The 283,185-nt window shown below is 56.7% G+C and overlaps 1 protein-coding gene and 1 long non-coding RNA gene across 4 annotated transcripts; one reads left to right on the top strand and one right to left on the bottom strand.

Moving 5' to 3' along the window:
* Window positions 1-80,252: 80,252 nt before the first annotated feature.
* RBM19 (RNA binding motif protein 19) lies at window positions 80,253-233,293 on the bottom strand. Of its 3 annotated transcripts, none has more exons than XM_030336074.1 (25): window positions 233,145-233,293; window positions 229,121-229,303; window positions 227,336-227,461; window positions 227,099-227,137; window positions 226,605-226,797; window positions 225,294-225,535; window positions 223,615-223,695; window positions 215,747-215,825; window positions 213,551-213,622; window positions 212,410-212,613; window positions 210,954-211,084; window positions 209,799-209,920; window positions 209,326-209,422; window positions 207,405-207,515; window positions 205,193-205,393; window positions 203,804-203,933; window positions 194,714-194,889; window positions 192,816-192,876; window positions 189,371-189,450; window positions 186,784-186,839; window positions 183,546-183,662; window positions 137,709-137,814; window positions 125,059-125,179; window positions 105,927-106,039; window positions 80,253-80,439 (listed from the first exon to the last, which is right to left on the bottom strand). In XM_030336074.1, the coding sequence occupies exons 1-25, from the start codon at window positions 233,178-233,180 to the stop codon at window positions 80,371-80,373; spliced, it is 2,946 nt and encodes a 981-aa protein (XP_030191934.1). In that variant the 5' UTR covers window positions 233,181-233,293; the 3' UTR covers window positions 80,253-80,370. The 3 variants fall into 3 exon arrangements, with proteins under 3 accessions (XP_030191934.1, XP_030191935.1, XP_030191936.1); XM_030336075.1 differs by lacking the exon at window positions 80,253-80,439 and adding an exon at window positions 88,345-90,513; XM_030336076.1 differs by lacking the exon at window positions 80,253-80,439 and adding an exon at window positions 104,696-105,315.
* A 174-nt stretch (window positions 233,294-233,467) lies between these two features.
* LOC115528178 lies at window positions 233,468-238,943 on the top strand. Its single transcript, XR_003973164.1, has 3 exons — window positions 233,468-233,695; window positions 234,893-234,993; window positions 238,285-238,943. It is a non-coding gene; the product is annotated as an uncharacterized LOC115528178 (long non-coding RNA).
* Window positions 238,944-283,185: the final 44,242 nt, after the last annotated feature.

The following is a 283,185-nucleotide window of genomic DNA, read 5'->3' as shown; positions in this document are numbered from 1 at the left end:
GCTCTTGCATCCGTTTGAGCACCACTTACTCGTCTGAGAAATGGGCCGAGGCCAGGACCTCCCCTGGGGATTGACGTGAGGCTCGAGAGAGCAACCAAGCAGGGCAAGTGGCCGGTGCCGTGGGCACACTCGGCGAACTGGGGAGGTAGAGGTCGCAGTCTGGAATATAGTAAGTGCTCAATAAACCGCGGCGATTGGAATCATTGTCACCGCAACGCCCGGCATCCAGCAGGGGCTTAAAAATCGAGGGTGCTTGCTTTTGTGGCTGCCAGTGTTACAGTTACTACTCTGCTCCACTACGTGACCGCTTCTGGTATATTCCGACGCCTGGAATACACTAGGTGCTTAACACACGGTCCCAGCTCCAGCGCGCTCCACACAGTGAGAAGCGACTCAGAGAGGGGGGCAGCTCTGACCCGGCAAAAGCTTCCCGGGGATGGGCACATCCCTGCTGGAGCCTGCGGGATGAGCAGGGGCTGGTTGGCAAAAAGAGGCAGGGGGTCCCGCTGCTGTGTGTGACTGAGGCAGGACAGGGTGAGGCCCCTGGGCAAGTGGGAGGAGCTTCCCCCGTGGCTGGGGAGGAAGAACCTCCACCCGCTCCCTAGGGAAGCCCCCTAGGCAAGAAGGGCCTCTGCTTTTCACAGCTGCTGAGAATTTGGGCTCTAACGTCAGCCAGCCAGCCGGCAGGTGATTTTACCACTCTGAGCCTCAGTTTCCTCATCTGTAAAATGGGGGTGACGGTGCGATCTCTCTTAGGGGGTCCATGGAAAGAGACGGATGGAAATTGTACCCGGAAAGCATGAAGCGCAGCGTCTGAAGCCAGGAAGCGGGCCGAGAAGGGTGGGCGCCGTAACTTTGAAACCGACCGGCAACCCCCCGCCCCCCCCCCCAGCTTATTGCGTTGACGTCATCACGAGGAGCTGGCCCCTCCCTCTCCTGGCTCTGGGTCCCCGTCTCCTTCCGCTCTCCGCCTGGGGAGCTCCGTCCTCTCCCCACCCCCAGCCGGTGCACACGCTGTTGCCCCCGCCAGGAACGCCGACCCCCCTCCTCTCTCTCTGGTCCGGGCTCTGCAAGCCAAGAGAGTCTGAGCCCCTCCCGGGAGCCCCTGCGGTTCCCTGTGCTCTTCACCAAGCCCCGGTACTCAGTGTGGTCACCATGCCCTGCTTGCCTGTGAGCGTGCGCGACCAGGGAGCCCATAGCAGGGGTCTGGCACGCAGTAGGTGCTCAAAAAGAAACCCTCCAGCCGCACAGCTGACCCCTGGGGGACATTTCTGGGCCACCTCCTGCAGAGCCCTCAGGGTGACTTCAGAGTAAGGGGCCAAAACGGCTGGGTTCTCTCTTCCTCTGAGTCCCGTCCAGCTAAATAACATCCGCCAGGGCGCCCTCCCCGACTTAGGCATCGTCTCCAGGGGCCCCCAGTCAGGGCTCCCCCACCTCCAGGAAGCCTTCCTTGATAACTCTCGGTGGCGTGTGCTTGAGTTCTCTGATCTGCCAGAGCCCGTTGAGATGGCCTTTGCCTTTGGGTGGTTCACACCCTAATCAGGGGCCTCCGCGGCTCACCTCCCCCTGCCGTGAGTGAGTTCGGGCAAGAGCGCTCTCAGGCAGGAGTGATTTTGTGCCTCTCAGTGGTTTCTGGAGGCAGGCTGCCAGGGCACAGCCTTGGATGCCCTATTTATGGACTCTGGAACCTTCCACCGGGTACTTAACGTCTCAGTGTCTCAGTGTTCTCATCTGTAAGATGACGATAATGGCAACCACCTCTGAGGATCGCCGGGGGATTAACCGGGTTCACGCCTTTAACGGGTGAGCAGAGAAACAGCTCCTCAGGAAGCCAGTTGCTGCCTAAAGCCACTCCCTAGAGCACTTGGGACAAAGCCGAGCGTATCGTAGGCGCTCATCTAGTGCCCAAGGAATGCGTTACTTTGACAGCTGCCCATGAACCTGGGCAAGGTTCTGAGCCTCAGCGTCTGCCTCAGCAAAATGGGAATAGGATTAGACCTGCCTTGGTTGGGCTTGTGGTTGGGGTGTATGGGGTAGGGTCAATAAAACATCCGCCCCCAAGCAGGACCAGGATGGACAGAAAGGTCTAATACGTGTACGATATTTCCTCAGTGCCAGGCCCTTGGATTATGCACCGAATCCTGCCAGCGATCCCAGGAGAGAGGAGCAATCATTGTGGCGGATGAGAAAACCGTGGCACAGAGAGGTGGAGCTCCCCAACCAAAGTCACACAGCTTGAGTGGCAGAGCTGGGGGGTAAACCAAGTCCGCCATACCCTCTCGTCCTTTCTCCTGCCCCATATCTTCACATCAGCCCATCAACTGCAGGGAGGAGTGTGGGGGGGGGGGGATATACACCTGGTGTATACCTCTTAGGATAACTCTGCGTGCCCAGGGTCTAGAACACGGCCCTCCCTGCACATCGGACCGCCGTCCCGTGTCCCAAACGGGTCTGGCGCCTTGCCGTCCTGCCCAAGCAGGTTCCGGGAGACAGCATCACCCCGTGTTTGAGACCCCAGGCTCTGCAGCAGACAGACCGGGGGTCGCGTCCCAGGTACGCCTCTACTGTGCTGTGTGACCTCGGGCCAATGACTTCCCCTCTCTGAGCCTGTATCACACTGGCAAAGTGGGGGGGGGCAGGGGGAGACTCAGCCGCCCTCCTAGACAGAGCTGGAGTGTAGATTCCGTGAGCCACAGCCACAATCGGGCGGCCAGCAGCAGCCCTGCCCTCCCGGCTGGAGGCCACGGGTCGCCTCTTCCCGGGCGTGGAGGGACAGGGCGGAGATTCCGAGAGGGGCCCGGCGGGCTTTCCGGCTGCCGCCCGCGCGGTGTCAGGCGGCCGGTGATGGATCGGCTCGGACACACTCCACAATAGCTCGCAGACACTCTATTACCCGGTGATTGTCTGCCCGGCGGGCCCGCTCGGGCCGCGCTGCCACCGATAATGGCCCAGAACAAAGATGGCAGCTGCTTTGTAGGGGAACAGATTTGTGGCAAGTTGAGATAAAATAAAGAGGAAGGAGAGAGGGGAGAGGAGACGGCGGCGGGGGGCAGAAACATAAAAGGAAGACGGAGGGAGCGAGGGGGAGAGAACCGAGGGACAGAAGCCAAGATGTCTCGGGGAGAGAAGGGTAGGGGGGCTCAGGCTGGGGAAGGCAACCTGGAGGGCTGCCTTTGTCCAACAATAATGACGATAATGATGGCGATAATAGTAATGAGGATAATGTGCCGCGAGCTCGTGGTGTCCGTGGAAAGCGCCCCGTAGCCCGGGCCGAGATCCTTGTCCTCCCTGTCCTTGCATGTGAGGAGCCGGGGCCCAGCTGCGCTCCTGGGGTCTCCAGAGGTGGTGGCGGGGGTGGGGGTGGGGTGACCACAAGGGTCCACCCCACTGAGGGGTCCGGTTTCCAGCATGCCATCCTGAGTCTAGGCCCGGAGCAGGTAGAGGGATGGAGGCGGAAAAGGGGCATGCGTTCAGCCAGGGCAGCTCCTGTTGAGGCCTTCCTAAGAAACAACCCCCCCAACTCTGTGACTTGGGGGGACGTCTCCTGGGCCGCAAACAAAGCCCCCAAATGCGAACCTTTGGCTGGGCCAGCGCCGCCCCAGATAAAACCCAGGCTCTTTAGCAAGGAGGGTGGGGGACACGGGTGCTGGGTAGGCAGCCAGCTCTTTCTGTCACACGTGCTTCATGACGAGCATTTACTGAGTACCTATTATACACCTTGACCCGCAGCCTGGGCAATGCCTCACCTGGAAAAGAGGCCGCGCGATCATCCATTCTGCAGATGGGACAACTGAGGTTTGGAGAGCGGGAGTGACTGCTGGAGGCCACGCACAGAAGCAGCACTCAAACCCAGGGCCGCCCCACGGCCGAGTTCACTCCCATGAACGCCGCCTGGTCCAGATTTCTGCTGGATTTCTCTTCCTTCTCCCGGAGAGGCTCCAAACGAGGCCACCACCTTAATATTCGGGGCTGGGGCAGAGCGGGGCAAGAAAATGGGTTTTATGATCGAAGGAGGGAGAAGGGGAAGGGCATGGAGTGAGGGCAGAGGCGCCGGTGACCGTGCTTGTGAGGATGAGGTCAGGGAACCAGCACCGAGTGCAGCCCAGAGCTGGCACCTAGTAGGTGCTCAGTAAACGCCACCTCTGCGGCAACAGGGGGACAAGGTCGCCAGACCCCTCAGGGAGCCGTGTGGCTAAACGAAGGAGGCCTCCCGAATAATGTGCTCAGAGCACAGCCTGGAAACGGAAAGTATTCCTGGCAGTCTTGGCCTCTTAATACATCATATCTCTAATCCGCCGCGCCCTCTGACCTTACCCGTAAGCCCTCGTCTTTTGAACCGCTGCTGCCTAAAACCTTCCTACCCCGGACCAAGTGTCACATCCCTGGGGAGGCCCGAGCAGTAGAAAGACGCTGGCAAGGGGGCGGGCGGGGGCCGCGGAGGTGGAAGAATACATTCCTCCGAGTGTTTGGCGGCAAAAATCTCGCTAAATCTGCAGCCAGAGCGGGAACCCGTGCTTCTGAGAGGCCCGGCGGCCACACCCTCCCTCTGCGGAGCTCTGAGGCCTGTTCCAGATTTGGGTCTGCGTGGAAAAGCCACAGTCCGCGGAATGTCACCTCCGCGTGCAGGCTGCACCGCGTTGGCCTTTCGCTCACCTTTGCGCCAGGCGGGCGGGCACTCAAAGAAATCCCACTAATTTGCTGCACTTCTAACCAAACAAGTGCGGGCAGCGGCTGTCCAAGCGCCTAGCGCGCAGGACGCGGGGTCTAAGGCAGTAATAGGATGGGAGATAAGCTGTGCTTGCAAATGTTCCAGCACCCAGGTTTTACAAAGGAAAAGGGAACAGGTGCCATTGCTTTAATAATATGCTTGACTCAGGGGCCCCTGGGTGGCTCAGTCGGCTAAGCGCATGACTTCGGCTCAGGGCACGATCTCACAGTTCGTGGGTTCGAGCCCCGCGTCGGGCTCTGGGTCGACAGCTCAGAGCCTGGAGCCTGCTTCGGATTCTGTGTCTCTCTTGCTCTCTGCTCCACAAATATAAATAAACATAAAACATTTTTCTTAAATGCTTGACTTAATATATCCAAAATACAGTGATTTTTAACCTGCGATCAATATAGAGATATTTTTGGGGCGCCTGGGTGGCTCGGTCGGTGAAGCGGCCGACTTCGGCTCAGGTCGTGATCTCGCGGTCCATGAGGTCGAGCCCCGTGTCGGGCTCTGGGCTGATGGCTCAGAGCCTGGAGCCTGTTTCCGATTCTGTGTCTCCCTCTCTCTCTGCCCCTCCCCAATTCATGCTCTGTCTCTCTCTGTCCCAAAAATAAAAATAAAAAACGTTGAAAAAAAAATTTTTTAAATATAGAGATATTTTGAACGTAATATTTGATATTCCTTCCCCCCTTCCTCCCCCGGCTAAGTCTTCAAAATCCAGGCTGCATTTTGCATTTACGACACATCTCAACTCAGGGTCACCTCGTGTCAAGGGCTGGGCAGCCACATCGGGCACGGGAGCCACCACATTGGGCGACGCAGTTGGAGAACACGGATATGCTTTTCCCACTGGACCATCAACCAAGTGGGTTTTTTTTTTCATATTTCTTTTTTTCATATTTCAAATATCTATAGATATTTCATATCTATACACATATTTCATATGTGTATAGATACACATATATTGCTTTCTTAAAAAAATCTGTATATAGATCTCTCTCTTACATACATATGTGGAGAGTATATATACATCTATAGAAATCCTATATCTACAGAAATTATATACAGAGAAATTATGTGTGTGTGTGTGTGTGTGTGTATACATATATATTATAAAGCTGTTACACCAGCACATTCTTTGATCTGACCCTGAATTTGTTGGCTGATTTCCTTGTCCAGAGGATCGGGCCACTGGGCCACAGTCCAGAGAAACTGGGGTTTTCCTTGTCACCCCTGAGCCGGAGCACAGAGCCTGTCTCCTCTCTGGAGAAAAAGATATATAACGCCAAACGCTGTGAAATTTGCCGCTGTGAGAACAGCTAATTTTTCACACCCAGACGAACTGGCTGGGTTTGTTAAAGCCCAAGATAATCAAATAATCATTATAACTCATCTTCGCCCCTCCTGTCTTTCGCTCTTTGTACCATTAATGCCCCAGTGGGGAGCGCCTCTGGTGAGTTCAGGCCTAGCCTATTTAGATAACCTTCCGGTGGGTCTTCTGAGAGCAAAATATCCCTCCTGGAGTATCTTACAACAAATGAACCAATCCTCCCTAATCTTCTTATCGTTGTAGCCCCTGCTCCAGGCCTGGTTATCTCGCGGGCTTGCAAAAGAGAGAAAGAGAGAGATTTATACATATATATTTATGTTTCATAGAAATTTATATAAATATATATATATATATATATATATATATGCATGAAATAGTAAAAGGGAGACAGACGCCAGGCAAGAAGCAGACCTCTTTCTTCCTCTCCCCTGCGAGGGAGCCCTGCCGCAGCTGGCCGCCACGACCCGCCACAAGAGAAGTTTCTAGCGGCTGCAGCTGGGGGCGCGCAGGGGCTGGGGCAGGGGGTGGCGAGCGCCCCCTGCAGCCGGGCCGGTGGGTGGGGCGGGGCGAGACAGCACCCAATGGGCTCTCCCTGGGGACTCGGCCCCTCCCCCTGCCTCCGTGGGGCCACCTGCCCCCAGTCCCTCCCGCTCACCTCCCTCCGCGCCCCTCACCCCCACCCCCGCTCTGCCTTAATTTCTGATGGGTATGTTCTTAGCCAAGGAACGAGGCGAGAGGGAGAGAGAGGGAGAGAGAGGGGCATCTTCTAAATAAATCATTTCGTCATGTGAAGAGCTAATCTGCACATAACGGTCGCTATTTATCGGGTTTTTAGCAGTGCATGTTAAATAGTGATATGGAGGCCACATTTACAAAACCCCACTGGAGCGCTGGGAAGGGATTTTTAACTTCATTGCCCAGAAAGAAAAATGGTGAAGACAAAGATAAGACCGCTGTGAAGCTTTGGCCCTGAACCGTTAGCGGGAGCAATTAAGCAGGCAGGGGCGAGGGGGCGAGAGGGCGAGGGGCTCCCTCCCCATCTTCCCCTTCCCCAGCCAGATGCGGTCCCACCACCACCCCGCCCGACTCACGCCCTTCCCACCAGCCATTTCTTTTGCTTTTTAAATTTTTTTAATGTTTATTTTATTGTTGAGAGGCGGTGGGGGGGGGGGGCAGGGGCAGAGAGAGAGGGAGACACAGAATCCAAAGCATGTTCCAGGCTCTGAGCTGTCAGCCCCGAGCCGGAGGCGGGGCTCGAACCCATGAACTGGGAGATCATGACCTGAGCCGGAGTCAGGCCGCCCAACTGACTGAACCACCCAGGCGCCCCCCCCCCACCCCCCACCGCCAGCCACTTCTATCTCAGAGCCTGGAGTTGGACAGGTGGGGTTTGAACACAGCCGCTACCCCTAAATTTGTCTCCTGGTGCCTCAGTTTCTCCGACCAATTCCTCAAACAGGAGTCCTTGACACCTGAAAGGAAAAAAAAAATTATTAGCTCTGATATACAAAGAGGAACTTGCAGCCCCCAAATTGGTAGTAATATCCAAAGCAAGATTGCAGATTTCTTTCCAAATTATTTTCCACAGAAAATTGTCTTTAATGGGGGACGTGGGTGCCTTTTAATGTGTTGGATATGCTGTGGGGTGGGCTTCCCATTGTGAGCGTGCTTAGGGCCCCCGGAGTTCTTACATGGCTCCAATGTTCCTGCCGCTCTCGCTGATAGTAATGATACCAATAATAATATAATAATATCTGCTTCCCTTTTTTGGGGGGTGCGTGCCTTGTGCTGGCGACTCTGTTCTGTACTTTCCATGTGCCCTTTTAGGTGATTTCAGCTTATTTCCTTCCTTGCCTCTCCACCCCGTCCCCCGGAAGATTAGCTTGGGGTTTTTTTGTGCCTCGCCGGGCAGATGAGGACTTAAGGTGTGCGATTTTCAAAGATCGAGACCAGGGCTCAGAAGGATCCCATCCGTGGAGGCCGGCCGTGGGTCGGGCCCTGACAGTTCTGGGTGGGACCCAGGCGTGAGGCTTGGAACCCTCAGGTGGGGGCAGGGGGGACATCGTTAGGGCCGCCCTGCCGCGGACCGGCGTGCTTTGCAAGGTGCGGAGCCCCCCGTCGACCGGAGGCAATCAAGTTCAGATGTCCTAGAAAGAAGGCCTACCTGGGGCACGAAGGTGGGTTAGATTCTGGATTCGAATCCTGGGCCCTGTGGTCATGCACCCGCCGGGCCTCAATCTCCTCGCCTGTAAAACGGGACGGTTAGGGTAGATGTAGAGACTGTGTGATGGGAGGGTCACTGGCAGGCAATAACACAGACAGCTGCCACTCAGGGTGCACAGGCCAGGAATCCGTAGATGAGCGTTAAGGGGGGCGGCCCCGGGGCTCAAGTCCCAGCCCCGCCACTTACTAAGCTGTGTGACCTTGGGGACATCGCTTCACCTCTCTGTGCCTCTGCACCTCATCTGTGAAACGTACCTGCCCCACTGGGCTGCTCGGGGTGTTCGAGTGTGAGCTCCTCAGCTGGGCTTTCTGTTCCAGGAGAGCAGGGCTGAGGCCTTGGGCTTCTCTGCCTCCCTCGGGGCTCAGGGCTGGCCTCATGATCAGGGTGAGTGAATAGAGTGTTTGTCGAATGACTTGTAAATATGCAAATAGTAATTACCGCCAGAAACTGTGGCGGAGGAGGCCGTCAGTGGCACGCAAGTCGCGTGGTCTCCTCTAGACGTTTCGGGGGATGGCTCTCGGATGTGACGTTGGGATCTTTCCTTTCTCTGCCTGAGCCCTTCCAGTGGCCGCGGGGGTGAACTCAGTCCCCTCACAGGGTGGGTCAGGAGTGCCAGGAAGGTGGTGACTCCAGGAGCAATCCTCCATCAGTGAGTGATGGGAGTGAGTGGACAAACGTCCCTGCTTCCCGGCCGCTCAGAGGCACGTTCTGCACGGCCTTCCGGGCGTCCCCTGGGGGCCTGAGCCCCCGTTGCCCACAGCGGTCCCCTGCTCATTGCTGCACCCCGCGCTGTACTCTTCTTCCTCCTCCCTGCCTGGCTGTCTCCCTCCCTCCCATATGCTTCTTGGGACCACCTCCCACAGAAACTCCCATTCTTGTCGCAGGGTCTGCTCTGCGGGCGACCCGGCCTGGGCAGGCGGCCGACCTCTGCAATCCACTGATGCTCCTGAGTTCACCTGTTAGCAAAAAAATATCTTCTCACATTTTTACATTCACGACTCTGATCAGCACGGTGAAGAAATACAGGGGTGTGGAGGACTTCTAGAAAGTAGATCTGCCTGGTCTTGGGGTCGGGGTGGTTCCCCTATGGAGATGTTGAATCGAAATCCGGAGGAAAGGTAGGGCTTTGCAGGGGGTGGGGGAAAGGACATCCCAGGCGGGAGGAACAGCCCGTGCAAAGGGCTGGAGGCAGGAGCCTGGTACATTTTTGTCGGAGAGTGAAGGGGACCCGTGCCCTTCAGTTTACTGTGTGACGTCCGGAAAGTCACGTCGCATCCCTGAGCCTCAATTTCCCCACCTGTCAAATGGTCCAAAGCCACCTACCTGCTCCCTTGCATTACTTCTGCAGAACTTAGAGGTTCAAAGTGGGAAAGGCGACCTGGGAATGTCACCCAATAATCACGGTACGCGGATGCTTTCAATGGCCGCTGGTCGTGTTCCTTCCCTCGCGGCACCATGAAGGCCCTGTTTTGCTCCCTGCTTTTTCTCCAAAGCCTTTGTCCTCATTGAGTGACATTCTAATGGAGGCGAGTGTTAAAGAAACAAACATACACGTATTTGCAAAATAATACAAACGCAGTAATGCATTTTTATGAAGGAAAATAAAGAAGAATGTGCAGTGTGGGAGAGAGAACACATTTTAGTTAAGGCCTCAGGAGCAGAGACTCGAAGCGGGTGGAAGAGCTCACCATGCAAACGTTGGGGAAGAGCGAGCGGGGCGGCAACAACGGCAGGTGCAAAGGTCCTGAGGCACAGTGACTTGTTCAAGGTAGAGCGAGGAGGCCAGATAGCTAGGACAAGTGGGCAAGGAGGGGTGGGAGGTGATAGGAGCAGAAATCGGAGAGGTCATGGGGGTTTATATCCTACCGAGCACTGAGGACCCGTATGGGGAGTTTGGCTTTTAACCTGGGTGAACTGGCAGCCAGGAGTCAAAGCTGGGGTGGGCGGCATCATCTGATTTTTACTGGAAGATCACTCTGGCCTCTGTATGGAGGATGGTCCATCGGGGGCGGAGTCAGGGAGGCGACTGATGCGCCCACTTCTTGGCCTACACCCCACCCCATCCCGCCGGACCCCTGCTTCCCACACACGCGTCCCTCCAGTGCCCAAACCCCAGGCCGCCCGCCGGCCGGGGGGTGACGGGCTGCAAATGAGTGGGCAGGCAGGCGCCTGTAATTTCCACAAGTGCCGTGGGTAAAGGCTGTGGCGGTGTGCAATTAAGCTCTGAGCTTTAAAAACATGGTAATAAGGGGATACGGGCCGAGGAGGCAGTCTGGTAATTTAAATGATATCCAGCTCGAATATGGAGTGTCTAAATGTTCTCTTCCAGAGATTTATATCGGCATAGACCTGCCTCGTTCATTTATTTAGTTAACTAGCTCCTTATTGGCGCGTCCTCCCAGCCGCTCTCCGATGGAAGAGACAGAGAGAGGCCTGGGTGGCCGCTGGGGGCGTCTGCATACAGGGCTGGTGGGGGCAGGGGCGGGATAAGGAGCGCAGGGACCACTTTCCTGGGCTGAAGGCCTCCCCTGTGTCTTGCGTTCGAAGGATCTCTCTTGAGAACTAGCAGTCAGGCTGTGTGAGGCACTTCCTGGTGCCCATGAGGAAACTGAGGCACAGAGAGGAGAAGTGACTTGTTCAGGGCCACACGGCCGGCGGTGAATCCATATCCCGGGCTTCGCCCGTGGCCTAACGTTGATAAGCCGCTCTGGACTTTTGGTCCTCGTTGTTTCCCAGCGAATGCTTACGGAGCCATCCGAACTTGTCTGGGGGTCCCGCGCACAAACTCATCACCCCATTCAGGCTCTCCAACCCGGGTGGGACCTGATAAATCATAGAAGTCAGGGCTCTCAAACTCAGATGCCTCTCGGGGGGTCAGCCGATGACAGAAGTCTGAGAGGGCCGCGTGCAGGGAAAATCGGCTGGCCCCTTGCCCTGGCTTTCTTTTGCTTTTCACTTTGGTTAGAGACACGGGCATGGGAAATAGGTAACTTTCATCCAGGAGTGGCAAGGCGGTGGTGGGGGGTCACTAACACCCGCCTCCGGCCGTGGGGAGCCAGTAGGGCGTGGTGGGGACCGTGGCATCCTGCTGGCCCCCGCAACGTGGACCTGCTGTTGCCACAACGTCAAGTTGTTCAAGGATGCTGGTTTCATAAGGAATTCCCCTTCTCACTGGTGAGGTCAACTTGTTAGAAGACACTGCAAAGGAAAATACATCTTGGCTCCGGCTTCTGTGCAACCCTGTTCGCGGCATCGAAGTCCAGCCCGGTGTCCGCATGTTACAGGTGGGATGGCTGAGGGCCGGGGGCGGGTGGGATGTCGCCAGGACCACACGGGATTCACGGGATTGGAGAGGCGGACCCTGAATCTAGAACCCAGTGACCTTCGGCCGGCATCGAGACCACCCATTGGCCTTGAACCAGGCCTGCCAGGGAGCCTTTCTTTGCTGTCCTCCCACGTCCCTTGTGGCCCCCATCCTCCCGGGTCCAGCCTCCACCCCTCCCCTGCTAGGAGGCCTGTCTGACTCCCGCCGTGCCCCCCGGCAAACTCCGAGTGCTCCCCAAACCATTCATTTAGTATCTTCTTCATGATTTTGCTCTGTCCGAACACGACATGTGCCGTTATTTCTGAAACCTCGGCTTTAAACCAATTCCTTAAAAAAACAAAACAAAACAAAACTCCAACACATTATTTTAAAAGGAAACTGAGGAACAGCGCTATACATGGAATATCACTTTGCCATAGAGAAAAGATAACAAATGAAATACGGTGAAACCAAAGCCATACTATCATCTTCTAAATTTTTAAATTTTTTTTTTTTTTTTTTTAGAGAGAAAGAGAGAGAGAGAGAGGGGCCGAGCGGGGTAGGGGCAGAGAGAGAGGGGCAGAGAGAGAGGGACAGAGGATCTGAAGCGGGCTCCATACTGACAGCAGAGAGCCCGATGTGGGGCTTGAACTCACGGACCACGAGATCATGACCTGAGCTGAAGTCAGACACTTACCCAGCTGAGCCACCCACGTGCCCTTTATTTCCTTCTAATTGGACACAGTTTGGCAGCCAAACATGAGACCTGTTCTCTCTTTGTTGAAAAAGACGCTAAGCAAACCTACCCAATGGCCAGCAACTGCACACTTACGTATCCCAGCTGAGATAAGATCACCAGAAGGCACGTGCGAGAATATTCACGGGGGCTCTACTCGTAACAGTGCCAGACTGGAACCTGCCCACGTGTCCGGCAACGGGACGCTGGGTAATAACCACCGTCGTGGTCACGCGATGGAGTATTACACAGCAATGAAAAGGGAGAACCGCGAGCACGCTACGGAGTGGATGGATTTCTGGGACATGATGTTGACTGAAAGACGGGGACTCAAGAGGGTACGAAATCGTTCCTCCGCTGATGAATGGGTACATAACACGTGGCCCATCCATGCAATGGAATACGATCCGGCCATGAAAAGAAACAGAGTGCCAACACCTGCGACGACACGGGTCAACTTTGGAAATAGGACGCTAAGTGGGCAAAGCTTGACACAAAAGGTCACATGCCGTGTGACTCCATTTATGCAAAATGTCCAGACGAGGCAGATCCATCGAGACGGAAGGCGGATTGGGGGGTGACGGCTGAAGGATATGGGGTTTCTTTTTAAGGTGATAAAATATTCTAAAGTCGATTGTGGTGACGGTTTTACAACACTGTGGATATAGTAAAAAACATCGAATTTTACACCCGAAATGGGTGAACTGTATGGTGTGTGAATTATACCTCAATAAGTTTTTTTGGAAGGCACACCCTCCACGATTCCCTTTGGCCGGAGTTCAAGAAGAGGCAAGATGAATCTTTACATGGTCACGAGCCCTTTGGTTGGAAGACATCACTTCCCCTTTCTGAGCCCCAGGGTACCTATCTGGAAAGCGGGGGGTTATGGGGGCAGCTTTCTCACTGATCGACGTGAGGCGAGGCACGTCAACTGAGAAGTCGTGTCCCGGTGAGTCGACGCTGTTTTCGTTGCATCAGCAAAAAGCCAGCGTGGCGTTAAGACCCCGAGAATCGAAGAAAGACCTGACTCCATGCCCAGGATAGTATCTGGTGTGCTGCTGGTGCCCGGAGAGGGTTTGATGGACCTAGCTGTGCGACCTTGGGGCAGTCCCTCTCCACACTGAGCCTTAGTCCCGCTTCCGGCAGATGGAGACAATAACGGTGCCTCCCCCGTCACCCCCCGGGAGGCTTAAATGGGATAATGCCTTAGAGCTACACTTCTCAAGCTACAACCCCTGCATGAATCCCCCGGGGATTTTTTTTTTTTTTTTTTAAACACAGCTTCTGATTCAATAGATCATGCATTTCTAAACAGCTCACGGGTGATGATGCTGAGGCTGCACGTCTGCGGACCACACTGAGTAGCGAGCGCGAAAGCGCTTCGCCCATCGAAAGTGCTCGATAAATACGAGCGGTTTTCAGTAACGGCGGGGCGTCCCTGCAGCCTTAGATTTTTGTCTCTCCAGTCTGTTCCACTCACCCGGCCCCCCTCCCCTGCTCCCCGAAGGGCAGCAGAACCCCCCCCCCCACTTCTTTCCTACGTTTCCCTCACCCTCGTCCTGCCCCACATGCGCGCAGGGGATGTGTCACCCTTCCAGCCACCGGGGCAGGTTCCTGCTGCCCGGAGATGCCGTGGGTAGGTTTTTAGGAACAGCTGCCAGCAGCTGAGATGTAATGACTGCCTGGGGAGTCGTTAGGAGATAATTAATATTTGCAGCACCGAGCTGTGACTGCCGAGCTCCTCCCACCCACAGAGCTGGGGCCTCTGGCCCTTCTTGAGCCAAGGACCCCGGACCTCGGGGCAGAAGCAGCCTTGGGGCAGGGGAAGGACCCTGGACGCAGGGGCCGGGGAGGGGTCATTGGGGGCATTTGTGGGGGCTCCCCCCGCACCCAGCCGTTAGGGCTGGTGACTTCCAGAGGCCTCCAGGCCAGACACATCATCAAGTGGCCAAAGGGCACCAGGGCCGGGGCTCAAGGTGGCCACGGTGCCTCCTTGCACCTGAGGCCAGCTGGCTTCTGGCGGTTGCCATGGTGATGGCCGTCCCCAGCAGTTGGGCAAGGACGTTGCAGCAGCAACGGCAGCTGCGTGTGAGTGTGTGAGAGAAAGATGGTCGGTACCGGCTCCCTCCGGCTTTCCATCTGTGAGGGGCAGACATCTCAGCCACCCAGAGCTACCCCCCTTGACGTTCAGAGACAGCCCAGCTGGAGGCCTGGGCTCTGGTCTGCCACAGGGCATCCGGTGTGCACCACTGAGTCCAATGGAGCCTGACTGCTCTCCCAGCCCAAACGCTTAGCGGCTTCGAGCCCCACCGCAGACAATCGAACTTTCCCGAGCCTCGGTTTTCAGGTCTATAAAATGGGGTCAATCATGCTCAGAGGGTTGTGGTTCGGACTGGGATAATATAAGCAAAACACTTACTTCTCCCTGAGAACGGGACCTTGTTGCTCCCGGGAGGGGCATCCCAGAGGTTTAAGAGGCAAGGAGATTCATTCACCTTCCGTGGTGTGGACTCACATCATTTATGAAGGGCTTACTGTGTACCCGCACTGTGCTCCATTGGTGACACATAGACCTTCACCGATTGCTTTCTGAACATCAGGTGGCCCAGCGCATTTAATTCCTGCACTGTTCATGCTGAGTTAGCTTTATACCGCCACTGTACATATGGGGAAACAGAGGCTCAGAAGGTCAAGCCACTTGCCTCCCCAAGGTCATACAATGAGGACGCCGAAGAACTAGGGTTGCAACTTCCAGACCCACACCTGCCCGTCTACATCGCGGTTGTCCAGGCGGACCTGCCTTCACACCCCGACTCTGCCATGCCCTTGCTGCGTGACCTTGGCCAAATTACTTTCTGGGACGCGGTCCTTTCTCTGTAGAATGGGGACAATAGAAGAACGTACCCCATTGAGTTCCTGTGTGGATTAAAGTAGACGTGTGTTAAGTATGCGGTGTCCCCCAGTGGCGTCTATTATTTTCATCGTGGTGACCATCATGTTATTCCTCCACCTGTGGGGACTGGACCCCGTCATCTCTGAGTTCCCAGCTCGGGCCATCACCCCCCGTGTGGGAATGGCATGCTCCTGCCTTTTGACATTGCGCATCTTGGGCTGGTTCGGGTGGCCCAGAGATGAGCCCCTTTGGGAGAAGGCCAGGGCAGCAGAGGCTGCTTTTCCCCCTCAGCCTGCTTTCTAATCATCTGGCTGTCACCACCATGAAGCATCAGGCCAGTGTGTGAGCACGCAGGGGGAGGAAGGGGGGGGCGCCTTTCCCTGGGAGGCCACCTTCTGTCACTACACAAACACACACACAGCACCCACGTTTGCTTGGAAATGGAGCAAGGCTTTAAATACAAGCAGACGGCAGAGACCGAGGCAGAGGACTGGCTTCCGTGGGCTTCCTTGGACCTAGCTGGCTGCGGCCGCCAGCGACAGCCACTCAAGAAGCGGCTCACGTTCCCTGGTGCCTGCTGCCCGCAGCCTGGGCTGACCTAGCACCGCTCCAGACAGCAACTGGAAGGCTGTGCGGGCTGCGGCGTTTGCCTGGCACCCGCCGCTGCCCCACTGGAGGGCGGTGAGGGGCCTCCAGAGGCCATCGTGGCGGTCCCCCGCTTCTGAGCAGCATTTCTGGGCTGAAGGGTAGCCACTGTGTGCCTCAGGCTGCATAGACCTGGGGCATGGGGATGGCTTCGCCACTCCTGGCAGTAATCACGGGTACAGCCTTGGGAGACACCTGGGATGGGAGACGGACAGGCCTGGGGCCACACCCAACTCAGCCCCCCAGATGCTGTGTGTCCCTGGATAGGTCCCCTCACCTCTCTGGGCCTCCCAAACCTCCCTATTTGTAAAATGGCAAACGTAACAGTATCTACACATTGGGTAGTTATGACAGATAACCACCAAGTATATAGAATTTCCGACATACAGATGGGCTTGCCCACGGATGTACGTTAGCACGGCCATTATTATTCACTACGTGATTGTGAACAAAAATACCTGACCTCACTTTCCAAATCTGCCCGATGAGCATAACTGCATACCGACCCCAAAGGAAGTGAGGAATCCATGTGGCTAAATATACTCTCATCTTGGGGCCGCTGGGTGGCTCGGTCGGTGAAGCGTCCGACTCCGGCTCAGGTCATGATCTCACGGTTCGCGGGTCCGAGCCCCACATCGGGCTCTGTGCTGATGGCTCGGAGCCTGGAGCCTGCTTGGGGTTCTGGGCCTCCCTCTCTCTCTGCCCCTCCCCGGCTCACCTTCTGTCTCTCTCTCTCTCTCTCTCAAAGATAAAAATAAACATTAAAAATGGTTTTTAATACGTTTTCATTTTAACCCCCCACCCTCATTCTGGCACAAGTAACAGGGTAACAATAATAACAATAGCTAAGATTTGGGAGCACTTACATTGACTTAAGCCTGTGCCATCCAAGAGGTAGCCGCTGGCTAATTCAATTCAGAGGGAAAAATGAAAAATTCAGCTCCCTGTGGCACAGCCACATTTCAAATGCTCAATAACCACCTGAGGGTCGTCGCTACGTTGGACAACCACGTTGGACAGAGCTGATATAGAATATTTCCATCACCGCAAAGTTCTTTTGGACCCCGTGGCTTTCAACCAGCATGTCTCAGACCCAGTGCACAGGACTTAGCTGGGATAAAGAGGGTTAAAATGCAGACTCAGGCTCAGGCGGTCGGCAGTGGAGCCCGAGAGGCTGCCTTTCTGTTTCCCAAAGTCTGGGGGCCACGCTTTGAGTAGTGAGGCTCTAGAGCCAGCCTGCCCAGTACAGTGGTGGTTAACCACATATGGTCGTGGCGCCTTCAACCTGCCATATGTTCAAATCGAGATGTGTGGCAAATGTGAACCGGGCGCTGGATTTCAAAGACTTAATGTCCCCCCCCCATCTCAAATACTTTTTTTTTTATTGATAATATGTTGAATCATAGCCTAGATCTATGGGGTTGAATAAAATATATTTAAAAATTAATTTCACCTGTTTCTTCTTACTTTTGCTCTTGAATAAGGCCAGTGGAAAATTTAGAATCACATACGTGGGTCACATCTTTCCACTGGACGGCATTGATCTTGGACTGTCTGAGGGCTATTTATGAAGTACCTCATTTCAGATGTATGGTTTTAACCAATACATCATCACCTTTTCCTGTCCTGTTAGTCTCCTGCCCCTGAACTGTCTCCTGAGCACTTCTCGCTCCAACCAAAGGGTAAAATCCTTGATCGGAGGGGCTGTGTCTGTCTGCCCCTTTCTACCCATCACAGCACAGAACATCACCCCCTCCTGTTTTCATCTGCCCAGCAACACTGGCTCCTCCCGAGGAAACAACAGCTTGACCTTTTTTGGAGCTCTCCCTTCCCACCACACTCAGGTCACATGATTTCAATGGAGCTCGCTTCTGGGCGCCATGATGGGTCATGTGGCCCAGGTTTTGACCAATCACAGTTGGTCGGTTTCGACCAATCACAGCACTCCATACCTAGAACATTGATTGGTTCGGTGGCAACCACGTGACCACATGAGCCAAGCCAATGAGATGCAGCGGCTGAACTCGTTTGAAATCACCAGGAGCTTTTGGGTGGACTTGAAGGAGGTGGGGGGTTATGAACCAGCAAGCGCCTGGGCACCCTGTTGAGTGAGCCCGTCTGAGAATGGAGTCTGTTGAGGTGGGAAGAGATGAGTTTTCAGCCATATCTGAGCGCTGGAGGTAGTCCTCTCGATCACCTGGCTTCATCCTCTTTTTCAGTTATACAAGTCACTAAATGCTCCCACGAATTATTTTTTTTTAATTTTTTTGTTTATTTATTTTGAGAGAGAGCACGAGTAGGGGAGGGGCAGAGAGGGAGAGAGAGAATCCCAAGCGGGTTCTGTGCTTTCAGCGCAGAGCCTGACGCGGGGCTTGAACTCATGAAACCACGAGATCGTGACCTGAGCTGAAACCAAGAGTCATAAACTTAATTGACTGAGCCACCCAGGCGCCCCTATTTCAGTATTTATGAGCTTTCGGGCTGTTTTTGCCAATTGTAATCAAAAGAGTCTAGGTACCTAATATATGTCCATGAGGAACTTAGGTATTGGTGTCTTGGCAAGAAGGGCATGGAAGACAGATCAAGTCTACAGTCTTAGTTGGAGCTGCTAAGAGGATGATTTCCTGACAATCTTTTATTTCAGTGTGGAACCATCTGGCAATGGCTGGGAAGTATCTCACCTGGAAAGGGGTGGAATCTTTTCCCCTACCCTGCAAAGAGAAAATGCCCACCCTTCTTTCTCCCTGAGAACAGAAATCGACCAAAGAGGAGAACGGAATGGAACTGAACTCAGACTGTTATTTTGAGGCAGAGAATTCTGCTCTCTCCTTAAGTTAGGCAAGGAGGGTCTGAGGCTGCTAAGCGTCCGAGGAAGAAACGGGGGAGGGAGCTTTGGTGGCGGGAAAGATTCAGGAGGGGAAGTTAGTGAAAAGGGCCCCCTGCTACCAACCAGTCCTGTCCCCTAGACTGCAAAACACTATGCCTTAACCACCTGCTAGAACCTTCTCTGATGGGTACTGTGGTACCCTGTAGTTTCCAAAAATGGCCATGGCCATACTTCTGACCCTACATATTCTTCCAGACCTCACCAGTGGCCCAGTCAAGAGGCAGAGTCTGTTTTCCTTCCCTAAGGACGTTGTGTGACTTTGCGATAGCCTCAACGAATAGGATGAGGCAGAAATGACATTGCATGACGTCTAAGACTAGGTCCACTTGACTCCCTCTTTCTCTCAGGACACTCACCCTGGGAGCCCAGAAGCCATGTTGTAAGGAAGCCCAGGCCACAGGGAGAGGCCGCGTAAGGCGTTCTGGCTGACAGTCCCAGCTGAAGTCCCAGCCAACGGCCGGCATCGTCACAGTTGAAATCTCCAAGTCCCCTCCAAGTTCATGCATCCAAACGCAACTCCCAAGGCGATGGTGTTCGGAGGCGGGGCCTTTGAGAGACGATTAGGTCACGAGGGTGGCACCCTCACAATGAGATTAGTGCCCTTAGAAAAGAAACCCCACGGAACTCTCTTCCTCCTTCTGCCCCGTGAGGACACGGTGAGAAGGCAGCCGTCTACCCACCAGAAAGTGGGTTCTCGCCAGATTTTGGGCTTCCTCGCCTCAAGAACCGCGAGGGATACATTTCTCTGGCTTGTGAGCTACCCGCTCTGTGCTCTTCCGTGAGAGTGGCCGGAACGGAGCCCTGGAGCCTTCTCTCTGATGCCAAGGGCCACAGAGAAGAGCGGCCCGCACCGAACCCTGCTCAAACTGCAAGCTCACGCGGAAACTCGGTGTTGTCATTGCTTCAACCCATAGATGTTTGGTGTGTGACAAGGGATGACCGAAGCAGGCACCCTCCATGTGGAGTGCGGTGAGACGATTGCTATTTTACTGTGTCCTTTCTGAGGAAAGAAGGGTGGCCGCTCTTCGGCACGGCTTTTGTGTTCACCGCCTGGCGTGCCTGGTACTTTTTGTGTTTTAGCTTTATTCCATCAGGTCCCTCCACGTTGGAGCCATCGGAGGACCCTGTGAGGTGGTGAAGGCTGGGGTTGGTCGTCCCCATTGGGCCTCCAATGGGCCTGGAGAGGATACGTGGACGGCAAGGAATTCTTTCGGTTGTTTTTCATGGAGGTGAGAGTCACGTGATACAGAGGTGACCACATGAAAGCGAGCAGTTCGCTGTCACGTGGTGCATTCACGGGGCTGGCACCTGCCACCTTTATCCAGCTCCAAATACCTTCATCCCTCCAAGAGGGACACCTGTACCTGTCGACTCCCCACGGCTCCTGGCAGCCATTGGTCTGCTTTCCGTCTCCATAGATTTACCTCTTCCGGACAGTCCTTGTAAACGGACTCTTACGATACGTGACCTTTCGGGTCTTGCTTCTTTCACGCAGCGTCGTGTTTTTGAGGTTCACCCAGGTCACGACATACATTGGTACTAGATTCTTTTTTAAGGCTGAAAATAATCCGTTGTATGGATAGGCCACATTTTGCTTATCCTTGTATCCACTGATGGACATGTGGGTGATTTCTGCCTTTCAGCTGTTATGAATAGTGCCGCTGTGAACATCGTATTTTTTTTATTTTTAATGTTTATTTATTTTTGAGAGAGACAGAGCATGAACAGGGGAAGGGCATGAACAGAGAGAGAGGGAGACACAGAATCCGAAGCAGGTTCTGAGCTATCAGCACAGAGCCCGATGCGGGGCTCGAACTCACGAACCGTGAGATTGCGACCTGAGCCGAAGCCGGATGCCCAGCCAACTGAGCCACCCAGGCGCTCCTCAAATGGTGTTTCCATGTTTAACTCTTTGGGGAACCTCGAAACTACTTTCTACAAGGCAGGGGACCCCTCCTACCTGCCGTGCCACCAGCCCCGTGACCACAGCCAGCCCCCCGAACGAGCTGGTCAAAAGGGGAAACGGAGAACATGTCAAGTGCATGTTTCTTGATCTCCTTCATTCATCCGACAAACATTCATTGAACTCCATCCAACAGTAGATGCCCGAGAATGACGAAGACAGAAGTTTGCTGCCCTCACGGAAATGATACTCTAGTTGCCGGGAGAGACGGACAGGGTCAGAACCCTAGGTGCTACGGGGGCAACTCGGCAGAACTCCACGAGAGCTGCTGTGTCCGGGGTTCTCGGGGGGGGGGGGACTCTTGGAGGAGATGATAGTAAAACCAAGACCTGAAGGGTGGGACGGAACAGGGCATGAAGACCTGGAGGTGAATAGACCCTTCTCTATAGAGACTGACGAGCAAGAACAAAGGCCGTGGGGCAGAGAGTCCCTAACTTTCCCTGGGAGGTTCAAGTTCCAGCTCCGTTACTAACTCCCTCTGGGAGAACCTCAGTTTCTTCATCTAGAAGATGGGCATACGTCCACACTCCACCCTGCCTCTCGGAGCCATTGGAAGGATGGTGACAACCCACACGTGGGAATGCTGTGGTTAACGCCAGGCTTTGGGGGGGCAGGTTGGCTGTGAGACTGGGGGGGGGGGGATGGGGCTTTGGAGTTGCTATGGAAACAGCCTCTGGGATGCTCTGTGGTGTGAAGGCAGGCAGGAGGACAGGAGGAGGGGACATTCCTCTTTTGTTCTACAGGTAGAGGAAACGGAGGCCGGGAGGCTTGGCCGGGTGGAGCTGAGTTCTGCCCTCCCAGCCCCAGTCTCCCTGAGCACCTTGAACTCGCCCGCTTCGTTGCCAGGGGAGAGCAGGGACCCTCGCCGTTTCCCGACCTGCCGCCTGACTGCCCCTAATTCTTCGTGGCACCGGCTGAGCCCTGATGCAGGTCGGCAGCTATTGTTGATAACATGCACCCGTTGGTGTGCCTGTGGGGCGTTTGTCCGTCTGCCCCGCAAGCGCTCCACGTGGGCAGGGATCTTTGTGCGGTCCTCCCTGTATGCCCAGCGCCAGCCGGTGCCCCTGGCATCGTGCTGAATCAGTAGCCGCCGAATGAGAGAGTCTGCGTCCTTGGCTGAATGCTGACCGATCGCGGCGGGGGAGGGGAGATCCTTCGGCCTGTCCCTCTAAGAACCAGGTCTTTCTTTCGCGGCTCTCGTCCCAAAAGTTAGCTAAGTGCCCTGCCCCTCCAGGGTTCATCCTGTTAGAGGCCGCCGGACACACATCGGCTGTGTATGGACCCTTAGGGTCTGTCTCCCTCCGCTCCCGGTCGCACTTGGGGACCTGTCTGCCTTAGAGCCTGTCTGCCTGATAGCCCGCAGAGCCTGGCACCTCGTAGGTGCTCAGTTGACTTAGCCCGCGAGCAAGAAGAACCCACCCACCGGATGTCTCCAGACTGGGAAGCGATGTGATCAAAGAAAATGATCTCCCAGCCCCCAGGACGAGCCAGGGTTGGATGCTTTGTCTAGGGGGTGGGGGGTGGGCGAGCGTGAGAAATACCTATTCCCTCCTGTGGGTCTGGGGGCCCAGACCTTTTGAGAGGCAGGCATGAGCAGAATGGCCTTGGGCGTTTTTCCCTTCAATCCGGAGCATCTGTGTTTGGGAGATGAGGCCGTGCGGAAGGGCCTTTCTATCTGGATGTGACCTTTAAAGCCAGCGGCCCCTGATAGCGTCTGGGGCGTTCTCTGGTGTTTGCAGACGTCCTTGGCTCAGCCCGGCCACCTCAGCGGCGGCCGCCCCCAGCCAGGAGGGCGGGTCTCCATGTCGTCTGCCTTGGAGGAAGGTCAAGTGCCCCTGAAGCGGAAGCTGCTGGACCCCGCTGGCTCGGGGCTGGCTAACTCGGCCACCTAAGACCCCGCCTGGCCCCTCGGGAGCGTGGGTGGTGCTGCTGGGGGACAAAGGAGGCTTCCCCAGTTCACTCCTCTCCTTGCCGCCCCTACCGGCCATCTCTTGCTTCCTGCGCACCCCCCTCCCCCGGCCCCCCGCCCCCCTTGCCTCGTTGCCTCTCCCCAAAGGACAGGTCCTACGTTCTTGCCGGAGGGCTTGGCGACCCGGGCCTCATCCAGCTCTGACCTTCCACACGTCAGCCAGGCCACCGTGGGTCTCTGAGACAGACCTGCCTGGCCACCTGTGCTGTGCCTTGCCTCTGGGCAAGTGACCTCACCTCTCATCTGGCAAAGGAGGTGTCACAGTATGACAGGGAAGGGGGACGCAGGAGCAGACAGGGGAGGTTGGCCGAGGCGGCGGCCCGATCCCGTAGGGCTTCTGGGGCATCAACTGGACTGTAGAGTTGTCCGTCCTTGAGGAGGGTGCCCAGGCTTCCATACGCCTGCGTCAGATGGCCGGCGGCTGCCCCCAGGGAGGCCGGGGACATGGCCGCGCAGGAGTCAGCCCCGGTCAGCTGGGTGCGGGTCTCTGAGGCGGGGCTGTGCTGGTGGCCGCTGGGGACCGAGTGCACCAACAGCACGCCCACCGCCGATAGGGTGTGGGATGGCTCTGCAGCGCCGAGAAGCGGCCGGGCCTCCCAAGGGCACCGTGGTGGGGTCATCACTCGCGGCAATGGTGTGTGCTCGCAAAGAGGCCTTTGCCTTCTGCCCGGAAAGACACCAGGCCCCCGGGCGATACCGTCCTTCCGTCTCCGGCCACATCCCTCACCCTTCTCCCCATCCCACTGGGGCCCCGAGACGAGCCCATGATCTGCGGGTCTAGGCCCTGTGTCCTCAGGGGCACACGCTGGGGTGTTCTGGCCTTCTAGCCGATAGGATGGGGTAGGGACAGCCCCGTGGCCCTGCACCCCCTCCGGGCCTCTCTGTATTCACCCCTTTGCCTTGGCCCGTGACGCTTGTTCCTCACAGCTGTGCGGAGGGAGCCTCACTCCCACGGCCACCCTGGACCCCTTAGTTCCCTGCTGACACCAGTGTCTGAGATGGGCTACCACATCCGTGGGGAGTTTCCAGTGATCACGAGGTAAGGACTTGGCTGTGAGTTAAGGGGTTAAGGTAACGTGCTCGTGTGGGAAATAGAATTCTTGGATCCGCCCGTCTCTTTTCCTGGGCTTCCTCGCCCCTTCGGGTGGCACTGCAGGTGTATGGGCACAGGGGGTCCTTTTCTCCTACAGGCAAGTCCCTGCAGGCCTCCGTTTCGTCGCCCGTGGAAGGGACGCCCTGGCTCGCTACCCCCCACACTCTGCTGCTGGCTTGCGGCGGAAGGCGGTGTCTAATGCGTGTTGGGTTTTCAGAGCACCCAGTGTACCCGGAGGGAGACGAGACATGTCCCAAATCAGAGGGAACCTGGGGGAGTATCTGGTCTGCCGCTTTGATTTCTAGATGGGGAAGCGGAGGCCAGAAGAGTCAGACCGCGCTTTGCTCAGGGTCACCCGGGGAGGCGGGGGGGGGGGGGGGCGCACCTGCTCTAAGGAAGAACCTGGAACCGGGAGGTAGGAAGCCCGGGTTCCCCTCCTAGCTCCGACGCAGGCTGGGGGACAGCAGGGAAGTGGTTTAACTTCTCGGGGCTTCCGTTTACTCACCGGCAAAACGGCTCGAAACAGCAGAGGTAGAATGAGGTCGGTGCTTTTCCAGCTTCGAAGATCTGAGTATTTCACAGCTGCATTTACACCTTCTCGGAGTCCCAGAGAAACAGGCAGGAGAGCCATCCGCCCCGTGTTGTGGATGAGAAAACTGAGGTTCAGAGATGCTGTGAAGTTTCCCCCAAAGTTTTATGGTTATTCCTAAGCACCGGGCTAGGATCCAAGGAATCATGGGTTCGAATCCACACTCTGCCCTTGGCACGTCATTACTGAGTGTTTGATGGGAGCCGGGCACTGGCCAAATCGTGAATCCCCACGTCACTTCTCTGAGATGGGTATCATCTCCATTTTTCGTGGAGAGATCGAAGCTCAGAGAGGCAGAGTGACTTTCCCAAGGTCGCACAGCAAGACAGCGGAGGAGGCAAGCGTTAGAAACTAGGTTGGTCTGAGGCCCAGGCTGCACTTTCAGCCGCCTCCCTACTGCTCGGGGACAGCCATCAACGATAATGTGACCGCCCGGGATCGGACCAAGAGGAGATGCTGGGAGCAGAGAGGGTGTCTGCCCATTTCCCCGGGATTTCGTCCACGCTTGCAGCTTCCCCACGGGATTGCCCTCGGGTGACCGGAGCCGTCCTCCCAGAGGTGCCCCCGAGTTACCTCGGCCTCCCCGAGCACCCCAGGGTGGCGTCGGGATACAAAACTCCCCTTCCCCTTGCCTTGAGGTGGGACAGACCCACTCTGCAGTGTTGTCTACACTCCAGAGCTGCCCTGGGGAGGTGGGGGGGGGCGCGGGGGGGCGGGGAGGGAAGCCCCAAGTTGCCTTCGAGGCCCTGGCATGGGGGCGTGAGACAAACTCTTGAGACCTGGTTGATTGTTTTCACCATCGGCTGGGTCTACCCACCCTGGGTTTTGGCCAAGGATTTGAGCTTTCTTCTCCAGAAGCCCTGTGACAACATCTTGAAGATTCTGGAGCAGCAGTGTGACGGTGGCGTCAGGTCTAGGGCGGGGCCCGCTGTGCCGCGGGGGGCGTCCGATCGATGCTTGCTGAGTGGAAGGGCTGAACGATGAAGCGTGTCTCGTGCCGGGGAGGTGGGGGTTTCTGGAAGGCTGGAGAGCGTGCCTCAGCCTTCCCGGGGCAGATCTCCAGGAAGCGCACAAGCCCAGGGACGGGCTGGGTACATTGAAATGCGGGGTCAGGTGCTCAGATATTCAGAGCTCTGGGGCAGAGGCTTAGCCTAAGAGGCCGCAAGCCCCCAGAGGGGACCCGGACGGGAAGGGAGTCGTGATCACAGCAAAGATTGCAAGAGCTTGTTAAACAGAAATCCCTCCTGGCAGATGGTCAGCTGGCTCCCAGGGCCCAGCCTTGGGAAGGAAAGCCCTCGCCTACCGGGAATCCAAGAAGCCTTGAAACCAGTGGAGCAAACTGAGCCTTTGTGAGTTCATAAGAACGATAAAGTAATGACAAGCCGTTTATTTCGCAGCTCCCGTCTCCGGGGACTCCGCACGCATGATGCTGTGTAAGCCTCCTCCTACCCCCTGCAAAGGACACACTATTATTCCCACTTCACAGATGAGAAAAGAAAGGCTCAGGGAGTGGAAATGATGTGCCCCAGGTCACGCTGGCAGAGCAGGAATGAGAACTGAAGCTATGTTGAGTGTTGAGACCACAACGTTGGCCCCCCCCCACCGCGCATCCCTTTCCCCGCGCACACCTTCTGCCGTGTGAGTTTGTGGTCCTCGCCCCCTCTGATTCTGGGTGCGTTCATGTAACCTACTTCGGCTGGTGGGAGGAGAGAAAATAGGACACAAGCAGAGGCCTGCAAGTCATTTGCACAATTGGGCTCGCTCTGAGCATTGCCCTCTTGCACGGCCACGAACGCAGGCCCAGGCTCCCTCACCGGAGGATGCGGGCCACGCGGGGCAGGGCTCAGCCACCCTGGTCGTCTAAATCGAGGTGTGACGGCCAGCCACACCTCAGTGAGCCCAGTCAAGGTCAGCAGAGCTGCCTGGCCACTGACCACACTGCTAAGGTTTGGTGATTGTTACGCAGCATGACGGTGGCCATTGATAGCTGATACGCATGGGGGAGGCATTGCCTTTTCCAAGACGAAAACAAACAAACAAACACACCCCACGACTTAACGTTCAAATGTGTTAGGTAGCTTCTGCTCTCCAGGAGACCCTGAACAATGTCTTCTGCTCCCCTGAAATGATTTTTTCCATTCTGACTTCAATGCTTCTATTGAAGCTATTTCGTCAAAATTCAGTTCACTCAACTGTTCCTCCAAGGAGCCCTTCCTTACCCCCACAGTCCCTGACGTGGCTGACTTTTATTTATTTATTTAATCTTTATTTATTTTTGAGAGACAGAGGGCGAGCAGGGGAGGGGCAGAGAGAAAGAGAGGGAGACGCAGAATCCGAAGCAGTCGCCAGGCTCCGAGCCGTCAGCACAGAGCCCGACGCGGGGCTTGAACTCACGAACCGCGAGGTCAGGACCTGAGCCGAAGTCGGACGCTCAAGCGACTGACCAGGCGCCCCAGGCTGACTTTTCTAAAGTGTGATAGTATGACCAGCTACTGTATATTCAGGGCTGACCACGGCCAGGGACCACACGAAGCACACGACAGGCCCCATCTCGTGGAATCATCATTGGACACTGTAAGGTAGGTGCTCGTTCCATTAGCCCCAAATTACAGACCGCAGACTGAGACCCAGAGAGCAAGTGGATTCCCCAGCTAAGATTCGTCCACCCGCCCTGTTGGCTGTCTCCTCTCCAAGCTGGAGGAAACCGTGCTTTTGTTCCGTCTGCTTTGACGGAGGAACCTAACGCTCCCATTGGATCTGCCTGGGTGTGAACGGCACCGGTCCTCAGCTCCCTGAGGCAGGGAAACGGGGGAAACTGAGGACCACCTTCAACAAATAAACTGACGTGTCTCCGGTCATGTGGCGAGTCAGGCTAGCACGAGTGAGGGCTAGCGCGGGGGTCTCTGCTCTCGGGGCCCAGGGCTCGGCAGTCACAACCCTACAGCGTGAGCTCCGTCCGTGCACCCACGTTTCAAGCCCCCTGTCCTCGCCCAGCATCAACCCTTCTTCTCGCTTACTCCTTCCTTCCAAAATTGATTCGGCCAACACGCACCACGCGCTCGCTCCATGCCAGGCGCTCCGCTCGACTCTGGAGACCTACCGAGAGCGGAACGGATGAACGGATGCGGACGGTGGCCTCGATCTCGCGAAGCAGCACCCCACTGATGGTACGAATGCTTAACGCACGGCGGTTGGGGGACAGGCAGGTGAAGAGCGGGAGGTGCGTCGGACTGAGTGGGAATCTGAGCTGAGCCCACTCACTAGCTGGGCTGCCCTGGGTGGGTTGGCCAACATCTCTGCCTCTCGGTTTCCTCGTCGGGAGACGGTGCGCGTTAAAACGAGACGTCGACCCGAAGCGCTCAGCACGGAACCCGGCGCCTGGTAGGCGCTCAGGACAGCAGGAGTCTCCACTGCCGTTATTCTTGTCCTCCTTGTTGTCGCCGGACCCCGGCTGCCCCTTGGCCACCGAGTTCCCACCTGCGCGGCCATCTTATCTGGGAAGAGGGCTGGCTCCACTCACCCTTCTCTAACCCCCTGAATGATAATCCATTTTTAATGCGGCTGGAGGAAGGAGCTTTGAACAGGAAACAGCTCCAGCCGCTCCCGCTGTCCACCGGCCAATCCTTGCCTTTCAAAGGCGTGACGAGGCTGCCAAATCCGCCCCGGGGACCCTAATGCGATTGTCTCGCTTCTGCAGCTCTGCTGGGAAGCCTGAGCTGAGGCCCCCAGAGCCAGGGGGAGGCACAAGGGGGCACGCAGCGGACCAAGGATCCAAGGCTGGAAGGAGCAGAGCCAGGCTGGGGTGGGGGGTGGGGCGTGAAGTGAGCACCTGCTACGCGCTTGGCCAGACTCTGTCCACCAAGAGACCCTTTCTCAGTGTCGGCGGGCCGCGTAGACAGAGCCGCCTGTGATGATAAGAGTCCGGAGCAGGGAGTCCTGATACCTGAGTTCAGTCCCGCTTGGGGCTGTTGCCCTGAGGACTGACACACGTCAGGTCTCAGTGTCTCCCGTCTCCAAACCACGCGTCTCTCGTGCAAGGCAGTGCGTCCGGGTGTGGGAAGAGCTGGGACTCTGGGTCCAGACTGCCTGGCTTCCGGCCATTTAACGTCTGTGTGACCTTGGGCCGGCCACCTAACCTCTCTCTCCCTCAGGCTCTGAGACTGTAAAATATCTGTAGCACTGATGCCTCGCTCTGTTACCTACCATCCGGATGACCCCCAGCGGGATGCCTTGCTCCCCGGAGCCCTCACGTCAGCGTTGGGGAACACCTGCTTGTGTCTCTTCCTTCTCTCCTTCCTGGTTTCCTCCTCTCCCGCCTCCTCCTCTCCCACCTCCGTGGCCCTATATTGGGCACCTGCCGTGAGCCGGGCACTTTTCTAGGCACTGCCCACCTCCAGAACCCTTTTAAGAAGCACAGGTACCCAACGGGAGATGAGGCTGACAGTCTCAGGTCTGCTCCACTGCGGAGGAGGAGAGGTGATCACTTCACACTGAGGCTTGGGGTGATTCCTTTTTCAGCCTCGTCTCATCTAGGGGCATTAATTTAGAGCCTTGACTGAGATTTCTATCATCTGGGGCTGTGGTGACGTTAATCTGCTATTCACTCACCTCAGTGACTTGCCTATGACCAGCGTAATTATTATTATTTGCCGTAGCCTCGTACCACATACGCATAGGCTTTATTTGATATTGTGCTTTGCATCGCCCATTTTTTAACGTTTACATTTAACCTTAACCTGAGCACCACTGTCCAGGAAACCAAAAGTTGGACAGGCACACGTCAAACATTTAGCTATTAAGTGAAAGAAAAAAATGTCAGGGCACCTGGGTGGCTCAGTCGGTTGGACGTCCGACTTCGGCTCAGGTCATGATCTCACGGTCCGTGAGTTCGAGCCCCGCGTCGGGCTCTGTGCTGACAGCTCGGAGCCTGGAGCCTGCTTTGGATTCTGTGTCTCCCTCTCTCTCTGCCCCTGCCCCACTCATGCTCTGTCTCAGAAATAAATAAAGTTGAAAAAAAAGAAAAAATAAACATTAAAAAAAATGCCACCCCCCGCCACCCCGCTAACCCCAGCCCAAGTCACCCTCTTTGGTGCCATATCCTGACAGTGGGCTGCCCAACCAGGCATCACCCTCCCGCCATCCAGCTAACTAGGTTCGCTTTGATTCATTGGTTCATATTTATCACCTCCTATCTTCCTTTCCCAAGCCCAGGGCTTGCTGTCACATGTGGCTGTAATGGCATTAATTTGATAGCACTAACTTCGGTTACTTGTGTATCACATCGTAATCATCATTATTATTCTTTCTTTCCGTAGCCGCATGCCAAATACAACTATTACTCGACATTTTGTTTGGGGTTGCTCTCTCTCCCTCTTTTTTTTTTTTTTAAACTTAAATTTAGCTTCAACATAAACAAGGCTGTCTTTGAAATCATAAGCTCAGCGGGCTGGTTATGCATTTCTTTCTAGCGTATGTCAAAGTGGACACGTAGCTATTAAATAAAATAAAGTGTTTGGTCATCGGCCATCCAGAAGCATCTTCGTGGGTGCCATATTGTAACAATGGGCTGCTGTTCCCAAGCGTTACCCTCTGACCATTCTGCTAGTTAGGAGACGCCTCTGATTTATGGCTCCATATGTATTGAGTGTTATCCTGGCCTTTTTCCCAAGTCTTGAGGTCCATAAAGGCACGGGGAGGTCAAAGCTCTTGTCTGGGGCGACATGGCAAACCCCAGAACCCAGAAGCCCTGGTCCTTGGAGCCCTAGCCTTATTCCGACCTGTCTTTCGGCTCGTAAGAAGCACTTATTCTGTCCCTTTGCTTTTCTATCCTTGTTTCTCTCCTCCCTGGCACTCAAAGACACAAAAAGGGTTAACATCCAATCTCCCACTTTTCTTGACACACCCCACCCTGGGTTCCTGTGGATAATCACCAGCTTCCCTTGAGCAATGACCTTGCCCCCCACCATGGGGGCTATCAAGAGACAGATATAAACACCTCAAAGTTCCCAGTGAGTCCCCTTAATTGGCACCTTTCTGTTCTGCTTTAAATTAATCAAAGCCAGTCCGATATTAATACTGTAGGGGGAATTAAAATCATGCAACGCATTAAAGATGTAATTTAAAATTAATAACTCATAATTATTTATCATGGCGTATCAGTGGAGCTATGAATTTTCCCTTCCAACCCAGCACACATTCTCCTGCCTCTGCTTTTAATAGCATCTGGACCATTACTGCGCCCAACCTCGGTTCTTGCAGACACCCAACCTAAGAGACGTAATTCATTTAATTTAATTTTGGGGGGCTTAATTGTGGTAAATCACTACTTAAGAAAAGACATCTATTTGCAAGGACAAATTGGGATAATTTAATAAAAGCCGGGGTGAAGAAGCCCAAAGACTTAATGATGCGCTGTGGGTTTTGATCAGAGAAGCCCCCTATTCTTTGACTCATTTATCAAGAGGTGCGAGGTTCAGTTTCAAAGGCTTTAAAACAGTAGCACCCTTCAAAGGGTTTAGCGAACCGTGGAAACACCCCCTGTGTCCGTCAATACGGGATTGAGCAAATCAACGCTGGTCCCTCCCTCTGATGGAATACTACGCAGTTATATACAAGAGTAAGGACGGAGTTTATGAATCCATGTGGAAGAACCCCCAAGACGGTTTCTTCAAATGTTAGGACATGGGGCGCCTGGGTGGCTCAAGTCTGTTGGTCGTCCGACTTCGGCTCAGGTCATGATCTTGCGGTCCGTGAGTTCGAGCCCCGCGTCGGGCTCTGTGCTGACAGCTCGGAGCCTGGAGCCTGTTTCAGATTCTGTGTCTCCTCTCTCTCTCTGCCCCTCCCCCACTCTTGCTGTGTCTTTCTCTGTCAAAAATAAATAAACGTTAAAAAAAATTTTTTTAATAAAAAATAAATAAACTGTTAGAACATGCTGTTCTGGCAAAAGGAAAACTATACGAGTAATTATGTATATAGTGTAAAATATCCCTGAAAAGGATTCTAAGAAACTGGTGCCTCTGGCTGCTTCTGGGAACAAGGTTGGGTAGCTGGGGGACGGAAGAAAGAAGGAAAGTTTTTTCATTTTTTTATACACTGTGGTGGCTCTTGAGTTTTGTACCACATGCGGATATCACCAATTCAAACAGATGCAAAATTAAAATAGTAACAGTGGGCAAGATTTGCCAACTTGGGTCCTGAATACCTTGTCCGCTCTCCCTGTCCTTTCCAGAACCTCCCCCTGTTCCGTGTGCCATCTTTGATCATTGCGGTAATTGTGTGGGGCGTCCTCCCTGGACTGGTCACCATGGAGACTTCGTCCCCCTTGGTCCTTACATCAACCTTGTAACCCCTGTGCCTCCGATATTTCATTACAAAAAGCTTAAGCATAAAGCTGAAATAATTTTTCAGTGAGCGTCCGTATATCCACCACCTAAATTGTACCTTTAATGTTTCACTAGACTTGCTCTATCCCAGTCGGCTTCGTTTATCTGTCTCCCCATCCCTTAGCGCATCTCAATCTTTTTATGCAATTTGAGTAACATTGCAGACATCTATATATTTCCCCTTAACTAGTTCAGCATGTCCACGATGAACTGGGATGCAATATTTGGTTAGGTACCTTTAAAAAAAAATAAAAATTGACAGTGGAGAACACTAACCTTAAGTATACCGTTTTCTGAGTTTTGACACGTACCTACACTTGAGTATTACAAGCCCTTATAACATTATAGAACATTTTCATCTACCCAGAAAAAAATGCCTTCATTTCCTTTCCCAATGAATTCTCAGCTTCCAGAGGCAACAATCGTTCCAATTTTTTCCTACCGTAGATCAGCTTGGTTATCGGTTTGGTTCATGGAAACGGAATCTGTGCTGTGTATTGTGGTATAAGGCTTCTTTCATTAAGTATACATGTTGGAGATCCTTCCGTGTTGTCATGTATATTAGCAGGCTGTTCTTTTTTATTGCTGTGTAGTATTCCACTGCATAGACATACCGCAATATATGTGTCTGTTCACCTGTTGGTGGATATTTGAGCTGTTTCCAGCTTGGGGCTATTATGGAAAAAAGCTGCAGTAAATATTTCGTACAAATATGTTTGCAGACGCGTGGCTTCATTTATCTTGGATAAATACCAAACAGTGGAATTGCCAGATCATGTAATCATTGTAGGCTTAGTTTCATAAGAAAATGTACTTCCAAACACCACTATACATTCCCACCAGCCTTGATGTGGTAACTGAAGAAGAATTACATGTCACTGAGCGGTCCGATCACTGAAGAACCCGTGCTCCGCGTTCTTCCCAACATTTGATGATGTCGGTCTAGTGCGCACGAAACGGTATCTCGTTGTTATTTGAATTTGCATTTTCCCTGATGCCTGGTGGTGGTGTCTAACTCCACTGTAAAGATTAAAAAGAAAATAGAGGCTCAGAGAGGTTAAGCAGTTTGCTCAAGGCTGCACCGAGTGAAGAATCAGGGTTCGCACCCACTTCTCTCGACTTTAAAACTGCAGCTCCCAACTACAAAACTGTTGGATGCATCTTCCAGGGAATTCCCCACTGAATCTCTAACCACGGGGCACCTCTCCAGTGTTCTTCTCTCTCCTTTGTGCTCATAGACTTAATGCACATTCCCACTCTTCCCAAAAAGAGTTTAAGGGCATTCACAACATGATAGTTAGAATTAAAAAAAAATTAAACGGAATTAGAACCAAAAAAAAAAAAAAAAAAGAAAGAGCACACAGGCATCTAGACTCACAGTATAACTTGAATGTAAATGTTAGGCTCTGAGCTCCCTGGCAGCCAGGATATCAACCACCGGAAGGCATTGGGTGGGGTGGGGGGAGGAAGGAAAGAATTCTGCAGGCAGAAGAAGCCTTGCATATTTGATGGAACCAATTATTCTCCATGGCGTGTTTACAGCAGATACAGAAGTGGGTTTTGTTGTCGGAAACCCAGTTCTGCGAGGACAATTGCACCTGATGTTTCCGAGTCACATCTGTCCATGATTGGTTCATACGATTGGAGGATTGTCTTCAGCCCCACTTGGAGGCAGGAAGACGGGTCCAAGGACCTCTTGAGCCCCTCTTGGCAGGGCAAAGGTGGTATTTTGCCAGACACCGTTGGCTTTGCGGAATTCAGATCACCCTTCCCTGCTAAGCTTCCCCTCGCCATTGTTTTTGTGTCATTTCCCTGAGTTCAGACTTGGCAGGGGCCCAGGTGGCCTTGGGGCTGATGGCTGAGCACACACACTGGAAAGCTTTATGTTTATGGTCCGGACTTCGTTTGCAAACAACTATAACTGCGCTCCCAAGTGTTTTTTGCCCTTGACCGTGTTTTGTGAGCGCTCGGGTTCTGACTTGGGAAAAGTAGTGATTGCAGAAACTAAGTGGGGTATGTCGAGCTGGCCCCGAGGCCCCGCCATTGGTCAGAGGTGGCCTGGAGCCCACCGCTCCCACTTCTCTGATGGTCCCCTGTCCATCTTCCTTGAAGAGAACGCTCAAGACTCAGGCATGTACCCTCAACCGGACCCCCAGGTCCCCAGGCAAGCTTGGGAGCAGTCCCAGCCAATCAGAGCACGTCATACCTCTTGCCTGCAATGATTGGCTAAAGGATGCACACAGAACCCAAGCGGGCCAATGACATTCCATGCTGGTACTTTGGCCCGTAAAGAGGTGGTGTTTCTCTCTTGGGTTGCTAAGCTGGAGGGATGTCTGCCTGAGGTTTTTAGTGGCCGTTCTAACACCGGGTGAAGACAGCCTGCCCGAGAATAAGGCCAGCACCGAGGAAGGCACAGCCCAGAGGTAGAGAGAGACAGATTTCAAGTGAGAGCCATCGGGCTCCTGGATCCCGTTGTGTCTGAAGCAGGCCATTTTCACTTTTGTCGCCCAATCAATTCCCTTATGTGCTTAAACCAATCTGGGGTGGGTTCCTGTCACTTGCAACCAAAGAGGGTTCTGACTTAAGCAGTCTGGGTGGCGGCGGAGGGGTGTGGGGTGGGGAGGAAGGATAAGAAAGCCAGAAAACCTAAGCTGTATCTTTACAAATTTCAGGGTAGGGAGGAGGGAGCTGAGAGGGAACTTTAGGGTCACCTGGTTCCTCGACTTGCTCCTTCCCAGGACATTGCTGACTTCATCCCTGAGGAGCTCACTCTCTCGGCAGGCAGCCCATTTCATGGCAGGACAATTCTGACGGCTAGAAAGCAAGGCAGAATAATCAACCAATAAGGGAGCGGAATGAACGAAAGGTAGCCTTGCCCCCTCCCTCTCCTTCCTTCAGTCTTTTCTCCCTACAGCAGCCCGGATACACCGGCTACTACGGGTCAGGGCAGATGCTGTTACTTCCTGCTCACAATCTTCCAGCTCATTGCAGAGAAAAAGCCAAAGTCCTCGCCGGGGCATGGAAGGCCCTCCAGGATTTCCCCCCGGAGCTCAGAACTCAGAACCTCTCCGATTGCCAGTGGCTGCCTCCCTCACCTCCTCCAGGCAGCCCACTTAGTTCCCACACCTCCTCCAGGGCTGTGCTCAAAGATTACCTGTGCTTCAAATGTTACCCCGACGCCCCACTTGAAATTGTAGCCCCTCCTACCCGCACTTTCGCTACCTCCCTTAGCCTACATTATTTTTTTTTCTTTAGCACGCGTCACCATCTGACGTACGTGGTTTTCCTGTTTTGTTTTGTTTTGGTTCTTTTCTCCTTGTTTCCCGCTCTGCTGCGAGAGGGAATTTTCACCCCTGTTTGCTCCAAGCTGTACCCCAGCACCCGGAGGAGTGCCTGGCACATAGTAGGCGCTCATTAATTATTAGCTGAATGACTCACTCGGTGATTCCGCCTTAGCGTGGGCCCAGCCACCCACCCGATTAGGGCACCAGTGACTAAGCCCGAGTGGGTGCTGGGGTGTTCCTCTCCAGAGCCCCCGGGGGGGCCCGCGCCAGGCAATCAGGGTCCCTGCAGCCCAATGCGGCAGCGAGAGGCTGTGCGGGCCCCTGGGGACTGAAGATCTCCAGCAAACCCGACATACTCAGCCTCTCCCAGCGCCCACTGACTGCGGCCGGAGGTGGGGAAATCAATATAAAGATTGGCTTTGGAGGAAAGGAAAAGAAGAAAGGGCCTTCTCCACCTCATCGAGGAGGCAGCCACAGAGCACACAGGTGGCGGGGCTGACCGGTGTCGCGTGAAACGCTCACCGACCTCTGCATTCTCGCTCCCGGAGCCATCGGCGTAGATTCCCCTCCCCAGGCCTCGCTCACAGGCACGCTCGGCCGTCCACGCCCTGAAAGCGCCTCCCAGACCTCATTTTCTCTGCTCGGAGCGTAGGCATTGATCACAGGCAGGAAGGTGCCGCGGGTCTGATGCCAGCGTGTGGGGTGCTGGGGATGTGGCGACACATCAGACAGACAGAAATCCCTGCCGTCGTGGCACTGATGCTCTAGAGACAAAGGCAGAGCACGAACAAGACGCGGTGGTAAAATGCGCAGGGAGTTTGGTGGCCGTAACTGCCGGAGAGGAAAACGCGTCAGGAGCAGGGTAGGAGACGTCGGGCGGGGGGTTGCAGTGTGGCACGTTGACGTGCGGCAAAGGAGCAAGGCGTGTGGTTACCTGGAGAGGGAGAGTGCCGGGAAGAGGGAGCCAGTGCAAAGGCCCTGAGGTAGGAACATACTTGGAGAACGTGAGCATAGCGAGGGGCCTGGCATTGTTGGTGTAAGTGGGGGGGGGGCGGAGATTGGCGAGAAATGGGGTCAGAGAGGTGACTGGGAGTTTCCCTTGTAACTGTTGACACGTTCTGATTGAGGTGGGAATTCAGCTGCTGGCTGAAGGGAACAGCAAGGGCAGGACTGGGGAGGCCCGTTAGGAGGTGGCTGTGTTGGTGGCTTGGACCAGGGTCATAGCGATAGGTGGGGTTGACGCTCATTCATTAATTCATCCCAGACTCTTTGGTTTAGAAACCGTTCAGTTGGCCGAAAACATCTTAGAAAAATAATAAGCTGGGGGCCGAAAAACTCCAAGTAGGACCTCCTGTCCCACCATCTTTTGCGAACCTTAACCTCATCTTCCTTAGAGCTGGCGACCGTCCGCACGGGCTCCCCGTCCAGGCCACCCGGGCCTCTCCAGCCGAGCCACGGTTTTTCATGCTCGATCGCTGCTTCTCAGATTTGCGCCCCACCCCACCGAGCGCCGGGAGCCCCCAGCCCTGCCGCTGCGGACGGAGCTGGAGATTTGGAAGCTGGATGGGTTGGGAGCTTTTCTTTTCCACAGAAAGGCTGCTGCACGACGTGGTGACCAAGGGGTCTGGCTTCAAGTCCCCACCCTGGCTCTTCGAACCCATGTGTCTTTGGGCAACTAAGGGAACTTCTCTGGGCCCCAAAGCCCTCCTCTGTAGAATGGGCATAATAAGACCGGCTTCTCCCAAGGTGGACCCAGCTTTGGAGGGCCCGACGCTTATATAATTTTGGAGGATCCCGTTAAGAAGACAAAATCTGTCTGGGGCGCCTGGGCGGCTCAGTCGGTTGAGCGTCCGACTTCGGCTCAGGTCACGATCTCGCGGTTCGTGAGTTCGAGCCCCGCGTCGGGCTCTATGCTGACAGCTCGGAGCCTGGAGCCCGCTTCGCATTCTGTGTCTCCCTCTCTCTGGCCCTCCCTCACTCACGCTCTCTCTCTCTCTCTCTCTCTCTGTCTCTCAAAGATAAATAAACGTTAAAAAAAATTAAAGATAAAAAAATCTGTCTAGTTATGAATAAAGCATTAGATACAGAAGTGCGTATTTGTTGAAAAGGGGCCCGTGCAAGTGAGGAACCCCGAAGCCTATGCTTCAGAAGCCGAACAGTGAGCCCCCCGCTCGCCTCTGCCCCCTGGCCGTGTGTCCCGAGGACCCAATGAGGGGACACTCGTAAGTTCTCTGGTGCTGTACCGGGTGCACAGTTCTCAACAAGCCGTGGGGGGCGCTGAGGGCAGGAACATTCTAACGCTGCTAGCCGTCGTGAGCATTAGCGTGGACATTGCGTCGTTGCCTGAGTGGAGGGCCTTTGGATGCAGACTCCAGGCTCGCTCGCCCCCTCCGGGTTCGTCTCTGGTCCCGTCTGCACGGGGACAGAGCCGAGACAGGAGGGACTCCGGGCCCGTCCCCTCCAGCCTTCCAGCCCCCATCCGGCACCCGGAGGAGGGGAGGGGAAGGGAGGGGAGCAGAGCCTGAGGTTCTGACCCCAGGCTGCTGGTTGTGTCCCCTCCAGCTTATTAGGAGCAAAGGGATTAAGGGCTTTGCTGGGAACCATTTTTCCAGGGTGATGAGTGCGGCTCAGAAGGCCAAGGTGCGACTGAGGCCACGAGCAGGAATGGAGTCTGGCCAGGGGGAGCGGGAAGAGGGGAGGAAAGAGGGGTCGGGGTGGAGAGGAGACCTTGCCCCTCAGTGGCAAGTGTTGGATCTCCAGGGTGGAACTGTGTCCAGGAGGGACGGACGCTGGGCACGGGGTACACGCAGACAGAACCATATTCCCGTCCAACAGAAACTTCTCGAAGACCCCGCGCCACCCGCGGCCCCGCGACACCAAGTTCGACACCACGGATGCGGCCCCCCCGCTTCGCTTTACAGAGGTGCAGGCTGAGGACAGAGATGGGGAAGAAGTAAGTCCCTAGTCTTAGGATGGAATTCTAGCTCCGGTTAATTGAGCACCTACTACAAGCCAGGCCTTGACGCTTTATCTTCCAAAGGTGACACCTCTTGATGGACCGTCTTCTGTTTATTGAGGTATGGCCCTGTTCATCTACACCGATTTCTTTCTTTTGGCTTTTGTTTTTTTAAAGTTTATTTTTATTTCTTTTGAGAGAGATAGAGAGCGAGTGGGGGAGGGGGAGGGAGAGAGAGAGAGAGAGGGAAAGAGAGAGGGAGGGAGAGAAGCCCAAGCAGGCTCTGCGCTGTCAGCACAGAGCCCGATGCGGGGCTCGAACTCACCACCTGTGACATCATGCCCTGAGCCGAAATCAAGACCTGGATTCCCAGGCGACGGAGCCACCCAGTGCCCCATCTACGTCAATTTCTTTATAGGCCCTTGTGTGTCTCGTTTGTCTCAGGCACGTGGATCTGTCCTTTACCTGCTGGGGAAGCTCCTGTCAGCGCATGTGTCCCCCACCCCCACCGAGTAACCCCCAGCAGATAACCCGTGTTATCGCATTAAACCCCAACAGCAAGCCCGTAGCAATAATAATGACCGCCACGTCGGCACTCTCGCTGCCCGCCTGGCACCGTGCGAGGTGCGTTCACACCACTGACGTCATCTAAGTCTTCCAGTAAATGCCGCGAGGTCCCGGGGGCTCTGCCCTTCCTCATCCCTGCAGATGAGAAAACCCAAGTTCGGGAGCGGACCGGCCTGCCCAAGGCCACTCACCCGGCAAGTGGCAGAGCCCGGGCTGGAACCCAGGCGTGTCCGGCTCCCTTGCGTGAGGGAAGATCTCGAACGTCATGTGTCGTGTCTGGATTTGGGAGGACCGTGTAGGTTCCCACTGGGAACAGCACCTGCAGCATGCAGGACTTGGGTCACCTCTAGGAAGGACTTCCCAGCGATCTCACGGGCCCTGAGTTGCGGCAGTGTCCCCGAAAGAGTCGGGCTGTCCCCTCCGCTCCGGCTTGGAGGCGGGGGGATGGCCCCCGAGGTCTCTTGAGGTTCATTTCCAGCCTGGACTGCACTTGGCAGGGTCCTGCCTCCGCCTTTGTCTCTCAGAGCTTGTGTGAGTTTGCAGGGCTCTGTGCCTGAGTGCCACGTATGGAGGGCGGGGCTGGGGTGTGCTGAAAACGACAGAGGGGTAGAGTCTGGCAGTCTGGAGGCTGCAAGTCCAAGGTCAAGGTTCCAACAGGGCTGCTCCCTTCTTCCGTTGGGTCCTTTCCCAAGGGAATTTTTTTCCTTGTTTCTCCCCTGCCTTCTGGGGGTTTGCAGGCGGTCTTTGGCCTTCCTGGCCCCTAGGCCCACCACCTGGCTCCCTGTGTTCTCGCGGCGTGTTCCTTGCGTGCACGGCTATGCCCCAGTTTCCCCTTTTTATAAGGATACCAGCCACGCTGGACTAGGGCCCCCCCTAATGACCTCACCTTGACCAGTTACATCTACGACAACCCGATTTCCAGATAAGATCACATTCTGAGGTTCTAGGAGTTCGGACTCCAACATATGAATGCTGGGGGGTGGGGGGGGGGACACAGTTCAGCGCGAAACAGAGCTCCGTTCACCGTCCTGCTTCCCTCCCAGCCCCCCCGCTCCAGGCCAGCCTCCACCCTCCCTGCTGCCCTTTCCCGAGGCCACGCTTCTTTCTGTGCCCATCCGAGCCAGGACAGGTCCTTTCCTTCCGCGTCCTCCTCTCTCCTCCCTCTCCCAGCGCACTGCCCGCCCCGCCCTTCAGAACATTCCTGATGCCCAAGCCAAGGCCTGGCTCAGAGAAGGCGCGCGATAAGAGGCATTTTTAAGGCAATGAATGAAATCAGCTTTGGGTGGCCCCTTAGATATTCACTCGTTCAGCCAGCCAGTATTCACCGAGCACCTCCTGTGTACCAGACGGCGTTCTGGGTGCTGGGATTGGGCAGTGAACACAGCAGACAAGAGTCTGCCCCCACGAAGCTCACAGTCCCACGGGGTGGTGGGAGGGGGGCAGTAGAGAACAAACAAATAAACAGTGAGTACATCATGCAGTATGTCTAGACAATAAGAGCTTTGTAGGGGATAGTGCAGGATGAGGGGCCAGGGGGTCCCAGGAGAAGGTTAGGAAGCATTTTTACGTCAGGTGGTCAGAGCGGCCTCAGAGAGGGACTAGGGTGTCGGCAAGGACTTGAAAAAGGGGGGAGCGTTTGCTATGGGGATGTCCAGGGTGAGACTATTCCGGGGAGAGGGAAACAGCCCGTGCAAAGGCCCTGAGGCAGGATTCAGGAGCGGGGGCAGCCAGTGGCTGGGGTGAAGTGAGGGAGGGAAGTTGGTGGTGGGTAGTAGGGGGGTGGGCAGAGGGGCCAATGGTAGGTCACACATCCCCTTGTGGCCACGAGCAGGACTCCGGCTGCTTCTCTGAGTGAGATGAGAGACATGGGAAGATTTTGAGCAGAGACATGGTCTGACTTGTTAAGTTCAGCAGGGTACCTCTGGTGGCCGTGGGGAGAACAGACTGTAGGGAGGCAGGGTGGACACAGGGAGGCCAGAGAAGAGGCTACTGCACCAGTCCAAGCATGAGACGGTAGAGGCTCAGACTTGAAGCGGAGAGCGGCCGGCAGGATTGGATCTGTTCTGGATGTTTCGCTCGCACACCCATTCGTTCATTCCCTCCCTACCTCGTCCATTCCGTTACCCATCCTACCAGTGAATATATGCTGAGAACCTCCTCCCTGCCCGATGCTGGGGGGACTAACCACTGAGTAAAACAGGCCTAGGTGCCTGCCCAAACAGGGGAGGGTCAGCAGAGAGAGAGACGTTAATCCAATAAGCGGAAAGTAAACACAGCATTACCCCCTGCAGTCAGTCACAGGAAGGAGCGGAGCAGGACCCTAGAAGCCGGGCTGTCACGGCGGCCTGCCCCCACCCGCCACCGGGGGCCTTCCCGTTCCAGCTCCTCATCGTGCACACGGAGAAACTGAGGCACGCAGAGGGGCCGTGACTGGTTCAAGGTCACACAGCGAGTCCCCGGCAGAGCTGGAGAAAGAACTCCGCCCACGCCTCCTGCTGCCCCCCCCCCCGTGACATATGACCCCCGGGAGCCGCTCCGAAGCGTCTCGTCAGCCAGGCCGGGGCCGCAGGAGGTGGGCTGGGCCCCCGCTCGCCCGGCAGCCGCAGATCGATTGCGCGTGTGCCGCCCGGATACTTCATCTCATTAGGTCTTCGTTTTCATCTCCTGGCTTCCTGGCAGCCTTGAAATTATCCCATAAAATTTATTTACTATTTCATGAATACATAAGCAGCAGGCAGGCACAAGCTTTTTATATATTTACACTGTATATATTTCACGGGAGACTTATAGCTATCTCTAAGGCAGAGAGGGGGAGAGGGAGAGCGAGCGAGCAGACGGAGCCGGCAGCTGGTGGCAGAGGGAGGGAGGCAGGGGGAGGCGCGCCGAGGGCGGGCTCAGAAGAGGCTCCCACGGAGCCCACGGCCGCGGCCACGCCGGGCTGAACGGGGGAGGGGGGCTGCCGGGCACGGGAGGGAGGGGGGCTCCGCTTTGGGACACTCGTCCTGGGGAAGTGCAGGCAGGGCAGGGGTCCCGGGGTCTGAGGAGTGGGGCTGAGATCGATGCTCGCGTCAGTGGTGCTGAGCGTGAGGCTCCAGGCTTAGAACAGTCTGGCAAGTGGCTACTGATGGGCCACAGGGGAGTTCTAACGACCCTGCTCAGCGGCTGGCCCCTCATCCTGGCCCCGGAGTGAGCCCTTGCTCCAGACTGAGTCCTGACTCTAGTTGTACACTGAGCCTCGATCCCAGCTTCGGACCGAGTCCTGACTCCAGTTGCACGCTGAGCCTCGATCCCAGCTTCGGACCGAGTCCTGACTCCAGTTGCACGCTGAGCCTCGATCCCAGCTTCGGACCGAGTCCTGACTCCAGTTGCACGCTGAGCCTCGATCCCAGCTTCGGACCGAGACCTGACTCCAGTTGCACGCTGAGCCTCGATCCCAGCTTCGGACCGAGTCCTGACTCCAGTTGCACGCTGAGCCTCGATCCCAGCTTCGGACCGAGTCCTGACTCCAGTTGCACGCTGAGCCTCAATCCCAGCTTCGGACCGAGTCCTGACTCCAGTTGCACGCTGAGCCTCGATCCCAGCTTCGGACCGAGTCCTGACTCCAGTTGCACGCTGAGCCTCGATCCCAGCTTCGGACCGAGTCCTGACTCCAGTTGCACGCTGAGCCTCGATCCCAGCTTCGGACCGAGTCCTGACTCCAGTTGCACACTGAGCCTTGATCCCAGTTTCAGACGGAGTCCTGATGCTAGCCACAGACTCAACCTTGATCCTAGGCTCAGACGGAGCCCCGACCCAGTCACAACCCGAATCCTGATCCTGGTCGCAGACAACCCTGACTCGAGTCACAGACTGAGCCCTGACCTTAATCCCAGACTAATCCCCACCTCTGAGTCCCAACACTGATTTCATCCTGAATCCCAATCCCAAGCAAAGGCTGAGCCCCAGCCCCAGCCTCGGACCACTCCTCACCCGGGCCTGCCACCTCCAGAGACGTCTCTCATGGACACAAGCCCCAGGTGGACCGCTCACAGCCGCGGCCTGTGGGTCTGTGCCGCGGTCCTTGTGGGTCTGACCCTGTGGGTCTGTGCCGCGGTCCCTGGGGGGTTCGCTGAAATTCTGCTTCACTTCCTCCTGGCCCTTGGCAGGCCTGCCTTCCCCACCCCCTTCACGTTAGGCACGGGCATGTGCCCTGCTCTGGCCGTGGAGCCAGAAGCTTCTCTCTTTTCCCCTGCAGTGCAGGTGTCCCTCTGCATTCTGTCCGTTCCTAATCACCACGACCTTACCCTACAGAAGGGCCCAGGATCCAGAAGCCAGAGGGAAGGTGAACAGACCATTGATCGGCAGGAACCCCCCACGGGGCCAGGCACACAGAGGTGCTCAATAAATGCTTGTAGAACCGAAAACGGGAATCGTCATCCTCATACAGTCAGATGCCAGGTCGGGGCCCCAAAGCACGGAGCCTGTGCCCAGGGGTTTGTTCTGGCATCGAATCCTGCCTCCCGCATCAGCAGTGTGACACTGAAGGGTCTCTCGACTCTTGGTGCCTCACCTTACCCCATCTGTGGAATGGGCGGAGGGAGAAATCCGAGCCCCCGGTATGTGGGTCTCAATTCCTGGCTTCTCGAGAGATCTGGCGGGTCAGATCCTCCACGTGTGAGCCCCCTGGTCCCACCCGCAGGCGTTCGTGTATTCCATCTAACCACTCTGTCTTCCCCGTCATCATCGCCACGGTGTCATCATCATCACTGATGTTTCATGAGCACTTACTACGTACCCAGCCTGGTGCCTTTTCTCACGTCCGTCTTCACAGTCTGGGGCCAGTTCTCAATCCGCCTTCTATCCATGAGCGAGTTTACTGACGCTCCATCTAAGGACGCCCCTCCCGGCCCCCTCCCTCCTTTCCTTCCTTCCCTCTCCTCTCCCCCCTTCCCTCCTCCCCCTCCCTCCCTTCCTCCCTTCCTTCCTTCTGGCCTCATTCATTCAAGAGGCAGTCCAGTGCAGTGGTTGGGAGCGTGGGCTCTGGCCCCAGGCTGGCTGGGTTCAAATTCCAGCTCGATCCCTCACCGACTGAATGACCCCGGGCCAGTTAATTAACCTCTCTGGCCTGGCTTCTGCTTCGGTTAAATGGAAGCAATCACAGTCCTTCCCTCCCAGAATCGGTGCAAGGATGAACTAGTTAATAGATGCAGATGGATGCTTAGAGTATTACTGGGCAAGAGTGAGCGGTCACTAGATGCCGGCTGCGATTATGCGTAAAGCCACTGGCTCCGCCCACGTGTCCAGCGCCCTGCCCTGGGTCGGACACCGGGCTTTCAGTGGTGACCCAGACACGGGGGCGTAAATCGCAACCAAGAACGTGGGCGCAAGGCACTTTGCACGCGTTTTAATCTCAGAAGCCCCACCTGATGAGTGCTACCGTTTTCACCTTCCCATAAACGAGTGGACAGAGAGGTTGAGAGGCTCGTCTGAGGACACACAGCTCACTGGCGGTGAAGCTAGGCCGTCGGGCCGCTGAGCTGCGTACCTAACCGCTGGACCGCACGGCCGCTTCGCCATCACATGCGTTCAAGGCAACCCGTGCCCTCTAGAGGGCGTGCGGAGGGTGCGGACGGGGCAACCAGCTCTGCCCAGGGCAAGGTGGGAGTGGGGTCCGCTGAGCTGGACCATCTGACAGAATCTTCTAGAGTCACCTCGTAACCGACCAACCCCCGGGGATCTCTCCGGGCCTCCCTTCAACCCCAGAAACACCTGCTTTCCTTATGGGTCCCCAGCTGCCCCTCAGCCACCCAGGGAGGCCGTGAACGGGCACACAGGGGCGGAGGCCACCGGGAGAGCCCCAGCCTGGCCTCCTCCGTGCAGGCAGGTGCTCTGCAGTCGCACGGGGCTGAAGCGAGGCCACCGTGGGCCGGCTCGCCAGCCCCGGGCTCCGGGGCAGCCGCCCGCTCCGTCACGGCCTCCCTGTCTGAACCGTGTAGCATTTATTATTAATGGAAATAATAATTATAATTGCTTATTGATCTCCGCGATGCGCTCGGCACTCCACCCAGCTCTGAGTGCGGGTCACTGCCCGGCGGACTCACACATCTATGCCCCGTGCAAAGCGTTGCACAGCACTGATGCTCACTAGACAGCCGATGGTGCGACCAAGTCCACGGGCACCGTCCCCTCCAGCTGCGTCCGGGCACACCCACTTCTCTGGTTGCCGGCCAACCAGAGAGCTCCCACGACAGGCTAAGAAAATGCTCTCCTGGAACATAAGGGAAACAAAAGGACCCTCCTGGTCCTCAAGGATTATTTAGGACCTTGCTTGGAACCTTTAACAGGCACACGAGTGCCCGGAGAGAGGGCCTGAAAATGCAGATTCTGATTCTGCACACCTGGGGCCCTAAGACTCTGCATTTTGGTAAACGTTTTATTTATTTTGAGAAAGATAGAGACGGGGGGGGGGGATGGCGGAGAGGGTCGGAGAGGGAGAGACTCCCAAGCAGGCTCTGTGCTGACAGCACAGAGCCCGATGCGGGGCTCGATCTCACAGACCCTGTGATCACGACCCGAGCTGAAACCCAGAGTCGGATGCTGAACCGACTGAGCCTCCCAGGCGCCCCAAGACTGCATTTCTAACGAGCTGGAGACGCGACGCTGCTGGTCTAGTTGACGACCGGGGATATTTACCTGCGGACCAAGAGAAGGTCAAAGAAAGCATCATGGGCACAGGAGGTACTTAATAATGTTTGTCCCTCCCTCCCCTCCTTCCTCCATCCCTCCGTCCCTCTCTCCCTACGGTTTTGTTCAGCCCAGGTCGTCTAAAGCCATCAGGATTCAAATCATTGCCTCTCTTTAAAGGCAAGAAGGGGAAGGAAGGCCAGGGGGGATGGAGGTTTGTGGGCTGGGTGGTCTTGAAGGACAGCTGGCCTCAGCTCACCTGTGGTGGCAGCAGTGGTCAGGCCGGGAGCTGCCAGGTACCCAGGACCCACGCCCTGCTGCCCGCGGGCTCTCCCCAGGGCGCACAGGGCAGCTGGGAGGTGCTGGGATCTAGCTCCGGGGGCAGGTGTCCAGCAGAGAAAGACCCCGGCTTCGGTGCCCCCCCCCCCACCCCGGTGGCTCGGTTCTGGGGCGGGTGCTACCTGGCTCCTCCGAGGTCCCCCCGGGACCCCTCAGCAGCTCACGGCAGGAACCTACTCTTGAGCACAGACGTCGCTGTTTTCCTCACTTTCTGGCCTGTCCCCCCATCTCCTCCTACTTCCAGATAAACCACCTGCCCCCAAGTCTTGGCCTCCGGTCTGCTTTGGGGGAGACTCCACACTGAGGCAGGCGGCTTCCTTCCTGAGGGTAGACAGTCATCTTTCGGCGGTCGGGGATGCGCCTTCCGCCTCTGGTGTCGTTCTGGGCTTAGACTTTGTACCCCTTTGCCTCACTTCGTCCTCAGGACGGCTGTTGGCTGAATTGCCTCAAAGGATGACGGGCGAGGCAGGGAGAATCAGCCCTCCCATTTCACAGGCGAGCACACTGAGGCTCTAAAGGTTTTACTACCTTCAACAAGCATCTGCTGGGCCCCTGCTCGGCTCCGGACCCTGGGTTAGGGGCTCAGGGGCTCAGCCGGTGGTTCTTTGTTTGGCTTTTGAACGGATGTATTTAAAGCCAAGTTAGTTAACGCACAGTGTGGTATCGATTTCAGGGGTGGAACCCAGCGATGCATCACTTACAGACAACACCCAGCGCTCATCCCAGCAAGTGCCCTCCTTACTGCCCGGCACCCGCTCAGCCCCTCCCCGCCCCCACCTCCCCTCCAGCAACCCTCGGTTCGTTTTCTCGGCATTTATGACTCCTCCAAAGGGAAGGGTCTTTTTTTTTTTTTTTTTTTGCTTTCCTTCCCCTTCACCCACTATTTCTTACTCATCACAGGGCAGATTCAGAGAGCTTGTGGAAATGCAGATTCCTGGGCCCCATCCCCAGAGGTGGTGATGCGGTGGGTGCGGTTCGGGAGAGGGCGGGGAACCTGCCTGTAGAAAAACCCTGCAGGCCGTTCGGGGACAGGGGTTCCTCCCCGCAAAGATTTTGAGAAACACTGATTCAGAGGCCGAGGCAGACTCGGGCCGGGGCAGAGGGCGCACGGGGCCCCGGGGACGAGGCTGGGCCACACCGCAGTGTGAGGGCCGGAGCTCGGGAGCCCTTGGCTCCTGGGCCTCGGGGGCCTTTCCCTGCCCTTCCGGGCCTCCGGTCTCCCCCTGGCCCTGGTCTCTATGTTCCAGCCTCAGCGTTATCCCCGCCACCCGGAAGGGAGGGCCTTCAGGTGACTGGGGCCAGGCAGGGGCCGGAACTAACAGCTTTAAACGTGACAATGGACCTTCCCGTTTGTAAAGCACCCTACAGTTTATAAAGCATTTGCCCACGTTTTGACTTCACCCCACCGCTGCTCCCGAAGGGGCTTCTCAGGGGCATTTGGCCCAGGGGCCCCAGTGCCTTTGCCGAGACAGGAGCACGTGTGCCCTTCATCCCAATTCCGAATTCGCGGCTCCTTCCCGTCAGGGGACCGTGGAGGTGACACATTGCCTAAAGGCGCCTCCAGCCTCCAATGACCAGCCCAACCCCGCTGCCCGCAGACAGGAAAAATGCCCCAGCCCGTGGGCTCATCTTGCCACGCCTGCCCCCCTCCTGGAATTCTCTGGTTCCTGGTTCTTGCCGCCACGTGTGTCCCGGTCACTGGATGAGGCCAGCTGCCCGTCCTGGCCCCCACCTGACCTCTCTCCTTCCGCTTTTCAAAGCACTCCCACCCTTTCCATCTTATCCCCACAGGCCTGCAACATTACACCTGTTACACCTGCCTCACAGAAGAAGACACAGACATCCCAGGGGGTCTCGTCGCTTGTCTGAACTCACAGCTGCTAAGCGGATGTGGCAGATACGAACCCAGTTCCTTCTAGTTGCTACGCTGGTGCTCCTCACCGCCGGGTGGAGGTCTCTGCCCTGTCCCAGAAGGCCTGGGTCCTGGTCACCGTCCCTAGAAGGACGTGCAGGTGATCAGGGATGCTCGCAGGCCCCTCCGGCCTCACCTGTCTCCAGAGCAGAGGGAAGGGGGCTGCGTCTTATCATTCAGACCGCCACCTGGTGGAGCCCACATCACGGGGACTTTGGGGTGTTGTCATCGCGGAGGACTATAGCAAGTGATTGCGGAGAGAGGGGTGGGGAGAAGGGAGGAGGGGGAGAGACCTGGGCTGGGGGAGCCCTTTGCCAGGTTCCTCTGTTGGCGATGGGGGAGACTAAGCCAACGCCCCCCAGCCTGCTGGGCTTGTGTTCGGGGAATGGCCCAAGCATAACCTAAGGAGATCGGGTTGGGGCTCCGTGACATGTGATAAAGCCACAGGCAGCTCAGAGCCTCTGCGACTGAAACAAACAAGTCATGGGGTGTCAGACGAGGCCACCACACGGAGCCGGGCAGATTGGTTCCTGTGCAAAGGTCCCAGCCAAGGAGATGCCTGGGGGTCCCATGGCCCAAGGCCATGCCCGCCTGGAAGGAGGTGAGCCTTTCCCCCGATCCCACAAAGGCACCATATGGGCCAGTGAGTTCAGAGGGAGAGAACCTCATGGCCATTCGCCAGGTGCTGTCTCCAGGCCATCAAGAATATAGAAGAAGGCTCCATTTCAGCCCCACTGAATGATAGGGGAGAGAAACAAAAGAACAAGGAAAGGGAAGGGGAGGGTTTGATAATGATTTTGTTTTGGCTTCCTACACATCCGCATCTGCTTGAAGATGAGAGCCATTGTGGCCAGGTAAATGCTACTTCTCTCTCTCTCTTGTAAAAAATTTCTTCTTTCATAATGAATTGGACCTTCTTTCAGTTCTGATGGGAATGCTGCTTTAAAGTGGTTTTCATTGGAGACCATCCTTTGAAGGCTCAAAGCGTAGAAAAGAAAAGCAAGTCCTTGGGGCGCGTGGGGGGCTCAGTCAATTGAGCATCTGACTTCGGCTTGGGTCAGGATCTCGTGGTCAGTGAGTTCGAGGCCCACGTCGGGCTCTGCACTGACGGCTCAGAGCCTGGAGCCTGCTTCGGATTCTGTGTCTCCCTCTCTGTCTCTGCCCCTCCCCTGCTCATGCTCTCTCTCTCTCTCTCTCAAAAATAAATAAACTTAGAAAAGCAAGCCCTTCCCAAACCCTCCCACTAACATCCGCTTATGCAGCCACACCCACCCATCCATCTAAGCAACGTGTGCGTTCATTCCTTCATTCATTCACTGACTTAAAAAACACCTATGAGCACCTCTGTGTGCCAGGCGCTCTCTAGAAGGACCCAGTGTTGAACCATGCAGACAGGGTCCCTTATGGGTCTGACAGGCCAGCGGACACAAGGTCATAAACGAGGCGACAGATAAGCAAGAGCATCTTAACCAACGACAAGTGACTTAGAACGAAGACATGTCAGTGTGCTGGGAAGGGTCCGGGGAGGCCTGAGGGGGCGACACGGATATGAGACCTGGACGGCAAAACAGAAAGCCCTCGCATGCACAGTCACCCAGTACTTGATCATTACAATATGGTCCATCGATATCCTCAACATTAAACCCTCCAGAACTTTTTTTGAGCCTGGAAATATTCGCAGCCAGGCCTATCATGGTCAAGGTCAGTCTCTCAAAGTGACAGGAAAAACACACTTGGTCTTTGGTAACTATCTTGAGCTGACATCAAAAACCAAGTATTGATTACCCCTGGTGACAATGACATCCGTCATTTGAGGGGCGGAGTAGAGTTGCAGGGCAGCGGGAGGGTGACGGAGCTGAGGTCGCCATGTCTTCTGCGGCTGCCGGTTCCGACCGTCTCGTTTCGAGCTGCTGACAGCACGGCCCTTAGAGATCCGAGCTGTAATTCTGCCCCGTCATCTACAAGCTGTGTGACCTTGGGCAAGTAACTTTGCCTCTCTGAGCCCCCGTTGCCTCATCTGGAATGGGAAACTCCCTAGGTCCTTGATCCTGAACATGTATCTGCACCCACATTTGAATGATTCCGAGATCAAGATCGGTTTTGCAATGTGCACACAGCGCCCGGGGATCCTTTTCAACTGCACATTCTGATTCGGTAGGTCTGGGGTGGGGCTGTCATTTCTACCAAGTTCTCCGGGGACAGTGGCTGCCGCTAGCCCTCTGCCCACCTCCTGAGTAGCCGGGAAGCAGTTGACGGATACATTTAACGTGGCTGTGAGGATATCAAGAGGGACAAAGCTACACTTGATGGGATTTTCGATTTCGGGAAATGCATTAACCCCATGTTTCATTTTATCCCCCCTCCCAGTCACCCCACACAAATGTTGGTAAAGCACCCAGCCCACAGCCTGGCACGTTGAAAACAATAATAGATGTTAGCTCGCTCCCTCGCACACCTCGAGTGCGGGCGTGGGATGCAAAGGCGGGCGCTGGACGAGGAGGTCCATCCATAATTGCGTGCGATCCCCATGAGGCCCCAGTGCAGAGGGGGTGGGACACTGGCCGACTCTGTAGAGAGAAAAATGTTAATTCCTTTCGCTGTCCCTGCATCCCCGGCTCGGGGACATGTGTTTGATCAGGCCTGCATCAAACGCCGCGTTTGCAACAAGACAAAACCCGAGCGCGCGGGGGACGTGAGCCTGTTTGAATTGGTCCCCCTCACCTCCCAGCGGTCCCCCACCGCGACCTCCTTCAGATACGTGCAAATGCTTGTCTCGAGTCACGAAAACTGACAAGCACCTGGGTAGTTCTGCCTGCTATTAGAAACGCAAAGAGCGGGTGGGGGAGGGGCGGGGAGAAGCGGAAGGGGAAGCTGGTTATATTTAGGGACCGGAACTCGGGAGCAAAGAAACAGAGAGGAAGAGGGTGAGCTGGGACGTAGGGAAATGGGGTGCTAGTGTATCATCCCCTCACCGCTCATTTCAGAAGGATGCTGCCCTGCAAGCAGCATATCCGGGTTTGTATCTTCCAGTCCATTCTCTGCCCAGTATGGGCAGCGATACTAGAAAGAGGCAATAAAGGGCTTTATTACCTTTTATTTTTCAGCTGAGGAAACTGCACCTTGGAGGCTTGGATGAAATTACCCACTAGGAGGTGGTGAACTGGATTCCGTGGATGCTCCAGGGCGGGGGGGGGGGGGGGAGGGGAGGTGTGGGGGGGGGGGCTGAGACTCCGCATTTCTAACAGGCTCCCGGGTGATGTCAGTGGGGCTGGTCCGTGGACCACCCTTGGAGGAGCAAAGATGTATCGGCTTATACACTTCAGAGACGCAAACCAAGAAATTGACCTGCTGCTACCCCAGAACTGCATCATGTATTTATTCTGCGCGTAAGTATTGGGCATTTCTCATCTCCCAGGCGTTGCATTGAGATACAAGATTGGCCTGCTCCCTGGCCTGGTGGAGTTTAGACCAAAAGCAAATAAATTAAGCATCTACAAATTGCAAAAGCAATGGTCATGCTTGTAGCACGCAGAAGCACGTTACATTTAGCGGAAGGATGTACAGTACGGAGTGGCGGCTGCAGAGACCCTAATCAGTGTGTCAGAGCCCAGACGTCTGCAGATACTAGACCCTCACTCCTCCTGGGTGTCTCTGAGCACGTTGTGCCTTGATTTACCCATAAAAGTGATGAGAAAAATCAACCCAGACCGCAGTGTGGCCATTGACACCCCAGCCCCCAGTTTACTGTGTGTGAAAGTTAGAGCTTCAGATTTTTCCAAATGAAAAGGACATCATCCACCCCAGGGTTGCCCTATCTCACTGGGTAGCAGAATCCTCTGGGTATATATATGGTTATGAGAGTTTAGCAAATAAAAATGCAAGATGGCCAATTAAATTAGAATTTCAGATAGACAACAACAAACTCAGTTATATGCTGAGTTTACACGCCCTTAGTTGGTGACAGATAATTTAATGTGGTGGTGAGAGCATGGACGGGGTCCGGAAGGTGTCTCGATTTCCAATTGCTGCCTTCTGGACCCTCAGCTTTGTTCTCTGAATCATCCTTCCTTTTTTTTTTTTTTTTTTTTTTTTTTTTTTTTAATTTTTATGAAAGGTGGCACACGTTTCCAACTGAGTAATTTTATCCTCCTATTTTTTCCTGGAGAATGCTGAGGGTCTGACAGCCTCCTTTCATTTTGTCCTCTCTGTCCTGTTCACGCCAAGCTGGCAGGGTTTCTATTGATAGAACATTCTCAAAAATCTTGTGGGTTTCCCATGTATGTTACAGAGACTCTCTCCATTAGATGAGAAGCTTCTCCACAGGTCCCTCCCAGGCAATCTCACCTCAGTCACTGGCTTCTGCCTAAATGGCCAAAGGGATCAACAAGCCGCATGTCTAATCCCTTGAAAGAGTCCTTTGTGTGACTGTCCTCTGTGACCCTTTGTTCCTTCTAAAGCACGAGCAAAACAATGATGAGCCACACCCTTGGTTTTCTCTCCAAAGTATGCTTTCCTGACAGGGACTCTTCAGATCTTTGCATTATTTGCAATCTGGATAGGCTGAGAATTTCCCAAACTGTTAAGTCCTGGTTCCTTTTTTGTTTATCGGTGCTGCCCTGAATTTACCTCTTTCCTCTCCAATTTTACTATGACGACAAGAAGGAAACCATGTTGCATTTCCAACACCCTGTGGAGGCAGCTTCATATTCAAGTTCATCACCTGCAGACTCTACTTCCCACGTGACCGTAGGACACACTTCAGCTAAACTTTCTGCCACCATGTCACAAGGATTCCTTCTCTCCCACTTTCCAAAAACATGTTCCTCATTTCCTTCAGAGTCCCCCAGAAGCACATTTCTTTTATTTCTACCAATGGTCTGTCAAAGGCAATCTAGGTTTTTTCTATCACCCACCTCAAAATTCGTCCACCCTCTATACAACACCCAATTTTAAAGTTACCTCCACATTTTTAGGTATGTTTTTAGAGCAGCACCCCACTCCTGGTACCAACATCTGTATGACTTCCCTGTTATTGCTGCAAGAAAATTACCACAAATGATGTCACGGAAAACAACACAAGTTTATTCTCCTATAGTTCTGGAGGCCAGAAGCCTAAAATCAGTCCCACAGGGCTGAAATCAAGGTGTCAGCCAGGCTGGCCCCTCTGGAGGCCACAGAGGGGTCTATTCCTTGTCTCTTCCAGGTTCTAGAGGCTGCCTTGGCATTTGCTGACACATAGCTGCACCACCCGGATCTCTCCTTACATCTTTACTTTGCCTTCTCCCCTACCTCCGACCCTCCTGTTTCCCTTTCATAATGACCCCTGTGATTACGTGTGGCTGACCCTGATAATCCAAAATAATCTCCTCAAATCAAGGCCTCTACCTTCAGTACACCTGCAAGTCCCTTCTGCCATTTAAGGTAATACGGATTTCATGAGGATATCTTTTGGGACCAGTCTGCAGCTTTCCCACAGAAGGATAAAACACAACAGATTAGGAACTGTTCCCCAAGGTTAGATCTGGGTGGGGATAAGGGAGTGGGAAGCAAGCAAAAGGCAGGAAGGAAGTGAGGAAAGAAGGAGGAAGGAAGGAAAAAAATGATTATAAGAAAAAAATTGCCCATGTTAAAACATGCATGCATGATATGAGCCCATACATTTAAAATTAGATTTATATAAAATTAGATATATGTGTGTGAGTGTATACACAAAGTGATGCATAAAGGGATGGACACCAAACCCTGCTAACACTCAGGATAATGGGATTCTAGATCATTTTTATTGTCTTCCTTCTATTTTTATGTACAACCTAACTTTCTCTTTTTCAGTCAGCATGTAATACTTCACATAATTTTAAAAAATAACAAAGCTGTTTTATGTAACAAATTATGTTTTAAAAAACTAAAAATGAAGAAAAATTTAGATTCTGTATTCTAAACTCCTGGGACAGGATCCGATTGGTGCATTTTGGGTCAGGTGGTCACCTCTGGTCCAATCAGCACAGAAGGCAGAGTCACATGACCCCAACATGGCTGCTAGGGGCTTTCCTCTTACAGGATAAGGGAATGAATGAGTGGTTCTCAGAAGAGAAGGGACATCTCAAAAATATAGACTTCCCACATTAGGTATTTTATTAAAGAAGAAATTATGTGTGGGTGATGATCAAAGTATTATAATCTCGCTTTTGCCATTTTTATTTCTGATCGACTCTGAATCAAGAGTCACCGTCTTGATGGAAAACTCAGCTGTAATTCTCGGCCTTTTGCTGGGAACTGATATGATCTCAGACTCTCTTCACTGGTGAACGACCTGGATGAGATGACCGGTGGTTTCTGGTACCTCTCCACTTAAATACTTTCTTGCCCGGATGCCCTCCTGGGAGGTAAGAGGGAAAACGGGGATGGTGCACTTCTCCACGTGTCCATTTTCTTATTGAAACATGTCACCAATCCTGCTTTTATAGGGTTTCCTGCTTCAGAAATGAACTTTTAATTTCTGAACTTTCAAGAATGTCTACAAGCCATTTTGGTTTCCAAGAATGACACCTTTCTGTTTTTTATAGATGTTGGTTTAGGGTGGGAGTGTCTTTGCTGAAAAACATGATTGCCCATAGTGGGGGAAGAGGGCATCACCTTTGGGTCTGAGAGGATCTCTGAAAGGACCAGATAGTGTCCATGGGGGTTGCAGACAGGCCAGAGATGGGGGAGGGGGAGAAGATTGGCGATGAAGAGGAGAACTGAGAGGAGAAGGAAGACGAGAGATTCAGAGGTAAGAGAGAAAACACGCAGAGAGATTTTCAGAACCAGCGAGAGAGCAGGAGAGAGATGTAGAGAAATGACAGAGACTGACATGGCCACGGAGCTGGCCTCTGAGGCCCGGCCCCCAGGGAGGGGTGTTTCGTGGACCAGAGTCAGCCCCGAGTCTCCAGGCTCCGTCCCGTAGAAGCTCAGAGAAGCTACGTTCAGAAAGACCTTGTTTCCAGCCCTGTGCCCTGTCTTACCAACTGTGCGACCTTGACCAAGCCGTGTAACCTCTCTGAGCCTCAGTTTCCTCATCTGCAAAGTGGGGCTAATAACATGTACTTCCCAGGGGTGCTCTGAGGATTTCTGGAGGTAACATACACGAAGCACCTAGCACAATGATTTTTATCACCATCACTGTCATTACTGTTAGCAGACCCGGACGTGCTGGAATTCTAGGAAACCCCCACACAGGCAACCCTGGATCTGGATGTGAGCAAGTCCCTTCAGGATCCACAGGCAATGTCTCTGTGAGGGTGGGGCTGCAAGATGTATGCAAATACAGCGAAAGAGCTTAACCAGTGTCGTGAATACACCCTGTGCCCGGTAAATGCACAGGGCACACTCGTACAGGAGGAGAGAGAGGCTGGGGGGGGGGGGGGGGGGGGAAGAGGAGGAGGAAGAAGGGAAAAGGAAGGGAAGACAGAGGCAGATCAAGCTGAGGCAGAGACTAGAGGATGAGAAAAAGGAGAAAGAGGCAGAGATAAGGGGGGCAGAAAGAGGCAAGGAGAGAGAGAGCGAGTGAGAGAGGAACTGTGTGCACCCAGGGGATCTCTGTCCTCTGCTGCATCATTGCCCAAGCTGTTCCCATTGCTACCTTCTTACCCATATCCCCCACCCATCTCTGCAAAGCCACACCTCCCACCATCCAGACCAGGCTGGCGGTCCCCTATGCACAGACTGGGCTTTCTGTCATGGGGGCTGGCTCTCTCTGCAGGCATCTGTCTCAGACCCATCTAGATCCTATCGGCCATAAGTACCATCAACTGCACGGACCTGTCTCCTACCCCCACCTGCCTCTGCCCCGCAGAACTATAATTTTTTTAATGTTTTATTTATTTTTGAGGGGGGGCAGAGAGACAGAGAGACACAGAATCCAAAGGAGGGGTTCCAGGCTCCGAGCTGTCAGCACAGAGCCCGATGTAGGGTTTGAACCCACAAACCATGAGATCATGACCTGAGCCAAAGCCAGACGCTCAACTGACTGAGCCACCCAGGTGCCCCATGCCCAGCAGAACTATAAATGTCCTGCCGTTATCTTGTGTCTGCCCACCACCCTTCCAGCTTGGGTCCAGCACAGCTGGGGCCCAGGAGCAGGCTTGCACAATCAGGTCCCATCTGTAAGCATCAGTCGCCCCCCCCCCACTCATCTGCCAAGGGGGGTAACTAGGGGCAGGGGGCCCTGTTGGAGCATCTGAGGGACCCCCACCCGGGGCAGAGGGGCCAGCAGCACTGATGGCCGAGTAGGTGCTACCCTCACACCGTCTGCCTCACTCCGCTCGATACTTCTTGGAGTGGATCCATTTATACTGGGTGATGTATGTGTCCATCAACGCTGCAGTGGAGTGGATCCTGTCTCTTCCTCCTCTTCGTCCTCCTCCTGCTCCTCCTCCTCCTCCTCACCTGAGCCACTTGCAAGGCAGGAAGGGAGGGCATAAATTCAGCCAAATAGCTTCACTAGCCTTCTGCCTCCCAGTGCCTGGGACCTGGGAGGGTGAGCTTGGCTGCAGCATTCATTGAGAGGAGGGTATCTTCCAGTGGCTTCTCTGAGCCGCTGGGCCATGCCAGACGCAGGAGAGCACGTGGGCAGTGGGGCAGTTCAGGAAACATGCCCACCGACTGTGTGCCAGGCACCTACTATGTGTCAGGCACATTCCGTGCCCCCCCACCTCACCCCCTGGCCAGGAGTCTAGTGGGAAAGACAGGGGTGTGTACAAAGACAAGAACGGAGGGTGGGGTGGAACAGAGCAGCCACCCCGCTGCCCGCTAGTATCACGTGCACGTTCAAATGCACAGTGAAATATGTATGGGATGGTCATAACTATCTCTGCACTCACCCCTGGGCAGCCGGGAGGAGTAAATAATAGAATGCATGCTCCCATCATGCTGCTGGACAGTAACCAGGAAGCGGCTTAGCTGGAGTGGTTCCGTCCGGGTGCGCGTTCCGGCTCTACCTCCAGCAAGTGCTGAATACCTTTTTACTTCCGTTTTTACTTCCGTTTCCTCGCTTGTAACATGGGTCGATTCCTAGGGAGTCCCTCCCTGGGTTGCTGTCAGGGCAAAACGAGAGGACATGTATGCAAAGCTCTTGGACCGCCATCGGGCACGTCCGAGCATCGCGGAAGCATGGGCCGATTTTGTGACGGGGGAGCTATTGGTTTTATTTTCCCAGATGCAGCAGTTCTTGGAAGGCTTGAGTGTTGACTTGCAAAATGGGGAAAATAACAGGACCCACCTTCAAGGTGGGGCTTGAAAGAGCTAATGTGTATGCAGCTTGGTGCTGAGCGGGCATACAATACACTGTTAGTAATTAACGTAGGTTTCATCTGTTTCTGCTAATCCAAAGCTTGCATTGGAATAATCAGAGACTATGACCTCGCTGTCCTCTGGAGGTTCACGGTCTAGTGTTATGACATATTAGGAAGCAAATACATGTCACAGATGTCGTGCCCACGTACAACACAGGCACACGGGGCTAAGCATCTCTGACAGACATCTCCAGCTTCGTCTAAGACCAGAGAGCTGACTGGTCCCCTGCCTGGCATTGCTTTTCTCCCACTATTAGGCTCCTGGGGCTGCCACCACGAATTACCCCAAACTGGAAGGCAGGGGTGCTTAAAACAACAGAAACTTAGGGGCGCTTGGGTGGCTCAGTCGGTTAAGCGTCCGACTTCGGCTCAGGTCATGATCTCATGGTTCCTGAGTTTAAGCCCCGCATCAGGCTCTGTGCTGACAGCTCAGAGCCCGGAGCCTGCTTTGGATTCTGTGTCTCCCTCCCTCTCTGCCCCTCCCCAGCTTGTGCTCGCTCTCTCTCTCTATGTCAAAAATAAATAAAAAAACTTTAAAACAAAACAACAGATACTTAATCTCACAGGTCAGGAGGCCAGAAGTCCAAAGTCGAGGTGGTTCCCTCGGGGTGCTTCCTTCTAGAGGCTCGGAGTGACAATCTGCTGACAGTCCTCGGTGCTGCTTGGTTGTGGGTGCATCGCTTCTCTCTCTGCGTCCGTTGTCACAACGTTCCCTTCTGGGTGTCTACTTCGATGCCCTTACATGGACACCGGTCATTGACTGTCAGGCCCATCCTGAATCCAGGATGGTCTCATCTTGAGAGCCTCAACTAGTTACATCGGCAAAGACCCTTTTCCCAATAAGGTCACACTCTGGGGTTCCAGGGGGAAAAGAATGCTGGGGGGGCCACAGTCCAACCCACTACACTTCCTTCCTCCTCTTAGCAAACTCCCTGCTTCCCCTTCCCTCCCCTCCTCTCCCAGCACTTACCCCCAGCCCCCTGGCCCTGGATGTTTCTGCCCCTTTACTAAGAGCTCTCGAGCCCCTCCAGGCAGGCACGGGGTCCTGCTTCCGTGGGAGCTCCTCCCCAGTGCAAGTCTGGCCCAGGGGAGGGCGGCCGGCTGCTAACATTAGCAGTCTCGGAGGGGACAAGATAGATGGAGGCCCGCACACCCTATGTCCGAGTATTTAGAAGTTATAAATGGAGCTAACAAACTCTTAAATAAAATACGTTCTTATCCTCCTGCCTGGGCAAATATGTCATCATAACAAACCGGAAGGCAAGCTTGGAAGTTTGTATTCTCAGACTCTGGAGAGTGTTGTGCCCACATGTGGTGGCACAGAGAACACCAGCCCGTGGCCCACAGCCTGACACCAGACAGGCCAGCGTTTGGGCGAGGCCACTGCAGGGCGGATCCCGTCTTCATTTGAAACTTTGAGATTCTGGGGTGCCTGGGTGGCTCAGTTGGTTGTCTGACTCTTGGTTTTGGCTCACGTCTTTTAGGTTTCTCCCAAGTCGTAAACCCTAAAATGTCAGAGCTGGCAGGGACCTGGGGGTTGTTTAGTCTGAAACACCCCAGGAAGCAGCAGAGGCTGAGAGTCACGGGCGCAGAGGTGGACCGGGGAGGAAAAGGGAAAAATCGGGACTGGCCAGGGGGTGGTGAGTCCTGAGCTGAGTGGTCATGACCCCACCCTAGGGGCCGCCCTAAGCCTAGCGAGCCCTCGGCTCCCACTGCCTTGCCCCACCACTGGCTGGAGGTTAGCCTGAGAAAAGCATGACCTTGGAGGGAGCAAGCAGCTAGAGGGCACCCACCAGCCACAGTCCCTGCAGCCTGCGGGAGAGGCTTTTCTTGAAGGGGATGCAGTGCATTGCCATGGCCACGGCCCCGCCTGATTTTGTGCCCCCCCCCACCCCCCGGAGGGACATGAGACTCTCGGCTTTAGCGCATTCTCCCAGTGGGTCAGCCAGGCAGCCAGGACTCTTCTCCCAGACCAGCTCACACGAGGTCAACACCCATGCCGCATCGAGCGGCCACCCTTCAGGAGGGATGGGGAAGAGACTACGGCCCAGGCCTCACCATCACGTGGTGTCCGAAAGAGAGGGTTTAGGGCACTGGTTCTCGGCTGAGTGCAGCTGTGCCCCCAGGGGACACCGGGCACTGTCACATTCGGTGGTCACAACTGGGGTCTGGCAGGTAGAGGCCAGAGACATGGCTACGCGCCCTCTGGTACACAGGACAGGCCCCCACCCCTGAGGACTTATCTGACCCCAAATGTCAACAGTGTCATGATTGAAACACCCTGGTCCAGTTGGGTTGAAATCCGTGAATATGTTCATGTTTCTGATCATAGGTGAGTCAACCCAACTTGGGCTGTGCCCCGGACTGAGCTGAGACCCACTGTCCTCTGCGCTTTCCTGCCCAAACGTGCCACTTGTGTCCCGCCCTCCCCAGGCCTCTGTCCTTGCTGTTCCTCTGCCCAGAACGCTCCTGCTTACCCACCCCCCCCTTCCTCATCACCCACCACCTTGAGTCCTGCCTGCTCTGTTCCAGGCACCGCGCTCAGTCCTTTCCCGATTTTCTCATCTCAGCCTCTAAAGGAGGTGTGATTTTTGTCCCCAGGGACAGGAGGTGAGGGAACAGAAGCACAGAAGGGGTGAGTAACTTGTCCAAGGTCATACAGTCGGGGAGTGACAGGGCCAGGATCCCAGCTCAGGCCGGCTCAGGAGCCCGGGGCGCGAACCTCGGCCCTGTCCCACCTCTTCCCCAACCGTGTGTCACTGTCCGCTTGGGAACTGCCCGGCATGGCTCCTGGCACAGAGGCGGCGCTCTGGTAATATCTGGTGAGCAGGTGAAGTCATGACACTCCAGCTGCAATTCCCAATTCCGATCAAGAAGCTTAGCGATGCTCCCATCGAGTCACGACTGAGCCCTGGGGCTCCTGCTTCTCAGTGGAGGGTGACAGGAGGTGTGCCCATCGGAAAAAGGCTCCCGTAGGTTTGGTAGAGGCCATGACACCTGTGCGCACTATGCGGTTCCACGGTCCTTCGGCGAGGGTCTCAGGACAGAGCCCTGCCCCAGGATAGAGCTTGCCTTTGAGGACATCACCCCTGCAAGGTTTTTCTCCCGCAAGCCCAGAGAACCCGTTTTGAGAGAAGATTCAAGACACAGGGCAGATCCTGTGTAATTAATAGTGAGCCGCCTGATAGGAGATAAACATCCAAGGAGGCGGAGAAGCCCTGTAGCCAGACAGACCGGCAGAGCCCAGCCCCCTGCAGAACCGCAGAACCCAGGTGAGAGTTCCCTGGGCCACCAGGTTCCTCCCTCCTCAGCCCCCGGGGAGCAGGGAGGGTCCAGGGGCGGATTTACTGAGCAGCTACTATGAGCCAATGGCAGGCGCTGTCCCAGGCGCCGGCAGCACAGCAGTGACCCAGACGGAAACATTCCATTGGAAGCGACAGATGGCAACAGAGAAATAGATGAGGGAGGCGTCCAACTTCGGCTCAGGTGACGATCTCGTGGTTCGTGAGTTCGAGCCCCGCGTCGGGTGAGCCGCAGCCCTGCTTTGGGTGGTGAATTCAAGCCCTGGCTCCGCGCGCTCCACACTCTCCCTCTCTCTCTGCGCCTTGTGGGATTCTCTCTCCTCCTCTCTCTCTCTCTGCCCTTCGCTCACTCGTGCTGTCTCTAAATAAATGCATAAGTAAGTAAATAAATAAAATTTAAAAAATGAAAATAAAGAAATAGATGCACACACAGTAGGCGGGGTGGTGGGCACGAGGAGGGCAGGTGCAAGCAGATGAAGGGAGGAGACACGGTCGAGAAGGGTCACGAGCTTCGACCTCGCGGACAAAGAGCCCCCACCCCCACCCCCACCCCCCACGCCCTCGAGGGACATTTGAGAAACAAGCAGAATGGACTGAAGGGGCACCTGGCAGTGGGATGTCCGAGCAGGGGTGGGGCGGGGCGGGGTGCGGTGGGAGGTCGGAGAGGTCACAGGGCGGCGTCTGGTGGGGACTTTGAGCCACAGCGGGATGTGAGCTGGGGACTGACTTCCATCCTGGCCAATGTGTGGGACACGGACTCTGGGGCCGGGAGACCGTGAGGACGCTGCCGTGTCATCATCCAGTCCCGGGTGGCGGCAGGGGCCGTGGGGAGAAGGGGGAGGAGGAAGGTGACCGACGGGGAGCGCCTCCAGCCCAGCCGGTGGTCTTTTCCTCCCTTTCGTTCTCAGGCGGGAAAGACAGGGTGAGTGATGGGCCCATTTCCCAGATGCCCGGGTGGGTGACGAAAGGGCTCCCGACCCCTCAAGCAAGACGCCAGGAGCCTCCAGGGACCCGGGCCCTGGGAGGCCCGGCCAAGGTTAGAGGCAGAGGCTGGCGCGTTCGGTGTTCGGGCCCGGAGGCCGGGCCCCCTGTGCGCGTGCGCGTGTGCGCTCCTCTGGCCAGCAGCCTCAGCCGTGGGTCTCACAGCGCACTGCCTTTGCTAGAAGAGTCTGCGTGAAGCCAAGGGCCGTAGGTGGCTCGTGCGAGAGGCACGGAGTCCCAGCTCTGCCGGTCACTAGCTGTGTGACCGTGGACAGGCCTCGGAGCCCCTCAGTAGCTTCAGTATTTTCATCTCCAAGTTGGGGACCCACATGTGCTTATCTCAGAGGGGTTACTCAGAAGACGAGGTGAGGTGATGTCATTGAAGGACGGATCACGGTGCCTGCCCACAGCAGGTTTCCGGAAACGCTCGCTCAGCCCCTGGCCCTTCAGTAGGTTGCAGAAAAGGCCACGATATTTAGCAGTTGGGGCCATCAAAGGGCGGCGTCTGTTCCCCCGCGGCGCCCACGCTTGAATCTGGCCTGGCCGTGGGGCTTGCGGTGCCTCGCAGAATGCAGTGGCGGTAAAGTCCTGCCAGTTCTGAGCCTAAGCCCTAAGCGGCCTTGAAGGCTGTGCTGTGGGAACACCTGTGCCCATGCCTGAAGAAGCCTGAGCCAGCCCGTGGCATGACCCTGTCACCCCCGGATCCCCGCCGAGAGCCCGCCAGCCGCCAGACACGTGGACCAGGCCTACATCACCCAGCCACCCTCTCGGATGTCCCAGCTGCCCGCAGACACGGGGTGGGGGGTGGAGGGGGCAGGGACGGGGAGGCGGGGTGCGGGGCAGGCCCGGCCAAGGTCAGCCGAGCCAGCCCAAACCACAGCGGTCGCCCGGCCAGCTCGGAGGCATGGACAAAACCAACGGCTGTTGAGAGCCGCAAATTTTGGGGTCGTTTGTTGTGCAATAAAAGCTAAGTGACCCCCACACCGCCCAGGTGATGCGCCTCCCCCTTCAAACTTAGCATATGTGGCCGGCAGACCAGCGGCCCCCCAGAACGTCCACCTCCTAATCTCCGGAACCTGTGAATCTGTGACCTGACGGGGCCGAGGGGGCTTCGCGGAGGGGATTCGGTTATGGATCTTGAGACGAGGAGACTGTTCTGGGTCCTCCAGGAGGTGGGCCTGGCGTGACCTCTAGGGTCCTTGGACAGAGAGGTGGGAGGCTCGGTTACAGAGAGGGAGGCGTGGTGGCAGAAATAGGAAACCAGAGACGCTCTGATGCTGGCTTGGACGCTGGAGGCAGGGCCTCGTGCCAAGGATCGTGGGGGTGGGGTGGGGGGGGCAGAGAGGCTTCTAGAATTTAGACTTCTAGAGAAGGCAAGGAAATGCATTCTCCTCTAGAGCCTCCGGAAGGGACAGAGCTCTGCCAACACCTTGCTTTTAGGAATTCTGACCTCCAGCCCCGTAAAAGAACGGATGCGTGCTATTTCAAGCCCCCAGTTTGGGGTAATGTGTTAAAGCAGCAAGAAGACAGTAACACAGCGTAGGAGGCCTCGGTACCTGCTGCGTCTCCCACCCTCCGGTGGAGGAGCATGCTAGGAGTTCATCTTCCTCGTGACGGGTGACCACGGCAGCCGACAAGGAGTAATGACCCTCCTAATAATAACGGCTAATATTTCCGGAGCCCTTATCGGGTGTCAGGCACATCAGGCTAATGGCTTCGTTCGTAGGTATCATTTCATTTAAGCGTCAGGAGAGGCAGAGGAGGAGGGACTGTTAGGATCAACCCCACTTCACAGATGGGAAAACTGAGCTCGGAAAGGTCAGGAAACAGCCCTCCAAGGAAGTGGCAAGACTGGGATTCACATCCAGCGACGATCAGCGACACTTCCCTGGACTCCGCTCGCTCCTACAGGAAGAGCCCGTGCCCCCTCCCCACCCTGCCGGCCTCTTCCCTCTGCTCCCCGGGGTGGGGGGTGTCTTCCCACGCACTCCCCTTGGCCCCCACCCCTCCCACACCTCCCCAAGCCTCCGCAAAAGGCGCGTTCTCTTTTCATACACCGTTTCCTACGCCACAGACAGGCTGGTGGTTCTGAAAGGGACTCTCTTTCCTTTTTTGGCTTTCCCTCAGCTTTGCAGTGAAGAAAATAGAGATTGCAAAAAATATAGACACATCCTCGGACTGCAGATTTTTGATCCCGAGAGTTCCCTCCAGCCAGGGTGGGTTGGCATCGCTGACTGGCACCATGCCTGGCTTCGCCCTTCCTCCCAGCTCCAGGCCCCCCCCTGCTGGACAGCGTCTTGCCTCCCATCCTCGGGAGAGGTGTACCTAAAATCAACATTACGTGATGGTCCTACTTGTAGAGGACCTCTGTGCTCTTTCCGTTATCTCTTACGATGTTAAAGGCACCCCAATTTTCTTAGGGGAACCACAGCTTACTGCCTGTCAGGCCAGGTAGCCTTGATGGGGCTGACCCTACGGTCAGGCTCGGGGACAGGCAAGTGATCCCAGGCAGGCCACTGAGAGCACCACATCCCCTCTGCCCATAGGCATTGGTTCAGGCACAGGCCTATGACCCAAGGTGAACCAATCAGAGCTAAGGAACAAAGGTACCTGACTTTTGCTGGCCCTGTGACGTAAACGCCACTCCCCTTTCTGCTGTGGCTGATGGCTAGAGCAGGGGGACCATCTTTGCCAATGGTTGAAGCAAGTCTGCCTGGGTGGGGGGTGGGGGGGTGGCGGGGAAGCCAGCTCAGAGGAAAGCACAACTTTCAAGTTGGAAATGATACAAATTCTTGATGACATTGTTGGGGGGCCTGGATCCGGCTGTGCCTGAAGTCCTAGACTTGAGTATGAACTTTTCAGACCGTGAGAAGATGAGCTGGCTTTGCTTGAGCCTCTTTGAACTGGGTGTCTATCACCCCCCCTGTCCAGCCAATAGCTAATAGCCAATAGCCAATAGAGGCTAGAGCCAAGACCAGGAGGCTGACAGATGATCCACTGACTGCTGTCCTCTGATGTTAGAAGGGCCGTCCCGGGGGCGATGTGGAATAGCCCCCTACGGACGTCCATGTCCTAATCCTCGGAACTTGTGAATCCGTTAGGTTACATGGCAAAGAGCGATGAAGGTTGTGGGTGAAATTAAGGTTGCTAATCAGTTGACCATAAAATATGTCTCCCTAGACTGTCCTGGCATGTCTGGGTGGCCCTGCTGTCATTGCAAGAGTCCTTATGCGCAGAAGAAGAGGCGGAAGACGGACAACCGGAGAGCTGGCAGCGGGAGAAAGACTCGGCCCAATGTCGCTGACCTTGAAGATGAAGGACGGGGCCATAAGCCAAGGAATATGGGCGGCCTCTAAAAGCTGGAAAAGGCAAGGGGGTGGTTCTCCTCTAGAGCCTCCAAAAGGAACGCAGCCCTTGATTTTAGTCCGGTGAGACCCACGTTGGACTTCCGACCTCCAGAAACATGAGGTAACAAATCTGTGTGGTTTCCGGCCACTGACCTGGTGATGATTTGATGACAGCCATGGACACACATGCAAGCAGAGCCCCAGGCTGCACTGTGTCCAGTGGAGTGGGTCCCCACGGCATCAGACAGGGCCTGGGACAGAAGGAGGAATGACAGCTCATCCTTGGGGTGGGACGCTGTCACCACAGACGTGCGCCTCAGCTTGCTGGCACAGAACGTGCACTGAATTCAAGGTGGGTTGACGAACCGGAAGCAGCTGCCACCAGCCGTCCCCACGTGCCAGGCACCGAGTCAAATGTGCCACATGCAGTATCCTGTCTCTGCCTCCACTCGAGGCATGAGAGCTTCTCCCCTTTCCTTATGCAAACCCCCTATCACCTTTGGGGGTTCGAGTCCGAGGGACCCTTCTGGTGTGCGGTTCATTGGCACAGCAATGGCGAATACCCCACCAACTCTTGCAGACGATCACGTGACCCCTTCCTGCCTCTCATTTCTGGGCGTCGGCTCTGCCTGCCTCTGGCTTTTCCAGGAGTCACCATCCAACCTTCCAGTGGTAAAAATATCCAGTAACAGTGAGGCAAGGGAAGGGCAGGGGATCGTTCTTTCCTCGGCACCTGGAAACATCCCAACCTGGATAGCAGATGAGGAAATGCTACCCTGCCCCAAGCAGACATTACTAATCGATCCCAGCACTCGGGATTACTGAGTCCAGACGTGCTCCTAACGTGTTTCTCAACACAGCGCTCTGGACGGCACAACCAATGTAACTGGACTTGGAAGGGTCAAGAGCATCCGTGGTCACTGTTGGTTACCTCTCATATTGAATCTGACATCCCCTTCAATAGTGAAGCTTCAAACTCCTAAAGTCAAGAAAGGAAAATGCTCTTGGGCAAACATCTGTGTCCAAGGGAAAGGCTGCTGAAGGGGTCCCAAATTCTTCCCTGTCTTCCCATCAGCCTTAAGTTTTGCTTCTTTCCATAGCTCTTCTTATTCGTGGTAGTATCTGCAACAATTAGAATTGCTTCCAGGGGCGACTGGGTGGCTCAGTCAGTTAAGCGTCTGACTCTTGGTTTCCGCTCAGGTCATGATCTCATGGTTTGTGAGTTGGAGCCCTGCATCAGGCTCTGCACTGACAGCACAGAGCCTGCTTGGAATTCTCTATCTCCTCTCTCTCTGCCTATCCTCTGCTCTGTCTCTGTCTCTGTCTCTCTCAAAATAAATAAACTTTAAAAAATAAGGGGGTACCTGCATGGCTTAGTTGCTTAAGTGTCTGACTTCAGCTCAGGTCATGATCTCATGGCTTGTGGGTTCAAGCCCCACGTTGGGCTCTGCATTGATAGCTTGGAGCCTGGAGCCTGCTTCTGATTCTGTGTTTCCCTCTCCCTCTGCCCCTCCCCTGCTTGCTCTTTGTCTCTCTCTCAAAATAAATAAATGTAATAAAATAAATAAATAAACATAAAAATAAGAAAGAATTGCTTCGATTTATTGAGCACCTACAATGTGTCAGATGCTTCTGTAGAACATTCCTGAACATCCCCATGATGAAGGTAATTAGCTCTACTTTGTAGGTGAGAAAACTGGAGCTCAGAGACATTAAGTGCCTCTTACTTGCATAGGGTCACACATCACCATCACCTTCTACACGCACAAAACAAGATCAAACCGCTTGGATTTGATCATACAAAAACGGTATGAGAACAGGGCTCACGTAGCCTCAAATACCCAGCGCAAAATCAGGAGATGTAAGGAGCACGTGAGAAAGGGGGTCTCATCCCTCCATTTATTCATCAAGAATTGTCTGAGCACCTACTATGTGCCACTGCAGGTGTATACCCGCACCAGGTGTAGCCTCCATTCCCATGGGATTCACAGGTCTGGGGGAAGGCAGACCAAACACACATACAAGTAAACAAACAACAAACATACCGACCGTGATAAGCGCCCTGAAGGGCGTGAGGAAGGGGTCGAGCCAGGGAATTGCAACGTTGCCTCTTGACGAGTACGTTTCCCTCCCACCCGCCTCCTGGGCTGTGCCCCAGCAGATCATTTTATCCTCAGTGCCCAATGGCACCAGGTCCGTTTTTTCCAATAGCTGCCTGTGTCTCCCACCCCATCGGTGTCCCCCTACTCAGTCTTCCTAGTCATTAGCTGAACTGTAGCTCTTCCTTCCTGCCTTAATGAAACATTTATGGAGCACCTACCATGTTGTGTGGATGGCCATAAAGATCCTGGAGGTTATTTTCAGGGTTTGAATGTTCCAGGCAGGAAGCAGAAACCCACAGAATGGGGGTTGGGTACAAGACAAAAGGGATGGCAAGGACTGTAGCAGACAGAGACTCCTGCTCGGCCTAAAAGGGGTGACTGCCGCTCCTCTCCAGCAGGTGACTGCCACACAAAAGTGCAGGCCCAGCAGCATGGATAGATTTTCCTAATTTTTTTTTAAAGAACCCAGAAATCCAAATACTTACATGAATTCTCACAATTTTTAAATAGTGGCGACCAATGTAACTAAAAATAACCAAAGGGGGCGGACGGAACCCCTGTCTGCAGGCTGGTCTGACTTAAGACTTCTCATGTTATAGCTGGGGAGACTGAGGCTCAGGGAGATTTGCCTAAAATGTTACAGGGAGGGCCAGCTCGGCCCATTTTCGTTAGAACCAGAAGCCCCAGCTGTCTCGCCTCCAGGCCCAGGGAATCCCCATGTAGAGGAAGGCAGAGGAGGAGGGGGAGGCCGAGAGTTTCCTAAGTGACCGGCTCATCCCAGGCTCCCGCATCCGGATGCATTTTTCAGAGGCTGGACGGTGATTCTGAGTGTGGGGATCCGCGACCCTCTGTGTCACTCTGGTCTCTGTCTCTCTGTGTGTCTGCCTTTCTGTCTTTTAGCAACAGATGCCCTGGCTTTGACTGCTTCAGTCTCTCTCTCTCTGTGTGTCTCTTTTTCTCCACTTCTTGGTCTGTCTCTCTTCATTTCCCTTCCGGCAGCTTCTTTTCCTTTCTGTCTGTACCTCCTTTCTGCGTCTCTCTGGCTATTTCTTGGTCTATATTCTTTCTCGAAATCTCCACCCCTCTGTGTGTGCCTCTCTGTCCCTCTCTGCCCGTCTCTCTTCCCATCTCTCTCTCTCTGCTGTCTCCGTCTCTCCCCATCTCGGCCACTCTCCTGCACTCCCCTCCCATGCCCCCCGTCTCCCCCAGGCCTCTCCCCTCCTGCCCTCCCAGTCCCTCCGGCCACCTCCGAAAGGTTACTGTAAACGGGAATGAAGCCGAGGGCAAAAGTAATCAACCCCCGGGCTGACCTCCGATCCCGCTCCCCGCGCCCAGGCTGGTGGAGCCCGAGCCGGAGCCCCGGTCCCTGGCTGCGCCCCCTCCCCCGCCCGGCCCGGCCCCCTCCCTCCCCACCCCCAGGTCCCCTTGCTGACAAAAGGCCTATCTTCTCTCTGCCTAAATGATTTAAATTCTAATCAAACATCATTTATAGTACATCTCGGAGCCGTCTCCCGGGAGCTGCTCCCACATGAGACGTTGCCATGGCAACCGGGGGGTCTTGTTTCAGAAATGTCAGATTGTATTATTGCCTTCACACTTCTCTGATAACCTAGTGTCTCTCTCTCTCTCTCTTTCTCTCTCACACCACCATCCTTAGGATTTTCTTCCTCCTCTCTCTCTCTCTCACTCCCCCCCCACCCTCCATTCAACACCCGCCCCCCCCCAGGCTCTTCCCAGGACCCCCCCCCCCCACCCCAGCCTTCCTGGGACCCCAGGGAGAAAATGGCCTGATCGATTTCAGCCCCTGGCCAGCCGCCGCCGGCCCTGGGGCCTCCCCTCTTTGGGAAAGGTGTCTCCCCACCCCACCCCTCATCTTCTGCAGACACGCTCCCCCTCTAGGGGTTTGCTGGAGCGTTCTGGTGTCATTTTATTTTGCTAGATATGAAAATGAGACATAGATTTTTCCGGCGATGCGTGTGTGAAGTTCTAATCTGGCTTTTCAGAATTTTTTTTTTTCTTTCTTTTGCGGGAAAGGGGATAGCGGTGGAAGCCACCAAGCTCCCAACAGGATCCACACGGAGGGGTGGAGCACGGGGCAAAAGGTGCTCTGTGGTGCGTGCGTGCGTGTGTTTGCGATGTAGACGATGCCTTCCCTGCCCGGATTTGGCACCTAAGGACCCGGACACCTGCGTCTGTTTCCACCCAGTCCTTCCAGAACATAGGTGGGCACGTTTTGCCAAGACTCTCACAGCCGGTCCAATTCTTCACCTTGTCTGCCGTCGAGAGAGAGACATTATTCCTGCAAATGGCCCAGAGGATGTTCTAAACCCAACGATCCCCCATTCCACAGATGGGTAAACTGAGTCCCTGGGAAGAACAACGGTGTGCTCCAGAGTTGAGGTCACAGTGGGGTCAGAGGTGGCACTAGGGCTCATGTCTCCCCCCTGCCAGGCCCCTGGGAGGCTGGCAAAGTGTAAGTGGAAACCAGGGCTCCTCCGCCTTTCGGAGAAGACTGTGCTGTAATGCGGGGCGGGGCGGGGGCTGTGACAGCCCCACCGGGTCCCCCAGCGCTGGCATGACGCTCACGAGGTGTCAGGCACGGCTAAGCCCTTCACAAGAATGACATCATTTAATCCTCGTAACAACTCTAAGGGGATTCTATCATTATCCCCGTTTTGTAGACGGGGAAACTGAGGCTCAGGGAGGGGCAGGAAGCTGCATGAGGTCACACAGCTTCTAAAGGGCAGAGGTGGCCCATCAGCCCAGTCTCAGCGACACTGGCCATTTCTACTAAGGGGTTAGGAGCCAGAGGACTGGGGTCAAATCACAGCAGCCCCAGCCCTCACTGGCTGTGTGACCCTGGGCTTGTTACTCGACCTCCTGGACCCTCAGTTTCCCCACCGTAAAATGGGGATCGAATAATACCTACCTGATGCGACGGAGGTGAGGACCCCTTGAGCTAACCCTTGGTCGGCGCTTAGAGGGGTGCCTGCAGGACACGGGAAGCCCGAGGACAGCACCAGGGTGCGGTGGGGGCTCTGCGGACAGGAGCGCCCCCTAGGATCCACTGGTCTTTACCCGCTGATTCCTTTCTTGGTAACCCCGCATTCGGCCAGGGACCGTCACCCCTCGAGGAGTTCCTGAAACTGGGGCCCTCCTGCCCCTGAGCTTTGGGGGCGGCCTCCCCATGGAGCGGGAGCTGGGGACAGCCCTGAGTGGGGGCAGCAGGGGCCGGCTCGCACCCCCACACCTGGCACCTCTACCCCCCTCCCCCCCCCCGGGGCCCAGTCACATGCAGAGCTGTTGACAGAGGCCAGGGCCTGCCACTCAGGTGACCTGAGCCGAAGATGGACGCTCAGTTGGACGGACTGAGCCACCCGGGTGCCCCTGGCAGCTTGAAATGCTTAATGGACAAGTGGCCCCGAATTTTCATTTCTCATTGAGCCCCTCCAAGCGTGCATCTGGTCCTGAGCAAGACACAGTTAGACATGGAGAAGCACACCGTCTCTCTGGGCCTCCCTCTGTCTCTCTGGGTCCTCACTGTCTCCCCGCCTCTCTGTGTCTCTCTCTGTCTCTGTCTCTCTGGGTCTTCACTGTCTCCCCGCCTCTCTGAGTCTCTCTCTGTCTCTGTCTCACTGTCTCACTGTCTCTCTCTGGCTCCCAGTCTCTCTGGGGCTCTCCGTCTCCCCCCTGCCTCTCCATCTCTGGTCTCTGTCCCGGGCGGAGAGCGAGCGAGCAGGCGGCAGGAGGAGGGCTCGGGCGTGTTTGTCCAAGGCGAGGCGCATTGATCCTCCTGCCCGCGCCGCCATCGGGTAAATCCCGGCCGCGGTAATGAACCTCCCCACACAGCGCTCTCAAAGCACACACCAGCCCTGGCCCCAGCGGTTAATATTTAACTGAATAAGGGCCATAAATATGGAAAATGGGACTTTTAATTAAATAAGCAGCTTTTAAAAGGGCCCTTGGGCGGGAGAGGCTTTTGTTTAAATATGATTGATTTGACATGTCCTTTGCTCCCACGCTCTCCGGGCTGTGCTCCGACGGTAACTCTCGGCCCCAGCCCCGGAAGCAAGGTGGCCGAGGCCAGACTCTGTCCTGCGGCAGGGAGGGGGGCTCCCGGCCGGAGGAAGAGGGGTGTGGTGGGAGGGAGGCGTCTGCGGGGGGCTGGGATTCGAAATCCAGGGGCCGGGGCTGCGCACACTTGGGTTACACTACATCGGAGGCCGCCTGCATTTGGGGGATGTGCATTTCATTTTCCCTAAGGAGTGGGAGAGTTGGGGGTGGGGCTCCAGATCCCGGCCTGTAGGTTCCCAAACACCTGGGTGTAAGCCGTCACCCAGATGTGCACCCTTTGGTGGTCCAGCTCGGGGTCCTTCCCTCTGTGCCTCGGTTTCCTCATCTGTAACATGGGGATAAGAATATTACCCACTTTACAAGGCTGTGTTCAGATGACGTGCATCCCAGTCCACGGCAGGCCCCACGAGGTGTTAGTTTCCTCTCCTGGTGTCCACCAAGATCAAGGCCGGAGCCTGTGTGACCACTCAGAGGCCTGACGTGAGGGACCTGACGCCCAGAGACGTTAAGTAGTCAGTCTGGGGCTGCCCAGCTAGGGAGTGGGCAGAGCTGGACTTAGAGCCCAGGCCTCTTTGCCTCCAGTGCCCGTATGTTCAGTCCCGCGCGGTTTTAGCCTGATGTCCTGGTGTAGACGCATGTCCTGAGACTCGTGTCCAGTTTGGTCCTGACCCCTCTGAGCTAACACAGAAGTCACCTCCCCGGACAGTCCTGCAGAGGCAGGAGGTGCCTGGACTCCTCTCCTTGTGAGCCCAGAGCCACGCGGGACGAAACTCTGTGCTGTGTACGTTTGGGAGGGGGCCTCCCCCCTAGACTGTCCCCTCCCGATACCGTCAGCACGTGCTAAAATTCTGCCTTCCCGGTCCCTCCCCTGTCCCCGCCCCATTTTGCACCAGTATGCAAAGTCGGCTGTCGGCATTTCCGTCCTGGGCGACAGAACTGCCTCCTGCCTGAACTCTCTGGCTGGAAACCCACCTGCACACACCCCTGTTCCATCCAGAAGCCAGAGGCCAAAGGCTTCCACTTGCTACACCTCCATCTCCCCCTGCTGCGAGCCGCAGACGTCGGCCCGGGGAAGGCCTTCCAGCTCTCGGTCCAGGCCGCATCCCCGCTGTGGGCAGTGACTCCCGCCAGGCCCAGGGGACTCTGGGAACCGGGGAGACGGGGAGCAAAGGTTGGGGTGAGGCCAGGTCCCTTTGGTGTCAAAGGAGATTAGGAGGCTGGCTCTCAGCGCTGAGGACTGGGGCTGAAATCAGCCTGTGATCCCAAGGGAGGTGAGTTCAGAGGCCACCAGCTGGTTCCTTTGTGTGTCAATATTCACGTGAGAGTCACCTAATTGGGGTGGGTCAGCCACCGGACACAGCCAGGACGCTCGCCGGGAGAAGGGAAGGGGACCGATGGCCCCCCAGGCGCTGTGTTGGGTGCTTGACCCAAGGCGGCCCATTCACGACGTTAATATTCTTACCGATATTACTAATACAGAAGTAGCAGGAGAGTGGTGACCACATATATTGAGTGCCTATTAAATCCAGGCTCGGTTCCCGATGATTAATTAGACCGTCTCATCCCTCCAGCCTGCGTGTGAATTAGGTACCTCATCCTACAACCAAGAAGATCGAGGCCTGACATGGGCAAGTCTGGGGTCCAGGGCCAGAGAGCTTGAATGAGGGACGGGTACTTGGATGTTGCGGTCAAGGATGACCGTCCCCATTCTCCTGAGGAGGAAAGCGAGGCTCAGAGAGGGCTCGAGCTTGTCCAAGGCCACACAGCCTGTCATTGGCACAGCTGAGTTACAACCCCTCCGGAGGCCACAGTGGACCCATACGGACACGTGCTGGAATCATGGCATCCCGGGACCCGTCAGACACTCCATTTAGGGAGCACAGAAGCACTTTGCCTGGAACGTTCTGAGTGGAAGCCGGGGCTTCAACAGCAGTCAATACAACACACGTCTCTCGATCGTCTGCTATGTGCCGGGTGCTGGGCACCGGACGTTTCCCTGCCCGCTTGCAACTCACCTTCCGGGGGAGGCGGTACACGTCGATCGCACGGTCGTGCCTGCAATGACACGTCGATACTGTGCCAAGCGCTACTGAGCTGAGGACAATTTCATGGCGCCACCAGACTTGGCCAGCAAGCTCAGGAGAGGTAGATCCTTGAAGTGAGGATCTGAAAGATGACCAGATGCCAAGTCAGCAAAGAGGGAAAGGAAGGTCATCCTGGGCGGAAGGAACGGCACAGGCAAAGGTTTAACATGCGCTTTCCCATTGAATCTGCACCGGGAGGGGAGTATTAATACCCCCATTTTATAGAAGAAGTAACTGAGGCTCAGAACAATGGGAGCCTTGCCTCGGGTGCAGGGCCTTGACCTTGATCCAAGTATGTCTGATGCCAAGTCTGATGCTCCCCCCCTGTGCTCCCACACCGTTGCTTAGACATGACATCATGTGGTGATAGAAGGAAATCTTCCCCTGGGGGGGAAAAATACTGCAAATGGGCCTGATGTTTGTGTCACACAGAGCTCTTTAGACTGCGATGGTAGAAACCCGACTCATGCTGACTTCAGCAAAAAAGGAAATTTATTGTCTCACGCAACGAAAATCCAGGGCTGGATGTATGGCTTCAGGCTCAGTGGGATCCAGAGGCTCCAACAATGTCATCAGAGCTTGGTGTGTGTCTCTTTCCCTGATCCTGCGTCCTGGGTGTTGGCTTCGTTTGTGACAGTCCCTGGAAGCCCCTTGCTTACCTCTTCCTCACTGTTAGCGGTCCAGGAATAATGAGAGACTCCAGAAAATAATGAGACATCCCCGGATTAGCTCCAACTGGACCAAGGTGCCCATCCCCGGACCACTCAGTGTGGCCCGGGGTGGGGGGTGGGGGGGGAGAGGCTGGAATGTTCTGATTGGCCAAATCTGGGTCACATGCTCATCCTGGGCCAATCAGTGAGGCCAGGGGGCGGGAGTGCTTCGGCCAGTGCTGAGTCAGGTGGTCACCCCTGCCCTCGGAGGTGGGTGGGCCTCACCCAAGCTCTAGGGCCCCAGAGGGGCCGGAAGTGATCGTGCATTGAGAGGAGAAGAAGGAATGGGAAAGGTACAAACGCCGCCGGATCCCCAGAGAGACGGAAACAGAGAAGGCCTTCGTCTCCGCTGCATTTTGCTTCACACAGGGCACGCTCCGAGAGATCATCGGTTTGCCCCTCGCACCCCGTGGTGGGGCCAGCATCGCAGACCTTCAGGGCACCCGCTAAGCTCCCGGGGTTTTCCGGCCTAATCTTCCACCTTTCCTTCACCCCGTTTCACCCCCAGAGTCCGGGGCAGGCGGGGAAGGAGACGGGATGTCTCTGCTCTTCAGTGCCGGCACAGGTTATCCCCACGGCTTCTGTCTCTCGAACACGTACCGTGTGCGCGAAGGCCGTTCAGAGTCTCGTCTCATCCTCCCGCAGCCCTTGGCGGGAGGTATCATCAACGCCCGTGTTTGAGAAGAGGGAACCCAGGTTCAGGGAGGTGTGGTGACCTGCCCGAAGTCACCGCGATGATGCGACAGAGCCAGGATTTGAACTCCGGCCGTCTCCGTCTGAGTCAACAATCCGTTTCATAACCTCGACACTTTACCCTGTCTCGGGATGGATCACTGCAACTGGTTTTAGCAGCACTGGGCGTCCGCGTGACCCTAAGAGCGAGTGCCTACAGTTTACGTCCTGGGCGCCCTGCCCCTGCCCCATGCTAGTCCTGTTTCTGATTTTTTTTTTTTTTAAATAACAGTGTATTTGCTTATTTATTCATTTACTTTAAATGTTTATTAATTTTTGAGAGAGAGAGAGAGAGAGAATAAGTGGGGGAGGGGCAGAGAAAGAGGGAGACACAGAATCCGAAGCAGGCTCCAGGCTCCGGGCTGTCAGCACAGAGCCCCACGCGGGGCTCGAACCCACGAACCGCGAGATCACGATCTGAGCTGAGGTCGGGCGCTTCACTGGCTGAGCCACACCCAGGCGCCCCCAGACAATGTATTTATTGATTCAGCAAGTCTCTATTGGACACCTATGACCTTAAGTGACCTCCTTTCCAGGCGGAGCCGGGGACGGGGCCTCACAGGACGTGTTTTGCGGCAGGAGGGGGGGCAGGAGACGCCAGCGGGAGGTGAGGGAAGCCCGGAGACGGCGGAGGAAGGAGCTGGACAGAGGCGTGGTTGCAACTGGGGTGTGGCCTCAGCCCGATCCCACGCCCCCACTCTTGAAGCAAGGGGCGACTCTTACCCTGAATCAACCAGGCATCGGCTGTGGGGTGCTGCGGCAAAGCCCCCGCCAGGGGGCAGCCCCCGTTGGCGGGGTACACGCCTCTGGAGTGGGAAGGGCCTGAGCGGCCAGCCCAGAGCGGGGGTGGGTGCAGCGGGCAAGAGTGACTCGGGTGGGGTACCGGCCGCATCTGCCACACCAGCTGCGTTTGGGGCACCGGCTTCACGGAGCGTGACTCTCCTGTGCCTGACACGCTAGACCCGTGACCAGGCGAACTCCCCCTGCAGCCTCTGCAGCAGCTACAACCCATCTGACCGATGAGAAAGACGAGGCTCTCTCGGGACCCGAGCCGAGCACAACGTGAAACCCACCGGGTGTCTCCCCAGGCCCGTCCTCGCCCCCCCCCCCCCCCACGCCGGCCGTCTGCGGCCTTCGAGAAGGTCAGCGGCGAGGTGCAGACCCAGCCGGCGGTGGGCGGGAGCCGGAGCAGAGGACGGTTTTAACGGCCTTGGCATTGTCTGACATTTGGGTTTTACTTTCTGTGGGAAGTACGCTAATTACTCCTGCTCGCTCACGAGTCCGACTTAACTACCACTTGGATTTTATGGAGTTCTTTGGAGTTGCCGCTTCCGCCCGACTTCTGGAGGCCGCCGGGCCTCTTGCCACCTGACTCAGCCCCGGTTGCTGGCCACGCGCTGACCCCCCGCGCGCACGGCTCCCCCGTGCCCCCAAGCACCCCAGGCGCTACGAGGGACCCCGTTTGGCGGATGAGAAAACCCAAGTTCCCGGAGGGCGACTCGCTGCCCCTGTCCGCCAGCTGGGAAGTCTGACGTCACAGCCGGAGCCTTTCCGCTGTGCTCGCGGCCTCGGCACCCCCGTCAACAGCTCTCAGCACCCAGAGGAGCCCCACGCCTCTCTCTGCCCGCCTTGTTAGGGCTGTAGGGAGGGTAATGAGAGCCCCGCTCGACCGGTGGGGAAACCGAGGCAGGAAGCCATACAGCAAAGAGGTTAAAAGCACATTCCATCGTCCCGTAGGGGGTCTCTGGGTTGGTGGCCCGGCTCCCCACGAACCAGCTTTGGGCACCTCTCTGGGCCTCAGTTTCCTCATCCGAAAGATGGGGGTAATAATAGTACCCGCCCCCTAGGCTGGTCAGGAGGATGAATTTTAAGTGTTGAGGACAGCGTGTGGCGCACCTACCGGTCATTATTATAAAGGTGACTCCAGGGTCAGTTTGGGGGCACTGCTGTGTGTCCCGCCACCCCACCCACATCCCCGGAGGGCTTGGCTCCTCTCCCCCGACAGCCAGTGCTCTACAGGAACTCCCCCACCCCGGCAAGTGCCCCGGTCGTCGTGACTGGCACCGGCCATGGTTTCTGCGTTCAGGAGGAATACCAGGCACCAGATAAGAGAATCTCTTTCAGGGAAAGGGGGGAACTTTTCTCAGTCTCCCCCAAACCATCACAGCAGAGCAAGAAGGACCCCCCTCCCCCCACTCCCTGCTTTGTAGGTGGGAAACTGATAGGGTATCAACAAACATGTGTGGATGGATGGATGATGGATGGATGGATGGATGGACGGATGATGGATGGATGATGGATGGATGGATTGGTGGATGGATGGATGGATGGACGGACGGATAGATGGATGGATAGGTGGATGGATGGATACGCGGATGGATAGGTGGATGGATGGATGGATGGATGGATGATGGATGGATGGATTGGTGGATGGACGGATAGATGGATGGACAGATGGACGGATGGACGGATGAATGGGTGGATAGATGGATGGTTGGATAGATGGATGGATGGATGGATGGATAGGTGGATGGATGGATTGGTGGATGGACGGATGGACAGATGGACGGATGGACGGATGGATGGATGGACGGATAGATGGATGGATGGATGGATGGATGGATGGATAGGTGGATGGATGGATACGCGGGTGGATGGATGGATGGATGGATGATGGATGGATGGATGGATGATGGATGGATGGATTGGTGGATAGATGGATGGATGGATGGACAGATGGATGGATGGATGAAGAGTCACCTGTGAAACAGAGGCAGCACCTGCCAAGTCCCAGGCTAGGCGCTGGGATTCAGCAATGCGCATTGCCACCCAGTAAGGTCACTTAGCCTGTATTCCACACACCTGCAGGGGGCAGTGGTCACGAGCCACGAGGTCGTAGGCACCCCTAGGATGTGCAGGGTGGTGGCCCTACGTCTGAGACACCGTCTGTATTCCCAAGGAGTCCGTGGATGGGGGGGGAGGGACGGAGGAAATCAGCCGTGTGGGAAGTGCGATCATAATCGTACGAGGAAGCCTCTGTGGCAGCATTTTCTGAGAACGGAATGCGCGACTGTGGGTGTTTGTTGCCACCTCTCGCGAGGCCCGGAAGGTGGAGGTCACCGCCACCACCGCACAGAGGAGGAAACGGAGGCTCAGGGGGATGAAAAGAATCTGCCCGGAGCCACACAGGAAGTGGTGGATGAAGGATTCAAACCCACGCTGGTCTGGTCCAGAACCGTGGGTCCAGGACGAGGGAGTGTCCGCCTCTTCGGAAGAGCGGGGGACGTGGGGCTGGAGGGCTTCCCTCTGGAATGTGGCGCCCGGGATGGGTAATGGCCAGAGCAAAGGCCATCTGAGCCAGAAGCTTCTTAGTAGACCTCCTCTTCCTCCTCCTCCTCACCTCCTCCTGGGACGGGATTGAAACTGACTTTAGCTCTTTTGTGTTCCATCTGGAAAGCGGACGTCCTGCCCCCATGGGGGCTCTGCTTCTGCTCTACCCCCTGCCTGTCCCCAAATTCCAGTGGCTTTCAGCGCCCCACCAGGCCCTCCAGACAGCTGACATTTTACACGGCCCCTGTGGTCAGCTTTGGACAGTGATAACAGGATTAACCCCGTGGAGGCAGATCACTTAATTAAACTTTGGGAGGAGGAACACTGTCTTCCTTCCTGGTCGCGGCTCCGGGAATGGGGAGTGGGGGCTCCTAATTGGGCAGCCTGAGGGATTTCACCCTCACCCCCACCCCCCACCCCTGCCCGTGGTCAATTCTGGCTCAGACAAAGGCAGAGAACATCCATCCGTCATCCCTCCACCTGAACGTCCATCCCACAAGTACTGACTGGAGATCCTCACCCGTCCCAGCACCGTGTTATTGCAGGGAGAGATAAGTGGTGTACCTAAGTGGCTTCCAACGTTGGTTCGGCCGATAGAATGTCCCGGAAGTCATGCTGTGCCAGCTCCGTGTCTAGACCTCGAGAGACCTTGCAGCTTCTGCTTGCCCTTGTAGCTCTGGGCAAGCCTGGGGGATGAGCGACCATGTGGAGGAGAGCCGGGTCCTCCCAGCAGAGGCCGTTCTGGGCCAACCGTCAACCAGCTGACGCCTCGATTGCAGGTGCCACCTGACCCACAGCTGACCACTGATGTGTGAGAGAGCCCAGGCAGAGCCAAACTGTGACCCACGGACACACAAAGCAATGCTTTATGGTATTGTTTTAGGCCTCTGAGTGTTGGGGTTATTTGTCTCGCAGCATCATCGTAGAAACAGCTGACTGATACACCTCCCCCTCGCCTCTGTATTAAATCCAGCCTCCCCGTGCACCTCACCTCTTCCCACACGTCCCCTCCCTCGCTCCCTCCCCTCGCTCTTTCCTTCAGCCATGTTTGCCTTCTTGCCCGTATTTCCTTGCAAGTCTCCAGCCATTCAGTCTGGCCCGGGGCAGGTCCCCAGTCAATGTCTGAAGAATGACTGACTTGATGAATGAATGAGTGAACACAGCGGTCCTTGCACATAGGGGACTTAACTGCTGAGTGGCAGAGATGATGTTACCAAATCCCAAACGCTGCACGCTCTCAGGGAGGTCAGGGGTGGGAGGAGCAGTCTGTCAAGAAAGCCTTCCCGGAGGAAGGGATGTCTGAGCTGAGACCTGAAGGACGAGTGGGTACCGATCAGGTGAAGAGGGCACGGAAGGGCATGTCAGGCAGAGGGAACAGCAGGTGCCAAGACACTGACGCTGGAGGGAGCCTGATAAGCTCAAAGGGATGAGGGGGGCACTTCGTCTTAGGTCTCGGACCTCAGGACCTCCCTGGCCCGCGACAGGAACTAGCACTAGACCCGGGCAGTGGAACAAACCACTGTATAGACCGATGGTGGCCCGTGAGTCAACCCTGGGCTGCAGCGCATTTCGGTCCATCAGTGATACTGGGGCCCAGCGACACCGTTTGTGTCCACGTTGTTTATGGCAACTCCGCTCTTCTCTGCAACGGCGGCAGGGGTGAGGGGGTCACCGCAGGCCTCCGCAGCTGAAAATATTTACCATCAGCCCCTTTACAGAAAGAGCCTGCCCGGCCCCTGCACGGGACAAAGAATGTCGATGACCTTCTGCCGAGGGGACAATGCACCGTGATGGCAAGTCGAGAGACTCACTCCCAGCCGTCCAGAGGCTGCTGGCCCTTCCTGCAGGCTTCCTCCCCCTGCTGTGACTCAGGAAGCAGGGAAGGCCAGACCCTGCCTTCTGCGGAGTGGCTGTGTCCCAGCAGAGGACGGGTGTGGGGAGGAAGGAGGACGACCGGCGGACGGGGAGTTGGCCTTTTGGGAGACCTGTGATCATCCTCATTCTAGACACGGCCCACGTGGTATTTCTGAGCCTCCTGGCCACCCACTGAGGTATCAGAGCCCCCTTTTGCAGATGGGGAAACTGAGGCCGACGGAAGTGAAAGTGACTTGCCCCGGCCCATGCGGGTGGGTGGTAGGGTTACGGCCCGAACTAGTTTGACCAGATTCTGTGGTTTTTCTACAACCTGCCCCCTTATGAGCGTGTGTTCCTTTTACACACGAGAAAGTGAGACCCTGAGGCATCACCCGCGGTTGACGTGGGTGACCCACGGGTAGTTTCCCTGTACTTTTGTTTCTACTCTTATTACAAGTGAGCGACTGCCATATGTGAGACACATCATGGGCAACGTCCACTTCGTCCGCACGATTATGGATTAGGTCATGTTATCCCCCCCTCCCCAGTTTACAGATGGGGAAACTGAGGCCCAGGCAGGGTGGCGATGTGCCCAAGCTGTGGTCAGGATGGTGCTGGGACTTGATCCCACCCCCTCGGCCCCCTCGGCCCCCTCGGCTGGTAGCTTTCATTGGCCTTTGGCGGACCTCAGGGTTGTCGCCTCCCACACCTTGTGTTTTCGTGGTCTGGGGTCTCCAGAATGTTCCCGTCTGGGATCTGCTGTGTGGGGGAGGGGCGCAGGCGGTAAGCGAGGAGGGAGCGATTACCCCTGTTTGCTCAATGGGGAAACCGAGGCCCGAGGGGGAGAGTGGGCCCGTCCGGCTAGGACAGCAGGTCAGGTCGGCAGACTCCCCCCTTCGCCCAGTCCCTTGATTGGAGCCCACAGCCCCCGTCCCTCCCTCCCGCCCTCCCCAGGTCGGTTCCCCCCCAGGGAGGGCCGGGGAGGACAGTGATGGATCTGGGCCAGCCTTCATTTTCATTCCTTCTCCACTTCTCCTGCTGCAGACCGATGACAAGTGAGGACGTCTGTGACCCGGAGAAATTATCTTCCCTTCTCTTTCACGGCATAATTTTCTGCCCTCTCGTCTGGACAAGCCTGGGTGATTTTTAGCTACAAAAAAAGGGGGAAAATTATCATTCAGAAAAAAAAAAATAGAAGGAGTCTCCTAGCTATCCGACAGACAGGCTGTCTCCCGGGTGAAAATGAAAATCTCCTGTCCTGTGAGCCCCGGGGACTTCGAGGGGGGTTCGTACTCGCGGGATGACGGTGGGCATCCCAGAAGGCAAGGCTTGTGGCCCCAGAAGTGTCCAGCTGTCCTCGGCGGATGGGGTACCGGTGGTTTTTCTGGGTGCACCTCAATGCCCACCCACACGTGGGTGCCCACCTTGAGGACTTCGGGGCGAAACAGCTTGGTTGTCGGTCACCCGTGAGTGCCCCCGCGTCATCTGACAGGCCAGCCTCACGGTGCCCAGGACCCGGGCAACTGTCCACCCAGCTTGCGGCTTTCTGGAAGTTTCTCTCCCTGCCCCACCACCCAACGCGCACACACACACGGCCACATGCCCCACGCGTCAGCAAGGAAAGTATTTTTTGACTTTCCAAAAAAATCTCTGTTTAATTTTTCTGATTTGAAGCTTCACACGTTACAAGCAAAGGCTGAGCAAGGGAAGGCCCATCTGTTTCCTCAACCTTGTGAGTAACCATTGCTAATGATTTGGTGTCCATTTTTTTCCAGACTTCGTGCAAACACCATGATTATGAAAACGCAGATGTGCGTGCACACACACACACACACACACACACACACACCAGTTGTAAAGCCACTAGCACTGGACTCGAAGGGTGTAGTTGCCAGCATATGCTGGGCTAATTTGGCCCTGCTATGTGACCTTGCCTCTCTGGGTCTCAGTTTCACCATCTGTAAAATGGACACAGTAACAGCATTAAGGGCTTCTGGGAGGACAAACTGGGATGGTGTGTGTTAACCACGTATAGCGTCTGGCGTGGCAGATGATATCCCCCCAGGTAATAGCTGCCGTTACTATTATTAGCTGTGGATGTGGCCTTGCACTGAATGGACTGGAGGAGGCTGTGTTTTTGTTCTGGAAGCAACCGTGGGGCTTTGCGGCAAAGCAACTCTCCTGTGCCCTCTCCCCCAACCCGTGGCTGCAACTTGGAGGTCAGAGGTGAGCCTCGCGGGGTTGGCGTGGCCCCTGAAATGACGCACGTGCCCACCCCTTTTGCGACCACTGAAAACAGTGTTCCTTCCTGGTAGAGAACTTCCATTTTTATCAGATACACAGGGTGGTCCTGGGGACTGGGATCTGAACGCGCTCAGGCAGCGTTCTGAGGAGGCTGGGAGTCCCAGGGACCCTTTGCAGGGCCCTCCTTTTCTACCTTGCCCTATGTGGGACCAGAATGTCCTCACACACCTCAACCCCAACAACAGACTGCATCAGATTGCAGAAGCGGGTGTGAGAACAGAGAGTCAGGCACCCCAGGTCTGCGGAAAGGAGAAGCCGTGCTGCCCCCGTCCCCACGTTCAGTGTAGTGTTTGGAAAATATTATGAGCTTTCCACGAAATATGTTACGTTAATATGTAATTGAGTTTATTGGTAGTATTGCTAAATGAATTAAGTATCTTTACACGTCTCAGTTTTAACTGCTGAACAGTACCTATTAATGGATGGCACCCACATAAATGACATCTCTTTGAGGTCCTTACTGTTTTTTTTTTTAACGTTTATTTATTTTTGAGACAGAGAGAGACAGAGCATGAATGGGGGAGGGTCAGAGAGAGGGAGACACAGAATCCGAAACAGGCTCCAGGCTCCGAGCTGTCAGCACAGAGCCTGATGCGGAGCTCGAACTCATGGAGTGCGAGATCGTGACCTGAGCCGAAGTCGGCCGCTCAACTGACTGAGCCACCCAGGCGCCCCGAGGTCCTTACTGTTTTAAGAGTGGAAAGGAATTGGGGCGCCCGGGTGGCTCAGTCAGTTGAGCGTCCGACTTCGGCTCAGGTCATGATCTCGCGGTTCGTGGGTCCCAGCCCCACGTCGGGCTCTGTGCTGACAGCTCAGAGCCTGGAGCCCGCTTCGGACTCTGTGTCTCCCTCTCTCTCTGCCCCTCCCCTGCTGGCGTTCTCTCTCACTCTCTCTCTCAAAAATAAATTAAAAACATTAAAATTTTTTTTAAAAAAAAGAGTGGAAAGGGGTCTTAAGACTCAAAAACTTGAGAACTGCTGCTCTACCAACTTAACTGGTTGAGAGAGAAGGGGCCAAGAAGATTCTGACTCTAACCCAGGGAATGGTGGCGGTTTTGGCGAAGTAGCATCCTGGGGCGTGTGGCGCGCAAAGCAGGCCAGGGTCAGGCAAAAGGGGCAGATCAAGGATCAGGCCAGGGTGCCCGGGGGCTCAGTCATTAATTGACTTCAGCTCAGGTCATTATCTCACAATTCAAGAGTTCAAGTCCTGCATCGGGTGAGCTTGAGCCCCGCTTCAGGTGAGCCCTGCTTCTCTCCCTCCCTCCCTCCCTCCCTCTCTCTGCCCCTCATGGGATTCTCTGTCTCTAAAAAAAAAAAAAAAAAGGATCAGGCCAACCGGACCCTAGCCAGGGACAGCCAGGACAGCCATCCCTAGAGGTCATACAATCAGCGATAGACATGTAATAATAAGGAGAAAACAGTGTTTTCTAGAACTCTTGTTGGGGGAGACTCAAACAGCTCTGAAACACTGTAAGGCTCTTGGAGTAGGGAGGGTGGTCCCCAAGGAGTTTTTTCACATAACAAAGATGTTTGCTAAACTGCCTTCGTACGACCATGTGTCTAGTAACTAATGGCAAAGCCATTGCTTTGCTGAGGACGATATGCAAGTTCAGAGCCGGAGCGGAATTGCAGTGGTTCCTGTAGGAGAGGCCGAGCTCTTTCTTCCACCAGGGGCACTCATTCTTACCGTCTCCCCAGGAAGCTCTCTGCTGCTCCTTAAAACAATGCTGAGCAAATATCTTTAGTGGCTCTCAGCCTGAAGGGGCACCAAATCATTAGCTCTGCTGGGCAGAAAGAACATTTGGGTTGATTACAAGGAGGGCAGAAATGGAGAAACAGGTGGATCCAGGAAAGAGGCAGTTGAGGATTCCGGGGGAGGAAAGGGCTCCCGTGCCTCTCAGGGTGGGCTTACGACATTACAATACTCAGGGTCCAAAGTGCAGACACTGGCTCTCCCATCAGGAAGAGACGCTTGCCAAGAAGCATCCTCAGGGGCGACAGGTTAGGTGTGAACCTCAAGCAGGACCTCGAAGGCAGCTGGGGATAGGAAGGAAAGTTCCTTGGCCAACCTGCATGGATTGTGTAATATAGGCAATCTTTTTCTTAACAGAACACGTTCGGAGGGCTGCGGGTCGACACGTGAGACTCCACTGTGTTTGCGGGCTGGAGGCTGATAGCGAGGGGGTCCATCGGCCTTGGAAAGAGGCTAAACGGCTCTGTTCCCCTATGTTCCCGACACTTCCTGAGAAAGGGGCATGCTTTCTGTGCACCTGAGGAAATGCTGAATGCTCTTGGGAAGCAACGAGGTGCTGAAGCACGGCTGTGCTGTGCGGCTGGGGCGTTCCCTCCACCTGCAAGTTCCAGGGTCTCGGGGGGGGGTGAGCCGTGAGAGGGACAAGCCATGCCAGCCTCCAGGCGGGAGGGGTGGTGGTCTGGGGATGAATAGGATCTGGGTGTGTGTGTGGGGTGGGGTGGGGACTGTCTACTCTCACACCCTGCTTCCAGAATGTTCTAGAACATTCTGGAACATGGGGTGGGCTGTGGGCTCAGTCACCGAATCTCCCTCCAGTGGGGGCAGGGGGGCAGGCAGGAAATGGTAATTAAGGAGGGCTTAACAAAGGAACAGAGGTGTGGGCGAGGCGAAGAGGCACCACGAAGAGGGGTGAAGTGCCTCGGGACTGGCGACAGTGGGGAGCCATTACAAGTCGGCTGCCGGAGGTAGGGCGCCCAGAGAGCTCGTGCCTTCTCAGTGGGGTCCACATCACCCCCAAAGGAGCAAAAAATGGGTGCCCGGGAGATGAAACGAACTTACCTTTTGATGTCTGAAGCATACACATGCATACCTAAACAGACACCCAGTAGGTCTGCGGTGTTGCGATTTAAGCGGTGGGGGAGTCATTAGGAAGGAGTGGAAGGGTCTCCGTAGGGGATGGTAATGAATAGAGAAGGGCCTCTGATGGGGGGGGGGGGGACCAGTCAACCCCGGGTGACCCGCCAGCCGGGGGTCTGGCAAATGAATGGCCCAACCTCTTTCCCCTCCGGCCGCTCATCTTCTGCCAGGGCCTCCCCCGGGGCCAAACACAACTTGATCCTTGAAAGGGAGTCCCTTGACGCCTTCCACCTGGGCCAGCCTCCTGGGAACGGAGCGGGGTGAACGGTGGAGACCAGATCCGGGGCCAGATGCAAACGGATGATGTCCGGCACCTGATCCTGAGTAGCCCTTACGAGCGGCGCGGTTTTGGGGGAAGGTCTATCTGACACCAGTTTCGGCCTGACTTCCCAGCTCTCTGTTGGAAACGATATCCCTCTCTCTCCCTCTCCAGGCAAGAAATTGGGTCAGAAGCTGGGTGGTTCAAAAGTATGGCCATCATGGTACCTGGGGGGGGGGGGGGCTTACGGTTTAATAGGGAGTTAGACTTGCAGACAGGGCAGTTCCTCTGCAGAGATGTACAAAGGTCATGGGAGGTGAAGAATCCAGAAGAGGATTCCAGTTGGACGGGACCCCGAAGAGACAGGTAGAGCTCTTCATGCTCCCGAGGCTGGTCTGCCTCTGTGCCCCCATTTGTGCCGTTCCACCCTGGAATGCTTGTCCGTGCCCTCTCGTGTGACCTGTCCAACTGGACGTCCGTCTTATCCACAAAGCCTTATCTCCTCTGACACAAGGTCTATGCCAACTTCTTTCCTGAGATGTCTTGGAGCAGAGACAATCCCAACTTTTGATTATTTCTGGGATCTTGTCTCCTCTAATAGACAGTGAACACCTGGAGGGGGGGGGGCTAGGGTCACCCTTGAGACAGAAGTCCCAGAGCCCAGGGTTGCTATCCATCAAAATGACCGGGGGGCACCTGCGATGCCTGTTAAACACACACACACACACACACACACACGCACACACCCCAAAAACAAAACGGACACCATAAAAAGCAAAAAAAACCCCAACACCAAACAAAACAAAACAAAACACCCAACAACCAGAAACTTAGCCGGGAGTTCTGAGACGCCCCCACTGTCCCGGATGAGCCATTACAGAATCTCTTGGGGTGGGGTCAAGGTGTATGTCTTTCAAAAACTCCCCAGGGGACTCTAACGTGCATCCAGGTAAAACAGGATAAATCACATAACAGACTTGACTATTGGATTACATACGCACGTGGGTATCTGTGGCCTTTTTATTTGTTTTTGGAGCTACAGCTTAGGCAAAAGGCACATCTCACTGCATTTCTACCCGTGTAAACCCCTGCGTGACCGCCACCCAGATCAAGGCGCGGGGACGTCTGCAGCCTGTCGGCGGGCTCCCCTCAAGGGCAGTGGAGTCGCGCAGCAATTTTGTGCCTGGCGTCTTCCACCCACTGGGCACCGTCGGCGAGATTCGTCCACGCCACGGTCTAGTCACCCGTTTCTGCTGCTGAGAAGACATCGGCGTCCCCATGGACGCCACACCTGGAACTTTCCGGGCATAGAACGGCCGGGCCGCGGGGCAGCAGGCACACCGGGGTCTTCGACAAATGTTTGCCGACTGCCTGCCATTGTGCCCGCAAGAGCTTAGGCAGAGAGAGCCGTGTGACGGTTTCTCTTGGCCTCGTGGCCCTCGACCTCAGGTCAGGGAGTGGATTAAGGGGTCGGGACTGGGAACTGGCCTGCTGCTAGGTACTGGGGAACCAGGGCTCACACACTCAGCGCCTCTCGTGCAATGCCACTGAGGCCTCCCTCGATGCCAGGGTATCCGGAGTCGGGGTCGTTGTACAATTTCCATTTCAATGCACCTCTCTGCTTTAAGAATGGGCCTCTGAGAGAACAAAAAAAAACACGGAATACATGTCCTTTCTTTTTTTTTTTTTTGTCTTCTTCTGCATCAAGAATTTGCACATTCTCGTCATTTTTCTCTCCTGTTGCACAGAACGTTTGTCACGACGTGCCTCCAGCTCTGGAGACCCAGGGGGATAGCACGTGGGCCCTGTCAGCGCTTGTGCGGAACATTCTCGCCTCTCTCTACCTCCTGTTTGTTTCCACCACCCCCTGGCTCCTTCCCACTCCATTCAACGATCCCCGTGAATTTGACCCAGGAAAGCAGTCTTTTCCACACGGCGACGTCTGCCCACCCAACTTGCTCTTGGGTGAACTGAGGGTTGCACGGAGAACGAGGATCCGTGTCTAGCTGGACTCGCTTCCCTTTAGCCCTTCCCAGTAAGGAAGGGGGACTTGAAGTCCCCCGGTAAGGAGGGGACTTGAAGCAGGAGTTCTCGGTTTCGTACAGTGAACATCCCGCACTCAAGTAAACAGCAGGTTCATCGTGTCGTCAAAGATGGTTCTTCCACACAGGGCGCTCCATTTCAGAATCTCAAGGCTGTGGCTTTCGAAACCAGACACACCCACTCACTTCTCTCCGGCCCCGGGTCCTTACCCTGTGTACCAGCCTGGGCATTCTTTTTTTTTTTTTTTTTTTTTTTTCAACGTTTATTTATTTTTGGGACAGAGAGAGACAGAGCATGAACGGGGGAGGGGCAGAGAGAGAGGGAGACACAGAATCGGAAACAGGCTCCAGGCTCCGAGCCATCAGCCCAGAGCCCGACGCGGGGCTCGAACTCACGGACCTCGAGATCATGACCTGGCTGAAGTCGGACGCTTAACCGACTGCGCCACCCAGGCCCCCAGCCTGGGCATTCTTTTGGCAAATAACACAACAACCAACTAATTGTATCTTAAAGATGAACGGGAACTATTCTTCCAATGTACCGAAGAATCTGGAGGTTGCTGGTGCGGATTTTCAACGGCCTGCCTGTCTCTGCAATTCTCACGGCCTTTCCCTCAAGGTGGCAAAATAGCTGCGGCAGCTCCGGGCATCACATCTAAATCAAAGGCAGTAAGAAGTGGGGAGGAGCGAGGGAGGGCCTGCGGTTTCCCTACCCCTTTTATCAGGAGAACAAAACCTTTGCTGGAAAGCTACCAGATTTCTGCTTGGGTCTGATTGGCTAGAACTGTGTCTCCCACGCCTCTGGCTGCCACGGTGCCGGGTACGCAACACGGACGGAGGGGCTGGGAACCACCGGTTTTCCCGCGGCGTCTGCCACATCCTGTTTTCACCCCGTCTCCCACACTTCACCGTTGCACCCTTTACCTTCTTGTCTAAATGAACAGCAAGCCCTCTACAGTGGCCTCTGCGTGGCCGGGCACCTGTCCACTCCGTCCCTCCGTCATCCAGCTTTCAGTCCTTAGCCACATGGTCCGTCTGCCTCCGGACCTTTGAACTTGCCGGTCTCCGCCCAAGATGCTGCAGTCCGCCTCCGATGTCGCCTTCCTTTCTGGCCTCGACTCTTGGCTTAAAAGTCACTTCCCTGGGGCAAGGCCTCCCAGGCCACCACCGCCAGCCGAGCCGGCCCTTTGCCCACTAGCTCTCACCGCTGCTTGAAATTGTATTATCCCTTCGTTCCGGGTTTAGTGTCTGTGCTCCCACGAGGCTTCAGCAGGTAACGTCCCTGTGCGAAGCACGGTGCCAGGGTCTCAGCAAGTATTTGCTGAATGAATAAGTGGCAGGAAAGGAACGTTGGAAGTCTGCCGGCAGGTACCAATCGGCAGGCGGGGGCTACGGCTCAAATACGGGACCTGAATGGCCCGAAAGCCCGAACGGCACCGTCGTTAGGAAAGAATGTGGTGTGTGGGCGCTCACACATCCACACGGTGCACAGTGAAACGGGACAAGGAGAGAAGAGCAGAGGAATTCTGAGGCGTGATAAGGGCACTTTCATGGCTTCTCACCCGCCTTTGGGCTTCCTTCCCGGACCATGAGGCTGGACGGCAGCACCAGGGGTCAGAGGACGGAACGAGTCATTTGCAGTGACGCATTTATAGGCCCAGATGCATTCCTTTCCACGGGGCCCAGTGTCGCAGGCTCATGATGATGGGGCCACGGCACGGGGGGACCGGGCTGCATTTCACACACAGGGTACCTGCACACCTCTCTTGGGGGAGCACCCAGCCCCCGCCCGGGGGTCGCAGGGGGCGCGTGGGTACTTGGCACGAAGGCCGCTGCGGTTGCCTGTTCAACGCCCCGGCCGCCTCCCACCTTGCTGCCCCCTCCTAAGCGTCATCCCTGTGCAAAGGTCGTTTTTGTTGAACGCTGACCCTCCCAGGGCAGGGCCCGGTCCTCGCCTTTACCACCCCAGTGCCGAGCCCAGTGGGCGCTTATTAAATGCTTGTTGCTCTCATGTCTGAACCACACTTTCCTCCCATCTTCCAGAAGACGCTGTACCTCCCGTGTGAAGTTTATTCAATTCATTCTGGTCTTATTAACCCCACACCCGACTGGAAGCTCTTTTCAGCACAAGGGCGGTGGCCTTGCCTCTCAGGGCGCAGCCCTGGGCCCGGCCCATCACGGAGCTCTGCAAACACCTGCTCCCCCGAGGCGAGGCCCTCTGGAAGCCTCTGGAAGAGGGGGGCCACCGCGGGCGCGGCTTTCCCAACACTTGTGTGATGGCCCTGCCACTGGGAACTCAGAGCAAAGTGAGCTGCTGTGTTTTGTAAAAGGAGGTCGGGAAGACGTTTAAGGACACCTCCCTCTTCCCTTGCCTTCTGCCTCCGGAATACTCTGGACCTCAGAATATCGGTGACTCGTGCGAGGAGACGTTAAGACAACCAAGTGGGTGGACGGACAGAGCAATGGGAATCGGTGTCCAAATACTTCCAGAACCCTCTGGGTGGAGCCTCAGACCATTCTTCACCCTCTTCCCTCCTGGACAATCTCGAGCAGCCATGACATCCCCTCCTCCTGCAAGGGGCCCAGTCCTTTCTCCGACTGCTGGGGTCTATCCATCCAGCCGAGGTTGCTTCTTCGAGACCTCCCCCCACCCAAATTCGGCTCTGGCCCCAACTTTCGAAGGCGTCCGGGGAGGGTGAGCTCACGCGCTGGGCATCCACAGCCGGGACATCTCGGGAGGGGCAAAGCCCACTCTGCGTGCGTGGGTGGCCCCAGGTGGAGGATGTGGGGGCAGGGGGTGGGAGGGGAGATACCAGGCAACAAACACCAGGGACCTCAGTAGCCTCTCCTCTGTCAGGGGAGGGAGGGCTGCCGTCTGGGCCTCGGGCGGAACCCGCAGAGGAGGTCCAGGCCTCTCCTCTCCAGCGATGCCGTTATCAGAACCCGGAGAGGGAATCTGAATAAAGACGAGCCGGAGAGAGAGCGATCCGGCCCCCACCGCGGTTTCCAGGCGACACACAGGCTGTCGTGGCCGTTGTCATACAAACCCTTTCCCCGGAAGACGGCGGGTCCCACGGGGAGAAGGGGTGAGGCGGAATATTTTATCAGCCATGTACATATGTAACCAGAAATGGGGCTGAAAAGCAAAACCTCGTTTCCCTGAATAGGGGGAAGGGAGGAGGGGTGGAGAGGGGCTGGCAGAGGTGGCTGGAAGGGACTTATCTCTACGAGGTCAACGGCGAGAACACGGCTGTGGCCATGGTTCTCGCCCTCTGAGTTGTCAACGAGGAAAATGTCCACGCGGAGGGCTGTTCTGGGGACGAAGTTCAAAAGGCATCTTGTTTTCGCATTTAGAAATAGGAATCCAATATACATATAAAAGGTGAAGGGAGAAAAGGAGTAAGAAGTATTTGAGAACCGTGCAGGAACGAGCCAGATTCTCGCTCACGGGCCACCTTCCAGTCGTGGTTCGAAGACAGTTTTGCTTCTGTGGGCAACGGGTCCTAAGTCCCGGCTTCCCGTGCATTGCATTTCCGGGATCAGCCTGCAGCACGGGGCCGGGGTGGCGGGGGGTGGGGGGAGGCTGTGTCCGTGTGGTGCTGGGACAGACAGAGTCCGGCTTCCCCCTCCGCTCTATCCAGGTATGCCGAGTGGAAGGTGCGGTCTCTCCTCTGCTCCGAAAAAGGCAGCCATCTCTTCCCTGCCCTGGTGAGCTCCATCATCCGAGGATCTAAAGAATGAGGTTAAAAATAATAATAACAATAATCGCGGGGCGAGACACCTGCTCTGCCCAGGACCGGGCGTGAAAGCGACCAACCTCGCCAACACCCACCGGCCCTCTTGCCCGGCGAAAGCGCCCGCCCGCAAGGTGTGGTGAAGGAGGCTCTGTCGCGCCAGGCGGGGAGGTCTGGGCGGGGGGGTGGGGAGAAGGAAGACCCCCATGTTGTCTGGAGACCGGCCCGTGCGCGCCTCTCCGAGGAACAGAACGTGGACGGCACACCCTCTGGCCGCAGCTCACCCGAAAGTTTGTGAGGTCAGCAAAGTTAACGCGGAGACGGATGGAGACAGGGAGAGAAGGAGAGAAGAGGGAAGCGAGGGGGAGAGAGGGGTGAGAAATGCAAGAACCCATCTGGGCAATGCATCACATTGAAATTGCCCCGCATTAAAAATTCACCAGCCAGTGAATTTTCAAGGGATTTGTAGTAATTAGATGACAAAATGCTGGCAAATCTCAGGCTTGCCAAAGATGTTACTCAGGGGTCAAAGACTCGACACTTTCGGCTGGGTAATTTGTAAGTGTCAATCACTCCCAGCCATCAGAGAGCAGGCAGGATCTAACGGCTGCATTCTAACTAAGGCGAGACGAGCCTTCAGCCGGGCCGGCCGCCAGCAAAACCCCCAGACCCCGCGGCCGCCACCCCGCCTGGGGCCCCGGAGCCACGCCGGCCAACCCCACTCTCCAAGTTCTCGTTTGATTTTATTCCCCTTTATCCTCCTCGGACGTCCCTCCTTCGAGGCGGAGAAAATGTCCTGTGGCCAGAGCCTCTGGAGGTCGAGAGCTCTGCACTGGGGCATTGGTGGTGGTGGTGGGGGGGGGGGGGACACCCAGCCCTGGGGCCTCAGTTTTCTCCTCTGTGAAAGGGGAAAGAGTCACCTCGCAGGGGCATTCTGACTGAACCAGGAAGCTCTCTGCCGACCTGACAGAGTCAGTAGCTCAGGGTCGACGCGCCCTTGCCCCCGGAGCTGTTCTGGGCTCGGGGGACTCAGCAGGGACCAATAACACGCCTGCCCTCATGGAAATTTCTAGCTGGGGGCAGCAGGAGGAACAGACAACAAAGGAACAGCAACTATGTCAGAGAGGGGCAAATGCGCGGAAGAAAATGAAACAGAGTTGGGGGGTAAAGTATTTTGTACCCAGGGGGAGGGTCACATTAGATGAGGTCACATCTGAGGAGAAACCAGGAGATAACAATAGAGGACGCGTAAGGATGAGCCCTGAGCCGGAGGGGATTCTCACGGAGGCTAGAGACGGTCGGACAACGGTGGGCAGGGGTCCGGTGGGGCTTGGCCCTTGAGGCCTTGGATGCTTTGAGGCCCCACGAGACGGGACTCCGGGCGGCCCGGCCTGGAAGGCCGCGCCTCAGATCTGACCCGAGTCCTAACGGGGGAGAAAAAGCCATGGGAGGGCCTGCGGGGCTGGGCCTACAGCCGCCAGACGGCCTCATTCCACCTGCCCGCGCTGAATTAGAGCGAGGGGCCAGGCGGGCCAGTGGCTGCTTGGAGCCCAGGCCGGATAGGCTTCCGAGAGAACGGGCACGAGGGGGTCTTCTCTCTCGCTGCCTCGGCCCGTCGGGGTGGCTTCTGCAGAAAGCGTTGGCTTTGCACTCAGACCCCGGGCCTCGAAGCCTCACTCTGCTGTTTCTGGACTGCACAACCGTGGACAAGCCGCCACACCTCTCTGAGCCTTAGTTTCTGCACACGAGCCCTCGCTCACACGGTCAGGGAGGGCCTTTGGTAAGAAGCATCCGGCTCCGGGGAAGTTCTCCATAGAAGCATTTCTAACGCACACAGCGCCTATCAGTGAAAGATGATCGGACTCCGGGGGGCCGTGTCCGAGGATCGATCCTACACAGCGAAAGCGGCTGACCCCCGTTTTAGGGAGACGAACCGAAGGCCAACCTCTGCTTCCAAAGACGAGGAGCCAGAATAGGGTGTCTCCGTGCAGTCTGCTGCCCGGTTTGCCAACGTCCAGACGCAAACCGGGCAGGATCTAAATGCTGGGCCTATTTATGTATTTGGTAAAGACTCCCGCCAGGTCCGGGGCTCGAATTTCTCACTCACTTTCTCCCTCGGGCTCTTTCTGGGTATTCGGTGGGGGGTGTTGGGTCCCCTCAGCCGCCTCCCTCCCCGGGCCTGGGTCTCCAGCCGGCCAGCCTTCGCTGCAGGTGAAACCGCTCAAGGGGAAAATGAGAAACTCCGCCGGCGTTTCGGGGGAGGTGGAGGGCCGCGCTGGCCAACCCTCACTGCCGTGCCCCACCCCCTACATCTCAGAGGCATGGCGGGGCCCTTAAGGTGTGAACGACGGTCATCAGTTGGTGGCAAGGCGGCTCATCCATTCCCCACGGGGGCGTGTGATTCTCCTGGAGGATCAACGAGAGCAGGAGCGACACCCACCATCACCGTGGCTGTTGTTTACTGAGCACTTACTACGTGCGAGGCGCTGGGCGCGAGCCGGTGTGCTGGGGAGGACGGCCTGGAGGAGGTGTCCTGGCCGCTGCCGGGTGCACAGACGCAGTGCTGGCGACCGCCACACTGCCCTCCCAGGGCTGAGGCCGAGCTCCCGACGACCACAGAGCCGCGTGTCCACAGCTGTCCCATCCGTCCACACACACGACCACGGGGACACGCACCCGTGTCCCCTCAGACGCCAGGGCAAAGCACCTAACCTCTCGCTCCCAGGACGCACGGGCATGTCAGTGTTCTGTCTGCCACGGCTGGCCCGTCCGCTCCCCGCCTCACTTGTGGGCTCTGCGGGCAGGGGCTGGGTCCTGCCCTTCTCCCCGCGGACCCCAGGGCCTGGCCCAGGGAAGGTGCTAGTGTCTTGTGAATGAACAAATGCGCTGGGCTCAAAGGCAGGGAGACCAGACCGGCTTCTTTCTTCCGAGCTGAGTGACTTTGGGGGGGGCGGGGGAGGGGGGGGTCCCGGGCACAGCCCTGAGCCTCTATTTGCTCAACTGCAGAATGGGGAGAAACCGCAGGTTGCAGGGGTCGCTGGGCTGCGGTGACTCCGTAACTGATCATTCAGCTTTTTTATCGTGAAATCCCCGGGGCCGAGGACTTAGCGCTCAAAGGAAGATGGCCGAGGCACTAGGGCTCAGAGCGGAGCCCCGAGAATCTGTCGACGGTGTGTCCGGAGGCCTGCAGGAGCTTCTAATGTGGGCCCCGAACTTCTCAAGCCCCGAGTCCGGGTCGACCACAGTCCCCAACAGAACTGCCTTTCCCTCTGGAGACAGAACACCGTTCCTGCCGGGACTCAGGGGACTGGTGTTACTTCTGCACCGACTGAGGACGGGCTGGGAGGGCGGACTCGGCTGTCCCAGCAAGGGGGGCCGAGGCACCACGGCAGCTCACCAGGCCAGGCAAGGACGCGGGGCAGGTGCACCGTGGAGGCCCCCACAAGCCCCGTTAACAATCCAAATGCTCCCCCTGGTGCTCGAGGGAGAGGGGCAGCAGGAACGGGCTCAGAGCCTTTTGCGGTCGACGCAGGGCTGTGTGTCCGCATTTGGGAGACGACGACGGGCAGACGGAGACCTGGCAGGCAGGCTGCGTGGCGCACAGTCTGGAGGTGAAGAGAACACGCCAACTCCGGCTTGGCCGCGGGGCTGTGTGGTCTCGGGCGAAGCACCTAACCTCTCTGAGTTTCCGCTTCCTCACTGCAGATCAGGATGGCAGAAGCGGTGCCCGTCTGGTGGGCTGGTGGGTGAACTGAGCCATCTGTGCTTAGGGCAGCAATGATGATGGCCTCTTATCAGGACGGTGGAGAAAACCGGAACGAGGGAGGCCGAGGCGGGGAGGTGACCCTCACTCGACGTCCAGGTGTGCCAGGGGCTTTACACATCCCTTTTGGTCCACAGGCCCCGCTGCAGTGGGGCCACAGCTTAGCGAGTCCTCTGAGGTGGGTGTTCTCGTCCCATTTAAAGGAGACTGAGGCACAGAAAGGCCAGGTGACTTGGTCCCAGGGCCACAGAGCTTGTAAGAGTACGGCTGGATCTCACGCCGGAGTGCGGCCTCTTCCCGTGGCTGTCCTTAACCCCGATTCCCCGACCTCGGGCTGCAGGGCGCACGCAGGAGACGGGCACCCACGCAAGTGCTCAGAAGGGGACTGGGCTCCACCCGGGACTCCGGGTGCTGCTCTCCAGGACCAGGAGGGCCGCGGTCCCCCTGGGACGCTCTGCCCCTGGCCTCCTGTCTCGGCCGGGGGTGCCGGCTGGACCCCACGGCTGCCCGGTACCCAGCGGGATGGATGGGAACCTGCGGGGGCCCCACACCCCGGATGCCGGCGACACGCAGGTGGGCTGTGGCATCCCTGAAGGGCGGGCCTCGCCTCCCCCGCGCCCCCGGGGGTGCTGGCTGCTGCCCGTGCGGGACGCCCTGCTCCCGAGAGCGCTAGGGGCCTCGGGCCACCCTGCCGCCCGCGGCTCCAATGTCAGGCTTTCCAATTCCGGTCACATCGCGCCCACACCTGCCTGCCGCTGCCACTCTCCTTTCCCGGACCCAGTTTGGGGTGAAAGCCTTCCTTATTAGTCAATCTGGATCCCACTTACTGTGAATTACCAGGCCTGATTGATATTCATGAGTGGATGCATCTGAAACCTCAGCCGGCTGTCACGTGACTCCCCGCCTCGGGGGCCGCGGGGACCTGAGCAGCCCTGACACGCGGCGGCGGCCCCCAGCCGGGGACAGCACGGTGCCCTGGGAGCGGCCCCTGGCTGACAGAGGTCCACCCCCCCCCCACCCCCGCCTCCGACAGCGGTGGCCGGGCCCGGAAGGTGCCAGCAGGGCTTTCCAGTCTGGACGGGTTCTGGGGGCTGGGGTGGGAGGGGGCCGGCGGCCAGGCTCCAAGCCCCCACCACAGCAGCCTCGCACAGGCCGTGCCCCACTCCCCTCTTCCCCTTTGCTTGGCTGCCTCCCGCCCCCCCTGCGGGTGGGACCCCACTTCTCAGAAGCCCCTTCCCAGCACCCACATCTGCACGAGACCCCCGTTACTGTCCTCACGGTGCACCCAACAGTCCCCGCACACACACTGCAAAGCACCCCAGACTACATGACGTTTCTGGAGCTGGGGGCAGAGCCGCGGTGCGTTTCCCAGGGAACAGGCCTTGGGCTGCGGCTTGGCACCCACCCTCCGGGGCCCTGGGACCCCCGGGGAGGGACGGTCTTTTCTATTTTCAGAGGAAGCAGACACAGAGGTTCGAGACCGGGAAAGCAGAATCCGGGCTGGGTGACTCTCCAGCCTGTGCTTCTGGGCCCTTCACCTCTCACCCCCCAAGGGCTTGGGTTTCTGGCAAGTACCCTCCTCTGGAGGGTCCGGTGGCTTTCGCTCCAGAAGCCAAGACTCCCAGGCAAGACGCAGCTGAAAGTAAATACTTGACAGTCAACTCAGAGAAGGTAAAAATGCCGACAGTCCTCTCCTTCTTCGTTCTGGAAACAGCTTTGCTGAGTGGAGGCTGAACGGATGGGGCTGGGACCGCTTTTCGGATGCTAACGAGTCCAAGCACGGGCTCCAAGCAGGACCCAGGAGGACCCGCTTTCCAGTCCGCCCAGAACCGCGGCCACACCACCCGGGGGGAGAGGCAGGAGGTGCTGATGTCCCTGATTTGGGGCCACGCGGCCAGAGCAGGGGGCTGGGGATGGCAGAGGAGCCGCGACACAGAGAAACGAGGCTAACTCCCAATCTCCGGTTTCTGCATCCTAACGCTTCCAGAGAAAGTGGGGTTTGGGGCGATGGGAGTCTTGGGAACCAGAATGGACTAGATCGGGCTCCCAAGAACCCCGGGGTACCTTCTGAAGGGAGGCTGAGGACTGTCTCCGGGCCAAGATGAGCAGGCAGAACCGGGGAATGCGGGCCCGCTGAGGGCGCCCTGCACGGAGGTGAGGGGGCTGGCGGGCTTTGAGGAGGATCAGGGTTGAGGCTGCCTGGCTGGAGGGCACCTGCTGGTGGCCCGCCTGGCTGTGATGACGAAGCAGGATAGACCAGAGCGTGCAGGGAAGGTAAGGAACACAGAACCTTCCAGCAGGAGCGGAGGAACTCGATGGTCCACTCACCCGGGGGTTTGGTGAGTGCCATCTGGGTCCCCCGGCGACGTGAGAAGACAGGCTCCTGCGCGACCGGGATTTCCCTGGTTTTGGCCACAGAGACTCTGAACGGCCTGTTCGAGAGGCCAGACCAGGGCGGGCTTGGATCCCTGGGAATCCTCAGCAGGTGCCTCTCCTGCTGGCCACTACTGGGTACAAGGCCAGGTCCCTGACCTGAAAGGGCATCTGGGTGGTGACTAGGCAGTGAGGGAAGTGTGGAGCGGTGACAAACCCACGGAGGCCCCCTGGGAGAGCCCCGGAGCCGGGATGGGGGTGAAAAGGAGGGAGGCCGCCCCACTCATCTAGGTGGTACACGGTGCCCAAGGAAGGGTGTGGGGGGGAGGGACTGCATCCAAGCCCCGACTTTCCACCACCTGCTGCCCTACCCCACGTCCATGCCTCTTGGGAGTCCCCTCCCTTGAGGGCTCTGTCACATGACTTGCTGTGGCCAGTGGGGCAGCTGCAAACACGTCTTCACGCGGAAGCGACACCCATGGGTCTCTCTGGGGATCTGCGCTGACAACTGGTGCTTGGGTCTGAGATCGCAGGGGCTTCCCGCACTCGCTCCCCTGCTCCTGGAGCACGAGGACCCCGCGCCTTCGTGGGGCATCCGGCTCCCACGTGGCCCTGCTCCGGCCAGAAGCGCCGCGAGACCGCCCGGGCTGTGGACGCTGTCTGGGCTGGCCTCTCCCTGGCTCTCGGTCCTGCCATAGTGGGAAGTGACACGCCGGAAGCCGGAGGGGGTTAAGGGCTCTGGCCCCAACCCGTTCAGCGCCACGTCCCAGCCCTGAGAACCGCGAACGGAAGCAGTGATGTCGGCTGCCGTGCACGTGGCTCTCGGCGTATCCAGTTTCCGCCCTACTTCCGCAAAGCCAAGGGGACGACGAGACGACGGCCCAGACGGTGCCACGGCCGCCACGGCACGCGCCTGGCAAGCGGCCTGCCTCCATCTGGCACCTTCCCAGAATACTCGCCACTTCGCTTCCCCAAGCCTCAGTTTCCCCGCTGGTGCAACGAAGGCGACAAGTCTCCGCCTTGTGACTCGGCCGAGCTGGTGGCTGCGAGGGCTTTGCCCACTGCAGGGTGGCACGCGGGCATCAGAGGAGGCAGTGGTATCATCGCCTGGAATCTTCTCGGGGACCGGGAGACGGGAGGGCTCCTGACAGCTCCTGGGGAAGGCAGAAGCAGCTGCTGCCTGGAAATCTGCAGAAAAATGCCTGCTGTTGGCCTGAGCCCAAGGACGGGGCGCTGAGGCCCCAGAGGATCGTTTTCATGAAAGCCGCAATTAAGGGGAAGTGGGGTTTATTAAGGAAGCTGGAGGGGACGGAGCCCTGGCTTCTGGCGAGGCTCTAATTAGATCGCAGAGCCCCTCTTGTTTCGCCGCTGAGCCGGAGCGCTCGGCCTCCTGGGTGGTGGGTGGTGGGGTGACACAGGGGACTCTCCTTGACGCTGGGGGGGATGGGTGACGGCAGTGATTTCTTCTGCGGCGCCCAGCGCGTGGGGGGCGCCGGTCTCAGCCCTCGGCGCGTCTGTGCTCGTGAAACCGTCACGGCCCCAGTGAGTCGGTTCCGCCGTTGCTCTCGGGTCACAGGTGAGGACACTGAGGCGGAGAGAGGCCAAGGAGCCGGCCCAAGGTCACGCTGCGGGTGAGGGGCAGAGCCGGGATCTGGGTCCAGACGGCCCGGCTCTGGTCTGTGCCCGGGCCGCGTGGTGCAGCGGGCAGCGCACGGGATGGGGAGTCCCTCAGGTGTGGCCTTGTAGCAGCCACTGGCCCTCTCTGGGCTGCAAAATGACAGCGGCTGGCTTTCGATCGGGACTCAGCAACCTTGATGCGAAGGGTCAGATGGGGAATATTTTCGGCTTGGCAGGCGATACTGCCTCTGTTGCAATTATTCAACGACAGTATGTAAACCCACGGGCGTGGCTGTGTGCCAATAAAACTTTATGCAAACAGGCAGGGGCGGGATCTGGCCCCCGGGCAGCAGTTTGCTAACCCCTGCTTCCCACCATTCACGGCTCTTCGTTACCACTTCCGTTTTACTGTCTTCACGGTCTTAATAATTCTCTTTAGACGGAGAGTTTTGTTTTGTTTTTGTTTTTTTAACCTCCTCCTGGAGCTCCGTGAAATCACAGGTTCCACGAGCTATCTGTGCATTTGTATTTGCCACATACGTGTGAAAATAAACACACACGTTAAGAGTCTGCCCCGAATCTTGTGAACCGCTGCAGGCTGCACGCGATGCTCTGTTGAGTCCTGTTTTCATGTTACCTCGGTTCTTTGCACCGCTGGGGTGTCGAGGCAAAGGACGACTATGTGGGGGGGGGGGCCCGGCCTCACACCCCGACTTTGAACAGAGTGGTTCTGCTCTGTTTTCTACACCGGGGTTCCGCAGGACACTTTTGTTTGGGAAAGAGGGTCCTGTGGCCAAGAGAGTTTGGAGCTGTCTAGGGCTGGCTTAAAAATGAACTCGGAAGTTCTGAGGATTTACTGGCTCTCCCTTCAGGGGCCCGTGAGTCCCCCACACTGCTTCTTAGATTTCTTCAAGAAACGCAGATGGTTTCCCATTATGCCTTTGGTCCGGCCCTCTCCTGTGAACTTGAGACACGTCTGCCAAGAAGCTCTTTGTCTCCACCTGACGGCTAATGGTCATCTCCAGCGTAATGTGCATTTAAACCCCCAACTCCGGGTGTCCCCCCTGCCAGCTCCGGCAGCAACCGGCCTCAGCACATGCTCGCTTCTTTCTTCCCACTGTGCAGGCCCGAACCTTGGCCTTGCACACCTCAGAGTGTGTCCCATGGGCTGCACCTTCAGCACATCTAGGACCTGGCCGCCTGTCACCTCCTCTGAGGGTCTCAGTCATCCCCCCCCCCCGCCCCTAGATAACGCATGTCACGCCCTCCCCGGGCTCCGTCCACATGCCTCGCCCTCAGGGAGCTCCCCCGTCGGCCCTTCCGGACACCCTGTACAGACGGCGGCCCCAGTGGCCCTACAAGGAGCCGACTGCTGGCTGGCTGGCTCCCCACCTCCTGCCGTCAGCTCCCCGGGACCGGGGGCGTCATCTGCCGAGCTCACTCCTGGTCCCCAGTGCCCACGGCCCGGCCTCGTGCACAGGAGGCTCCACAAACACGTTGGACACACACAGCAAGGTGTTTTACTTTCAAACCTCAGCTTTGGCTTTGCAGCTCTATTAGCTCCCGGGGATGAGGACAAGGGCTCAGACCACCCTCCAGGGAGCCTCGGAGCTGCTCCTGTCACCCCCACTCTCCGCCCGGGGGGCCCTAGGATGGCGCCTGGCGCTGGCCACAGCCCTTCTGAGCCACATGTGCCCGGGACTGATGGCATCTGAGGATACTGCAAACACGTGCACGACGAAAAGCACACTAGGGATTCGTGGCAAGTAGGTGCTGGACGGGAAAAGCCTGATCGGGGGGAAAAAGACAGGATGCCTTTTGTTGCAGCTGCCCGGAGTTAGAGATCCAGACCCAGCACACAGGGGGCCTTCCCTCCGGAGCCCCAGACTCGCCTGTAAACTGGGGACACTGTGGCCAACCGCCCTACGGCTGAGAGAGGGAGAGAGGCTCTCTCTCACGCTTCCTGTGCGGCATGGTGCTGGGCATGAGCCCTCCGCATGGCGTCACCTGGGGAAAGTGAGCCCACCTCCCACAGCCGCCGGGAGGTTCAAGCGGGGAGCATTCAGTCCGTCAACTATCGCCACCCCCCACCCCTGCCCGCACCAGGCAGGGGAAGCAGGGTGCAAAAACATGGCTCCTACCCTCCAGGGGAGGTGGTGGGGGGGGCACACACAGGAAACCACAACACAGACGACCTGTGACATTTGGGTGTGGCTGGACCTTCGGAGTGGGGGGGGGGGGTGCTGGGCTTGCACAAGTCACTGCTGGCAAGATGCCCGTTTCAATGGCTGGGGCAATATGGGAGAATGTTATGAAGCAAGTATTCTGCTAATCTTTTATTAGTAGTATTTCCGGAAAAAAAAAAAAAAAAAAGCGTGCTACCTAGTCTTAGTGAGGCTCCGGGGAAACAGAAGTGGGGCGGGGGCGGCGGGGGGGGGGGGGGGGGACCCAGGAGCGGCTGTCGCACAGAAGGGGGAGAACGTGTTACATTTCTGCAAGGTGCACCAAAGGGTTAAAGTCATTTTCATTAAAATTTAAATTTCAGCAGGCGTTCACTCTCCCTTCCCCATCCTTTGAACGTTTGACTGGCAACCATTTCATATTTCAATCTCGGCAGAACAAATTGAATTAGATGTTGAAGCCGAGCTCGGTGCTGTTCACCAAAGCCTGCATGCTCGGCTTGCGCTAATCCTTCCTAGATGCCGCGGAGCACAGGCACACCGGCCCGGCCACAAAAGACAAGCCGAGGAGGCAGCAAAGGAGGAGGAGGAAACACGGGCGGGCGAGGGCCGCTGAAAACTGTCTTCGGCCTGATACGTGGGTCTTCAAGCCCAGGAGACAGAAGCTCATGTGGCCGTTCTGGCCTTGAATCCCGGGTGCCCAGCACACGGGGCCCCTGCTAAGCGTCTGATGAATGAATGAATGAATGAATGAACGGACGAACAGGTGAGGCGTACTGGCTCACTCCGTGGCAGCCTCTGCCTCTGGCTGGTGCCCCTTCCCGCCCCATGTGGAGTGATGGTGGCTGCCCGGCCCCCTCCCAGAGTCCAGATGCTTCCGTGGGATCCCGGGTTCACTCAGGTCCCGTGACCCTCTACGCCAGCCCCTGACCGGCGTGCAACCCGGCCAGAAGACGCCGGCTCAAGTTTGCCGGGAGGGAGGCAGACCTGAGGGTTTGCCCAGCGACCTTTGCCGGGTGGGCACCGACAGGACCCTTTCCTTACGCAGCCAAGTGGGCGGACGGGTCTAGGAGTGCTGGCCCAGGGGCCCGAATCCGGCTCTCAGAACGGACGGTTCTACTGTGACAGTGGCATCCCTGCCCGCGGGTGGGCCCGGGATCACAAGCGTTAGGAGCAAACCCAGCCATACCACGGCCTGGGGAGGGGTCCACCTGTTTTCCAACCGCACACCCGGGCAACCACTGGCTCATCTGGGGTCTGGCTGTGTGCCAGCAGCTGAACCATGTGCTTGCTCGGCCCGCTTTGGGGCCTGTGGGCAGAGGGCACCCTCTCCGGGCCACCTTCCCGCGCGTATGGACTCCCCATCCTGCCCCATGCCTCTGATGTGGGCCCAGCAGGCCTGCCGGGCACGCACTGGGGCCTGGCTTCCTTGGGCATTCGTGGGCAGAGAGCCCCAAGCTTCCCTCGTTGTGAAATTCGGACAGCAATTGTGAGAACTACCCCTTATCTAGCACCCCTGCGGCATGCAACGGTCTAAGTGCTCCCCACCCGGGGTCTTTCAATGTTCAAAACGCTTCTACGAGGCAAGAAGTCTTCTCCTACCCGTTTTAAAGGCATGGACGTGGAAGGAGGAGACAGCTGCACGGCGGCAGGGGTGCAGCAGGGGTCCCGCCCAGGCCTTCCTGGGACCAGGGCCTCTGGGTCCTGCTCTCACTTCCCTCTGGGAGACCCCCGTCTAACTCCCACCCTCCCCCCGCAGGAGGCAGCCAGGCCCCTCCTCACCCCTCCAGAGCTGTCTTTACGGCCCTCCCCGCACCCCTGCCCCCCACTCCGAGCCAGGCCCCACATTCCAACACTCGGTCCTATCCTCCAGGGTTCCCCGGGGCCTCATGCCCTTGCTGACCCCCCACGGCTCCTGCACAACTCCTGCCCTCCCACCCCGGCTTCTCTCTGGGCCCCCTCCCTGCCGTGCCTGTGGGGCGGGTCCACCGAGGGGGACTTCAGGCAGAGCCAGAGGCCAACGGGTGACAATGCCTCCACGTGGAGGGCCCCAGGGACTGGGAGGAATACCCTGGCTTCTCTCTCCTATGAGCCCCCAGAGCCTGAAGGCGCCCACCCCCGACCAAACCCTGCTGCCAGGCTGTTGCCAGGGGAGGCTGGGAAACACGACCTGCGGGGCTCGGGCCCCAGGAGTCCCAGCAGGCGTGCGGTGGGTGTGTCGTGTGTAGACGCGGGGCACACAGGCAGGGCTCTAGCTCCTGACTCTGCAAACGGCCGTCTGCACAGGCCTTGAGGTCAGGACCCTGCTCTGACCCTGCGGCCCCCGGCCCCACATCACCTCCCCTCTCCGGGTGCCTGTTCCGGTCCAGCCTCCAGCACGGCCCTCTTCCTGGCTCCCCCTGACCACCCGGGGGTCAAAGACCCCCTTGAGAAATGGGTGAGTCTGCACATACATTGGGAGGCTCGCCAGGGCCGCACCCCTTCCTCAGCGGCCACCTCCGTGGTTTATTCCTGGCATTTCTTCTCTGGACCGAATGATGGCCCACTGTCACTTCTAAATCCTCCTCATAAGCTCCCCTGTGCCCCATGTTCCTGGTGACAACAGTGCCCGTCCGCCGGATGTCTGGGCCCCACAGTCAGGAGTCCCCGCAGTTCACCCGGCACACTCTGGATGGATGCGTTTCTCCCAGGTGCTCCCGGTGGCCCCGCCCCCGTGCCCGGCGAACTTGACCCAGCTTCGCTGGACGGTCACCTGGCCATGCTCCGCCTCCTTCCAGAATCGTAATAGACACGGCAGTTCCGATATAAGTTACACAGCATTAGTAGCTCCTGACTGCTCATGACTGCAGTCATTTTCAATGGGGAAGGGACAGGGCTCAGGCCGTTCCCTGCACTAAACTGCTGCCACTGAAAGGGACAGGGACGTCCGAGACAGGGACGTCCGCACGTGGGAGGGGTGGAGTGTGGCCACTTTGGATAAAGCGGTCAGGACCAATCTGAGCGAGGAAGGAGAATTTAAACTAAGATCTCAAAGGGAAATAAAGAGAGACAGGAAAGATGCGGGGGAAGGGTGTCTGGGCAGGGGGAAGAGCAAGTGCAAAGGCCCTGGGGTGGGAGCATGCTGGAAAGGCCAGCACGCAGGAAGTGAGGGACAAGAGGCAGGGCCTTCTCGCCGGGTGAGGAACGTGACTTCGTTCCAAGTGTGCGGCGGGCCCTGACGGGTTTTAAGCTATGACTTGCACGATCCGGTTCACGGATCCAGCTGGACCCCTCTGGCTGCCTGTGGGGAATGCAGTGCCCCTGGGGAAGGGGAAGGGGAAGGGGGGAGATGAGGGTGGCATCTGCCATGGATGTCCTGGAGAGCCAGGTGTGGCATGAAGGAGGGGTGATGGGGCCCCCCGCGATCTCCAGGGGAGCCGAATCGACTGCTCTCATTTGCTTATGTGGCGGCTCTCTGTCTAGACAGTGAGCTCCTGTGGGGGGGGGGGGGGTGGTGGTGCAGAGAGGCCAGGCAGGGCAGCGAGAGGGAAGGGGACCCAGCGTCCCAGGCTGGTGTGAATGCATAGCCTATGCTCAGCACGCAGCCCCAGGCTGCAGGACTTGGCCGGTCCTGCCCTGGGGACGTTCTGGTACCTTCATCCGAGTCACTTAAGTCTGTGCCAGCGACGCCTCCCGTGTGCCAGGCCCAGGGGGTCCGGTGGCCTCCTATTTGGTGACACGGACTACCCCCCACCATCGGCCTGGCTCTGGCAGTGGGAGCACAAATCGTGTGTTCCGCCAGGGGGACCCACGTGCCGCTCAACGGGACAGGCAGTGGCGGGGGAATGGGGCGGGCCCATCACCCCCAAGACCCATGGCACCCGGGGGGACTGGCCACCCGAGGGCCTGGCCGGGGTGAGGCTTAACACTGACCCTGCCGTACAGCCCCACCTGCACGCTGTGGCCGCACCTGCTCTCTGCGGGACACTCCGGCATAAAGGCTGGCGACCAAGCCACTCGGGGTTTGTGCCTTTTGCCTCTGTTGTCTCCCAGGGCCGGGCACCTGCCCCACGGGCTGAGCCTCACAGAGCGACCAGCGCCATGGAGCTTCGCTGGGGTTCCAGACGGCTCAGGCGACTGGATGGAGACGGGAACCTCCCACCTCCGGAAACGCACAGACCCGGTTTTCTGCAAAGTCGGAAGGTTCCTGGACGCGCACCTGGAGCCCTGGCCAGAGGTCCCAAATTAAGAACAGAAGTGCTGATGGGCATTTTCTCTGGGCTTTTACTTGGGTTGATGGGGGCAGTCAAACACCAGGCTGGCACGATGTCACCTCCCTCGTACAGAAAGGGAAGCCGGGGGTCAGAGGGGACCTCCCTGGTCTGCGGCCAGGGCTGGGGAGGGCGAGGCTGGGATTCAGACCCAGAGCAGACCAGCTGTGGCTCTTTCCTCCCCACGGGGGAGGCCGTATTTCCAGGCTGGAGCAGGTGTGTGTGCACGGGCGCCCCAAGCCCGGGATAAGCCTTTCGACACCACCTGCCGGGGCCGGGGCGCGTCTCACGGGGTCCCCTGCCTGTGCGCGGAGGGCGTCCGCCATCAGAGACACGGCTTAGGCGCAACTGGTGAGCCTGGTGGCTGGGCTTCGTGAGCAGCTCAGAGGCTCCCCAGCCCCGTGCTCGGTCGCTGGCGGTCCCAGGTGACCTTGGAGCAGGACGGAGGCCAAGTCCCCAGCCGGGAGCACTCCCGCGGAGGGCCGTGGGTGGGAACCCCCCGCTAACAGCCCCGCAGGGGAAGGCGAGAACAGGAGTTTCTGGGCTGGTCTCACGTGCTCAGCCCCGCGCCCGGGGGTTCTTCGCGGATTAAGGCGGCATTTTTTCTCACTAAACCTGTACGAGGCGGGAACCCGTTTTCAAGGCAGAGGTTGGGACCAGGGAGGTTAGGTAACTGGGCCGGGGTCCCCAGCCTCTGCAGCGTGGAGCGGGGGCCTCGTGCCCAGACGGCCCGGCTGCAGGGAGCTGCCCTCACCCCCGGTGCCACACCCCTTCCCCTGCAGCCGTGCGCCCCGGAGCAACCCCCCGAGTCCCTCTGTGCCCCGACCCTCCAACCAGCAAGGTGGGGCCCTGTCTCCCCGTCTGGGAGCAGCAGACTGCCAGGCTTGGTGGGGGGAGGTTCGTTTTTGCTGCTCCCGGGTCCTGTGCTGGCACAAGAGGCTCCCTAACGCGGCCGCGCCCCGCCTGCCCGCGGCCCTTGGGTGCCGGGCATAGAGTGGGCACACAGTGGCCGCTGGCACCTGTCACCCTGGAGGCCGACTGGGGCCCAGGCTGCCCTGGCAGCGGCCTGAGGCCACTGTCCCCTCTGACCTTGGGCCGGGGCAGGGTGGGGGCTCTCTTTCCCCGCCCACCCGCGCGGTGCTGCCCGCCCCCTCCCCAGCCCATGTGGCAGGAGCGCAGAAGCCGGAGCGGCTGTCCCCAGTCCCCGGGGCCCTGGAGCCACGTACCCTCTCGGTGCCAGCTCGCAGCTGAAGGGTTTGCTCCTCACTGTCATTTTCACTGTCTTCCAGCTGCTCCAGGATCTCGTCCAACATCACAGACCGCTTTTTCTTCGGGGGCTCTGTGGGAGCCCAGATGGCAAGAGAGGAGGAAAGAACAACCGAGAGGGTTGGGAGGTGGGAAGAGAGAGCCGGCAGGAAGGGAGAGGGAAAGGGGTGAGCAAAATGGAGGGCGGGGAGGCGAGAGGGGAGAGAAGGCACGGAGAGGGAGGGGGCACGAGGGACGGGAAGCCAACGGGGAACAGAAAACACGGGAGAGAGAAACAGTGAGGGTTAGTCTCCCGCTTCACCACGGGGCTGCCTTCCCCCCAACCCCAGCCACTCCCCTGTTCTGCCCGCCACACCCCTCCCTGTCTCCCACCCGCAGAGGAGAAGGGAGGGGAAGAGAAGGGAAGGGAGAAGAGAAGGCCCCCTCCCAGCAGCTCCGAGGTTAGCGGATCTCTGTCCGGCTTGCAGGGAGCAGGAAACCTTCGGAGAGGATGGGTCAAGTGAGGGCAATCGCTGGGGAAACAAACAGAAGCCGCGCAGGCTTTCTTGGAGACGGCAGGCTCTTAATGGCATGGGAGGCGGCTGGCATCCAGCAGGTGCTCAATTAATGTCGGGTGAAATCATGCTCAAAGACGGCAGAGGAGGCGTGGAGGGAAGAACGGCGAGAGGCAGCTTTAGAGAGGAGGGGCGTTCTGACTTGGGCTTTGAAGGACACAGAGGAGGTTTCTGTGACGACAGGGGAAGGGGGTGCAGGTGCACAGCATGAACAACGGGACGGCGGGCTCAGCAATACCTATTCCCCCTGGGCCTCAGACGCTACTGAGGGCCCACTGGGTGCCTCAGCTCCACTCCTCTTAACAAGCCCACAGGCAGGTGTTATTATTGCCTCTTGCAGGTGAGGGGACAGAACCACAGGCAGGTAAGTCTCAGGTCCCTCAGACAAGGGGTGGAGGCAGGACTCGAACCCAAGCAACACCACAGCCACAGCCTTCCCGCTTTTCACGGGAGTCTCCGGTGCTGGCCAGAGAATGCCAGGGAGACTGAGGGCGGCTTGGGGAAGGTGAGCTGGTCCCCTTGGCCCTCCTGGGAGGGACGGGGTGGTGGGGAGGGGGAAGACTGGGCTCAGGCCGGGCCTGCTGGCAGTCCCTCTTCTGGTCTAACCACTCGCTAACGGTCAGCCTCAGTCAAGGAAGAAGAATGTGGGCTCCTTCAGAGGCGGCTGCGGACGAGCCGTCCCGATCCCCCGGCCCTCAAACACCTCCTCCGCGAAGTCTTCTGCGGGGACAAACCCTTCGCCTCCGGGTCTGCAGAGCCCGGTCTGGCCCTTGGCCCAGACGTGAAGAGTCCTGGGCCTCTTGTAGAATGTTCTGGGTCAGTGACTTGGCGTCCCTGAGCCTATTTCTTCACCGTGTTCCTCCCCGGGTGACCGGGGGCACCGACCCCTTCTGATCCTCTCCACGGCTACCTGCCTGATCTAAGCACTTTCACCTGAATCCCTGTTCCCGCCGCCCCACACCGCGGGGTCTGCCCTGCCCACAGCAGCCCGAGGGATCCTTCTAGAACAGGTGCTACCCCCGGGGGTCTCAGAGCTCCCATGGCTTTGCCCAGCAGGGAGCGGGAACTCTTGCGTCCCCTGGGTGGCGTTACTCGAGCTGGGCCCTCCGGGAGACCCCTGCCCCCGCACGACCCAGGTCGCCTGTGTTCAAGCCCCAGCTCCCATGCCCCCTTCTCAGAGGACCCCCAGCCCTGCCGCGTGACCCTTCTCACCACTGACACCACGGCGCACGTTTCTTTGTCTGGGAACAGAGCTGTCCTGTGGGTTGCTATGTCCCCTGGCTCAGCACACAGCCTGGAACCCAGTGTGTGCTCATTGATGTTTGCCCAGTGAGGGGATGAGCACGTTGAGCGGGAAGGGGGGACCGAGCGAGGCTTGAGGAAGTGGTGGGAGGCTGCCTGCCCCCGCCCCCCCCCCCCGCCCCACTGCCGCAGGAGCCCCCAGGCCTGGCAGCTGTATCCGTCATTGTTAGTCATGGAAAGGGACAGGGGGCAGGACGGGCTGGGGGTAGGGGCGGCAGCCCCCCGGCTCAGACACACGCTTCTTCTCCCCGCTGCCTCCTTGACGCTCTCGGTTTCCTTATAATCGCCAGGCTCCGGAGGTGCACAATGGCCTCTGGAAATTGAATTTGTGGGCAGGTAATGGGAGCCGGAAAATAGAAGGGCAGGAAAATAGGGCCTGTGGGCCTGTCACTGACGCCCCCTGCTCGCTACTAACAGCGGGGGGTGTGAGCTCCCGGGATGGCGGTCCCCGCTCTCCCGGGCTCCCGAGGGGCGGCCGTGGTGGTGGAGCCATGGTCCTCCCCTTCAGGGATCGTTCTGGCCTTCGCCGCAGCCCGACACAGGCCAAGGGAGCAGGCTTCTGCCTACGCGTCCTATGGCTCAAGCTCTCAACCAGTTCTGCGCCCCACGCGCCCCTCCACCCCGCCCCCGCCACCGTGTTGCCGCGTCTCTGGTCCGCAGGACGGCGGGAGCCTCCTCCGCCCTCCCTCCCCAGCCCAGGCTCCCAGGGGAGTCAGAACATGTCGCTCCTTTGTCTCAGCCCTCCGTGGTGCCACCCCACCTGGGGCAAAGCTGTCAGGACAGCCTCTAAGCCACCCAAGTGGTCCCTGTCGCCTCTGTGAACTTCCGGTCACATTCTCCCCCTCACTCGCACGGAGACAGCCACCGGGGGACCCCTTCCCGGTTCCTGGCACCCCCCGTCGCCCCCCTCTCCCATGTCCGGACTCTGCGCCTGCTGTCCCCTCTGCCTGGAGTCCTCTTCTCCCAGGGAGCCACCGGGGGGAGGAGGAACCTCACCTCTTGGGGGCTGGGGTCTCCCTGATGCTGTCTGAAGTCACAAGTCCCCCCGGTGCCCCTGCCCTACCTCCCTGTTCGCTTGCCACCACGGCATTTAGCCCTGTGTTTTACTGTTCAGCTCGCCCTCTGCCTCTCTCACGGGAACGCTGCCTCCGGGAGGCTGGGGTTTTGTCTGCATCATCACTCTGTGCCCCCCAGTGCCTCCAACAGTGTGGGACACGCAGCGGACGCTCAGAGAGTACTTGCTGAGTGCCTAAACGGACGGGTGGCAGGGACAGATGAGGGCGAAGAGGGCAGGCTGCTGAAGGACAAACCCAAGCAGGGTCGGGAACCGAAAGTGGCCTTGAACCACCTTCATTCACGTTTTGGTCCCCTGACAACACAGACCGGGGCAGTGCTGCCCTGGGCAGGGCGTGGGAGTGAACGGGACAGGCCCCGTCCAGTGTGTTCCTGGCCCACAGAGGGGAGATCGCGACGGAGCCAGACAGCTACAACCCAGGGCGGGATTAGTGCTGGGACGGGGAGGCCCTGCTCCAGTGTGGGCTATCAGGGCGGCTTCCTGGAGGAGGCGACAACGTAAGCATGGCCGGTGCTGACTCCCAGCTCCAGCCCTCTCCCGCCACCGTGCTAGTCTCACCCCCGGCTGGCGGCTGTGCTCACGGCTTCATGGCCTCTCCCACCCCCTGAGCCAGCGGGCTCCTCCCAAGCTCAGCCCGGCCTCCTGGACACCAGCCACGCTCAGTCTGCTGGGGAGCAAACCAGTTCTTCCACGCCTTTGCCCGGAATGCCGGCCCTGCCCTCAGTCACCCTGCGCCTTCCTCGGAGTCACCTGGCCCCAGAGACCCTCTCCTCCCCTGCGGCCACTTGACGAGCGTCTAAGAGCCAAGCATCCGTGATGCAGTGGTAACAGAATGAAAAGAACCCAAGGCATCCCACACTGGCCTCTGATCCTATGTTTCCCCTCCCTGGCAGCGGGGCTCTCACCCCTCGGAGCCTCAGCTCCCCGTCCCGGGACAGGTGGCCGAATGGCCACATGATAGGCTACTGCCACTCCTGCACCTCTCAGCACAGAGTGGCAGCTTGGAGGGCCTCTGCCGTCTGACCAGTCGCAGGCCTGCCCTGGCCTGAGGGCTCCGGGAGCCGGTCTGCCTTGTCCCCAGTGCCCAGCACAGAGCAGGCGGTCTGCGATCACGTGCTGAACGTAAGAACGAACGAACGAAACGAATGAACGAGCAAATGAACGATTGAGTCCCAGGGCACCGAGGTGGGTCATCTCTGAAAAACCGCACTGATGTTGACAGGACAGCAATACAACATAACGGGGGCGGGTGGGGGCGAGATGGCATCTGGCCGGGGAAACCGAGGCCCAGAGGGCGGGGGATGCGGCCGGCAGAGGAACGCACACAGGCGGGGTGCAGGACAAGCGGTGCCTCGGTGGAGTCTCGGGGGCCCTGCCTCGGGGTGGGGGGGCCCCGCCAAGGTCGCACGGGAGCCCGTGACACCGACATGGGGCCCGCGGTTACCACGTCCGGCTCTAGGATCACACACACTGGCTTTGGCACGTCCCCTGTTGTGTGCCCTCGGGCAGGGCACGTACCCTGAGGTTCACGCCCTTGTGTACAGAATTGGGGAGGCAGGGCAGTTCCCCACCGCTCCCGGTCTCTCTATAGCCACCTCTGCTGACCCGAAGGCTCTGAGGTAAGGAGCAGGTGCAGGCTCCCCCTTCCTGTGCAAGCCTCTCAGGGCACCCCTCCGTGCCCTCAACGCTTCCTTGCACGCTCAGGGATGCATGCGTGGACACCTCTCTCCCACCAACGACTAGCCTGTCTGTGCCACAGTCTCCCTACCTGTGACGGGGGGGCACTACCAACATCGACATCACGGGGTCGTGGGCAGGACTAACGGAGGGAAAAGAGCAGCGATCGATCGGTGCCTGGCTAGAACCCAGCCGACGGCGTGGAAACCGACATCTCTGCTACCGAAACTCACGTCACACGTGCTGATTTAACGTCTCGCTTTGCCATTAGGCCAGTGGGCGCCGATGGGGCGGGGACCGTCATCGGGCGGCCAGCTCACGGTGGGCGATCCACGGAGAGCTGTTAGGCAAACGCACGGGATGATGCGGCAGGTACAGTATCCACTCCCCACCCCACGTTGGAAAACGGCCCAGGGGATCCGCCGACCCCAGCGGGGTGAGGGAGGGGCGTACAAAGCGGGTCGGCGACTGGCTAACTCCACGGCCTTGGAGGTCACGTGACCGGAGGTCCCGGCTCTGCCGCCTAATGGCCCGGTGACCTCGGGTAAGTCACCTCAGCTCTCCGGGTCTCGGCTTCCTCGCCCGCCCACGGGGGATGAGAACGGAACCTGTCTCGCGGGGCGGCTGTGCGCATTAGCGAGTCTGTGCGTGAAGCCCCGCACGGTGCTCGGGGGCCACGACTGCTCTCGTGGGCCCTGGTGCATCTGGCTCAGGTCAGCCCCCGAGCGCCCCCCCCGCCCCCCCCCAAGAGGACGCGCGTTCCCACCAAACGACACCCAGCGACCCCCCGCCGGCCCTGCCTGCACGCAGAGCACCCTGCTTGCCGGGAACAGCTGCTGAAATCCCACTTCCCCGACATCAAAAGCCTCAGTGGGTTTTCACCAAACAAACATAATGCAGAACCGGAGAAAGGTGTAAAATAAATAAACAAAACAAGCTGTGCATTTTCTTTCAGCATTACAGCTGCACCCGAAGATAAACAAGAGAATGTCACCAAACATCAATACCCGAGAAATTAACTTGACAAAAAACTCAGCCGTCCCCCAACAACCCCCCAGTCCTGCCCCCCTCCCCGCCCCCCCTCCTCCAACCACCATTTTGCATTTCTGGAGTTCCCATCTAATGATTTTATTTTTCAATTAATTCCTTGACAGAATGCCAGCCCGCGTCTCTCTCCCGTCCCTGGCTGGCGCTGTCGCCCTGCGTGGAAGGCACAGGCAGGCAGAGACAGAGAGGCGCGAGCGGGTGGGCGGGGGGCGGGGGGGTGCGCTGCCGGGAGGACAAGAGAAAGCGCTTCCTGGGGTTTTGTTCCAGAGGCAGAGCGCTAAGGAAGGGCGAGCGGAGCGGGGCAGAAGGGAATTCTGAAAGGGACCGGAGAGGAGCAGGTGACGGCAGCCGGGGGAGGCCGGAGCCAGGCTGCCGGGATCGGAGCCCGCCGCCCCTGGCTGGGCCGCCTGGGGCAGGGAGCCTCACCTCTCTGTGCTGGGTCCCTACACCGACTGAACAGTACCCTGCTCGGGCAGAGCCTAGGGGTCTTAGATGGGCCAATGTGCTGAAGTCTTTACGGCAGCACCTGGCACGGCGTGAGCGCCCAGGAGAGGTTGGCTGATCTTATGGCTCATCAGTGGACGCAGTCGCTGGGCATTAACGAAGGCAGGCAGGCCACTTCCCTCCACTTGAAAATGGGGGCAGCACTACCAGCCCCGGACAAATGCAGTGGCCACCGTGGGTGTCCCATCCTGGTGGCCACCCAAGCATTAGCGGGCGGCTCCGCGACGTACACGTTAGTGGCTTTCCGTGGCCACGGGGGAATGTGCAACCCTGGCCTGGGACAGGCTGGGAGTGTTGGGGGGCATAAGCCTCCAGAGAAACCCTCCACCGGTGAGGCGTGTTAATGGGGACTTGGGGGACACGTGTCCCAGCTCCCTCGACTCCTGGGGGATAGCTTTGAGGTGTTCCACGCCGATCTGCCCACTGCTGGCTCACTGTGGCCCCTGGACGGGTTCCCTCCCTTCCTCCCCATCCCTCACCTCCTCCATGATCTGCTCTGGACCTAAACACACGTCTCCGGGTCGGCCTCTGGGGAACCCATGCCAGGACACCATGTCCACAGGTGACCAAATGGGAGGGAGCCTCAGGCCCCCGCAGAGCATCTGAAGTTGCGGACGTGATTCAAAGACTTAAACAGCTGGGGCGCCTGGGTGGCGCAGTCGGTTAAGCGTCCGACTTCAGCCAGGTCACGATCTCGCGGTCCGTGAGTTCGAGCCCCGCATTGGGCTCTGGGCTGATGGCTCGGAGCCTGGAGCCTGTTTCCGATTCTGTGTCTCCCTCTCTCTCTGCCCTCCCCCGTTCATGCTCTGTCTCTCTCTGTCCCAAAAATAAATAAAAACGTTGAAAAAAAAAAAAAAAGACTTAAACAGCTAGTGACTAACATAAGAACAAGTGGGGGGGGGGGTGTTCCACGAGAATCTCCATTTCCAGTTTTTCTGGGAATTGGCTGACCTGTGTCCCCACCTAAAATACCGTGTGCCAGGCCTGGCGCTGTGGATCCAGCCGTGAAGACAACTCTCAAGGATACTCTGAACCATCAGCCACGGTGGCCGCGTCGGAGCTCCAGGGTGGGCAGAGCCCAGGCACCTGAGAGCGAGCTGTGGGCTGCGAGACCGAGGATCTCTGCACTCCTTGGGCCTCACATCGTCGGAGCTCTGCAGGGAAGGGCAGGACGGGTCTGCAGGGAAGGGCAGGACGGCTCCCAAGCACCTGCGGGCTCTGGGCGGCAGGCTGGGTGAGCGAGCGGTGGGAGAAATCCCACCAGCTGCGTATTATTGTCCCGTTTGTCAGATGGGCAAGCGATGGCTCTAGGGAAGTCACCCGACCATACTGTCCCCTCGCCCCATCACACCAGTGGTGCCTAGGGGCCCGTGGCTCAGTGGCTGCCCTGCAGTGGAGAGGCCGGCACAGCCCTCCTTAGGGGAAGAGCTCACGACGGGGAAGGCGAGAAACAGACAGGGCCCCCACAGCCCCCACCCACCTGCAGCAGCAGCCTGCGCGAGGCCAGTGGTTCTCGACCCAGCTGCCCGAGAGAATGATCTAGAATCCACTCCAGACGCGACCCCACCCCCAGAGGTTGTGATGTGAACGGCCCGGGAAGGGTGCTGGTTATCGAGACTGCTGGTCACGGCCCTTATGAATCACCTCGGTACTCGGGGCTCCGGCTTGCTGTGAAGCGTGCAGCCTGGTGGGTGGCCCACGCACAAGGCCTGGATTATTGTGGATTTAGCCCGGGGTAGGGCTGGGGGGCCAGGCCAAGCCCGGGGGCTTTCGGGCCCAGGCCTGCATGTGTTTGCATTAGTTACGGAGGCTGGGGAGGCCAGCGCAGGCTGGGGAGGCCCGGGAGTGGCCAGGCGAGGGTGACTCCTGCCACTGGAACAAAGGAAGAGAAAGGGGACTAGTTGGAGGTCATCGTCTGCCCCCGTCTCAGGCCTGGAGGGATCTTCCCATTTCCAGCAGTTTGATGGGCATTAGCGTCCTGTCCCTTCCTCTTGGTGCAGCCCTGGGCTGGGAGTAGAGACCGGAAGGGAGGAAGTGTTATCGTCTCCTCAGGGGGCCAGGGCGGAAGGGAGTCTGCACCTGGCACCTTAAGTGGCCAGGCAGGAACGGCGGGGGGGACTATAGGGAGGGCCGAGGGCTGTGGCAACTCGGCCCAGCCGTCTATGGGCACGCAGGCCCAGGGTGGTCACACCCGATCTTTCCAGAGGCCAGGATCTCGGTCTTCAGGTCCAATCTTCTGATAGCAAAATAGTGGCAATTCGTTGAAAAAACAAAACCAAAGACACAAACCCCACCTGTCCATATTTTACGGACAGATCTGTGGCGGAGGTCCGGGGCTGGCTCACCTGTGTGGCCTCTGACTTACTGTCTCTCCCCTCTCGGTCTCCAGAACCCTGTCAGCTTTACTTGTGGCCGCACAGCCGTAACAAAAACCTCCCCGTCTGTCTGTTCGTCTTGGGTTTCTCTGGCCTGGGCCAACCTACAATTCAGAAACAAAATCGGCCACCCCCTGCTGCCAGCCACAACCCTGGAGGGCTGTCCACCCTCCTCCTGCCCCTATTTCCAGCACTCCGGTCCCCAGGTCCCTGAACCCCTGTCCAATCCGGGCCCGGCTCCTTCCCCTCCCAAGTCGCTCTGAAATTCTCCTTCTGTCAGTTTAATTCTGTGATCGATGAGGAAGAGCAGGAGAAATGGCCCGGCACAGCTGGTTTCCCCGTTAGCCCTAGCAGGGATTCCTGGCCTCGCTGGCGACGGCTGAGTGAAATGTTTGCGGAGCGCAGAGAACACAAGTCAATAACAATTTAGCTGGATTGGGAGCAAGTACCTTCCCCGCACGGACAGCCGCTCCCGGGGGAAGGGAAAGAGAGTGTGCAAGATATTGCTGAAGCACTTGGAAATATTTCCAAAACACCGCGCGAAGAGGCTCGGGGCGTGGGGCAAGGAAGGAGGGAAGGGGCGGCGGCAGAGGAGGAGGTGACCTACAGACGCCCGCTCTGGGCCCCTCCAGCCTCCCCAGCACCTCCGCAGGGAGAAGCTTTCGGCTTGCTGAACGTTGATCCCCCTCCCCGCCCCCCACCGTCATTTGCACCCTTGCGGGCAGCCGCCCCTTCGAGCCACCTGGCCAACCAGCTCCCGCTTCTCTAGATTCTCGGTGTGCGCCAGCTGGGATGGCTGGGGGCATGTGTCCGAAGAGCTGGGGCCCCGGCTGATTTCACCTTCTCTCCTGGTGCCACCCACCCTGCCATGGCTGGGAGCCGGTGCAAGAATAAAACACGCCACGCCGGCCACGGAACGCCATGTGCTTCCGAGAGGCGGAATTGGGAGCGGCGGCCTTCCTTCTGGGGCGACCGGGACCGGCCTTCGATGCCTCTGGAGGAAGGGCCGTGGAAGCGAAGCCTTGGGGAGGGAACGAGAGGCACCCGAATGGAGGAATGAAAAGGAGGCCAGGGGAGCTTACGGGAACCCTCGGTCTCTGGGGAGCTGGAAAGAGCCACACAGCAAAGGGATATTTTGAATAATAAATTCTGTGACTTCACATACTTGCTTGAACTTTCCCGACTGTGGTTTTTAAAGCCTGATGATTATGTTTTCACGGCCAAGATCAAGAAGGCCTATTTGCAAGGGCTGGCGTGGGGATAACGGGCTCTCCTGGTCCCCGGTCTTTTGAAAATGTGTCGTCCTGTGAATGATTAAGTTATGGAAGGGGGGTGGTGGTGAACTGTCGCAGGCTTTAAATATCATCTGTATGCTGATGACTTCCAAATTTATATCTCGGCCCAGACTTTGCCCCTGAGCTCCGAACTCATAGATCTATCTGCTTGACATCCCACGGGGAGTCCTAATAGGTGTCTCAAACCCCCTGTGCCCCCTCCCCAGCCCCCACCTGCTTTTCCCAGCTTCCTGGGCCTCATCACCATGAGGCAACGCCACCCTCTGAGTGCACGCTGGCCTTAATTTCCCCCATGCCTTCCAGAAGCAAATTAGGCTGGCTCTCCCTTTATCACATAGGCTCAATTCACCTGCATCTCTCCATCCCTACGGTCTCTGTCCCCACCCAGGCCCCTGCCCCACTTGCCCCTACCTCCAATCTTGCCCTTCTATAACACATGCCTCGTGTAACGGCACGGAAGAGGTCTGACGGTGTCAGCACTCCTCTCTTCTTAAACCTCTGAGAGACTTCCTGCTTTACGTTGAATGAAAAGCCAGGTTCCCTGCCAGGCCCCACAAGGAGCCCTGCTGGCCCCTCTCCAGCTTTGTTTCCTAGCATTCTGCAACCTGGAACCATCCTCTAGCCACAGTGGCCTACTATGACCATGCTCCTACCCCAGGGACTTTGCACCTGTGGGCCCCCGTGCCTGGAATGTTTTTTCCTCGCATCTTTGGCTGACTGGCTTCCTTCTTCCCATCTCAAAAGCACTGACTCCTTGGAAACACTCTTTCCAACCACAGTACTTGAAATCGCTCCACTCCTCCCCACCCCTGAGGAGTGTATTGTTACCCTTTCTAATTTCCTCCGTAGGGCTTGCTGTCACCCCAACTTCGTTGGTATTTACTTTCTCCTTTCTGTCATCTGTCTCTCCCGCCTCAAATATCAGCTCCATGAGGGCAGGGGCCTTCTCTTTTGTTCACTGCTTTGTCCTCAGTGCTGAGTAAGGGCCTGAGCATTAGATGGTCAATGCGGAATTGAGCGAGTGAGTGAATGAATGGAGTAAATGGGGAGCAGAGCAATGGGGCTTCCTTTCCAGGGGAAGCTGGAGTTCTTAAGCAGAGCACTCCAGCTGGGGGTGGGGGATGAGGGTGTGGCTGTGATGCTTCTGGAACTTCTGGAAGGCAAGGCATCACGAACACCCTTTCCCCGGCGAGGAGCCCTCCCGAGAAAAGAGGAGTCGTGGTGGAATTAGCCACCCGTGGCTTTTAGGTAAATTAAGGGCAGCCATGTCACAAGCCCCAAGGCCTATGAACTTCTTCTGCAAGCGGGGACACGTGAATAGTTCTGGTCTCTGTTGCAGCCAGTCTGCTCCTCCTTTGCAGTGTGAGGATGCAGCCGTGAGTACCCTGGGAACAAATGGACGCGGCCGTGTGCCAAAAACGCTTTATTTGCGAAACAGGCCGCAGGCTGGAAGTGGGCTGTAGTTTGCAGCCGCTGCCCTACCCGGACTGGGAGACCGGCTCCGATAAAGGGGGGATAAACCTGGGATTTATTAGGGGCTTCTGTGGCTACAGGGCGTGGTGAAATAGGCTTATCTGTTCTGCAGTGTGCAAAGCTGTGTGCCCTCCGGCAGTTCACTAGACCTCTCTGGGTCGCAGTCTGCACCTCGGAAAGATGAGAACGGCCCAAAGGGGACTGCGCGCCCGAAACCCCTTAGCAGTGCTCCCCGCCCGGAGTGAGTCCTCCGCCGGCTCTCTCCCCTCCTCTTCTCTTGCACCTGACTTGGTCGTTACTAAGAAGCCGCATGGCTGCCTCCTTCAGAGCGGTGGGGTGTCGAGGTTCAAGGTGGGGAAGAGCTGGCTTCAGGCTAAGCGGGGCTCGGGTGCTGGCTGCACACCTGGCCACCGTCCGTCCAGCCTTCCTGTGCCTGGGCTTCCCTCCCACGGGGTGACAGTGAAGAGGAACCGAGTGGCCTCCTGCACGGGGCCGAGTGCCTACTAGATGCTCGGTTAGGAGGGGCCGTTCACTGCTCATTCATGCACCCCACGGACAGTTACGGAGCGCCCCCTCCGTGCCAGATGCAGGGCCAAGGCAGGCGATGCGGAGAGGGCCCTGAGCCTGGGGATGGAGCCTCTCGGGGAGAAAACACATCGGACAATTGCACACGTGAACACAAAGCGGCAGGAAGGCGAGGTGAGGGGCGGGATGGGGGAATTGAGAAGATAAGGGGCATCGCGTCCAGGGGAATTTCAGACGCTCTGGTGGAGACCTGAGGGCGACGGGGGGTGGGGGTCAGGCTGCCAGGGCGAGGGCACCAGCAGTCAGGCTCCTTCCCTGCCTGGTCCCCCGGCTGCAGGGGGGGCGGGGGCAGCATGTGCTAAGGGCGAGTGACCCACCCGGACAGGCACCCGTCTGCACCCGGAGACGGCAGATCTCCCACCCCGGCCGGGCCGGGCTCGGGTGGGCGGGCGGGGGGCGGCACGGCTGCCAGCCGCTTGCCATGCCGATCATGTCTGCGCTCCCGGCTCCGGAGGTGAAAGGTGCAGCCGCTAACCACAGCCCATCAGTCCTCCCAGCTGGAATAAGGCAACGGCGGGAAGAGGAGCCACTACTCCCAGCCCAATAAAAGCCTGTTTGCCCGGGCCTCCCTGGCTGCGCGGGCTCCGAAACAGAGGGTTCTGCGGGCGGATTGCTTCTCTACCATTATATTCTCTCGGTGCCGCTCGCGGGTACCGCGGCCTGCCGAGGCCCTGAAAGCTTCTCGATGCCTCGACCCTGCTGGTTTGTAACACGCTCGGGAAGAAAAGGGCACAGCCAGTGGCCGACTTTCCTCCTCCTTCCCTCCTCGCGCTCTCTTTTCACCCTCCCACGTGCAAAGCGCGGAAGAATGGCACTTCACCTACTGGGGGGTGGGGGGGGGCTGCTGCGAGGTGGAGAGGGGAGAGCTGGTTCTGGGCCGGGAGGGGAGGCAGGGGCAGGGCAGGGGCGAGGGGGAGGGCGGCTCTGTGCAGAAGGGCCGTCTCGCTATTCCCTCCCAAAGCACCTCCCTCTGGCGTCAAGGCCTTTGCAGACTCAGGGCAACTTTTCCGAGGCCTTTCAAAGACCTGCCCTTCGCTGCTCAATCCGATGGGTATTTGGTAGGTGCCACCTGGGCACTGAAAACAGGACACCCGGCTGTCTTACAGGGACCTCGGAGAGGACATAGGCTTCCACGTGGTGGGGAAGCTGGGGGTTTAAAACCAGCTGCCAATATAGGGGCCTAGGCAAGCGGCGAGCACCAGATCGGGCACCGAGCACGTTCAGATCCCACAGCTGCAGTGGAAGGCAAGGCGTTACGAACACCCTTTCCCCTGGTGAGGAGCCCTCCTCCTCCTCTCGCTCCTCCTCCTCTCCCTCCTTGCCTCCCTCCTCTTCCTCCTCCCCCTCTTCCTCTCCCTCCTCCCCTCTTCTCCCCTCCCTCCTCCTCCTCTCCCTCCTCCCTTCCCTCCTCCTCCTCTCCCTCCTTGCCTCCCTCATCCTCCTCCCTCCTCTTCCTCCTCCCCCCTCCTCCTCTGCTTCCTCCCCCCTCCCTTCCTCTTCTCCCCTCTCTCCTCCTCCCCTCCCTCCTCCTCCTCGATGCTACTGGGCAAATGCCCTGTCCTGAGTGCTGCCCACGTGGTGGGCATACTCCCTCTCTCTGTCACACACATGTGCCCACGCGCACACGCTCGGTATCGCCCAGGCTTATAAAAACCGGGGCTCTTCTTCTCTATTCTCTCCTCCCGTGGCCGGGCCTGACTGCAGCGTAAGGTCAACGAGGTGCTCCTGGCGGCGCAGAGAGGGGAGACATTTGTCACACGCTCACCTGTGCCAGGGGCCCCTCCAGGCACGTTGCAGGCGTCAACTCCCTCGGCCCAAATGAGGTGGGCACCCTAGTCCCATTGTACAGATGACAAAGCTGAGGCCCGAGGGTCTTGCCTGAGCTCCCAGAGCAGGGATGGGGACGCGGCCCGGAGTAAACGGAAGGGAGCACACCTGCTGACGGGAAGACGCCCGACTCGGCCGCTAGCCACGGGGTGCCCCTTGGGCAAGTTACCTGCCCTCTCCGTGCCTCAGTTTCCTCACGTGCAAAACAGAAGGTAACGACAGTATTGAGCTCCTAGGATTCGGCAGGATTAATACCTGTGAATAATCCCGCAGGTAGCTCCTGGCAGGGAGTGAGACTCAACAGATGAAAGTTGTTACCGCGGTAATAATAATCATTAGCGCCATCTAACCTGAACCGCGCATGGAGCTGTCCGCCTTGACCTAGGCTCATCGGGGACTCGTGGCTGGAGAGGGGGCCGGCTGCAAGGGCTGGGAAGCTCTCGGTTCGCCAGCAGGCTGTGTGCCTGGCCTGGCTGAATGGCTGAGACGCCTGCCTGTCGTTCCCTGGGCCACATTCCACAGGGAGCCCTTTGTCGACGCCTCGGGGCTCGGGCTGGGCAAACGGGGCCGGGGCCTCCACCTGAGGTCTGTGTGCCTTCCTGGCAGAGCTCGGCGCGGAGGGAGGAAACTGGGCATGGGTGCCACCTGCCCTTGGAGTCTGCCAGGGCCCTAGGAGCGCCGAACAAGGCAGATTTCGACATAATGAGCTGGGTACTTTTCGCCACAGGGAAGGGGCAGAGCGGGGAACAGGGTCCAGCCAGGAGAGCAGGAGGCCAGCAGCCCTATTCTGAACGCTCAGGGGGTTCCTGAAGAGATCGGGCGGACAATGGGGTGGGCGGGTGAGAGGGACGCACGACTCCAGAGCACCTGTTCTGCCCACACTTGTCTACCCCCCTTTCCCAGGGTCCAGCTAGCTCAGGAAGGATTGATGGAGCCATCAGCCCGGGTACGGGGCGCTTCGGCCTGACTGTGTGAGTTTGAGCCCGGCTTCCCCCGTTTACTGCCTGCGTGACCCCGGGCAAGTTACTTCATCTCGTCCCTTACTCTGTAAAGTGGGCAGACAAGCGGCCTCTGCCTCCCGGGAGTGTGGCTGAAGAAACCCAAAAGGGAAGCTCCCGCTGCTTTTGTTACTCGTGCATCATCTTCACAACAATTTTAGGAGCGACGTCTTTGTCGGCCCGGTTTGTTTGTTTGTAAAAGGGGAAACGGAAGCCCACAGGGCACAGGGACTCCTCCCTGGACACCCAGCCGGGAAGCAGCAGAATCTGGGTCCCGTTGGTGACAAGGTCAATGCTCCTTCTCCTTAAAGCCAACCTTTTAGGGACCAGGACCTTACAGAAAATCGGACAACAGATCCTCTTGCCAAAGGGGTGTGGGCGCACGTGCACGCCCCCCGGGGGACGTTTCTGGGTGTTCACGGCCCCTCTGAGGCCAGCCCTAGACTAGGATCCACGAAGACAAGGTTTCATGGATCCTAGGGTACAAATCCCTGTCTCTTATCTTGCTGTGTTCTGGAGAGCTTTCTTTTGTTCTAAGAGGATTATCATGTGTTTCTTTGGGAAAGAGTGCTGTGAAACACGACTGGGAATTACTCTCAGGCTCTCTGTCCCCCAAACTCGCAGCCTGCCTTCCTGTCGCCTCTTCACGACCCAGACAGGTGAGGCCAGTGTGGAGGGTTGCCACGTGGCCGCGAGAGACCCTTCCAGACCGACACTCCCGCCCCTCACCCCAGCCGCACGCCCTGGTGTTTGTGGGCACCACACGTATTCTCTGGTGCCGCCAGATCCATTCTCTGTCCTGGCCCTCTGGCTTTACAAAGGGAATGGGCCAATGGGAGACCCCAGGGAGAGTAGAGGTGGGAAGAAGAGGGGCCGCAGGCATTTCCCACCCCAGCTCCCCACCTGCTTTGTTCTCTGGCACTGGCTGTGTCCCTCTACACTAGGGGACTAGGTGGCTGTCTGCATCGTTTCCTCCCTCTGCCCCTGCAGGCCCTGGGGATGGGACGACGGGGGAGTGGCAGGTGTGTGGGGTGGGGGGAGTTGCTCACCTCTGGCCCCTGCCCACACCTCCGCATTACAGGCTCTTCCTGCCAATCCTTGGGGTCAATTCGGTTCCCCGGTGGGACCCTGCCCGTCTACCCTTAGTGCTGGGCGGGGGGCTGGTAGCACTGACTTGCACATGCTCGGTTAGCTCAGAGTCGATGACCCCTTCCGGAACCTGCGAGGACAGTGTTCCTCCAGGAACAAAGGGGGTCTAAACACAGAGCTTGGCTGACCTTCAAAACTGACCTCAGGGGCCTCGTATCACCTTTGCGCTTGAGCCCCCTCACCTGTAAGTGGGGACACTGTGCCACGCACCCCACACGGCTTTCTATGAGGATGCACTGCGTCAACACCAAAGGGCCTTATGCCATTTTCCATCACGATCTATTACTCACCCCCTCCATTTCTGGAAGGGACCCTGGAGATTCTACGTTCAGGGTCTGGACGAGTCCGGACGAAGGCAGCCGTGCAGTAAATGCTCACACACCCCACATCTAACAAAGGCCCCAAGCTTCTGGAAAACGACGTTGGCTAGTATCGGGCAGCACGGGACAGCCGGGCGGGGTGGGAGGCTCCACAGCCGGCCTGCTGTTCAAACCGGCCACTCTCCAGCTGCATGACCACGGGCGATGCCTCAGTTTCCCTGTCTGCAAAACGGAGCTAGCAGGGCCTCGAGCGGCTGCAGCTCCGGGAGGAAACACGAGGCCACGCAGGTCACAGACTGAGGGCGGGCCCCCTGGCGCAGAGCGAGTCCTTCATAAACGGCAGGGGTCACGTGTCACCCCGATGCTGGCTTGGTCTCAGTTCTCCCATCCGTAAAACGGGGCGAATCGTGCCCATCTCGTGGGGTTGTTGGGGAACTGATGGCAAGAATCGTACGAACCAGCTGCAGCCTCCCACTGCTGCCAGGACCGCACCTGCCCCTGTGCGGGCCGCGGGGGCAGCCGATACTCGGAGACGGCAGATCCCGCAGAAACGCTTGTGGCCGAGGCTTTCCGCTGGGGTGAGGCAATAATGCTGTCTTCGGAACTCAATTTATTGAAGGGGGCTTCTCTCCCACGCAGGGCAGAACTGCTGAGCCTGCACTCTGCCGGCCCTGGGGACGGGCGGCGGGGAGGACCGGGGAGAGTCCCTTACACAAACATTTGCCGACGGGTGCATTTGGGCCTGTCAATGGCTGTCGATAAGGACGGGTTCCCTTTCTGCGCGTCAGGATTTGGGGCCTTATTGAGTCGTAAGCTGGGGACTGTGTGCTCAGCCCTGATCCCTCCAGCTGCTCGTTCGCCCCTGCTCGTATATTCCCCAGCCTCAGACTGAGGGCCCGGCACACAGCGTGCCCAGCAACGGGGGCCCAGCCACGAACCCGAGGACCCAGTCTGCATGCCAGGGAAGGCATCAGTCCGGTGAGGATAAAAACCAAAAGAAAGAAACTATTTCATGGCAGGGAAAGAGAGGAACAGAGGGAGGAGCCATGACTGATACCTGAGAAGGAGGCAGACGGAGGGAGGGCTTCCCGGAGGAGGTGTCATTTGAGCTGGGCCTTAATGGCTGAATAGGCACCCCTGATTCAAAACCACTGGAGGGCCAGGCATCGTGAGCAGAGGGGAGAACACACGGGAAGTCACAGAACACCATGTGGCGTGTGGGGAGGGTCGGTGGGCCGGGAAAAGGCCACCGGAGCAGGCAGGGGAGTGTTCTGAAGGGTCTGGCAGCCTGGGCTTCAGTCCCAGCTCGGAGTTCTTAGCACACTTGACCGGGCTATAGTCTCGCATCCCCGAAACGCTGCTTGGGAGCCCCGCTTGCTAGCCCAGAGCAAGACAGGTGAGGCCCAACCGGAAAACAAGGCCCTGTATGGGCCACCTCCTCCCTGGGTTCTCCTAAGCTGAGCATGACTTTGTTCTGGCTCCAGGCTCCGTCCCTACATGGACGAGCGGGGGAAGGGTGGGCTGTGTAGCCAATACCCCCCCAGACTGCCCCCAGGTGACACCGCCGGGCAGCAGGGATGGGTGAGGGGGGCAGTGGCAGGCGCTCGGGCGAACTGGTCCATCCAGGAAAGTCCCCGAAAGCCATGAACCTGCCGGTTGTCCCTGGGACCTCTGGGCAGAAGAAGGCAGGCAGCAGCCGGGGCGGGGGCCACGGGGGAGGCCACGGAGCCCCTTCGCCAAGCCCAGCTCTCCCAGGCCGGCGGGAGGAAGGGACGCGTTCCCAGCTCGCTGAGGCTGCTTCCTGGACACCCATCACTGACCCACCAGGATCCTAAGGTACGAGGCTCGCAGCTGCCCTTTTACGGCCTGGCCTTGAACGCACTTCTGAGACGGTGGGAGAGGAAGGAGACGGGATGCGGGCTCAAAGGTCCCTTGACCGTCCGAGCGTGGGGGTGTGCACTGGTGGGGGGGATGGTTGGGGACCGGGGGATGGCCCGGTTCTTGGGGCTTTCCCTCATCCCCTCCTGACTCCCCAGCAACCTGCTGGAGAAGGTGAGGCCCCTTGTGAGCCAGCCCCCCACGCTCTTCACCTCATCTGTTCCGAACACGCTGGCCCTCCCCGTTTCTCCATGTGCCAAGCTCAAGGTCCCCGCTGCTCAGGCAGCCCTTTTGTGGGCACGAATGTCACCTCTGCAGGAGGCCTTTCCAGACCACCTGCTCAAGCAAGGTGCCGGCCTCTTCCGCTCGGACCCACGGCCCGGCTAGGCCACAGCCACATCACTAACCCCAGGACACAACCGGTGAGTAGTTTTGGGGGACGGACCGAGCGATCGGCGAGGACGCGTGATGCCACAAAGGTGTGTGAGCGGTGGCGTCACGACCTGGGACCATCAGGCCCCTGGCAGAGAGTACACGGCTCTCAAACCAAGTAACTGAGCAGAGTCGGGCTAAAAGGCGGCAGGGGGTAGGGGCTTCACGGGAGGGACCCCCCCAGGCTGGCGGCCGGGACGCGGACAGAAAGTGCCAGGCAGAGAGGGCTATAGATGGGGGGCAGTGCCAGCCGGTCAGCCCGCAGAAACCCGGCAAGAGGGAAGGCGGATGGGGATGATGGGACCGGGAGGTGATAAACGCCCTGACCCCAGTCTCTTCCTCTCCCCAGTTTCCTGCCAGGCCTCTCGATGACCCAGCCCAACCGGAAGCCGAAGGGCACGGAGACCAGCGACGCTGTCCACACGGGTTGGCCTCCTGGTGCAGAATGAGGACAGGAGGCCGGGCAGCAGCTCGGGGGATAGCTGGGGGGGGCGCCCAGCACGCACTGGGAGGGAGAAGGGGTACCCTGCCACGCGCGGCCCGGCCCGTCCCGTCCCGGCCAGGGCGAGGGCAGTCCCCTCGGGAGCCCCGGCGCGCTTACCGTGGAAACGCTCGGCCGTCTTCCGCCTCAGGGCTGGCAGGCTCACTTCGGAATCGGCCCACTCCAGCACCAGCCTCCGGCCGTACAGGTGGGTGCTGTGGCACAGGGCGTGGAAGGCTCTCTGGGGCGGGGGGGGGGGGGGGCAAGAGCAGGAAACGGAAGCGTGAGTTAGCTGAGACCCACCCGCCGACGCCCCATCCCGCCCCCCTCTTGCCTGCCACCGCCTCAAGCTCCAAGGTCAGGTTCTGGCCCTTGTGACACCTGCTCTCTGGCCAGGGTGTGGGAGCTCTTGGCCACTTGATTCGATTAGTGGGTTACGTTCCCAGGGAGAGAGCTGCAAGTGACCGTGCCGTCGATATATCTGCCGTCCGGGCCTGTAATTGGCGCCTGGGCCGGCGCCTTCTTCTTTCCCGTGCCGTGTCCTGCCTGGGGAGGGCCACCCCATTAGCTGGCTCGCCTCCCACCAGGCCGTCAGGGGCACCGCACGAGACAGCCGAGCCCTGCCTGGCTATGGTGACAGCCAGGCAGGCCCCTCACCGTCGCCTGGTGGCTCTGTCCTTCGCTAACCCCGCGGATTCTGTCCCCACCTCTCTCTGCTGCCCTTGGCCAGGCCCTCGGGCCCTCAGATGGCCTCCGCCCTCTCGGGCGCCGGCTCCTTCTCCCGGCTCGGCAGCCCCTTCCTCCTCCCAGCCTTCCCCCGACTTCTGGTGTTTGTGCTTTATTGAGATACGATATCCACACGTCACCCATCTGAAGCATACGGCGCTGGGTCTCAACAGATTCAGACTTGTGCGGCCGTCACCACGCCAGCCTCACAAGGTTCTCCACCCTCGGCCTTCCGAAGGAAACCCCACCCTCGTGAGCGGCCATGCCACCCCTCGCCCCGGCCCCCAGCAAGCACCAGTCTGCTCTCCGGCTCTTTGGATCCGCCTGTTCTGGGCGGATACAGACGGAACCACGCAGTACTGGTGAGTTCCGTCCTAAATGGCACCGGGGCCCAAGCTAAGTGGAGCCTCGCGGGTGGTGGGGGGCGGGGGGGGGGCTCTTCCTGAAGCACTCCTGTGGTACATGAGAGGCCACGCGCTTGGCCTCTGGAGCCACCTTGCCCGGGCAGGTGGGCACGCTTCCAGAGACTGGGCGCGTTGATGAATCTCACCGGCCTCGGTTTTCAAATCCATGAAGCAGGAATGTCAACGGCGTGCCAATCTAAGGGTTCTAGAGGAGGCGAGGAGGAGTTAACACGGAAGGTACTTCGAACGGCGTGGGGGCACACAGTCAGTGCTCAAGAGATGCTAGCTCTCCTCGTGGGGGTGCCGTTAACTGCAGGCTTATCGCACCTGCAATTGCCTTCTCTCAGCAGAGGGGCCTCGGGTCAGCAGTGGGTGCACGTCGGCCCCGGAAGCCACGGTGGCTAACGGTGGGCACCTTCGTCCCTGCTTCTGGGCTGTGGCAGCACCACGAGGCACCAGGAGGGGCCGTGGGGCCCGTCCCTCTTGCTTCCTCCGTGCTGCGGGGAGGCAGCGTGTGACCGGGAGGGCTCTGCTCCGGAACCGGTCCAGACTCGGGCCCTCAGCTGCAGCGCGACTCTTACCGGCTGGACCACGTTCTCCCAGAAGACAGCGGTCGGCATCCAACCCTGGGGCCTCAGGTCGTGACCTTGTTTGGAGATCGGGTCTTTGCAGATGTAGTCAAGTTAAGACGAGCGCACACTGGAGAGGACGAGCCCTTTAACCTACCCTGACTGTGTCCTCGGAAGAGACGGCCGCGTGGAGACACGGAGACGCACGGTAAGCGCCCCGCGGGGACAGAGGCCGCCGAATGCCGCTGTCGCCGAAGCCAGGGGAGAGCGGTGGGGAACAGACCTCCCTCAAGAGGGACCACACACTCTTGGCCCCTCGAGTCTGGGGACTTCTGGCTTTGAGAATCGGGAGCCGAGAAATTTCGGTCGGTTGTGTTTCCGCGGTACTTTGCGACGGCAGCCGCGGGGACCTCGGGTGAGCCGAGTGCCCCACGATAGCCTCAGTCTCCTCATCTGGACAACGGGGCGGGCGGGGGGGGGATGTGTGGGATTACCACGCAGCAAGCCCGTGGGTGGCACACAGCTGATCACCCCCGCACGACCCACCTTGAGAAGCGTGACCGGGAGGCGGATGGGACACGCATCTTTTTAAAACGAGACACGTGGCCGGATTAAGCAAAAAACACTTTGTTCTCAGATCCGCCTTTCCGAGAAGGGCCAGGTGCAGGCAACTTTTCCTCCCCCCCCCCCTTTTTTTTTCACTTTAATTTAAAAAAACTCTTTCTGACTGCCAGCGGAGCCTCTGCGTTTTTTTCCATGCGGATATAAAAATGCATCTGGACTCCGAGCCGAAATGGCCCATTCAGAGCTTTAAAACACACGCGTGCTCAGCTGGCGCGGCAGAGAAACAGCCTGACTGGGGGAGCCGGGGGTTTGAAGACGGGGGAGAGGAGTCAGTCGGGAGTCTGGTGTGGCGGGTACTCCGGCCCGGCGCCGGGGTCCCTGAGGAGCTGCGGTCCCGGGGACACGGGCGGGAGGGAGCGGCCACGAGGCAGCATCTGGTGGAAGCCGGGAGCCGCGGCGAGGACAGGGGAGCAGAGCCCGGGAGGCGGGCCCAGGCGAGAGGCCCTGACCTTGGCCTCCCTCCCTCCGTGCGGCCATCAGCCTGGCGTTTCCTTCCTGCCCCTGGAGCCCCGTTCCTGTGCCACACAGAGCCCGGAGAGGTCTCCACTCGCCACAGGAGTTGCTAAGAACTCCCTCTCCTGGCCTCCCTCCGACATCAACCCTTCCAAATGCTCATCTCCTCTTTAGAAGGGCTTCTGACGGCAGGAGGGGAGGTGGCACAGCCACTGAGATGGGGGGCTCTGGGCCCGGGCGACTTTGGTTCAAATCCCTGCCGCGCCACTTACGAGCGAGCTGTGTGAGCTGGGGCAGGCCGCTTAACGTCCCTGGGACGCATTTCCTCGAGAGGCGGCAGCAAAGAACGGATAGGAGTCCGTGGACTGTGAAGTCTAGCACTTACAGCACCACCGTGGGCTGTCGTTCCTATTAAGGCTGCCCTCGGTTCCCCTGAGGCCACCAAAGAGCAGGAATAACATCTAGCGGGTGCGTTTGGCGTCGGGAGTGCAGTGGGTGGTTCCCCCAAAACAGCAGGACCACCCTCCCGAGTTCCAGTCCCTTCTGGTCAATAGGAGACCAGGCCGCTTTCCTCAGTGCCCGCTGCGTTGGTGGTGACAGCGACTCGAGGCTAAGATCGGCCTTGGACAGTCAGTCCGGGCCTCACGGGGCTTTCAGGTGAGCGCAGGGGAAGGCGCTGAGGAACGCGGAAGGTTCCAGGCACAGCAGAAGGGAACTGCGGCCCTGGCCTCTCTGGCCTCGGCCTGCCAGCAGCTTCCTCGCTGGCCTGTGTGCCTCCTGAGACCCACGCTGCCTTCCCCGTGAGAGTTCTGAACCTCGGCTGTGGTTCTGAACCTCAGGGCCTTGTCCATCCTGGGGCGCCCAGGGGTCAGTGCGGTGAGGGTGTCTCGGGAGGAAGCGGGGAGTTACATGTTCCTGGCCGTGTGCTTCTCTCCAAATCCAGTTTCTTTCTGCTGCCTGTTTCCTTGCCTTGGGAGGAAAGGGCCGCCTTCGTCCCATGGATTATGGATCCCCTGGGTTAGAACTCGGAGCCCGTGACCACAACCTACTCATCAGAACGAACATTACTCTCCCGTTTCAACGAAAGGAACACAGAGGCACGGGCCGAGGTCTGCGTGCGCGTCAACCGCCTTCTTGTTTTCCTTTCAGACTCCGTGCACTCCGTCCCTGGGCCTTTGTAGCAACACCCGCCCTGGCCTCGGAAGAGCTCCCTCATCACAGCCGCCTCGGTGGCGGCCCAGCACAGGCCCCGCTCGCCTCACACAGACTGCCACCGGGCACCCTCCCCACGCCCTGCACACGCGGCTTCCATTGCGGCACCTGCCCCGTTAACGTGTGCCGGCCTCCGCGGCTCAGCCTTGAACCTTAGAGGCAAGGCCTCTCTCCCTGCTGCCCCTAGTACAGTGCTCGGGGCAAAGTGTGCTCAGGAGATCGAGTAGCTCCCCCTTCTCCACAGGGGATACGTTCTAGGACCCCAGTGGGTGCCCGAACCCACAGACGGTACCAAACCCCATCTACGCTGTACTTTTCCTGCACACACACACCTGTGGTGAAGTTTAACTTCTAAATCAGGCATGTGATGCGGCGTGAGGCCACACGGCCCAAGGAGGAGGGCCATCTGCTTCCGGGCCACGGTTGATCGTGGGTAACGAACCACAGAAAAGGAAACCGTGGATGGGGTGGTGGGCTGCTGTATTCACAGAGCTGTATTCAAGTTGGTCCTGGCTAGAGACGGCGGGCTGGCTTAAATAACCCGCCGTGGTCCCTCCACGTCCCTACGATACAGACCACGAAGACGCAGGAGCGAGGAGTATGTCGTCTCCGGCTGCCACGTGCACGGGACGGCCCGCCTTGCGGTTAGGACGAGACCTGGCGCGGACACGCTCTTGGGTCTGGCAACGGGGAGGGGAAGGCCTGCTCCTGACGTGTATGACTCTGGGGCCCTCGGGGACGGGAGCAGGTGCCCAAGCCACCAGGACCCGGGAGACCGCAGATCACCCGCTCGGCTCACAGTGCAACTCTAAGGGTGCGTTCACTTGTCCGGGAGCAGAATGCCATAGAAGGGGGGGCCTCTGGCCTCCGGAGCCACTTCCTGCCATCCTCTGTGGCAACAGGGCTGGCCGCTCCTACTCCTCTATCGGCCCCCACTCTCCGTGCTTTTGCAGGCCACTCCCACGGACCGCGTAACTCGGGCTCTCGCCCTCTGGCTTCCGCATAGGTGATGCCCGGAGTCCTGGAGGGAGGGAGGAAGGGGGTAGGGGTGCCGTTCCCCTGCCCCCTCCCGCCAGGACTACAGCTCCTGCCAGTGGCCCCTCCCCTCTCACCGGTCCCCCAGCCCCACTTATTCCTCCATAAATCTCTCCTAGACCATCGGGGGTGGGGTGTCTGCCGACCCGGGGGGCTGCCCGAAGTGCCTCTGCCTCGACCCAGGGCAGACGGGCTTCGCGCTCCAGACAGCAGGTCTCAGGGCCTGGCCCCGCTCCGAGAGTTGAGGCCCACTGAGGAGAGCTCGGGCAGGGCCGGCTGGGGTGCGGGCTGGGGTGCGGGCTGGCTCCCACCGTCATCTGGTCCCTGGCTCGGCTGTCCCAGAATCACGCCCCTTTGATCTCTGACCCGAGCCACCAACTGTGGCTCCCGAGAGCCCTAGCCTCCACCGCCTCTTCTGCGTCCCCCCGGGAGGAAATCTGCGAGGACGGAGCGGGGAGTGACTGTGACCAGGCCTGGCAGCCATCTTTCCAGAACAGGGAAGACGCTGGAAGGCTGCCAGCGCGGCGCTGGCCTGACCTTTCTGCAGCTCTCCCTGGAGACACAACTCCTCTTGGCGGCAACAAAAGTCCACGCGATGCCCTTGGTGGAGCTGCCGTCCCAAGGGCGGTGGCTCCCGGGCCAGGCTGAGGATGGGACTCCTGTCTTCGTAAGTCCAGGCACTCGTCGGCCCCTCCTGCCCCGTGTCTCGCAGAGGGGGGGAGGGCTGCAGCAGGCGTCAGATCCACCTGAGCACGGACAATGCCAGCCTGCGCCAGGCCATCTGTGCCCCCAATGCCTGGAGTAAGCATGACCTGAGCCAGCCAAGAATGACCACGTGTGCCCGGGGGCACGGGACTGAGCGGAGGGAACGGAGGCCCGGGGCCCTGGCTGGGGCTGGTGGGGGCCAGGCTCCTCCCGTCGGCCGAGACGGCTGAAAACCGGGGGCTGTGCTTCTGGGAGGAGGGCCTGCCGCGCCGGGATGTTCGCTGTCTCTCGGTGCAGCGTCCTGTGCTCTGAGGCACAGAACCGTCCCGTCCCTGCCTTACGGCTCCCACAATCCCAGAAGCAAGCTCTCAGGAGGTCGTGCCAGCTGCTTCGGGCCTCCACGGGGGAGGAGTGGGGTGGCAGCCGGGCCCGGGAGGAGTACTGGGTGGTCGGCCGCGGCCCCCCCGCCGCAGCACCTCGGGTCATTTCCAGTTAAGATACCATGGAGCTGAGGACGAGTTTCTAAGAGAAACACCCGGGGCCCCAGTTCTGGGCGGTTGTGCCTCCATCTCTCAGACAAATAGATGTGTCTCCTTCCTTTCCTGCCTTCATCCACTCAGCTCCTCCCAATTCCAGTCGACAGTCCCCGGAGGACCCGCCAGGAACCAACGCTACGCAAGGGGACCCAGAGGTGAGGCACCACCTCTGCCCTCTGGAGGGGCGAAAGAGCCACCAGGAAAGATCCAATGCCGCCAGGTCGCCGAGGGTCAGAAACGGTAAGGCGAGGGGGCGGCGTGGCCTGGTAACGGCCCTGGGCTCCAAGTGGGGCCCTGCTGCTTTCTGGCTTTGTGACTGGACGAGGAACTTCTTTGGGTCTCTACTCTGTCAGCTGCAAAATGGGGGCACTTGGACCTCCCGCGGCTGCCGAGAGGAGTAAGTAGGACAGCAGCTATTCACCGACCCCAGCGCCCGGGGCACGGGAAGGGCCTGGGTCCTGGTCCTCGCACCTGCTGTTGCCATCGGCAGTGAAGTCACCAGAGGAGCTCCTGGAGGGGAGAAAGGTGTCCCACTCAGCCGGGCTCGTCACCTTTCCCTGGTAATGTGTTCCGAGCGCCTGGTGACTCTGACGTGAGGACACCAGCACCCTAGGTCTTCTCGTGTGGGCAGAGGCCCGGAGGGAGGGACAGGCTGAGCGAGGGGCACCGCATGGCACTGCTTATGCCCTGGTGACGACGAAGGATGCACACCTGCTAGTCTGAGGAGAGTGTGGCTTGCCCCCACCCCCCCGGCTTCTCAGCCCAGAAATGTGTTGGCTGAGCCTGAATCCCGGCCTTGAAATGCAAGGCTCAGGATTCAAATACACTTTTTTTTCCCCCCACTCCTGGGCCCCAACGATGGGAACTAGGAAAACCTTGCTAACAAAACGCAGGAAAGAACCTGCATGCACGTGAGTATGTGTGCGTAGCACGCATGCCCGAACAGAAAGGCGGGGACCAAAGCCTGGCTCCCTAACGTTTCTGGAGACGAGCAACCTCTACCAGGCTTCAGACCGGAGCAGCCCCACCCCACGGGGCTCGAGCACACCCGGCGGCCGCCCCTTCTTTGGCGCTGTGTGCCACAGCCTGGGCCTAGCCCTGATCTCCACACTTGCCTCCAGGGCCAGTATCATTTCCGACACGGGGACAGACGAGTCACCTGGGCTTCGGGGACGTGACGCCCCTTCTCAGTGTCCGCGGCCTCCTCGCTCCCAGGGGGCGCTGGCCCCTGCGGACCCTGCTGTGCTCCCACGGGCCCCACGGAAACTGCCCGACTCCCTTCTTACCCTCGATGAAGCAAGTGCGTGTTGAGCTCACGCCAGTGATGATCTGACGGCGGTCACCGTTTACGGGGGGGGCAAGATGGCCCGGCCCTGTGCTGGCCCCCCCGGGTGCCGGGCAAGGAGGCGTCCCCGCCTTGAGAGGCTCCGGCTGGCCCCCTCACGGTCCCCCTCTCTCCGCCACGGGTCTGATTTCGGCAGAGCTCTCGAGGCGATAGCACGGGCGGGGCCGGGCCCGGGGCCCCGTGTCCATGTCGCACCCCCCCCCACCCCAGCACCGTGCAGAAGCGGGAACCGGGAAGGGACGCATTAACCGGTGCGACCCCACAATTAAAGCTGCGGCTGTTTACCACGGTGAGAACAGCTCTGCCTGCCAACGCCAGCCGCCATCACGTCTCCCTACTGCCGGCTCCCCCCAAGTGTTTATTTAAGCCAACACATTGCTCTGCTAATTGGATAACATTCCACGTGAAAATAGACCTTTTAAAACAACAGCAGCGGCGGCAAATAAAAACAGCCACAACTGCAAAAGTACAAAGGCGCGGCGGGCTCGGGGAGGGGAAATTAAAGGCGCCTGCATGGGGAAAAAAATTAATATTCCGGTTTCCCGGATGAGAGTCTATCCTTCCCATCCCTTCTCTTCCAGGCTGGCCTTCCTTTCCTCCTGCAGGACCAGCCTGCTCTGCACAAAGCGGGAGGGGGGGCAGCTGCTAAACAGAAGCCCGGTGGCTACCGGTGGCCTCTCTGGGGCCAGGCTGCTTCGGGCTCGGGAGGGCTGGACTCGTGCACTCATGGGCCTGATGCCGGAGCGCTCACTCTTCTGGGCGCGCCCCCAAGAGATGCTCCGGCCCCTCCCCCTGAAATGGCTCTAATCGGTGAGTCGTCCTCTCCCCTGGGTGCTGGGGTGGGCAGTGGCGGGCATGCTGGGGACAGGAGGGGCCGGCACTCAGCTCAAGCGAACAAGCAGACGAGGCGGGGAGCGCCCTGGACACACGGGCTGTGGCAGCCGGTCAGCACGCAGAGTTACCCGGCTCTGCCCGGTTCCGGCTGCACGACCCCGGCTGACCGACGTCACCGCTCTGAGCCTCAGTTTCCAATGCCACCTACCACTCACCTCCTAGAGTCCCGGGAGGACAAGACGTGACAAACGCAAACGCCCAGCAGCCAAAGACAGGCTTCTAGAAGTTGACGGTTTTGATCACCGCCAAGATGCTGCCCTTCCGGAAACATCGGGGCCCAGAGAGCCACGGGGGCACCTGAGACAGGGAGACAGCCGTGCACATAAGTGCAGACCCAGGCCACCCGGGGAAGACCACTGCATTTGGGATGGCTTGCGTCCTTGACTTCCACTCTTCCCTCGTCAGCCTCTGTCCTGCCCCCCTCCACCTCGAGGGAGTAGGTTCTTTGGAAGACATCGCCTCACAACCCCCGGAGTTTTAGGGAACACGGACACTTTCAGAGGGCCTAGGACTCCGAGGGCTGACGAACGACCTAGGAAGGGGGAACGTGCCAGCTCACCGAGGCCGTGATGAGGGTAGACGGGTCTCCTCCAGCTTAGCGCCTTGGCCCTGGGGGGCCAGCGCCAGGCTTCGCGGGGATCGGTCCATGGGGCTCTGCAGCGGCTGCACAGACAGAGCTCGGCGGCCGTGTGGAGATCGGGAGGGACTCATGCAAATCTCCTGCCCGATTCCCGGGGCCGCTGCAGGTTGGGATGAGACAGTGCGCGTGTGGTGTATATATCACGTACAAAAGCCGGTGCGGTCGGTCGCAGGGGCCTCTGACTATTGTCATCAGTTGCCTGGTTACCCTGAGCTCTGCCACGACAGCCTCTGCGGAGCCTCGTGCTAGGATTCTCTTCACAGTTTGGGGGTGTGCGGTTGCCCCAGAGGGGCCTGACGGATGCACGGGCGGGGTGGAAGGCAGCGTCGTGGAGGAAGGTCAGAGGACTCAGGGTGCAGGGTGCAGGGACGGCGCAGATGGGCAGGCTGCCGAGGGGCTGCCTCGAGGGGCAGACCGGGGCTAATTCTCACCTCGGCCAGCTGGTGAAGGGGGCTGGCTGATGCCGGGGAAGGAGCACGGTCCTGGGAGCCAATGTATCTGGGTCCCGGCCCCCGGCCAGACACTATCAGTTTCTCCACTGCTTCCCAGACTCAACACGGAACGCCCAGCTGTCCGTTACCCTCTCCCTTCTCCCTTTTCCCCTGGTACCAACCCCCCCCATTTCACCCTCCCCTCCCCTCCTCCTTTCCTCCCATCTGAGCACGGCCCGGGGCCCCCAGGAGAGGCTCTGATGCCAGGTTCCCGCGTGGCCGATGCCAAGAGTGACGCCTTCCATCCCCACGGAGGGTGTCCTGCTGGGCACTGGGAGTGAACCCCCTCGTGAGGGGTGCAGGTGGGTCAGGCAAGGATCAGTCAAGCTCCAGAAAGGCTTCTGAAGGAGGAGGACTCCTCCTTCCCCGAGTGCTTCCGAAAGAGGACGGCCACTTAGGGGGAGCCCGCCAGACGGATGGGGGTGAGGCGCGTCCCCCCGGCACTCCCACCAATTCCTTCTGTGGGAGTAAAGGTCTCGGGGTGCTCTCCTCGGCGTCTCCCTGCGGCCTCGCACCCCGTCTTCAGACTCACGCCCCCCCCCCCCCCCCCGCCAGCTGGCTCAACACGTGCGGCAGTCAGAACTGCGTTCATCGACGTGCAGTGCACGCGGCCCCCTGGGTCAGTGGCGGGCGCTGGCCGTGCCACTCGGAAGACAATGAGGTTCTCCAGACAGACACGGAGAAGGAGAGAGAGGCACGGCTTCCCCGGGAGGCAAAAAGACCAACGACCTGCTGGGTCCACGCCGTGTGGAGGGCCGGCTCGCACGCTGGCGGGCACGCGAGGCCCCGGTCCTCATGCGCCCAGAGGAAGGGCTGCGGCGGGGACGCAGGAGCCCGGTCGCCGCCTATGGGAGGCGAGGGGCAGAGGGGCCAACCCCGGAGGGGCCGCGGACTGAGTCCCTGCTGTCCTCGGCCGCCCTTTCTCCTCCTGGAGGCCAGAGCGGAAGGCGGGGAGGGGACGGAGGGAGAGGAGCCACCTCCGTGACTCCCCGGGGGGCCGTGCCGGCCTTCGGAAGTCACGTCTGCGGCCTGGCTCTGGGGCCGAGCGCTGCCCCGTCTACCTGAGGTGCCCCTCCTGCCCCGGCGATCCCAGGGAACAAAACTGCCACCGACCGCGTCCCGGAAACGCGGCCATTGACGCTGGAGGCTGGGAGCCCACGCCGGGTCTGAGCCTCCAGCCCCAGGAGCCACATGGGTTGTGACATCAGCCCCAGCCCTGGAGAGAGGCCGCCGTGTGCAAGGGACACGCCCTCCAGCTGGGGGGCTCCGACGCCTTTTCTCTTGGCTCGGTCCTACCCCTCCTCCTTCTGAGAGCATCTCCCTTGTCACCACCACCACCCTCCTCCTCCCGGAGCCAGCGCCACTCCGAGGACATCACCCCCACCCAAACCTCACGACAGCTTGGGGAGGAAAATCCTCTCGCCGTCTCGTAAACGTCGCGAAAGCTGAAACACGCAGAACGTGAGTCAGTCGCTTGCCCGAGGTCCCTCGGCAGACAGGAGCAGTACCAGGGTCCCGACTCAGGCCATCTGGCTTCAGAGTCTGTGCTCCACCAACGAGCCCCCTCATCAGAGGCCTCTCTTGGGGGTGAGGGGCGAACCCCTGCTCTTTCTTCCCTGGTCACAATCTCACACGGGAACCCTGAGAGCAAACAGGCGACCAGAGCTCTGTACCCTCACCGCCCAACCCCCCAGAGGCCCCCCCCCCCCAGCAGGGTTAGGGTTAGGCAGGCTGGGGAGGAAACACTGCCCTGCACTTCCCTTCCCTCTGTCTGGGGTGAAGGCACCCCGGCTCTCGACGGAGCAGGGCCGGTGGGAAGGGGGAAGAAATAACTCACTTGTCTCCAGCACTATGGGCCAGGGTTTCATGCGCACCGTCAGACGAGGAAACCGAGGCACGGGGCAGGGCTAGGGGAGCCCAGCTGCCGGCAGGAAGGTGCTCTGGACCTCTCCCCTCGTGGCTCCCCTCTGAGCGCATGCGGGTCCCCCCCCCCCCCCCCCCCCAGAGGTGCCCGCGTGCCACACGCAGGGGGTGACGCCGCGGACAGGAGGCAAGGGAAAGGCTGCCAGCCGAGAAGAAAGGAGAGCAGATGTCCGGACAAACGCAGCCACGTGTGGACAAAACAGGCACTTGAGTTCAAGATGCTGAGACAAAGGTGGCTGGCGAGGCTCCCTGAGGTCCCGGGAGGGCCTTCCGTGCCTGTGCGTGTTCCCAGGGCCCACAAAGGCCGCAGCTGTGTCCCTGAGATGTCACCTCCGGCTCCGCCCACTGGGCCTCTGGCAATGGCAGCTCGCTAAAGGCCGACGGGTGTGATTCTAACAAATAACTCTGCTTTTCCCAGGGAGGTCTCGTGAGAAGCGGAGGGGGTCCCAGTGTGGGTGAGGCCCGCCCGTCGCTTCCCCCGGACCCTTGACGAGAGGGGAGGCCGACAGAGGGAGAAACGCGCAGGCTCCTGAGGGAGCCCTGGGGATTCAGTGGCCGCGAACACAGCCAGAACCCCCGACCACACAGCCTCTGCGCTCCCACATCTGCTGCCGGGCTGGGCCCGGCACCCACCCCCGCCGCACTGCGCCCAGCCCAGATCACAACAGGCCGCCTTGCTTCAGAAACGAGAGGCGTTCTGCCTCCTAGGAGAATTCTGGAGAATTCTGTACCTGTGCCCCTGCACAGCAGCCCCTGCCTGGGCAGACCTTGCCTGTAAGCAGCCCAACCGGCAGGCCCCGGCCACAAGCGGGAAGATGAGGACGAGACACGTGTCCCCGTGGGAGCCTCCTCTCCCAGGGCCGCCCCCCTGGACCCTGCCTTCGGGGGGCGCTCGCAGCCGGGAGCTCTGGCTGACCTGGGGAGGCCTGGGAAACCTGCTCGCTCCCCCACTTTTTATCCCAGTTTCTTGCTTCTGTCACGTGAGCGGGCGAGGGAGGGAGGGAAGGAGGGAGGGGGACACAGGTCTGCCCCCTCCTCCAACCAAACCCAGGGTCTTGCCTTCCCAGGGAGTTGCACAGATTGGCGGGGTCAGGGAAAGACCAGGGAAACCCCACAGGGCAGGGACATGCCCACATCCGTTAAGGCGTTTCGCTGCTTCTACAAGGGGGCCGGAAGGCAGGTGGGAGAGTGGGGGGGGGGGGCACTGCCTCACCTTTGCATCCTGCTTCGTGAGGAAGTCCACGAAGCCGAACCCTCGGTGCGAGCCTGTCCCGCTCATCTTCTTCGGCAAGCGGACGGTCTTCAGCTCCCCGAAGGTGCTAGAGACAGAGGGCAAAGCACAGGAGAGCTAAGGACCGGGGCCCACAAAGGGGCTGGGGTGTGTGCGTGAGGGCAGGACCGGCTTACACACTCATCCCCTCTGGTCAGAAAAGACAAGTGCTCGCAGGTGCACCCGTGCGCGCACGCACACGCACCGTAAACTGGTGTCGCCTCCCCCACCGGCCGGCTCGCGCTCGGGGCGTGCCTGGCCTTCTCCTCTCCGACCCCGGCCTTCCCGCTGGGCAGGGAGGGATGATGGGGTTGGAGACACGGATGGAGAATTTCCAGTTCCTCTGACAGGCTGGCACCCTCGGCCCCCCTTCGCCTGTGGGGCTGAGGATCTGGCAGGAGGCGTGTGTGGGCTGGGGGAACGCAGCCGCACACAGGCAGGGCCAGGGCCCGGGATCCGGACGCGGGAGGAGGGTCTCCTGACCTGAATCCGCCTGCACGGCTGAGCCGAGCACACAGCAAGCTTGCGTTGAGCAAGAAGGATGAGCCTCTTCTCCCGGCCCCGAGACGGGGTGTCTCCTCAGTGCTCCCCGTGGGAACCAGGCGCCGCGACTCCCTTGAAACCCCACCTCCCCTACCTCCGAGCTTTAGTTTTGAGATCTGCTAAGCCAAAATCAGGCAAAGCTCTAGGGAAGAAAATGTGGCGCCCCCCCCCCCCCCCGGCCCCCACCAGTCAGGGATCAAACAGGTAAACACAGCTCGGACCATCCCCTGCCCTCCCTCACCCCAGCCCCGGAACCGGCCTCTCCTCCCAGATAAGCGTTTGAGAGATTCCCGGACAAAAGGATCAGGCCTGCCTGGCCCTCCTGTCTCACTTCCCAGCCCCAACCCCACCCTCACGTCCGTTTATCAAATATATATGCACAAATCGCTGCCAATAAATATTTAACGCGCGCGGCGTCTGAAGAGCTGTTATTGTATTTGGAAATCTCCACACACTTGCGGTCGCCCGGGCACACACACACGCGGGCTCAACGGCCCAGGATGCTTCAGGGCCAAAGACCGATTGGGTGAAAAACACAGTAAAGGCCGTAAGCCCTCATGAAATGATATAAGCTAAATCCGAGGCGTTAACCCGCGGCCCTGCCAGCATGACCAGGCATCGGCCGGCCCAATTTCCGAAGGCGGGATGGTGGGTAAATGCGGCATTATGAATCCTCAAAATGAATCTGCACGTCTGCCCGCGGCTCCCCCCGCCGCTCCCCCCAGGCTGGGGAGAGGGCCAGCCTCCCGGGGAGGGGAGGGGCTGGAGGGGGCAGGCGGTGGGGCCCTGTCGGTCTGCCCGCCCGGCTGAGGCTCTCTGGCTCCTTCAGGCGGCAGGGCTGGGGCCCAGGGGCTGGGCAGGTGGGGACAAGCAGGAAGGTGAGGTGGGAGGGCTGAGGAGTCCAGCCTGCAAACCCTGCTTTATTGTGCCACCTAAAGGCCGACACAGCCCATGACAGACAGACGCGGCCTCTCCTCCTCCGCGGGAGCCCCGGGGCCTCGGCCAGGGCGGGCGGGCAGGGGGATGGCGGAGCTTTCTCGCAGGCTTGTTGGGTAAACGGTCCTTTGGCTCCGGGTGCTTCAGAGGGACACGGGGGTGCTGCAGGGAGGGTGTGCCTGAAGGGCACGAGGACCAGACCGCGACAGCAGTCAGACTGGTAAGAGAAGGCCTCGGTGAGCACCCATGTGCCCAGGCCGTGCGGGGTGCCGTACCGACAAGGGTGCGGACCCCCGATGGGTGTGGGGGTCCTCCCTCCTCCCTGCCCCAGGCTCCAGGCTCCTGCCGGCCTTGGCGGGCTCGCCGTGCCTCTCAACCAGGGCACTGGTGTGGACACCAGGGTGCCCTCTGCCTCCCCCTGAGGCTGGATGGAGCTCAGCTCTGCAACAGCAGAAGCCACATCTATCTTGCTTATCAGGGGCTCCGCAGCGAGGAGCCCAGGGCCTGGCTCAGTGGGATGAACAAGCAAGAACACAGGAGCCCCGGGCCGCAGACACGACCACCCGTACCTAGCCGCCGACACGCACGGGGACGTGCCGAGGACTGCGTGAAAACAGGCCACGGGGTACGTACGAACAGCACCGAGGTGAATTAGTCTCCCCACCTCCATTTTACAGATGGGGAGACTGAGCTCAGGGAGGCAGCAGCTCCTGTTAGCAAGTGGCAGGGTTAGGATGCGAATCCGGGCGGGTCTGATGTTAAGCCGGAGCTCTCTTTGCACTGCACGGCATTCGGTTTTCCTTCAACTGTCTGGACGGGGGCCGTCCACTTTCAGGAGTGGCGGGGGTGCGGGGGGGGGGGTCCTCTGTCAGAGGTCTGGCCCCCCCGTCTGGCGCAGAGCTGGAAGGGGGTGGCTGGGAAGGGCTTGCTCGGACTCCCATGGATCCGGTGACTCACCCGAGACCCCAGGGCTAGAGAGGGCGACTGAGTCCCAGTTCCTCCCGCTCATGCCATGTGCCAGCCTCCTGCCTCTGCCCCCACGGATTACCATCCTGTCCCTCGATGGTCCCGGTGGCCTCTGCCCAGGTCTCCCCGTAGCCCTGATTTCTGGCGAGTTGGCCCATGTGAGCGTGTGCGTGAGAGAGGGAGGGGGAGAGGAAAACGGCTGAGGTTAATTCTTCCCTCTGCCGCGCACTGCAAGCTGTGGACGTTCTGTGCATGGCAAGCAGCTGAGGGTCTGGAGAAAGGCAAGGAAAATAATTAAAAGGTGGAGAGAAAAGCTGATGAGGAGAGGCGGAAGGCGGTGTGCTCACGGGGCCGGGAGGACGTGGCACTGAGAGCTTGGCGCGGGGTGGGGGGGCGGGGTGCACGGCAGAGGGGTGCCCTTGGATCCACGAGGGACCACGTGCAGAGATCCAAGGGGGGGCCTTGGGGAGGTCACAGCCCCTGTCTGCGCACGTGAAATACTGTGTCCAAAGGCCCTGGTCCTTTCGGAAATCCCTAGTCCTTTCCAGGGCTCAGGGAAATGGTTATGTGAACGTGTTTCTCCCTCCCTTCTGAGAACGGCACCAGAGAGAGCTGAGGCGGAAGGGGCAGCTGCAAGATTAGGGTTCCATCTTAGAAGGAACTCCCCGAGGTCCGGGAAGCCCTGAGATGAACAGGCAAGGCTTCAAGACACGGTTGTTGCTGCCGAGGCCCCAGGCGCCGATGCCCGCATGCCTGTGAGGTGCTCGGCCTTTTACGGACAGACTCCGGGGGCGCCTGGGTGGCTCAGCTGAGCGTCCGACTGCGGCTCGGGTCATGATCTCGCAGTTCGTGGGTTCGAGCCCCGCCTCGGGCTCTGTGCCGACAGCTCGGAGCCTGGAGCCCGCTTCGGATCCCGTGTCTCCCTCCCTCTCTGCCCCTTCCCCGCTCACGCTCCGTCTCTGTCTCTCAAAAATAAATAAACATTAAAAGAAAAATTTTGAATACAGTTTCCAGGCATCGTGACTGGAGGGGCAGTAATGTCGCTGTCTCTGTTTCCCCAGGTGAGAAAACCAGCGGCCAGGAGGCCCAGCGACCTGTCCACGTCCCACGGCCGGGCGGGCGCTTTCTCACGGCTGCCGCTCCTCCGGCCGGAGGACAATGCTGGGGAAGGTGGATGGTCCTGGCTGCTTGTATCACCGCGCGGGATAATGTAAGGCTGATGCTAATGATCTCGCAGCTATATCGAAAGAGAATTAAAAAGAAAAAAGAAAAAAAAAAAGGTTGGGGGGGGGAAATCGATGAAGTACCTTTAGCTCCTTGGAGATAAGCGATATATAAATACCAGCCATTATTAAGGTTCTTATCTGACAGGAAGGTCCACGGAGCCATTTTTAAGAGTGGCTTTTGAAGGGAGTTCTGCACGCTCCCCCCCCCTCCCCACCCCCGTCTCCTGGGAGCAGAGGCCGCTGCCTGGGGGAGGCCGGGCAGGGCCGCCAGGGACCAGAGAGGGAGGAGAATCACAGGGCACCCAGGAACTCCCCCCAGCCCAGACCCTGCCGCTCGGGGAAGGAGACGCGCACGCTCCCCACTGTGTAGATAATAGAAACCACAAAATAGCAATTACTGTATCAGAAGCTGTGAATACAGAGGACATACCGGGCTTTTAAACACGGCCCTCCTTCCCTCCCCCACCCGCTCACACTTCATAACAAACTCGCACCTCACTTTTCCAATTATTTCATTCACCTTGGGTTCACCAATTACTCCCCCACGCGGCGGCCCCACCCCCCTCTGCCGCACCCAGAGCGCACGACTGCCGGCAGACCGGTCGGTGGGTTTGCCACAACCGGAGTTTGTTGTCACGTTTCTAATTTCTTCCCAGGCGGGTAGGGGTGGGAGGGGGGAGAGGGGAGGAAGGGGTGGGAGGGGGGCGCGAGGTGTTGAGCGAGGCGAGCCAATTACGCCCGGCCCTCGTAAACAGGTCTGGGCATGCAAATCATGTCTGCACACAGGCCCGAACGCAGGCACGATATGTGTGCGTGTGTGTGTGCGTGTGTGCATGCGGGGACGTCCTTCCTCTGCACACGCTGCACACCCCGTGGCCGGACCACAGCCCTGGCCGGCAACTGCTGGGGCCCTCTGGCTGTGCTACTGAAAACGGATGAATCGTCCGCTCCCTCCTTGTTTGAAGCGATGGGATCAGGAGGAAGGAGTGAGAAAAGAAAGGTGAGGGGGAGGCAGACAGAACCCTCCAGAGATGCACAACTTGACAGCCGTACAGCTGCTCTGGTGCCTGGGTTCCGGGGCTTAATGAGGGGGCTGGGAGGCAGCCCGACCCTCTGGCCTGCACGCTGACACCAAGTGGGGGTCGGGCACACCTTGACAAAGAGCCCAGGCCCCTCTGTTCCCAGGATGTGCGTCCTTTCCGCCTCCCTACTTAGCTCTGCCGGAGGAACCGGCAATCCCAGCAGAAGTGCTGAGTCACGTGGGGAACTTTGTTGGCATGACTTCTCTTCCACCTGCGCTCAGTGCCCTGCTGACGGGAAAAAAAGAATCAGCCGTCACCCGAGGGACGCAGAGTCAGACAACAGTGTGGTCGCAACAGGACGAAGGGGCGGTTTGCGGTAAGAATACACCCGAAGCTTCCTTCTCTTCCTTCTGGAGGGAAGAAGAAAGGGCTCAATCTCTTGGCAAAAAAAAAAAAAAAAAAAAAAAAGAAAAAAAGCCTTTCAAATAGAGCCCCTTTCCCAACACGCACAGTGCACGCACAGCACATCCGTCCGTTCCCCCAGCACTCCAGGCTACGAGCCCCTCGGCATGTTAAACACCTGCTGCACAGGATCTCACGGCAGCCGCGTGAGCGAGGCACGGCTGCTCCCGTTTGACAAACGGAGCAGATGGGGCTCAGAGAAGTCACGTGATTTCTCCAAGGCCGCTCAGCCCGTCGTTGCGTACCACAGGGGGCGACGGGTCTGGCCCCAGGTCCCGTAGGCGGCAACGAGCCGCGCTGGGCTCAAGGTGGGCGGCCTGTCCCCTCGTGCCTTTGATCACGCAGGGCTTACGGGACCAACAGCCAGCTAAACGCTCCCTGTGTGCCGGGTGCTCGGAGGGAGGCAACAGTGGGCCAGACACCAGCCTTGGTCTCAGGGGACGCTCGCCTGACGGGGAAGAGCCGGCAGGCGGGCCGCGGGCCCCTCTCTGCCCTGCCGAGGCAAGGAGAGACAGGCCACCTCGAGGCAAACCCCTCCCTCCGTCCATGTTAGGTGAGGTCTGCAGTACCGTGAGGCTGCAGGACAGGACCCATCACCCCAACCCCCCAGCCGGGGCGTCCAAACCAAAGCCTCTGATCCAGGCCGCCTTGTCCGATCCTCCAGCCTCACAAACGGGGAAGGAAGGCGAATCCAACAACACTGGCTTTCCTCCTGCTCCTGAAGCCACCAAACTCAAGCCAACCTCAGGACCTCTGACCTCACCCTTCTTGTTACCCGGACCTCTCCTTCCCTAGACGTTCCCACGATCAACTCCTGCCCGTCATTTGATTTCTGCTCAAATGCCACCTTTCCAAAGAGGCCATTCCGCTGAATGTTCCCCACCCCCCCTCGCCCCCCTCGCCGGCCACGGTCCCACCTGCGCACCGAGGAAATGGCTTGTTTCCTTGTCCTTGCCCTCCCTCTTCTAGAAACAGAAAGAACACTCTGAGACGGCAGAGGTCGTGCCTCGCACACACGCCCACCATCCGGGCACCCACCCGGCACCCGTGGGCCCTCCCTGACTTGCAGGTCCCTATCCTCCCCGTGCCTCTGCTGTTGTGGCCACGCAGTCACGTGTGGGGGCAGGACACTCAGTCCTTCTGTCCTCAGGACGCGTCTTCACGGGCCACAGCCACAGCTTATTACAAGGAGCGTTTGGCCCCCGGGCCAGCGCCCCTCCCCAGGTACCCAGATCCACCCCTTCGACTGCGGTGAAGAAACAGCAGGAAATACAGACGGGGCCGACTCAAGTAGTTACGAGGGGACGGGTCCCTAGACTGGGAGGTTCAGAAGCGAGCCCTGCTGGGTAAGGGCGGACGCGGGTCCGTGCAGACGGCCTCGGCCAAGGGGCGGGCACGGGCAGGCAGGCTCGCGGCCGCCGCTCCCCCCCGAAGGCTGCCTGGTGAGCGGAGACACGCTGTGGCCTGGAGCCTCGTGGGGCACGGGCTCTCGGGGACATTTAGCGGACGCAGACTGAGGCGTGCAGCTTCTTCCCCTTTTGTTCTCGCTCGCTCTCTTGTTAAAGGGTGGCTGTTAGACTGAACTTTTCCAATTACTCACCACTCATCACGGTGAGAGGCGGATGCGGACAGGTTACCTGCTCACCATCGGGAGCCAGCCTTCCTTTCATTTTTGCCTCTTGGAGGCTGAAAAATGGCCCGGTTTCCGAGAAAGTGAGAAAAGTGGCGCGGGGAACAGCATTTAGCTTTTCTCAATAGCCTTTCACGGGGTCCTTTCCAGGCAAGCGTGACCCTCTCGTTTTCTAGATGAGGAATCCTGGGGAGGAGCAGTTAAATGGTATCTCTGAATCAGAGCTGGGGCCCGAGGACTCTCTCGAGAGGCTCCTGCCAGGAGGGGACGTGGCCCTGGGAAATGGAAGGTCTGGCCTGGCTCTGCCCTCACCAGCTGGGTGACCCTGGCTGAGCTGTTTCCAGGCCGGACTGAGGAATGGGGAGGAGGGGAGGGGAGAGGAAGGGAAGATGGAGAGAGAGAGAGAGAGAGGACACATGGGCACAGGGGAGGGGAGTCTGATCTGCCCTAGGTTCAGGGCCACTGCTCCACCAGAGGGGGCAGGGGCCACTCGGCCCCAGTCCGGATGGCCAGCTGGACACGTGGGCCCAGGAACAGCAGATCTGTTCTTTCCTCTAAACAGGCCTACAGTCGAGGTTCTTCTGAGAAATGAGATTTTTTAAAAAAGGGCTTTTTTTTTTTTTTTTTAGTGTTCTATTTATTTTTGAGAGAGAGAGACACAGAGCATGAGCAGGAAGGGGCAGAGAAAGAGGGAGACACAGAATCCGAAGCAGGATCCAGGCTCCGAGCTCTCGGCGCAGAGCCCGACGCGGGGCTCGAACCCACGAACCGCGAGATCACGACCTGAGCCACAGTCGGAAGCTCAACCGACTGAGCCCCCCAGGCGCCCCTGAGGAATGAGATTTTTAAATACTGGTAACAAGGCCAAGACATCTGAGACACTGTGTCCCCAAATCAAATGAGCAGACGCACCTGTGGGCTTGCCCGATCATCACCGCCACATCCGGGTCCCGGTCCCGATTTGGTTCCAAGAGATGGGAAGCGGTGGTCTACTTCCAAAGTGACAGCATTGCCTCACCTCTGTGTTACCCAGGACCGGGTGCCTCCCGGCGCCCTGCGGCCCAGCGGCCCTCTTGCCGGCTTGTGTTCACGTAACGTGACCAGTGTGGGATTCTAAGCTCCTCGAGCTGGAGAGAAGGTCTTGCCGGGGTGGTTTGCTCTACGGCATCGACCCCAGGCACCGACAGTCTGTGGCCACACCTGCCCTGAACGAGCACCGGTCACCGCCCTCCAGGACCCGTACCCGGATTTGAGGCGTGGTAGGAATTTGAACGTGCCTCGTCTTTCGTGCGCTACGGGTCCTTCATTCGCTCAGCAAAGACTTCCTGAACGTGTGCTGGGCTCTGAGCGGCAAAAGAGCAGCGGCCCAGACCCGCTCTGGCCTCCACCGGCCGCAGCCTCTTCCTTCCTTCCTCAAGGATTGTAAGCCGGTGGTTTCCTTTTTTTTTTTTCTCTCTCTAATCCCAGAGCGATGTGTCGAGCATTCATCTCCGATATTCGTATGCTTTTGATTCGGAAACGTGTACATACCACTGTTCCACTGCGTATGTACGTCTTTAAATACTGAAATATTAGAAGACTTGAAAGGATGAGATAGAAAGTAAGTAGAAATGGAAATTCTAATGTTTTTCTCCTGTTCCTCCAACTGGCTGTCATAGGCCGTGTTTTGGGGGGGGGGGGTCACACCTTTTGAAGGCACAAAACGGGCCCAGCGGTGTTGAGTTTATTCCACGGATAACTGGAGGCCGTCCTCAGCAACCCGTGAAGCAGGAGTTACGCACCTATGTTACATATGGAGAAATTAAGGCTCAGTCTGCTTAAGGGATTTGAGGGAAAACTCACAAGGCTATATAGTCAATGGCAGAGCCAGGACTCAACCTTAGGCCTAATGAAATTCTAAAGCCTGTGTGCTCTTAACCGTGGCCTTGCAAGAGAGGGGGTCCATCTGTGCATGGCTGAAGGATTTAAGAAGCAAATGAAGGCTGAATACTGTCTGCTAAACCTGAGTAGAGTCCTTAGAAAATGTCATAAAAATAGTTTTAAGGTAAGAGGCAACTTTTTAAGACTGATTTTTCAAACCAGTCCTGAAAGATAGTCATAGGTACTTTATGGAAAAAAGGCTCCTGGAATTAAATAAATTTGAGAGCTGTCTGGTTCAAGAGACTTTCGCAAGCTTCTCTGCTGCAGACCTTGTCAGTGCCTTGGAGGTCCTAGGTACATGCAAGATGGATCTGGAAGTGAGAGGGAAGACCTGGTATTTTTCAAACTCATCTGGCAACTGAACCCCTCCAGCCGCCAACAGGAAAACCTATTAGCATCTGTCAGAATGCAGCTGGGAAATGTAATTTGGGAGATGGAAAGGCAGGTAGTAACCATGGAAGGCCCGAGCACTCACACGGGGGTGAAGCCGCTAACTCGCCGGGGGCTCTGAGCGGTGGGGAGCTGCTGCAGGGGGTCGGGTTTCAATGGCGGCGAGGGGCCAAGTTCCCGCATCAGAGAAAGAACAGAAGCACGGAGTCAGATGTGGGTTTAGATCCCAGCCCTACACCTGACGTCCCCTTTCTGAGGCTCAGCTCCGGCACCTGAAAAATGATCATCCCGCCCTACGAGGCTGCTGGACCCAGGGTTCCTGGCGTAGAACGGGAATGAAGAAACGGAAGCTGGTGTCGGCAACGCCCTTGACCCTAAAAAGGATCCGCAGGCGTGCCAAGCAAGGGACGGCTTCCAAGCCCTATGGCGTTTCAGGTCGGAGCTGGAAGGAGCCCGCTGGGCCGGTCAGGCCCCTCCTGGCGGACCCCAGGGGTTTCTAGCGGAGAGCTGCCGTGGGACAGCCAGATGGGACCTTGTGATTCTTGGTGCCCTGAAAAAGGCAGCAATTCTCCGTCTTCCCCACATGACCCACGAGTTTTACAAGATAATTGGAAGAAACTGTCCCCAGGGAGGCATCCCTCAGCCAGACCCAGGCACCCCCGTGTCCCCTCGGGCGGAGCGAGGCCCCCGGATCAGCCCGTGCTCAGAGGGAGAGGAGCAAGACGCAACCCCTGGCCTGGGGCGCACGTTCTGGTCAGTTCCACGCCTCTGCCGGGGTGAGTTAATGGAATCCACAGCGGCTGCTCTCCCCCACTTTCTCCCTCTCTAGTCTTCAGCTGCCTCAAGTACAGCTAATCCCATTACAAGGAAATAAAGTGGATAATTCAGGCTAATGAAATCGTTACAAGAATGTGGCCAGCCAGAGGTGGACATTCAGAACCAATTTAACACCCTTTGGTGTCATTATCCTCAGTGCAGGAAATGCTGGAGAAGAGGAAGGAAAAAAATGAAAAAGGGAGAAAAAGAAAAGCCCAGCCTCCTTCTTGTTGGCCTAACTCTGGTTGAAGAATGGATCCGCCGCGTATCTTGCTCGTTGTTAGTATCTCCGCCAAGTCCCGTATCTCCACGGTAACCCCAGCAAATATCAAAGCGGGTGGGACGGACCCGGAAGTCACCCGCCGTGGGTAAACCCGCGGACCCCTCCACACCTTTCGTTCTGCCCAAATCTGTTGCTGTTCCGGCAGGGACCACGAAGGGGGGACCCCCTGGGCCCCAAGATACCACCAAACTCTGAAGCCTCTGACGCTGAGTGGGGCAGGAGAAGCTGGGGTGACCTCCCAGGCAAAACAGAGCAGCCGGCAGGACCCTGTCTCAGGTGGGCCTGGGGGGCCGAGCAGGCACAGCCCCTCATGCCGCCTGCTGCCAGGTCACGTCCAGGCCTGCTGGGAAGGCTGAATCGAGAAATAGCCACTCAACCTCGGAGCACCCGCTACCCGCACTCGGGTCAGATGGCTCCGACCGGGGGCCCGCTCCTGCCCCTGCCGTGTCGCCACACACTCCGGAAGGGCCCTGATGGTTGCCTTTCCTTTGGATCCATTTCAGGGCTCGGGACCTTAAGGAGGACGGCACCTACCCCGAATCCCCGTCATCTCTAGTCGGTTCCCATCAGCTTGACGCTCTCTTCCAAATGAGTCCTAGGCTGTTCTAACCCCTCAGACTAAGGGCACCAGTCTCCAGTGACCCGGGTCCTAACTGGGGAACACGCATGGCAGGTGGAGAAGAAGGAGGAGGAGGTGAAGGGAAGGGATCCCACAGATGTGAGAACTTCCGCTGAGCTCGCGGGGTTGTGTACAGATCTTAAGTGGCCACGCGGGGCAGAAGGGAGTTACAGTCACTGGGGGTTAGAAGGCTCCCGGGGACGGTCCCCCGCCCAACCCCCCGGTTCTTTGCGCCGAACAGCGGTCCTCAGTAACCAATGCCGCCCTCTACGTAGTGAGCGACAGGAAGGCCTCTGGGGAGACTGAAGACGGGCAGCCCCGCAGCCTGCAGGACTTGGGGTGCACCAACACATGCCCCACTCATGGCCTCTGGGCCCCGCCTCTGCTGACCTCCCTGGAGGGGCACAAAGTGGCACACGTCTACATCCAGGCGAGTCCACGTGATGTCCCGGCAGCAGCTCTAGAAAGGGCTGGGACGGGGGCAGGGGCCCTGGCCGGGTCCAGTGAGCCCTCCTGGGAACACCGATGGGATGGGAGCCAATGCCACGACTCAGGGGCCGAGGACAGAGACTCGGGGAGCCAGGGGCTCGGAGCAAAGCAGGCCGCGTGCCGTCCAGGCCACGCAGCACCTGCCCACTTGCCTAGAAGCCCGAGGACCCAGAAGGAAGACAGGGGGGTCCCCAGAACTGACGACGCCACGACACCCACGCGCTAAGCTTCTGCCCGCCATTCGCGGGCAAGCTGTTGCCCCTGCCCCTGCCCCTTGCCCGCTGAAAGCCTGTTTACTTTTTCCTTTACAAACTTGCTCCTCTAACTTCTCATCCCGGAGCAGCTGAGAACGGCAAAGCAGTTAATAGAGGCGGGCGCCTAAAAGGCCTCAAGAAGTGACAAGCGACAGGCACGGATCAGACCAGGGGCCCCGCACGCTTTCTCTGTCCAGAGCCACAGAGTAAATATTTTTGGCTTTGCAGCTCCTCAGCTCTGACACTGCAGAAAGCGAAGGGTCACAGGCAGTGTGTACACGAACGGGTGCAGCCGTGTGCCGATAAAACTTGATTTCCCAAACAAGGTAAAGGGGCGGGGGGGGGGGCCTGGTGCCACACGAGCCTTATTTTGCCAACCCCTGAATTAGCCAAAGAAACCCCACCAAAACACGATTCTTTACTGGCAAGGTGCAGCAGTCCGGGCCTGTCACGTGTTGGGAACCCGACGTGGGGCTCGATCCCACGAACCATGAGATCACGACCTGAGCTGAAGTCAAGAGTCAGGGTGCTTAACCGGCTGAGCCGCCCGGGCGCCCCTGCTTCTGGCCACTCTTGTGACCCAGATCGTAGACACCACTGGGCACAAGAGCCAGAGGGCGGGGAGGGGGCCGGTGCTGGCTGGTGCCAGGCCAGATGTGCCACCTTCACAGCTCAGAGCAACCCCACGGGGCGGCAGTCCTCCCGGGGTGAGGGGAGGTCTGTCCGAGGGCTTGCTCCCAGGCCCGTGGAGCTCCCTGACTTCCGGCTCTGCCACCCTGCCCCTGGGGGCACAGCAGCCCACTTCTACCCTTGAACAAACTCCTCAGGTTCTAGCTGTGCCCGCCGGCCGCCGGAAGCCATCAAGCAAACGACAGAGGAAGCACAGAAGAGGCCGAGGAGATGACGACAGATACAGAGAGCAGCTTCTAAAGAGCTCGGCATTCCAGAGGCTGGGGTGTGCCTCCGAGAGCGGAGGAGCCTCAGCATCTGATCTTCCAGGAAAAAGCCAGGCCTGCGGCCACAGGGGATGACAGCCGAGACATGTCTGCAGGAAGGCGAGAGCGGCGAATCCACAGCGCGGGCCAATCGATGGCAGGCGCTGGAGGCCGTCCTGGGGGCACGGCAGGGGACAGGGGACAGGGAGCGAGGACAGTGATCCATGCCGCTGAGCCTGCCAGCACCGAGGGGGAGGACAGGCGCTCGCCTTGGCTGGGACAAATATTATTTTTAAAAGTCTACGAAAGAAAACAACAATAAAACAACTCAGGCTCGGGGTGGCTGGCGAGTTTTCGGATGCAGGGAGAGGAGGAAAGAGATTTGCGAGAGGGACCGTTTGCTTGGGGCCAAACGAACCCACGCAGAACTCCGCTCGGTCGGAGAATGGGGAGGGGAGGTGGAGAATCAGGTGGTCACCAGAGGCTCAGAGCCACGGGTGTCGAACCCGGGCCACGCGCGGTGTGGGGTCTGGCACGGAGCCATGGGCTCCGGAGGGCGGGTTCCGGGGGGCGCTGCGGGTGAAGGAGAGGCAGGGACCGCGAGGACCGTGAGTGTGGGTTCTGCCGTGGAGCATCTGGGTGTGTGGGGTGGGGAGGCGCCTCCCTGATAAGACAGCCCGTTAGGGCCAGACAGGACCTCGGGGCTGGGATGACCGAGGAGCCGCAGGCAGAGGGTGCAGGGCAAAGAGAAAACCCCTTCCCCGGAGGGAAGGAGGCCCCGTCTGCAACGACCACGGTCCCCACGGTGAGTCGAGGAGCCACCCTTTGCAGAGTTCGCGAGGAGGGAAGACGTAAATTATCGTGTGTCTGGCGACGCACAAAGCCCTCCACACGCTTTGTCGGCTCCCTCGAAGCAGCCAGGAGACGGGCTGCGTGTGCCAATCCGGGCTGTGCCTCTCCTTCCTCGCTTCCCTCCTTGTCCCATCTGCAAGACGAGGGGGCGCGGCCACAGTTTTTCCCGAGGCAGCAGGCCCGCGGTGACCTGGGCCCCGGGGGTGGCCACGCGCTGGGCTGGGCAAAAACAGTCAAAGGTTTCTGGGCCCTCCTGGGGCCGAGTGGGAGGTAATTAAAAGCAGACCCGGTTTCTCCGGCTGCACTCAAGCCCCCGGCAGAACAGAAATCCCGTTCCCATCACGTGCGGGGTTTCCCGCTCCCGGTGGGGAGTTGGCGCCCCGTGTGTGGGGTGGTCCCGACCCCAGCTGGGAGACGTCGGGAGTCCGAAGGCGTAGGTGGTGCGTAGGGGTGCCGAGCACAGGCTGGGGGGGTCAAGCTGGCGCCTCGGCTTGCTCATCTGTAAAATGGGGACAACGGCCTGGCACTCCACGGAGCTGTGCTAAGGATTAACTGAGATACTACGTCTGGGGCACTTCACAGCCAGCTGGGCCCACGGCGAGCGCTCACAAAGAGGCGACGAATGCGGGCATCACGTCAGGCAAGTACGGACAACTGTGCGTGTGCTCTCCTCTCCGTCTTCCAGATGAGGCGCTCGCCCGGCCAACCTTCAAGGAGCCAAGCCACAGAGGTGGCCCTGGAAGCCCACGGATCGGTGTCCGTCTCCCAGGGGGCTGTCCCTGTGGCCACAGGGACGCTCTGTCTTGTTTCACCCTCCCCACCTGGACCCAGGGAAGTGCCCCCTGGGCGTGGTTTGCACACTGGGATTCTGGGGGATGATTTCCCTTGAAACAAGGTTCCCCTTGCGGGGGAGAACCCCCCTCCCTGCTACGCCAATGACCACGGCTGGGATCCAGGGACATGTACTGAAGGTGCGTGGCGGCGGGGGGGGGGGGGTGGGAGGTGGGGAGTTACTATGGCAGAGCCGTCACCTGCTCTCCAAATACCCACGGCTCCCACGCCTGCCAGCCCAGACTGGCCTGTGAAGCGTGAGCACAAGGAAGCCCGAGCGTGGCCGTGCGGCTGTCTCTTCCCCCGCCAAGGAGAAGCCCGAAAACCACACGCTGAGCCGCGGGGTTGTTCCCACAGCGCAGAGCCCATCCTGACTAACGCGGGAACGAGGACAGAAGCGCTTGGGGGCGGGGACCGAGCTGCCTCCGAGCAGGAGCCGAAACGCAAAGCAGAGAAACCCAAGAACGGCAGCCCCTGGGACGGGAGCTCCAGGAGACGCGTCTCCAGAATCCAAGTCTGGTTTGTTCCTCCGTGAAACTGGTAGCACCTCCGACGTGCCCGGCACTTCGCCAGGTGTGCCGAAGGCGCGGGGACAGCGAGGCCCCGCGCCTGCCCAGTCTCGCAAGTCCTTCAGCACTGGGGTGGCTCTCCCCGTTTCCAAATGATAATGAGGAGAAAGCGACCAGGGGCCAAATCTGGCTTTCCACCTGCCTGGGTACGTAAGGCCAACCTGGAACACAGCTATGCCCGCTCTGTGGCACAGACCACGCGGCCCAGCAGGCCGAAAATATGGCCTCTCTGGCTCTGCGTTCGCGTTCTCCGGGGAAACAGAGGCAGCGGGATACGTACGGGATGTAGAAAGAGCTCGACCACCTGGGACTGGCTCACGCTCGCGCGATCATGCAGGGCCAAGCAACTCCGCCCTCTGCCGTCCGTCCGCAGGCTGGAGGCTCAGGGAGGCTGGTGGTGTGGTCCAAATCCAAGGGCCCGAGACCCGGCGGGCCTGACGTACCGGCCCTGGTCCGGGGGCCCAAGAGCCAGGTACAGTGATGTCCAGGGGAACGTCCCGGCAGAAGCGGAGAGCGGATTCGCCCTTCTCCCTCGGCCTGCACGGTGCCCGCCCCCGCCGGGGAGGGCCGCGTGCTTTACGCACGTCACCAGCCCACAGCGGACATCCTCCCCAACACCCTCACAGAGGCCACACCAGAAAAAGTGTCTTACCAGCTCTCTGGGCACCGGGTGGCCCCGTCGAGTTGGACATGCGAAGTTAACTCCCGCGGGCTCTGCCCAGGAAGGCTGGCAACCCCAGTTCTAGAGCAATCTCATCCCCGGGGCCCCGAGCCCAGTCCGCAGTCACGGTCACGGCCCCCCAGCTCCGGACCTCCACGCTGCACTGCTGGGCCCTAATCCCGTCACCCTGAAAACCACGGCCTTTACCTCCTCACTCCTGCGTTCTCGGTCTCCCTTAATCAGGTGCTTCTGAGATCAGGAGGTACTTAATAGAGGCCGTGAGAAAACCCAGGTCAGCTGGTCTCTCCGGAGGCGGGCACCAAGCTCCGTCAGGCCTCCCTGCCTTGCCCTCCCCAGGCAACATCTACCTGAGGGCCCGAGTTGAGGAGCTGTGGCCGGGGAGCCACCTGCCACGGCTGAACCTGCCCTCCCCCACCCCCGCTCCTCTCCGCAGGCCCGGGAGAGGGGGACACCTGTGCGACCACCCTGCCAGGCTTGTGACAAGACATGGTCCCGCCCCCTCCCCGGCCCCCACCGCACACACATCCTCACCCCCACAAACTCACCACAGCATAGAGACCTCAGAGACGGGAGGCAGGCGGCCCGAGGTTGCCTGTCTGCCCGCCTGTCTGGGGTTCCATGTTAGGAAAGTGCTCCCTAAACTAAATCCTCGCCAAGAAGTGTGATTAAGTAGAAAGAAAGAAAAGAGAGCCAGGTGCCAGAGCCGGGGGCGGGGGGAAAGGGCGGAGGGGGGAGGACGTGTACACGCCGTGTTGTTTCGGGGGTGAAACACGGGACCTTGGCCGTGGTGGCTGCCTGTGGGGGGCACAAAGGGCCAGCCCTTGTGTCCTACCAGGGGTGGAGCTGGGCCGAGGCTGGGGTGGCCCGTCTCCCTGACAGCTGGCTTCTGGCTCCCAGCCAGCACCCCACCTCCGGGGGCCACCGGCTCTGCCCCAGCTCGCTCGATCCGGGGGCAGGGCGGCGCTGGCCTCGGGGGCCGGCCTCAGCCAGGACCCTGGCGCGGGAGCTCAGGACTGTTCTGGAAGGCATTCTGTACACCGCTTGCGGGTCTCTGTGGGATCAGCTCCTTCCGCATCCCACTCTCCCTGCTCCCCAGGGTCACCTCCACCACACTGTCTGCACCGATCGTCTCTCAGCTTCCAGTTCGGGAAGAACCAAATTAATACACACATTTGCTATTTATACTATGCCTTTTCACAGCTTTTACGCTGCCTGGTGTTTTCTAGAAAACATATAAAACAACTGTTTCTATCACACAATCTATAAAACAAAACAAAACAACATCAGATGTATAAACGCGGTAAATACGTGTGTATGTAACATATATACGGGTGTACCAGAGAAGTATTTTTTTTATGTTAGAAACGTTTAAAAACGTTAAAGGGAGAAATGAGGCCCACGGACACCTCAATTACTGGTCCTTCCAACCACAGGGGGATTGCAGCCCATTTCTCCCTCCTAAAAAGTGTAGTGCTAAGAAAATAATGTTCTCTCTTGATCTGTGTATCCAAGGTGCCCAGGAGAACCACTTGCTTCCCTCATTCCCTAGGCTGCCAGGGAGCTCAGGCTACATCCAGTATCTCACTGCAGAAACCCACCTAGGCCAAGTCTTCTGGCCCAAATATGGCCCTCACCTGCACACAGCTCCAACTGTCCCCTCCCAGGTCTATTTCCCCAGACGCCCTATGGAGGGCATCGCCCTGCCTACCTTATGGGCGTGTGTGGTGGGGGGTGGTGGTGAGCGGAGAGGGGTGGGGTATTTCTTCCCAGCGTCCTTCTCCTTCGGGCACCACCCCCACCCCCGCCCCCGCCCCCGCCAGCAGTTCTGTCCTGCCCGCTACAACAACAGCTCCCCTAGGAAGTCCCCCCTCCGTCCCCGACTGCTGTCTGGTGCCCCACCTTGTCACCCTGGCCCCCGGGGGCAGTGACGGGGGCTGCCAGAGAAAACACAGGGCGCGCGGCGACACGAGAATTTCAGATAAAGAACAAGGAACGGTGTTTAGGGTCAGCGTGTCCCAAATATTGCGTGTGACACACACCAAAAACCAACAAAACAGAAACAAAATGAATCACCTCCCCTCGCTGTATTTAAAACCTTTTTAAAATCTGAAATTCAAATTGAACTGGGCGTTTGGTATTTTTATTTGCCACGTGTGACACCCGTGTAGTGACATATTTTTGCCGTGGGGTCTCTGGGCGCCCCCCTGCCCCCTCCTCCACCGGTTCCCCGTGGGCTCCGCAGCTCTGCCTGCGTCTGCGAAGCATGCATTTAAAGCAGAGGCAGGAATTCTGCACCCTGACAGATATGAAGGCTCTTATTCTGTTGGCCTTGTCCTGATGACGGTCTTCTGTCAAGTGGCTTCCAATCCTCGGGGTGAGTTGTTTAGACTCCACACCGCCCCAGGGCCTGTGGGCTCCGCCTGCCTCAGTCCCGACATCTCAGATCAGAGCCACCCCTTTTAGGAAGCCTTCCCTGACCACCTGCACCGAACTCCCAGGCACCACGGACCCATCACCACACAGCAAGCCAGCACTGCGTGTCAGTCCCTGACGTCACCTGTTTACTGGCCATGTCCCCGCGTGCACAGGAGCTCCGGGGCAGGGCTCTCCGTGGTCTTGAGGAGAAGCCCTCTCTGCCGGTCAACATCAGTACGTACGTCACACGTACCTAAGTGCCCCCCACGTCCCCAAACCGCTTTGTGACACGTGGCAAGGCTTGCCCCAACGGGGGCGCTGCCCTACGGGTCTGTGGAGACGCGCGGGCTCATTGTATCGGATTCTCCGCCTGGCCCCGATAATGAGTTTCCTCGACCAAGTTTCTCGGCGGCGACTGCTGCGGAAGAAAGTGATAGAACCGGGGACAGGTACAGTTGCCATGATACGGCCGTCGTGGTAATTTAGCCTCAGAGCTCCGGCTCCCCTGGAATAATTTAACGATCGGTCATGCAAAGGGGAGGAAGGAGGACAATGTCGTGTGGCTTGATGTCTCCACCTCCAAAAAATAATCTAAGGTCCCGTAGCCAGAGAAGGCCCCCGGTCGGAGACGGAAGGGTGACAACATTTCCTGCCAGGACCGCAGTGGGGACGCCTTACCTATCTGCCTTTGTGGGGAGTGCGGGAAACAGCAAGTGAATTAGAAAAACCGTGGGGACATCTATTCTGAACCGTGTCTCTCCCTGGCCGCCAGTTATGTTCCTTTCGTACCCAGAGCCTGGAGCGTCTTTCTTTAAAGCAACCGCTCCTCAAAGCCTCTGACCGGCTTCCTCCCTCCTTCAGGCCTCCTGCCCCAGAGGACGGAGGACGAGGGAGCTGGGGGCGGGAGAGGGCGTGGATGAGAAACGGAGCCACCGCTCTGGGCCCATGACCCCTGTCTCCCTGACCGGAGACCAGGCTGCTTCTACAGGCTGGAGAAACCCCTTGGTGCCACAAGCCACTTGTTACTTCCTTGGGCCTTGAAAATAAATACCCGGGGGCAGGGAGCAGCTCTTTAGAAAGCCGGTTCCTCTGTTGTGCAAAGGCTGTACGTGGGGGTGCGTGCACGGCCTCCACCCCCAGGAAGTGAGCGCCCCTGCGTGTCACTGACCGTGCACCTGGCCCACACCCCGAGCACCTGCTGCTGAGGCAATGCAGCAGGGACCTGCCTGCGCACCGGGGTCTCCTGCTCAAGCTGACGAGACAGAAAACCGCATTCCTCCAGGAACGGACAGACTAACGGCGGCCTGCGGCAGGGAAGTTCATTTTAACCGGCCGTTCGGAGACATCGCACGCCTGGCCTTGTCTAGGACGTTCAGCCAGTCGCCAATCCCGCGTGTGGACCGGCCTGAGCGGCCTGGTCACCTCCACAGGGGACTCCCGGAAGGGGTCCACAGACTGTAAAGCGTCGTCCCGACTCGCCCCGATTCTGCGTTCTGGCCACACTCTTCCTCAGATGTCAGGGACTGGCACGCTTTATTTAAGGTCACGCCAAAAAGAGTCACTAGGCAAAACCCGCCGGGGCCAGCAAGAAGACAGGAGGCACCAGAGCCAGGTGAGTTTCAAATGACAGTGCTGGGCGGGGGCTGGGACAGCTATAATGCCGAGGGGGGGCTGCCTCGTGACCAGGGCTGGCTCCCGCGGAGGACGGGTTGTGGCTGGGGGGCATCTTACCCCGAGGGACTGCCATCAGTCCCCACGCCACCCACAGTCTAAGTGTAGGCATGTGCTTGTTACTGTGCACGGGTGGCCTTGGACAAAGCCCCTGCAGAACCAGCTCCCCCGCCGGAGAGATTCTCCAGAGTTGTGGGTTCAGGACTCCGCCCTTACCCCAAGCGTGTGCCCCCTGGGTAGCTGTGCAGCGGTATTAAAGCCGCCCTCTTCCTCCCGGGACAGGGAGTCAGGCGGTAACGGGAAGTTCTTGGGTCGCCTTGCAAGAAACGGCGAGCCTGAACATCTTTTTGGAAAAGCCAGAAGGACAGAGAGACAGAGACATGTGATTTTGGGCAATGGGAAAGGCAAAAGGCAAGCCACCTTCCCTAAGAACATTCTGCCCCCAGAGTTTTCAAGAAGGGGCCCGTGGCTGCCAAAGCGACCGTGAGAGTGGCAGGGTGGTGACAGACTGCAGGGGGCGCTCTGGGCAGTACGGGCCTAAGCTGCAGAAGGCTGGGCCCGGCAGGACAGCAGGAGAGGGGTCACTGTCCACTGCAGACAGGGCCCCCTTTGATGGTGAGCCAGACACGGGTCGAGGTGTCAGCTGAGACTAACCAGCCGAGCTGTCGGCAGAAGTGATGGGAGAGAAGAAAGCAGCTTATGGTGCACTGGGAAACAACCAGTCCCGCCCACACAGCCTGTCTGCTCTGCTGCAGAAAGTTCTGACGGAACATCACCAGCTAACAGGCCAGAGTGACTGGCCAGCCCACAAAGCCAGCCCAAGACAGAGAGGGGCAAGGCCTGGGGCCGAAAGAAGGAAAACCAAACTTCCCGCCCGGTTTTGCCCCAGGAAACTCTAGGATGGAGGTGGCGGTGTTTGGAAGGGTTTGTGTGAGCACCTGCGACAAGTGACGGGTCAGTGCTGACTCCACGTCCCTATCTGTAAAAGGGGCGTATGAGGACAGAACTCTCTCGGGGCGAGGGGGCGGCGGGGGGGGGGGGCGTGGAAACAGTCCAGTCCGACGTCAGGTCAGCAGGGCCTGGCGGAGGTGGTGAGCTTCTTGAGGACTCACCAGGTGCTCTGCACTGTTCAAGGCCACAGTGGGTTTCACCGTTCAACTTTTAGAGCATAAGCAGGGTGGCCGAGGAAGGCATCTTGGGGGAGGGGACATCTAGGCGGATCGTGAACACCGTGAAGGAGCAGGGTTCCGGGCACAGGAAGAGCAAAGTCAAGGTGCCGAGTGGGCCAGGAGCGCGGTGCGGCTGAAGACGGCACTGATGGTGAGGGCAGGGAAGCCTGCCATCATGCCCAAGGACAAAGGGGGCCAGGAGAACACATACGATTTGGAGAAGAAAGCCTGTTTCCTTAGCGACCTCTAGAAAGTCTGCATCGGGAGAGTTCACTGTTCCTCTACACCCGGCAATGGCAAACGCTAGCCAAGCCTGGCCCATCGCCAGATTCTGTACAGCCTGTGAACTAAGAACGTTTTTCTCCTCCCCTCCCCCCCCCCGCCCCAGTTTTTAAATGGTTGGAAAGAAAAAAAAATCAAAAGAATAATACTTCATAGCATAAGAAAATGCTGTGAAATTTCAACTTCAGGGTCCATAATAAAGATTTATCGCACCAGCCCTGCCCCCTTGTTTACTTACTGCCCACAGCTGCTGTCCAACTACAGGGACAAGGTGGATGGAGTCACAGAGACAGAGACGAGCTGACCACAAAGGCGAAAATACTTCCCGTCTGGCCCTTTACGGAAAAAGGTTGTCAACCTCTAATCTAGGCAAGCCGTTCTCGCCCCCGGCTGTGATCCAGATCCCCGCGGGGTGGGAGGGGGTTTAAACACACCCAGAGGTCCTGATTTGATTGGCTGGGGTTCCGTCCGTCTTTCTGAAAGCCCCCCAAGGTGACATGGATATGGCCTGTGGTTGGTTCCCTTGACTCGCCCCGCCCCCCCGTCATCCAAAACCAAGCCGGCCAGAGGTGGGCACAGAACATTTGCCCTACTGGGCTTCTGAGTCAGGGGCCTTTGCCACTATGCCCGAGCTGCTTTTTGTAAAACCCGATGCTTTAAAAACATGCCCTTTGGGGGTCGCCTGGGTGAGGCGGTAGATTAAGCGTCCGAATTCCGCTCAGGTCATGATCTCGCGGTTCGTGGGTTTGAGCCCCACATCAGGCTCTGTGCTGACACTTTCGAGCCTGGAGCCTGCTTTGGATCCTGTGGCTCCCCCGCCCCCCTCTCTGCCCCTCCGTCCCTTGTTCTCTCCCTCCCTCCTTCCCTCCGCACTCAAAAATAAATAAACACTAAAAAAATATGTAAAAACACGCCCTTTGGAATACCATTATATAAGCTCTCCATTTAATGACATAACTAACACCCATTACGATCCCGAAGAAGCCAGCGTCCCGTCACTCAAAGGGTATTTGACATTGCTTCGCGACTACTATGTACATTTCAGCCCAAACCTCGTCTGGCCTTAAACCTGATGTTCCAGGTGCGAATTCCAGCGGCCACGGACTCAGGGGATGGCGCCGGTTCGTGAAGAACGCCGCCATTCACCGTTCAGGTGCGTTTACGTTCCTGGCAGAGGCAGTGGTTCCCCGGGGGCACTGGTGCCCAGGGGGCCTTTGGGAGTCTGTGGGAGCCGGTTTGGGGTTTCACGATGATGGGGACCGCGACTGGCCTCTATTGGGTGGGAGCCACACATGCGAAGTACCCCATGGGCACAGGACAGTGCCCCCCCGATGCCAGAGCACCCCTGTTCAGACGCACTGGGGCGGGTACTCCCAGCTCCTTGGCCGTTTCCTCTGCAAACAAGGTCCCCCCCTCCCTACAGTCCAGGGTTCCTCGACCTCAGCGCTATGGACATCTGGCGGTGGGAGGCGGGGGTGCTGTGTGATTCCCTGTGGTCGGGGCTGTTCTGTGCCGTCTAGGATATCGACCAGCATCCCTGCCCCCACCCACTAGACCACTGGACGCCAGGAGCACCCTCCGTGTTGTGACAGCCAACAATGACTCCAGACATTCCCAAATGTCCCCGGATGGGCACAAGTGCCCCTGACTGAACCCCAAAGCTATAGATAAACAGACCCTGGAGAACGTGGCTCTTTTTGCCTCCCTGGCACCAAAAGGCGAGGGAAATCAGTAGGAACGTGGTGGGTGTGTATCTGTGGCACGAAAGTCATTGAAGCCCCCACGCCTGATGGCAGCAGCTGAACCCTGAAGTGAGAGAGCCCCCCGTGAGGTCTGAGTTGCCTTGGGAATCCTTTGGGCAGGAAAGAAGAATGATGCACGGTCTCCCTTGTCTGGGACACGAAGATCCCACTCTCCTGCAGTCGCTAGGCCTCTGGGACGGCCCCCACGGGTCCTCGATTTAAGGCAGAAGTATCCTTGCTTCCTAATCACAAAACACCTGCTTTCTGGTGTTGCTGACATTTTTTTTTTTTTTTTATTTAAAAAAAAGAAGCAAAGAATGAATTTTAAAACTGCTTGGGTAAAAGGCAGTGAATACAAAGCATTTATTTCCCCCCGCCCGGGCGCACAGAGCTTGGAAAGGAACACACGTGGAACAATTTATATTATGGAGCGAGGAGGCTCTTCAAGGAAGGAGGGAAAACACAGGCGTCCCTCTGCACTTCAGTCAAGCAGAGAAGGGGGGGGGCGGGGAGAAGAAACCGTAATTGATCAGAGCACCCCGTTCTCTGATGGGCGCCGCTCTCCCCAGCTCCCCGCCCTGGCCTTGCGGGGCCGGCAGCCGGGAGCCCGGGAGTGGTAACCTCACTAATGGAATAAATGAACTCTGACAAGCCTAAATGGTTGTTTGGATGGATCCGCTTTCACCAGCACCCTGCCCCCCCCCCCGCCGCCCCCCACTCCTTCGCTGCCCAAAACCGCAAATAAAATAAATTAAATAAAACAAGAGACACAAGCTGAGTCTTTTACGGCCGCCCTCCCTAGCGGGAGTCAGAAAAATGCTAATGATTCCGGGGCCGCTGGGCCGAGCCGGGCCTGGCTCTGGGCCTGGAGTGGCCGGGGCGTTCTCCCGTCCTCTGTTTCTGTTCCTCCTCCGTCTGCTTTGCCTTCCCTTGGCTCCCGCTCTGGGGGCGGGGCGGCGGGGGGGGAGCTGAATATTATTCCAGCACTGTCATAGGTGCCTTCAGCCGATCGGAGGTGATGGCAGCCCCCTGCACCTTACTGACAGCTGCTGTCAAAACACCCTCACCACCGGCGGCTCGATAATGACTCGAAAATGAGATACAAATGAGCGACTCTTCGTGCGTGGGGACATGCCGCGCCCCACTCTCTCCTACCCCAGCGTGGCGGGGAACGCTCGGGGAGGCTGCAGCAACGCTCTGGCCACGGCACAGGGACGGCTTAAAACAGCAAACCACACCTGCTGGGTGTGGACCACCGTGCCCGTTCCCTTCTTACGGGTGGGGCCCACAGGGCTCCAGAAGGGGCCCCAAGTCCTCCCCCGAAAGGGATGCTGCACATTCCAAGGTACAGCTGGAGGTGCTGATGGCATCTCGGAGTGCAAACACCCGGGGCGGGGTGCATCTGTCCACCAGTCTGGGGAGGTGGCCTCGGGAGCCCCAGACAGAGAGGCAACCATGGCCTCATCCTGAGAGACGTGGCACCAATCCCCTGCCCCCTCCTGTCCTCCACAGCCCGGCTGCCGGGCTCCTCTTCGGTTTGCATTCATCAAGCCGACTCTTCCCCGAAAACTTGGGCTGTTTTCTCCCGCGGGGAAGTCAACATTAGCGAGACTTGTTTAGAAAAGCACAAACAAGCCCCGGGGAGTACAAAATGTGTGTGGTCAGCACTTCTCCGCGTTCCCCGGGATTGGAGGGGCTCGGAGGAGCGGAGGCAGGCAGATCTGAGACTTCTGTCCCCGTCGCGTCGCCGGGGTCGGACCTTGCCTGGGATCTCTGGTCTGAGAACACTGGGCGGGGCTGGGGCTGTCCAGGTGGGGCCGCGACCTCCATCCACCTGAGGACGCCTCTGGAAATTCCAGAGCACATACCATTCTCCAGGAGGTTTAGAGGCCCTTCAAAACCCAGACTTTTCTTTGCTACACTGTTCTCTGGGTTGAGACGCCCAGAAGAGTAAGAAAAGCTGAGGTGATGACTCAGGCAGGGGTGGAGGGGAAAAAAAAAAAAAAAAGCGCTTTTGCGAACAACCCGTTAAAGGGACTTTATTTGAATTCAAGGTAGGCAGAGTATAATTGTCCCAGGGAAGTGCAATCATGCTGCCGGGATTAAAGCCTCTTCCACATGCCTCTCTCTTTCTTCCCCCTCATTTCCCTGCAGAAAGCCTTTATTCCTCTGTCCGTGTGTCGGGTAAACATTTAGCTTATTCCGTTTGCATGTGACAATGCACATTCTGAATAACCCCGTCTGTGGCGCCCGTGCCTACTTTAAATTGTAAACTCCCATAAAGAAAGGATCAGCCCCGGTGTAACTTACTCTGTGAGCTGAGCCATTGTAGAAGGCTTTTAAGTGCTACACTCGGAAGGACAAGAGGCTCTCAGCATCCCATGAATAGGTGAGAAGCCTATTTGGGGGTTACGTCCAACCTCACCTACGGAGCCAGGGAGAGGAGGCAGACTGGAACTCAGGCTCGGGTCTCAGTTCTGCCACTTAACCAGCTACGAGACCTCAGGCGAGGCACTTAACCTCCCTGACCCGCTGTCTCCTCATCTGTGAAATGGTGATATTCATACCCGCCCTGCCTGCGCAGCCGTATGAAAGGACGCAGAGGCGCACGTCAAAGGGGCTGCTGTGCTGCGTGGTGGGGATGTGGGCGGTGCGCTCCTGCCTCTGCTCCATTTCCCAACGTCTCTAGAACAGTTACCGTTTCTAATGGGAAAGAGTATTTTTTTAAGTTTATTTATTTTTGAGAAAGAGAGAGAGAGAGAGCGTGCGCGCATGCATGCACGCACAAGTGGGGGAGAGGCAGAGAGACAGAGGGAGACAGAGCGTGAGCAGGGGAGGGGCAGAGAGAGGGGGAGACACAGAATCCGAAGCGGGCTCCGGGCTCCCAGCCGTCAGAATAGAGCCTGGCACGGGGCTCAAACTCATAAACCGTGAGATCACGACCTGACCTGAAGTCAGCTGCTTAACTGACTGAGCCACCCAGACGCCCCTGAGAATGAATCGGTAAAAGGGTAAAACTTTGACTTGCTAAAAACACAAAGATTCAAAGGACTTCTGTATACGGAAGAGTTCGGAAATCACAGAAACGCTGGGCAAAACGGCCAGCAAAGCCAAACTGTCCAGGTTTCACTGAATGCAGTTTGATGGTCTCAAGGGGCCGGTGTTGGAGTCGATACCGAACAGAGAGAGGGGAAGAGAAGGCTGAGCCATCCAGAAGGCGTATTATGGGCGGGCTGGGCCGAGACTGGCCCAGAATATTCCATGGGACCCCACCCCCCACGCCCTCCTCCCCTGCAGCTTTCTGGACACATAACCTGTCCCTCTGAATCCTCAGCAATCTCCACACTCGGTGTAGACAACGTGCGAGGCGCACGGTGACACAGAGGAGGAAACGGTGCGTGCCAGTGAGCTCACGGACAAGGCTGTTACTTTCGTGCCTTTCCTTCCAGTCTTTTTTTTTTTTCCTACGTGTGTTTACTCTGAAATCATAGGCTATGCTAGTCTGTGCTCGCTCCTTTTGCTTAACTGCTGGGTCAAAAGCAATCCCCCTCTCGGCGACATTCTTGATGAACACTCTTGATGTCTTTCTGGTATTCCACCCATGATTTATTGAACCCACCCGCGATTTATCAAACCCATTGATTGTTAACAGGGTTTCCAATTTTTTGCTGTCATAAGCAACCCTGCATGGGCGATCCCCTGCATGTGGAAAATTGGCTGAAATTTACAATTATTTCTTTAGGATTAAATTCTATAAACAGAAAGCCTCGATCAAAGGGTATGACCATTTTCACACCGCGCTGTCCAACGAGGGAGCCGCTGCTGTGTGCGACTATTATGTAAAACTGAAAGGAGGGGCACCCCTGGGCGGCTCGGTCAGCTGGGATCCCGACTTTGGCTCAGGTCATGACTCACGGTTCGTGGGTTCAAACCCCGCATTGGGCTCTGTGCTGACAGCTCAGAGCCTGGAGCCTGCTTTGGATTCTGTCTCTCTCTCTCTCTCTCTCTCTCTCTCTCTCTCTGCCCCTTCCCCACTTCCCCACTCATGCTCTGTCTCTGTCTCTGTCTCTCTCTCTCAAGAGAAAAAAACATTAAAAATTTTTTTAAAAGTACATAAAATTCAAAAGGAAAAACTGCTTATTTTGCTATTTAAGGTTAAATTACACAAAACTGAAATTTGGTTCCTCGGTTGCGCAAATGTTTCAAGAGCTCAGCAGCTATCCTCCTGGGCATATTACCGTTGTTGCAGAAAGTTCTAGAAGGACATACCACACACTTGCAGCACGGGCTAGCGCACCGAGGGGAGTGTGGCACTGGCAGCTGGCACTTCCCTCTTTGCTCGACCTGGTGTCATCTCCCTCCACCCCAACTTTCCTATCCTCTCCAACTTAGGACCTAAGCCCCGGCTTCGAGAAATTTCCCAGCAACGCACCTTATCCCGAATAGCAGACGAGAATAAATACCCACTTCTAAAGACTCAGTGAGCGTCCCTCACGGTTGTCTTGTGCTTACTGTAACACTTCGTGTAAATTCTGCATTCTACCGTACAACAGGGCCATATCTGTGCAAAAACAAAGGGATATGATTTTTTCCCTGTGTGACTAAAACACATTGCAGGAGAATGATCCCTGTTAATCTTGTAGTTTTAGGTAGAGGAATGCTGACCGAGTACGCTCTCTCTAGCGTGAGAACTGGAGGCTTCATTCAGCCTGCCAAGAACCCTCCCGCAGAGTGCTCTCTCTTTAGGGCGCTGGGTAGTAGATTCAGAATGAGCAGGCACTCGTGCTTTTCCCCCTTCTTGGGGGAAAGAGTATTTCCCCCAAGTCTGGCTGCTAGGGAGCTCAGACTTAAGTTCGGCGCCCCTTTACTGAAGTACTCCTCAGTCTCGGAGTTGTAATGTAATTTCCTTCCCGCTGATATTTTTCTTAAATTTCTGCACTGATTGAACTGAGGTCTTGATCGTGAAGTCGGTGAGGAACTGAGTTGCAAACAAAGGACAAAATACGAGGAAACTTTACAGACTCCTAGACAAGTTGCTGAGGCCTGGAAGTTCCTTTGGCAAAATCAGAGCTTCCTGGAAAGGGAAGACCCTTTCTTCCAGCTTTCCTGGAAAGGGAAGACACTGTCGCCTGCTCCCTCGACCGAGAGGGGGCCCGGGCTGGGACTCAAAGCTGGTGCGGTCTGACCGCCGAGCCGAGCCAGAGCTCCGGCCGGAAGTGCCTCACACAGGCTCCGGGGGGGACACCCCTGCTGGGCCAATGTCACAGCCGCAGCTCGGACAGCCAGGCGCCCACAGAAGGCCCTGAGCTTCCTGATACCGGACAAGTATCTTCCGTTCTTCTGGCCAGAGGACAAGGCCCGTCACAGGGGACGCTGCGCACAATGAGAGCCACCTAGGCCAGCAGCCAGGAAGCCCCATTAACCGAGGCTTCTGCCCAGTGCGCGCAGTGATGACTGATACTCGTAATGATGGCCTGAGGCCCTGCAGGCCCTGAATCGCCTTCTGGATCGTCAAAGATTCAATTACACTCCACCGAGTTCCAATGTTAAGTATATTTTATTCTATTCTAATTCCTTGGAAATTGGCCATCCATGGTATCGATGGTAACTCTCCATTAACCCGAATGGTGGGTCTGCCAGAAAGCCCCATCCCTCAGTTCGGTTAGGCGGAGCTACACGTGAGTCTGTAAAGGAGGGCAGGGCAGGCTGCTGGAGCTCTGGAGACAGGGGCAGGGCCGCCGGTGGGAGAAAATCCAGCCCGGGCTGGGGGTCAGAAGCGGCTTTGCGCGTGCCTGCATGGCTTTTCCCCTGCCTCCTGCGTTCCGTTTTCCTCACCTGTACAATGGGCTGCAAGTTTCCCGTGGAGGGAAGAGATAACGGCGGGCGTTAAGAAGGACCAAGTAGAGCTACATGGACTAAACCAGAAAGAGGGCCAAGACACCTTTCAGACTAGGGAAAAAAAAAAAAACAAAAAACCAACGATACATAAAACGTGGTACTGTTTTGGTCTAAATGGACGCAACACAACTGCCTATGTTGCCTACGGGTTCGCCTGTATGACGCGCAGGGAGAGGCTCTGGAAGGAGAGTCACCCAAAGGATAATGTCCCATCTTCGGGGAGGACGGGGGGCACTGACCAGGGGTGGCAGTCGATGAAAGGGAATTTTCTCTCAACAAGGAACACACGTTGCTATGCCAATCGCGTCAGTAAATTTTATTTTTTTAAAAGCGGAAAACCATACGTACGTATAAACCACACGTAACCGAAATACGTATACGTGTGTATGTAACACACACACACATAGAGACAGAAAGAGAGAGGGTGCGTGTGTGTGTGTGTGTGTGTGTGTGTGTGTGTGTGCGCGCACACTAGGTACCTGGCAGGGGACCAATAACGGGTGAATAGTCACCATGAGGCCGAACTAAGTAAAAGCCCGGTGTCTGCGGGTCACAGTTGGCCCCATGTCGGCATTCTTGCAAAGTCTAGTATTTGCAGGCTGAAGAGCACCCCAGTTCACCTGATGGCCAGAGGGGCCTGGGAGGAGGCGGGGAATGAAAACAAACCCACTGTAACCACACCGAGAAACCCTGGGCCCTGGGTTCGCACGTGGGCTGTGTGCTTTGCCCTGGTGCAGGGAGGCGTAGGGAGGTGCAGGGACAGCGGGCTTCTCCAGATGCAGCGGCCCCAGGACGCAGGATGCGGAGCCTCCTGAGAGGGCTTGGGAGTAGTGGGGGATTGCTCAGCTGGAGGCCGAGTACGCTTCAAAGGCTCAGGGCAGTCAAGGCCAAGGCCTCGTTCTGTGCAAATCAGGCCCCACAGCCAGGGTCTGCCCCCGGACTGGGAGGAGGCCTCCCCACCCCCACCCCCGACTCCCGGGTCCAGATCAAGGGCGCTGGACCTTGCCAGGAACGCCGTGAGGCACGGACGTGACGTGCAAGTGAATTAATTTCCTTCTAAGACTTTTACGTTTTGGACGCTTCACGACACCCCTTCGAGATGACTGCAGGCAGCCTGGGGTTCTTCCAAAATCTGAGCTGGGAAATCGATGTTCTGAGATGTATTTTATAAGTGAGCAGAGACGAAGAGAGGGGAGGCAGGAGAACAGCCTAATAACCCTGGACACCAACGCCAGGCCCCGCGGCGAAATGTGGGAGTCGAACCCACGTGGAATCCTGAGGCCCTGCTGGCTATATTGTAACAAAACCACCCCCAGAGCTTGTGGAGTGTGGACATTTGCACCAAATGCTAGGCCACGGGTTCCCAAACTTCCTTGGTTCATGCACAGTGCCCCTTGGTGTCTCCAGTTAGGTTTTCGTGGCATCTGTAGGCCATAAGAAACAGGTACCCAACAGTCTGGTTCTAACAAGTCCATAGCCCAACCTTACAAAGACGGCCGAACTGTAGCAGGTGGCACCATCTCGGACAGCGGTCACCGTAGTTTTCCCAAAACTCAGTCCACAGTGCACGCGTGAGCTCACTGCGGCACCCCAAGGTGCCTCGGCGCACACTCTGGGAACCAGGATACCGGGCTAACTGCTTTACTTTCATTATCTCATTCAATCTTCCCAATAACCCTGACACATACGTACTACGGTCCCCATTTTACAGATGCAGATACTGAGATTCAGGGTATTTAAATGATTTAGCCAAGTCTCTTAGCTGGTAATGGAGGAACCAACGTTTACACACTGATCTAGATCTGATGGACAACCAGGGCTGCCACGTTCAGTTGCACAGGTTGGATACCACACAATTCTGGAGAGTGCCACTCCCACAGACTACAATGCTGATGCTCGAAATCATGAAGCCTGCTGCTGGTGTTAGACTGGACACAAAGCCTCCAGGTGTTAACAGCCCCTCCACTGAACAGCCTCTTGATTTGACTTCTATGATCGCCTTAAAGGGCCTCTGCCCACATCCTTTCCCTGGCAAATTCAGACAGGCAGGATATACTAAAGAACTCCAGAAGCTTCACTGAACCCTGGTAACCAAGCAGTAAAACGATCAGCTCCAGCGGTGCAGACTGCATAAAAACGGGCGGTGGGTATTTCAACCGCAGGTAGGCTTGGCAGGGAAAAATGTCGAGAGGTGTTATGTGGACCCAGCAGGTACTGTGGACCGAAAATTTGTGCTCGCGTAAGAGCCTACTTGATAGAACAGGTGTCTCAAAATAAATATGTGCAGATGTGTATGTGTGTACTGAGGGCAGAGGCAGGGGTGTGGGGAGGCTTAACTACTTTGGGGGGTAATTAAAAAAATTGGGGGGTGTATTCAGACAACCTAATTTTCAAGATACACACATACGTACGTTGTGTGTTAGAACAGTGCTTGGAGAGACTCGGCCCCCGGCGGTACGGGCGCACTGATCTCAAGGGACCGGGGCTGGAGCAGCCCGTATGGTCCCAGGGTGACGGTGGACCCCCATATCATGTGGAACCTGTCTTACCGCATTCCAGCTTGCAACAGGCCATCGACTGGCCCCGGGTGAACAATGAAATGCTTTGCTGTTCCCCGTTCCCAAAGCAATCGGTTGCCCGCTCACTGATGATTTCAATGACGCTGCAACGCTAACTTTTATTTTTTAAGTGATCACGATGGCTTTGCCGAACCACTAAGCGACACCGCGCTAAAGGCAGCATTTGGTGACTGGCTGAGTTTAGACGAGCCGGAGGTCGGATTATGCTGAACCGGCAAACAAAGCCTGTGGGTCGGTCCTCCCGTTCGGCGCGCGCTTCCCGAGGCAAACAGGCGTCCTCGGCATTAGCACTGCTGACGTAAAAGTACCGAGACGACGCGTTATAGATCTGGACCCGAGGCTACATCCTTCGGATATTAAAACCCACGTTCTGAATTCAGTTGCCGCGAAACAACATCATCCATCACGCTACAATAATGTTGTTAATTTGAATGCTATTGATTTTAAATTTTGCTTGTATTTAATTTGAAAACGGGTGTTGGCCTTATAGTCCTAAGAGCACCACGGGCCTAAGTTGTCGGTTTATTCTGAGTTTTGCGTTTGCACCTGGCTAACTTAACGAACGACAGAAACCTTCGCATCACCTGCACCCCTGTGGGGGAAGGGCCGCAGGAACTGTATTTTTCTTCAAGAGGGCTCTTCCTCTGTTACTCGGGAAGTGGGACAGTGTCGAGAAACACCGTCACGGCCTGTCATTTCACGGACTGTCCCTTTAGGCGGAAAACCCTTTTGGAGGCCATCTCGTAGCTGAGCCCCCCTCGCTCTAGGGTGGCCTTGGGGAGACGAAGGAACTTCCCTAAGAGCTTGAAGCGAGGAAGCAGGGCCGGAGGTGAGAGTCCAGCCCCCTGGCTCTCAGGCGAGGGACCGGGTGTTCCCGAATCTCTGGACGCCACATGGCAGAGCCGCGCCTGGGCCACAGAGAAGCCAAGTGCTTTACCGATACCGCTGACCTCGTCCTCACGGCCAACCACACACCGTCGGTGACCTTGCCACCCTCCAGAGACAGGCACTGAGTCTTAGAGACTTCGTCACCAGACCAACAGCGTGTGAGACCCGGCCTCTGCCGTGAGGCTTTTTTTTTTTTTTTTTTTTAATTTTTTTAACGTTTATTTTTGAGACAGAGAGAGACAGAGCATGAACGGGGGAGGGTCAGAGAGAGGGAAACACAGAATCTGAAACAGGCTCCAGGCTCTGAGCCATCAGCCCAGAGCCCAACGCGGGGCTCGAACCCATGGACCGCGAGATCGTGACCTGAGCTGAAGTCGGTCGCTCAACTGACTGAGCCACCCAGGCACCCCTGCCGTGAGGCTTTTAGTGATGTGAGCGTGTATCCCCTTCCCCCTAAACTGAGACAGTCCCTCTCTGTCCTGGAGTTCATGTCTGTTTCTGTAACCCAGCATGCACCTGGCACAGGCTCTGCCTCATTAGAGGCGCTCAGTAAATATTTGCTAAGCCGGCAAGGTATCTTTTAACTAAAAAGCAGTGCGTCGAGACCTCCCTTTTCCCTTTCTCTCGGGAAGAGTCACGTGAGCAGGCGGGGGCTGCTCCTGCTCAGGAGCTCCCCGAGATATCCCGGGGCTCCCGCCTTTCAGCACCCAGGACGCTGGAGACACAGAGCACAATTATCAGTTGCAACAATGAGCCCACGGCCCGCCGGCTCTCCGACAAGCCCAGACAAAGCACAGGGACCTTGTAACTGAAAAGGCACTGAATGGGGAGAGAGGAGGTGTGAAAGCAGGACTAGAGCAGGCTGCCGGGAAGGAATCAGGGCGCACAATGCCACCCTCCCCCACCCCAGGGGCCGGCGCCTTCTCCCCAGGGTGCCCCGTTCCACCGTCTGGGCCTTTGTCACCTATTCCGGAATCGGAATCGGGCTGGGCACGGAGGGAACGAATACGTCAGCGGCCACGGAAGACCAGATCCCCGGAATTGCGAAGGAAGAAAACGACAACAATGAAAAGAGCAGCCCTTCTCGACTCCCAGTCTATTACTATTTTTGTGAAAGAGGAAAAGTAAGTGGGCTTCCCCACAGCCCCTGGTTTGGGACCGCTCCTCTGGCCAGTCTAGCAGATGGAAACGTAAAAGCTCCAGTGACGGGCGATCAATGCCACGTTCTTAGGTGAGATACCTGCGGCTGCAGACCTATCGCAGATGCTGTGCCCACGGGCCGGGGCAGACATCACTAATCAATTACAATGCCATTTCCTGTGGAGCCCAGCCAGCTTCCCAGTCTTCTAGTACAGGACTCCAGGCAGCCATGGCCCATGGGGCTGTGTCAGCTTGCAAGGAGGAAGCTGCCTTCCCCGGGCTGGCCTCGCCCGACCCCTTCACTGATTCACTCAACAAAGGAGACTCTGGGAAGTCGCTCCACCACCCCAAGGTGATCTCAAGGGTGCAAGGCAGAGCAGGGCCGGAAATCAGGTCTCCTGACTCGCTGGCCAGTGTTCTGCTCACTTGGAAAATCACACTGGCTCCTTTCCAAGCTGACAGCTGACTTCTGATGGCCACGGCACAAGGACAACACGAGAAAGGAGAACTCGGGTAACCAGACTATCTCAGCCGAGCGAGTGCTGCTTCATCCTGGTCTGAGCAGCAGTAACTTTCACAGCCTCTGACCATCCCCTGGTGGACAGACTGGCAGGCAGAGAGCAGGGTAATTAAAAAAGGGGACGCAGAGGGTCTGAAACAGATTTTCTGCAGAGCGGGCATCTCGAATGAAGACAGTATCACCCAGCGCACGTCCCCGTCAAGTGCCTTGGGGCTGTGCTCCTGGGGATCTTAAATGGGGAAGGGCACGCTCTGAGAAACGTGGCTTTGTGCCCAGCCTGCCAGACCCCGTGTCTGGAGGGATGGAGAATCGACAAGAGCCTAAGGAAGTTATGTGCTGGTATCTCAGCTCTCCGATAATGGGGTAGAAACCCAGAACCGCTGTTTTCTCACACTGCAAACAACGGATGCTTAATATTTTTTTGCAGTCTCTAGAGCACCAGGTTCACGCACGAATCTGCTAAACAGAAGTAGATCCCTGGAGATCAAATACACCTACGAGGCCAATCTCTTCATTTTCTTGGGTTCAATTAGCCTACGTTTCAGTGATAAAGTATATACACCGTTCACACAGCGTATAAAAATGGGGTAATTTCTCTTCCTCATTCCCACGCCCCCTCACCTGGCTGCTGTGTGTCTGTTGAGTGTTGATTTCCCTTCTGACCAAAGGATCAGACTACCTGCAGCTGACCCAAAGGCCAGAGGATTCTCCTTTCTCTGACCCCCAGGGACGCTCATGCTGACAACATTCGGGGTTGAAGTGTCTTGAAGGGAGTGGGCCTGGCCGCTTCATCAGAGATCCCTTTTATAGCATCCGTAACAGAGAGTTGCCTTAGTCTTCACTTGCTTGCCCCCGGGGATGGGCAACTCACTACGGCAGGGTGTGGTCTTGCTATAATCCTTTATGGATAAGGGTATTTGTTGTTTTAAAAAAACTTTTTTGGGGGGGTGCCTGGGTGGCTCAGTCGGTTAAGCGTCCGACTTCAGCTCAGGTCATGATCTCACGGTCCGTGAGTTCGAGCCCCGCGTCGGGCTCTGTGCTGACAGCTCGGAGCCTGGAGCCTGTTTCAGATCTGTGTCTCCCTCTCTCTCTGACCCTCCCCAGTTCATGCTCTGTCTCTCTCTGTCTCAAAAAAAAACGTTAAAAAAAAGAAATGAAAAAACCTTTTTTTTAATGTTTATTTTTGAGAGAGAGACAGCATGTGTGCACGTGTGGAGGTGGGAAGAGAGAGGAGGACAGAGGATCTGAAGCTGGCTGTGTGCTGACAGCAGAGAGCCCGATATGCTGCACAAACTCACAAACGGTGAGATCATGACCTGAGCTGAAGTCGGACCCTTAACTGGCCAAGCCACCCAGGTGCCCCTGAGAAAACTTTTTATTTTGAGATCATTATAGACTTGTAGGTGGTTCTAAGAAATAATCAGGGAGATCCTATATACTACCCTTCACCCAGTCTCTCCCAGTGGTAACATCTCCTAACAGTACAACAGCACAAGCAGAAAATCAACAGTAATACAGTCACGGACGTTATTCAGATCCCTGCAGTTTCACACGCACTCATTTCAGTGTGTGTATTTAGTTCTATGCAATCTGACCACTTGCAGGCTCGTGACCGGTCAAGATACAGAATGTTCATCGCAAGGGGACCCCCTGTGCTTCCTTTTTACAGACACAGCCGCCCTCTCTCTCTCTCTCCGTCTACCTAATCCCCAATTAATGGTCCCATCTCTCTATCTTGTTGTTTTAAGAATGTCGTATAAATGGAATCCCGCAGCATATACCCTTTGGAGATGTGCTTTTCCCTCTCGGCATAATGCTCCAGAGATTTCTTTCACCCAGGCTGCTGGGGATACTGATAATTTACCCCTTTCTCTCGCTCCGTAGTATTTTGTGGTTCAGATGAACCACGGTTCATTTAACCATTTGCCTGCTGAAGGATGTTCGGGTGGTTTCTGGGTTTTGGATATAATGAATGAAGTGCTGTGTGCATCTGTATACAGGTTTCTTCCTCCCTCCCTCCTCTCTTTCCTCCCCTCCTTCTGTAGTAGCTTTATTGAGATACGATTCACATACCAGGCAATCCAACTATTCAATGGTTTCTAGCATATTCTCAGAGTTGTGAAATCACCACCATAACGGAGAAAATTTTCACCGGCTTAGAAAGAAGCCCCCGATCCTTGAGCTATCACTCTCCGACCCCTCTCCCTATCCCTAAGTGACGCATTCATCTACTTTCTTTCTCTATTTATCTCCTCTGCACATTTCACTTAGATGAAATTATGCCATGCGTGGTCTCTGGGGACCGGCTTCTTCTCTCGAGCACAAGGTTTTCAAGGTCCAGCCATGGTGTGGGTGATGTCAGTGTGCATTCCTGTTCACGCAGGGTAACACCCCGCAGACCGCACACGGGTTGTCCACTCATCAGTGGATGGGCACATGTGCAGGGTTTTACGTGCGCCTCAGTTCCCATTTCTCTGGTGCACGTGCACAGAGGTGTCACTGCTGGGTCGCATGGGAAGTGCGTGTTTAGTTCGGAAAAAAGTGCCCATATTCTCCCCGCGTGGCTGTACAATTTCATGTTCCCGCCAGCACTGCGGGAATGGTCCGGTTTCTCCACGACCTCGTCTAGATGTTCTGATGAGTGTGTATATATATTTACCCATTGCTACTCTGAGCACATGTCTGATCCCTGGGAACATTTGCTGAGGGTTATCAGCAGTCCCCTCCCGGGCACGCCTGTGTAGGCTGGCTGGCCTATCTAACAGGATAGAGCCTCGCCCATGCCCCCTCCGAAAGCAAGCTGGCCCACGTCGGAAGCTGGGTTCAAGAGGCGGCCAGGCCACAGAGTGGTTGGGACACCTGGGACACCCGGGACTTGGGCCAGGTGACTCTGTCGAGCTCTGTTCCCCACAGCTGGCTAACACGAACCCTGGGGTCCACTGGGAACCCCAGAACTTCTTTCTAAATAAAAAGACGTTCGGCAAGGACTCCTACATTTGTCTTTGGGACACTCTCTTGGAGGAAGGATGGATTCCTTGGCATTTTTTAGTCTCCGCCTAGTAGCTGGCATCATCTTTCTGAATGCAGCGATCCTGAGGGCAGGAGCCGGCCTGGCTCCCAGAAAGCCCAGGCCAAGTATTTGCGCACTGGCCCTAATGAGCATCGCAGACGCAGGGAATCTCACGGCGATGACGGCCGAAGACCGGCGTAGCAAAAGAACTTAACACACGTGCCAAATGGGTACAGGAAAGGGTTAAGAAGGCACATCTCTGTCCCTGGAACTTGTAGTGGGAGAGGCTGCACAGAAAGGGAGGAACGGGGAGTGTGAATCCGACTCTGCGACTTGCTCGGGGTTTTATGGCCGGGCAGCCATCTGCCTCGTGTGCCTCAGCTTTGGCTCCCGGGGCTCGTCGGGGGAGGAACGAGAGAAATCGTGAGCACTGGAGCACTTCAGGCCCTGGCAGCGCCCTCTGTAAGGAGCTGTGCAAACGGCTGGGGGGGGGGGGGGCCCGAATCGTCACCAGCGCCTCCCTCCCACGGCACAGAAAGTGCCAGTAAGGAAATGTCGATGCAGCAACGTCGGTGCTGCGGCTGACATCCGCGGGGGAATCAGAGCTGTTCCCGAAGGGAGTGCTCACCGGAAGCCCCCAAGCCCGTACGTGTGCTTGCACGGGTCAGCTGAGAAGCGTGGCCCTGGCACCACCACCGTGGCCAGTGGTTACGTGCGACCCATCATGGGCGAGCAAAGGGAGGTGCGGGGAGTGGGGCTGACGCCTCCTTCATGCTGCCCTGCCCCTCCCCCAGACGTGGCCCGTGATCCGCAGTCACTTAGGACCCTCGATGCCTCGAGGAGCTGTCCTCCACTCCTGTCTCCATCACCGTCCGCACTAAGCCACAGCGGGAGTTTGCAAACGCACCCCCGCCTGCTTCCACTGCCGACGTCAGGTCCAAACCACGATCACCTCTGGCCCCTCACACCGGCTCTGACCCTCTTTTCTCAAGCTCTTTTTACAAGTGTAAGTCACCGACCACTCCCCCCCGGCTCTCGGGGCGGTGGAATATTCTTTATTTATTATTCAGACACAAAAGCCTGAAGTGCAAAGGGCCGGGAACAGTCAAGGCAATCGGGGAAGAACAAAGACACCAGATATCAAGCTCTTACTCACAAAGCCACAGTAATTAAGACGGGGCGTATTGGCACATGGGATAGACAAATAGACCGGAGGAGCGGATGAGAGAGTCCAGAAGCAGACCCTCATGTGCACGGTCATCTGATTTATGGCAAAGTCAATACTGCACAGCAGAGGGGAAAGAATGGTTTTCACAATAAATGATGTTGGGCCAACCGACTTGGGGAACGTACCTTGATCTCTACCTCACGCCATATGCAAAAACCGATTCCTGCTGGACTCCGTACCTAAATGGGAAAGGTCAAAGCTTTTGGAGGAAAACAGGAGACTATCTTCACGAGCCTGGAGGAGGGAGGGTTTGCTAGTAGGACGTGAAAGGTTCTAACCACGAAGGTAGAAAATGGCGGACAACGTTAAAATTAAGAGCCCTCTGCTCATCAAAGGACACCATTAAGACACCCACAGAACGGGAGAGTGAGGGGCTGGCAACCATATACCCACCCCAGGACTTGAAACCAAAATACAAAAAGTTATGTCAGAAGTAATTAGAAACATAAGAAAAAAATGAGACAACCCGATTTTTAGAAAAATGGGCAGAAGACTTGAACAGGCATTCCACAAGAGTAGACCACATGCTCACAAGCACATGACAAAACATCCGACTTCCTTAGCTACCAAGGAAGTACAAATTAAAACCACGATACAATGATGCCATTATACACCCACCAGAATGGCTAAGAGAGAAAGACACTACCAAGTGTTGGCAAGGACCCGGGGCAACTGGATCATTCAAACTGATAGTTTATGCAAACTGACAGTTTCTTTGGAAACCCAAAAGAGAGATTTACTAGAGCTGAAACGTGCACATCCCGTGACCCAGCAATTCTACTCCCGCACGGACACCCTACAGGAACGTGTGCACGGGGTCACCAGAGCCATATGCGAGGATGCTCGCAGAAGCGTTCTTTATTGGAAACAGCCAAAAACCTGAACACTACCCAAGTGCTCATCAGGAAAATGGATAAGCGTATTTCAACATATTCACACGATGGAACACCATACGACACTGAGGATGAACAAATCATGGTAACATTAAAACACAGAAGGATCTCACAATGAAAGATGTTGAGCAGACAGGACCGACACCAAAAGTGTATACGTGATGATGCCATTTACACAAAAAAACAAAAACAGGCAGCACAAACACATGTTTTTAGAAGTCAGGACAGTGGTGGGCAGCGAGTGGGTGGGGCGGTGACTGGAAGGGGGCACCGGGCACGCTCTTGTCCTGTTCCTTGAGCTGGCCGCTGGTCACACTTGAGTAACAAGTTGAACGACCATCCACAGCCCTCATCATGGCCCACAAGATCATGCCCTGTCCACTCTTCTCATCTCAGCATCGTCCCTCTGCTCACCCTGCCCGTTCCCCTCCAGGGCCAGGCTCATTCCCACCGGGGGCACAGCCCCTGCCACCCCTACGTCTATATGCAGCTCACCCCTTCATAGCCACAGGTCCCCACGAGAAGGTCCCCTCCTCAGAGAAGGCTCTCCTGACCACCCCGTCTAAGACACCCTGTACTGGGCGAAACGTGCCCCCCAAATTCATGTCTGCCAGAGCTTGTGGATAGGATCTTATTGGAAATAGGGTCTTTGCAGACGTGATCAAGGTAAGGGGAGGTCATACTAGATCTGGGTGGGCCCTGAATTTAATGGCTGGTGCTCCCAGCTCAGTTAAGAACGCATGAATCAATGAATGAATGAATGCATTCACACCACCCTTCGAAACCTCAGCAAAGGGGAAGGGAGGGATGAACGGGCAGACCACAGAGGACATTTAGGGCAGTGAAAACAGTGTCTATGACACTATAATGACAAATATACGTTATTACACATTTGTTCAAATGCCCTGAACATATACCATCAAGAATGAACCCTAATGCAAACCACAGACTTGGGGTGATAATGACGTGTCAACGGAGGTTCAGAAAATATAAGAAATTTGCCACTCTGGTGGGGGGGGTGTTGATGATGGGGGAGGCTATGTGGGTGGGGGCAGGAGGCCTACGCAAACTCCGTCCCTTCCTCTCAGTGGGGTTCTAAACCTGAAACTGCTCTAAGAAGTACTCTTAAACCACAAAGACCTTGGCAGACCAGGAGGAGCAGGGGTGCCCCGATGAGAAAACAGGTCAGAGCGAGGAGGTGGGCTGCAGAGGTGAACACAGCAGCTCTCTGGGACCTCACGTCTCAAGCTCAACGGGGGCCAACGGGGGCCAACGGGGGCCAACGGGGCTACAGCTCTACCTGTAAGGTCTCCGTGTTTTATCAAAAGCGGAAGAAGAAAATACCACGTCTGGGTAATTAATACTAGAAGACAATGCCCCAAACCTCTAGGGCGTGCCCCATCTCCGCGCAAGCCCTGTGGTTAGCTTAGTCTAGGGATCAGCCAACTTACCCCATAAAGGGCCGGACAGTCAGTATTTTACAGGCTCGCAGGTCGCTAGGTCTGAGATGCAGCTACTCAGTTCTGCTGCTGCGGGGTGTGAAAGCGGCCAGACGGTGTGAGAAGGAAGGAGTGTGGCCGGGTCTGGATGAGGGACGTGGTGGCCTCCATCTAGGGGCTCCCTGGAGGGCTGTGTGTGTGTGTGGGGGGGGGGGGGGGGGGGGGGGGTGACCTACATGGGGAGAGACAGCCTCCTTACCCCCTCCCTTTCTGAAGGGAGGTTTTCTCTCTCCCCCACGCCCTTTCTCCGACCCCAAGGCTGCCTTAACAGAGCTCCTCCCCCGTGGAGCCTGGTGAACAGGAAGAGGCCCCATCCGTCCAGAACCTCCGAGAAGAGCAGACTACAGGGATCCTGGCTCCCTGCTTTCGGGAAAGTACCGCTGACAACCAGGAGCCCATCAGGCAGTGATCCCTCGCTCGGGTGAGGGAGGAGGTCAGGGGAACTTGGCAGGCGCACTGTTCCGCAGCCCTCCCTCCACGGTCACGGTCACTGCGAGAGGAAATGAGGAGGAGAGAGGCCAGGGACGACGGACCCCGTCCACAAAGCGGGCGCAACAGGTGCAGCGCGGACAGGAGACGCAAGCTGTGTAATTAAGGCCCCCAGACACCTGTTGGGAGCTCACCCATTCACACCCCTAGCAGGTGGTTCACACCTCTGAGTACAAAATCACCAAAAAGGGGGGGGGGGGGGGAAGAGGCTCAGATGAAAAGCTCTCTTCACCTGTAGCCGTAGCCGCTGCCCCAGCTCACCTGAGGCAGCACTTCTGCCAGCAGCTCCCACCCAACATCCCTGGCCCTTGGGGACAGTTTCAAGGGGGTAGGAGGGGCTCCAAAGTGAGGGAGACCAGGCGGTGCCACTGCAGAGCTGTGTGGCCCTGGGCAAATTCCCTAACCTCTCTGTGCCTCACATACCCTTTCCCTCAGGATTCCAACGAGAAAGGCTTGGCGCAGTTGGACCTGTGCGCTTAGCAAACGCTCACCTATGTGCTTAGCAAACATTTATTGAGCACCCTCTATGTACCAGGGACCCGTAGACACAGCAGCGACCAGAGTGTCCAAGATTGCAGTCTGGGGTGGGGGAAAGGGACACTGAACACCCACACGGGGCCACACGGGTCACGTGCTCCCAAAGCCAGCCGTGTTTGTAGGACCTCCTTCCCAGAGGATCACTGCCTTCCAGAACCCACGCTCAAACCAAGGCCGCCCATTGGGTACAGAAGAAACGGGCGAGCCAAGGTCCTGCTAGAAACAGCCCCTGTTCCTCTCTGGGCCCCAGGAAATGGGTCCAAGAGCTGCAGCACACCGGGCTACAGTGAAGATGCACCGATGACGCGGGCGCCTGAGATGTGGCCGGCCCGGTGCCCCACGCCTCCTGGGTGCTGAGAGCATCACCACCTCGTTCTCCAGGGTGGTGCTAACTCGGGGCCATCGCTTGAAACTCGGGTGGGGGGGCGCCTGGGTGGCGCAGTCGGTTAAGCGTCCGACTTCAGCCAGGTCACGATCTCGCGGTCCGTGAGTTCGAGCCCCGCATCGGGCTCTGGGCTGATGGCTCGGAGCCTGGAGCCTGTTTCCGATTCTGTGTCTCCCTCTCTCTCTGCCCCTCCCCCATTCATACTCTGTCTCTCTCTGTCCCAAAAATAAATAAACGTTGAAAAAAAATTAAAAAAAAAAAAAAAAAAAAGAAACTCGGGTGGGAACACGACCCGTCCGTCAAATCCCATGGCTCCGCACATGCGCTTATGCGTAAGGCTGGGGGGCCCTGAGCACCTGCTTCAATTGGGGTTCAGACTTAGGCCCTATCTGTGGGGCTGTTCTCGGAACCACCCTCTGTCCCATGGACCTTCAAATCCAGGCTTTGTTCACACACATACACGTGCACACACACCTACCTCCACCAGAGCAAACCCAGACGGGAAGGGAAGCCAGTCTACACCCTTCCTCTTCCGGAACGGATGCTAGTTTAAGGCTGTGCACACCACAGGGTGAGCCGGGGGCTGCGTTCACCCCCGCTCTGGCTGTGGGGTGAGGAGTCTGGTCCCTGCGTGCCAGCACATGCTTGCATGGTCTGGAGGATCCCCATTTGTCTTCCGTGTGTCCCTTACGGAGTAGAGAGGCCAGTGTCCGTCCCCCAGTACGGACTCTCTCTGGCCCAGGGCCAGCTGGAGGGGGAGAGGATCACCAGGCAGGAAGGCAGACTCAGGGAAAGGAGGCGAACCAGTAAGAAAATGCCACAGGGGACCGTCAAGGGTCTGCAGTGCCATCGAAGACATCAGCTCTGTCGAGAGTCAGACCGGCCCTGGGTTCAAAGCCTGGCGCCCCCAGTTTCATGCTACTTGACAACCAGCGCTAATGTTTATTAACCACCTACTCCGTCCCTGGCCCTGTAATAACGCAGAGCCTGGCACAGACGTTGGGCTCGGAAACTATACTTCACGGTAACAAACACGTTCTTGCTGTAGCATCGTCATAAATTACCCCAAATGCTCCCAGCAGGGCCGCTGTTACCTGGTGCCAGGGGAAGCGGAGGCCCAAAAAGGTGGCAGGGGGGACACTGCTGTGTCCACTCTGACTTTCCTGAAGGGCCCCGGATCCGCAGTGCCTCAGGGTACTGGATTCAAGGGGCTGTGGGGTGGTGTGGGCGGGGGGGACCCTGCCACTGCACGGCTGGGGGCCCCCAGGAAGGGCGCGGGCAGGTGCTGCCCCAGGGTCAGGTGCGGGGCCCCGGGAGGCCGGGGAGAGTGGGCGAGCTGCCGCCCCCCAGCAGGTGCGCTTGAGAACATGACCGTGCTTTCCCGCGGCCCTACGCTCACTCCCTCGTGCCACAGGAGCATCACTGTCCAACTGCCACCGTCGCTTTGCTCCCTGGTCCTCCCCAGTGAACTCCTCGGGGGGAGGCGCCCATCTCTCCTGAAACCGCCGCCGGCCCAACACCTAGGCCCGTGGCTGGTGCGAACGACACATTCGCAGGACAATGGTGCCACCAACGTGATCTAGGGGGCAGTGTCCTTCTGGACCCGGGAGGAGGACGACAGGCTGCAGAGAGCAGCGGTTCCGAGCCACGGCTCTGGGTCAGACTGCTGAAATCCCAGTCCTGGCTCAGCTGCAGGTTCTGAGCAGGACGCTTTATCTGCCCAGGTCTCCAGCATCCTTCCGGGTGCAAAACAGGTAACAAACAGCCTCCCTCCTCCACACGGCGGTTACGCAGCTTAAAGGAGACGCTGCACGGGGCAGACGCGCAGCTGGGGCCCAACACACGGCGAGGGCCCCATCGGAGCGAGCTGGGATTCTTGATCGCACCCGGCAGGATGCAAAACCCGCCTGCAAAATGGACCAGACTGGTTCCCCTAAGGCCCCGAAATCCTCCCCTGGCTCTGACCTTTGCCGGCCGCTGGCTTTGTCTGAAATCGGGTCTGTGGTTTCCAGGACGAGCGGTGTCCCCCCTGAGAAGGCTCACAGCGCCCCCTGCCGCCCGCCACCGGGAACGGCCTCAACCCCCCAGCCCCGGAGCACAACAAAGCAAGGTGAGCCCTCCGCGGTGGCTTTCCGTTTCCAAGGGCTGGCGAAAGCTACCATCGGAACAATGGCAGGGGGAAGAGACACCGCGCATAATTACGTTCCGTGGACGCTAATTCCCTGTCTCCGCAAAATAAATATAAAACGAGAGATCAAACAAAGCGCTCTTCCCTTTCCGAGCGGATCTTTTGTTTCCCTGGGTAAGTGTCACCCCAAACAGGCTGCGGCACCAAGTGGAACTGTCATTTCGGCGGGATGCTATTTCCTGATCAACACGTGCTGTCTGCGGCAATCCTGTTTTGATCTGGCAGGTCTTAAATTGGACTCTCTTTCACAAGCAGGAGCCCGTTAAAACGAGCCGGCGTGCGAGGCTGAGGATGCGTACTCCTCTCCCTGGGTGCAGGGAAATGGAAAACGTCCCCCCAGGTCGTGACCCCACCTCACCAGGCTGTTACTGCCACGCAGGGGACCTGGGATCACAGCTAAGACCCCACTCGTCCGAAAACGGCGTCTGCACCAGAGCCAGCAAAACCACGTCTGTTAACGAACAGCACGTTCAGCGTACAATTTAGAACGGAGGTGAGAAGGAGGGCGGAGGTGAGAAGGAGTTTTGAAGCAGATCCCGTAAATGGTTCCCTACTCTTTAAATCGGGTGAGAGGGCGAAGAGGTAGATTCACACAAAGGTACTTCTGTCTAGTCCCCCAAATATGGGATTTATATTTTGCATCCACAGTTGACTTCAGTGAGGTGATATCATCAGTAAGATGCCGACTGATAATTCAAACAGGGACATAGCTCTCCGGGTCCTGCAGGCCCGGGACCCCCCGGCGATCTGTTCCACCTGCCGTTACACTCCGAGGGCGAGACTGTCTCTCCCTGGGCCACCCAGCACCCCACACCCGGGGAGGGTCTTGGCTTTAAACGTCTTCCTGTTACGCCCGTTCATAAAGATGTTTGATCCAGGGCTTCCTTCTAGGTGGTACCTAACTAATCTGCAAGGCCGAACGGTGTAACGCATTAGCACAGGGGTTGTTGCAAAGTGGTGGCCCTTGGGCTCTATCTGGCCACAGCCAGACTTTGTCCTGCACTGTTTGTATTTTAGAAAGTAAATTAGTTGCCAGCTTACTCCCCCTAAAAATCTGGAATGCCGGTTTTTCTTTCAAAACATAGGGAAACTGGTCTGATTCAATCTGCCTTCCTGCACAGCATCACCACTGGCCTTCCTGCTGTCAGTACCTCGCCCCCCGCCTGTCCTTCCGGGTCCCAGTGCCTAGCGTTTCTGACCCTATGCTGGCATCTGTTGCCAGACTGCACTATTTATTCAGGGGATTCATCCATATTTCAAAACAGTCTCTCTCCGTAGACAGCAATGTAGACAGCGGTGCCCAACTCTGGCTGGACAGTAGAATCCCCAGTGGAGCTTTGATCACAACACCAATGTCTGGGCCCCACCCCCGACCAACAGAATCCAACTCCACGGGGGCGGGGCCTGAGCAAAGGTATGTTTATGAAAGTCACCGGGTGACTCGAAAACACCACCAGGGTGGAGAGCCGCTGGCTAAACCCAGAGGAATGACTTGGCCGGAAGAGTTTCAGACAGATGCTGAGCCTCGGCCACCAGGGCCCCCGCCCCATCCTGCTGCGGGTGGGGACAGAGAACACCAGCCGCCCTCTCTTTCTGTCTCACCTCTGGGGGAGGAGGTCTGGCTGTTTCGAGTTTTCTCTGCATAGTGTTCACGGCGCATGAGTTCAAGAGAGATAAATCAAAGGCGGCCAAAAGATGACCTTTGAAAGACCACTGGGCCGGCCTGCGGTGGAGCCATCAAGGACCCGAAGGCCACCTGCCAAGGCTCCAGCAGGCTCCCCCCACCACATGCCAACCGGTGGACAGAAGGAGAGCTGCTCACCTGAAGAGCTCTCGGATCTCCCGGCTGTCGGCCTGGAAGGGGATGTTGCGCACCAGGATCTTTGAGGTCGTCTGCTTTCTGGGCACTTGTTTCTTCCGAGCGGACGTCAGAGCTGGCCTAGACGATTAGGGGAGAAGGTTCGAGTTATCTGGGGTGTGGGCAGCTGCTGGCCTACGCTAACCCCCTCACCCTCCCTCCAAGAGCTGATGTTCTTGGCAGGTGAGAGATTCAAGGAGTTGGGGTGGATGAGGCAGAGATGAAAAGGGGGAAGGCGGTCTCCCCTGGGTGATTCGGAGCATAACCATCTTCCTCTCAAGGTGGCTGTGGACACCCGGTCAGCACACCCGCCCTTGGGTCTCTCCTGCCCGTCGTCTGAGAGACGCGGGGGCTATCAGGGACTGGCGAGAGGAACCCTGAGAAGGGTGAGGCCAGCTCCTCACCCCATCCAGTCTCTACTGTCCCCTTCCAGATGTGGAAAGACCCCGGATGGCCCAAAGGTCTTATGTGAGACTTTCCGGTACACGCCCCAAGAGCCTCGCCCACAGGCCCGGAGCAGTTGCTAGCCCTGAAGACGGGCCAGGGGTGGGAGCGGAAGCTCATCCCGGGGCGCAAGGCCGTCTCTAACGCCCTCCCACCTCACCTGGGCCCCTGCTCGCCCTGGGCAACCTGCCACTGCGTCAAAGCGACGCGGGGTCGTGAGTGGGGAGTGAACGATCAGGGTGTGGAAGCCAAGTGGGTTGCATAGGAGCTGAGTGATCCTGGGCAGGTAATTTGGCTTCTCCGGGCCTCAGCCTCCTCAAGTGCAGAATGGGCCTAAAAAGAGTGCCGGCCTCGTCATACCGTTTGAGGGCCTGTCAGACACTGCGTGGTGCCCCCCATGGGCCAAACATTCAATAAACGGCAGCTGTCGTCATAAAGACGACCGTGTTGCCTCACTTCTCTCAGATCTGCTTCACGTCACCTCCTCGAAGGCCCTCCCTAGGTATCCCCATTAAAGCAGCAACGCCCCCCTCCCCCACCCCCAGTTTTGCTTTCCTTTCTGGCACTCACCACCACCTGACCGTGTTTTACGTATCGTTCATGTTTCCCTTTACCGTGCTGTCCAATATGGTAGCCTCAAACCACATACGGCCGGTTAAGTCTACGTTAAAGCAACAAAATTCAAAACTCAACTCCCCAGTTGCTGGGATAGCCAGCCTCCAAGACGGTCCCCACAGATCCCTGCCTCTCGGTATTCACGCCCTTGGGCAGTCCCCTCCCGTGCTCCATCAGGCAGGTCTGCGTGACCAGAAGACCGAAGCAATGGTGACTTCTGAGACCGGGTCATAAAAGACACTGCCGCTTCCTTCCTGCTGTCCTTTGGGTCACCCTTTGGGAAAATGGGCTGTGGTGCTGTAAAGACCCTCATGCAATCCCAGGTAGAGGCCAGCGTGGTGAGGAACTGAGGTCTCCTGCCAACAGCCACGTGTGGGCGCCATTTTGGAAGCGGATCCTTTAGCCCCAGAGGAGCCTTCAGATGAGACTGCAGCCCTGACCAACAAAACCTCCTGAGAGACCCGGAGACAGAAGTACCCAGCTAAACTGTTCCCAAGTTCCTGACTTCGGAAACGATGAAATAATAAGTGTTTGCTGTTTTAAGCTGTTTGGGATACTCTGTTACACAGCAACAGATGACTAACACAACTGTACTCCCACCTTTACGTGTTCAAATGCCACATGAGCAAGTGGCTGCCATATTGGACAGCACAGATGTGGAACATGATCGAAGAATCCCACTATTGTAGAAGGTTCTATCAATTATGCTGCCCTAGACCGTGAACACCACCAGGAAACCCCATTCCTGGCACTTGGGCAGAGTATCTGGTACGCAGTGGGCTTTCCGTAATTTGTTTGTTGAATAAAAGGATGACTAAATCAACACTGGCGAGGGTCAACACTGAAAGCTCGTGAGGTGACTTTAGCTTGACTCCTTCGAGACGGGGAACGGAAAAGACAGATCGCCACTGTTGGCTGAGTACTCATGTGCCAAGCACGTTCTAGAGGCTTCATGCACAACCTCTAGTTAGCACATACTAGTTCATAGGCAAAGTCAGCCACCCAAGGTCACGCAGCTCCTGGACTAGGACCCGAGGCCGTGGGGCTCAATGCCTGGTGCTCACTATTCCATCCCAGCTCAGGAGCCCTTCCCATACCGGGCCTTCTCCCCAAGGATGCTCCCATGGCACAGACCGGGTGGGCGAACAATACCAGAGGTGGCCGAGGGCTGGATTCCCAAGTAGCATTGAAAACACAGAGAAGGAAGAAAAAGCAGCAGCTGGAGGCCAGGCAGCAACAGCCAATCTGCTCAATGACCACAACAAATGCCCAACTTGCTGAAAACTACCAAAGAGAGATCTTAAACCAGCCCTAGGACTGTTAGAGGCGGTTACTTCATCGCCCGGGGCTGGTAGACGATCATGACGATGACAAGAAAGACAACACTCGTGCTGGGCGCGTCACGTGCTGGGCACTGTTCGGGGCATCTCAGGCGTATCGGCTCATTTACACACGCAAGTGGGTAGAAGCGTAGGCACAAAACTAAATCTTACGGGGCGCCTGGGTGGCTCAGTCGGTTAAGTGTCCGACTTCGGCTCAGGTCATGATCTCACGGGGCGTGGGTTCGAGCCCCACCACGGGCTCTGTGCTGTCACCCTGTCGGCACAGAGCCTGCTTCAGAGCCTCCGTCCCCCCCCTTTGCCCTTCTCCCGCTTGTGCTCTGCCCCCCAAAAATATTTTTTAAAAAACCCAAAAACTAAAACACTACTTCAGGAAACTGGCCACCGGGCAGATTGGTCAGTCTCCAACTCTTAACACTGACTGAATCTCTTTCAAATTAACTGGAGGCTGTCTCTGGGCTCCGGTGTCCAGCTCCAGGAAAGAAAGCCTTATAAAGCTGGACATCAAGGTTTTATCGCTTCTCTGGCTCGTCCAGAGCACCAGCAACTGGCAATTCTTTGTTGGTTTATTTATAACACCAAGATGAGCAGAATGTGCTGCTTCCTCCCGCTCCTGCTCCTCGTACTACGACAAATGTGCATTAAATATTTATTCAAAGGACTGGAGTGGTCCCAGTTCATCACAGAAACGGGCCTCGGAGCTGGCAAATGGGACGTCACCTTAATCAGGAAGACGATACACCAGCCCCAGAGCAGAAAGGACCCGCCTGGAGGAGAGCAGAGAGGGGGCAACGAAGACTCACTTCGTGGCTCGTTCCGAGATCCTCACTTCCAGCTTGTGGCCGTCCACGATGTGACCCTAAGAGAGAAGACCACACAGCTTGTCACCCTGTCTCCCCAGCAACACTCGCCCACACCGCTGCTCTCCAACAGAGCGGGCGTCAGCGGAGAGGAAAGGAAACTTCAGAGGGGGGACTATCCCCGGGCAGCGGGGCCAGCTGGAATCAAGGACAGAGAAGAGTTTCTCCTGGAGGTGGCTCAGGCCGAGCCCAGACAGCAGCTGGTGGTCACACAGACCCAGCCTTCCAATGCCCTCTTGAGCCATGCGTGGGCCTTGGCCTTTATGCCAATCAAGGGGCACCGAATTTTCCATCGTTTGTAAGCATTTTTAGGCAAAGCAAGCCCCTTTGGTCCGGCTTGCAGCAAGAGTTCAGGCTAGACTGTGTGCTTAAAAAAAAAAAAAAATTCTAAACCGCAGAGGAGGTGTAGTGAATGCTAGGCTCTCACGGGGGTCCCTTAAGGCAAAACTGGCGTATTAGCAAAATTACCCTCGACAATCCCTTAAGTCTCCCATAAGATACAGCACGGGTAGTTCTGTGTAAACGATTCTTTGTGGCAACGTGCACACATGTACGCACACAGGGAGGTACGGAACGCAACAGGTGCAAGGTGGAGTTTGACAGAATCTTGCATTACGTGGCAGAGAATGGACCACTGGACGTGCAGAGGCGACGCCAGCTAAATGCCTACGCGGCACCCGATGACAAAGTTGGACTGCCAGTGTCTCTTTGAAAAACAACACACAAATCAAACGCCAGAGAGGCGCCCCACGAGGCGTAACTGGCTGAAGCTAAGAAGCGGCCGCCCTCTCGACAGGGCACGAGCGTCCAGCTTTTGCTCTGGGTGATGCCTGCCCCCTCACTCCCTCACGCTGCCCGCTGGCCCCCAAGGGTGTCTGGATATGCAGCCCTGGTAGACAGCAGAGCTTTCCAAGAGAGCGGAGGCCCCGGAGGCGTTACCTCCCCGTCATCCTACCCAAATCCAACTCGGCCCTTCGTGAAGCTGCCCTGAGCCAAGGGCAAGGTCTTCAAAATCCTACAAAAACCATCAGATGAACTAAGCGCCCGGTTACATTTCCTATACCCCCCAGGGCCTCTCTCCTGTGCCAGAAGTTCTGCTGGGACAGGGCGGGGGCCCCCTATGGGCGCCCTTCCCACCCTGAGAACAGCCCAGCCGTGCCTGGCCCAGGGGCACCTGCCAGAGAGAGAACGAGAGCCGGGTAAGGTGAGCAGGCTCCCATGCACGTGGCGCGATTCAGCTCTCCTTTACCTTCATGCCACCTGGCCTCAGGCCAGGCCCTCTTTGTCCGGCGTGCACATAGGACATCCGGAATACGGCTTAAAAGGGTCCCTGGACCCCCTGAAGCTCTTCCAGGGACTTGGGTCTAGAAGCCTGACCTGCAGGCACAGTCAGGAGCGCTCGGCCTGCAGAACGAGGGGTCAGCAAAGACGGCAGGGAACGAGTGGGTCCGCAGAAAGGAGGGCACTGCTCCCTGCCCGCAAAGCCACCAAAGGGCCTGGGATGTGCGGCATCGGGGAAGAGTGTGGAGGACGCGGTCTCGGGCAGAGGCCTGCCTCACGGGGGAGGAGCCCATCCCAGGCCGTGCCGCTCCCTGCAGTCCCAGCTCAGCTCCCTCCTGCTCCAGGCGCCTGATCTGATCCTGCACTTCGGGCCCAGCAGGAGGTCCCGTTCTGTGTGGAGTCCCTGTCCTAACACCTCAGAGTCTAGTCCTCTTGTCCTCATCTTCCCTGCCTCCGCCCGACCCAGGCCAACACCCTTTCCTGCCTGGACGACTCCGTGGTTTCTCACCTGCCCCACTGTCATCCACTCTCTGCACAGCAGCGGGAGAGACCGTCCAGAAGCATAAACCAGTCCCTTCCCCAAAGTGCTCCAAGCCTTCCGACAGAATCTCACTGCCTTTACACTGGACTCCACGGTCCTTAAAAGGCTGACAAGATCTGGGCCCACACACGGTCCACCCCAGCCACAATGGCCTCTTTCTGCCTCTCAAACATACTAAGCTCATTCCTACCTCAGAGTCCCTGCCTCAGACCCTTTGCACATGCTGTGTATTCCTCCTAGACTGCTTCCCCTCTAGATCTTTGTGTAGCTGACTCCTTCTTGTCAATTAGCGACCAGCTCAATGGTCACCTCCTCAGAGAGGCCTCCCTCACACAATGTAAAGTAACCCTCTCTGCCCATCACGATGCCTGCTTTATTTCCATCCAAGCACTTCTCGTGACCTGGTCTTGCGTATTTATTCAGAGATCCACTCTGCCAGCCTCCCCCAGATCTGGCACAGAGCTGTGGATTCGTGAACGCACTACCATGACCACAGAGCGCTGAAGAAGATTCTTAATTTTTCTTGGGCCACAGTGCCCTGGAGAACTGGAGGAAGCAAGGGAGCCAAGAAAATGTGGACTTACCCACATTCTCGCTAACTTCAGGAGTGTTGACAGGCTGGACCACCGCCCTCCACCCTCCCTGCCCCGCCCCCCCCACCACCTACCAAGCGCCTCCATGGATCTCAGCTGAAATCCCCACCCTTACCTGGAGCTGCTTGAGAGCTTTCTGGGCCTGCTCCGGCTTCCTGTATTCCACGAACCCAAATCCCATGGAGAGCAGCTCTCCTAAAGGAGAGTCAGAAAGAGAGGTGAGGTGGGGGGAGCAGAAAGGCGAAGAAAGAGCGCGAACCCAAGGGCAGGGGCTCCGGCGGACCCCTAGACGTCCCCTCTTTGCTCCCTTCCTCATACCCCATTTCGTTCCCGAAAAGATTTTAGCTCCTGGTGTCCCGTTTATTACCAGTCATCTTGAAGAATCAGCCAACGAAGTTATATAGCCGTCACCTGAGGCCCAGCTGACTATTAATTAAGAGATGATTGGCATGATAATTAACTTCCTAATAGAATTCCGCCTTTGGGAGGGAGCAGGAACGAACAGGGATGACCATTGCTGTGACAAGCTGCACAGTCCCTACCTAGGCAGTCCCCTGCTTCCACACACAATGCACGCGACGGATATACGCATGAAAGTCAAAGGCACCAGAGGCTTAAGTCTTTACAGGTGTTTCTGACCATCCAACGACGGCTGGTCCTGGGCTTCAGATACCAAGTTCGGACAGGGAGAGCGGATGAATTCTTTGAACCTATCTGGTCCCCCACTTCTAGGTAGTGAGGCGCAAGGGTTCAGAGAGCGAGGGAGAGCTCAAAAGCATCGGGGACGTTTGCTTCCTGACTTTAGATGCATGCGCGTTACGTACCTATGTATCATGTGGACGGCGGGGGGAAGAGATTTTACAGGGCGTGTGTCTAATTACATCCTGCCCTATGTCACAGAATGGGACACGTGCCTCCTTCCCTGCATGTCATGCAGGTATATTCATTTTTTCACAGTGGAGCTCAGAGGACTGGCTCGAATCTGACGGGTCCAAGTGAGGATCGAGACTCGTCACCTTCGACCCACACAACAGTCCCTTCTTCGCATCTACCGTGCGGTTTGTGAGACCCGAGCCCCTCCCGGGGCACTGCTTGCCCGTGTTTCCATTCACAGCCACGTGCTATCAAATGGGGCCCCCGTGCAGCAGGAAACCCCGTGCGTTGTCCAAACACGGCTCTGTGGGCCACAGAAGGGAGTCTCTGCCCGAGTGAGCTGTTGGCTGCCAGCCATGGCCACCCTGTGACAACCTCAGACACCGGAAAGCTCTCCCTGGGAGACTCCAGGCCGAGGGTGGTCTGTGGGGGTCTGTGCACACGGGATATTTGGAGGGCGCGGAGGAGCGTGTGAAAGGCAACTACTAACAGTCAAGTCCGTCACCCGATCCCTGACGCTGCCCGGCTCCTACCCTGGGAGCCTGACCTCCACAGGCTGCACCACCTGGGCTCCCTGACCTTCTGGCTTCCTGTGGGGTGTAGCCAATGGGAAGCCCCGATCTGAGACTGGCAGGTGGAGAAGAAAAAGTTGGGGGTCCGGCTTCCTCCCACGCACCCCCCACCCTCCCCGCCTCGGCGTGGTTCTGGCCGTGCTGGCGGCTTCCGTGACGGGTGACGCCACTCCCTCCCTGCGGCCCTTGGGGCTCATGGGGTTCTTCCGCTTGATGCTCCCCTCTGCCTCAACTTCCCCATGGGTCCCTTCTGCTCAGCCCTCACCATCGCATCTGGCCCCGTCCTTACAAATGTCTCCTCGACAACCTGCTGAGGGTGCTTTCCACGGCCTCCTGCGGCCCCCTCCCTGGCACACAGGCGGCCGAGTTCCCTCACGCGGTGATGGATGGATGAGCCCTGTCGAGCAGGGCTTTCCAACACGGGCTCTTAAGTGCGGGTCGTGAGAGGCGCCCGCAACACGGACGGATCAGGTAACTATTTCCAACATACGCTCCACAGTGCTCCTGAGGGGTGAACGTGGAGGCGGGCTCCACCGTGGCTGACCGCGGAGAGCGGCACGGCGACACCGTGACCCACGGGCACAGCGGGGGGCAGCTCTCCTGGCCCCGCTCCCGGCCTGGAAGTCAGGGGTCGCCTCCTTTCCCGAAGCCGGGGCAAACCGAGCCTTCGTATCACTTACTTGGTGCTTAGCTGCCTTTCTTACGTCCCAGACTAGCCCTGCGGCCCCTGGGGAAGAGGTTGTTACGGTCTGAACTGGGTCCCCCCCTCAATTCCTGTGTCGAAAGCCTAAGCCCCCGCATCTCAGAATGCGACCTTATTTGGAGAAAGGCTCTTTTACGGAGACGATCAAGTGAAAAATGGGGGCGTGAGGGCACCCAGCATGACTGGTACCCTTTCAAAGGGGGAGGCATCTGGACACAGGACAGGCTCGGGCAAAGGGAGCCCCCCGTGAGCATGAAGACCACCGCCTACAAGCCATGGGGGAAGGCCGCAGCAGGCTCTTCCGTCACGAGGAACCACTCCGCTGAAACCTCGACCTTGGACTTCCGGCCTCCAGAACTGTGGGACGGCAAACTCGTGTCGCTGCAGCCCCCTCGTTTGTGGCGCTCCGTGACGGCAGGCGAACACAAGCACCTCCCGAACGTCTGTGCCACGTGTCTGCTTCAAACCTTCCTGCCGTGGCTTGCCCCCGCTTCCGGGGAAAAGCCCAGACTCCTCTGCAGGGCCCAAGAGCCATCCTGTGACCCGGGGCTGGCCTGCCTTTCTAAGGGCATCTCCTGTGTCTCCCTAAAGACACGCAGGGACAGTGCCCTGTGGCAGCAGCCCCTCCGGCCTCCTTCCTCTGTGCACCTGCTCCGGCTGGCCACCGCCGTCCCCACCCGCCAGCCTCACGCTGACGTGCAGACGCCAGTGCTGGGACCCGGCCCCTCGTCACCCTGTGCTGTGCCCCGCCGGCTCATCTGTGTCTCAGGTCACGGCTCTGACTGACTCAGGTGGCGTCCCTGTAAATCTTGCCCGACGGAAGGGAGGGGACTGAACGGCTGGGCAAAAGGAAAGACGTGTGGCCTGTCCGTCACGCGCAGGAAGCCGGTGGTGGAGAAGGGACAAGCGGGGAGCAAGGGCCCGAGCCAACAGCTGAGGCGTAACGGGGAGATGAGGGTTGTCTGCAAGGCACAGACACCCACAGGCTGGGGGGGGGGGGGAGTGTGGTCAATGGTCCACAGGTTCTACGTCTGGGTTGTTTCTTCTGGAAGCAAAGAGGGAAAGCCCAAGCCTGGTCTCCTTCCTGCTATTCTCTACGAAACTTCCGGAGCCCAGAGGTCCTGGGAGGAGGGAGAGGCTTCCGTTACTGGACAGTGGCAACCCTGGTGGCCCATCAAATGCCGTGAGACCACGGGCCAGTCCAAGGAGGCAAAGAGCCTGACGGGCAAGGCTGCCCCCACGGGACGCAGGAGTCTCCCGGGACAGAGGAGGGCCCATTTTAGGCGGGACGCTGGGAGTCTGAGGGGGGCAACACTTCAGACCAGAAGAGCGGGCGGTATCCCTGCCCCTCCACCCAAAGCGCCGGGTTCTTCTGGAATCATCCTTTCCGGATGCGGTTTCGTAAAGAATACCTGTTTTGTTCTTCTTCTTGGAAACAGAGCAGCTCTTCACCATTCCCACTCTGGAAAACACCTGGAAAGGAACGTCAACGTGTATCAGCAGCACGTCCAGGCTAATCCTGCAACCAGTGCAGGCACGTCTCGAAAGACGGAGGCCACGTATGTGACCACGGGCCCCAAGAGGGCTGTGATTCCTGCCCGGCTTGTGCTTAAGGGGCAGACATTTACAGACTCTCTTAATCCAAGTGTCAGGCACTCAGATGATCTCGCTTGTCCCAAGCAGATGTCTAAAACAACTCCGCGGGAAGATTCTCCCGACACGCCCATTTTACAGATAGGGAAACTGAGGCACAGATAGCCCAAAGGGCTCGCCAGGGTTGCGCCGTTAACACCGGGATCCACGTCCAGGCGTTCTGACCCGTAACTCGGGGCAACACGAGGGGAGCCCTGCGGGCTGCATATTGTTTCTGACAGCGCCTCCAATGGGCTGGTGGCCCTGGGACTGTGAACCGGCTGGAGCCCAGTCTTCGCATCTATCCGGGAGGAACCTGGACTGCATCGCCTTGGCCGGGACTCCCCGTTCCAGAAGTCCTCACTTCTTGAGGACGCGCCTAAGTCTGAAGCTTGGGTGCATCTTCCGGGGAAAATCGATTCCCGATGACAGTCCCGTCCCGGACCCGGGAGAGCCGGCAGACCGGGCACGAAACACAGACCACAAGCCGCACTGCCCTATTCGCAGCGAGCGTCACGGCTGGTGCGTGCCTCTTCCCAAAAGCAAACTCACACCGAACCACAACAGGTTCAGGAGCGGCCAGTGCAAAGCCCAAGGCTGGGTTTCTAGTTGCTCGGTCTGGTCAATCTTTGCCCTGGAGAGGCTGCTGTGTGAGCCCGGGGCCCTCTGCCGTGGCCACCCTTCTAACCGGCAAGAGGACGGCCACATCACAGAGCCTTGGCCAGATGGCCTCGGAGTGGAGGCTCTGACCTCGTCTCCCCCAGAGAGGAGACGAGTTTCCCAGTCTCCCAGTTTCTCCCAGTTTCTCCCTCCAGATGCAGGCTGGCCTCCTTCCCACCCAGCAGCCAACTTCCCGCCTCTGGGACTCAGTGGAAACCTCTTGAATCTATCTGTGGAATCTCAGAACTCAAAAGAACTTTTAGAAGTCAGTTAGTTCGATCCTTATGGTCATCTTTTTTTTTTTTTTCCCCGGAATCAATCATAGTCACTGCTGATCATCACTGACTTATGCAGTTAAAAAAAAAAATGAGCCAAACCCAGGTCACAGAACCGGAGAGTCTTCCCGTAAGCGGTTCTCAGACCCGTGGGGGGAGCTTGCAGACCCTAACCTTTTGGAACTGGAGGCCCCACTTGCTTGTCTCTGGCCAATTCCTTCCGAAGGCCCCCCAACCCCATTCAGGGCAGGCCCCGCTTGGTGTTTCCCAAACACCTGCTTGGAGATACCTACCTCTTCACCCTCTGCCTCCCTCCCAAGAATGCAGAACCCACACCCCAACCAGGGGTTCCGGGCAGGACTGTCCCTCATTCATTCCTGTGTCTCCCGCATGCTCCCGTCAGGCAAGGAGGTGGTGCTAACGTTTGCCTTTGGGTAGTTAGCCCCCCAGAGAAAACCGGGGCAGGGGGCTCTGTTTGCTGCACGCACAATGCTAGCACCGATGACACCCCCTTCCGTGTAGGGGGGTGTCCTTCCCGGCCCCTCGGCTGGTCTGGCCGCTGCTCAGGTCCCCTGGTGAGGGGTCCACGGGACAGCCCCACAGGCACGTCAAGTGGCCGGCTGCTGGTTGTCCAACTCCGTACCAGCACGAGCCACGCGCACAGGCGGAATCAACCTGGGAGCCACGTCGGCGGACGGCCTCCCGGGCCCACGACCCCCGCCCCGTTTGTAGCCATCACTCACTTCCTTCAGGGTCTCCTCAGTCGTGGCGAAGTTGAGATTTTTAATAAACAGGGTACACCCAGGGGGGCTCTCCTCCTCCTCCTCCTCCTCTTCCTCCTCTTCTTCCCCTTTCGCTGGAGCGTCCTCAGCTCCTCTCTCTGTTGGCTTTTCACCTTCCGGGGTCTCGTTGTCTGGCACTGGGTCCCCCCGCCCCCCGCAAAAAACACACATTCATTAAATGTGAAATCCCTTAAACGTCTAAGCCCCGGGCCAAAAGCACGGAACGTGCTAGATCAGAGGGGTTCTGCCTCTGGGCGGAATCAGGAAGGGGCCCCGATTCCTAGCTTGCGCTGGGTTCCAGCAACTCTTAGGGGGCTGGGGGAAGACGGGGAAGGGGTGAGGCTGTCCTGCATCCTGCCTCTGGCGGGGCACTGGGATGGCTCGGCCAGTTGTGCGTCTGACTCTTGACTTCAGCTCGGGTCACAATCACATAGTTCATGAGTTCAAGCCCCGCGTCGGGCTCTGCTCTGCGCTGGCAGTGTGGAGCCTGCTTGGGATGCTCGCTCTCCCTCCCTCTGCCCTTTCCCCGTTTGCACTCTCTCTCTCTCTTTCAAAATAGATACACTTATATGCAAATTTAAAGAAAAAAGGACTACGAGACACAGACCAGAAGCCTGAGCCTTGGACTAAGCCGTGTCAATTTAAACTTCAAAATAAACTGCTGCGTGAGCTGTTTCACGGAACCACAAACCTCAAAACAACACGCGGCCGAGTTCTCAAACTGAAACACGACTCAAAACTTCCGGAAAAATGACAGAATACAGAATGGGAGCAAAAGTTAGAACCCTCTAAATACCCCACGAACCTAAGAGATGTTACGTTCAATTAAAATTCCCAATATACAGAACTTCAGGGAGCCACATATATCGAGCACGCCTCATCTACCGCAACAAGACAAGTTCAGAGTTATACCCAACATCGAAAAATTAAAAAAAAAAAAAAAAAGAGAGAGACACAAACTATTAAGTACTGATAAATAGGACCCTAGGAACAGTGCTACCAAAGGCTGGGATGATACGTGCTCATTAAAAATAATGTTTGCAGGGGCGCCTGGGTGGCTTAGTCAGTTAAGCTTCCAACTTCAGCTCAGGTCATGATCTCACGGCTTGTGGGTTTGAGCCCCGCGTCAGGCTCTGTGCTGACCGCTCAGGGCCTGGATCCTGCTTCCAACTCTGTGTCTCCCTTGCTCTCTGCCCCTCCCCCGCTCACGCTCTGTCTCTCTCTCCTTCAAAAATAAATAAACATTAAAAAAAAATTAAAGGGGCGCCTGGGTGGCGCAGTCGGTTAAGTGTCCGACTTCGGCCAGGTCACGATCTCGCAGTCCGTGAGTTCGAGCCCCGCGTCGGGCTTTGGGCTGACGGCTCAGAGCCTGGAGCCCGTTTCCGATTCTGTGTCTCCCTCTCTCTCTGCCCCTCCCCCGTTCATGCTCTGTCTCTCTCTGTCCCAAAAATAAATAAACGTTGAAAAAAAAAAAAAATTAAAAAAAAAAAAATTAAAGAAAAATAATAAAAAAAATGTTTGCAAAGAATGTGTAATGACACAGAACGATGCTTATGATATAAAAATTATGAGAGAAATTAAGATATGAAACAGTAAACAGTCTAAGCCCAATCACGTTCTGTCCACACAATTTCGGGGCGCACACACAGGGAGGCGATGCTGGAAGGGGACACAGGATGTGCTCCGGGGTGTTTCTGGAGGCCGGGATCACAGAGGGCTGTCGTTTCCGTCCCCCCAGCCCTCTTGCCACGCATACTCAGAAGGAACAGCATTTCAGGAAGAGGGAAGAGCAGACACGAGGTTGTCCATGAGCAGGCGGGTATGTGTGGCCGCAGCTCAGGGTCGCCCAGGGGTGACAGAAGCCTCGGAAGACCGAGAACAGCACTGTGACCTCTGAGAAGTCCTGCTATGAGGAAATGTGTCCGGGTCGGTCCAACCTCCCCGAGTCACGCGATCAGGGTCCAGGGTCACATCCGACCTCCGCCTACAAGCTTCTGGACCTCCTCCTTGGGGCAATTTCCTGGGGAGACTGAACCCCATCCCGCAGGTCCCTCAGAGCAGTCATGAGACTGCGCCCTCGCTCCCGGGAGGTTCTGAGCAGGTGGCCCGTCCCTGTGCACAGAGCCAATCCCGGCACAGGCCCCAGGGAGGCCGCTGCGCGCGCTGCCTCCAGGCTGACCGACACAGCCCTCTCCTCCCGCACACCTGCACTCAAACAGTCCAAGCTCCTTGGGGTTCAAACCCATCCCCTCGCTCTCACGCCAAGTACCCACACCGTCTCCCGTCTGTCTCCCCTGCCCCTTCTGGGCCGAGCTTAAGGCCCGCGGGTCCTGATTAAGCTTCAACCGCTTTGTCATAAAACAACCCTTTCAAGCCCCGATGGTAACGGGAGGCGGTGATGATGTTGTCTGTTTAACATCAATTGAACAGGCAGCCTCTGCCCCTCCCACTCCCTCGGAGGTGAACCCAGAACCCAGACCCTCGCTCCAGGACAAAAAAGAAGACATCAACCCAAAGGCTCCTCCCCTACCCGGGAAACGAACACAGTTTACCCAGCAGGGGACTCCGTGGTGTGGCCGCGCGTTCAAAGCAGAGCAGGGTGGACAAAGTGTTGTTAATGACGGGGCAGCAAAGCTATGCAAAGAGGCTGAGCCCTCAGGTTCTGCACGAGAGCTTCGATGGGAACGGAAACCACGACCTTCCGCTGGGAATGACATTTCCACCCCGCTGGCTCTCCTTGCACTCCCCATCTTGGAGATAAAAGCGGGGGCAAAGGCAGGCCGATGAGACCCCCCCCCCACCACGCACCAGGCGCTGGGCTAAATGGCCCCGGTGGACCACCTCGTTAATGACCACGGTAGCCACACCACAAAAAGTGGGCGGCCCGTGAAAATGCTGGCGGCTGCTGCACCTGAACCCGAAATCTTAGGGACCCTCAGGCTGGGGGAGAGGCTCACGGAAGGCTACGGACATTCTTTTTACAGAGGAAACAGCGATGGGGGTGGCGGTGGCGTCAAAGAGCAGCGACAAGGGGCAGGGGCAGGAGCTGTGATGCTCGGGTTGAGGGAGGGCGGAGCTGCACTCACGGTTGGGGCTGGCGCCCCAGGAACAGCAGGCGGAGCCCGGCCACGGGGAGTGGAAGATCGAGGGGACCGTGGGGGCGGCCAGGACCTACTTCCTCCCTGGGCGTGCAGTGGCCTGCCTCACCGGCTCCTCCAGCTGCTCACGGGCCGACCAACGGCCCTGACCCCCGACGTCCGGGAAGAACGCCCGGCTTCGGATGAAAGGCGTGATTAAACGTGGCCCGTCCGTTCTCCAACAGCACGGAAGTGTCTGTTCCTTCTCTAAACCTTTGTGTCTCCAGCAGCCACCTGCCTGCACCGTTCACTGCCCCGGGGATGCTGGGACAACTAATGAGACAAGGGCACCAGTCTTGAGATCTGCTGAAAATGGGGGGGCCTGGAAAAATCGAGAAGGGGGCCCACAGGCGAGCCAGGAAGCACCGAGCTATGAAAAGCACACAGGCTTTAGGAATGAGTGACCTAGGTCAGAGTCCCGGTGATGCCAGGCGCTACAGGTGTGGCCCTGTGTGACCGGCGTGACCACCCCCTCAGCATCCTCAATCTGGAACACGGAGCTAAACGTGCACACGCGTGCACGCGCACACACATCTGCACTCTGCTGAGTCGTCTGGAAATACCAGTGGCCACTACTCCATCCACACACAGGGTCTCTGGTCCCAGGCATCGTTGCCTCTCGTCTGGATGACTGAATAGCCCCCTCGATGGTCTCCCCAGCACGTCCCACCTTGTCTGTCCCCTCTCGCCCGCTCCAGCTGCACTGGCCTCTGTTCTGACGCGAAGCCCGCCAAACCCAGCCCTACCACAGGGCCTTTGCACTTGCAGTCCCCTCGGCCTGTTGTGCTCCTGTCTTGTCTCTCCAGGCCTGGCTTCTCGTCAGGTCTCAGGTCAGTGTCCTCCCCTCAGAGCACTTCCTGTCCACTCCAGCTCCAGGGGTCTCCAGCCCAGGCCTGGCCACGTGCCAACACGTTCCCCTGGGCTCCTCGACTCAAAGCCCTTACTCCATCATGAAATCACCTTATCTGAGTACTTCTCTATGTCCCCGGCTATCAGGGGAGCTCCTTGAGGATGTGACCACGTCTGACTCAGTCACCACTACGTCCCCGATGCTGGGCCCAGAGCAGATGCTCCAAAAATATCTGCGGACGATGAGTATGCCCAGCACTTGGCATGTGCCTGGAACGCAGGTGGTGCCCTGCAAATGGCACTTAGTGTGACTGAGAGGAACTGCAGGGTGGCAGCTCAGGGCACAGACCTCGGGGCCGCAGCTCTGGGAGCATCTGGCTCTCTCCGGTGGCGCGACCTCACGTAAGTCACTAAACATCTCTGTGCTTCCTTCTTGCGATCTAAAGCAGGGAATGACCATAAGAAGGCCCCCTCAGAAGATGATCACGAGGCCTGTAGGAACAGTGCTTGGGCCTATGGTGATCTAGAACAGTCTCACCGGTCTTAACATCACCCCAAACGCCCACACTGCACACACTGCCCGGCAAGGCCTTGATGAGAAATCTGGGGGGAAATGTCCTAGGCCCCTAACCCTGAGGCCTGCAGCCAAGAGAGAAAGACAGTGGCTGCAGGGACCCCACAGCTCTCTCCCTGCAGGGCGGGCTGCCTGCGCCACAGTTCGGAGTCTGGGGAACTGCGTCCCCGCTGGCCACCTCCCTGAGAAGGGCTCCCGCTCCCTGAGCGGCCAGGCCAGGCCCTGCCGGGGCCCGTGCCTGCATCCACACGCCGGGTGCCACGGCCGAGAAGCCAAAGGTCGTTTCTGAAAAAAGCACTTCTGCTCCGGGCCAGACTGGGGAGACAAAGACGAGAAAGAAAAACGAGATACTGCGAAACTCAAACAGATGTTTGCCAACAAAATCACCAGGAACCAGAGAAAGAGGAAAGCAAGAAAGGAAGCAGGGCTGGGCCAGAGGGTGGGGGGTGCGCGTGGAGGGGGAGGGGGTAAGGATTTAAAAGCAAGGTGGGCTGGAGGGGGCTGGGACAGGCAGGGGAGAATGTGCTTCCATCTGTAGTTAGCACAATAAAACGCAGTCACGCATCGCCACATGGGGCTTTATTATAATCAGGCCGCAGAATTTACTGTGGCTCCCCCCCTCCCTTCCCAGCTCTGGGCGCTGAAGGCTGACAGCAGAGACTCTTATCAGTTGCAAGCAGCTTTTCAGGACCTCCCCCGACTCTGAGCCCTTTATCTGGAGGTGAGGGTCTTGGTTGTGGGGAGATAAAACACACTGTCCCCCTCCCTGGAGACCGGTACAGAGAACGGAGGGCTTTGCAGAAAGGAAGGAGGGGTGGGGGAAAAAAAAAAAAAAAAAAAAAAAGCTCCGTCCACTCCCCTCCCCGCTCCCTTCCTTTGGAGCCTGAGAAAATCTAGGGCTTGGGGGCTGGCTGAGTCCCCACGCAACGGGGACGGGGGTCGGGGAAGCTTCAGGAACAAGGTGGAGGCCCGGGCGAGTGTGGGGGAGGAGCATGTGAAAAAAGAGCACAGGAGGCTGGGAAGAGGGTCATGGATGCGATTCGTGTAAGGAAAGGAACAGAAAGGGCAAACGGAGGCACAGGAGGTGAGCTCTGTGGGAATTCACCTAGTAACGGGGGACGCGGCAGGGCCCAAAATCGGTCCAGACACGCACAGCTTCGCATCTGAAATCAGGCCTGCCGCCGGGCTCCGTGGCCTCCTTCGTGTGAGTCTTGTCAGCCCCGAGAGACAGGGCCTGCCGGGCCGGAGTCTGCCTGGGATGCTGTCAACACGGCCACACAGGCCCCGGGAAGCGGGGTGCAGCGGGGCAGACTGGGGTTCGACGCCTCGGCAGAGCCCCCGCGCGGTGAGCTCCAGAATGCTTCTGTACGCGGGGCCCATTCCTACCGCTAGTGTGACATCTCAGCCGCCCCCCAACAGCCCTGTCTGTGCCTCTTGGGCCTCTTCTGGGCAAGAGGGTCTGTGTCGCACCCACTGGGGTCAGCCCCGCTCAGCCCCGCTCAGCAGAAGCCGGTGCCCGCCTCTGAATGACAGGCCATCCGCTCCGGCTTCTGCTGCTGAATGAACAACGGAGGCGGAGGAACGGTGATCTACCATACCCTCCCCGGAGCCCCGCGAGGTCGGGATGGTCATCATGCCCATTTTACAGATGCAGAAACTGAGCATCAGAGGACGGCGGCTCGCTCGGCCGCGGGGCTGAGAGGGGCCGACAAGGAAGACGGAGGTTCCCCAGGGGCTGTGCGCTGCGCCCGGAAGCACCGAGGTGCTCAGCGCGGGGCCCGGCATGGAGCAGTCGCCCGTGGACTCACCCGCACTGCTGTCCCACCGGGCAGCCAGCGGACAAGGCAGCTGCCTTGCGGAGTGGACTTGCTAACGGGGAAGCCAAACAGATGGACGGCAAGGAAATGAGCCCGTCCGCGGCCGTCCCAGGAAGCGGGAAAGGGTTCCAACACAGCAGAGGGCAGCTCACAGGGCGGGCTTTAATCGGTCCGCACGGCGGGAGCCGTGACCGTCCCTTTCCGCTCTGACGCGGGCTGTCGCCGGACGACAAACCGTCCATCCCCAAAGGCCAGGGGGAGCGGCCCCCACCTTTCACGGGCCCAGACAGAGGTGCAGAAACCCTTCTTCGGGCACCACTCACTCCATCCACACACGTTCAACGGCGCCAGTCTAGGCCTGGGGCCTCACAGGGCGCGGGGCCCCCGGCAGGGCGCAAGACGGCCGCGCCTTGCCCTCGTGGCTCGCCGTGTGCCTCAACAAGAAAAACCGACAGATGAAATGAGCGTTAGAAGAGCCGAGTGGACGGAGGGCCACGCCAGGAAACACGCAAACAAGTGTGGCCACGTGGCAGTGGTCACCGAGGGAGGCACCAGCCTCAGTGGTCCCGCCAAGCAGGTAGGAGAGGGTCCTTTGCTTCCGGCAAACCAGCGAGCTTGAAAGGAGGGCTCGCTGTGGCCAAAAAATATCAGTCAGGTTCGGGTTTAGCAAGTGAACTCTAAGGCCGCTGATGATTTTAGGGTGGTGGCTCATTGGGTATGGAACATGACTACGTCACTGGGGCGCCTGGGTGGCTCTGTCGGTTGAGCATCTGACTTTGGCTCAGGTCACAATCTCACGGTTCGTGGGTTCGAGCCCCGCGTCAGCTGTGCTGACAGCTGAGAGTCTGGAGCCTGCTTCAGATTCTGGGTCTCCCTCTCTCTCTGCTCCTCCCCTGCTTGCACTGTCTCTCTCTCTCTCTCTCTCTCTCTCAAAAATAAACATAAAAAATAAATAAAAAAAAAAAAAACATGACTACATTACAAGAATTGTTTCTGATGGAGACGGAAGCAGGTTTTGAAGGGAACCCTAATCCAATGTGTGGACAAAACGAACTCACCAACAGGGGGTAGGGAAGGGCTTTGGAAGGTTCACACCAACAATCAGTAACCCTGCTGACCAGGGAGGCAGGCTCCCGGAGCCTCGAAACACAGAGACTGAAGAATGGCCCTTCCTGATCGGAACAGAGACACCACACCAGTGGCTCCGAGTGCCATGTGCTGACTGGGCTAGTCCTGAAGAAGGCTCTGCTGACTCACGGGGACGTGACAAATGCAGCCAGCCTGGCGTCGGGGGCCGGGGGGAGAGGGGGGGCAGGTATGGACTGTGAGCTCTAATCAATTAAAGGACTGTTCTTTATTTTTTTTTTTTATTTTTTTATTTATTTTTGGGACAGAGAGAGACAGAGCATGAACGGGGGAGGGGCAGAGAGAGAGGGAGACACAGAATCGGAAACAGGCTCCAGGCTCCGAGCCATCAGCCCAGAGCCTGACGCGGGGCTCGAACTCACGGACCGTGAGATCGTGACCTGGCTGAAGTCGGACGCTTAACCGACTGCGCCACCCAGGCGCCCCAAAGGACTGTTCTTTAAATGCAATTTTTAAAAAAATTTTTCTAATGTTTGTTTATTTTGAGGGGGAGAGAGAGACAGCGTGGGAGCAGGGGAGGGGCAGAGAGAGAGGAAGATACAGAATGCGAAGCAGGCTCCAGGCTCTGAGCCGTCAGCACAGAGCCCGACGCGGGGCTTGAACTCATGAACTATGAGACCGTGACCTGAGCCAAAGTCGGACGCTTAAACGACTGAGCCACCCGGATGCCCATAAAGGAGTGTTCTTTAATGAGAACTCCGCTCGCCCTGTTTCTGCTGTGAAACAGCCTTTCTGGGGATGATGGAGAGGGCCGATGGGAGACTTATTTTTTCAATTCTTATTTTAATAAATGGGTAACCCTATGGGGGTAGGTATGAAAGCGGACACTGCTGGTGAGCAAAGTCCCAACACGTGGATAACAGGACCCCCGGTCCTTTTCAAAACTTTTCTCAAGGTCTTTGATTCTACGGTGTGGTCATGGCCCCATGGGTGCTTCTCCCCTCCTAGGGCGCATCTGGGGAACACCCAGGGGATGTAGGTGGTGTTTCAGGAAGTCACGAGCACTGGGGACACTCCTGACACTTAGTGGGTGGCGTCTGGGGACACAAAATGCCTTGCAAGGTGCACAGCGGTCCGACAAAGAAGAACTGTGCTGTCTCTGTGCCAGTGGTGCCCCCTCCACCCCCAAAGTGGGCCGCCCCCGTCCCTGCCCTTGCAGCTGTCGGTGACCAGGGGGCGCTATGCCACTCTAAGGACCTGGAGAGTACGTATCTCCCCTGGAGTCACCCTCCTTGGCCAGGCATCCTGGTGGATGCATAAAACAAGGTCGTTTTCACCTGCTCTGTTCCAAATCCCTGCTGGTAGGTTCTGGGAGTTTTTTTCAACCTTTAACTGACGAACGGAAAAGCTGGCTACTTTCGCCCCGCCTATAATTCTACATTCTACCTGTCGAAGGACGTTTTCCGAGACGCAGCGGTTTCCAGGACGAACAAAGAACTTTACCAGACACCTGATACGCTTTAGTGCAGCGCCCACCCCCCACCTCCCCGTGCCTGCCGCCCCAGGGCACCCCGGCCTCAGCTCTTACAGGTTTCCGGCTCTGCCGCGCCCTCTTCCGCAGGTCCTGCTGGGGGGTCTCGGGGTTCCTTCTTCTGCGGGGCGGAGCTGGAGAAGACGCCCACCGGAGCCCATTCCAGATACAGGGGAACATGGCGACACTGCAGAGACGGGACAGGGGAGGGGCTCAGTTCCCTCTGCAGAGGAAGAGCCCGAGGCTCGGACTGCAAGGACGACTCACCCCGGGGAACGGAGCAAAGGGAGAGCCTGATCCCTGAGAGCAGCTTGGGGCCCCCTGGCTGCAGCCTGGGGCTCAGGGGAGAGGCCCCCGCGTCTGCTGTCACTGGACGTGTTTGGGTCTCCTCGTGTTTTCTCTGGCCAGGCAATGGAGAGGAGTGGGCCAGGGAAGGGAACCAGTGATAAAGCACAGCACAGTGGATCAGGACCGTCAGAAACCCACATTCTCCCCGCCCCGCCCTCCAGCTGCCAATACCACAGTGCAGTGTGTGTGCACGCAGAGTTTTTCCCTTTAAAGAAAGGACGAACTGGACACCGATAGTCTGCGCGGTGCTAAAGTGCCTGACAAACAGAAGCTACTCGTAGCGGGTTGAAGGGTGACACCCCCACAAAGGTTAAGTCCGCATCCGAAGCCCCAGAACCTGTGAACGAGACCTTATTTGGAAAAAAGATCTTTGCAGATATCGCTTAAGTAGAAGATCTTGAGATGAGAGCATCCGGGTTATTGGGGTGGGCCCTCAACCCAATGACAAGGGTCCTCGTAAGAGAAAGGCAGAGGGAGACCTGGGACAGAGGAAAGAAGGCCACGTGAAGAGGGAGGCAGACACTGGGGGGACACGGCCAAGAGTGAAGGGACACGTGGTGCCACCAGCCTCTGGCAGAGGCAGCGAAGGGTGCTCTCAGAGCAAGCAGGGCCCAAGGACGACTGGAATTCAGACTTCTGGCCTCCACGACTGCAAGATAATACAGTGCTGCTGTTTTAAAGCCACTGCGTTTGCGGCCATTTGTAACAGAAGCCGCAAGAAACTAACACGCTATGACAGAAGCGTGTGCACATGTAATGCTCCTTCCTCTTTACCAAAAAACGGGGGACAGGCCGCTTACAGGAGTGACTTCTAACTTATCGCGAGTACAAGATACCCGAAGCTCTGGGAATGATGGCCCCGATTCATCCAGGGATGGAAAACCAAGGAAAGCCAGAGTCAGGCAAGGAGCCATGGCCAGGTTTCTGGGGGATGTTTAGGGCGCCCCTCTCACATTCTCCCGCCCTGAGGTATTCTCAGGGCTGGGGCAGCTGGCAGATCATGTCAGAGAGGGCTGGTCTGCAGACAGCACCTCACCAGCCTGCCTGCGGGTCCGTCGGCCCCCTCGCCCTCTCCTGAGCAGGCCCCGGCAGCCCTACCTTGGAGTAGGCCAGATGCCTGAAGGCCCTGCGGGCCTCCAGGGGCTCCAGGAACTCCACGATGGCAGTGACACCACCCTCGGGCAGCAGCACTCGGCCCAGGCTGCCGAATCGGCCAAAGGTCTCCTGCAGCTCGGCCGCCAGGGTGCCCGCTGGGAGGTTCTTCACCAGAATTACAGTCTTGCTTCGCTCGGCTGCGGCCTGCGGGGCAGGGAATGAACACACAGGGGCAACAGGCAGGAGAATCCCCCAGCCCAACACCAGCCCCGATCTGTGGCTGGCTCTGCACCAGGTACCCCTCTGCGATCTCAGGTGCTAGGTGCTTAGGGAGCGGGCCCCCGAGGCCCCACTCTCTTGGGCACGCCGCTCCAGGGGGCAGCTTTTTGGAAAGAATGGGAGGAGGGCTCCAGCTCTGGAGCCCAGGTCAAATCTCAGCCCCTTCCCTCCTGAGCTGTGGCAGATTCTGACAATGCCTGACCACAGCTCTCTCTGGACCTTCCAGAATGTTCCTGCCCAGACTGCCAATGGCCAGGATGTGCATCTCAGGGCCGAGAGCCTTTTTTCCTGGAACTCCAGACACCACACGTGGGGCAGGCAGGAAGGGCCGAGGGGTTAACACCCTGGGAGCAGCCTACAGCTCTCAGGAGTTCACGCGTCCCCCGTCCTCTGGGCAGGACAAGTGTGAGGTATGAGCTCTGCAGCTTTCCCTATAAAGCTCAGCCCCCTCGCTGCACCAGCAGTTACTGTAATAAGCACCCCCCACGCTGACCTCCTTCCCCTTGACCTTTCTCACCAGTATTTTCTGCACTGCCCAGTAACCTACATGCACTTGACCCTGTCTCAGCGTCTGCTCTTGGGAGAAGCCAAACGAAGACACTAGCCATCCAGCCCGAGAGATGTACTGCACCCCGCTTCAGCCCCTCACCTAACGTTGAGGACGCGGTGCCCGTTCCACGGGACCCTTGCGGGGACGGACTTAATTATGCGCCTTAATACGAGCCAAGTGCATAGAGCACGTGCGCTCTGTGAATGTCAGCGGTTACTGTACTGAAAAGCAACACGGGAAGGGCGGGAAGGAGCCAAGATGTAAAGGAAAAACCCCGGGCACTTGGAGTATCCGAGCATGAGTCTCAACTTGGCCACAAATCTAACTGGGAAACTTGGGTCAGTTGCTTTCCCTCTGGCCTCTGTTTTCTCATCTGCAAAATGGACTAGCTAATGGTCACGCCCATCCTCTAGGCCTCGCTGCTGCTGGAAGGACTAAGACGGGTGAGGTGGAAGCCGTCTGTGGGTCGGAAGGGCTGCACCCCAGTGGGCTTCAGGTGCAACTCCGGCCGCAGGGGATGATGGCTAGGGGTGTGGGCTCTGGGGCTCCACCCTAACTTGCTTTGTGACCCGGAACATGTGGCTTGGCCTCTCTGTGCCTGTGGCTCCCTCCCCATCCAAGGGCCACGATGGGAGCAAGCAGTGCTGCTTTCCCGGCTTGTCACCTGAGTGACCCCAACAATAACACACAAATGTAGACGACCGCCGCGGTCAGTCCCACTGTCAGCTATTAGTGTATTTACTTGACATACCCACGCAGCCTTCCTTCCCAGCTGCCCTCTTACGGTAAACCTGAGGGTCTGGACGGCTGACGAGAGTGCCGTTTGGGAGTCAGAAGCTGAGATTTAGCCTGAGCTCCTGCCACAGGCTCACTGTGTGACCTCTGAGTCCCCCGCCCCCCTCTCTGGGCCTCAGTGTCTTGTGACGGAGGGGTGGGTGTGAGGGGGCCTCAGCGGGCCCGCTAAGACTCGACCATCCGTTACTCTAATCTCCTATGTGGTGGAGAATAAGCCATGTTTAAGTGCTGGTCTGTAACCTACCTGGTCCAAGGAAGGTCTAAACCCCCAGATAGCGGGTGCTTTTAGTAAGGTGCTGGCGGGGGGGGGGGGGGGGGGGGGGAGGACGGGCTGTTCAGGGCCCCTCCGATCTGGGTGGAGAAGCCGTGAGTCACAGGGCAGTCCTCCTGCACACCGCCCCCAAGAGACACCATCCGAGTCAAACGGGTCCCTCGTCTGAGCCCGCGTGAAGCTTTTTTCTTTAGAGACAATTTAAGGGTTAATACTGATCATCCTTGAGAGGCCTGATCCTCAAACCTGCCAGCTCACCCGGATCTGAAACTCCACCCTCGGCTCCCCGGTGGCTGGTGACTCGCCGAGCTGGTACCCACCTGGCTGAAGGAGTCCAGGCTGACCCCGTTGTCCAGGAGAAAGCGCCGTACTTCTTGAACGAGCTGGGTCTCCCCTAGGGCCACACGCACGGCCACGCTGCCCTTGGTCTCCTGCGGGAGAGGGGAAAGGAAGAGGCCGTCAGCCGGTGGGCAAGGGACAAGTCAGCCGTCCCATCTCCCAACAGCCTGAAGAGGCGGCCGGATGGGACTGGGCCCCCCCCCCCCCCCCCCGACGCCCCTCACATACCCACAGTGATTTGTGCCTCTGGTTTCTGTGCCTTTCACAGTAAATCAAGGACCCTGCGCCCACCTCTCTAGCTTCATGCCTCACCCTCCACCGTGGCCGTGCAGGCCGACTTATCCCCACCTCGGGGTTTCCGCACTTGCTGACCTCTGCCTGCACGGCGCTTACCCCACAATCCCTCCTTCCATCAAACTTCTGCGGAGATGTCACTTTGGTGACCAGCCTACCCTCACTCGCACACCCTCTCCCCTACTCGGCTTAACTCCTTCATAGCCATCACGGACAAGCTGCGCCTGTTTGTCAGAGTCTTCCTCCTTCGGAACGCTCTGGAAAAACAGGACTCTCTGTGTGGGGTGCCTGTGGAACCTGAACAGGCCGTGCGCGTCCTACGCCCAACACGGTGGCCCCAAGCCCCATCTGGCCACTGAACACTTGCAATGTGGCGCGTGCGAAATCAAGAAGTGCTCGGAGCAAAAAAACACGTGCTGGGTTTCGAACACAAAATATCTTGTTGTCTGTGTATGAGACTGTGTATGAGGTTGAAATGACATCGTGGCTGCGTTTCAGCTCCACTGAACTAAATGAAACAGATTACGAGCACGAACCTCGCCTGTTCTTTTTTGCTTTTTAAGAAACACGGCCACCAGGATGTTTCCAAGTACACGTGGGGCACACGTTCTCGTTCTAATGGACAGTGCTGACCTCGAGTGTTGGGCAGGAGTAAATGACAGCGGGTCAATGGGCTTATGGGCCGAAACCCCTGTAATCCTTTGCTGACTGGCTGGAAAACACACGCAGAGGTTCTGCCTAAGTTGGACTCTGCTGTGGTGTAACTACACACACGTGCATTTTATTATTTTTTTTAATTTTTTTTAACGTTTATTTATTTTTGAGACAGAGAGAGACAGAGCATGAACGGGGGAGGGTCAGAGAGAGGGAGACACAGAATCTGAAACAGGCTCCAGGCTCTGAGCGGTCAGCCCAGAGCCCGACGCGGGGCTCGAACTCACAGACCATGAGATCAGGACCTGAGCCGAAGTCGGACGCTCAACCGACTGAGCCCCCCAGGCACCCCCACACACGTGCATTTTAAAGAAGGCCTGTGATCCGAGGGCGCTAGAGAGATGGGTCGAACGAGTCAGCTGGAATTAGGTTGGAGTTCGACAGGAAGCGGGGCAGAGACTGAGGACTCCTCTTTTCCCGTCTCAAAGACTGGGGCTGCCCCGGGCCGAGGGACCGGGTGCAGCAACCCCTGGAGAGGCATGTGACCGGGCTCGGTGCATGGGCACCAGACTCAAACAGACCTGGTGTCATCTCATCTCAGGCTTTTCCAGGTGCATGACCCTGGCCAAGCTGCTTTGTGTCCCTAGGCCTGTTTCCTCATCTGGAACGTGGGACAGGAGGAGAGCTAGGTCACCGGGCTGTGGCGAGGAGACCACACAGCTGGGTGTTTGTCATCAGCTGTGGCCTCTGGCTCAGCTCCACACGGGCCCGGGAGACACAGGCCTGGATCATGGATGGGACACTTCTCGACGAGGCCCCGAGGGTGCCCACAACTTTAGCCTGAGGCCTGGGGCTTGGAGATCACCCCCGAACAACGGCCCCTCCCCTGCTCCTTCTCCCCTCCCCCCGGCATTCGGCCCGGAGCCCACCGTGTCGGACGGGACGCCCACTCACGTGGTCAAACACTTGACTCTTGGTGGCGCTGTATTTCTGTGCAATGGCGTCGGCCACAGCGTTTGGGCCTATGAACAGCGTGTTCCAGTTGTGAGAGCTGAGAGGCAGAGGCAGAACGGGGAGGTCAGACCAAGGCTGAACGAGCGGAGTGTCTTCTCAGGTGCAAAGCCCCAGAGAAGTAAGCTCACTGCCCACCCTTCACCCAGGGCCCAGAGACGTGAGCAAGGACAATACAATCCCTAATACCTGACCAGCACTTGCTTTGTGCCACAGATTAAGCACTTTGCTTATATTGACGCAGCTAATTCTTACAACACCAAAAAAGCAAGGCACCACTGTGATTCCCCCCCATTAAGCAGATGAGGAAAGCGGGGCTCGGCAAGGTCATGGCGAGAGGCTGAACCCATCCCAAGGGGCCAGAGCACCCGGGCAGCTGGAGGGGCGGGGCCCAGAGGCTGGTAGCAGGTAAGCACCTGGAGCTGTTGGCTTTGTCTTTAGATTCTTTCTTCTTCTTATAAGACGATGATCCTGAGGTATCAGTGTCCTCACTGGCTTCCTTCTTGATGGTGGACGGTAACACGTGTAGCATCCTGCCCTGTGGGGGGCGGGGGTGAGAAGGGGGTAGAGAGAGGAAGGGGAAGGGTACGTCCGCATCCTGCCTCAGGACACCAGTCCCTCCACCGGCAGCTGGAAAGGCTGGACAGAGTCTCGGGAAGAACCATGTGGGCCACCCACACACAATGTGGGGCCTGGCCATGTGACTCAGGGACGGGACACTGGTGGGGACCTTTTGACACAGCCTCACAAGGGAAACTGAGTTTATAAAATGCCTGCAGGGGTGCCTGGGTGGCCCAGTCGGTTGAGCGTCCGACTTCGGCTCAGGTCATGATCTCACGGCTCGTGAGTTCGAGCCCCGCGTCGGGCTCTGTGCTGACAGCTCAGAGCCTGGAGCCTGCTTCGGATTCTGTCTCCCTCTTTCTCTGGCCCTTCCCCTTTCGAGCTCTGTCTCTCTCTCTCCCTCTCAAAAATAAATAAACATTAAAATAAAATAAAAAATAAATAAAAAAATAAAAACAAAATGCCTGTAGCAGCCCCCACCCCCTCTAGCCTGGGGCCCCTCCTGTCCCCTCGCACGGAGGTGGGGGCACCACATGGGCAGGAGCCAGGTCTAGCTGGAGAGATCAATAAATCATGAATGAACGAATGCCTAGGGCAAAAAGGAGAAAGGGAGCTCGAGGTGGCCTGGGCTTGAACAGGCCTGCTAAGCACACTACATGGTAACACTGGAAAAAAGGAAGAGTTTCTTGCACCCTATTGTGACCATTTAATATGACCAGGTCCAAACTCTCTTTCCTTACTTCTCTTCCCAGCGGTATTCCTGGGGACGGACAGCATATTGGTTCGTGTGACAAACAGTTGGGAGTGTGTACTGTGTGCCGGGTGCTGTCCTAGGTGCTGAAGGGCCCTGCCCTCATGGAGCCACCTTCCACTGGCTCCGGTAAAAAGGAGTGGCTTCGCACACCATCACGCGCGTTTTCTTGCAAACATGGGTGCCTGTGCACGTGGGCACACGCACCCCTTCTCGACCTCCTGGGCCCAGCCGCCACCCGCCAGCCTCGAGCAGTCACCTGGAACACCTGCCCATCCACTTCTGCGTAGGCCTTCACGGCGTGCTCGGGGAACATGAAGGTGACGAAGGCAAAGCCCTTGGGTTTCTTGGTCAGGCTGTCAATGGGGTAATGAAGCTCAGACAGGGGACCTGTGGACAGGAGAGGCGTCAACATCTCAGGGGCCGGGGCTGGGCCCAACACGCGATGGGTTTTAACACATAACAGCTGCTGTTCTGGGTCGGTCACAGCCACTTGGCCCAAGGAACAATGTGGCAAGTGGTTGGCACGAGACCACCTCAAGGGTCAAGAGTGTCCTTGATTCACAGTCCTTTATGCGGCTACCCTCAAAGTACAGGTGCCTGGGCTGGATCCTGCCTCCACACGGATGTGTGTGGCCTTGGGCAAACCCCGAGCCTCCACATGCCTCAGTCTCTCGTCTATAACACGGCACCCCAAGAGCACCGAGCTCACAGGACAGCAGTCAGTACATCCACAAAGGCGTCACTGTGTGCAGTGTGCTGAACGGTGCTGCTCCAGAGTTAGTCTCCCAGAGGCTTCTGCTGTGACGTGATCATTACGCTCTAAATACAGCCTGTCCGAACCGGCTTCCACCCTAAACATCAGGCTGCCCTCTCTGTCTTCATCTTCCTGAACGGACACCTGCCCGTCCCCTCGCCCGTGCGGCCCAGCCCTGCTGTGCAAACCAGGGCAGTGGCCATGGGCTGGGAGGTTATACCAACGTGCCTGCTCGCAGAGTCCTGCCTGGGGCCGCCCTGCCCCCATAATAGGCACTGAGCCGAGCTCAGGTCCTCACGGCCGTCCTCCAAACGGAAGTGAGGGATCCCAAAGCTTCCAGGCCTCGCCCTCCACCTCAAACCCTCACTTCCTTCCCTCCAACGGCCTTACAAACACACACAGCCCTGCGTGCCAAGCCGAATCCCAGGCCTTCCAATTCTCTCCTGAGAGAGAACAGCAGCAGCGACCATGACGGCGGACATGACCCTTGCCGTCAAATGCACTTGGGACACTCGGTCTGGAGAGCGAGGCCTCAGACGGTGGAGCTCAGACCGAAGAGCACGGTCACATCCACACCACCAGTGACCAGACTTCAACCACTGAGCAGCGAGGCAGTCCGGACGGCAAGGGCAAGCTCTGCAAAACGTTTCCGAATCTCGTCTGTCCTGGGGTCAAACGGTGAGGGCAGGAGAGGGCGGGTTCCGACAGCACGCAAGGCCTGTGATGCCACCTTTCACTGGGGGCCCTGCTAACCCCCGATGTAGGTGACATGTCGACGCTCACCCCAGCTCAGGGATCATTAGCCCCATCTATGGATGAGCAGACGGAGACTAGAGGGGTGATGCCATTTGCCTGTGGTCAGGAGCCCCCCGGGAGGCGGACTGGACCGGAACTCAGGCCGTGTGCATGCACTACATGCCGTGGGCGTGCGCGGTGAGCGGGAGACGGGGGCCCCTACCGAATCTGGAGAAGAGCTGTCCCAGGTCTTCCTCGGTGCTGCTGTAGGGCAGGTTCCGTACGAAGAGCCTCCCAGAGTCGGCCAGGTCCTCCTCCTCTTCGTTCTCCCCGAGGGTACGGCCTGGCCAGGGTTTGGCGCTGTTCTTCAAGGGCCCCTTGGCCGTGGGGGCATTCTTTTCCCTGAACACCTCGATGTAGCGCCCGCCTGCAGGAGGAGGGGGTCAGGGCTCCGGAGCAGGCCCGGAACCTGCCGGGACTGCTGGGTCGCGATCCACACTCCCTTGCCGCCTTCTAGGTGCCGCGGCCAAGCCGACAGCACTGGCTCTGGCTCTACTGCTGGGTGGCAGTCTGGGCCGGTGGCGGGCCTGAACCCGGAGGGTCCCCTCCCCAAATCTCACCCATCCGACTTCAACCCTGGGGGGGCCTGCCCCGCCACCCCGGGCCCCTGTGCCGCATCCCCTCTGGGGGCAGGCACCCCCGCAGGGCTCGCAGCTCTGCCCGGGCAAGGGTGTCACGTGACAGCCAACGCTGGAAAACTGTCTCTGTGCAGCACCCTGTGCATCTGATTAGACCCTGACCATCCCCTCCATGTGCGGGTAGTAAGTGCTCAATGAAAACCTACCTCCTGACTTACTAACAAGACTCCTCGGGCTTCCCGCCTTTCCTAACAGCACTCGTGTCCTCACTGGGGGTCACTGGCTGGCCCTGAATCACCTGTCTGCACTGGGATGCGGCAGAGGCTGCATCTGTGGACATTGTTCGGGTGCCCCCCCCCCCCCCCGCCCAACGGTGGGAACTTGTGCTTGCTGCCCCCTCCACTGAACGGCCTGCCCGCGAAGCCAGAGCCGGCTCCCTTACTCCTCCGGGCTTTGCTCCAATGTCACCTGGGTGAGGCCCAAGTAGATGAAGTCCTGTTTCAAAACGCGGCTCCTCCAATCCCAGCCCATCTGCCTGTCTCTGCCCACCGCGTGTCAGCTTTCTCTCAACCTCCAGGAGGGCAGAGACCGGTCCGTTCTGCTCACTGCTCTATCCCCCCGTGTCGGGAGCAGTGTCTGGCCCCCAGCAGGCCCTCCACAGAACTTCACGGGGCAAATGAAGGAGCGAAGGAAGCCCTGCGAGCAGGCAGAGGCGGGCTTCCTTACCCATGTACTCCCTGTTGCATTTGAGAGCTTGTTTCACTTCCTCCTCGCTGCTGAAATCCACAAAGATGTACCCTGAGGGACGATGACAAAGACAGAATCTGTAGACACGGGTGGGAGTCACCCAGGAGTGCCCGTGCTGGGCTAGGTGTCCGGGGGGAGCCTGAGCAGAACGTGGGGGGGGAACTCCCATTTCTGCCCAGTGTCCAAAACACAAGCCGACTCTCCTGCCCCCCCCCAGGCCAAGCTTGTCTTTGCAGGGAGCCAGCGGGGAGACACCGTGGCCCGGCTGTACACGTGGAGGGCCTACAGGAGTCAGGAACACGGGAGGCCCTCACCTCCCTTCCAGCCTCACCCCACCTGAACCAGGGCCTGCCCCATGGCCTTCCCTGGAGACGTGCCCAAAGCCGCTGTGTTACGACCAGCTTGGAGCCTGCACGGCCATCTCCACCACTGTCTGTGACGCCTGAGGCCCCAACGTGCATACAAAGGAGGACCCAGGAGTCCTTCCTGGAGCCCGGAAGGACTGAGGCCTCACACCTCCACCTCACACAAGGCCTCAGTGCTGTCAGGAAGCAGAGCATCAGGGCTAACAGATGGCAGGGCTGTGACCTCGTTCAAAGCCCACGGTCCAAGGCCTCTATCACAAGGCTGTTTATTCCCTCCTAAGATTCTCCTTCCTGTCTGTCCCCAAAGGCAGGCTCCTCATCCGTCCCCATAAACATCCTCCCCCCTTCCCTCCCCCTCTGCCACACCCCAGCCCAGCCTACCGCTCTGATCCTTCCCAGGAGGGCTGCAAAGCCCCACCCGGCCCACGGCCCCAGGACCCTCCTGTCACCAGCCAGGGGTCCGTTCTATATCCAACTGTGGCCTCCCTATGCTTTAAGCCACTGGCAGGGTCCTGCACCCAGGCTGAAGTCCACGGTCATTAGTAAGCCCCAGGCCTGGGGGCCAGGTCCTGGATCCTCACCGGCTATTCTAAGGGGACATTCTGCCCCTCCTCAAAAGTGTCATGGTCACATGCCTGCTCCCTCCAGTTCCCAAGACTCCAATAGGGTTTAATAGCAGCTCTTGGGGAGCGTGCAGTAGGTGTTCAACACTGTTTAGATGCTGTGTGTGTACTAACTCACTGAACAAGTTAATACAATTTAATGAGGCAGGACGCCCTACTACACAGTTGAGCAAACTGAGACGAAGTCCCTCATCCCTGGGCACAGGGCTCGCGAGCGGCCGAGCTGGGATCTGAGCCCAGGAAGGCACTCATCACCCCGTCCTCCACCGCGCTCGGAGAGCTGGGCAAGGAGGGAGGGCTGGCTGGCGGAGCGGACCCGGCTGGGAGGCAAGGTTTCGTGCTCAGAGACCAGGGAGGAAAGATGACAAGAGCCCCCCAAAACAGGAGGCCTTGAGTCCCTAGACGTCCGCCCCACAGTTCCTGAACCCTCCGCCCATGCCAGAGTCTTCTCACCCAGGATGCCCTGCATGCCCAGTGCCGGCCTCCCCATGGACGGAGGCCCTCAGTGCATTCCTCCGTATCCTACAGCCTCCCGGCCTGGCCAGCGGGTAGGCGCTCCAAGCTCAGGCCCTTCTTTCCAGCATGCTCCCCACCCCTCTGAAGCCTAGAGAGGGGGCCGGCCACCAGGAGTGGGAAGGGGCGCAGAAGAGGGCAGCACAGGGGCAATACCACACATTCTCAGCAACTCAACAGTGCTGCCCGTGGACCTGGCCCAGAAAACCCCAGGACCAAGGACATCTGCTTTTTTTTTTTTTTTTTTTTTATGTCTACTTATTTTTTTTCAAAGAGAGAGAAACAGAGTGCAAGCAGGGGAGGGGCAGAGACAGAGGGAGACACAGAATCCCAAGCAGGCTCCAGGCTCTGAGCTGTCAGCACAGAGCCCGACGCAGGGCTCGAACCCACAAACCGTGAGATCATGACCTGAGCCGAAGTCGGACGCTTAACCACCCAAGCGCCCATGGGTATCTCCCTAAACAGAACAGGTGAGCCAACGAGCGCAAGTGTGGGCTGGGTGGGGAGGGGAGAGAAGAGGAACAGGTTAAGACGACCCGCCAGGCCACCAGGGAGGCTGGCCCTGGTCCTGAGCGCTTCAGCCCGTCCACTGAACGGGGCCCCACAAACCCAGCAGCTGCCCCGAGCCTCCATCGATACCGCCTGCCTCCCCCTCAAGCTGGCACTGGCCTTACCTGTCTTGTTCCCGTGAGCATTTCTCACTATTCGAATGGCCACTGGTCTCAGCGGGGCCAGGAATTCCATGACATTCTTCTACAAGAAGAAAAGTTTTTCCTCCTTTATCGACCCAGTAACAGACGTGCAACCCCATCAAGAAACGGGGGCCAAATTTCTGAATTCAGAGAGGTCCCCACAGTGGCTTACCCTTCAGCATCTCTCACACCTCTAAACAATACGTATCTTTTCCCCTTGGTAAAACTACCTTAGAAAAGGTTTGTAAAAAAAAAAAAAAAATTGGGAGTGAAAAGTATAAACATATCTGTAGAGTAGGAACGTCCCAATCAGCATTTTCAGGCGTGGTTTCTGATCTTTTTTCTTTTTACATACTTGGGATTAACTCTTTTGTCACTTCTCATTAATGCATGAATATTTGTCCATGTTACTTCTTCAAGGTGACACATAGACACTTAAAGGGCTGTTGTAGACAGTCCCCGATTTTCTGAACTCTTTCTGTTTTGGACTAAAGGTGATTTAAACACACTTTCTTTTTTCTCTTTTTTCTTTTTTTTACTGTTTTATTTATCTTTGAGAGAGAGAGAGAGAGAGAGAGAGAGAGAGAGAACGAGACAGAGGGTGACAGAGAATCCAGAAGAGGCTCCCGGCTCCAAGCTGTCAGCACAGAACCTGATGTGGGGTTCGAACTCATGAACCACAAGATCATGACCTGAGTCGAAATCGGACACTTAACCAGCTGAGCCACCCAGGCACCCCAGACACATTTTCTTAAGATGCACACAAATATACACAATATTAGCAAATGCCGAAAAGTACAAAACAAGAAGTCAAAAATGGCCCCGGTTTCCAATGCCCAGCTCACTTTTGTTGGCTTTTTATTAAAAATGAAAGTAGGGGAACCATTCTCATTTGTGTACTGGCTTTTAAGCCCGTTAGAGAAGCTTCAAAGGTGCAAGCAACCGTAAAAATCAAGGCACAGAAGACGAATGGAAGAAGTCCAATAAAGTTGGGAATTTTTGCTGTTGCTACCCCCATTTTTAAAAATGTCAAATTACCAAATTCTCCCCCCCAAAAAACCTTTTTCCTCATTTTCATGTGCCTACTGAGAAATCTAGCATATGATAGAAGGTGTGTCTTCTTTATGGGGCGCCGGGGCGGCTCAGTCAGTTAAGCGTCTGACTCTTTTTAACTTCAGCTCAGCTCCTGATCTCACAGTTCCAGAGACTTGAGCCCTGCACTGGGCTCTGTGCTGACAGCACACAGCCTGCTTGGGATTCTCTCTCTCTGCCTCTCCCGGGCTTGCACTCTCTCTCCCACAAAATAAACATTTAAAATTTAAAAAAAAAAAAAAAAAGGTGTATCTCTTGGAAAAAAAAAAATTCATCAATCTACACTCTTCTGTATGTTGCATGTTTTACTTGATGGTACATCCTGGGGACCTTCCATAGCAGGACATTCTTTTAAGTGACATATCATATCCTACTGTTTCAATGTGCCCCACCTTAGTTAACTCCAGCTAACTAAACTCCAGTTCGCGCGAGTCAACTAGACCTTGTGGTTTTCAGTACGGGCACTACGGAAATTTGGGGCCTGGTGATCTGTCCTGTGCACTACAGGATGCCTGGCAGCATCTCTACCGTCTGTCCCCAGATGCTCCCTCCTCGGCTGCAAGAGTTAAAGCCATCTCCAGATATTGTCAAGTGTCCCCTAGAGGGGGCACACCATCCCCAGCTGAGACCCCCTAACTTAGCCACTTCTTTTTTTTTTTATGTTTATTTTTGAGAGAGAGAGAGCAAGCAGGAGAGGGGCAGAGAGAGAGGGAGACACAGAATCCGAAGCAGGCTCCGGGCTCTGAGCTGTCCGCACAGAGCCTGACATGGGGCTCGAACCCACGAACCGTGAGATCATGACCTGAGCTGAAGTCGGACTGAGCCACCCAGGCACCCCTAACTTACCCACTTCTTTAAGGACAAAGTGTAAAGGTTGTTTACTGGTTTTTGGTTTTGGTTTGGGGTGGGGTTTTTTTGCGTTTCTAAATAACACAACACAAATTGATGCATTAAGTTACCAATTAAATAGTAACACGAAAAGGCTGCAGTGAACATTCTTGTACTGAAATCTTGGTGTATGTGAGCCACTCGCCTACAGCAAATTCCTAGCATTAAAATTGCTGGGCCAACGGACTTCAAGCTGTATTACAAGCTGTAATCATCGAGACACTATGGTACTGGCACAAAAACAGACACTCAGATCAATGGAACAGAATAGAGAACCCAGAAATGGACCCATAAACGTATGGCCAACTAATCTTTGACAAAGCAGGAAAGAATATCCAATGGAATAAAGACAGTCTCTTCAGCAAGTGGTGCTGGGAAAACTGGACAGCGACATGCAGAAAAATGAACCTGGACAACTTTCTTACACCATACACAAAAATAAACTCAAAATGGATGAAAGACCTCAAAGACAGGAAGCCATCAAAATCCTCAAGGAGAAAGCAGGCAAAAATCTCTTTAACCTCAGCTGCAGCAACTTCTTACTCAACACGTCTCCAGAGGCAAGGGAAACAAAAGCACAAATGAACTATAGGGACCTCATCAAAATAAAAAGCTTCTGCACAGCGAAGGAAACAGTCAGCAAAACTAAAAGGCAACTGACAGATTGGGAGAAGATATTTGCAAATGACCTATCAGATAAAGGGTTAGTATCCAAAATCTATAAAGAACTTATCAAACTCAACACCCAAAAAACAAATAATCCAGTGAAGAAATGGGCAAAAGACATGAATAGACACTTCTCCAAAGACATCCAGCTGGCCAACCGACACATGAAAAAATGCTCAACATCACTCATCATCAGGGAAACACAAATCAAAACCACAATGAGATACCACCTTACACCTGTCAGCATGGCTAACCTTAACAACTCAGGCAACAACAGATGTTGGCAAGGATGCGGAGAGAATCTCTTCTGCATTGTTGGTGGCAATGCAAGCTGGTGCAGCCACTCTGGAAAACAGTATGGAGGCTCCTCAAAAAACTAAAAATAGAACTACCCTACAACCCAGCCATTGCACTACTAGGCATTTATCCACGGGATACAGGTGTGCTGTTTCGAAGGGACACGTGCACCCCCATGTTTATAGTAGCACTATCGACAATAGCCAAAGGATGGAGAGAGTCGAAATGTCCGTCGATGGATGAATGGATAAAGATGTGGTATATATACACAATGGAGTATTACTCAGCAATAAAAAAGAATGAAATCTTGCCATTGGCAACTACGTGGATGGAACTGGAGGGTATTATGCTAAGTGAAATTAATCAGTCAGAGAAAGACAAAAATCCTAGGACTTCGCTCATATGAGGACTTAAAGAGACAAAACAGATGAACACAAGGGAAGGGAAGCAAAAATAACATAAAACCAGGGAGGGGGTACAAAACAGAAGAGACTCTTAAATACAGAGAACAACAGAGGGTTCCTGGAGGGACTGTGGGAGGGGGGATGGGCTCAATGGGGGAGGGGCACGAAGGAACCTACTCCTGAAATCACTGTTGCACTGTATACTAACTAATGTGGACGTAAATTTAAGAAAAAAAAAATTGCTGGGCCAAATGTATGTGGCTTCTTAATTTTGACGGACGCTTCCAAACTGCCCTCCAAAAGGCTGCATTGCACACTTCTACCGACAGCCTGCCAAAGTATTATCGAACTTTTAAAATGTTTGCAAAACGTAATCTTCCAGATTGGACCTGTAGTTCTTCAACTCTGAGTGAACTCAAGTATCTTTACTGGCTCATATGAGTTCTTTCCCTTAAAAGACCTCCTAACCTTTTGTCCATTTTCCTTTCAGGTCACAGGTCCCAATACCAACCTATTTATTTGTAAGTTAAAGAGACCTGCCTGTTCTTCGGTGATGAATGTCTGTCATCTCTTGACTTTATGACATCTGTCGTCCTACAGAAGGTTTTAACTGCTGTGTAGTCAATTAATCCATGTTCTTCCTTACGGCCACCAAAGTTCTGCAACAGCTTGGAGGGCAGTGTTTCATACTAATATGATAAGTAAATTCACCCAATGCTTCCTCCTGTAACTTTCATAGTCTCTTTTTTTTTTTAATTTTTTTTCAACGTTTTTTTATTTATTTTTGGGACAGAGAGAGACAGAGCATGAACGGGGGAGGGGCAGAGAGAGAGGGAGACACAGAATCAGAAACAGGCTCCAGGCTCCGAGCCATCAGCCCAGAGCCTGACGCAGGGCTCGAGCTCACGGACCGCGAGATCGTGACCTGGCTGAAGTCGGACGCTTAACCGACTGCGCCACCCAGGCGCCCCCATAGTCTCGTTTTTTAAAGCTTTCGGTGCATCTGAAATTTATCTTGCTGTAAGGAGTAAGGCAGGAATCCATCTTTCTTTCTGCAGAAAAGCTCACCAATTGTCCCATTATTATTTATAGAAAAATCTCTCTTCTCATTGATGTGGACCACCCCCATGACACTAGAGTAAATGCCGATATAAATTTGAGTTTATTTCTGGATTCTATCGTATTCCATCAATCTGTCCACAACTTTGCTCGAACCAAACTGTTTTAAATGCTATAGCTTCAATCAGGTTTCAGTATCTTGTAGACAGAGGTCTATTCTTGCAGGATATTCCCCATTGTTACACCATCCCCTCTCGTGATGAACTCATTCTTCTATAAGAATTGGTATCTTTACTTTCCAAAAATGTATGGCTTTCCATTTATGTTAAGTGTTCTTTTAAGAATCCCTCACTGGAATTTAACATTTCCTTTATACAGAACCTATAAAACTTCCATTAGAGTATCTATAAAGCCTCCCTTCACACACACACACACACACACACACACACACATAATGTTCATCAGAATATCTAGAGGCAGGTTTTCTTTCTGGCTTAAACACAAATCTTTTCTTCCATTGTATTTTGTTTTTGTTCATAGAGAGGGAAAAAGTGACTCTTTTTTATGGCATTAGTTTTGCAAAAAGACATCTAACGTTTACTTATTTACGTTTTTTAATTTTTTTAGGTTTACTTATTTTTTGAGAGAAAGAGAGAAAGAGCAAGCCGGGGAGGGGCAGAGAGAAGGAGAGAGAGAATCCCAAGTGTAGGCTCTGCACTGTGAGCACAGAGCCCAACCTCACGAACTGTGAGATCACGACCGGAGCCGAAATGGAGGGTCGGATTCTTAACCAACTGAGCCGCCCAGGTGCCCCATCACGTTTACTTATTAAGCATGATTCTCTGCATGTTTGATATTGAAAGGATTCTGACTCTAAATTACCTGATAATTCAGAGAGTCTAGTGCGACCCAAATACTGCCTGCAGAGATGAACTTGGATGAGCTTAATTTTTAAGAATCGGTAAATACAGGGGCGCCTGGGTGGCCCAGTCGGTTAAGTGTCCGACTTCAGCTCAGGTCACGATCTCGCGGTCCGTGAGTTCGAGCCCCGCATCAGGCTCTGGGCTGATGGCTCAGAGCCTGGAGCCTGTTTCCGATTCTGTGTCTCCCTCTCTCTCTGCCCCTCCCCTGTTCATACTCTGTCTCTGTCCCAAAAATAAATAAACGTTAAAAAAAAAAAAAAAGAATCGGTAAATACAGACTATCAAAACAGAGGAACCCTTCAAGAGGAAAAAAAAGGGCAAAGATATATATGGTTGGGAATTTTGTAAAAGAGGATGAATTACAAATGTGATCGGCCCCACCAATGATTTAAAATATAAATTAGGATGAGATGTCATTTTCTCCTGTCACGTTGACACAGGTGAACACCCGGGGTTCACAGAAGCGGGCATTTCCGTACGTCACTGAAGAGAGTGCAAACCAGCAATGCTTCCGAGGGCAACTGACATTCTGTATCAAAGCCTTGAAAGTGCCCATGCGTGCGCCTGCATGATATCTATCTGAAGCAAGGATTGGCAAACTGTGGCCCGCAGGCCAAATATTGCCCATGGCCTGCTTTTGCATGACCTGAAAGCTAAGAGTGGTTTTCCAATTCTGAAGGGTCACTTAAAATAAAGAAATGTGGTCCAGATACCATAGGGCCCCCAAAGCCTAAACTCTGTGACCTCTATGGAAAAAATCTGACCTCTGGTCTCAAGGAATGCTGACTGCATTATTATTAACAGCGAAGTCTGGAAACGACTCCCAGGCCCCACCTTTGGGGATTCGGGGAGTACATATCACAGTGCGTCCAGAGTAAGTCACGTGCAACATGAACGACGACGCTGGCGGGGAGGATGCAGAATATTCTACACCACGCCCCCTCCTGATGAACTTACTCTTCTACAAGAATTAGTATCTTTACTTTCTAAAAACGTGTGGCTTTCCATTTATGTAAGTGTTCTTTTCAATCCCTCCCTGGCTTGCTCTCTCTTTCTCTCAAAAAGTAAATAAACATAAAAGAAATTGAAAATAGTAATTAAGCAAACATTAGATGCCTTTTTGCAAATCTAGTGACATAAAAAACAGTCACTTTTTTTCCTCTCTAGGACCAAAAACTAAACGCTGCAGAACATTCAGCATTCAAAAATATTGTTGACGTATTGTGAAGTTTGAAAATAGTTTCTACTGTAGGAATGCTTTTTAAAGCTAGAAGACGGTGATCATTGTTTATATACTAAGAAAAAACTGTCTAAGATCAACTCAGAATTTATTAGTGGTTCTCACTGAGTCAGATACAGGGATATGTGGGGGGGGAGGGGCATGTGGGTGTGTAGGAAGTTGTCCTGCTTTGCCTGGGACAGTCAGTAATTACACCCGCAGGAAGTACCCCTGCGTCCTGGCTCCCTATCTGGTGAGCATTCCTCTCACCCTCAGCTTGATTAAAGAACATTTTATTTACTTTTTTTTTTTTTAATGTTTATTTTTGCGAGAGAGAGACAGAGACACAGCATAAGCAGGGGAGGGGCAGAGAGCGAGGGAGACACAGAATCGGAAGCAGGCTCCAGGCTCCGAGCCGTCAGCACAGAGCCCGACGCGGGGCTCAAACTCACAAACCACAAGATTATGACCTGAGCTGAAGTCAGATGCTTAACCGACTGAGCCACCCAGGCACCCCTTGAACTTTTTTAATGTTTATTTTGTTTTTGAGAGAGAGAGAAAGCATGAACGGGGGAGGGGCAGAGAGAGAGGGAGACACAGAATCGAAGCAGGCTCCAGGCTCTGAGCTGTCAGCACAGAGCCCGACGTGGGGCTCAAACTCACGGACTGCGAGATCATGACCTGGGCCTAAGTCGGACGCTTAACCAACAGAGCCACCCAGGCGTCCCAAAAGGACATTTTATAGGTTCATCCTAGCTCTAAGTAATTTTACCTTATTTAGCTACTTAAAAAAATCTTCTACTGTAAACTTTTGTGACTTCCATAAAGGAGGGAATCTGAAGAGTTCTCTGCTGTGTAAACCCAGAATCTAACACTACGGCCTGCAGGCCAAAAGCGGCTGGCAGCCCGTTTTTGTCAGTCAAGTTTTTCAGGCGCACAGCCATGCCTATTTGCGCACCTATCGTCGAGGACGGTCTCTGTGTTGCCACAGCGGGTTGGGCAGTCACAACAGGGACCGTATGGATCACAAAGCCCTGAGTATTTACCAGCTCATCCTTTTCAGACGTTTTTACTAGAGAAAGTCTCCCACATAACCAGGGGATGAAACCGGTCTCTCTCAGTCTCTGTTTCCTGACCCTGTCAACGCCCAAGATCAGAAGCTCTCAATTTGACCCCATTGCCTTCCAGTTCAAGTCCTCAACTGGTCCTGAAGTCCCCATGCAGCAGAGCGTCCTGGAATCCTCACCCCCGTCCCCTGCTCTCCCAGGGGCTCCTTCCCCTCGTCATGTTGTCGGCACCTACCTCCGTGACGTTGAACGGGGCTCCCCGCAGCCTCACGGTGTGGGGGGTGGTGGGTTCCTTCTGGGTTGCTGGTTTGTCTGCCTGAACGACGGCAAGAATAGAAAGGGCCACGGTGAGTTCCTTGCCACAGCTGCAGGAGGTGGCCCTTCCAGACGCCTCGGCAAGGACTCAGAGGCACGTGCTGCCAGGGCGAGCCGCGGGACGCTGACAAGCATCACGCCGGCCGTGGAGGTGCCGTGTGGCTGGTGTGGAGGTGAGGGCGTGCTAACAGGGGCTCCAGGCCACAAGGAGGGGCAGAGGGCCCGGGATGGAGCCTTGAGGTACCGTGACAGTGGCTACCATTGACTGAGGGCTTGCTCTGTGCCCGACACTGTCTGAGGCACTTTGCAAACGCGGCTGGCCTGCTGAATCTTCAAAACAACCTTAGACGATTGTGGGTTCGGGATCTTCTTTATAATGCCGGAACCCAAACCGCCCGGAAAAAAGGTAGGTTTTCTATAATCTCTTTGGCAACAAAACTTGCCCTGACTTGAAGTCACCTGCCAGGACGACCTGCCCTCAGCTGATGCGAGGCAACCTACAGGCGACCCTTACCCTGAGGGCAGGAGTGGTCCTTTGTGGTTTCACTGCAGAAACAGAAGTGTGTGATGACAGACCGGACCCCACTGTGGGTGCCACACCGCCAGGGGGATCTTCCTGATTTCTGAAACTTCAAGGGCCAGCAGGTGCACCGGCACAGGGGTTTGGGAAACCGGACACAGAGGCCATTGCTATGCTGAGTGTCATCTCAGACGAGGAGAAGCACCTTCGGGTCCCACGGCTACTCTGTGTCCGGGCTGAGATCTGAACCCACAGCTCTAGGAACTCGACATTAGTCCGGAATATACATTTTTAGGAGAAAAGGATGGAATGTGCAATTGGAGGGGGCCGAAAATGAAGGACGGAGAAGGATGAAGAAAGAAAAAGAGAGAGGACACGTGGCACCTTTAAGGGAGCTGGCTGGGGTATAGGGAGGTGAGGGCATGGGGCCCAAACACGACCCACCGGGTCCCTAAGCAGAGAGAACGCCCTGGTGGGGGACAAGGCGGCCGTCCCTGAAGGTCGCACCCACGTTTATAATGTAGACTTCAGAGCCCAGCAGCCCAGCAGTCGTGACCCCACGACTTCCCAGCCATGACCTTGGCCAAGTCGCTTCCCTCCTCTGGGCCTCGGTTTCCTCACCTACAAAATGGGACAGGAATCCCTGCATGCCCCCGCTCCCCAGAAGGCTGTCCTAAGAGTCCGCGACAAACGACAAAGCACGCGTTGTACCCAGCATGTAGTAAGCACTCAATTAATCCCATCGGTATTGCCGACTGTGGGCTCACACCCGCCTATTCTGCTATAACGTAAAGTATCACCTGCTCCTACCTCTCAACCGGCTCATTAACACCCCTCAGCTCCGGAAGGCAGGTGGCCTCTCCACGTTGCCACAGAAAATAAACTCGGGAGGGGAGAAGTGCTTGCTCTAGGTCCCACGGTGAGCAAGTGGCAGGGCTGAGCCACAGAGCGGTCTTTCCTTTATGATACCCGCCGCCAGCAAAGGGGCCGCAGCGAGCATGGGTGAGGACGAGGGCACACGTCCCCTCCCCGTCCTCCCTCTGCCTCCCGAGCGCCCGCGCACGTCCTCACGCACACACCTCAGCTACGGCCGCCCCCGGCCTCTTGTCCCTGGACGGCGCGTCCTGCTCCGGGCCAGCCGCGCGCCCCGCTCCGTCTTGCCGGACGGCCTCGCTCCCGTCCGCACAGCTGACAGCTTCGTCTTCGCTCCCCTCCTCCTCCGAGGATGACAGCGACTCAGACGTGACCATCTTGGATTTCAGGTAGTCCATGTCGGACAGTTCCTGCTGCACGGCCGCCCTGGGTTCGCGGCCACCCTCCTCTGCGAAAAGCAGGGCGGGCAGTGAGCGGAGCAGGGGCCGGGGCGGCAGAGGGCCACCGGGGGCAGCCCCGGTGGGTCCTCTGACACGTGATGTTAACCGGGGCGAACTGCAGGGAGTTCTGGTATCTCACGGGCCACGGCTGGTGGAGAGCCACGCGACTCCCCGGGCCGGCCCTGCCCTCGTCAGTCTGCTCTTTCGACTGCGGCCTGCGGGACTCTTCTGAGAGCACGGACAGGACCGTCACTCCTGGAGTGGCCTCCAGATGCTCCCGGGACACCCACCCTCTTCCTCGGGCCCACGTGAGCTGCCCGGCTTCTCCCTGGCAGCCACCCCAAACCACGCGGGGTCCCCTCGAGCTCCTGCACTTCCCTCTGCCCTGTGCCCTGGCCACGCTCCTCCCTCTGCCAGCGACCCCCTTCCCGCGCCTCCCCTGCTCTATCCCAGCAGCTCCCAGCGAGTCGTCTGGACTCCAGTGTTGCCAGAAGCTTTACCAGGCCTGAAATTCACAGGGAAGTCATTCTCCCGCCTCAATGCAAAATCAACGCCCGACCCACGACCACAGCAACTGCCACTCTGGATGGCGACTGCTCCCGCTCGCATCCCCCCGCCCCCCCCCCGCCCCGACGTGGCCGTGGGCCCCTGCTGAGGACAGAGGTGCCCTCCCTCACCGCCTTCAGGCCTCCGCTCTACGGTCCCCTCCTCAACAGGCCTTCCCCGGGAGCTCTCCTCCCCCCTTTCCTGCTTTCTTCCTGTGGCGCCCGTCTTTAGGCACGTTGTCAACACTGAACTTCATCTCCTGTGGTTTCTCTCCCCACCACTGGAATGGGGGCTCCATGCGAGCAGGATTCTTCTGTCTTTTGCTCACTGCTATGTCCTGAATGCCCGGCATTCAGCGAGTGCCCCATAAATATTTGACTGACTGTGACCAGGCCCGGTCAGGGCATCTTGGGTGGGATAACCACCCCAACTTGAGGACAGCGTCTCTCACAGTCGTCTCCTGTGTCTGGCACTGAGGGGCCCAAGGTCACACCCCTGCTGGTCTGGACACACGCATGCGGATGCCCTTACCTTCCGGGTCCTCCCCAGGCCCCTCCTCGTCACTCTCCTGCCCCGAGTCGGAGTCGAAGTTCAGGTAGTCACTGGTAGGCCTGCCCTTCCCTTTCGAGGGCTCGGCGTCCAGGGCATCGTTCGCCCAAGTGGCTGTCTGCGTCCGCTTCTGATGAACCGACAGGAACTCCTGGAACTCGGCGTCTTTCTTCAGCTGGTGGCACCGGGGCCGGGGACAAAGGGGGACAGGCAGAGAAGGCTCAGCTAGGGCGCACCCGCCTGCCTCCCCGGAGGATGAGGGCATCCGCCAAGCTCACGTCCCTGGCCTCCTGAGGACCCTGGGGGCAGTTGGTGGTACCCTTCACCAGACTAGAGGACTACGGAGCCACAGACACATGGCAAGGAAGACGAGGCCCACCTCTGCCTGCCAGGCTGCCTCACCCCCTCTGAGCCTGCCGCAGCCCGCCCAGCACCACCCAGGGCACCCACGCTCTCGGCCAACGGGACACACTCACCTTCTCCAGCTCACCCGCTACCTTTTTCGTCTTGTCATCCTGCAAACAGAAGTCGCAGACGGTGAGGGTCACAGATGAGGGGGAAGGGGGGACAGAACGCATTGCCCGGGGAGCACCCGCCTTCAGGAACCACCAGAGGGGGGGTGTCTGGCCATTCCCGCTCCCACCGCCCAGCCCATGCAGGGGCCACCACCTTGCTGACGCCGGGGATGCGGGTGGGAGTGACCTTCTACGCACTTTCTTAGGTTCCGTGGAGACGGAGTCTTGGCCTTTTGAGGGATTCTTAGACTGGCTTGTTTTCTGGGCATGCTTGCTCCAGGCCCGGGGCTTTGTCGGGTCCCCAAACGACTTGCAGAACTCCACCTGCGTGGGAGAGAGAGGGTGATGGGGACACTGCCACCCGCCCAGCACAGGCGCTCCCCTTCGGCACCTGGGGAGCCGGGCCTTTTTACAAAGGTGGCTGTCACTTGTTGGCTGAGTCGGCTGAAGCAAATCACAACCGACCCTTGAACCACAACCCCCGAGTTCCTGTCTCCACTCCTGTCCCGATCACCCAGGTCGAAGGTCACAGCCCCTTAACCTTTCCGATGTTCAGAGTGGGGAGGGTGGGGGTCGCTCCCACCTGCAGAGGGCTCAGACTGCCTGGCGCATGGAACTTGTGGGCAAGTGCAGTGACCGTGGTAACTTTAGCGAGGACGGGCAAAGGCCGGCAGGGACTACAGATGCCCCTGGGACGATACAAGTTGGAACCATACGGGTCCGCTTGTATGCAGATTTTTTTTTTTTTTTTTTGCTAAATGCAGTACAGCATCGTGAATGTCTTTTCTCTCATGATTTCCTTAACGTATTTGTTTGGTTTTTTTAGCTTATTTTATTGTAAGATTACAGCACAGAACACATATAACATGCAAAGTACACATTAACTGTTATCAGTAGGGTTCCTGGTCAACGGTAGGCTATTAGTAGTTAGATTTGGGGGGAGTTGAAAGTTCTGCACGGATTTTTAATTGCGCAGGGTGTCGGCTCTGGAGCCCGAGTTCTTAGCCATCCAGCCCCCAGGGTGGCTGACGCAGGGGGTCGAGGCTAAGGTAGTGGCTTCCCGGATCACTGTAATTACCGTGGGGCAAGCTCAGCTGGCCCCAGAGGACAGCTCTGGGGTGACGAGACAGGGGGGCAACCGCTCGGAAGCCCGGAAGTACTTGGTGTCCAGCCTGAGCTGAGAGCCACGCTTTCTGCCACACTCAGGAGTGCCAGGCGGCCACCTCTGCCCCCTGGGGACAGGCTACCATCCTGCCACACCCCTTTGTAGGGATTTTCAAAATAGTTCTGCTGTTTCTGTAGCAATGACATGTGTTCAATGTATGAAACTTAAATCAACAGAGGAAAGTACAAGTGGAAAAAAAAAACAAACAAACAAAAACCCGTTTTTACCCTAACCCGTATCACCCGGAGGGAGAAATTAACGTTTTGGTAAAAATCCTTCCACGTGGCTCTCTTCACATCACACACTTGTAGACTAAAAAATACGAACTGTCTGAATGGGATCGCATGATACACACTTGTCCAACATCTGGTTTTCTCTTCTCACCAGAGCGTTAAGGATGTTTTACCAACTCATTAGATGTACGTGAGTGACACGGGCAGGACCTCCTCCTCCAGGAAGCTCTCCTGACCCCTTCCCAGGCCAGGACACGGGCCCCCTGGCGCTTCCCCGTCACAGCGCTCACAACACGGACTGAAAGCGGCCTATTCACCCATGAGGACGGGGCCAGGGGCACGATGTTTCTCTAAACCCCCAGCATCGGGTGGGCGCTCCCCACCCCCACGCTGAGTCCCACCCCGCCCCCACGCTGAGTCGGAAACGGCGGAGAAAGCTCTCCAGGGGATTCGTACGCAGGAAGTTTGAGCACCGGTGAGGTGGACCGGGGAAGCATGGTCTGGAAGCAGCCAGGCTCCGGACAGGAGCGGAGAGGGGAAGGTCAAGCGGGGTCAGGTTCGACGGGCAGGCAGAAGTGGACTCACCACAATCCGGGATGTGTCGATAAAACTCCTGTTGAAATGGTTCAGTGCCGATCGGGCCTCTTCCTCCGACTTGAAGCCGATGAAGCCAAACTTACGGAACTTGCCGTCTTTGGTGAACTTCAGGCTGCAGTCGGTCAGGGCGCCAAAGGAGGCAAACAGCTGCCTGAAACGCTCCTCCTTCATCTGGGACGGAAGGGGCGCAGTGAGGGAGGAGCAGGGGAGTCCTCAGAGCCAAGGGGGCAAAACCGGGCTGGAAACCCCGAGGCCCTGGGATTCCCTGTTAGGATAAGGAGAGCGAACACATCGGGAGGTCAGCCCTGTGGCCACTCCACAGCCAACACCTGATAAAGACCTGTCAGGATAAACGCGTGAACAAACGAACGTGGTAGGTTACATGTGTTTGCTCATTGTGGTAGAGGGTAGATGTCCACATCCTAATCCCTGGGCCCCGTGAGTATATGACCGTTGATGGCAAAGGCATTTCACAGATGTGATTACATTAAGGATCCCGAGATGGGGAAGTTCTCCTGGATTATCCGGGTGGATCTGAGGTCCATGTTCCACTATACGAGAGAGACAGGAGGGTCAGGGCCGGAAAAGGTGATGGGATGTTGGAGACAGAAAGAGACTGCACGATGCCATGCTGTTGGCTTTGACCATTCAGGAGGTGGCCAGAAGCCCAGGAGAGCAGGCAGCCTGGAGAAGCTTAAAAAAGGCAAGGAAACAGATTCTCCCCGGGAGTCTCCAAAAGGAACGCGGCCCTACCAACACCTTGATTTTAGGATTTCAGCACCGGGGTGGCTCAGCCGGTTAGGTGTCCGACTTTGGCTCGGGCCATGATCTCACAGTTCACGGGTTTGAGCCTCACGACAGGCTGGGCACTGGTGTTGTGGAGCCTGCTTGGGATTCTCTCCCTCTCTCTTCCTCTTTCTCTGCCTCTCCCCCACATGCACCCACTCTCTCAAAACTAACTAATAATAAGATTTAAAAGAAAAAACAAGGTTCTCTGCCCTCCAAAACTGTAAGATTACCAATGTGTATTGTCTAAGCCACTTCGTTTGTGGCAATTTCTTGTAAAAGCAATAGAAAACTAATTCATTAATGTTCTTAGGATTTGGTCACGGGGCCCACAGTATGGAAACTGGCTCCTGGCCCCCATCCTCACTCCAGCCAGGCTACCCATCCAATTCACTGAGTTTTTTATTTTATTTATTTATTTATTTATTTATTAAATGTTTATTTATTTTTACAGAGAGAGAGACAAAGCATGAGCAGGGAAGGGGCAGAGAGAGAGGGAGGCAGAATCTGAAGCAGGCTCCAGGCTCTGAGCTGTCAGCACAGAGCCCGATGCGGGGCTCGAACCTGCAGACCGCGAGATCATGACCTGAGCTGAAGTCGGACGCTTAACTGACTGAGCCACCCAGGCGCCCCACAGTGAGTTTTTTAAGCAGTGACTGGGAGAACTGTGTGTATGTGGTACTGGGGACACCAAAACCCCCCCCAAAATAGCCAATACAAGGTCTAAAATTAAAAACACTGGAGACCTTGGCAGCCCAGTAGGAAGGGAAAACACATTTTCTGAGGCAGGTTCTTAATAACTCTGTAATCATTAAAATCTCGTATCACCCTATGAGTTAGGGATCATTATCCACGTTTTTAGAGAGGAGAAAACGAAGCTCGTGGAGGACCAATGGTCTACCCAAGGTCTACAGGCTCGAGGTCTGTGACTCAGCTCAGGTACATAAAAGGCAGTGAAATTCATCACCCCCACTACCTGGGAAGAGCCATGCCCAAGTCTGACCCCACCATTCCTCTGTCCAAAACCTCTTGGCGACTTTCAGACGCCAAAGGCTCATGGAGAAGCTGCTAAGGTAAAACACGAGATTCTCCACGACCCGGCCTGACCCACCCCTGCAGTACCACCTCTTGCCAAACTTCTCGAAGCCCTCCCCGACTCCCACCTCTGAGGTTTTACTGGTCGTCTCCTGTGGGTGCAACCTTCCCAAAAGGCCCCGGCTAACCCCTCATTCTCAATTCAGTCATCTCCCCCAGGAGGCCTCTCCCGGACTCCTCAGGTGGGTCAGGTAACCAAGCCGCCTGTGCTCACACAGCACGGGGTCCGACTTCGATCCCTGACCTTATGTCACAGTGATTTGGCTCCTGTGCTCTAAGGGAGGGGAGGAGGGGGGACTGAATTTTATCTCCCACTATCTACAATGTCAGCAACATAACAAGTACTCACTGCTAAATACGTGTTGGGAAAGAGTTAAGAAAAGCGTATGCTATCGTGCAAAGAGAGACAGTGCGGTGAAGGGGTCAGGAACGCACATTTCTAGAAGCAGACTGCTCAGTTCAATCCCTGCTCTTTGAATTACCGGCTGTGTGCGACCTCAGGGAAATCACTCTCCTTTGCTGTAGTTCGGTCGCTTCACCTTTAAAATGGGCGTAATAACGGAAGCTACCTCGTAGGGTTCTGCTGAGGAATAAATGAGTTACTTTACCGAAAGCCACTGGTGCAGTGCCTGGGACGCAGCGAGCTCTCAAAATGTTAGCTACTGCTACCATTGGTTTTTGTGAATTCTTTCATTCATCAGACAAGACAAGCAAGGGTAAGAGAGTCAGTCCAACGAGAGAAGCAGCCCAATGAGACGGAAGTTGGGAGGGTAGCCATGCTAAAGTCCTCATCCATCAACGTGAGGCACCAAGAGACACTGCCTAAAGCAGATGGATGGATCAATATGTATTCTGAAGGTTTACTCCTTAGGGTAAACAATGGAAGAATTAAAAATAATATAACAGACAGTTAGGGAAAAACAGATGATCAAAATTCCTCATCTTGCTTAGGGGAGGGTCAGCAGATAGTCACTGAGGTAAACAGACCACGAAATGGAGGAGAGAGCACGCTATTTAGACATGAAGAAACACCAATGAGGAGTCCTAAAAACAAACCACTGAAGATGATTCCTCCTGGACAGAAAGACAGAGGCAGGGTGGAGCAAAAGATTTTGCTTCTCATTTCATACACCATTGCGCTGTTTGAATTTTTTTTTTTTTTTGTAGTGTTTGAATTCTTAAAATCCTGTCATAGGTCCCCCACAACCGCTGGGGGGGGGGGAGGAGTTACACACACACACACACACACACACACACACACACACACACACAATAAAGCCGAAATGGTTTTGTGTTGTCACTCCTAAGGAGAGAACCTCCTGAGGAATTAGAGTTAAGAGTCCAGAAGACGTCTCATCCCATCCAAAGGGCACATTTTGTATCTTGGGAACGAGCTTACTAGCCACACCAGTGGTGTGGGGGCTCTTCATCCCAACAGAAGTTATAGCAAAATAGGTAAGGATGAACCCCTGGGGCACGCTGCCTCCAGGCATCTGACACCACCTACTTCCCGGCTATTTCTTCACTCATTCGTTCCACATGTTTTTACTGAATGTCTACCACGTGCCAGGTTCTGTGCTTGGCTCTTGAAACAGTGACAAGTGTGACTGGCTCACCCCTCTCTACTTATTGGATAAACGGTTTAAAGCCCTTCACACGCACTCAGTCTCCTTAAATTATGCCCACTGGCCCTAAAGTTGGGAGTCAGGATTGTAACGCAGGTCCTCAACCTAATAGTCCCCATTTGCCTCTCCAACAGTTTCCCGAGTGGGAGATGAATACAAGTGCAGGGTCCGACCCAGTCACAAGTGAACAAAAAAACGTGATCGGACCAGAGGGGTTGTGGAAGAGAGCATTCAGCCCACGTGGGGTGTTGGCATCTCCGCCGGAAAAGTTGTCGGGATGGAAGTCAGGTAGCCTCGGACCGGCTGTGGAACCTTGAGCGCTCGCTGTCCCCCTCTCCCAACTGTCAAATGGGGGATTTGCCACCGATCCTGCCGTTTTGGGTTTCGAATACGTCCTGAGTCCTGCCCCAGGGCCGAAGCCCCTCAATTCTCCCCAGCCACCTCCTTCCTAGCCCCCAACTGGCTGCTCCCAATTTCAGATTCTCAAGTCCAGGCCCCGCACTCACCCCATTCGGGAGGTTCTTCACGATCAGTCGCGACATGGCGCACGGTCCCCACTGGGTTGCGATGCCAGCGCAGATGGACAGCGTCTTTCACCAACAACTTTCACGCTCCCGCTCTGGGGGCCGCCATCTTTGGCGAGCCGGAACAAGATCACGTGTTTCAGCCGTAAGCCCGCCCTCTCCGGAAGCAGGCGTGGCCGAACCGGAGCGACCCAAGGAAGTCACACCCCTCAAGGGGCGGGCCTGAGCGCTTGCATTCTGCGCATGCGCAGGCTGTTTTCGCCAGTAGAAACCCGTGGCCCCGCAGGCGCCCGGGGGCGCTGGTTGGCTGGGGTCTGCGTGGGGCGGGTTGGGCGCTTGAGTGCTGGGGAACACTCGGAAGTCGTTTTAGCCCCCTTCTGTATTTTCTTTTATTACTGAATCCTAAAACAGCCCGAAGAAGGCGGGGGGGGGGGGGGGCGTAAGGATTAGGGATGCTTGCCTCCCATTCAGAGATAAGGAAACTGAGGTTCAGAAAGGCTGCCAGACACCATGAATCTATGAGAGCGTCACTTGTAAGTATTAGAACGTGTCCATTGGAACTAAACATGTCTGTTTTGCGGGCGAGTCCGCTGGGAACCAGATTAAGGCAGCTTGCCCAAAGTCACAGAGCTGTGACATATTAAGTAGTATTAAGTAGTCTTAAGAGCTAGGATTTTGAGGTTCGTTGGTTTCCTACAGGTGCTGTAACATTACCAGAAACGTGGTGACTTAACAGAAACGTATCCCTTCACAGTTCTGGAGGCAGGAGACCCCAAATCAAGGTGTGGGCAGGGCTGCACCCTCCTGGTAGTCTCTAGGGGAATATCCTTCCTTGCCTGGTCCAGCTCCCGGTGGCCCCAGGTGGCCCGTGACTTGTGACGGCATCCCTCCAGTCTCTGCCTCCTGTTGACAATGCCTTCTCCCCTGTGCATCTGTGTCAAATCCACTCCCCTCTCCTTTCTCTTACTGGGCTTAGAGCCCATCTCAAATCCAGGATGATTTCACGTCAAGATCCTTAACTTTCTATCTGCAAGGACCCTCTTCCAACTAAGGTCACATTGGTAGGTTCCAGGGTGTAGGGCATGGGAGTGTATCTCTTCGGGGGACACTATTCAACCCCCTTCATGAGGATTTATTTGCTTTGTGTAGAGGGTTACTTGGAAGGTCGAATTTCGCCCTCTCCGCCTCTTGTAGTCCCTTCTGAGGAAAGCACACATACACATGTAAAAATGTACCCTCACACGCCTAGAGTGGATGATTTAAGGGATCACTTTATTTATTGATATTCGTGAAAATGCTCTTTAATTAAATGACAATTAGGGGGTTGTTTTCTGCACACAGAGACCCTGGCCAGGAGGGGCTGAAGCAGGCTTTATAAGGCAGCTCCAGGATATTAACCTTTTATGAGAGGGCAAGTGTGGGTTGCCCCACCAGTCCTGGCTTCATGTACTTTTATTTTATTATTTTCATGAACTGCCTTTATTAAAATGTGCGACTAAACGTAGCCTTCCCTAAAGAAATTCACAAATCAGAAGGTCTTTCAAAGGTATTAAAAGAAATCGAATGCTCTTTGCCAATCTGTGTGTCCCAATGCTGGGCCAGGAAAATATGGTCGCCACATGTCCGGGACGGAGGGACTGCTCCTGGGTTGTATTGCATATCCCCGTGCATTTAATAAACAGCCACGTTGTAACGTTATTATTAATCTTCCTGTTCTCCTTCCTTGCCAGGTTGTCTCTTGCCGCCTTTTCTCTCCCAGCAAATATAATCTGGGGGCACCTGGGCCCCACCAGACCGGCCTCTCTGATCACACTCAAGGATTAACAATCAGGTAGGTCTAAGCCGGCTCTACCCGCAGCTGCCATCATGAGTGCGCTGGGGACTGTGGGAAGTTGTGTCTGGATCGTGAGGGAGTTACCTTCCCAGGGGGAAAAGGCTTCGGGAAGGACTTGGAAGGGTTTGGTAGAGGCAGGATAGAGAGAGGACAGGAGATTGGAGTCTTGATTTCCTCCACATGAAGAGTCTAATTATGAGAAGACATCAGATAAACCCCAAGTGGGGGACATCCAAAAAAAAAAAAAAAAATCCCTGATCAGGACTCCTCAAAATTGTCAAGAAGTCTGAGAAACTGTCCCGGCCAGGAGGAGCCTGAGGAGACAGGACAACTAAATGTAACATGGGATCCTGGGACAGAGAAAGAGAAAGGCTGAGGACATCCAAACAAAGCATGCCCTTTAGTTAATAATACTGTATCGGTTTTGGTTCCATTGTGACAAATGGACCATCGGGCTGCTAACCCGCAGGGGAACCTGGGTGCAGAGTGTGTAGGAACTCTAATAGTCTCACAACTTTTCTGTAAATCTAAACATGATTCTAAAATAAAGAGTTCATTAAATCTTTTTTAAGGATATTTTGAAAATTAAAGGGATTTGAGAGGTCGGTAATTATAGATGTGGAATAATCACTAAGGTGTGTTAGAAAGGGCAAAAAGCAAGGTGCAGAAGAGAGAACTCTCTCTGCCCCTGCTTGCCTGATGCTAACCTGCCCCACCATGAGAAGACCGACCTTTGGAAAGGGCTTCTATCCAGTAAAATAACAACGGATGCCTCAAATGCCTTCAGGCATGATCCTTTCTACTTAAGATGTCTCAACCCCCTTCCCAGGGGCCCTGTGAAACCCACCTTCCTTCTCAAAACGTCTTTTGGTAAATGACTTAGATTTTTAAGGATACATCCAGCAACCATGACTCCCGTTCCCCCATCCAATCTGTTCTCCTTCCTACAGCAAACCACTGTCCAAAGTTCTCATCCATCTGTCTCTCCAGGGACAGCCAAGCTTGTGGTTGTCACAACAGGAAAGTAGCCACATCAGTGGATGTGTGTGTGGCTGTGTTCCAATAAAACTTTATTGATGGACGCTGCCATTTGAATTTCCTGTCGGTTTCATGGATCCCCAAATGGTACTCGTCTTTTGATTTTTTTTTTTTTTTTTCCAACCACTTAAAAATGGGAAAACCATTCTTGGCTGTGAGGTCATAGAGAAACGGGTGGCTGACCCAATTTGGCCCGGAACATAGTTTGCTGACCTGTATGTAGAAGCAACATGGGTAGAGAGCCTTTTCCTTTGAGCACCTCTCTTTTAGCCCTTTCTAATACACCTTAGATATTATAGATATTCCACATCTATAAATACCGACCTGTCAAATCCTTTTACTTTTCAAAGTATCCTTAAAAAAATTTAATAAACTCTTAATTTTAGGGTTATTTTAGATTGACAGAAAAGTTGGGAGAATATTAAGAGTTCCCACTCACCCTGCACCCGGGTTCCCCTGCGGTTCACGTGGGCGTTCGCGTAGGCGTGGTGCATTTGTCACAATCGAACGGATATTGATACATTATTATTAACTCGACTCCGTGCTTTATTTGAATGCCCTCAGTTTTTTCCCCCGCGGAGGTTCTCACTTCCGTTCCAAGCGTTCCTCTGTTTCTTCCAACGGCAGCTTTTCTGGGGATCCTGACACCTAGTAGTCTAATGCAGCCCAGCAAATATCTGAGTGACTCCCGTGCAGGCGCTGGGGCTACAGCCGTTAACAAGACAAGCGTCGTCCCTGTGCTCATGGGGGATCCCACATGAGACAACGAATTCCAAGTGCAGTGAGCATTCTGAGAATTAGGATGTGGTTCCCCAGGGGACTTGATTGAGGCTGGGGCTTCTAAGAATCCCGGCTGGCCACATACTGGCTACGTGGCCCCCAGCAAAGTGCTGATCCCTGAGCCTGTTGTCTTTTCTATAAAATTGGGTAAAATGGCTGTCAACACCCACGTGTCCTCACCGGGCTCACTGAGGATTAACCTTCAGCCCACTTGACTTACCTCTCTCCGTGTGTTATCGTTATTACAAAACTAGTTGTACTCATCATGGCCCTTCACGCTGAGACTCCTCCCCCCAGATCCAATCCATAACCACAGTGCAATCATCAAATTCAGGCACGTTTAGCATTGATATAATACTTTTTTCTAACACCGCGTATTCAAATTTCAGCCAGCGTCTCAACCACCATTCTGTCCCCTGGTACGTGATTCAGCCCAAGATTACACGTGGCAATCCCTTGTCACGTCTCTTTAGCCTCCTTTAATCTGCCAAGATTTCACCAGTGTTTCTTCCCCTGTCGTTCCCCTGATGGTTCCGAAGGCTGCAGGCCAGTCATGTTATACACTGTCCCTCAGGGGAGGCCCAGCCGGCATTTCCCCACGACTGAATTGGGGCTATGCTGTCAATCTGTCGCCAAGCGGGCGATGGGAACGCTCGTCAGCAGGGTAAGGGCCAATCACCCATGGGGTTTCTAGAAAATTTGACGGTATTTACAAAGGCTTAGCGGCAGTCAATTTTAGTTTGTACAGGGTTACACAAGTCCCGGACGACTGCCTTTCTATCCATTGACACACAGGGAAACTGAGGCCCCCAAAGGAGGAAACACTAGCTCAAGATCACAGGGTAGAAACCAAGGTCAGGTTCAAGCTGGGCTCCTCTGGCCCCTTCTCACCTGTGGCCATTCCCTGTAAGGGCGGCAAGGGAGGTGCTGGAGACCGCTACCCTGTATGTCACCACCTGACAGTTTCAGTGTGGCCCTGGCCATTCACTGCCCATCACCCCAGAATCCCCTTCCCCAGAAAAGCAGCCCCCTATTCCCAGGAACCTGCAGAGGAACCTTGATGGATGCAGGAGGCCATGGTAACCTGAGACAGGAGACCAGGTGTGAGTCACACCTGTGTGGACATCGGCTAGCTCACCTGTGACCGGTGGCAGCTGAGGACCCCCCCATCCCCCTGCCTCTTGGCCCTGCTGGGAGCCCAACATTGGAGATGTGGGGGGCCCTTCTTGCCCTTGGCGGTGAACCGTAAAGATTCACCTGGAGGCACATGGAAATCACAAATCATTCCTCACACAGACTGTGGCTGGGGGGAAACTGAACCCATTCTAAGAAGATATGCCCACGGGGGTCTTATCCCAGGCTCTGGTGCCTCCAAATTCCAGTGCCTGTTGAACCTGGCCTGGAGGCCTGAGACAGGATGATCTGGGGGTAAGACCAGAATCATTGTCCTTTCTTTTCTTATTTTTTCAGCTGTACTGTGGGCAGATGCCCTGTCTCACATACAGAGGATCAAAAGGCTGGTTTGAGAAGGGAGTTCGTTTCCTGACCGGCCTCCAGGTCCCGTGAGGTCCAACCACTGACCACTGCTCCCAACTCAGCTGCAGCCACACTGGCCACTTTCTGCTTCTCAAATATGCATGCCTTGTCCTCACCTCTCATGGGTTGAACTGCATCTCTCCCCAAAATATCTAGAAGCCCTTGGAACCTGTGAGTGGGATCTTATTTGAAAATTAGGTCTTTACAGATGTAACTTAAGGATCTGGAGATGAGGTCATCCTGGATTTAGGGTGGGCCGTAACCCCAATGACTTGGTGTCCTTACAAGAAGGTCACACGAAGACACACGCACACAGGGAGAACTCTGATGGGGGAGACAGGGGTTGGGGGAGGCAGCCACCAGCCGAGAATTACCAGCAACCACCAGAAGGTGAAAAAGGTGAGGAAGGATCCTCCCCTAAAGACTTCAGAGAGACCACGGCCCTGCTGACACCTTCATTTTGGATCTCTAGTCTCCAGAAGTATGAGAAGATACATTGCAGTTGTTCTAACCCTCCCCCCCCCCGCCATTTATGGTAATTTATTACAGGAGCCCAAGGACACTAACACATCATCTCAGGGCCTTTGCATGTCCTGAGCTCTTCTTTTTTTTTTTTTTCCTTTACGTTTATTTATTTATTTTTGAGGGAGACAGAGACAGCATGAGTGGGGCAGAAAGAGAGGGAGAGAGAAAATCCCAGGCAGGCTCCACGCTGTCAGCACAGAGCCTGATGTGGGGTTCAAACTCACGAAACCACGAGATCATGACCTGAGCCCAAACCAAGAGCCAGAGGCCTAACCGACAGAGCCACCGAGGTGCCCCCCGAATTCTTCTTTCAACGCTTCACCTGATCGAGGCCAGTTCATCCCTTGGGCCTCAGCTTAAATGCCTCAGCCTGAGAGGACACATCCATCTACATTCGGTCCCGGCCGACACTGACTCTGAGTGTACCCGCCACCTTCCCCAGCGGCTTGTAACTGCCTAGGTGTTTGCTTGCCTACAGGTTTAACACTTGCCCCGCCTAGAAGGTGCTCCTCAGCGGGCGGGGGCTGTGTCTGCTTTTGCTCACCGCGGTGGATGATGGCAGCCCCCTCCCCTGAAGGACTGTTTGCAGAGCCTCTCCCCGGCTGCAGAGAGCCGCCTTGCCCCAGGTCCTACCCCACCGTTTTGGCCTCGATCCACCGACTGCTTGGTGTGGGGGGTTGTAGAGTCTCGGCCTCCTTGCCCTAATTAGGGGCAACCCCGGAGTTTTGGCGCTCTTCAAAATTCTTTGCGAGGTCTGCGAGGTCTCTTCTGACACTGAAGTTCAGCCGGGCTCATCCTTCCGGCCCTTCCTGCTCCTTCCCTGTCCTTGCCCGGGTTCCCCCCGGATCCCAAGAGCACCCCTTCATGAGCCCGCTTGTACTAAACTCCATCTCAGACTTGGTGTCCTGAGAACCCCATGCACAAGGATGTCCCGACGCTGGGCGCACGCGGGAGAGCGGTACCAACTGCATAAAAACAGTTGTTTGTGGTAAATGAATGAACTTGAACTGCTGTGGTCCTCCCACCCCCTCCAGGTGCCTGTCCTTAGCATCCCAGGCCAGTCACCCTTGTCTGCCTCCCTTTCTTTCTTTCCTTCCATCCTTCCTTCCTTCCTTCCTTCCTTCCTTCCTTCCTTCCTTTCCTAGTAACGATCTCCTAAGCCAACAGGTGGCACACTTTTTCTGTAAAGGCCGAACTATTTGGGCTTCATGAGCCATGAAAGTCTCTGTCACAACCACTCGGTTCTACCATTGTGAGCAGCCACAGACAATACATAAGTGAATGAGTGTGGCTCTGTTTATTCCAATAAAATGTTAATGACGAGGCAAGGGGCCAGATTGCTAACTGCTGGCCTCGATTTACTTTAGTGGCTCTAAGGCACCGACACTCTGTTCCCTCTGCTTAGGTGTCAACCCTCCGAAAATAGAGAAAGCATACTTAGCTTGCAGGTCATACAAAAGCATGCCATGGGCAATACATGGCCCGTGGGCCACAGTTTGCCAACACTTGCTCCAGATAAATATTTTATGCAAGTGCACATATGGACATTTTCAAGGCTTTTTAAAAAAAAAAAAAAAGTTTTTATTTATTTTTGAGGGAGAGATGCAGTGGGGGAGGGGCAGAGACATACAGAGACAGAATCCGAAGCAGGCTCCAGGCTCCGAGCTGTCAGCACAGAACCCGACAGATCATGACCTGAGCCACCCAGGTGCCCCTAAACTGGCTCATTTAAACCTCACAATAACCCAGTGATGTGGGTACATTTATTAACTCCATTTTACAGATGAGGAAACGAAGGCATAGACAGGGGAAGTGACTCAACCAAGCTCACTCAGGAAGTAGGAGGTGACAAATCAGAGCCTGTGTCCTATTCGCTGCGGCACACGGTGTAGAAGCCACTCCCAGAACTCAGGTCAGGGTCAAGCTTGATGCCTCCTCTTTACTGGTTTTAGGTTTTTGTCTCTCAGTGCTAAATGCCGGTGGTGTTCCACAACCCTTCCCGCCTTTCTTCCTTTTCCTTAGTGCGGGGGAGGTATCTATCCTCACTTGGCGGGTCTTTGTGCGGCCAAGCCAGAAGGGCTGCCTGCAATTCCACAGACCGACCAGCAGGGGGCGCGAGAGGATCACGTATAAACCCGCGCAGAGCAGGACAAAAAGGGGGACATTTCAAGCTGGAAGTTTCCAGGAGTAGGACGCTGCCCACAGGCCTGCAGGAGCAGCAGAGATATGGGTCTAATCTGGCCTGGTCGCAATGGATGGAGATTAGTTCTGATTTCACTCCATTAGGAATACAGAACCCTGCCTCCTTGCGCCAGAACCCTGCTAAACTTAGCCTCTGGCTATATATAGGTTTGTCTGTAAATATTTCTGCGTTAAGTAAATGGCTTTGACCCCAGGGGAAATTAAAGAAGGCCCACAGTGTCTACATGAAGACAAACAAGAGAGTTACCTGTCTAGGAAGGAAGGCAAGGACACTGTGCTGGTCAGGTTAGCAAGCAGGGAAAAAGGTCACCGTGGTCTTGAAGACACTTCGATGTAGAGGCCTTCTCCACAGTCCTGGGCGGGGTCAGGAGATGCCAAGGATACCAGGACCCTGGACCCAGGACCCGTGACAGTGGGATCCATGGCAGGTTGGGAAGCGGCACCCCATTAGAGATGCACACCATAAGCCCGGAAACTTGAGGTCACCTTGCATGGCCAAAAAAAAAAAAAAAAAGAAAGCCTTTGTAGGCGTGATTAAGATTAAGAGGAGATGATCCAGGACTTTCCTGGTGGACCCGAAATGCAGTCACATGTGCTCTTACAGAAGGGAGAAGGTGATGTGAAACGGAGCAGAGGGCGATTTCAAGGCGACCGTGGCGAAGACCGCACCGAGCAGCCACGAGCCAAGGACCGCTCGCGGCCACCGGAAGCCGGAGGAGAGAAGCCAGAGGCGCGAAGCCGGAAGAGAGAAGGCACGGATCCTCCCCCAGAGCCTACGGAGGCCGGGTGGCCCGATGGACGTTCGGTTTCCACCCAGCGATCCCGGTTTCCGATTTCTGGCCTCCGGAACCGTCATGAGACAATAAATCATTACATTTGTGGCAATTTGTTACAGCAGGAACAGGAAATTAATATAGAGCCATTGCTTCTGCAGGTCCAAAGGGGTGGAGGGAGGTAGGGAGGGTCACTGCCCAGGGCTGCCCAGAGGGGAGCTGAGGGCACAGGGAGGCACAGCCACTGTCTGGTGGCACTGTCACGCTGGGCACGGGGGAGGTCTAAGTGCCCAGTCCCCTGCCTGCCTCCCAGCGCTTGATGGTGCCTCCCATTGGCTGAACCGGCTGACAGGTGAAGGGTAGACGGGAGGCCTGCGTGATGGGGTCCGTGCAGGTCGGCCTCAGTTGGGCGGGGGTTGAAGGACAGCGGGTCATAACCAGCGCCCCTCTCGATGCCCCGCACGGGCCTGTAACTGGCCAAGAGCTCCCATTTTTCCAGGACAGCCCCCTATTTGGGTGGGTTTTCCGTCTTCTACAAAGACAACGTAGGCGACCCCCACTGTGGTGCTTTAGGAACTTTCCCGAAGATACCTTCACTGATGAGCTTATGGTTTCCGACTCAGCAAAAACAAAAACAAAAACAAGAATATAATAATCCGTATTGGTGAAGGTGTTGGGAAATGGACAGTTTTGTAAGAGCCTGGGAAAGGTCGTGCAAAATTTTCTGAAAAGGTTATTTGGAAACCACATCAGGAGACTTTTTCACAGCAGTTGCACTTCTTGGGGCTTATTTTAAGGAAGTACTTAAAATTTTTTTTAATGTTTATTTATTTTTGAGTGAGAGATCGAGCGTGAGTGGGGGAGGGGCAGAGAGGGGGAGACACAGAATCCGAGGCAGGCTCCAGGCTCTGAGCCGTCAGCACAGAGCCTGATGCCAGGCTTGAACTCAAGAACAGCGAGATCATGATCTGAGCCGAAGTCAGACACTTAACCCTCTGAGCCACCCAGGAGCCCCAAGGAAATACTTTTTAACACATATTTGAAAATTTCAATTATGTACGGTTTATAATAGTGAAAAGTCAAAGCTATAGAAATGCCCAACAGTCCAGAATTGTTTCAAACCTTAAAAAGATTTTCTTAAACCATGGTGTATCTACACAATGGAGTTCACTGAACTCGTAAAAATAATGCCATGAGAAGATGTCCAATATATACTCATTGCAGTCTTCAAAACGTTATGTAGAGCATGATTCTATTTTGGTGTAAAACCCATTCTGCACACTTTTATTTTTTGCTCTAACCAGTCTCATGGTGATGGCTTCATGCATGTATACATTTATTCAGCTACCACTTGTATAAAGATGTGTCCACACACACGTGCCAATGTATGCAGAGATGACTTCCGGAAACTGGCAGCGATGATGTCTACAAGAGAGGCTTCTCTGGGCACTTACACCCTGCCCGCTTCTTGTGGAGCTGGCATCCCCCCTCCCCAAGGGCTTCCTACCAACACCCTGGCACCAGGCAGGCTCTCAGGATCACGATGATGTGAATGGATAAGCAGCCCACATTCCTCATCCCTCGGTGAAAGAGGACAGCTCAGGTGTTTTTTCTACAGTCTCCCCAGACTTCCAGCTAGACTGAACCCCAGCTGTCCGCATCAGTAACGGGGCCACATCAGGCCTCATGAGTCCTGTAGGATCGGGACACATTTGTCTTTGAGGCATCTTTCCCCGTTAAAACACACACGCGCGCACGCGCACACACGTATATGTCCTGTGCGTAAAGGATGCATATATTTTATGTATAACCACATGTTACACATATAATACGTGTATATATATAAATGTAACTGCACAGGCTTTATGCAATATTTATGTATACATAATATCACAGGGAACATAACATATATATATATATATATATACATAGTATATGCCATATAGTTATATATGCTATACTATGTGTAACATGATACATAGTCATGTAACTCTTATAGTAATCATACACCTGTCTTATGACTGTGTTGCTATAAAGATAAATACAATCCAGGCTGCAGTCACTCCTTTCTGTTCATTATTATGACGTTCATTTTTTTTCCCCCTCCCGATTAAAAAAAAAAATTAACACTAAAACCTTTCTGTGAGCCCTTGAACTTGTCATGGGCCCCCGGCACTGTACCCGCCATTCCAAATGGCGAAGTCCTTTCCAGCAGGGATCAGTTCATTTCCATCCAGGCATTGTTCTCTTTCTCTCTTCTCTCTTACTTCCCCACTCCCCAGCCAGTGCTCCCGGGCATCCGCCACCAAATAGAAGACTTTCATTCAAATCTTTGTCTTGGGAGTCTGTGTCTGGGAGGTGAAGCCACAGTTCTCTCCCTGGGAAGGGAGCTGTGGTGGGGGGAGACATCCTTGTTTTCGTTCTCACCCCCCCACGCTCATTTGCACGCTGAATTGTGTGAGGGTGAAGGTGGTGAGTTTCGCCGGCCTAAGTGGGTCACCCAACGGGGGTGGCTCTTCCCGGCTGCTGCAGGTGTTGGCACGTGGACAGGCAGCCCCGCTATTGAAAGGTCTTCGGAGTTTCCCCCAAAAATGTCAGAAATTTTAGATTTTTCACATGACCTCTCCTGGCCTTTGAATGTTGGAACTGATAAAGTAAGAAACAGAAATTCTGGGAACCCAATCAATCAATGAATCGATCCATCGAGTACATGGGTCGGTTTGGGATCGTAGGCCACCTGTTTGTGGTCCGTGACTCCCCTTCTCCCCCCCTCCCCAACCCTCTTCCATCTGGTTGGAATGGAGGCATGAAGGCAGGAGCTGGGGAAGCCATTTTGGACCATGAGGTAGAGGCTACGTTTATTGAAAATGGAAGGGTGGTGATAAAGAAGTTGCCACGCAGCTCCAGCTATCGCATCTACATTCCAGGCAGGAAGGAGGAGGAAAGAGGGGAGGGCAAAAATCCTTGCCAACAGGATCAGGTACCTTCCGAAGTCTTCCTAGAAGCCCCCCTCGCCAACAGCTTCCACCCACCAACCATCAGTCAGAACTCAGCCACATGGCTCTCTCCAGCTGCAAGGGATGTTGGGAAAGAGTCTTTTCAGGTGAACCCAGAGTCCTATTAGTGAAGAAGAAGGGGGGGGGGTCTTTTCTGTACAAGGAGCCCACGGACGAGGCTGCCACAGCTGTTCGGTGAGAGGTGATGGCACCTCGGATTGGGATATGGTGGGGATGGAGAGGGGCATGGCCACCTGAGAAGACCTCCCCCAACGTGGTTGCTGGAAAGAGAGGGACAGGAATAAAATCAAAACCTCCCTGCTCCCGCCGTCTCACACGGTCATGACGAAGTTCCCTCCATGAAACGGGGACGTCTCAGTGAGGCCGGGAAAGGATGTGGCTTTCTCCACCCACCTCGTAGAAGTCCACACCCGAAGCCATGTCTGCATCCCTGGGTGTGTGGGGTTGGGGGGGGGGGGGCTCCTAGGTTCCAGGTCGGGGAAACAGAGTGAAAGTTAAGCCAAATGACCCCATGGCCATCTCATCATCTGTGCTCACGGGATCACCCTAGCACGGGGCTCTTCCCCACACGGTCCGCCTCACTGCCCTCCCCAGCTCTGTGAGCTTTTCTTCAGTGTTACTGTTACCCTTTCCTGACGGGAATCTGCTCAGAGTTGGGGGCAGTGTCGGCGGATACACGGCATCCCACGACGGCGGTGCCGACAGCCAACGGATCATTTTGACGGTGGAGGTCATGTTTGTTGAGTGATCGCAATGTGTCGAGAACTGTGCCAAGCGCTTGGACCTACTGCCTTAGTTCTCACATTAACTCCCTGCAAGGCGGGAGTACTTGATTTCCATTTTATAGATGAGGAGATGAGGCTCTAAAGGGGGGAAGTGACTTCCCTGGGCTTTCACTATTTTTTAAAGATTATTTATTTTGAGAGAGTGAGAGAGCTCAAGTGGGGAGGGGGGGGAGACGGAAAAGGAGAGAGAGAATCCCAAGCAGGCTCCGCACTGTCAGCACAGAGCCCGACGCGGGGCTCGAGCCCGTGAACTCTGAGATCGTGACCTGAGCCGAAATCAGGAATCAGACGCTTAACTCACTGAGCCACCAGGCACCACCCCCCCCCACCCACCACCCTGTGCTTTTAATTGTTGTGTGCTGTGCTTTTCCTCGAACAGGGCCCAAATACCTGCTCATTCAAACGTGTAAGCTCCTGTCTCATCCCAAGCGCTTTTTTGTGTGTGATCTTAATTTTTTTTCATTTATTTAGTTTTGAGAGACAGAGTGAGACAGAGTGTGAGCGGAGAAGGGGCAGAGAGAGAAGGAGACACAGAATCTGAAGCTGGCTCCTGGCCCTGAGCTGTCAGCACAGAGCCTGACGCGGGGCTTGAACTCATGGACCACGAGATCATGACCTGAGCCGAAGTCAGATGCTCAACCAACTGAGCCACCCAGGCGCCCCAGTGTGTAAACTTATTTATTCCTACACGACGTACTGGCTTCAAGAGCGATTATTGTGCCCATGGAACAGATAAGCAAAGTGATACCCAGAGAGGTCAAGGGACTTGCCCAAGGTCATATGGCTGGAAAGTGTATACTTTCGTTTGAACCCAGGACGTTCTGACTTTGGAGCTTCAGCTTTTGCTCCTGGTTCTGGCTCTAAGGGCAGCGTGCGGGGATGGGGCCCGGGGGTGGGGTGGCTGGTGGTGAAATGCCAAGCTCAGAGGGCATGAGAGAGGCAAGCCCAGCCTGCCCTCTTTCCCGGCTCTCTCTGCCCCTGGGACGCTGCCTCACTCACACGTACTCAGCTGCCAGGGATCAAAGTCCTCTCTGAGATGTATGGGCTGCGAGTTCTAAACAAACGGGTGTTAGCATGTAGCTAAGAGAAACATCGGAGGACACGGGGGATGGAAGCCGGCGGCCTTTAATGTCCCGGTGATTGATCAGCGCCTCTGGTCTCATGCTCTTCAGGGGCCAGGACGGAGGGGTGGGGAGACGCAGCGCTGGGAACACTGAGGCAGCGCGGTGGGTTATTCGGGCCTCCACGCTGCCCATCTGTCTCCCCTTCGTCCTGGAGGGAAAGCCCCGTCCAGCTGACGAGGGTGTAAAATCAACACACACACACACACACACACACACACACACACAGCTACATTTATTGAATGACCACACTCATCATGCTAAGCACTTTCCATGCATTGCCTCTTTCAGGCCGAACCACAACACGTGTGTCTTTATTGACCCATTTTACAGACGAGGCTAAGAGCACACATTGCTGGTAACCGGGGAAGCCGGATTCCCTTTGGCACGAAGCAAATACTGGCTGATCGAGATGGCGGGACACCGTTCCTACCTTGCGCTTGCCCACATTTTCAGGGGGAAGACAGGGAAAGGAACTCGTGTGGTCTGGCGGGATGAGGGGCAAGGCAGGGCTGAGCAGAGAGGATGCTCTATCAGAACCTGGAGCCCACACAGGAGGGGTGGTCAGCAGAGGTAAACCGAGGGGAAGTGAACTGGGGACAGCGGGGCCGAGGCCGGAAGGAGGAGAAGCAGGTAGCTAGGAACGAGTGACGAGACCAGTCCAGGGAGGGAGCACAGCCTGGGTGTGCAGGGCAGAGGTGTGGCGGGCTTGGCACCCGAGGACCTGAGGTACTTGGTCTGCTGGGGCCACAAGGGACAACGGAGGGAACCACGGGAGACTCGGCCGGAGCCACGGACGTGATTCCAGCCACAGCAGACCTTGACCTTGAGAAGGAGTTTGGCCATTGACCGAAGAGCTTTGGGTCGCCACGCCAAGATGTGGGGCAGGGAGGTGACGTGGCCGGTCTAACGAAACCGGTCGAACGAGCTCACTTCCCAGGACCGTGGGAAGTTGGCGGCTCGCACAGAAGAAGATGCGGTTCCAAACTCCTGCCAGTGACTTTCTGCTGGTACTGCTCTTACGTCCTTCAAAAACAACACATTTGGGGACCGAGGCCAGACACTGCATCAAGTGAAGCGGGATCAGTTAGGCCCTTCTGCTCCCAAGGCGAATGACTCGCGTGATGCTTGGGCCCTGACTGCCGGAAAGAGAAGAACGTGGATGGGTTTTTACTTTACCTCCTCACGTAGCTGGAAGACGGTAGCCGGTGGCTCCGGGGCCCGGCTTCAATGACAGCTTGGCGTCCTCAGTGCAGGCGGTAAGAGCACAGGTGCCCGTCTCGTACGTTTCCAACCCCGACTTTACCACTAAGGACGATGTGTGCTGGGGAATGTTTACCAGTGCTCTCTGGGAAAAACATTGCTGAGATGTGACGTTGGCCAATCTCCCTGGCATGCATGCTCCTACCGTGGCCGATTCCTGTAAACGTGATATCCCTAACAATATTTCCAGCAGCCGGAAGTAACCCCGAGAGCACAGACAACAGTAGAATGTCATAAGACAGTTAAGAAGCAGTGGGGGGAGGGGGGGTGCCTGGGTGGCTCAGTCGGTTGAGCGTCCGACTTGGGCTCAGGTCGTGATCTCGCGGTTCGTGGGTTCGAGCCCCGCGGCGGGCCCTGGGCGGACAGCTCGGAGCCTGGAGCCTGCTTCCGATTCTGGGTCTCCCTCTCTCTCTCTACCCTGGCCCACTCACATTCTGTCTCTCTCTCAAGAATAAATAAACATTAAAAAAAAATTAAAAAAAGAAAAAAAAGAAAGAAAGCCGTGAGCTTGGGGGCACCTGGATGGCTCAGTCGGTTAAGCCTCTGACTCTCGATTTCGGCTCAGGTCGTGATCTCATGGTTCATGGGTTCAAACCCCACGTCCGGCTCTGTGCTGAGAGCACACAGAGCACGGGACTCCCTCCCTCCCTCCCTCTCTTTCTGCCCCTCCCCTGCTCTCACTCACTCTCTCTCAAATGAAATAAACCTGAAAAAAGAAGGGATGCGTTTTGAACATTTCCCTTGTTTTTAATATACTTTATTTCACTGTAAGTGTACATAATTTACTTTTTAGTAATGGCCATGATCATCAACAGATTCACAGAATTCCTGAAAATGGAGTCATCAGCTCACACCTGTGTCCTGGTAAAACCGGGATGGTTCCACTTGCTGAAAGCGTCGAGAGTCAGAGAGGATGCCTGCAAAGAAAGGGCTTTCCCCAGATCACGCGCTCAAAAGGAAGGGAGCCGCCTTATCCCTGTCCCATTAGAGTCTGTGACTTCTGAGCGGTTTCTGAGGCGGGGGACACAGGGCCTTCTGGGACACCCTCCACTTCGCTTTCTCCTCCGGAAACGGAAACTGGGACAAGAGAGGGAGGCGCGGTCTGCCACCTGCCGGTCAACGCGCAGGTTCCGGGGGCGCCCCTTGCGTATTCCAGGCTCGTTTGTTTTTCCAGCCTTGTATCTTGTCCATTTCTCTCATCTACCGTTTATATAGTCACATCATACCTTGCCGAAAACCAATATCCAAACACACGCGCCATCTCACATCGTAAGGAAAACGGCCGTTTTCCCCCAGCCCACTTCTGGCCACTGTCGATTTTCTGCAATATGCTCTTCCAGATTTTTCCCTCCGTTCCTACAACGGTTTTTTTTTTTTTTAAAGCCCCCAAACCATAGGAGTCTCCTACGCAGGCTGCTCCTTTATTTAACGAATTGTAAACATCACATTCAGCTCTTGACGACTTGCAAGAAAACGCGGAGTCAATGGGGCGCGTCATGTAACAGAAGGAATTACTGTCATTACCAAAGCTACAGGCAGGCGCTGCGCGAGTCTCCGAGACCCCGCTTTGGTGATCTCCTTTTGAGGCTGAGGCCCCCGCAAGCTAGCGCCCGGCGTTTTCAAAGGTAAGCCGGTGCCTCTGGGTCCGGGCGTCGGGCGTCGGCTGCAGACCCACAGCCACAGGGCCAGGGCCCAGCCCGGGGGTCCCCGGCGCCCGGCCCCGCCCCCGCCCCGGCGGAGCGGCTCCATCTGTCACGTGTCTGTCCCTCCCACCCTCTCGCCGCTGCTCCTACGTGCGTCTACGATCCTGTGCTCCGGGGAGGGTCCGGGCAACAGCTGCCTTTGATCAGGCCAACATCTGGGAGACTCGGCACTTCAAGAACGCTGACTGGTGATCAAAGGTGGGAACGCTGTGACAGCCCAGACTTGGCGAGGACCCAGCCCGACTAAATGCACGGGTGGGGGAGGGGAAGGCTGGGGTGGGGTGGGTGGGGAGCGGGGAGCCACCCACCCAACCGCAGGGGCCTGGCGCAGAGGCGCACGGAGCTCTGCGACTGAGCTTCTGTGACTTTCACTCTCGGCGCCTCAGTTTCCTCCTCTGCAAAATGGGGTTATGCGATACAAAACAAAAAGCGCTTAGAACACTGCCTTGGGTCCCGGCCAGAGCCAGCTGTTCTGAGGCTGGTCTGCGGGAGACCTGCCTCTCTCCCAAGACTCTGCACCTTTCCTAAAGCCTCCCCTAATTTGCAATGAACCATATGGGGCCTGTTTCCCCCCTCAGGAAAATGGAGAACCACAGACAGACTTGGAAATTAGGCAAGAATTCTTTCCCCGGAACTTTGGAGAAACGGAGGTCTGAAGGTGGGAAGTCACGTAGCCGGGAACCTGCTTTTGCCCACCTAGCAGCTCCCCACTCAGCGGGCCCAATGCAAAATCACTGGGTTTTTCACTCAAGCCAAGAATTCTCCCGCCTTCTCCTGCAGGTGGGGTTCCAAAACACCACCGGCAGCAGGTGATTTAACCTTTCTTGGCTTCCCGCTCCTCATCGAGGTGGCACGTGCACATAGGAGAGTGAACGTGTCAGCACGCTGAGTTGTCACAAACGGAACGCACCCATAGAACCAGCCGCCAGGGGGAGAAACGCACCTTCCCAGCCCCTGGGAGAGTCCCTCTTGCTCCCTTCCAGTCACTAGCCCCTCCACCAAGACTGCTTAGCTTTGCTTTTATTTAGTGCACGCCCGCTAGGAGCCAGGCAAGGCAGGAAACTACCCTGCGGGTGTGGCCTCACATACACGTTGCAGCAACCCTACGAGGCCAGCGCTGTCGTGATCCCCATTTTACAGATGAGAAAACCGAGGCACGGAAGAATCCCAGTCACTTGCCCAGGGCCACACACTGGTAGGCAAGGCTTCGAGGCCTCAAAGGCCTGGCCACAGGACTGTGTGCTCTTGCCGTGAGAGGGATGAGGCTCTTGGGAGTGGATCGGTGCGGAGAGCACTTTTAGTTTTTGGAGGGGAGACGGTAACACTGCAGGGCTTTTAGGAAAACAGAGGCGTTCAGTGGCCCAGGGGGGCTTCTACTGATGCCCGTGAACTCTTCATAAGCAGCAGCCCGGGGCTTGCCCTCGGGAACTGGGTAGCACAGCCCCCACACCTCTCTCCTCTTACCTCCCAATTCTCTATCCCAAGAGCTCCATCAGGCCCTACAGGGGAGGTGCTGATGGCACCAGGGGGAAGGCCACCCCCCTTTCCCTACAGTCTTAGCCTTAGAATATCTTAGCCTGTGTCTGAAAGCAGAGTGTGAGGCGAGGGTTCATGGGCAGGCAGTTGACCTGGGAGGTGATCCCAGAGGGTGGGAATGAGGGACAGGGAAGGAGGAAGAGCCAACGTGGGGGTGTGTTACTGACTTGGCCGTGGCTGCGGGCGGCCGGTGTATATCCTGCAGGACCTAGAAAGCCTCGCAAGATGCATCTCGGAAGCATCTGCTCAGGGCATAAAGGAGGGAAGCATCCTTTACTGGCACCCACCCTCCTTGGCTCAAGGTGATCCTGTGACTGTCAGTCAACTCCCACTCACTTCTAGGCTGTGGGTTGGTGACCTGGTCTCCACATCAGTGGCAGGGGTAGGAGGTGGGCTTGAGTAGATGGACGAGGTTCATGGAAGAGTCTGAGACACCGGGTGCTCCGTGGGCTGGGGCTGGCTCCTTCTCTCCACAGCTAACTGGTCACCCTCCCCCCTCATCGGTCCTTCCCCCTCCCGCCCCCTACTCAGGTGACCACTGTCCTTCTACCTTTTGCTCTGACACCATCCCCGACAACACCAGATGGTGCCTGCCTTACTTGAAGCCATCCTGAAATTGTGTTTCTCAACCATTCTTATGTTCAAGTCCTAGCATACAGTCAGCTAAGATGAGGTCATCCTGGAGTAGGGTGGGCCCCCGATCCAGTATGACTGGTGTCCTTATAGAAGGGAGAAATTTGGGCACAGACATGCACGCAGGGCGAACACCACAGGAAGACGATGGCGGAGATCGGGGAGGGGGAGGAAACATCTACACACCAAGGAATGCCAGAGATTGCCAGTAAACCACCAGAAGCCAGCATCGGCCCCCGAAGGGCCTACCAACACCTTGACCTCAGACTTCCAGCCTCCAGAACCATGAGAATAAACTGATGGTCTTTTTCATGAGCAACCTGTGTGGAAACATAAATCACGAGAAGGGAGAGACGCCTGTCACCGTTCACGATGCAAAGGTACAAGTAGCAGAAACCCGAGGATGGGGTCTGAATGACGCCCGCTAGCTAACGTCACAGCTTCCGGCTCGCAGGGGGGCGCTCACCAACGCTTGTCCCTGGGAAAAGGGGACCTAGAAACAGGATCTGGGGCTTGCAGACCAGGAACAGTTCCACGGGGCTACTGCTCCGAACCCAGGCGTCCAGACTTCCAGCAGATTTGGACCATCGGCGCTCCCTCCAGATTCCCTCTCCTGGGGATCTGCGAACATCCTCTGGCTTCTGTGGGCTTTTGCTTCCGGCGGCTGCACCTGTCTCCGGTGACCGCTGCTCAGCCTGCAAGCAGGGCTGAGGTGCCAGGAGACGGGCCGCAGCCCGGGCACCACGCAGGAGTGACCCTCAGCCGACTACCGGCTGCTACAGGGGTGTGAAAGCTCACTTTCCGGGTCTCGAGGGAGTCGGGACAAGCTCGGAGACATAATTTACACCCCTGAGCTCCCCACAGGATCAGGCTAAGCCGAGGCTTTGCTGAAACCTCGCCGTGGCTTGGCTGCCTCTCCGTCCCCCTTCGGCTTCCCCCGCACGGCCTCTTGATTTCTCCCGAGCGCTTCCTGAATAAATCACGCGTAAGATTCTTGTGTCAGTTCCTGCTTCTGCGAATCTGACATAAGCGGGGCTGTTCAGTCTGTTCTGAAGCATCCCGGATATCTCCAGAAATATCCTGGGATGTCTGCTGTGGGTCTGGTCCGAATGTTGTCAAGTCGTCCAAGAAAAGAGATGAGCCCGGGGGTAGCATGAGAGAGAAAAAAAAGGAAAGGCGTCAGTTAATAAGGTGATCAATAAATTTATTTATTTTTGAGCGAGAGAGGGACAGAGCATGAGTGGGGGAGGGGCAGAGAGAGGGGTAGACACAGAATCTGAAGCAGGCCCCGGGCTCCGAGGTGTCAGCACAGAGCCCGACGCGGGGCTCGAACTCACAAACCACGAGGTCATGACCTGAGCCGAAGTCGGACGCTTAACCGACTGAGCCACCCAGGCGCCCCTCCATCTTGGCATCATTGACATTTGGGGCTGGACGATTCTTTGTGGTGGGGGCTGTCCTGGGCATTGGAGGACACTGGGTAGAATCCTTGACCACTCAACAGGTCTCCAGACACTGGCAAATGCCCCCCAGTTGAGAACCATTGCATTAAAACGAGGCCCGAGCAGTGCGTAAGAGCCAAGCGAAAGGCAGCATGCTGAGAGAGGAAAGAGCATATGCAAAGGCCCTGAGGTAGGAAGAACGTGGGTCACTGGAGGAAGAGAAGGAAGGATGACGTGGCTGAGTACAGTAAGCAAGAGGGGAGATGGTACCAGATGAAGCTGGGAAGATGGGGAGAAGCCAGAGCACGCAGGGCCTCGTGGGCCACCGCAGAGATTTTCAAATTTTAACTTAACACGAATGGAGAGTCACAGAAGCGGGTTGGCTCCCCCCCCACTCCCCCACTTTCAATACCTAGTAAATGTCTACTCTGTACCAGACATGGTGTGAGTGAAGATCAGAGAAGGGCCTTCAGAGGAAGGATCTTAATCAGTGGTGAATCTCTTCTGTGTACGCGCTCCTAATTCCTAGGGCCGCTTCTGTGCCTTGCTTTCCAGCTCCACATTCAAGGACATCATACTGATGCTTTGAGCGGGCTACAGAAATCAGTAAGCACTACAGATCAGGACGTCTCCCTCCGTGTGGCCCAGGAGATGTTATCCCCCAGCAGAGGCAATTTGGGCTTCTGCCTTTCTCATCTGGTTGCCCGCCTTTCCCTTCCTTCCCTCCCTCCCTCCTTCCTTCTCTTCCTTCCTCTTCCCCTTCCCCTTCGTCCTCCTAACTCCCCGGCTGCAGCCTCCGGTGCAGTGAGAACAGACGTGGCGAGAATGGCCATCGGGGGCCCGGTCCTGATCTCCAGGGGAACGCTTTGGGTGTTTCGTCATCAAGTCTGACGCTTGCCGTGGGTTTCTTCTTACCAGGTCGAGGAAGTGCTCTTCTGTCCCCGAGTTCTGGAGTGTTCTTGTTTCATGAAAGGGTGTTCAGTTCCCAGAAGCGCTGGCGGAGGAGTAAGTACCTTGAGCAGACTTTTCCTACGTTGCGAAGCTGGCTCTGGCAGTTCAGAGAGTGGCCTGCAGGGGGCGGGGTGGAGGCAGGGAGACCCCGGGGCGCTTGATTTACTGCGGGAGGCCCTAGGGTTGGGGGGTGGGAGGTAGGCAGAGGGGGGCGGGGCGAGGAAGCAGGATTGGGCCGCAGAGGGGGCCGAGCCAGGGTGTGGTCTCAGGTGAAGCCTGGCCGCCTCGGCCTGACCCTCAGGGGCCTCTGGAGCACAATCTGCACCATAGAGGTGCCCCCCTCCCCCTTTTTGGTCAGTTGTCTCCACGTCTGGGTGAAGTGGCACGACTCAGTCAAGGTCAGTTCTCCAGGACGGTTGCACCTGTGCGCGAATCAGGCCTAAAGGCGGTGTGGGCGGGGCATCAGCCACGTCGACGCGCCTGGCACATTTATGCCACGGAGGGCTCAGCCTGGTGCCAAGCTGGTCAAAAGGAGTGTGGGACGAATTTTTGCAACTGAATCACCAATATCCTTGAAGAGGTCAGCGATGGGCAAGTGTGTGTGTGTGCCTGCGTGCGCGCACGTACGTGTGGTTGGGATCACTAGCCACCCAGTCGCTTTTCCCAGGACTGAGGGATTTCCCAGGACGTGTGACGTTCAGTGCTAAAACCAGGACTGTCCTAACCTGCCTGGGGCTGTCGGTCACCCTGTGAGTGGAAGGTAGTTCAAGCCACCTAATGCGCAAGGATCCTAATAAAAGAAGCTTTCCCTACAGACTGCAGGTGACGTGCCTTCCCAGGGTCCTTTTCTACTATTTATGTGGTGATAAACTGACCAGCAGGAAGCATTTTCCAGACATTACCTAAACCTCATCCCTCTCCTAATATATCAGAAGATGGGAGTTTGGTGGGGGCTGATCCAAGCCCCAGCTTTGAGGACGGGGCGACACTTACCTGGCGCTTAGCTCTCCTGTGCCCAGGCCACACGGGCCACGTGGGGAAGGCCCCCTCGTCCCAGATCTGCTTTCTAAGTGCTGTCTGGAAGGCAGAGAGACCCTGGCACCCAGCTGAGCCGCGTCGGCCATCTTTTTACCCCATAACCTTTCCCTGTCCAAAAAGTGACGCCGACTATCTTCGATCCCGAAGGGGTTTCAACTTTTTGCTCCTTCTCGAAGTTTGCCCTGAATCAGCCCCTTCTCCTGGGACGGGACGTGCAGACGACCTTCTTCTGTAATGACTATCTCCCAGACCCTTCCCCTGCTTTGCCAAGATACACAGTCTCCACCTTTCCACCCAAGCCCGGTGCCCAGCTGTCTGGGAGAGAATGAGCCCCTTGTGAGCCCTGCAGGGCAGTCCTGCGCGGGGTGGTCCACTGGCATCTCCGTGAGCATGACCTCCTCTGCCCTGGGCTCTGCCGGCCCCAGCCAGAGCTGGCCAGACTCTCCCCCCCAACCCCCCCAACCCAGGTCCCCGGCAGCTCAGGCCCAGGCAAGGCCACACCGCCTCCCACTCTGGTCAGGGGCCTGAGTTTTCTTGGAAGCATCTGATGACGATTTTCAAAAACCTTCTTTTACTTCTTTTCCGAAAACAGCCCATACGGCCAAAGGAAACGTATCTTGGTTGGGGGCCGCCCATGCACGGGCAAGCCGACGAAGAGAGATTTTTCTTTTCCCCCCTTCTGCCTAATGTTTTGAGAAAGTCGATGGCAGCGTGGTTTTCTGTTCTCAACTTCTAGGGAAGATTTTTTTTTTTTCCAAACGTGTCACCTGAGTCGTCTCCAGGTGTCGAGATATTGGCGATATCCCGGATTACATAAGACTCTGTCAAGACTCTACGGGCTAATGATCACTCTCTTTTGAATGGAATTTGAACAGGAATCTCTCACACAATATGTAGCATGTTGAGAATGGGTGTTAAGGCCGTGAGCCCCTGCTGACCTCTTTTCCAGGCACGAATCCCGCGATGTCAAGGACTACAGGCGTGTTGTCGGTTTGCAGGGGGACAAGAGCAAGGCTGGCTGCTTTCTGCTGAAGAGGAAAGTTGCCACGCCGGGTACCGGGCAGCTGAGTATGCAACCTGGGCAAGCGTCCTCTCCTAATATTAGCCGTGGCCGAGGCAGGCCCAGCCAAGCACCTCACACACATGAAAACGACCTCAGCTCCAGCTCAGGACAGATCAAAGACTCAGGTCCCTAGGTGGGAAGGTGTCTTGGGTTGGACTCCCCCAGAAGAGGACCCTGAGGCAAGGAATCGAATCTCACATGACTGTGAGATCATGACCTGAGCTGAAGTCGGACGCTTAACCGACGGAGCCACCCAGGCGCCCCGAACCCCTGCCTTTTAATCTCCTTTCCCAGGGTTAAAAGCCTTGATTTGATGATTGGGCAGCCCTGTGTTTAAGAAGGCCGAGTTGTCTGGCGGCGGGGGGGGGGGGGGGGGGGGGGTGCCTGGCTCAGTCGGTTAATTGTCCGACTTTGGCTCAGGTCATGATCTCGGTTCGCGAGTTCGAGCCCCGCGACGGGCTCTGTGCTGACAGCTCGGAGCCTGGAGCCTGTTTCAGATTCTGTGTCTCCCTCTCTCTCTGCCCCTCCCCTGCTCACGCTCTGTCTCTCTCTGTCTCGAAAATGAATAAACATTAGAAAAACTTAAAGAAACAGGCCAAGCTGAAGTGCAGCATACTTTGAACAGGTGCACAATGTTGCATTCGTGCGCTCGGGCACGTGGCTTCCACAGAAATGTTATTTTCGCACTGTTTTGGAGCCTGGAAGCCCAACATGAAGGCGTCAGCAGGCCTGGTTTCTTCTGAGGTCTCTCTCCTTGGCTTGTAGGCGGTCTCCTTCTGCGTGTCCTTGCGCGGTCTCCTCTGCACGTCGGTGTCTAGACCCCCCCTTCCATGGGCCATCGGTCAGGATCAGGGCCCATCTGAATGGCCTCATTTTAACGTTATTACCTCTTGAAAGACTCCCTCTCTCCACACGATCACATTCTGAGGCGGGGGCGGGGAGGGACACAATATCACAACAGGTACTGGCCCTGGAGATTGTATTGCAAACCACAGAAGACTTTTTTGCCATAATATGGGGAGGGTTGAGTTTTTGGTTTGATTGCATCGCAGAGAGTGAATACACCCCTCCCGGGGATACTTCTTAAATTTCATTAAGTGATTTTGAAGCAGCTTCTGGACTGTGGCATCCAGCATCTGCCAGTGAAGCCATCCCCCTGGGAATACTTACAAAATCCCCGGTGGACTTAGGGCTTCACGTAAATAAACCGGTTCCAGGGTCAGTTGGCTTCCATGAGCATCGTGCACGGGGACTGAGGTGGTTGTCAGCCCGTGGTCCTTGAACTTGGACGCACTTTAGACTCACGGGACAGCTCTAAAAAACCCTGAACATTAAAAAAATAATTTCAGGGGCACCTGAGTGGCTCAGTCAGTGAAGCATCCGACCTCGGCTGGAGTCATGGTCTCACAGTCCATGAGTTCGAGCCCCACGTCGGGCTCTGGGCTGACAGCTCAGAGCCTGGAGCCTGCTTCAGATTCTTTGTCTCCCTCTCTCTCTGCCCCTCCTCCACTCACATTCTCTCTCTCTCTCTCTCTCTCTCTCTCTCTCTCTCTGTCTCAAAAATAAAGAAACATTAAAAAAAAAGTCCTGCCCAATGACAGCAGATTCCCCGGAGCATCAGGACTTCTCAAAGCTCCCCAAGGTGATTCCAATGTGCAGCCAAAAGGGGAGAAACAGTTTTTTAGGCTAACGTGTTCTCCAAATACTACTTTGTGGTTCCAAGTGCAATAACCTGGGGGTAATCCACAAGCTTGAATGGGAATTAACAACGAATGAGTGCGGAGTCGACTTTTCCAGTGCTATGTAACGCTGCGTCCAGGCACTATGTCCTGTCCTGAATCGCCAGTGGGAGCTGTTGCACCAGGGTGGGCCGGGAGGCAGGGTGGGTGAGTGGCGAGAGCCTTTGCTGTGGTTTCTCCAGGAAGGGCAAGGCAGGGGGAGCAGGCTGAAGATGAGCCGGTTTGCATAATTTGAGAGGATTCTGGAGCATCGTGGCTGTCCCTGGGGGTCTGGTACCTGGCCTCCGATTAGGGCAGGGGCACAGTGGCCCAGAGTGGGAGAGCCCAAGGAGGGGGTGGGTGGGGAGCTCTGGGTCGGCTGGTTTGCATATGACACTTACAGGCAAGACTTTGACTTTGTCTAGGAGTCAGCCGGCCCTGGAGGAGCAGTGTCTCCAGGACCAGTAAGACCCCGGGTGTCAAAACATCAAGAAAATACAGAAAATGAAAAGACAACCTTTGGCAACTTCCAGAGGAAGGGAAGGCAGGTGACTCCCTGAGGTTTGCTTAAATGCTGCCTATCTTTTTTTTTTTTTAAGTTTATCTATTTCTTTTGAGACAGAGAGAGAGAGAGAGAGAGAGGGAGAGAAGGTTTGTGAGCAGGGCGGGGGCAGAGAAAGAGGGAGAGAGAGAATCCCAAGCAGGCTCCATGCTGTCGGCACAGAGCCCAACGTGGGGCCTGAACCCCAAACCGTGAAATCATGACCTGAGCTGAAATCGAGAGTCAGACACTTAACCGCTTAACGGACTGAGCCACCCAATCTGCCTATCTTTTTTTTTTTTAATTTTTTTTTTAACGTTTATTTACTTTTGAGACAGAGAGAGACAGAGCATGAACGGGGGAGGGGCAGAGAGAGGGAGACACAGAATCGGAAACAGGCTCCAGGCTCTGAGCCATCAGCCCAGAGCCCGACGCGGGGCTCGAACCCACGGACCGCGAGATCGTGACCTCAGCTGAAGTCGGACGCTTAACCGACTGAGCCACCCAGGCGCCCCAAATCTGCCTATCTTAAAAGCGGCCATGAGGTCGCGAGTGTCCCTGCAGGGCCCCCCAGGTGGCTCTTATCACCCAGAGATCAGAACCAGCCAAGGGCTGGGGATAAGGTAAGGAGAGAAGTCAAGTGGAAGGAGACAGAGAGAAGAGGTCCAAAGAGCACCACGTGCCGTTGAATGGATGGCAGTGGAGACTAGATGGCCAGGTGACAACCCCTGGAGGGCTAATCCTGACGGTCCCTAGGCTCCTGGGGTACGGGAACCCCCAGGATGGGAGGAGAATCCAGGGAGGAGGGAGAGATGGACAGGGGTGAGACAGAGGAAAACTGATCCTGGAGGGTCTGGCTGGGAGATTCCCATGGCTGGTTTGCAGTCTACAGTCTCGCTATCCCGATGCGCACACTGGATCAGAGAGGGAAGGGGACTCACCCAAGGTCACGCAGCAAGGGGAGGGCAGAGCAGTGCCGGGGAGTGGGGTCTAGCAGGGAGCGAGCCCTCCTTGTGTGGCCCCCACATGTCCTTTGTCATACACAGCGGACCCCTGTGGTAGGCGCCCCTTGGGTCCCCAGCTTCCCCCAGCGATAACTCATTGACACGGTCTTCCTTCTACTGGTGCCGAGACTTCACTTGTCATGTGCCAGGGACCCGTTTGCACGTGTCCACGCTTTCCCTCACTGCCTCCTCACCAGACTCCAGGAGCTCGGCTTTATGACTGGTTCCATCTTATAGGCGAGGACACCCTGGTCTGTTTTGCAGACGTTTCCGCAAGCGGGCGGGGCAGGGGTGCTTTGTCAAGCAGTGGGGTTCAATGCGTCTGCGTGAGGTGCTTCCGTATCAGGGACTTCCGCTGGTGCAACTCTCACCGCCAGGCACCTCACACACGTGGTTTTGTCGCATCTGGGACAAAGCCCTGTGAAACTGGCACGTCCCCATTTGACAGATGAGGCGGAAAGAGGCGACGTATCTCACTCAGAGTTATGAGGCGAGCCAGCGGCGAAGCTGGGATTTGGAGCCAGGCCTGGTCAACCCCTGACCTGCGCGGGGCAAGGACACGACTTCCTAGCTAGCCCTGTCTTCTTTTCCTTTCCGGTTTCCTTTCTGCCCCAGCATCCCGTGGCCATGGGAACCAGCGGCACACAGACGCGCGGACCCTCACCTTACCTGCGTTTCTCGTCCTTGCGTTTCTCCGCCCGCCGCAAGAGATCCTCCGGCCCTCTGGACGTCTACACACACCGGGAGGGATTAAGGAGTTAACATTCGCCCGACGACCTCGACTCACGGGGTCAGAAGCTGCTGGATTGAATGCTCTCCGTGCCTTTGTCCTCTGTCTTGGGTGGAAACATCTGAGGCACGTCCTACGTGGTTCCTCACCGGTGCCCACGTGGGACGGAGCCCGGGTCCCTAGTAGCACCCAGATCAATACCGCACCTTTGAGTCGGTTTCCTCTGGTCCTCATTTCACCCATCGGTCTCTGCTCCAGCTCCCTGATCGCCTCCCCAAATCACCTTGGTCTTGGGCTCTGACTTGGGGGAACCGAGGTAGCACAGTGAGTACTGTTTGTCTATCTGAGACAACCTTCCTCAGCATCCAATATCTCTCTACACCCCCCGGCTCTGTGCCATTCTAATTAACTCACTAAGCGAGCATGACTGTCCGAGGCAGGGCTTTCCAATGCTTGAGAATCCTCTAAATCAGTGGTTCTCCTGGGGCGCCTGGGGGGCTCGATCGGTTAAGCATCCGACCTTCAGCCCAGGTCGTGATCTCGAGGTTCACGGGTTCGAGCCCCACGTCGGGCTCTGTGCCGACAGCTCAGAGCCTGGAGCCTGCTTCGGATTCCGTGTCTCCCTCTCTCTGCCCCTCCCTTGCTCACGCTCTGTCTCTCTCAAAAATAAATAAACACTAAAACAAATTTAAATCAGTGGTTCTCAAACGAGGGGATTACCCCTCCCCAACCTCAGGGACATTTGCCAATGTCTGGAGCCATGTTTGGTTGTCCCGATTCTGGGGGTATTTACGAGTGTGGTAGGCAGAATAACGGTCCCCCCCAAAGATTTCCATGTCCTAATCCCTGTAAATTGGTGACTATGTTAGGTGACATGGCAGAGGGGGATCGAGGTTGCATATGGAATGAAGGCTGCTAATGAGTTTACATTAAATTGGGGGAATTATCCTGGATTATCTGGGTGGGCAAGTGGAAGCTTCTAAGTTGGGGAGGAGAGAGGCAGGAGGAAGACAGTCAGAAATGGGACTTTGGGCCAAAATTTAGAGAGACGCCGTGTGGCTGGCTTTGAAGACGGAGGAAGGGGCCACGAGCCGAGGACTGTGTGTGGCCTCCGAAAGCCGGGGAAGGAGAGGCAGCGGACGGTCCTCGAGCCTCCGGAAAGGAGCACAGCCCTGCTGACATCCCATCTCGGCCCAGGGAGGCCCGTGTCGGACGTCTGACCTACAGACCTGTGAGATATGAACGTGTGATGTTTAAGCTGCTGAGTTGGTGGTAGTTTGTTACACCAGCTGTAGCAAACACGTAGCACTAGCATCTGGAGTGTGGAGGCCGGGACGCTGCCCACAGGACCGTCCAACCGCAAAGAGGTGCCCGGCTCCCAATGCCCACGGCTCCAGGGCTGAGGTCCTTTAGGGATTTCAAACATTTGTTGGCAGTGAAGGGAGTCACGGGTCCCTGTGGGCGTCGAATAAAAGTAAGGGGCCTCTCGGCGGATGAGCATCTCGTGGGCATATGTACACAAACACTCCCATGCGGTTTCAGGGGGGCCAGGGTACCCCCTCAGGGTCCACAGGCACAGGTTCACAACTCCTGTCCTAGGGGGCGCCTGGGCAGCTCCGTCGGTTAAGCGTCCCACTTCGGCTCCGGTCATGATCTCACCGTCTGTGGGCTCGAGCCCCGCGTCAGGCTCTGTGCCTGGAGCCCGCTTCGGATTCTGTGTCTCCCTCTCTCTCTGCCCCTCCCCTTCTCGGTCTCTCTCTCTCTCTCTCTCTCTCTCAAAAATAAATAAACGTTAAAAAAATAAAATAAAATAAAATAAAATAAAATAAAATAAAATAAAATAAAATAAAATAAAATAAAAGAGCTCCTGTCCCGGAAGAGACACAGGACCCACCTGTTCCCAGGTGCCGGAACAGAGGGAGCACCGGGAGCCCACTGAGGCATCCCGGGGCGGGGGGGTGTTTTGGAAGCCGCAGGGAGTCCTGACCCCACTACCCCCAGAGTCTCTAACTCAACGGGTCTGGGACAGGGCTTCAGAATTTGCATTTCTAGCAGGTTCTCAGGTGCTGGCTGCTGCTGGCATTTGGATCCCAGTTTGGGAACCCCTGTCGTTGTGGTAGCTCAAAATGCCCGGGGAAGGGGACACTTTGGGGAAAATGCAGATTTCCAGGCCGCCCCATGAGAAACACCGATTCAGTGGGTCTGTGCTCTGGGGTCCTAAAGGGTGAGACTCCCCTCTTTCAAGAAGCCCTATCTTCGACCACGGGCTCTCTCTGAGGTCAGAGCCAGAGAGGAAGCACATTGCTGTTTCCTCCTTCGTAACCCAAGACCCTCCCCTCCTTTGGGTGGCACACAGAGGTAAACCAAGCTGGCCCAGGCTCCCCACGGAGTTAGAGATTTGAGCCCCTGTGGACTTTCGAGAGTCTGTTCGTGTGACCACCCCTTGCTCCTCTCTCCCTCTTTGGGGAGCCAGCTGCCGGGGCTTGATATGATGGGTTGTAGCTGGCGGGCCCATCAGGGTCTCCTGGGGCGGATCCAGGGGTTCGGGGTCCAGCCAGGGAGGCTGGCAGTTGCTTCTGGGAAGCAGTGTGGCCGGCAGGCCCTCAGTGGGTGGAGGTTAAGGCCGAGCCTGAGGCCGGCTCTGCAGAGAGCAGTCCGGCCTCTCTTCCTCTGTGAGCCTCGGGTGCACAGAGCAGGGGCTGGGCGTGGTCTCTGCAAGGGGGAGCCTCCCCTCTCCCACCTGCCCTGGCTGTCACTCTGGGGTTATCTCCGAAGCAAAAGCCACCCCCCTCCAAGATGACCTGCTCATTGCTCACACAGCCAGAGGTGCACGTTTAAGATCTGGGTTGCTCAGGCTGGACCCGAGCAGCAGAAGCTTTCAGCGGCCGAGAAAGGCCTGTGGGGACGGGCCTGGCAGGTGGAGGGGACTGGGGGCCGGGCTGGGTGGGCTTCACAGACCTCTGGGAAGCCCTTTCATGCCCCCTCCCAAATCTTTTCAGCAGGCAGCCCGCCTCTGTGCCGATGCCCGTCCTCTAGAAAGGTCATGAAGAATCGTGGAGCCTGGGGCAGAGAGTTCTACTTGGGCTCAGAAGACTGGGGTCTGAGGTCCGACTCTGGCCTAGGCTGCCAGCATCACTGTTGAGTGCTTAGGGACAGTAGTGATGGTGACGAGGACCGCTAGGGGCCTGTGACGATGGACGAACACGTTCTAAGTGCTTTACATAGTATTAAGTCCTTTAATCCTCAGACACACCCGCGAGGAGGCTCAGTGCCTTGTACAGGTGCATTTGGGGTGGGGAGGGGAGAGAGAGATGGGTGGCTGAGGGAGGGAAGGAGGAGGTGAGGGAGGGGGGAGGGGGAGAGACGGAGGGATGATGGGGGGGAGGGAGGGAGAGAGGAGAGACGATTATGTATATTTGGACGCAGGAGGGCTAGGTGGGGTCTGGGGCTTTGCCCCGTGGTCCACACCCCACCCTTTGTGCATCCAGGGCTCACTCAACATCCCAAACCTGGGACTAGCTACCCGTTAGCAGAGAGACTGGGGAGGGGGTAGGACTGGACTGCCCTGAACCTCAAATGATGCCAGGGCCCTGCCACCCGGATGGCAGATAGACACCTGCGATGCCTGCCTTTTGCATTTAGGGTGCGGTCCTGCGTTACGACAGAGCAGAAGCAGCAGGGCGGGAGGAAAGGCGTGGCGGCTGTGTGACCCCGGGTGAATTCCCGCCCCTCCTGAGTCTCCGTGGCTTCCCAGGGAAGACGGGGGAGAGGCAGGGCCCGACGTGTCACAAAGAACAAGCGGCAGAGACAGGCTCGGGACCAGGCTTCCGGCACCCACGCGCGACCTTTGCCACAGCTCCCGAGAGTCCTGATGCTGATGGGTGGGTTGAGCCCAGATGCTCCTGCGGCACGAGCTGGCAGGCTGGGGTAGCCAGAAGCCCCGCTAGGGATGAGGGAAGGCGGGTCCTTCAGGAGGGAGGAAGATGCCAGAACCAGAGGGCCTTGCTGGCCCGAGTGGCGGGCTGGCTGCTAGCCGGGGGACGGGGCTGGGGACGGAGGTGACCTCTGGCAGCCCCTGCAGGACCCTTGTCCTGTCAAGTGTCAGGCACTGGGGTGGGACATTCTAAACTGCATACAAGGTGTCTTCAAACTTCCCATCCTTCCCCAGATTTCATCCAGAAATTCCATCCTACCCACGTCCTTCCTGTGTCCGGTGGGGGCTGCGAAACCCCCACTTTGGGGGGCTTTTTAGCCGCAGCTCACCGATGGCCTCGGGGGGAGCCAGAAGCACACACGGCCAGGGACTCGCCCCGCTGACAAACGGGGGCAGAAGCGGACACCCCTCCATCCTCGGGAGGGAAGGGGTTGAAATGAGCCGTGGGTGCCGCCACCCTCCACCCCTCCCGCCGGCAGACCTCGTAGGGCGTACCCCGACTTCCGGGACATTCCAAAACATGAGCGGTGGTGTCTCGTGATGGGACACAACTGAATACTTCTGGTCATCCCATTCTCTGGGCGGGTAGACTGAGGCTGCCCCACGAGCCGCCGCTTTCTTCCAGAATAGTATGATACAAAGAACGGTTCATCGTTTCCATAGGTCCGTGTTTTCCTCCAGAAGAGAAAGAAAGCACCTAGGCTGATCTTCCCGATGAGGCTGAGCCGGAATAATTCAGTGGCTTTCACGGGAGCCTCCCTCCCCACCCCACCCCACCCCCCTTCCGCAATCCCTCCCACCACCCGGTCCCCTGGTGATGGAACTGTTCTCCAGTGAGGTGAAAGTTAGCCACAAGGGGTCCCCCACACTCTGCCCGAGGAGAAGGGGGTTTGGAGCCTGAGAAACTCTGGGTTTGTTATCTCAGCTCTGCCACCGGCTCTCCGCCCCCCTCCCTGCCCCCCCCCCCAGCACTGGACAGGGGATTCGACCTCTCTGCACCTCAGTGTTTCCATCTGAGCACTGGGGATGGTGGTCCTTTGACTCCATTAGCAAGTTATCAGAGCGTGTGCCTGGTGCCTGCGGGTGCTCTAGGTAAGTGGCCGGTCTTCAGGATGTTCTCGAGCCTGCTGCCTGCCTCCTTCCTGAAAAATGGGGATTAGGGGCGCCTGGGGGGCTCCATAGGTTAAGCTTCTGACTTCGGCTCTGGTTATGATCTCGCGGTTCGTGAGTTCGAGCCCCGTGTCGGGCTCTGGGCCGACAGCGCGGGGGCCCGGAGCCTGCTTCGGATTCTGTGTCTCCCTCTCTCTCTGTCCCTAACCCACTGACGCTCTGTCTCTGTCTCTCAAAAATAAGTAAACATCAAAAGAATTAAAATGAAATAAAATGGAGATTAAAATGGTCCCCAGCTCCCGAGGCTCAGGGGCCGGCTTGACCGCATGCCTCGCTCACCTAGCTGAGAGTTTGGGGCTTGAATTTTAACTTCGCAACCATTAATGGATAATTTTGTTGTTTTTAGTACTCTATGGTCCTGGTCGGCTAACGTCTCCATTTGACAGAAGATGGGAGGAGATAAATTAGGCTAAGCCTTTGACAGGAGGTTAGAGGGGACAGGGAGCTTCCCCAGGCCCCACCCCCACCTCCTGGCCAGCACACTTCCTGCTGTCCTCTGCCCAGGACGTCCTGGTGGGGCCACTGCGTGGGCTACCCTGAGTGCAGTGCAAACTCGCCCCGGGCAGTTGTGCAGTGGAATGACCTGGATCCTTGCCCATCCCCTCAGCAGACCAAGGACGACCCCCCTCCCCCGGTACAGAAACCCCTCGACAGCCCTGCCCGTGCATCTTCTCTCCGAGAAATCCGTGCAAGTGGCCTCGAATTTCGCAGGGACACGTCCCCTCTGGCACTAACTCTCCGAGGGGTGGCAATGGGGGACACTTCCCCAGCCTCCTCTCCTGGCAATCATTTTGGGACACAATTCTCTCCGGAGCCTGGATTTGGAACCAGGTGCAGGACTGAGCCCCGCGTCAGAACTCTCACCTGCCGTGAAGACGACTTAGTAGGAAGACTATGTGCTTAGTAAATACCTGCTCTAATCTACGTATCGACGCATGCTTGTATCGACCTAGCCATCTAATACGTATAAAATTAGCACATACGTAGATAGAGATAGACAAGGGGATGTTTAACGGAAAGAGAATATATGTAGATAAGGATGTGTGTGTCTATGTAGGTTGACGATATATGAACACACACACACACACACACACACACACACACACAGTGTTTCAATCTTCCCATTTGAGGCAGGTACTGTTATCGTTATCCCCATTTCGCAGATGAGTAAACTAAGTCCCAGAGATACCAGGTGCCTTGTTTCAGAGTCCACGCTCTTAATTGGAGCTCTAAAGGGCCTGGCACCATGCCTGGCACACAGGAAGGGCCCAGCACCTGGGGGCTGTTTGCACGGGATGGACAGGCAGCCAGGGGCACCCCTCCACATCGATGCTTTTTAACTGACCTTCCGCAGGGTGGGGGCGCAGAGCTGGGTTATCTCACTGTGGCCTTTCAACCTCCCGGAGATCTGGGGTCAGGGCCGGGGCAGCAGGCCTGCCGAGAGCTGGCGGGGCAGCATGGACCCTGTCAACGTGAGACATCCCAGGAGGATTGCCGAGGCGGGACGCGGTGGGGTGGGGTGGGGTGGGGTGGCAGGAGGGGTGGGGCGGGCGATGCTCTGCCACGCACCCTCCCCCCCCGGGGAGAACAGGCTGAGCGCAGAGGCAAACGGGAGGCCCAGCCTGCCTCTCCGCCCTCTCCCCTAGTCAGCAGCTCTTCCGGGTTTTAGTTTTACTACCCGAGTTTGTCATTTGGAAGGGCGGGGTGACGCGAGGCCCTCAAGGACAGCGGAGAAACGCAGAGGGGTGGGTGTACCGTCCCGTCCCCCTGGGGGAGCGCACGGCAGTCGCCGGTGCGTGGCTTCCCCGCTCTCTCCGCGCTCCGGATACCCATACACACGCACCTAGGACTGTCCCCTGGTGCAGAAACTGTACGGCACCACACTGTGGGGCCGGCTCGCTTTTCACACACACGTCCCGGGCGTTTTTCAAGTTAAACTTCACGGACCGACCTGGCTCTGAGAGTCGCGTAACACTCCGCTCCGTGGGCGAACCTTTGCTTCCCGTTTCCCCCGGGGGGGACGCGCGGGTCACGCCAGGGTGGGCCTTTTCTCCTTGGATGTTATAAAACGCACCACGATCCAAACCCCTTGGCGTGTTCTTTGAGCACTTCGGGCGCCTGTGGGTTTCGCGAGGGTGGGGTTTCCGAAGGGGGGGCGGGGCAGAGGCCATGTAAGTTTAGGATTTTAGTAGATTTTTCTTGGATCGCTGGCCATTCATACTACCCCCCGACAGTCCGTTGGGGGCCCATATCCGTGCAGCCCGGGTGTTCTATCGAGGATGGAGGAATCTGTACCTGAAAACCACCAGCTTCTCTCCGCTTATGGTTAAGGCGTCTCCGTCACAGGCAGTTGGAGGAAATCTTCCTCTGCCTTTGTTTCGAGGGAGAAGTAAATAAAAATCGTGGTATCCGAGGGGCACCTGGGGGGCTCAGTGGGTTGAACATCCGACTTTGGCTCAGGTCACCATCTTTGCTCCTCGTGAGTTCAAGCCCCACCTCGGGCTCGCTGCTCTCGGCGCAGAGCCCGCGTCGGACCCTCTGTCCCCCTCTCGCCGCCTCCTGCCCCGCTTGCACTCTCCCAAAAATAAATACTAAAAAAATAATTAAAAATAAATAAATGCAAATCACGGTGTTCTAGTGGGACTACTCCTCATTTCACAAAAGAGGAGACTGAAGGTCTGGAAGGGAGTGCCTGTCCCTGGGACCAGGACAGTTGTGGCCAGCAGCAGGGAAGCAGCCTGGGAGGCTCTAGTCAACTTCTGACCAAACAGAAGGTTGGGGTGTCCAGGTCGGGAGCAAGGAGAATCGCCATGTGGAGCTGACCCCACTGGATCATCACCCAGGTCCCCTTGGATCCCTTTATCCTGCCTGTGGCCCCATCGGCCCACTCCTAATGACAAGCGTCTACACCTCCCCCCCGGGGGGGGGGGTAGTGCACGGAGGGCCCTGGAGTCGCTCTGCCTTCATTGGCAGAGAGGTAGAAGTATCTGGAACTTCATGCTCTCCCGGGGCAGCCCTTAGGCAGTGACTGATTGGGGGGGGGGGCAGAGGACCCCAGACCCTTTGCCTGGAGTCAGACACATTCAGGGGCAGAATTCTCGGCGCTGAGCACCCGCAGGACCCGGATGAGACCCTGCCTGAAATCACATCCCTACCGGATCTCTTTTCCTCTCCTGCTTCCCCCTTTCCTCATAGGCTTCTCCTGGGGACCATCCCTTCATCAACCCCTGGCACACAAGTCTCCTCTCAAGGTCTGCAGACGTGAGGCCCCGTGAGGGTGGCAAGGGCATCTCCAACTCCCACGGGCTGCCGCAGAGAGGCTGGTGTCGGCCCCGGAGGGGCATCTGACGGCGCGAATCCGGAAACTAGGAGTCTGTACGCGTCTCGCTTTTATCCTCCTGAAGCTCAGAAAGCGGCCTGACAAAAAGAGCTTGTAACACTCACTCCTCGCTGGGTAGGCTTGTACAATCCGCTCATCCTCCGTAGCCCTCAGTTTCCTCGTCGGTGAAATGGAACAATCACAGCACCGGACCATATAGTTGTGTGACCTCAGATGATGCATTCTGGTGCTTAAACCCCAGAGCCCCAGTAAAGTGGAAATGTGAAATAAATGCCGTGGCTTATCCCACATACAGCCTTGCAAGCGCTGACATTTCCAAACCGCGGGGACTAGTAAATTGCCCACGGTTCTACGATGGCATATTATTGACTTGATACCCCCCCCCCCCGGAAGAATATAAGGGACTCCTAACATTGGTCATTGTGGGGAAACAGGAACCAGCAGGAGTTAGGGAGACATTTACTTTGAATTTCCTTCCCTGTCGTACCGATATTCTTAGAAAGTGCCTCAGAGGGTGTAAACCCAGAGGGTCAACAGGGGTGACCCAGGTGATGAGACGGGTCTGGCCCCATGCGAAGTGTTCTGAGGACTTCAGACGTATTTGCTCACTTCATCTCTGCAACCACCGCATGAGACAGCCACTGTCACCACCCCCATTTCAAAGTCGGGGCGGAGGCACCGAGAACTTCAGTAACTTGCTCAAGGTCGTACAACGTACAAGTGGCGGGTCTGGGATTTGAAGCCTGACCACCTGGCTCCTAGTGATGCTGATGGTTTAAAAACACTCATTTTGGGGGGTGGCTCAGTCCGTTAAGCATCCGACTTCTGCTCAGGTCACGATCTCACCATGGGTTCGAGCCCCGCGTCGGGCTCTGTGCTGACCGCTCGGAGGCCGGAGCCCGCTTCGGATTCTGCGTCTCCCTCTCTCTCTGCCCCTCCCCTGCTCACAGCCTGTCTCTTCTCAAATAAACATTGAAAAAAAATTAAAAAAAACAAAACCACTCATTTTGGGGGCATATACCCTAGAAGTTACTGGTCCTCCAGTTCACGAAGCCCCACTCGTCCCATAACAAACTGAAGACATCTGGGCTGAAAATTCCAGAGCCTGGGACCACGTCTTCCATTCTGAGGCTGGCGAACCATGTGATCTGAATCTCGAGGAAGCGATGACCTAGCCCGGCCCGTCGGAAGGTATCTTTGGCTCTAGCCCCGCAGCTCCGAGTCTGTGTCAGGAAAAGTCCCTGAATTAAACGTACAAGGGATTTGCGGCTCAGGGCCGGGAACACTCCTGGCCAGGTTGCTCGATTTGTGCACTGCTCAGCCGAAGCAGGAGACAGCTGTGGTGTGCCCTTGTGAGGCAGTCACTAGACTCAGCCTTTCTCCCCCGAGCCTGGCCACTCAAGAATCAACTAGAGGGGCGCCTGGGTGGCTCAGTTGATTGAGTGTCTGACTCTTGATTTCAGCTCAGGTCATGACCCCAGAGTCCTGGGATTGAGCCCCATGTCAGGCTCTGCACTGAGTGTGGAGCCTGCTAGAGATTCTCTCCCCCCACTTCCCTCCTTCTCTCCCACTTGGATGTACTCTCTCCCAAATGAACTTTTTTTTTTTTTTTTTTTTTTTAAGGAAATCAGCTAGAGATTCACCTGAGGTCCTCTCTGCTGGCTCGCCACTCAGCCCTCCTAGGCTGCCCTCCAGGTACTGCTGTTCCAGGAAATGGTCCTGGAACAGGTGGTGCTGTCCCTAGAGCCCTGGCTGGGAACTCTGTCCAGCAGGGCACCGGAACTTGGCAGCCTCCTTGCCTGGCCCTGAGCCATTATCAGGTCAGAGGCCGAGCTAAACCCTCAGCTGGGCTATGGGGACATTATATGGCATTTCTTTAAAAATATGTTTTAATGTTTATTTTCGAGAGAGGGCAGGGAGGTGCAGAGAGAGAGAGAGACACACACACAGAATGTGAAGCAGGCTCCAGGCTCCGAGCTGTCAGCACAGAGCCCGACGCGGGACTCGAACTCACAAAGCCGCGAGATCGTGACCTGAGCCGAAGTCGGACGCTTAGCCGACTGAGCCACCCAGGCGCCCCTTATATTGCATTTCTAAGAAGCCTGAAAGATGCTGGAGCCATAATTGGTGGGACAACGTTCTTTGCAGACGCATCTGGGTGGGGGAGGTGATGGAGGTAACCTTGGAATGACCTTGGGGGACTCCTCAGGCTGGAGCTCAGCCGTGGCCGGAGCTGGGGGTTCACACTTGTCTCTACGGTGCTTGTTTTGGCAGAAAAAAAATGATAGTGTGACCTTCAAAAAGTTCAAGCTGCGAATTTCAGTCCCCCCCCCCCCCCGCCTCCTTGAAGTGGGAACAGCTACTTCTCTCATTACGACTATCATGAGGATTAAGTGGATGGCCATGCTCATTCGTGATCATGCACAAAGTAGGTGTCCAGCCATGTCATAACTCCCACTTGGGATCACCTGGGATGGGAGGACAAGCTAGGGACACACCAGATGTCAGACCAGGAGGGAAAAATAGACAATCTGTAAAACACACACACACACACACACACACACACACACACACACAATCCAGCAAGAACATTTTATGACTGTATAATTAAAGAGAAAGTCACACAAATTGATAAAGCAAAAGTCTATCCTGATCCTCCCCCAAGGTCACCACTGCAATGAGTTAGAGTAACTCTACAGTCTGTTTTTCAATGCATTTAATTTTTTTCAATGTTTATTTATTTTTGAGAGAGAGAGAGAGAGAGAGAGAGAGAGAGTACAAGCGGGGAAGAGGCAGAGAGAAAGGGAGACACAGAATCCAAAGCAGGCTCCAGGCTCCGAGCTGTCAGCACAGAGCCTGACCAGGGGCTAGAACGAACGAACGGTGAGATCAGGAACCTGAGCCAAAATCAGACGTTTAACCGATTGAGCCACCCAGGTACCCCCTTACGTATTTTTTAATGTAACATTTTGAAAGATAGTGATTTTAATGTAATGTGTCTCTATGAGTGGAACGTTTTCAGTTTCCATACCTATGGCTGAGTTAGCACTGCATCCTGTAAACGATCGCTGAGTAGTCCCTTAGCAGCTCCTTCCTTGATGGGCACTTAGGTGCCAACTTTCCCCATTGCTGGTCATTCTACACACTCACATCTTTGTGTGTGCTCATCTCTGTGCATGTGTGCTATTATCTTCCTAGGATCCATCTGTTGGCTTTCCAGAAAGAGCCCCAGAGAAAGTTGTAAGTCAAGAAAGTTGAGTTACTAGACTCACCGCAGTAAGAGAGAGCCCCTCTCCCCGCCCCGGACACTATCGGTGGGGTCTCAGAAGCGGGGAGGAATATTTATAGGGTTTGAAAGGCTGGGCTGGATGATTTTAAGGGGGGGGGGGTCTTGCCAGGCAGACACAGTGAGGTGAGGATTTGGGGCAAACCTTGGTGAGCAAACTGTCACAATGTCAGTTGCTAAGTCTCGTCCTCTAGGGCCAAGGATGTCCTGAAACAAACAGTAAGGTGTCTTACGTTTTGATTGTTTTTGCCTGGTCTTGTTATTGTCTAACACACAGACAAAGATTGATGTTGGTCCCAATCTTTGACGTCTATGGGGTAAATTTTTGAATCAAAAGCATGACTGTTTAGAACTCCTACAACTCAACACCCCTCCCCCCAAAGATGCCCCCAAGCAACCTGCTTTAAAAAAAAAAATGGGCAGAGGACCCGAATAGACATTTTTCCAGAGAAGACACACAGGTGGCCAACAGGCACGTGAAAAGATGCCCGACAGCATTCACATACAAATCACACCGCTGTGAGTAAACCACCTCACTCTGTCAGAATGGCTGTTATCAAAAAGACAAGAGACAGGAAATGCTGGCAAGAATGTGGAAAGGACCCCTCCCCCCGCCCCCCGCATCGTTGATGGGAACGCACACTGGTGCAGCCACTATGGTAAACAGTATGGTGGTGCCTCCAAGCTTAGAAGTAGACCTACCACGTGACCCAGCACTTCCTGTTCTGGATATTTACTCAAAGGAAATGAAACGCTGATTTGAAAAGACACGTGGGGCGCCTGGGTGGCTCAGTCGGTTAAGCGTCCGACTGCGGCTCAGGTCATGATCCACAGTTCACAAGTTCGACGGTTCTGTGCTCTCTCAAAACTGACATTTGAAAAATTGTTGAAGAAAAGATGTATGCACCCCTATGTTCATCGCAGCGTTATTTACAATCGCCTGGATACAGAAGCAACCAAGCGTCCATGGATAGGTGAACGGACAAAGAAGATGTGGGGTCTACACCCAATGGAATATTACTCGGCCCTAAAAAGGATGAAATTTTGCCACTTGTGACAACGTGGATGGAGTTAGAGGGTGCTATGCTAAGCGGAATGAGTCAGAGAAAAACAATCACTGTACGATTTCACTTGTGTGTGGAATATAAAAAGTAAAACGGAAAAAAAATAATAAAAAAAATAAAAAGTAAAACGGAAGCAGACTCATGGATACAGAGCACAAACTTGTGGCTGACAGAGGGAAGGGGGGGAATGGGCGAAATAGATGAAGGAGATTAAGAGGAACGCACTTCCGGTTATAAAATAAATAAGTCACGGGGAGGTAACGTACAGCAGAGGGGACACAGTCAACGATAGTGTAATAACTTGGTGTGATGACAGAGGGTAACTAGACCTTTCAAGAGGAACATTCTGTAGTGTATCAAAATACCGAGTCACGAGGTTGTACACCTGAAACTAGTAAGATATTGTACGTCGATTCTAATGCAGCTAAAAAATGTAAACAAAGGCTTAAGAACACGTTTAACAAAGATTTTCCTAGCAAGCTAAACAAACCAAACCAAAAAAGCACGAGTGCTTAGAACTGTCAGCACACAGCAATAATAAAAAACAGACCAACTGCTACTGATTTTATTGTCGCTTTTCCTTTCTTCACAGACAAATGCACCTCGCTATTGTTTGTATTTGGGGCAGCCGTTCCCACATCCCTCTCCCTCGCTCCCCGCAGTGGACCAGTAACTGGTGTGCAAGTATTTTGGAGAAGAGCTGGCAGGAGAGAGCGACGCGGAAATAACATCAGCGATAAGATGATCCCTTCCCGCCATTACGCAGAAGCCCATCCCACCTTCTTGGCCCCATGCTGCTTCTAAGCTATACCACTGACGAAGTGTCAGAGGCTAATTCCTTTCTGGAAAAAAAAAAAATCACTTCTCAGATGTTGGAATAATTTTGGATCGACAAAACAGTTGCAAACTGAACCCAGAGAGTTCCCGTAGAGCCCCGTCCCCTGACGTTCCCATCTTCCAATAGCAGGGACGTTTGTTCATCGAAGCTAAGAAGCCAACGTTGGTTTTGCACCATTAACTAAACTTTACTCTGACTGCATTCGGAAGAATCACAACGGAATATCACTCAGCCATGAAAAGAATGAAATTTTGTCACTTGCGACAACACGCACGGCGTTAGAGGGTGCTATGCTAAGTGGAACAAGTCACAGAGAAACAATTACCATCTGATTTCGCTTACGTGTGAATATGAAAAATAAAACAGACTCATAGATACAGAGAACAAACTCGTGGGGGAAGAAAAGGACAGCTTTATCTGGGTGCCCTCACTTTATACGCAGTTGTATCTTATCTTTGTGCCAACGTCTCGTCCAGGATCCCACACGGCCATCTACTCATCTTGTCTCCTCCCACTGCTGGCAATTTCTCAGTCTCTCCGTGTTATTTCGTGACGACCCATTTCCGGAGTACTGGCAAGGCACTGGTAGAATGAACTTGGAGTTTGTCTGAGGTTTTTGTCATGATGCCCCTGGGGTTATGGGCTACTGGGAAGAAGACCGCAGAGGTGAGGTACCTTTCACATCACGTCAGTCACCTGCCCTCGCAGGTGGCGTTAACCTTGATCATCTGGTCTAGGTGGTGTTTTCCAGTCTCCTCCGTTTTCTTCCTTCCCGTGTCATCTTATTTGTGGGGAGTAGGGAGTGGGGAGGAAGGAGCTTAAGCCCCACCTCCCGGACGGGGAGATATTCACTTGCATTGTTTGGATTCTTCTACGATGAAGGCTTTTCCTGTTCTCTTATCAATCACCTTTGTAAAGAGAGAATTTCTCAAATCCCACTAAAATTCCCCTCTTCCTCCAAGATGGGTCACAACAAGCTTGAGGGACAGAAGATCAATACCCGACACTCCAATCTCATTCAAGTTATATTGATTGCGGTGTCCCCAAAAGGTCTCAGGCAACATCCTCGATACCGCCTGAGCTCCTTCTCAGAGCCCTCTGACAATCGCCTGGGGCCAGTCATCAGGGGGCCAACCGGGTGGTGACTCAGACGTGGCTTTTCCAAATGGCAGCCGCTCGGCCAGCCATTTGCATCACCTGGGAGCTGGTTAGACACGTACGTAGAACGTCAGGCCCCACCTGGATGTCCTGATTCAGACCCCGCATTTCAAGGAGCCCCCCCCCCCCCAGGCGGCTGGTGTAAGCATCCATCGCTTGCAAAGCGCTGCCCTAGAATCCCAGAGTCTCCAGAAGCGGGGCGAGGGTTGGGCGGGGGGATCTGCTCCAAGCAGGGTGGTCCCACGTCTTTTGCTGTGGCACCTGCTGTAATTCTCTCTCCTGCGTCTTGCTCAGTTGGAGGACGATTAGGAAGGGCAGGAGCGAGGGTCACGGAGGTACAGGAGGAGAGGCTGGAGAAGGTGGGTGAGAGGCGGATGGTATCAGTGTAGCTGATAGATGAGTGTGACGCCTGGGATGGCCTTGGGGAGATGGATGAGAGCGGGGACCGAGTGATGGATGGGCCGGGGTGGGGAGGCTGCCCGACAGCTGTGAGGAGCAAAGGACTCAGGGCTCAAGAGTCCGCCATGGGTGGCAGCAAAGCCGGACAGCCACAAGCGAGAAGGTGCCCCTCTTTGTTGAGCAGCGTTCACAAAAGCTTTCCTACTTCATTCCCAGTCTTCACGTTTTCCTTGAAAGGGTACAGTTCAGTGGCATGAAATACACTCACGCGATCGTGCGACCATCACCGAATTCACCTCCGGCACTTTTTCACCTTGGAACGTGGAGACGCCGAGCCCCTTCACCATAGCTCCCCGTTCCCCCTCCGCCCGGCCCCTGGTAACCCCGCTTCGACTTTCTGTCTCCAGAGCTGACCACCCGGGGGACCTCGTATGAGCAGAATCAGATAGCATTTGTCTTTCCACGGTCTCTTTCCAACTTCCCGACTGCCTTCTCAATCAGATGGAGTGGGAAATGGTGGGCCCCTTGTGGGAGACGAGGAAAGTGAGGGTTGACTTGCCCTGGGTCTCACACCTAGTAAGTAACCGGCACTCAGCTGAGTCAGGACACTGGGGGACAGTCCTGGCCCACCTGCCTTGAAGTGGGTCCTCTCTGAGATCAAGGTCCAAACTCGGAGAGGAATAAACGCTTGTAGCTTCCAAATACCCTCTCCGCTCAGGTACCTTGGTACCCGATCTGGAAAAGTTGCTCAGACGTTTGTTGAGTGAACAGACGATACACGCTCTTCTTCCTCGTCTGAGCGACGGGCAAGAATGAGTTTGCGAAGGCCCGACGGAGGATTCCCTAAATGAAGATTCACCGTGAATTCAGAAGGTGTTCCTGGATTTTGCTGGACCCCCTGTTCCTGTAGTTGAGCCCCCAGGGCCGCACGGGCACGTGCACCAAGCAGATGGGGGAGGGGAGGAGATGTGCCCGGACGACGTGACCATTTCAGGTTCATCTTCTAAAACAGAAAGCAAGTGTACTTCAGAGCTTCTCGCTCTCAAAAGACAGGGTCACCTGTCTTTCACGCTGTGCTCTAATCAAGACACTGAACACTTATTAATCACCAATCACATACTTACCTTTAAAAATAGGATCATGTGGGCGCCTGGGTGGCTCAGTCCGTTGAGCGTCTAGCTTCAGCTTGGGTCATGATCTCGCGGTTCGTGGGTTCGAGCCCCGCGTCGGGCTCTGTGCTGACAGCTGGGAGCCTGGAGCCTGCTTCGGATTCTGTGTCTCCCTCTCTCTCTCTGCCCCTCTCCCGCTCGTGCTCTCTCTCTGTCAAAAATAAATAAGCATTAAAAAAGATTAAAAAAAATAGGATCATGTGGGTGCCTGGGTGGCGCAGTCGGTTAAGCGTCCGACTTCAGCCAGGTCACGATCTCGCGGTCCGTGAGTTCGAGCCCCGCGTCGGGCTCTGGGCTGATGGCTCAGAGCCTGGAGCCTGTTTCCGATTCTGTGTCTCCCTCTCTCTCTGCCCCTCCCCCGTTCATGCTCTGTCTCTCTGTCCCAAAAATAAATAAACGTTGAAAAAAAAAATTTAAAAAAAAAAAAAAGATTAAAAAAAATAGGATCATGTGGGTGCCTGGGTGGCTCAGTCGGTTAAGCGTCTGACTCTTGATTTTGGCTCAGTCACGATCTCACGGTTTGTGAGCTCGAGCCCTGAGTCGGGCTCTGCGTTGACAGAGTGGAGCCCGCTTGGGATTCTCGGTCTCCCTCTCTCCCTGCCCCTCCCCTGCTCGTGCTTGCCCTCTCTCAAAAATAAACATTGTGTTTAATTTCTTCCTACGCATCCTCCAAAAAGCTTATAATAAGCTTAAGCTTATTTTGCTAATTTTTTTTTCCCCCACAAGACCAGGAGTGCACCTTTTTTTGTTTTTTGTTTTTTTCCTGTGAAGGGTCAGATAGTAAATACTTTAGGGTTGAGGGCCACTCAAGCTCTGTGGCAACTACTCAACCTCGCCATCGCAGCGCGAAAGCGATCATAGACGAGACGTTAATGAACGAGCAGGGCTGTGTCCCAATAAAACTTTATTTGCAGAAACAGGCGGTGGGCCAGATCCGGGCCCTGGGCCGCAGTGTCTTCACCCCTACGCTAGACCGAGAGCTGTGCAGTACTGGTGTTTGGCTCTCTAGGGCTGAGAAGCGCGTAGGTGGCTCTAGTCTTTGGAAGCAGGAAACACGCATCCTACTTCAGTAGCCAGTCGCCTTGAAAGCTGCCTGGGATGAGCAAGGGCAGGATCTGCTTGGCAGCCCCCAGAGCCACCCTCCACCTCCCCGGAGGCCGACCAGGGGGGCCAATGAACTGGGCTCCCTGCTCTCGGACTTCCGGGGGAGCTCTGCCTTTGGAAGGAGGAGCGGGACGTGAGGAGAGAGGTCAAAGCGCTCCCCACCCCCGCCCTGCTCCCTCCCTGCGGGGGCCTGTGGGTCAGTACAGTCGGGCAGGCAGCCCTCTGCCTGCACTCTTTGCTCTGGGTTCCGGGATCGCCTTGATCCCTCCCTCTCAATCTGTTGGAGCTGCTCTAAAACCCTGGACGGGGGACCTTAGACGAGGCACATAGGTCTCTCACAGCTCTGGAGGCTGGGAAGTCCAAGAGCAACGCGCAGGCAGACCGGGTGTCAGGTGAGAGCCTGCTTCCTAATTCGCAGACTCACAGGACAGAAGAAACAAGGGAGCTCTCGCTTTTATAGCAGCACCAACCCCATCCCTGAGGGCTCAGCCTCCTGAGGGACTACCTCCCAAATGCCCCACTTCCTAATACCCTGAGAATTAGACTTCAGTATATGAATTTGGGGGGGGGACACAACACTGAGTCTATAGCACCCCCCTTGCCTCTTGAGGGATGGGGGTGTCAATGGGGTCTGTGCTGCTGGCCCCAGGGAACTTCATCAGCCCCCCTTGTACGTTTCCATGCTCCCTTCCACACCCTTGCCTGGGGCGGGCTGGGGGTGGGGGGGATGCTTAATGAAGGGATCGCACTTGAATGGGCCTTGTGTCCGGCTGGGAGGCTGAGTGCCAGGAACCTCAGACGATCCAGGCCCCACACCACGTGCTTCCTCCCCCCCTACCAGTTACAGCCTGTCTTCCAGGCTTACCCAAGATGGTCCCTGGTGACCCCGCCTCCCGCCGTCCATGCCCTTGGAAAACGGCCCCCCTCGCCACCACCCGCTAGGAGCGGGGCCTGGCACTTGCTTCCGACCAGCGGCACGTGGCGCAGGGGATGGGAAGCCACGTCTGCGATAGGACACGGGCGGTTGGGACCTCCCTCTCTGCTAGCGGACTCTCCCTCGCCGCCTTTGATGACGCAAGTGGCCGTGGGGGGGGCAGAAGCACATGGCACTGAACGGAAGGCAGCCACTCGCGGCAGCAGGTCCCGCAACCCGCGAGAAACGGACGCTGCCGCCACCATCAGAGCTCGGGCGCGGGTCCCGCACCAGAGGAGCCTTAGGATGAGACCGCAGCCCGGCGTCTTCCGAGTGACCTCGTTCCAGCCACATCCTGGTTGCTGACCCACAGAAACGGAGTACACGCTTGCCGGTTGAAGTTTACGGCAATCCACGAAGCCAGAACGTAACCGCGCGGCAAGGGATTGCCTTTATTCCACAGGTGAGGACAGTGAGGTTCAGAGAAGTGCACTCACTTGCCTCGGGGCACACAGCTGGGGAGCAGGTAGGAAACAGGGCAAAGGCTGGCGCTCGGAGCTACCGCCCCCTGTGCGCGTGCACCGGTTTCCGCCAAGGGTCCCTGTCCTTGGTGGAGGGCTTGCCTCCTGCTCTACCCAGCGGCACGGAGGGGGGAGCCGCAGGAGAACAGGGTTTGTAAAACAGCGTCTAGCCGTCAGCACTGGCGTCTGTCAAAGGAAGTGACGGCTCTTGGGCTCCAACGCTGTTCCCAAAGCGGACGCCGCTCCTGAAAAGCGCTAGCGTGGGAGGGTCAGGTGCAGCCGGCGGGGGGCTGGGGGCAGATAAAGGGGAAGCAGGTGCTGGGGGAAGCTGGGCACCTCTTCCCTTGCCCGCCTCTCACTCCCAGCCAGAAGCAGCCTCTTTCTCCAAAGCGCTCACGGGGTGGGAGATGGGGGGGGGCAGGGAGGGGAAAACGCCTCTCTCCAGATCCTACTAGGACCCAGAGCTGGGGAACCAGTGATTCAGGCTCCCCCTCCCTAGTGGAATCCGCTGCTGGATGGACGGATGGAGGGTGTGTCTGCACAGCACAGATCGGAAGAAACTGAAAAGGCCTTTTCTGGTCCAGAGTAGGGGGCGAATGGGGGTGCAGTCCCCCCAACTGAGGAAATTGGGTCCTGAATTTTAGGACCTTTGGAAAGTCCGCCTTTGGAAAGGGGGCGTGTGAGCATCTCGCTGTCTAGGTAGGTTGAGGACACTCCCGAGTCCCCCCCCTCCCCCGGTGGCCCTGCTTTGTATCACTATTGTCTACCTGCCCTTATTAAGCAAGAATAGGTAACTCCAGATAAAGAATGCGCACAAGTCACTGCTCATCAAGAAGAGGGCGGGGGTTTTGTTGCCCAGGATCTGGGGACGAGGCACAGTGCCCACTTGAATGCCCAAGTATTTTCATAGATGGTTGAAGCCAATTACCAACTGGAGCCACGCTAGACCCAAGGACACAGTGGAAGCAGAACAAAATCCCAGCATGAGAGCTTACAGCTCAGGGGAAACCAGCGAACGCCGGGTAACAAGCATCCCTGAACTCAACAGCTCCAAACGATGCTGATTTCTCATTATGTGGTGGCTCCGGCCTTCGGGCAGGGCTCAGCTGGGCGGTTCTCCTGCCCCCATCTGGGCAGCGGGATTCCCTCGTGTGCTTGTATCTGCCGGCTGGTTCGAACGGAACGCCCATGTGGCCTCTCATCACGGAGTCCTCACGGCGCCACGGCTGGGCTTTGGGAAGGGAAGGCAGCGGCCACAGTCCACCGGAGGGCTCAGAAGCCCCGGAGCAACACCTCCCTCACACTCTGTTGCCTAAGGAAGGTCCCAGGGCCAGTCCACAAGCAGGAAGAGAGAAAAGAGAGCCCCGCCTCTCACTGTGAGGAGTGACACGTGCACACAGGGAAGGGAGGAATGGGGGTGGCTGGGTTTTGAGACCATCTTTCCTGACGCAATTTCCGAGAGCAGTTCCCTCAGATCGTTTTTTTTTTCCTTCTCTGCCGTGTGTAACATCCCGTGCTGAGGGCGAGCGGCACAGCTGAGGCGTGGGGACGCTTTCGCGCGGTGACGGGAAGGGAGGCCTCGAGAGGATACAGACTTGTGCTTGTAGGATTATCTGATCCTCAAGGATTCAGCGATGAACGCGTTATCCCCATTACACACACAAGGGACTAGCGGCCAAAAGAGGTGATGTTACGGTGTCCTGGCTAGTTGCTGGGGGGCTGGTGTTTGGCAGTGGTGAAGGACTTCTTCGCCTGCACTATGTTGTAGCGTGCTAATACACGGAGCCAGGAACCACTGAAAGGTGCAAACGTCCATGGCATCCCTTTGGATTAAAGCAACCCGTGTCATTCACTCGTCTGTTCACATGTATGTGTGTATATGCATAGACGAATGAGTGCGTGCATGGATAGAACACGTTCACATAGATGTTGCCTAAAACATGCATGCGTGAATGAGACACCCAACGCACATAACACACGTACGGTCTGTGCTTATGGGAAAGGGCAAGGGGATGGACTGCGGCCATTTCTATTTCTGGTTGTTTCCAGAGGGCCTTCAGAAGGATCGAGCCCCTGTGGCTGGCAGACCCATCGGACTGGAGGCTGGTGCGCAGAGGTTTGCGCATCCTTCCTGTGAGACACGCACAGAGAGCTCCCGAATCCATGGGAAGCGCTGCCCTGGGCGTTAAAGCTTCTAGAAGCTTCTAGCCCACGACAGGAGCAGACTCCCTTCCAGATTTCGGGGTGGGTGGTGGTGGAAGGGGGACCTTCTACCACCGCATGTAAGGCAAAGACCCGAGAGACGGGGAGGCAGGAATGTGTCGCAGTTGGGAACGGGGGCCTTGGGCAAGTCACTGCGATATGAGTTACACAGCTGGGGAGCGTCAGGATCCAAAGCCTCTGCTTTGCCATCTGTCACATGGGGGGCAGAGCAGCACAAGGGTTGGAGGAAATCAGGCAGGGTACGTTTCTTTGTGCTTCCAGCCCCAGAATGGCGTATTTGTGGGGCGTTTTCAATAGACTGGATCCAAGAGTTGGGCCCCCACATCTCTGCTCTCCCTGTGTGGCCCCTGGTCCTGCTTCTCACCTCCTGGGCACCGCAGGACCCGTGGACTGGATGCCCTATCGTCCCGTACACAGAGACCAGGCTGCTGGCCCAGGGAACATGGCTGTCTGCCTTGTCCAAAGCCAGGGAGCAACGCGCGTCCTGTCTCACGCAGACCCTAGCAAGGCCAGGAGACCCCCGCCCCCCGCCCCATCCTGCTGGTACTGGGCCACTTCTCTACACCCGCCCAGCAGCAGACAGAAGTGCTAACCTTCCGCTAGAAGGTGAGTTCTTCCAGGTGACCATCCCTTAATTCTTGGGGCTTGCCCATCGCAGGTGCCCGTGGAGCATCTACAGAAGACGCCCGTCATCTCCCGGGCCGCTTGCCTGCTTACCTCTCTGTGGCTGCCCCAGGTACACGGTTCATCCGTTCCCAAGGCTGCCTCTTTCCAGCCGGCTGGCCCTGTAGTCTGTCACCGACAGGACGGCCAACCTCAGTGCCGGGTGACCTTTCAAAGACACCGGGATTTGTTTAATTTTCAGAATTCGCCTCCCTTTATCCTTCTTATCAGAGGCAGCGAGGCCCCAGCTGGGGAGGCTGTTTGGCGTCTTTCCCTGAATTTTGAAACAGATGGGCTGGGACCTTCTCAGACGGAGTCCTTTCTTCTCCACGGAGAGGAATGGAGAGAAAGGGAAAGATAGGAGAGAGTGGGGAGGGGTTGGCATTCGCTGGAAGAAAGGGGGGAAAGCTGAACGCGCAACGATTATAACCCGTTTTCCTGAAAACCTTGTTATTACTGCATGTCTGGTCTTAAAGACGGGGCGTGATGGGGGCACCTGGGTGGCTCAGTCGGTTAGGTGTCTGACTTCGGCTCAGGTCAGGATCTCATGGTTCAGGAGTTCGAGCCCCGCATCGGGCTCTGCGCTGACAGCTCAGAGCCTGGAGCCTGCTTTGGATTCTGTGTCTCCTTCTCTCTCTCTGTCCCTCCCGGCTCATGCTCTCTCAAAAATAAATTAAAAACATTAAAATAAATTAAAGTGGGAGAGTGCACTTCATCACTCGTGTTTACAGAGCCCTCATCAAATGCCAAGCATCGTCCCGTCGGATCCTTACAGCAGCACCTCGAGCCTCTATGATCTCCATTTTATAGGCAAGGAAACGGAGGCATAGCCGGGGAAGTCATTGCCCAAAGCCGCGCGCCAAGCGGAGGGTCCGGGGTTTCGGTCCAGCTCTGTGGACTCCGAAGTCTGTGCACGAGGCATACGAGGTCTCAGGAAACCTCATCCGGTCCTCGCGATGGCCTCAGGGGAGACAGAATCCTACAGAATGGGGGAGGACCTCGGAGTAT

Source organism: Lynx canadensis, chromosome D3 (assembly GCF_007474595.2).
Source record: "Lynx canadensis isolate LIC74 chromosome D3, mLynCan4.pri.v2, whole genome shotgun sequence".
In the NCBI taxonomy this organism is placed as follows: Eukaryota; Metazoa; Chordata; class Mammalia; order Carnivora; family Felidae; genus Lynx; species Lynx canadensis.
The sequence above is the reverse complement of the archived record's forward strand: the minus strand, read 5'-3'. Positions and strand labels throughout refer to the sequence as shown.

Bases quoted from the DNA above. Each gene is read 5' to 3' on its own strand.
- RBM19 (XM_030336074.1), bottom strand. From the start codon at position 233,180: ATGTCGCGACTGATCGTGAAGAACCTCCCGAATGGG. The intron at 213,623-215,746 runs GTAAGGCCAGTG...ATCGTCCCTCAG, and splicing joins TGCTCACGGGAACAAGACAG to GGTACATCTTTGTGGATTTC. The intron at 189,451-192,815 runs GTATTCTTTACG...ACTCTCCTTTAG, and splicing joins CAAGAAGAAGAACAAAACAG to GAGAGCTGCTCTCCATGGGA.